This window comes from Oenanthe melanoleuca, chromosome 2 (genome assembly GCF_029582105.1).
Source record: "Oenanthe melanoleuca isolate GR-GAL-2019-014 chromosome 2, OMel1.0, whole genome shotgun sequence".
Taxonomy (NCBI): domain Eukaryota; kingdom Metazoa; phylum Chordata; class Aves; order Passeriformes; family Muscicapidae; genus Oenanthe; species Oenanthe melanoleuca.
The window spans coordinates 89,575,456-89,863,813 of record NC_079335.1 but is presented as its reverse complement, the minus strand read 5'-3'; the positions used below and the strand labels follow the sequence as shown (position 1 = coordinate 89,863,813).

The following is a 288,358-nucleotide window of genomic DNA, read 5'->3' as shown; positions in this document are numbered from 1 at the left end:
AGTGTGAAAATCTGCAAAATATCTGTAAAGAGAAACACACTACATACATACATACATCATTTATAATAATTATAAACTTCAGTAAAGATGAAGATAATCTTGTTCAGCCCATGCTCACAGATACGATTTGAAAATTCTCTGGAGAAAAAAAATAAGCAGAGCTGTACAAATGGAGCTGTTCCAGAGCAAAATCTCTATCAGTTTCATGATGGTGGTGGTATCTTCACAATCCCACAGTATCACCAGCTTCTCAGAGTGTCATTTGGAAATTCTTGTGGGAACAATAGAATTCACAGCCCTGGGTTGTGCATCTAGCAAAGAAGAAAAGGTTTAATACTGCCATGACCTTAATCATAAGCTTGATGAATTCCCATTGCCCACAAGAAAGGGCAATTTTTAAAACCAGAGAGCTACTGCTGGAAGCACTATTGTTCAAAGGGGAGGACAGATGAGTTACATAGAGGCAATAAAAGCTATTTAGTGGTTTACCATGGTGTGCATCTTCCAGTCAGTACTAAACTTAAAAAGAGAAACAAAACCGAAAAACAGTGCATTTTAAAATGTTCATCAAAAATCAGATAAGGAGTTCTGGGTTTGCTTTCACAGAGATAAGACATACTTATGCTTGGCAGTCCTTAATGCTGAGAGTATTCTGTTATATTTTCCACTGTCATACGGCTCATGCAAATATTGTAGAATGTGATGATACCAATGACAAACTTCAAAAATGCAATTGCATAGCAATATCTAAGACAGGGCTATAGGGCACATTCAGTGATGGGTCCTGGAATAAGCTCCTAAATCACAGTGTCTGAGGACACTGCTCTAAATGCCTTCTAATTTTACCAGAATTTAGCTTTCTTCTTTTAACCACCTTTCCTTACTGTGGGTGAGCAGCATGAAGACCTGCTGAATTTAATACTGGGAGTTCTGCGTTCCTGGAATGATCCCCTGGTCCACCTGGCCTCTGAAGTACAAAGAATCAAAGAAGCTCCAGAAACCATCCTCTGGAAGGCTGTGGAGATTGAAGAACAGAACAAGAGACTTCTAGAAGGGATGGAGAAAATAGTTGGGCGGGTAAGTCCTTAACACCCTTGAGCCAATTGCTTTAAGGAAGACATGTACATTGATAGGCTCTCCCTACCTGGAATATGAAAGGAAATAGTAGATGGGAAGATCAAAAAGGGAGACAAAGTAGTCGAGTCTCAGAACACTTCAGCTTTCTTCTTTCAGATTTCTTCGGCTATCTTTCAATTTCTAAGGAGACAATGTGATATGATTGTCACAGAATAACCCATCACACTCCCAGTCATGCTTCAGGGGAAGGTGTAATCATCAAGACTGTGGTCATTCTATCTTTGAGTATTTTCAATTTGGTTGTTTAAGGATGCATCTCCATTTTTTTCCATATTCACGTATTTATTTATATATTTGTTTTAGCATATTTATATGGACCTGTACACAAATAGGTATTATGCAGAAGTTTTGGAAACAGATAGTGTGTTTAAAACAGCTCTGGGAGTCTGGGCTCATCTGCAGAGATGTGGCATACAGCAAAGTTACCCTGATATCTTTCATTTCTCTTTTCACACCACACTGATTCCTCTGGACTCATGTCTGACTTGGTTCCCCCTATGCTTGTGAGTTTAGATAACAAGGCTGTTGTCTCACAAAACCCATACTTGAATAGCTCTTGTTACCAGTAATTGATTGAAAGCTTTCCTGGATAAAACCAGCTCTCACCTGTTTATTTTTAAAGGGGCCTCAGTTATTTGCTGAATTTATCATTCTGTCAGAGAGTTAGATGTTGACAAGAGGTTTTGACTTCACTGCTCCAAGCAGCTGAACAGTGTGAAGAGTGCCACCATCAGTGTACCCACCACTTTCCACCAGACTGCTCACAGCCTCTCAGTTAGGTGTCTCTTCACTCAGAAGCCTTATACCATCCAGCTGCAAATACATCTATCAGTGTAATCAAATACATCTCTATCACACATCCATGTGTAAAAAGGGCACAGCTGAGGAGCCAAGATAACAGTAAGAAGTCAGGTGCTGCCCCAGTTGCCCTGTCACCACCTTCTCATTCACATTATTTACAAAAAGAGATAAGGCTGGCTCATTCTTTAGTGTCAAACCATATTTTTAAGTCACAGTGGGCCTATTTTTTTTTTTTTGCAATTTGCTTAAACTGAGTAATAGTGCTTCCACAGATACTCTCCTAAATGTCTTTGCAAATTATAACTTGTGTGAAATAAGGATGGTGCACAAGCACAGACTTCCTTCCTGCTACGAAAGGTAGATTAATGTGACAAGAGAATTTAATGATTGTCTTAAAACAAGAAGACCTAAACAATCTTCTCCTCAGATACCAACTCACTACATGTGTTCCTACATGTAGCTTTCTAACATTAGAAGTCATTGTATCACTCACTTTTTTTTTTTTTTTTTGGAGCCTGGTATTTCTGAATATGTATTACTGAGTGGTTTTTTTAATAAGGGCTGAGACTAATCTTTTTTGTCACACACACAACTTCTAAGAACAAGAGTTAAAAAAGTTTTGAAGGTGGAGGGAGCCAAAGAGAGATGTCCCTGATGAGTCCAAACATTAAGGAAGGCTTGATTTCTACAAAGTCAGGTTTCCCTGAATACTGGTTAACACACTAGTTCTCTTAAAACCCCACTGAGACTGTTATGCTTTTTACATGTTTTAGGAAAACAAACTGAAAAATCTGATAAGTTCATTCAAAATCTGAATGAAGATATAGTGAGCCACAGCAGAAAGCACATTAGAAGCCTTACACTAGTAACTAGCAATCTTCAAGGACAGTATTTTAAATGCTGCCTTCTACATCCAGTCAGGTTCACTCTCATTTATTATTAACACCCCTTTGTGTGTTCAGGTTCAGTCTGGGGAGGTGGAAAATGAGATTTACACCCCATGGGACGGACTTCCATCGCTGCAGCTTGCTGATGAGGACTCCAGACTCTTTGCCTTTTACAACCTGCTGCACTGCCTCCGCCGAGATTCCCACAAAATCGACAACTATCTCAAGGTTTTGAAGTGCCGCCTAATCCACGACAACAACTGCTGAGTGCTCCTGGGCCTCATCACGTCCTGAAACCATTCATGGTGTGTTCTTGATGCTTTGCCACTTCATGAAAATCACACACTGTGCAGTATCTGTGTCATCAGCAACTTTCAGGCATGTTTGTATGGATTCTGGCTGCAACAATTAGCACCACATGTTGGTGCTTTAAACGTTGCCAACTACTTGTATGACAAGAACACACTTTTCTGTCTAATCTCCTCCCCTAGTAGTTTCTCAGTGATAAACAGGTCATGCAGATGCAAATAAAAATATTCTTGAATCCAAAAGCACATAAGTGTGTGGTATCAGTGAATAAAAAATTGATGGCATGGTTTATACCTTTAAGAGTAGTTTCTCTTTTGGGATCTCAATCTCCAGTTACTGATGACAGGATTTCTTAGTTGCATTGGTCTTTATACCCTCTCCAAAAAGACGGGAAACAAAAAGGAGGGACATAAGAAAGTAGATTAATCACCTCTTACACTAAACTAACCTAAAGTGAAATGATGGTCTGAAATCCAATCTGCTTAAGTCAATTGTTTCACTCTGTACAAAATCTGTCAGAGAAGGGGAGAGAAAGGTTAAGAAATCCATTTTGGCTAACACAGCCTTTGATTCCCTATGCAATTCATGGAGAGAGAAGACACATTCAGAATTTTAAGGACAGAGATACAGATATATCTATGTCCCTGCTGACTAGAAAAGGCATTTCCAAGGGAAAGTTCATTGTATTTGAGGTAACTGTCTGAGGGCAAAGGAGCCAGCTGGTTTCAGTAGGTCTCAAAAGGAAATGATGGGCATTCATACCCACCTACCTTTCACATTCCTCCCAAGCCATGTAGTGGTTGCAGTTACTTGGAGACTTTTGAAGCCATAAAAAGGCACCAGCTGAGCTGGGATGTCTTTTGTCCTAAACCCAATGTGTCTCAATTCACTTTGGGTTGAGTCAAAAAGTTTCTAGGGCATTCATTTGAAAACACTATGGTTACACATTGAAAATTTGGAAAGATCACAACAACTGACTGCTTTTGAAAAAATCTGGTTTACAGTCACACAGCAAGTAAGATGCCAAATTGCAACAGAAGCCATTGACTGTACCTATATAGTGTCTTTGTAAGCAATAAATAAACTCAGCCTTGGCTTCATCACACAGTTTCAGTGAACAGGAAATCAATTTCCAATCAGCTCCTCCTGGACTTGGCTTCCCATTAGACAAGCATGTTGCACTGCTCCAGGTTGGAGCCAGCTCAGAGGAAGAGTGAAACACCAGAGAAGATGGGTTTGAGGGCTTTAGCCTTTCATTACCCTAACAGAAAAAGCACAGCCATAATAGGTATTTAAATAAGAGGTTCGACAATACCAACTGCTAGAAAGGTCTCATTTTAGCCATTTCAACAAGAACATGAAGATTCTTGCATTTCTAATTGTGTATATTTATAATGGCCTTTTAATCTCCTCATGTTTTCAATTATTGATGGCCTCAGGCTTTATCTGGATAAGTATATACTAAGTCCAATTTTAATCTATAAGAAACACCTTTAGAGTAAGCAAATTCCTTGTAGGACAGTCACAATTGACATATTTCATAAGCTCTGAAATGCACAAAACCTGGGGCATATGCAACAGCAGTTTAACAACATGCAGCTGTACAGCACAGCAAAGGAAGAAAATGGGTAAAATTTGCCAGGCAAAATGCAAGTGTCTCAACTAGAATTTAAAATGGTTGTAATATTCTGCTTTTTGTTATAGTGCCAATGGGGGGAGAGGGGGGAGAAGCATTTTAAAGGAAAGGAAAAAAATGAAAACGAAAAAGAAAAAAATGTCCTTTGTAATTATCATAAGTGCTTAGAATTACAGTGTGAGTTCTTATTGAAAAGAAAACATGAATAATGGGACTAGTCTGTATTGAGCTGGAGAAACAATTATGTCTCACTGAGCAAACTCCTACCTCAGAATCTCTTTAGAATTCAAAAGCAACTTGATTAATAGGGCAGACATTCATAATTTTACACTTACACGACTAGATCTAAAACAATGACTTTCATTAACTGCTTAAAAATTACAGTGCTAAAACAACTGTTTAAAACCTGCATGCACTGGCTCTATTACATCCTATTTTAGCACAATTATCAGTTTTTTAATTTCATAAGAAAAGATACAAGAGGATGACAAAAAAAAAAAAAAAGAATCTAAACAACTGAAAAGCTATCTGCTTTGCAGCTGCTTAACCAAAGTAGCATTAAAAAGTGATCTGGTTAATATTCTGAGTCATCACAGCTGTCACAGAGACAGAGAGACATAGAGACCCATGAACACAGTCAGAGCTACACTTTCCCTGTGAAGTGCCCTGACATGGACAAACACTTCAGACTCTGAATGTTCATTGACCCACAGTGTGGGTCAATTGGAAAATCTATTTCTTAGAGCTACTGGTAGGTATAATACATACTTATATATATCATATAATAATATATATAATACATACTTATACATATTATATAACACATAATAACACTTATTATATAATACATATACAACCTTACTATTAATAGATAGATTTCAGGAGAAATGTCTTCACTGTGAGGGTGGTGGTGCACTGGAACAGGCTGCCCAGAGATGCTGTGAGTGCCCCATCCCTGGCAGTGCTCGAGGCCAGGCTGGGCTCTGAGCAGCCTGGTCTAGCAAAAAGTGTCACTGACCACAAAAGGAACATCTCTTTATCTAAAGATGATCTTTCAGGCTCCTTCTAAAGCAGGCTAATTCTATGACTCTGTGGTTCTAACATTTTGTTAATTAGTTTCTGTTTGTAAGTCCTGAGCACTATTGTCTTTTGTCCAACAAGAAATTACATAGCCAAACTCTAATAATATATAAAACTGAACTGAAAACAAGCATGTTCTTTCTAACTAAAAGAAACTGGTATCTACTAACATTTTTTCCATGTGGATTGACTTCTGGCTACTCCACAAAATAGTTAGTTTTCTAATTATTTATTCAATGGCCAAATTTGCCATATTTAAAAATCTGTTTATATCTTTACTTCTGTTAATTTAAGACTGCATAGTGACAGGAATGGAAAGGTCTACTTAGCTGAAATATAGGTTCTACTCCTGTTTAAAATTATATTCAAGCTTCCAAAGATGGCACTAAATTTAAGATAAGACTTTGTGACACGAATTCTAAGTTGTAGGAAGTTTAAGGCAATCCATCACTGAGAGCATTTGTCACTGAACACAACAGAGCAGCACAAATACACAAAATAGAAATCTGACTTGCTATTCATGTGCATTTCTAGACTCCAATTACATCAAAAATGTAAACTCTGTAATCATACTTCTGTATATATCCATACATTAAAAAAATCTGGTAGTACAATCATTCATGGGAATAATATCACAGGCATACACATTCTTGATGAAACTACTGGGTCTATAAAGCTATATATGTGTATATATATATATATATATATTCCATATATGACTATTTCTCTCTCATGCTCTTAATGACTCGTGCCTGCAAATCACTTCGCTAAATCTTGAAGAATGATGTTGAGCCTCATTGTTCAATTCAACTGAAATTTAAGATTGACTACACACAGATTTATATTAAATGCTAAAAAAGGTTTTAAAACAACAGTTTTAAAATGTAATAACACTCTTTTGAAGTTCTTCATGTTCATATGCATCTTAGAGAGTGAGGCTAAATTCGACATCAGTCTTGGAAAACGGACTGTCAGCCATGGTTTTCCAACTTTTTTTCCCCCAAACGACTCAATTACTACTAGATAACATTTTAACAATATCTATTATTCGGATTTTAAGGCTGTATTTAGATATATCCCCCATAACTAAATACTAAAAAAACAAAAACAAAAACAAAAACAAAAACAAAAACAAAAACAAAAACAAAAACAAAAACAAAAACAAAAACAAAAACAAAAACAAAAACAAAAACAAAAACACCCCCTCAACACATTTTTTTCATGGTGATTTTTCATTGCCTTTTCTTCATTCGATTATGGGGAGTAAATGAAAACAGACAAGCAATGGTGCCTAATGTCCTCTGAATTACATATATTTTTTTTCCATACAGCAAAAGCAGTATAAACTGTTCTTATTTTTGGTGAAAAAAAAGTTAGAATTCAGAGACTTCTTCCATTTGACTTTTGGCACATACAAAAATGCCAGGCCATTTTGAAGGATAAGAGACCACTTCCAATCTACAATTTTAATGAGCATTGAGGGAAGTAAATTGTCATTAATTCTTATTCATGCCATTTAATCACCCACAAATCTCATGCTAACATTCTGGGGCTTAGGAAGACATGTCTTGGACAGAACCCTTTAGTAAAACTTCCTATCTTTTCAATATTCTCAATATTTTCATTTTTTAAAGAAATTATAACATAGTAGACAAAATATGTTAAGGAACACTTTTAAAACAAATTCTTCACTAAATTCCACCAAGTTGACTACCAGATAGTGCTTCACCAAGCATAAAAACGAGCAGTGTTTACTGACAATATTTAATAATAGTAGTCCCTCAAAACCAGAATTTTCTTAGCAAACATCACCACACTAATTACAGGAACAGTTTTCCCTTTTTAATAAATGATAGGGTTCATTACATTGAAGAGTTCAGATCACTTATTAATTCACAAGTGACAGTGTGAGTCATCAAAAAATGCTAAGAGCACTCACTCTAGCTATCAAAGAAGCTGTGAAGTTCATACCATTTGTACCATATATCACATCTTTGCAAACAGAATAGATAACATGCATGTGCACTCAATGAGTAGGAATTGATTCACACACTAAATGACTAATTCCAAAAATGTTCCCATTCAATAATGGAGTATTTTTCTCTATCGAGATGACTACCTCCCTCCAGTTTTCAGTATCAAATAAGAATTTGTATTTGTATTTGTATTACTGTATTTAACAGTATTATCAGAATTACTAGACCCACACTCATCAACCAAGTCACTGTTACTGTACACTAAGGCAGAAGAAAAAAGGAGCCCTTCCCAACAAGGTCCTGCCCTGTTTATTTATAATTCAAACAAGTAGGAAAGTGTGGTACACAGCATTAGCTTGTCTCTCTGGTGGTGTTTTCACTCTTTTGCTAAGGTAGAAATAGCTCCTGAAATATATATAGATATTATTGTGCTTACCTTTACATGTTTGAAAGCATTGTGCATGGTTTGCAGGATTAGGCCAGTAATCACACATGACAATAAGCTCTTTCTTTAGCCAGATGATTGAAATAACAATAATCTTCCCCAGGACCCAGTCTTGGGAGATTTCCAGCCTGATTTCACGGATAAAAATAGTTCATATAGCACAAAAAACTTTCCAAGCTTTTGATGATTATCCAAGCCTAACTAAAGCCTCAGAATCTTTTGGAAGTTCCAACATCCTGGATCTACAGCACATGTACTATAACTTAATATGACAAAAGGTACTTGAATTGATTGGATTTGCATGGCATCTTTATGAGGTCCATGCAATAGACACCATGGGTCCTCATGTCAGTGTTAATGCAATAAGCAGCTCAGCATTTCTTTAAAGTGTTTCTTGTGTTATTTGCAAGGAATTTGTTCCTCTGTGTCCCTGTCGCATCAAAGTGAGAAAATGAAAAGGATTCTGTTCTTTATCATCTCGTACTAGAAAATACCTCATGGTTTAAGAATATACTCTTATGCTCTCTCAAGGGCCATGTGATGGAAGAAAGTGCAGTGCACAGGCTGAGTTTATTGAGAGATTAGCTTTTGATGTATGGCACCATGAAAAATGTAAAGCAAAAGCATCAGAAATGGTTTTCAAGAAGGTTAGGATATACATTTATTTTTATTTTCACTTGAGATTCCATCTAAGTGAGGGTAATGTTTAGATGAATATAAGACAAAGAGACTAATACCAAAACAAGTAGTGAAGCTTTTAACACAGTGCTAGATAGTAGCACTGCTGCAGGAGATATTTTTGGTCCTCTAAAAAACCTTTCTCATGCATGTCATAACTCAGGAAAAAAAAAGCAAATTATGCTACTGCTGTAAGGGAGAAATGGTATCTATGTAATTATTTATACTATGCACATCACCTTAATATCAAGCTATGCCATAACTGGTGTAGCCTTCTTATCAGAGGGATTATGAATCCTGTCATGGCCTAAATTAAGGGTAATGTATATTTTATTGTCATGGTATAAATCTTACCTGGTGCAAAGAGCAGAGCAAAGCTGTAGAATGATAATGCTACAGTCTTGAACATGTACTACATGGTTAGAGAGATGGTCAAGAAACACCTCCAAAGCATTCACTGAGTCATAGAATCACTAAATGGTCTGGGTTAAAAGGATCACCTCATCAAACCCCCTATGATGGACTGGAACATTCTCTAGTTTAGGTTGCTCAATGCCTCATTCAACCTGGCCTTGAACACTTGTGATAATGGAGCACCTACAGCTTCTCTGAGCAACATTTCAGCATCTCATCATCCTATTTAAAAAAAAAATTTCCTCTTTTTGTTTGATCTAAATCTACCTTCTTTCAGTCTAAAACTGTTGTCCCTTGCCACTACAGGACAAGACACCCTGTTTATATACTGAAAGGCAGCAGTAAGTTCTCCCTGGAACCTTCTGTTCTTCAGGCTAAACAGACCCAGCTTTCACAGCCTTTCTTCAGCAGAGAGGTATCAGCCAGCAGATCATTTTTTGTGACCCTCTTTTGTATCTGCTCTAACAGTACTTGTACTGGCCACCCAAAAACTGGACACAGTCCTCCAGATGGCATCTCACAAGGGCAGAGTAGAGTGGACAGAATCATCTCTCTCAACCTTATGGCCAAACTTCCTTTGATGAAGGGTTGACTTTCTGGGTTAAAAGTGCACATGGCCAGCCCACATTCAATTTTTAGCCACCAGTGTCCCCAAGTCCTTCTATACAGGGCTGCCCAAAATCCATTCATCCCCCAGGCAAGGATGATGCTGGGGATTGGCATGACCCAGGAGCAGGACTTTGCACTGGACTTGTTGAACTTCCTGAGGTTTTCATGGGCTCATTTCTCAAGCCTATCAAGGTCTCTCTGGATGGCATTCCTTCCCTCCAGCAAATCAAAAGATGAAAAATGGTTTTTCATGCCTCAGAGATGAAAGAGAGTTTTGTTTGAGTTATAACCTTAAAATCAATCAGCAACATTTCTATTACATATACTTAATTGCAGCTGGGCAAACTGCATTTAAATTTACTCTCCAACAAAATAGATTTATATAGTGGAAGGAGGTGGCACTTATAAGGTTATTTTGAAAGCAGAAACTTATTTTATACTAATCCATATACATAATCTGTAAGCTGATCCTTTTCTTTGTTGATGTAGTTTTTTGTTAGATGCAAAGTATATCACATTTCAACTGTTCATATTGAAGGCATAAGGAAAATGTAACACATATGCATCTCTTTCCTAGAGCTAGTTTCAAGCAGGTAGATATTCCCAAAAATATCACAAAGTTAAGAAAACTTTAATAAATATTTTTTTTAATATTTGCCATCGCCTTAAAAGAAAAAAAAACAAAAACAAACAAAAAAACCCAACAAAACAAAACAAAAACCCCATGAAATGCAATTTTGTACATGCAGTGACCATGCAGTAGGAAAGCTGACACTTTGCAAAGAAAAGTTCTTCCATTTGGCATCAGTTTTTACTTCCTCACAAAGACAGAGATAATCAAGCCAGTCAAACAGTGTTTCAGGATTTCTTCCCATGTGTAGCTTGAAATCCATTCTGGACTCACATCTTCAGCAAAAAAATGAAAATTTTCAGCAAAATTCCAATTTTAGCAGATAATCACCATACTTTTCCCTCACGAGAAAATTTCCATAAAATCACCATTTTAGCAACAGTTCAAGAAATATTTCTCAGTGGAAAAAGAGTCTGAGAAAACATTAAGTATGACAAAGCTTTTGAGAAATGTTGTACAAAGCGTATCAATACACAGTTCAAGATGAAAACATAAAATGCAACTGAACAAGAAGTGTCATGAACGCAAGAGGGTTCATTGTTGTAATTTTTGTAAAATAAACCTTTTTTCTGGAGTCCAAAAGGAGCCACAATTCAGCTAAGTAATATATTCAAGTAACAAAAACAACCAATCCAGTAACACTGGGTAATAAAGAGACCATCCCAAGCCTTATCCCTTTGGCTAGCTTCAATAAAGCAGAAATATACAAGGATTTCATCAAAGAAAAGTGGACTTTAATTTTCTCTCTAGATAGGCTTTTTAAAAATTAGCAGATACTTCCCTGTTTGCATTTAGTTATATGGGGTTACAAGTTTTTAAGATTTCTCCAGCATGTCCCTTCAGACGGGTTATTTCTTTCAAGGGAAACTCAATTTCAAACAGAAACTGAACACACCATTTCCACCTCACTGCATATCTTTAAAGAGCTTCCCTTTTTATCATCATCAAACTTTAGGACTTCAAAATCCTGATGGAATTCAACTCAAACTCTGAAATACTGCTTTGAGCAGCCATTGCAAGGTACTGAAACATGGAAACAATGAAGGATTAAGCCCATTTTACTGCATCTCCAGGGCCTGAAGAGGCGTTTTTCACCGAAGAGCAGAGAGCTCAGCTCTGTCCATGAGTGCCTGGTCTGTGCAGTGTTCATTATCCCTGCGATATACCACAGCGCCCGCGCCGCCCTCACTTCCAGGACTGTGCCATGTGGGCCAGGCCAGCTGACAACAGGGAGCAGAGCCAAGGAAGAATGCCTGGGGTGAAGGGGAGTCCACCATTCACCCTGGCAGCTATGGGGACAGAGATGCTGGTGGCCAGAGCATCTCATTCCCTGCAAGGGTTATTTGGCAGCTCAGGCCTCCTGCTGCTGCCCCAGAGCGTGTGATGCAGGCTGAGGGCTGGTGGGAGTTGGAGCAGGGGGAAGGATTTTCCACCAGGCTGCAGGGATCCATGCACACATAAACATTATTGTAAATAAGTGGGGGCAGGGACCAACGCCAGTGCCACACGGCTGTCTAATCCAGAACGTTCAGCAGGTTTTTTTTGCACGGTTTGGTGTGGCTTTTCACGAAACTGACAAAATCTGGCAACAATGCACTGCGTAAAAAAGTGACATTTTGACTCTAAGGAAGGAATTATTTGCAATTTGTTTTGAGCAGAAGCTTAGCTCGTGTCAGATGTGAACCTCCAGACAATCATTAGTTTAAACTGCCTGCTATGTGTTTAAAAATTTCAGTCAATTTAGAGCTGATCTGAATTGCAAATGAGATGGTAATAAGCCATTAGGGAATAGCATATCTCTCTCACACACTTGCAACCCTCTGCTTTAAGGGGCCTTGACTGCACTCAAATATGAAAATGCTACTTTAGCCATGAGCATTGACAACAAAGATGGAAGTGTAGAGTCCAGCCTTGTAGAGCAGCACTCAGGAGGAGAAGACCAGGAGTGGCCGCAGGAGTGAATGAAGAGGTGCAGCTCCTACACTGAACAAGAGACAGGGTCAGTTTTCCTCAGAACAGGCAGAGTGGCTTGCTGATGGCACAGTAAAAAACAGGCCTAGTACTTGGTGATTTGTTTTTCTGAGGATCTGAGGCATTGCTCATCCTCCATGAAACCATTTTTGTGAATGAGTGTAGGCCGTGAAACACCTAAGATTTTTTAAACAGAGTCACCTATGTTTCCTCAGAACTGGTCACCTAACAACCTCCAGTGTTCAATGAGTGAAAATATATTTATTTCATTCTTGAGCTGATAGCTCAAGATAGGGCTCTGCAATACACAAATCTATTGATTAAGAAATTTGCACAACTAAAACTGAGTAAATATCATACATGACAAAACTTAATAAATAATACTTAAGTAATTAAATAAATTAATACACTATCCCAATTATCTTTTCCTACTGAAGAACATCTTAAATCACCTACTGATGCTTTGTAAGTGTTCTATAGGTAGAAAGTCTTTCTTTCACAGCCCTATAGCCACTCTTGTATAGCTGACACTTTTTTTTACACTGCTTCATAAAATCAGATAGGAAAATCATCTATGTTATGGTTTCTTGAGCCTGCAGCTGAGGCTGGCTCCATGTCCCACCAAATTAACTGATAAGCAAGCTGCTCTCTATACTCAAGCAGATTCCCATGCAGTCATAATGAATGGATAAATGTAGATGTGATATGCATCTGTAAATTTGAATGCTGGTACCTCAGTATCAACCAGAGCAGTAGATGTTCCTACATCATGGGATATTCTTGCAACCCTAGAGATGAACTCTTTCCTAATGGAATTCTGGGACTCCATTTGCTGCCTGAAGCCAGATGTCTAAATACAGGTCCTGGGGATTTGGTTTCTAGAGAACATGTTTTTTGAGAGGGGATAACCAGAGTCATGAACAGCAGACCAGAGAGGCTCTGCAGAGTCTCACCTCACAGGAGGTCCAGCTGCCACAAACACCATGGTACTAGCATGCCCCCCAGACTGGATTTCAGCAGACCATGCCTTCATTCTCAGGAGAGCATTAAAGTGGATATTCCATCAATTCCTTTTCAGCATATCCACTCAATCCCCTCTGCTTTTCAGAGATAACACCTTAAAGTTGATGGCTGCAGGTGAATTGGATATTACACCATATCACAGCTTTCCTAGAAGGTTCATGTCAGCTCACTCCAGCTGGCAATATGCTGGAAAGGGAATTGCTTGCACAGTACCTTTATGGAACTGCCATGCAGTGGAAAGCAAATGGCTATGGACAAATAGGTCAGAGTTAGATTGCTGAGCCAGAGGCTTTGAATAAGTAAGAGAATTTTAAGCAAGAGAAATAAAACTCAGATAAAACTGTGGGTGCAGATAAAGAGCACAGAAGCTTGATTAACCAGCTTCCCACACAGGACTGGAAGAAGGCTCTGTCTGAGCCTCTCAAACTGTACCTGCTAGAGCACATCTGAACCAACCATATTGTGGCCTAAATCTATTGACAGAGTCTTCCAAAACTTGGTGTGTATCTATATTTATACATGTACAGATATATACATGTATAACTTATTGAAAGAAATTCTATTCCACTAATATTATAACTGAATTGGAAAAAAAAATATTTGAAATTTAATATTAGAAGTCTGGAGCAATATGAAGAAGCTTCTGACAGGGAAAACCTGAGCTTTTGGATTGAATCACTTCTTCAAGGACAGGTACACCAAAAAAATGCTTGAGAATGCAAACCTTGAAGACTATTCAGCACCATCAAAAGACTTCCAAATTCTTTGTTTCCTGGGAACACAGTGGACTAGTCATGTCCCTGCAAGCCACATGAAGTAAATTAATCCTTTCCAATTATCTTTGCAAGCTTTATTTGGGATAACAATTCCCTACTTTCATATGTACACATGTGGAGCTTCCCTTCATTTTAGTGAGATAAACGACATTTCCAATTTGGATCTTTGAAATGGTCTGACATTAAGTATTTATTATTACAGCAAAGATTAAGAACAGTCCTACTGAACTCTAATATTTAAAGACTTAATCCTTTCAGAAGTGATATTATGGCACAGGACAATTAATATATTCCCAGAAGTATATCTTTCAAGCAAAAAATTTCCTGTGATAAATACAGGAAAGATTAAAGATGGTATTACATGTTAATTCAGATGGAAATGGAGTAGTTAAATGCTTCCAAATCCAAACTCTAGCTCATTACAATTTTCCCAGCGTTTGCAATGTGATAAAAAAAAATTAAAATATAGTTTTTATATTATATTTGGGTTAAGCAAGACAGCACACAGAATAAAATAGGATGAATCTAGTAAAATATTGTAAGTTTAAAATAATATAAAATCCTTTGCTTTAGTGACTTTTGGCAGTTCTGTATTTTAATGTCCTTAGGTGAGGTATTCAATATTCATTTCATCAGCTACTCTGGCAAAGTGCATACATGCCAAAGTGTATTTTAGTTTCCACACACAAATTGTTTAATTGTCATAGATGAATTCTTGTATGTACAAGTTACCTCTTGAACATATACCTGCATAATCTGGTAGTTCAAAGATATATCAGGAAACTGTTTAGCTGTAGGTATCTTCCTCATTTGCATTTGAAAAATGAGTGCCTGTACTGAGGTTTCTTATCCTTGTTTGACATGTGACACAGGCCAAAGATCTGCAGTTGTATTTACTGAAAGTAAACCAACACAAACAGTGAAAGGGAAAGATAGGAGCAACCAGGGAGATGTTATTTCTTGGACTTTAAAGCATGTGTGTGTGTAACAGTGGTATGTTTTTCATGTCAGATATTTGGCTATCCAAATATCACTTTTCACATGACATAGTCCTGAGAGCATGTAGTATAAATTAATCCATATCAGTTATGAAAAACTAGTCATGTGGATGGAATCTGAAAGACAAACAACTATCTCTCAGCTGTAATTGAACATAATCTAAGCACAGAGTAATATTTTGGTTTGGTTAAAAGAAGAATGCTACAGGAATCAAAGGCTCAGACCTGGATTCCTTCCTTGTGTGAATACCTCTGTTGACCTCAGAGGGAGGGTTAATGTAGTATGGCATAAACAATCAACATCATCTTTTAATTCCCAAAGAATGCCAATATAAGTGCATGATATTCATGTGCAAAAAAAAATACAGAGGAGAACATCATTGGCAGTGACAGTGATCTGACTTACTTGAAAACAGAAAGCAGGAAAGTTCTGCTCTTTGCATCCCAAGTTGCCCTGTACCAGCTAACTGTGTCACAGGTTTCAGCAGCAGAGACCAGGCTACAATCTACTAATTGGAGTAAAATAGAATAGATGTCTCATGGGAAGAAAGCACTTTGCCAGTGCACAATAGAGCAAAGAGGGGATCAGAATTCTTCCCTCTGAATAGGTAATATTCTGTCTCTCAATGTACTCTAGAGATGACCCAAATATTGTGCAGCTGCCCTGAAGGTTCACAGCAAAGTTACAAAGAAATGTGATGCATATGGATCCTAGGACTGGATGCATTGCCTATATGAGGCATTGCCTATATGCACTGAGATTTTCCTCCATGTTGGTACTCATCAGACCCTAGCATGGGATTCAACTTGTGCCACTCCTTTGTGCTGGTGGCAAAGACATTAACTTGTCACAGAAGAACAGTCCATAAAGGATTTACAGGACCGTAGTGCATTTTCTCATGTAAAAGCAAGCAAAGGCAAAAGTAAGTTTAGGTGATATGCAAATCAAGCCTTCAAAGACAGTCATTGTGGGTCAGCCACTGCAGATTTCTTTTCTATTGAAATACATTTTAATCAAGAACTCCAGGTTTAAATTATGAAAATTCAGTTCTTGACTCTAAATCCTGTACAGTGGCTAATAGATACTGAAGAGGTTTCTTAAGCAGTAGTTCAAATGACAAACACACCTCTTCTGGAAGTGTATTTGTGTGAAAATACTGATATGCACTCGTTTCATTAGGAAGGTTTAATGGCCTTTTCCAAACAGAGGATACATAAAGAAAAGCATCATGCCCTGAGATTAATCCAAATTCTTCCAGAGAGCAGCAATTCTCACCACAATAGACCCAGAGGGAAAATAGAAAAATTTTGAAGGCAAAGTTCCATCTCTTGCAGTGTTATTAATTTTGGAGTACCCAACTGCAGTCCATCCAGGCTGCTTCCTGGTCCAATTGCTGAATCCATGCTACACCTGCTGCAGTAGATAGGATCTGCTACCACAAAGTTGAACCTGAATGTGGTATTGCCTGCAAGATGTTATCTATAAACACAGACTTGCACAAATTAAAGAAATCAAGGCTTCCTACAGCCACCATTCAAATGCAGGCAGGGTAAAATCTGCATAAGGATTGCCTCCTCTATGAGTGTCTACAGAAGTGAGTCCTGGCCTTCAGTTCCCATCTTCCAAACATGGGTTTAATTCAAAGAATGAGGCATGACAGAATGCACATGGATAGGAGACAACATGTGCCTTAAGGCAAGTGACAGAGGGAGGTGAAGGTAGCAACCCCACGTGAAGGCAAAGACAATGATGCACAGTGTAGCTCACCTCATGCAGACACAAGCTGAGAAATCTTGTTTCTGTGAACACAAAAAATCCTGGACAGCCTGATCATCCTCTTAAAGAAAAACAGTCCTTTCCCTGATGAATCTGTAAAAAATTGTCTACGCTCATTGATATAAAATGCAACACATAGTAGGAAATGGACAAAAAGAAGCACAGAACTGGCTTTAAAGCTTAGCAGGTCATGCAATGGAAATGTATAGAAAGGAATGCATATGATCCTGAATCACAGGGTTATCAAATGACTTGTCAGAAATAGAATGTAGTGTGAAGCAGTTATCTCTTCCTAGATTTCACTGTGGGAAGTGCTGTCCTCTCTGCTTCATTCACTTCCATGCACCAGTGTGTATGTGGGACTTGCTCATCTTTATTTTATTATTCTTTTTTTTTTTTATGTTTCATTATTCACTATTCATTTATTGTCATTTTCAATAAGACATTTATTTTCATTTTAGTTCATTAATGCACAATATTAAACTGCCTTATTACTGCTGACTTGTTCAAACCTCCAAACTCTCAATTGCATACAGTCTTTCCCTCAAAGCTATGACATGATTTAAGAAAGATGGAACATACAACCAAGAGTTTTTGTAAGACCAGGTCTCATGCCTTAAATGTCTGTACACACACACACACATAAATATATATATATACACACACACACACATATGAAGGTATAAATATATATTTTGTTAAAAGATTGATATATTTCTTCATAAAAATATATAAGAAGATATGTATGTATTTCACAGTGAAATATCAAATTATATGTTTTGGATTTTATATTCTGGCAAGTAACAGATAGATCAGTCCTAACATGTCAGTAATTACAGTAAAATATATATTATTCTTTTTTATACTTCTATCATGTTGTTGTTTAAAAAAATTTAATCAGAATTTTAAGAAAAACACTATTTATTTTCTGCAGAGCTATTTTTTAGTTGTTTTTTCTGCTTCATTGTGACTTGGTAAAATTTATCTGTTTTATTCTCAATGAATTTTTATGTATGAAAGAGAACTTTTTTATTCCAAGACTGACAGCTCTCTACAATTCCTTTCCCTCATTTTCTAAAACTGCAACCTGCAAGAAACAAATATAATTTCTCCCATATTTTATGAGAAGAACTATGCTTTTTTTCTAATACTGAAAGTTAGTGGGAGCTGGGATTGGTAGAGTTTGGGTTCTTTGACTGAGAGTTTGGTTTGGGTTTTTAAAAAATATTTTAGCAAAATTCAACCTTTTGCAAATAGAGAAAATCAATTTCCCTATATATTTAAGGTCCTACAGCATACCACAATGGCTAGAAATGAGCCATTCTGAAGCCGGGTTGTGTCTGACAAACAGAATATATCTAGGAAATGGGGAAATACTCCTTGAAATACCAAGGACTATTTCCAAGACAATAGCTCTGAGGACAAGACTTCCACTGTAGAGGCAATCCATTTGCCCATGTATTTATGTGCCTTATATGACTATATAAAATACTATTCCCAGATATTAAGGCTCATTTTGTCTTTAACAGCCTCATTAGAACAGGTACATCCTCAGAGCAGTGGTAGGGAGGACGGCACATCTTCACAATTCAAGGGTTCAATTACAAAGCAGCCAGTTATCTCACTGACTAGAGCAGCCAGAGAGGACTGGTGTGAGAAGTACCAAAAAAGGGTGGGCAAGGCAGTGGGAAAGCAGAAAGCAGCAATAGACTGGATCCTTCCTCTTGAAAAAAATGGAAAAAGATGACTGCTTCAGTGGTGGTTGTGGGTCACGCATTTCCAAATGAGAAGATTGTGGGAACAGATATGTGTTCTAAGGTTCAGCTTTGAACACAGATGTCCCTTTTGCTGGCATATAAGCCTAACAAATTCTGTCAGCTGATTTATGCAATGCAGAATACAGAAGCATGACTGTCTGTCTGCTGGTACTAAGTCCATTAACATTGGAATTAGATATGTCATCTCTATCCAGCACGCATTATTTTACTCATCATTACACATTTATTCCTTTATCAGATTTTTGTTAAAATGAGCTTTGCTGAAGACAAAAGACCTGAATAATTTGATATGCAATAAATGTGTTCTTGTAGCCTTATTTCCTTAAACAGAGAAAATAATATGGTTAGATTAGCTCAAATGACAATGCACTGTCTTATATAAGGTTCACAAGGTTACAGAAAGAAACATTCATGCATCCTCAAATGAAAGGGTTCAAAAAAATGACAGGAGGCATAGTTAATTAGTTGACTGGATTGTTCAATTCTTGCATAAAGGAATGAGCTCTGCTTTAGTGAAGAAGCAAGCAATGACAGAAGTTAATGCCTCGGAGATTCTGCTTTAAACATTTTAGACTCTTGTCAAAATCATAATTGCATTCATATGAGATTTCATATATTTGGTTTTGTAGGGGTTTGATCTCATTTTACCTTGTAGAATTCTTTAGCTGGAAAAGAGACTTGAATAAGTAGAAAAAAACACAAGTGGATGACATGCATCAGGAGCAATTGTGTAGCTGTTGTACAGAACACCTTGCAAAAATACTACTTTTCTGAAAGACACTAGTAGTAATAGAGTGGGACAAAAAATTACAAACCGATAAAGACAGATGGAAGAACAAAGAAGCAGTGACACAGTTGGTCAGTGTGATAGGTAGCATTCTCACATCCCTTGTCTGACAGCTGTCAAAAATTTAATAAACTTCACAGCAAAAGAGTTTTAAAGAGGCATCTCTTACCAAAAAAAAAAGTGAGGTGAGACAAGCTAAAAATCTTAAATCTGTGAAATGCTTAACTTTATTGCTCACAAATCCTGCACTTCTAAGGGAATAAAAATAAAGTTACTTGGTTTTCTGTTGTCTGTACTCCTGGATCCATACCTCAGCAGAAAGCACTTTTTATTCATTGATAGACTGTATTGTCTTAATGCAATTGAAAAAAAACCTTGTTTTCACTTCAAATTCCCTAACTCTCCAGAAAATTGACATGCCATCCATATAAGAAGAAATCTTCTTTTGCTCTGAGCACATGTTTGCCATCTCCAGGCATGCCAGACATTTGCAGGGTGTCAGCTGTGAAAGAAACATGAATATGTTCATATGATCCACAGCTGCATTGTGAAAATGCCTATGGGGATGGGGAAATATTCTAGACCCCTACCCATCAGCTCTACATGCTGTGAAGTGATTAAAAGAATAGGCCCAAGAGTTACTAGGAAATCAGGAAATTTTGAGGTCAGAAAAAAGGCAGAAACTGATTTTCTATGATATTCAGAATGTATGAAATTCATCCTTATTCAGGACTTTCATACAAGGGTGTCCTGGTAACAGCACCTTTGTTTCAAAACAATTCTAAGCAGCAAAAATTAAATTTAGACAATCCAGCAATGGAATTATGAATCAGAACATTGTCTGAAAAAGCTATCATAATTTCTTGAGCCATATGTAAAATCACATACTGTTTTTCTAAATCTTGTGAACACTTTGAGAGCTATTCCTTTATTTTCCTGTCCTGTCACTGTATGCTCTTGTAAAAAGTCCCCCTCCAGCTTTCTTGTAGACCCATTTCAGGTACTGGGAAGCTGCTATAAAGTCTCCCTGGAACCTTCTCTTCTCCAGGCTGAAGATCCCAAACATTCTCAGCCCATCTTCTACAAGAGGTGCTCCAGACCTCTGATTATCCTTGTGCTCTCCTCTGGACTCACTCCAAGAGGTTCTTGGGAGGCCAAAGAGATGAACACAGCAGTCTGGGTAGGATCCACAAGAGCAGAAGTCTGTAGGAGGATCACCTCCCTTGATCTGCTGGCCACACTACCTTTGGTGCAGCCCAGGACAGTCTAGGCTTTCTGAGCTGGAAGCTCAGGTCATCTTGAGCTTCTCATCAACCAGCACCCCCAAGTCCTTCTCCTCAGGGATGCTCTCAATCCATTCTCCACTCAGTACTTGTGCTTGGGATTGCCCTGACCCGAGGACCCTGCAAACAACTGAGAGCTATTCCTTGGCCTTGTTGAACTTCATGAGGTGTGCAGACACTCCTTTTAAAAGTCTGCCAAGGTCCCTCTGGATGGCATCCCTGCTCCATAGAATGTCAGCAGCACACTTGAAGTGTGTGCTGCGAGTGTGCTGCACTCAATCCCACTGTTCCTGTTGCCAACAAAGATGTTACACAGGAGCACAAATACCTTGGGAACTCTGCCACTGATCTAAATCAGTAGTGGGATTCCCTATAGAATAATGGAAAAACTGGGGGAAGGAGACAGGAAATAAATTAAAAGAAGCATTCATAATGCAGGCCACTCTTGTCTCACTAGAATTCAGCATCTTAGATTTATGTTTGCTTCCTCTCACTGCTCTGCCTCTTTTCTATTGTTCTGTTTCTGCTATTACCCAGCAGGTTCTTGCAAATAAATAGGCTCACCACATTTAATGATACTTCTCTCTTACAAAAGAGTGGCAGCTTGGTGTGTTGCAAGTCAGAGTGCTGCAAGCACATGGGTGGTGGAGTAATTTTCCATGTCCTACAGGTAAGACACTCCCATCATAAGCTTGAGATAGTAGAACAAAATACTAATACCACTAATACCCATGTTCAAAACTTTCCTTGACCTTTAAGGGGTCCCTGTCTGAAGGCTAATTTCAGCAGTCTACCTGAATGGTTGCCCTCCTGTATATCCTTTATGTGTCAGTTGTCTAATGTGCAGTTAACCAAGTTGTCTTCCACCTGTCCTCCACCTGGACCCAAAACCAGTCCTGTACACTGAGCTTCAACAACTACAATAAAACCATTCTCAGTTCAGTCACTCTGCAATATTAACCTGTCAGCCCTTCAGATAATGTCCAGGAGTGGTCATCCTGAAATGCATACATACTTTATTATCTCTGCAAACATATAATAATTAATGTTTATAAAAAAATAATACTAGATTTCTTTATTTAAAAGTATTTCAGAAACACAAGTGTTCATAATTTTGCTTTTGCTCTCTGCTGGTAAGACATTCTGTTGTTAACAGGACACATTAAATATAAGAATTTTTGGGCTGGAGTACTTGAGTCCGTTGATGAAAGGTTCTTTATTTTCTCTCTATTTTTGAGACACTGACCTGCACATATACATCTAAGCATATACTAAAGGCAAAAAAATCACCCAAGTTCCACTTGGTGTATCTAAACTGCAGAAACCACTTCCCATTCCAGAATTAACCACTAGACTTGAAAAAATCATTTGCATAATAAAAGCATCTCAGACTATCACGAAAAGATCCTCCATTTCAGTCTACCTTGAGAAAAACTGGAAATCACTATGAAAACATTTATGATAGACAACCACAAACAGAATGTCAGAGAATGCATTCTGCTTCTCACTTACAGAAGCCCAGAACTGTTCTTTTCATTGTATCTAGCATTACATTTATCTCAACTTTACATACAAGCTAAACATTAAAAAGCAGATATTACCCCTGCCTTAAAAAACTTAAAAACTGGAACTTCTAAAACTGGACACCAGCAAAGCAGTGCAAGAAATTTTGGGTTTTAAGGGGAGAAGAGAAGTTTACAAAGGGACTGAAGCATTGGTCTTCTCTAAACAACTCTGGTCCACTGTCATCCTTTTAAAAAGGACAAGTAGATCAGGATCAGGAAAAAGCCATTAGAGACAGGCAGATCCCTTATTTTCAGGTCCTCTGGAAGTAAAAGGTGTTGAACATGCTGGAGTGCATAGTGAATGCAACTATCACATTGAACATTACTGTGGGCTTGGTCTGTACAAACCTGGATACTCTTACTTTAAAATCTTAAACATTGGTTTTCCAAATTTGACAGCTGCAGTGAAGTCCACAAATTCCACAACTACTTCTGTGTCAATGATTTCTTTTTGTTTGCTTTAGATCCTTTCTTGGCTGGAAAAATCAGAAAAAAATATATTAAAAAATCTGCTTAAAAAGGCTTTAATTTGTATTGGTAACAATTAAGGAGTCTGAAGGAAAAGAAAAAGAACTGTCTGCCTGATAACAGTCAGGAATGGGGAATGAGGTGCAAAAGCAGCAAAAAGCTATTCCAGAGGACAGACAGAAAGGAATTTGGCTCAATGTCAAAAATGTCAAAAAGTTCTTCTTTAGGTTTCTACTAATATGAGTGAAACCTTTGCTGAAAACAGCAACTTACCTTCACCAAGATATGTGTAAGAGCATATTTCATTTATCTGACTGAAAGGAAACAAGATCACCTCATTTCTCTTAAATCTAGTAACATTGGAAAAGCCTGGTTTTATCTACAGAAGTTAAGGCTCCTGTAGACTTCTGAGAGAATTGCTTATATGCATTTCTGCCAACAGGCACTTTTTCTATGACATCAGCAGCTTCATCATGAAGTCAGTCTGCCTCACAAACTTTGATCAGAGAAATCTTCACCTATTCTCCCAAAGAAAAAGAAATTTGCCTGAAGAAACATCCTTTAATTTCAAATCAAAATACTAAATTGAAGCAAAACTCTACTCAAAACTGTTCACATAACTTACTTGCTTTTAGAAAAGGATATTACCATGTACAAGAAGGAAGATGATAGAAAGTACAGAATGGGTTTGGCGTGGATGGGCACTGCTGCTGAGCAAACAGAGATTCTCTGTCAGTCTAATCATTGTCAATTGTTCTGCATATGGAGATGGGCAAAGAGAAATGCATTTATGTAGGTCTGGAGAGAATATTGAATGTAAAATTTTATATTGGGAGTATGGAGTGATAAGTCCAGAAATAAAATTTAATACCTCTTATATGTCAAGGAAGATTAATTTAATGTTAAAAAAAAAAAAAAAAGTGCACAGTTTCATGGGATCTGCTGGAAACACCAAATTCCCTCCCTTATATTTCCTTCCCTCTCTGATTTTTTTTTAACAAACCCTTCGTAAAAAGGGCAGATCAATGATGGAGAGCACTTGAAATTCAACCTAAAAATCAAATAATTAACCTTGACATATTCAGCCCTTAAAAATTATTCATTATATATTTTAACAGATGTTTTAGTTATTTTCATTGTTACAATGCAGTAGCTTTTAATCAGATTTACATAATTAAATGCTCTCTTTCTGACACAGGCTGCATATCTATTACAGCCTCATTTAAGACATATAGCATGAGTTGTATCACAGTAATCAGGAACAGTTTCCACATACCATGGAACCAATTCTCAAAATTCCTTCTGCTGTATATATCATGCAACTAGGAAAATGTATTATTCTGAGCATTCATTTAAATCCTTTCTCAGGGCAGTAAACATTTTCCATATTTCTCTTCTTCGTATTTCCTTCTGGATTCTTCACTTGTCCTTGTGCACATTATGCACACAAGTGGTTTTTGCTCCTTCTCCCTTGCAGTACATTGTGCTCTGGATTTTACAGCCTCACTGATGCCCAAATGGATGCAGCCATTCTACCCCTACATGTCACATCACATCTGCATTCTTTTGTGATCAATGAAGTGTTGATCTGTCTTACCTGTGCTGATTAGCATTTGTGGCTGTGCAATGCCTCATTAAACACAGAGGGGCTCTCAGCCAAGTTTGTTCCAGACTAAACTCCTAAACCAGCTTCTATGAAAAGAGATAAAGGTGCATACACATACATGCACATCCACATTTATATGAGCCTCTTCAGTGAGATTATTAATTGCAGGATTCTGTATTACTTCTAAGAGGAATGTTTCAGTTCTGGATCTCAGGAAATCTATTTTCTCTTTGTATTTAAACCCTCTTTTATTCTGAGCATAAATGATTGAGAACATACTTTTTAACTTATCTTATGACTAACTGACCCTGTTGGTTCTGGAAAAAAAGCTTACACAATTCTGCCTAATTAATATGTATGTCCTGATGGACATCTTTTGGAGTGTATGGGGAATGGGTAGTGGTACATACAAATATAGGATTGAAGGATCATTAACAACTATTCATGAAATAATAATCAAAGAGGATGAGAATTATTATCTGTATTGGTTTAGGGTACATAAGAAAGCGAGATCTCCCATTTACTCATTTTAGAAGGTTAAAAATATTTTAAAAAAACCTTTTTTTGCCCTATATCTGAGATGAAAATAGACTTGCTACTGCAAATAGAAGCCCTCTATAGACATGTAGGAAACATTAAAGAACCTCCAAAAGAAGAAGTGGGAGTTTTTTTAGGCTTTTAGTTTTTATGGCTTTATTTTTTTTTTAATAATTCTTGTTTTACTTTTCTGATACTCTCAAGCCTTACTAAAACTTTACTATGATAAAAAGGAGGGTTTTTGAAGCAGGGCATGTGCTTTTGGCATGCTCAGAGGTGATACCTGCTTCTGCATTTGGAGTCACTGCTCTCACTGTACCAGTTTCTATTGCCACATTTACAGGATGTTCCAACAAGGAAAAGGGTGGATGGAGGTAGGTGCCTCAGTAAGGACAACAAGAGGTGGCCTTTATAAAGCAGCATGTATGCTAAGATCCTCTGAGGAGAATTAGGCATTAAAACCAAAGAACGAAAATACCCTCCAGCCCTTCAGACAGAGCAATGAAAACAAACCACTTTTCCTTCACTCAAATATTTAAAATATCAAAACTTTGAAAGTTCTCCAAATGGAATCCAATTATGCTCACAACCAGAGGCTAATTTCCCCAACTCTTCGAGCCACTGATGCTCAGTGACTGTCTGAGAGGTTTTGCACTCTAAAATCTAGGGCAGCTGACATTCAACAGATCTACTTTGCTGAGAGGATTTGCTGTTAATTTTGTCCAGCTTTTGTTTTCCAGTGCCAGTCAATGTTTTCCAAGTAAACTCATCCATGAATTCATGTAAAGACTCAACTTAAAGCCTTTAGGCACTGATGGATCTATTTTCAGTCTTTTAGATTCAGTCCTAACTCAGTCAAAAGGTTGGCATTTTTTATGAAATATAGTATTTATAAAATCCTAAATTAATGCAACAATTCAAGCACCTTAAAATGTTGAGATGTTATCTCTGAAATTATTTAGCCTAAATGATCAAAACCTCAGAGCAACCGTTAGAAAAATGATATAAAAAATCTGACCTTTACAAAACAATCCCACACTCTGGATTGATAAACTCTGTTTATCATTGTCTCAGTGACAATCTAGGGCAAAAAGTCAATATACATTCCTTGGAAGGCCAGATGGAGGGTGGAGAGGGAAAAAGAAGAAAAAAGGATGAAAGCAAGACATGAAAGTAATTTAATCCCTGAGCCATCAAAGTTTTTCTGATGCATGTGTAACTTTAAGAACCTGAATAGCTACTGAGGGACAACGCGCCAGTGTTTGCTGGCTACACCTGAAGTCACCAGGCAATCTTCACACTCCTACTAGTATTGTGTTGGCCATAAATGCCTGGTGCAAGTGTGCTTTTGTCACAGCAGACACACACTTCTGTCAAAATAAGCTTGAGATCAAGTCAGTGCTGTAAGCAGCAACTGGCAGGTGAGTAAAATCTTATAGTGCCAGTCAACAAGGAATGGATCAAACTGCTATCCTTCTGCCAAAAGACAGACCAGGCAGTGTGTCTGCCATGTTCTAGCTGTCTTTTTAATTTTTAAATAATTTTTTAAATAAATGTCAGTTTCTGGAAATAGTCTCATTTAAGTTAATCAATTCCAAAATCCATAGCTTCACTATCTCATCCCTACCACTTACATTGTGCCCTATTTACTCAAAATTTGAAAGACACTGATAATACTTAAACTGTCTCTTGCAAGCCATATGCCAATACAGCACAGCAGCTCTGACTACTAGGGATGTGCTTGCTATTGTATAATCTCTCTGTGTTTGGTCTCACTGGTGCAAAACTGAAGCATTCAAATGACTGTGCTGGCTATTGAGATAATGCCCACTATGGCAAGGATCTGGGTCACTGGCATTAGAGCTGAGTCACATTGTCACTAATAAAAACACTGATGCTCTTTGGGGAAAAAAAGCAGCTGTGATTTCCCCTCTAAGTAAGTTTTAAGGCCTGTAGGCAGGAAAGGATTGTAAAAACATGTTGCACTTTTCCATGAAGCAGCTATCAGGCTATGGATAGTGCTTGTTGTGAAAGTCATATGGTCCTTTGTCTGGAGGAAACTAGTACATTGACAGGAGCAGCACAATGATTTCAGAACAGATTCTCAGAGTAAATAATAAGGCATGTCAATTAAATTCTTGCATATATGCTAGACTTTGAATAAAAATATCTTAGTTTCAATGGTTTGGAAGTTTCCTTCATTCTTTTTAAGATCAGCTTTTGTTCATTTACAGGAAATGATTTTGCAAGTTATTAAATATTCATTTAACATGTTTAACTTTTTTTCTTTCTTTTTTTTAAAATCTGCTCATTCAAATAGCCCATGCTTGACACCACACTGAAATAGATTTCTGCTATGGTTTAGAAAGTGGACAGAACACACTCAGCTGGTAAAGAATTAATTCAGAGTGGTGACCAGTTCAACACAGAATATAAAATTTGCACCTTCCTAGGCATCGCAGCCCAGAGCTCAGATTTCCAGAATGAGATCTAATATTCCACATTTTTCCTTAAGTAAAATAAATGGCCTTTTTTTTTTACCTCTCATTAAGAGGGCATGCATAATATTTCCCCAAGTTCTAAGGAGACCCATGTCAAATTGGGATTATTTTTCTTGGGTTCTCTTGTTTATACTACGAGAAAAGCATATCCTCTTTCTATGATAAAAACACACAGCTAAGATTATAAACACAGACAAGGGAAACAGCATACTTGTCATGAATAATACAACCAAATATCATTCAGAATTAGTACAATTATCCCATGGTGCATACATCAAAATACATCAAAGTTTCAGTATCTTCTGTGTTCAGGAAGTTTATTTAAAACAGCCAGCAACTAAAATTTTAGATGGAGGAGAGGTTTGACCTGCCTTTTCAAGCCTTGAGAAGGACACCATTCTGAATCACCATTCTGAATCTGAATTAAGTGTGGCTTAATATTATGTTAGATATTTTTTTATGTGCCAGATTTCAAATTGGTCTTTTAAGAAAACCAAAGTTAAATCTAGTTTTAAGAGAACCAAGGGTAAGCAGCTTCACAGTTACTACCAACTTGATACTTAAACTTCTGAGTTACCTGATTTTTAAAATACATGTATTAAACACATCAGAAACAAGTAGGAAACTGAAATCCAAGCTCTTATCTTCTTACAATTCATGTCACTGCATACACTGACAGATTGCAGTAATGGTGAAAAGACTTTGCAGGGTCACACAGATAAGATTATATTAATGAAGAGAAGCTGAAAAAACTTTTTGATCCTCAAAAAAACTACTCAGTAGTTTATGAATACTTTTCCTTATATCTTCCTATGGATGGTTAATGCATTACTGAATACTGCACAACCTTCTTCCAGCTAAGTGGATAATATTAGGAGAATCTCTTCAGTAATATCTTTTTCCACAATACATCTCATTCTTAAAGACAAAAAAAAAAAAAAAACAAACATGAAATTTTAAAAAATCCAAAACTCACTTAGCACTGACTGCCAGTCACATATACCCCTGCAATAAGATAACGACCAAAGTAAGAAACTGGCCACTTTTTCATATGTCACAAGAATCTCATTCTTCATTTAGTACATTAAAATCCAGGGATTTATTTTCATCATCATTTCCACATATATTTTACCTTTGCCAAAGCCATCTTGGGTATGTATTCTGAGCGGTCCCAAATTTGTTCTGGCTGTAAAACAGAGCTGAGCAGGCCAGTCATTGCAAAGTAGAGCACATCAGTGAGTCAAATGAAGTTCTGGCATTACCTGGCTACCTGGGGCTCAGCTGGGAAATCTCTGCTCAGCAGGTTGCAGGAATGGAGGCAGCATGCATGACAGAGAACATACAGAAGGCTGCCAGAGCAGGTTGTTCAGGGAAACCTGCAGAGGCAGCTCCAAGGACTGACAAACCAGAGTGTCAAATGTGCAAGAATTTATCTTGAGCTGGAGAACTGAACCTGAGCAATCCATGTGTTGTGTGTATACACACATTTATCTGAAAAACCCATTACAGCCTCTTAATTCCTTTTTAATCTTCAGCACAACAGAAGTTTTCAGCACAACACTGCATAAAATGATGGGTAATGAGGAGCAATGGTTCAGATAGTCAAGGGAAAACCTCTGGAGCTCCAAAAACTTGTTCAGCTAGACAAGTCACACTTAGCAAAAATTTACAGCAGATACAAGCAACAGAGAAATTTGCTGGAATAACTTATTTCCTTTAACCCAGATGCTTCAAGTTCCCACTTTTACATTCAGTGACCCGCCCCAGAGAAGAGCTGGATCCCCAGGCAACATTAATCAGCAGAGTGTCAGTGAAGTTCATGGCTATGTGTCACCCTGATGACCCAACACAGTACAGCCACAGAAACTCAAGCAAATGACTGCTTTCCAGGCAAATTTATCTGAATCATCCTTCTGAACTCTGGCAACAGGATTTTCTTTAAGTTAAAGTCCCGAAACATTAAAGAACAGAATGCATCAACTTAATTGGAAACAGTTTTGTCGCAACACATCCTGCATCTGTTCAAGGACTTAGAGAGAGGAAAAGCCCATGCTTTGAAGCACTGTGACAACTTAAGATAAATTTCAGCATTACTTTTCTAACAGAATATAATTGAAAACAGACTTCAGCACAGACTATAATCTAACTCTGGTTAGAGATGTGCTCAGCCCACAAGTTTCAACCTCAACGTTCTCAAGTCTTGAAGAAATCCTGACTCAGACCCAAATTGTCTTCTCTTTCTATGACAGTCTTTAATACTACTGAGTTGGGCTCATCACTTATTAAAAATCAAAATGGCTGCTCCTACCACCATTTGTGTGCCTTTTTTCAACACTAATGCCTAAAGTTCCTATTTCTTTCAATCCCCCTCAAAGATTTGGGTGAAATACCTGTATACTATAGAAGATAATCCCTCTTCCCAATGCTTCAGTGTCTAAAGAGACAAAACTGGCAGGCAGTAAGATAAAGAAAGCATTGTTATCTCCATTTTCAGCAGGGAAACCAGGCCTTAAAATGACTAAGTCAGAATCCCGAGGGAGGTCAAGGATCAGATTCTCAAATGCTCAATAACCATCATCAGAGCCAGACTTTCATAGGAAAAAGAGAGAAGAAAAAAAGAAGGGGGGAAGGGGGAAAGAGAAAAGAAACAAGAAGGAAAAAGTGTCAAAACTCTATAGTTTCTATTTACATTGCACATTTTCAAAAGTTATTTTTGCAACACCTTGAGGATCTGCCCATTTGAGTGGTGCAATGGGAAGGTAACCCTCAAGGAAATCTCTCTCTCCAGCTTGGGTGCTATTCCCATTTTGAAGCATGGCAGTATGTGAGTTGCCCAAGGCCACAAAGGAAGTCCCTTGCAGAGCCAGAAATTTGAATCAGCAACTCCTGTGCCCTAACCACAAGTCTATCCTTCCTCTCACTAACAACACAGTGTATTCCTTTGTTAAGTTGCTTTCTAGTCAGATATAATATAATGGGCCTTTTTCTTTATTCATCCACAATGGTAACATGACATTATGAGACTGGCACTTGTCATTCACAGGGAATGCTTTTTTTCCACTGGTCCCCCAAAACATAAACACACTTAAAAGATTGTTGTCTGCAGATGACACTAGAATCTCTTGTACTTTAAAGCCTTTTTTCCAACAGCACTCACATAAGTAAATTGCCCTTTATTAACATTTTTCAGGATATGAGAGGCTGACAAGTTGCAGATCCCAGGTACAAAGAATTATTCCCCCTTACTACGTAACCTCCTGGAAGTGAAAAAACCTTTCTGGTCAAAAAAGATCAAGATGACAGCAGCTTGTTCATGTAATATCCCTTAGCAGCTGCTGCTGCTACTATGGGAGTCCCAAATACTTCAATAATAGGTCAGTCACCACTGGCTACCACTTTACATGTGAGGAGCCTTAAGCATCTGTGCAAGATGTGCAGAGCACCAAGTGGAAAAGCCAAGTGCAACATCTTGTTTTCTTTTGCTTCTTTTTCTACTTTATTTAGAGGTATACCTATAATTACTCACCAATTCAAGCTCTGGAGACTACAGAGAGATGTCACTGTACAAACCAAGAAAATTATAGATATTCACTATATCTGTGCAGACAAATGAATGCATGTGAGAAATCCCTGATGTACAGAACTCCATTCATCTCTGAGTTACTATTTTTGTATTTGTCTCATTTGGGATTTTTTTTCTTTGATTCAGTTTCTTCAAACCCTGCCCTCTTCTACATGACCTTTTTGATCAATAGTCTTTTGTTGTGCTGTGAGGCCTTGGCAGCAAAGGACAGAATGAATACAGCTAATTCTTATGTTTACCTTCAAACTCTTTGGGACCTGGCACAGGTTTGAGACATTTGTTTTACTTAGGTTTTATAACTCCAAATGATGAGTATTGCTTGAGAATGTGGCGTCCTCTAGAGATCCCAGAGGTCTCAGCTGACCTTTCCCTCTGCTCCTGCAGTTGCTCCTGTCTCTAGCCCACTTGCACCTTTCTGTTTCACCACCTCAGAAATTAGTGGATTACCTCAGCCCCTCTGATAGATCTTTTGGCAAGTCAATGAAAGTCAGATTGCCAACTATTTTTATGTGGAAAACAGGCATCTCCCTGTCTTTTTAAAGTTTGTTTTTTTGGTTTTTTTTTCTGGTAAGAGGACTCAAAAAGTCTCTTTGTCAGATTCTACAGTTGCCTGCCATTTTAAAATCCAACTCCAACTGGTTTTAGTAATTGCACTGTCTTCTCACAGGAGTTTCACTGACAAAAAGTTGTGGCTGATTTTCAGATGACAAATCAGTGTGACACCTTCTATTCTTTTTTACCCTAAAGAAAGCCTGCTATCCTATATGTGAAGACCTATTATTGTTTCAGACACTGTAGTGTAACAGAACAGCCCTGGCAGCTCCTAGAACAAAACCATCAGATATATGGGACTCTCAACAAGATGTATTTCTCTCAACAAGAACTGCATTTAAGCAAACAGCCTAAAGCACGACTCATACCCCAGTGAGAGGCAGCTTTGAAAACTTCAGGGATGTATAACTGACCACAGAAAGGGCAAAAGGATCAGAAATGAGCCTAATGTTACAATTGCAGATGCAAAACAAATTAATACTCCCACCGAGGGAAAGCCAGATCTGTCAGACTGCCCAAGGCTCTGCAGGAGGTTTGGCTACTGCAGCAGCAGGGAGACAGCCTGGGACCAGGCATGAAAATTCTGGCCCCTTGCAGTTAGACATATGTGCACTTTGGAAGGTTGTTGGTAGTGGGAAATCCTTGGGCTAAGCATTTCTGTTGCCAACCAAGTCCATCCTTTTGCAAATAGTAATTTACTGTTTTCTCTGAAATTTTCACTGGATTTGAAGCTCCTCTTGGTGTGCTTCAGAGATGTGAAGTTAAGGTGAAAAAAAGAATTTTGTGTTGCTTTGGTTTTGTTAAGATTTTTGTTTGGTTTGTTTTTTAATTAGCATGCATTTATATCATGCAAAGTTTGAGGTAATCATTAAAGTTACCTCTGAATGTATTGTGAAAAAAAAATTAAAAATGGAATTCAGTAATGCCCTTTTCCCCTACCCTAACAGCAGCTGCTGAAAAGCCACAAGTCACCAACCACTGAAATGCTACATAAAATGCTCTAAAATAAATAAAAAAATTATATCCAAGTAGATATAACCAAGTGAAACTTTCAGATTCACAATGTGCAGTAACACATTAGTGAGTGACTGATCTATTGCTTATGAAAAGAAAAAAAAATATAAGAAAAAGTCTTTTCACAGTTCAATAGAAAGTTACAATATTTGAGAAATGAATAAGAATTCATGTAATGGCTTTGCAGCTTTTGAACTTTCACATGTTTCAGATTTTTCTAATGCTTGTGCGGATTAAAGAGATTCACATCTCAATGGCTGGGGCACCTCGCATTTTTTCTGGATCAGGTTTAATGATTTCCACACTGTAGAAACTTCACTTTGTATGAACACACCCTGAATTTAAGGAATTTCTCATACTTAGGTACATGCTTTCCAGTATATTTCTTTTAATGTTAACCCTGTCAAAGGGCACAGGGACTTGATCATAAGAGTGAGCAACTCCTTCAATTTCACACATCAATACACTGGGGCTTTTCAGCATGCTTTTCTTTCCAGACCCCAAAAATAAATTTAGGAGAGGGGAGTGGGATGTAAGGAAACAATAAAATAGAAGTCATCCATGGTTTTGGTTTTTTTTTTTGCTTCTGTATATTATCTCAATGTGGACCCCCAAAATAAAGGGAGAACTACTTATTTCAGTAATGTGCAAAGTTCTTGGCTTTAAAGCTGCAACTACACCCTTTTCATCTCTTATGAGGACATTTCAAAGCAGGATTGTGAGACCCAACGAGAGAGAAGAGTCTCTGATGTCCATCCAGCTCACAGAGAGAAAAACCTTGCATTTTCTACCCTTTGACGCAGGATTAAGGAGTGACAAAAAGCCATTTCATCCTTTCTAAGAAAATGCATATGTGAGGGCTTACATTAAATTATAAACTAGTGGCTATCAGGAAGGCATGGGTACCATCTAGAATCCAGCAATAATCACAGACCTCAAAAATCAGCACAGATGTTAAGTCCCCATGGCTCAGTGAAAAGATGAACCAAATGTTTAAAAATATTTGCACGCAATAGGTGTGACAGCCTAAGATGCAATCTCTGAAGGGCCTGTGGAGAACTGAATCTAGAGGATGAGCAGAGAGGTGTTTTTTCCTGGTTGTAGACCCATGAAGTAAGAAAATTTCAGAGCTTTAACTGAATGAATTGGTTTCCATCATTATGCAGCACAGAAATACAGCCAATACTTCTGACTGCCTTGCATTTCTTCTAATATTTCTGCAACAGAACTGCCCAATTCATCCAGAAATCTTCAACTAGTTAGCAGTCCTGTTCCAAAATCCTGGCCACCTTCTGAATTTTTTTTGCGTGTTTCAGACTCCTATTATAGTCCATACTAGCATGAGATGCCCAGGATTACCTAAGGTTAACAAGAAGCCAAGGTTTATGGGGGAGAGCTGATTTAAATAAAGGGCCAAGTAGCTGAATACAGCATCAGTTGGGCTGAGCAAAAAAAGGAGCCAAATGCTGGCAGTACTTGAAACTTTGGAGCCTCCCTTCGAAGTGGGAGTACCCCAGTTAACCCAGCTCTCCAATTGCTCCACCAGGGCCAGGATTTCACTTGGCCTTATACCCTGATTTCAGATGATCTGCTGTTTGAAAACACACAACCAAGCTGATCTGCACAGCATCAGTGCCCTGTCCTGCTTCTTAGGAACACATCATAACATGAATGCCTGGTTTGTGGAATCAAACATCATCTGTTCATTTGGGCTCCTTGGCCTGCCATTCACTTGCTTCTAAAAGAAATAGGATTACTCTCATAAAACAAGGGAAAGAAAACTTTTCAGAGGGCAGTGTTTAGTCTTCATGTCTCATATTCAGCTAAACTCATATCAAATGTGAGCAGATAATAAAAATATAGGCACCCGAGGTTATTTTTAATGTTTGCAAGTATTTCTTCACAATGACAAAATTCACAAACACTTGGTGAGAATCATGCAAAGGAGCCAAAGTCAAATTGGAAGGCAAGTGTGTGATTCCCTGGCTTTTAACATAAAACTTGATGGAAAGAAGATCCAGGGAATGTGACACAGCAAACAGGGCACTGAAGTGTGCTGGAACTTCTGTTTCTTTATAAAAGGGATATATCCAGAAAACTCACAAAAGTGCATAGTCTTACCTGCCATTGCAAGGTGAAGAAAGACTGGAACTTGTGATCTCACCTGCAGCTGTAAACAAATGTGGGTTTTAGTATTAAAGGAATAATATGAAGAGATGCTGGAGATGACAAACCAATATAGTTCAGCTAAAACAGTGCATATGTGTGTTAGTGCATACACACAGGAGTTGCAGCTGAGATCCATCCACTGCCATCTGTAGAGGTCATGAGCAGGAGATTTACTTCAAGATTCACCAGCCATTTGTTTCAATCATAATCAAACCAAGTCCTCAGCACCATGCACTCCCTCCTCCACTCTGTATGTTTTCTGCAGACAAAATCCTGCACAAAATCTATCTCCAATGTCCTCTACTAACTGCCATTATTTCAAACGTCTCCAACTTTGAAATATCAAAAACGTTTTGACTTCAAAAGAGCCTAATTGCTGTGTCTGTATATAACAAAGAAAAGCATGGCAAACCCAGACATAACTGACATAACTGTGGTATACCTACCTCCATATGAATAATTACTTTGAATATTGGTCTGAGTACTGTTCATGCAACACTAAGGTGTTAAAAAAAAAAAAAAAAAAGAGATAAATGAATTCACTGTTAACCTTAATGATGATAACAGCACAAGTGGCTAGAGAGCATTTCTTGTTTGAAATTGTTGCTTTCTGCCTCCCTCGACATTTCTAAGAGCCCTGGTTTGTAGGTCAAGACACCAGCCATCTCATTACCTGAGTTTCTGCAGCCTGTTAAGAGACCAGGCTCTCCTTGGCATATTTGTTTTGTTCACTGCTTGTTCCCTTTCATTAAAAACTAAAGACATTTTATGATGAAAGCAGAAGTATTCAGAAAAACATAATTATTGAGACATACTGCAACCCTACTGTACTAGCTCAGGAGTGAAGTGATATTTCCCCACATTTTCTCCTACTCAAGAGCAAATTTATAGTAAATTGCTTAACAAAAAAAGTAAGCTTTAAGAGAATTTTCAGAGGAACAGAAGGAGAAAAAAAAAAAGTAGAAATAGAAACACCACACTTTGGAGGAGGACTATAGAAAAAAAGACAGGTTCAGGGGAAAATATCAGAGATGAAAGCCTGGCCCAACTGAATTCCAGAATAAAACAGCCATTGGTTTCAACAGGGTCACGATCTCTGTCAAGATCTGAGTCTGGATTCACTTTTGAAGTAGGTGTGGCCTAAGAGCAGGAGGGAAGAATTAGCAATAATATAAAATATCTCCCTCTGTCTGAAACAGCCCATCGTACATATCATTTTACATGTCTACAAAAGGCACGAGTGGTTATGAAACACAGCTATCTTAGGTACACCCCATTTTTCACCACACTATCCTTTTTGTTTCACTTCTATCACACATTAATATTATCTTTTTGTTTATTTTTGCTGATGTTGAATGGGAACATAGCATTAACACAATAGCTGCTGCTACACACCAGAGCTGCCTATGTTTCATGTCAAGCCACTTTAATCATAGAAAAAACAGCATCATATATCTAGGGGCACAGGTTTTGGTGTTGTACTGAGACAACTGTGATTACATGCTCTATGCTGCTGTGCTGTGTTTGTGTAAGTTATGCTTGTGTCTTGTATATAGACTCACACACATGCATGGATGCAGGAAGAGCAGGAATGTGGGAGCCACAGTAATGCTGCTCCTGGCTGTTACAGAAGCATTTGTTACAGAATTTGTTTCCATGTTAATGGATCACAGAAAAAAAATCTTGTAAGGATTATTTTATTTTGTTAAACATTTGTATTCCCTACTGCATTGCAATAAAAGGAATGTGCTAACTGCCAGGCTTTTAAGAAATATGAGACAATTCCTTGTACTTTTGGTTTGAAATCGGAACTGAAACACATTTGCCACAGAAGAACTGATCTGTATGGCCCTGCAGGAGGTGAGGGCTGGAAGTCAACTCACTCCTTGTGGCATGGGAATCTAGATGAGTTGCTCTATATCCTGTATCCTCTGATCATTTTCAGAAAAACAGAAAGTTGCCATAAAATCATGAAATGCTCAGCAAACCCATGACTGGCCAAGACTTTGATGTCAGGAATACTCCAAGCAGTACAGCCACCACACAGCTGCAAATGGAGGCAGGATTCTCGGTGTTTTGATGGGGAAAAAAAAAATTATTGCCTGCATATGCTCCCAGTAAATCAGCATTCACTTAGCCACCCTAGAGCATGAAACTCAGCATAATAGAGCTCTCATAGCTCACAGGAGAGGTCATGGTACAAGAATGTCGAAAAATACAGCACAATCTTTTGTAGGTAAGAAACTTCAAGGTAGGAGGTGCAAGTTGTAGCAAGAATAGAAACCTCAGAGGAGACCATCAGAAAGTGATTAACATGGGTTTTTCAGAATAATGTGCACAATTGATAATATTTTCAACACGGACGTATTTCAAACTCCTCTGGCATCCTGTTTCTTATGCATTATACACACACACACAGAGCTCAGATTTTTGATTTGTTTCATTAACTCCATATTTCTGCTACTCATAATTACCCAAAGTATTATGATCACATCATTCACACATTCAATTGTTTGGAAAAATTTTCATTGAAGAGACTTTAAGCGGGTTAACTTTACATGGAATACAATTCTGGCGAACTACATTTTTTATATTTAATGTGCCACTTGATGGTTTGTTAAATTGTCTGATTTGATATTTGTTATAAGCAATCACTGTGTTGAAATCCAGATAAACAGCAAGGACACAACTCTTTTCCAAGAGTATATGATTTATCTTGCTTGTTGCTTTTCTTTGAACTTCCTCTTTTTTGGTACAAATATACCAAACACTCAAATTCTTTCTTCTGGAAAATGGGGTACTGCATTAATATAATATTGCATGTTATTTTGGTTTGCCTAAGCCCAAGTCAGATAATATCCTGGCTGAACTGGATGAAGCTACAACTGGCTACAACCAACAAGGGCAAGAAGCTCAAGAGACAATTGTAGCCAAAGGCTGTCTGTTGCCTAGCATCCATCAGCATCCTGCAGGAAAGTGGAACAGGACTTCAGATTTTGATCAAGAGAATATTGCTGAGGGAAGTGGGACCACAACTTTCTGGAGTAACCTCCAAGGACAGAGAAGGCAAACACAATTAATGGGCATCAAACAGTGCTCCTCCTCACTTACACTTCTCTAAAATCTGTCACTCCATGAGACTGACAGGAAGGAGCAGAGAAGGAAGTGGTGCTAGTTTCAGTAATAAATGCCAGAAAAGAGACACAGGAAATTCAACTCTGTAGGAACTGAATGCTTTGCCTCAGCCACAAAATGCATTCAAATTCATATCTCCATTTCTGGTTCCATTTTTTTATACCTTCCCAATAAATTCCAAGGGCTAAGGCGGGACAGCTCTGGTTTCCAGGGAGCAGCTAGCTGTCCAGAGAGATGCACAGGCAGCTCACACTCCTCTAAAAGGTACCTCAGATCTGCAACTGAGCTGTTCACACCCCTCTAGAAGCCATCTCACTCATCCAAATATTTGAAATTAAACTGTTTCAGACAAAAAATAATGACTTCACTTCTTTTCAGCGTGAGGTCATATTTTTTATTTTGCAATTTCCAAAGCATGTGGGTCCTTCTCTCCCATCCCCCACTGTCTTAAATTTTGAAAATTCCCACTTCTTTGAGTGTGATGTCATGATGCATTGCCATGAATATTTAACCTAAAATTATAAGCACTAAATTGGAACTTCTTTGCATGGTAAAAGATCACACAGAGGGAAATAACAGTTTAAACAAAGATCTTCTATAATTAGTGATAATAACAAAGGAAATATTCATGATTACATCAAAGGATTCTTCACTGAGTATTGTTTTCATTTGCTTCCTAAGGGAGCACAGTTCTCTGAAAAGATAACCCTGTTTTAGGCAGATGTAGATAAAAAAAAGAAGGCCATCTAGAAAATCCTACTCCAAAGCAGGGCCTGAAAAATACTCTGAAATCCAGAAGAGTTCTCTAATTGATCTGATTACATGTCAGGCATCAGCACTCTGCTAGGCATGCAGTGCTGATAAGCCTGCAGTGTGTAAACACCTTTTCAGATGAACATGATGCACAGCACTGCAGCTACCCTGAGCATCTGTCTCCACATACATAAGGCATAGCCTGGGGATTAATTTCATCCACTACATAATCAGGACTAATTTTTTGAAGTACAGATAGCTAAAAATAGCTAAGAGTAGTGTTATGCAATAAAACCTGGTATATGTTTCCCCTTTCCAGATGAAAGAATCAGAAATGGCTTCAAATAAAAAGAGATGGCAGCCTGACCAGAACACAAAATATATTCATTTCATTCCCTTCCAGAGTGGAAGCATTTTAATCTTCCATGCATTAAAGATGCATGCCCACTATCATATCATTTCAACAGCCTAAATATTAAATTAAGACCAAAAATTCACAACACTTCTGCCTTCCCCTGGAAAAAAAAATAGGTCAAAAATAAATGGAAACAAACTGTTTTCTGCTCCTTTTTATGCATTTGACAGAGAGAAAAAAAAAAAAAAAAAAAATGAGGGAGATAAATCTGCATAATACTGAACCGAATCTCTTTAATTCCAGTCAGCTTTTATCATTCAATCACTGAGTCTGTATGTGGAAAAATTCATGCTAATTCCCCCTAGCAACAGCCGCAGCCTATCCGGGGGAGCCCCGCACCAGGCAGCTGCCAGCCAGCAAGAATAACTCTAAGTAGGTCAGCCCTGCATTTCTAAAAATGCCACGGTCTAGTAACCCCACTGTCCCGTCTGTCTGCCCCAGCCCATAATAACCTCGGTGGCTGGGTGACACAATGACACACTGCCCTGTTAGAGCGCAATCAAATCCCGCGCATTATTCTGCTGCGAGCATCGCTGCTGGAGGGAGGACCCGTCCAGGGGCAGCATTAATCAGGCAGCCATTCATGTCCACTAGCACTTCACTCTGGAGATGGGGCCTGCATTAATGACCAGCTGTTTGAACTAACACAAACAAAATAATGCCTTCCACCCTGTTGGCCGTGCAGAATACACTGCTCTAATCAGGCAGGTTATGCTCATTGACTAAACCTAAGATGTAAATTAAACAGCCCCAGACAATGCCAGCTTTTGTAACCTTCTATTAATTAAAGTAAGTATATTTAAATTGTACTGCACACAATTCAAAGAGCTATTGGTTTAATATACAGAGTCACCTCCTCCTACAAATCTGTGTTCACAATCCGAAAAAAAAAAAAAATCCAAACCAAAACCAAACTAAAAACCACCCACCCCCACTGTTTGTATAATACAATCTACCTATCCTGGTAAATTAAAGAGCAACTACAGCAGTGCTGAACTGCAAGTGACTTCTGCTGGGAGCAGGGAGCTACACCAGACCTCCAGTAAGTGGTCTTTGGGAGCAGTGACAGACATGCATGCTGTATGTGGTGGAGGGGTATTGATAAAGCCCTGTAAACCTCTCCCAGCCATGACACAGAGAAGGGCCAGCAGCAGCAGATTAAACCCCTCCTCCCTGCAATCTCACTGCTTAAGCACTGCCGAGTTGCCTTCACAGACCTAAAAATAATTGCAGAGGTCAGAAAGCCCCTTGGCAGGATCTGGGCATGTGTCTTTAAGAGCACGTCCATCCCTCCTGCTTCCCACAGCCCTGGGGACTTCTGCATGGCTGCAAGATGCTGCAGGAAGCCCTGTCCCTCCCCCCTCGCTCCTAACCAGAGAAGCCTTAATATAAACCACACCAGAGCCCAGCAGTCTCCTCTGGGGTGGTATTTCAGTATCAGATCTGTAATGCCAGAACAGAATTTCAGCAGGCTTGCTCTGTGTTTAACTGCACCCTTCCTTTTAAACACCTTTGTGCATCTCGGCAGTCTCTTCTTTCAGAGCATGCCTCCATGTCATGCAGCTGCCCGTACCAGGCAGAGCTAGAAAAGAAATTTTCAAAGATGGACTGCTCATCTGCATTTTTTCCTGAAGGATTTGCACTTTTGGTGAATGCATCCCATAACTCAGTCTTCGCTGCTGCAGAATTCAGCAAACCTTGCGCGTGTAATCCATCCGTATCTGACTTAGGAACACAGCAGATTCATTAATCCATTTTGCTCTTTCTTGTTTGAGCCAGGCTTGCTAAACCAGGTTATGAGAGTCTTCCTTTGCTTTGTGGCACACATCACATAGCAATTCTTGGAGAGACACAGTCACTGACGTAACCGTGGGCTCCTAATTACAAGCTGCTGACATTTTGCTCGTCTCTGCAGCTTTGAAGCTGTGATTTCAGAGTCTCCCCTCCTCCCTCCTTGCCTGCTTTAAACTGCCCGAGTTAGAAGCACACAACAGATTCAGAAAGGTATAGGAGAGGCATAAACTCCTTTGCAGAGCCTGCCCTATGGCCAAAGTTATTTTTCTTTACGCAAATAGAAAACTACAGTTTGGGAGTAATAAGATTCCTTAGCCCCCAGCACAAGAATGCTATACAACAGCTGGCTAAATACAATTCCACACACAGGGCTGCCTTTGTAGGCTGGGCAACAAATAGTGGAAGGACCAGACGGGTGCCTTGCAGGGTAGCTCACCATGACTATTGGGAAATCCCCTCATACACATTTTAGTATGACATTATGGTCTATAGCTTTGTATAAAAGCAAAAAAAAGGAAAGGAAAAAACCCTGCTTTTCTCAATAGGCAGCTGCTAGAATCCATGCCAAGCCCTGCTAGCTGAGTGCAGTGCTTGTTTTCCCTGTTTCTGCATTGTTCAGATATGGCCAAGCTGAGCTACCTACCAAATGAAATGTGCCTGTCCTGTGACAAGCCTACCTGCTCTAAAACCACCTCAAGCAGATTCTGAAATAAAAAACAAACCCAGCTACATTTCACAGAAATCAATTGCCAAACATAAGTATTGCCTTTTCTCAGTACATGAAGAATCCTTTTCAATTAGAGGCCGATTTTTAAAATCTAAGGATAAAAAAATAAAAGGGAAAAAGAAAAAGATGCAAGTATAACACTGAATACAAATGCTCAGTTGAGGATTTAGTCATCTGATGACTGTGGTAGCCAGCTGGTCTAGAAGTCATCTGGGATGCATTTATTTTGATTAGTTTGATCACATTTCTATTTACAGTATAGAATTTTTCACCATACTGAATACAGCTGTGTTTATAGAGATTTTAAGATGGAGAAAACGAAACCCCACGGTTTCTCTCAGCACAGTGCAGAAGACTCAGTGCTTCAAGGTGTTAAGCGGAAAGGATCTGCTTTCACATTTCTTAAAAGAATATTGCCTACCATCTGTTTTCACAAAGTGCTACCTCAGTCAGGAAATGGGTGTAGAGCTAGAGCTGAAAATACAAGCTGCAATCAAGTCTGACCCAGCAAGCTGACAAACATCCTCTGTAAATTGGTCAGAAATGTCCTTCTTTCATTTCTGTACATGTTCACACACACACAAAAGCACGTACGTACACAGATATACACACAGAGTGCGAGGCTGCTGTTTTCCCTGGGGATATTCCTGCAGCCACCTAACTCATCAGTTCACTCCCTGACAACACCAGGAGTGCTGAAGCTACAATTTACAGTCCCTCTGTCCATACGTTGCTTTGTTAATCAAGCCATCCTCTCTGCAGTGAGAATCCACAGAATCGGACAAACGGCACGTAGCGTTTCTTCTTCCCTTTCATTTGCATTCGCTCGCTCTCTCCTTCTCCCTTGGCTTTGCCTTAACAGGCAGATGCAGCCGATACCTTATTTATCCATCTCCAGCACAACACTGAGGTGAAACCCGACTGCAGCACTGTGACTTCCCCATGTTAATCCTCTGGAGCAGCAGAGGCTGGATTCTTGTTGCTGATGCCCTTGTCGAGCACTGGATTACTTGACATAATATTTCTTTAAGCTTTCACCCACTCTATCCTAGATTAACACCCTTCCTTTCTCTTTTCTCCTCCCTCCCCCCTGCCACGGAAAACCCCAAAATCATCACATATTGCAACCCTTGGCTTCCAGAACCAATAAAGAAAAAATCCGCGGCTCCATCGCTCTTCTTCCTTAGCAATGTGCAGACGCGAGAGTTTCGAGCCAGCCAAGCCAGGGCGAAGCGCAGGCAGCCAGACTGCAGCAGCCCCAGCAGCAGCAGAAAGAGCAGCAGCTGCCCAGGTAAATGGAGGGAAAAGCAGGTTCTGTCGAAAGCGATGCAGCGTCGCAGCTGGGAGGAAAGACGGTCTTGCTTCTTCCAAACGGTGCAGCTTTGTGCCTGCAGGAACGGAGAAAAGGGAAGACCCAGAATTAAAAATAAAAGCCAAAACAGTTAAGAAGAAACAATAACTATAACAAATTGTCGTAACTTTATTTTTCTGGGCTTTCGGGCTTTTCTGCCAGGCTGCCTCTTTTCCTTTCCCTCCCCAAAGTATCCTATGTTGCTGGATGCTACTGTCCAAGAGTGCAGAGTCACAAAGGCTCACTCTCCAAAGCTCAGTGAGACCAGCATCACATGAGAAACCACATGACGCACCCAAATCGGATGCTGATGTGGTCCAGTATTTCACTCGCAGAGGGGGGGAAATATCTCGACCGAAACATGCCCCTCTCTAGTGGTTAGAATGAATTTCCCTTTAAAAAAAAAAAAAAAAAAAAAAAAAAGCAGCAGCCCAAAATATAAATATCTCCATCTCTATCCATCTTCAATGCCAATGCTTCAGGATGCAGGAGAATGCTGTTCCACAGACACTAGCTGGATGGCAGCAATATTACTTCCAGGCTACGTTATTCTAAACTGATTGCACTTAAGTGAATTCCTGAAAAGCATACTCCATGTCTCTCTAACATGAACAGACTGAGAAAACCATCTCCATTATCGCTCCCTGCAATCTGTATCCAAACCTGCACTCTGAATAATTTATTTGAGACTAATAAGCTGTTTTCCAGGACTACTCCTTTTCCCACTCAGTCCCACACTCCATGAGCGACTACAGCAAGAAACACAGAGGCATTCACCATTTCCTTAACCGGTAATTTTAGTAAATGCACTGTCCACAAAATAATCAGGAAAAAACGAGCAGAAGAGTTTTTCCTCTTTCTCGTGCATGGACACGACAGGGCTCTCTCTGGTTTGCACACTGTGGCAACCTTTTCCTCGCATTGATGACTCAAAAGCTTTCAGTCCAAGCCAAGAAGCAAACATTCTTGCCTGCCAATTCCTGCAGAGGTGTTGTGGCACTCTGTTTAACACAGAAACATCTGGACACCTCTGGCAGCCCCCGAAGGAGAGCGTGCAGCTCCGCAATGCTTGTTCACTGTCAGGGCACCAAGCAGTTAACATCCTTGGCTGCTTTGCCATCTTGCCTATAGGAGCATGGAACCGAGGGACTGGTTCGCTCGAGAAACAAAAGCAGGAAAGCTGACCTTGATGATCGATGGAATTGCTGCTCACAAAGTTATCATCCAACAAACAGTCAGCGGTTTGTAGCTTGTTTTATGCTTAACATTTGTTCAAGTGACAGAGCAGGTGGCACAGAGTCTTCCATCCCCTTTGTTTGCAAAAGCTGGGCACCACCTCGCAACGCTGCGCTCCCTGGCTCTTTACACTGAGACTGTACACGGTGTCGGGGAAATATAGGCAGAGAGCTGCCGTGAATCCACACAGCTGCTTTGCTCAGGATCCCATTGCAATCTCTGAAGTTACATGATGGAGATGAAGCACAGAATTCCCCCAGAAGAGACGTGCTTAACCCTTACACAGTAAAGTGCAACCGGAGCAAAACCCAAGTGCTCTTTTGTGCTGATTTCAACCTTCCCAACTGTTCACGCAATAGCAGATTGCAAAAATTTGCACAAGGCAGTTGTAGCTTGTTCTCATTGGCTCCTCTCAGAAAGAGGTTTTGCAATGGGCTGCACCTAGGAGTTGCCTAAATTCCACGTAAAATCCAGTAGTAGCATTCAGCCTCAGCAGTGCTGCTAGTGCTCAGGAGAGGTGCAAGGCTGCATGTGCAGAAATGTACATCTGAGGGCATTGTCACCTGTGGGATTAATAATTTCAGTACTGGCAAATCTTTGATGGAAAACAGTAGAAGTATACCTAAAATCTGACTGTAGCTAATCAATATAATACTGTACTTTCAGATGCAATGTCCGATAATATGTAGAATCCAGATTATGGATTCCGTTCTTAGTCCAAAATATAAACATTACTGAGGCAAGAACTGAGTGCAGCAAAATATATATATCTTCAGGGCTTTGGATTACAAGATGTGAGGAGCTGTCCTGGTGATCAGCCCTATTGTTTTTAACCTACAACAATTATAACAGCATTATAGTGGCTCTGAGTGGCTTCTAGTCTATTCTCATCAGTTTCTAAGACAGAGCTGCAACAGTTTGTGACTCTCTGAGTGGATGATCTTTCCCACTTGATACCAGTAGCTCATTTATCTGTTCTGACTTAGAGATACATTGGAAGGGTCATCTGGAGGTAACTTAGTGAAACTCCTGGATATCATCAACACTACATCAGGTCAGACGCAACTTCATCCTGAAAACTCTCAGAGGTGGAGATTCCATAACCTCTTCCAGTGCTGACCCTCCTTCCTGGGAAAATAAATGTTCATTCACTATTTCATATATAGGCTGCCTTCACTGCACTGCTGAATTGCATACCTTTTCCTAGATCTTCCACTGAAAACACAAGAAAGGTGGCAAGGAATGAAGGGGCTTGCCATAAGAATTTAACCAACTTCAGCTCAAAATAGTAACATCTCCAAATTGCTTCTACACAATTATCATTTAATCTCCAGATGCTTCGATTTCGACTATTAACCAAAGTACTAAAATGCTAGTGAACACCCTGATAACAATTCCAGTGTTCTGCCAGGTGTTACCATGAGAAACAGGAGAAAATCCAAAGATCCCTTGCATATGAAACCTAAAGTACACCCAGAAGTCAGTATTAAGGCTGAACCAACATGGTACCTGGAGGATGTCGGTTTATTCAGAATAAGCAAGATCCATTTTTCAATCTGGAAAGACATGGAAAATGGGCCCTAGAGTGTCTATAAATATATATCCAAGCTCTTGTGAAAAAACTCCTATGCAAGTACACAATGTACGTACCTTTAAGGAAGATCCAGGGATACCCAGTCATGTAAGGTGTCAGTGAAGAGGGAGGAAGGGGAAGAGGCAAGAATTGCAGAGAGAAAGACCAGTCATAATTCCATCAGAAATGTAAAAACGTTTAGATTAAGAAAGGCTCTATGTGAGAGACAGCCTTACGCATGTAGTGCTTGGAAATCTAATTCTTATACTTCAGATAAACTCCCCAATAAGTGCTTTGCTAACAGCATGGGAAATACCTTTCTTCTCTCTTCAAATCTCTAACTTAGGTACTTTACTCTGTTTGATGTTGTTGGCTCTCAAAGTAATTCACTAGCAGACTCTAAATTACCTGTCTAACATGACTTTCTCAGTTTAGCTCCAGAGCACATTTTCTCCCCTCCAGAGAATGGAGAACTAGGAAGTTGTCCAAACAGAACAGCTGAGGGTACAAATAAGAATTTTGGGTAGAGATCATTACTGCTTGCATTCACATGAAAGCTTTGGAGCTGAAACACGTGGAAAGAACTGGGATTGTTTTGGATGCTGCCTTGACAAGTCATCAATAAAAATTTTCCCAGGACCAATTTGCTGCCAGGATTTGAAGACTGGTTCTCAAATGTTTGATCACAAATCCTGCTCCATATTAGTGCAGCTTTGTGCTGCCTTAGGGATATACAAGCTGTGATTGATTTGATGTAACTGTCCACAGGGGACAGGCTTCAGAGCAAAGATTCAGCAGCTGAGTAGACTCTAGATGAGCATGAAGAATCAGACCAATATACAGAGAGCCCCAAAAAAATCTTAATTCATGAGAGCTTAAAGGCTACTGAATTTTGTGGAGCAAATTTCAGATGCTGTTAAACCAAATACTTCTTTGTATGGATATTTTTTTGCTCGGTACAGCATTCCAATGCAACATGGATCCCTGCAAGTGTGATGTAAAACACTTCAGTGAAAACAAAACTTTGGTTTTGGAAAAAGAAACCTTTAGGGTGTCAGCTTTTCCTTTTGGGAAGAGCTCCAGTTTGGTTCTTAGTTCCTGAAGTCAAAGGAAGCAGAACATCACCTTGGTTAATCATAGCACAGGCACTAAAGAGACTGAGCAGAAAAAACAGAACCAGCAATAAATTTAAGTTTTCCTTATTATACTCAAAATCTGCCATCCCTGAGTAGCACTAAACAGAGCCACCTAGGAAGTAGGAACTGAAAAATAACAGAATCTTGGAGAAATGTTATGTTTTCAATTAGAGTAGAATGCTGCTAGCACACTTGTGTATTTCAGTAAAATGTGGAGTTGCTCATTTGATGGGAACATGTAATCGCAAGGAATGGTCCAGTTGAATACTTGATGGTTCTCAGCAAGAATCAGGCTTTAGGGTTCCATTTTCAATGACCTTTCTCTCTGTAATCTGCAGATGGAGAAAGAATTATCATCAGGCTTGAGGTTTCAACCCTAAAGCCAGGCAAAACTTGACGTTTCACTGAACTCAAAACCTCAAAGTGAACCTCAAGCGTGCAAACCTTATGGACTCAAATCAAAACAAACATATGTCAGCGAGCAAAAACCACAGAGCTGCACATGGGTCTGAGTGCTGGGCCATGCTGGCTACTGGCCAGGGCATGAGGAACCCTATGCATCACACAGAATGCCAGCAGAAGTTCAGTGACCACAGGGTATGGCTAGACACACACTGCCATGGTTTAGAGACACTTAGGTCAATGTCATCTGAGAGCTCAAGTCCCAAAAGCATTTTATCTACATTGTACCTCTTCAGTAGGGTGAGATATCTTCTGAGGAGATTGGTGTGATTACAGATAAACTCTTCTGCTACTTTGATGGGCTGCTACAAGGCCATCTTCTGGCATCTCCTTGCTAAGCTGTAGGGTGTCTGGAATGGAGATCTAACTACCTTCGCATAAAAAAAAGACACAGTTAATTTTTCCAAACAGTTAAAAAATAACTGTGAGTCCACCTTTTTTAGCAGAATTTTTGGTAAAATACACTAGAATCTGCCTGGACCATCTAAGTGAATGCATATGAAAAAATAGAGAAATGGTATTTCTGGACTTTCAGCAAAGAGATGCTCATGAAAAGAAACTGGTAAAGTACCACTGTTCTACACTTTTCTCTTGCAATCATCTGAAACCAACACAATTAATTTGAATTCACTGACTATTCAATACTACTCTTGGAAAAATTTCCCAAGTTAATTCAATTTTCTATGGATGTGTGATGAACAGTTTATTGCAATTACTGTCCCAAAATTTCAGGTATTTCAGCACTGGCCACACATGCTTGTATTGGCCAGTTCATTAACCATGTTTGAGAACCTTTTTCCAGTGTGAGTACAAATGCTATCTTTAAAATTTTAGTGATATTTTCTCTATATTTACCTATGTTTGCTTGTTGTATGCTAGAAAATGCCTACATACTTTAAAAGACTGAGGCTACATAACTTAAGCCTTGTCCTGTTGGAACTCTGCAAACTGTGTAAGAAAGAACACTTCAGCAGTAGTCCTGGACAGAGCAGAAATAGGGCAATTAACTGAGCAGAATGTGAAACATTGATGTAAATGCAACCAAATGATAAACAACACTGAAAACATACAAATTTCTCTGCATTTGTGAAAGTTTCCTAAGGTTTATATCTGCATTATTCTTCTAACTTACTGAAAAACCGTTTCTAGCAGGTGAGTTAGTCCTGGGGCCAAACTCTTACAGTTCAAAAGCAACTGGCATAATGTATGTGCCAGTGAAAAACACGTTGGGACATAGGTTAATGTAACTATAGTAATGGTATAAAAATAAAACAACACTTGAAGAAAGTATTTGGAAGCATGTGTTAAAATGTACAGCTTGTAGTAAAATAGGAATACTTCACTAACTCACTTGTCATTGAATTTCCAGTGATCTTACCATTCCCTTTTATTTTCTTGAAAGTGTGAAATAACACATTTATGACCAAATTCTGGAATATTTAATTGCTACAAAACACATCACTTAAGCTAGATTACCAAAGACATGATCACTGAACTGTGTCATACATCTTCCATTAGATTTGCATTAATTCTTGATTTTTACTCCAAAACTCAGCTGTTGCTTTGTTAGGTAAACCAGCACTTCAAGAATTGAATGTAATCTGAGCACAAAAGCTCCTCATGCAAATACCCCAATTTCCTTTAAAAGTCTCATAGTCATTAGTATTGGGTTAATAATGAGCTAGGAGAAGTGATGCAAATGTCAAGAAAGGAGGAAGTTGTGCAGTCTATCAGTTCTCACTGTGAGGATGGTGAGGCACTGGGACAGGTTTCCCAGAGAAGCTGTGGATACTCCATCCCTGGAAATGTTCAAGGCCAGGTTGGATGGGATTTGAGTGACCCAGTCTAGTGGAGGGTGTCCTTGCCCATGGCACAGGGGGCTGGAAATAGATGATCTTTGAGTCAATGATTCTGTGATTCATACAAACCAGCCTACAAACCCCAATGTGTTTTACCTGCCTGTGAGAAAGCTGTGTGATGAAGAGCTTATGTGGAGATCAGAGTTGCACGTACAATACCTACAAGTCCGTGAACTGCTCAATCAATTAATATCATTACTATAAAAAATTTAATAACCCTTTTTTTTTAATTTTATGCTCCTGTCCTGGTTTGAAGGACAGGTATTTGCCAATAAAGGCAGAAGCTTCTCTTTGAAATGGAGAATGTAAACCCCCTCCCTCCAAATTATTATTGTAATTTTGAAATCAAGGGGGTCTCAGGCAAAGATATGGGAATTAGGAATAACAGTTCTTTACTAGGAAAATTAAAATAGAGATACAGTATTACAAAGAACAATCCCAAAAACACTGACAGAGTCAGAATACAACCTGACACCCTGTCAGTCAGGGTGTTAGTAGCAGTCCCATTAAATGGTGCTACAGTCCTCTTGCAGTGGCAGATGTGGTTCAGCTGAAGCAGTGCTCCTGTAGAAGGTGCAGGTTTCCTCTGAAGGTCCAGGGATGATGTGGAAAGGTCTGGCTGTCCTCTGGAATCCAGTGGAAAGAAGGTACCTTGCTGTCCAAAATCTCAGTTTTTATCTAGGTGGGAAAGGCTCGGCTCCTCCCCCTGGCTGGAGCATCTCCCAGTGGGATGATGTAATTTTATCAGTCATACACTGGGACTCAATGGCCCAGCAGCAGATGATATCTTCCTGGAGGGAGGATGGGTTGTGGAAAAGATAAAGATGACTGCCCCACCTGGTTTTAAAGATGGCCCATTAGCAGATAATATGTGCCACGGAGATAAGGAATCACTGCCCCACCCAGCTTCAACAGATGGTGATAGAATACACATTTCTGGCCACATCAACCCAACACAGCTCCAAATGGAAAAATACACAGAAAACATTACAACCAAATCCTTATTGAAACTGCAGACAAGGCAGTTAATATTTGGTCTTGAGCAAAAGACTGGTTTCCTTTCCTTGGCTGCCCAGTTTTAGATGGGTATTTTACACCAAACACACATTAAAAGTTCAAAGTGGAAGAGCTATGTTTTTTCACCTGTGAGTGGTTTCAACTTAGACTTCAGCATTACTGTCAGGAAGTCAGTTTTTCCATGCTTGTTACTGTAAACAAAGATTGTATGGCACATCTCCAAAAGTGATAGAAGGTCAAGGACCAAACTGCAAGTGCGACAGGCTGCTTCCAGAAACCAAAACCATAACACTGAAGTGAGAATAACCCCACTTCCAAAACCTGGTTGATGCTCTCGCCACTCAGTACAAAGAATACATGCAAACATAACCTCACACACTGTTTTTAAATACATATATCTACATAAATATATAAACTTTGTCTATATAGATATGTTTTCATGTATATTTATACATACAATAGATACATAAATATATGTAAGTGAAATGTGTGTATCTGGCTGGAATGGTGAGTAAAGATTAGGGAGAAGAGCCAGTAGCATCATTTAATATTAACATTGTCTCCCACTCACTTTCTAACAGTTACTTTTGACTCTGTCAAGACTCATTCCCATCTCTACTTGGTTTTATTTTGCCTCATTTTGTAAATGTAGAATGGAATAGTATTAGAAATTTCTAAGAGTCCTTCTCCTCAAACCATACCATTTCTATTGATATTTTCATTGTAAAACATTACTACTTCCAAGAATTGTTGCCAGAATTTTTAACTTTACAACTATATATTTTCTTCATCATGTTACTGCTTTTTGCTTCTCCTCAGGTTTGAACTCAAATTGCTAATGTTATAATTTCTTCTTTTTTCTAACATCTGAACTTCTAAATATTATAGTGGACATAATTTGCCCCTCTCTGCCCTTGTATGAGGGCACAATAATTTATAATATTACTTAGTTAAACACTAGTTCTGTATGTTTATTTTCATGTTCAGTCACCCAAGCTGAGGTTCTGCAGACGAGTATTTGCAATCACAACTGAAACCTGTAGAAATTGAATTGTTAGTACAACATAGCATCCCAAACTGAACACTCTAAACAGGTGGAGACTCTGAACAAATATCCACATTACTGAGGAACAATTTCACTGCTGGTGTTTGTCACATTTAAGTATTTGTGCCCCAAACCTTATAAAGGTTCTTCTAACTTAAATGTGTTTGCAATATCATAAATGGTATAATTTAAGGCATTATTTGAGACACAGAAGTAGCTGGAGGTGTATTTCTGTTGACCTATGAACCTTAATGTTTTGACTGCCTTTACAAGTGTTTGCAACCCATCTCATCAGCTACTGCACTAACCAAACAGTATTCATGACAGAGCTACAGCCACCTGGCAGGGGCATGGGGAAAAAAAATAAAAGCAGAGTATAAGAGAGATTAGGAAAGAAGTGAGAAGCCTGATTATTATCAGAAATTATGACAGTCCAAAAACAAACAGAAGAAAAGAATATTTATTCAAAAGCCCTAAAATTAGACCTATTTAGGCTCATATAGTAAGTCTTTGCTTATATTCTACTGCCTTCAGTATGACAGAAGAACTTATTTCCCCAGTCTTTGCTGGGAAAGACTCTTTCCTGAGTCAGGACTACAGAAGCTATTCTGACTGAACAACATAAAAGCCTCAGAAGAACGTTATTAATGTGAACTGGAGATGTGTTTAACTGCATGCAAATTGTGAAAAACTTTAAAGAGCTCTAAAAATAATGAAGGCAAACAGGTTGACTGGTTCCTGGACCCCATTTGAAAATGTCTCTGCACTCAATTGCCATTTAAAAGTTCCTCTGACTGTGACAATCATTATGAGATTCAGCTTTGGAATATTTGTTTTTGCTCATCTTTAGCATCCCATCCTATGATTTCAAGCATTTCAAAATATCTCAAAACAAAACCTGTTGGCAATGAAACATGATCTATGAAAAGGTGACTCCAAACTAGAAAATCTTGCTATTCATCAGATTTGGATCCAACATAAAGGTGGTGCTCCTCTGCTATTTGTAAGTACTTATAATGTTAAATATTTCTTGTTAAAGACATTATTTTAACCAGCCTAAACAGTTTTCTGTTAAGTTAAACAATAAATGAAGCTGACACCCACCCATGTTATGAGCCCATATATGTTTTATAGCTAATGAAGGCCAACTCTCCTCCAGTTTGGAAGAGAGGAATTCCTTCTGTAAGTAAAAATTCTTTTACCTCTGTGCATGCCAAAATAACCTTCACCTGTAAGATTACAGTTGCACTAACAAGGTCTATGACCACTGCTAATGAACTTGCTCTGGATAAGCCTGAACAAGACTCAGAATGAAATGAAAACAACATAAAGCACCTTAGTGTAGCCTTTGCTTTATTTATTTCTAGTGTCAATGATCGTCTAGTTGGCAAAAATCTTTAATTACATCTTTCTGCCCTCAACCTGCAGAGGATCATCTCCATGAAGGGAGAACTATGCCTTCTTAGTCCAACTATCTTCACCCCATTACCTAAATTAAAGACACCTATTTCTGGATGTACTTCTCCAACAAAGCATACTCAATTAACCTGCTGCCTTTGCCCTCCTTAAATCAACACAAAACTTTTTCAGACTTGAATGGATTTGAATTTCACATAAGGTACTAAACATCTTGATATGTGTTATGCTACAGCCTTTTCATTTATCCTGAGAGTGATTGTAAAGCTGCTGATGCACTCTGTGCAAATCCAATTTCTTTTGAGAGAAAAATACTATCTTTTTTCAGCTTTTTGGACATGAAAGGGCATTTGCCTGCAACATGAAAATATTTTCCAAACGTTAAATTCTTGACAGAGTTACCAGTCAGACAGAAGACAGATTAGTCTCAAAATGAATAACAATGATACATTCTTTTCTTTTCTAGAGTTACACATTTAAAACCCAAAACCAGCCCAAACCAAAACAACAACAACAAAAAAAAACAACCTCACAAACAACAAAAACAACCCATCCTGAAAAGAAAACCAAACCAAACCCCTGCTATTTTTAAACAAATGAGGAGAATGAGAGACAGGTTTGCATTTGCTGTGCCTGCCTCAGGCCATCCTGCAGATCAGCTCTCAGCTGAGCCACAGTCCCCTAACATCAATTCCTTTTGTTAGGATAACCAAATTAAAATGAGTACTTCTGTTGCAGAGTCTGGCCATAATCACTAACTGTCAAATTATATATACACACACAGATGTATATGGATGCAGGTACCACAGATTTTTACCTCTGCTGTTTCAGTGGCCTTTGCTTGACTAGTGACACCTTTTCAGCCCCAAAGGGCTCTACTTCCCTGTCCCAGCTTCCCATGCTAGAAAAATGAAAGCAAAGTTTTTCCTCATTAAAAAAAAGTAGCAGTACCACATACATCCCTCTCCAGAGGAGGAGAAGGATGTGCTGCTCAGTGCCCACCCAGGTTAAACCATGGCACATGCTGGTAAAAAAAAATTAAATGCAAAACCACAAGATTTCTCATTGAAAAGCAGTTTTTGTGCCCCTGGATTATGGTTGAATTTGAAAGGAAACTCATCCCAAAAGTCAGGAGTGCTATCTGCATTATCCATGCTAACATGAAGCAATGCCTTACCTCCAGGTCAGTGGGGCTGGCAAGTACAGCTCAGATAATGAAAAATTGTAGGAAACAGGGGCTCTGGGAAGTACAGTACTGTGACTCAAATAAACACAGACAGCTGAATATGTTTCTTTTTGGCCCACATGCTGAAGATTTTAGCAAAGAATTAATTAGACATTGCACTTTTGAAATGGACAGCCTCATGCATATCTGCTGGAGGTAGAAGTTAAAGGTTTTAATTTCCCACCCGGTAGAAGACCACAGTTCCACTGAAAAAATTCTAGCATGCATTAAAGAGAAAAAAAAAAAGACAATTCCTGAGGAAAATTTTCTTTTATAAAAGACATCTAAAATAGAAAAAAGACATCTAAAATAGAAAAACAACCATCTTAACATCTCTTTGAAAAAAAGTGAAACAAGAAATAGTCTAATGCATTTGTATAAATACTTTTCCTCTAACCTTTATTTACAGACAATTCTATTCAGAGATCACTAAGTTGTTACTTCACAGGATTAGGGTTGGTGGAGTGTGAATTTACCCACATTCCATGTGTTCTCTTTCCTTCTAGATAAAGTTTTCTTCTGAATTTGCTGAGTTTTTAAGTACACTTGAGAAACAGTCAGTAAACTTTAAAATTATTTATTAAGTCCACAAGGACACTCAAGATTAACTGCAGTTTAAAGCTGCCCACTTTTACAAATGTAGGAAAGGGCATCTGTAAAACATGAGTATAACTCAAGGAATACACATTTGCACAGCTACAAAAGAAAGAGGCAACCAGAGCAGGGTAAGAAGAAGTGATTAAGTTAAAGATTAAAATGTTTCAGGAGAACATGAAGGACAAGCATTCTCTGCTTGGAAAACAGAGCCAGAGATGAAAACACTGTATTGTTTGCACAACTCTGTGAAATCCTTCCACAACAGCATACTTTTACAGTTTGCATACCTATGGTGCACACTATTCCTCAGAAAAAGGTATATCTTAATGATAAACAGAAACAAAGTGAAAATGGGAAGTTTATTTATTTCTTCCACTAAAACACTATGATTGTTTTTTGGGGTTTTCTTTTTGGCCAAAGTTCAAGGATATGGAAACATCCCAGACTGTTTAATGCACAGGGGGCTTGGTGGAAATGTAGCCCACTCACCTGCCCACTGTTTTCTTACCTTACCTGAACTGGAGATGGATTTGATCACCTGTGCCCAGGATCTGCAGAAAATACACAGATCTACAATCTACATAGGTCATAAATTGCACTCATACCCATTTGTACATGTCAATTTTTTATCCTTTGGTAGGCATACCAAATATTCCTTTACATGAATTTCTACACTAATTTTCACATTTAAACATTTCTTTTTCAAAATCAAAAAACAGTAGAAACTGTACATGGAAAAAGAAAGGAAAATAATGCTTGAACTAATCCTACATAAGAAAAGATTTTAGAAAGAGATACATGGATTCCTGCTGAATGCACAGCAGTACAACATCCAGCAGTAATTTAAATCTACATTATATTTAATAAAACCACAGTGTGTTCTCTTGTCCTATTAAAACTGCATCCCACCTTACCAGGTCTGAATAATTTGTATAAAATTGATTGCCACAGTTCTTAGTAAGAGCTATAATTGCATTCCTGGTATAACTTAAAACGGTAACCTTATCTTAATTAGTAGCATGCTACAGAAATGCTTCTGAAAGCTGTGGAGGATTAACCTGCATTTTTAAACTGAAGCCTTGGGGTTGGATTTTTTGTGGTGTTTTGTTTTGTTTTTTTATAATTTCATCTCCAACACAGGAACTACTGCTAATTTATTGTAAACAAAAAAGAGCAGGGGCTGGGACAAGGGAACACTGTCATTTGAGGACTTGGAGGAAAGCTTCACAAAGCTCAACCCCCCCAACACACAGTGCAGAGGAAAATATTCTGATCAATTACCAAATAAATAAAAAAAGTTTAAAAAGAATAAACAAAAAACAACACCAAAACAAAAACAATTTAAACATACCACCATTCCAAAACAAAACCAACCCAAAAGATTCACATGAGCAATGTGCTGCTGACACCCACCAACAGGGTCTCTCATGACAGAACCAAAACTCCAAAGCTGCAAGTACAGCTGCCTGCTCAGCTCATCAGCCACCCAGATGCTGTCCTGCTGGTGTGACTTCTGGAAGCATCCACTTCACAATGTGGCAAAGGAATACCACTGCTTTGTCAGAGTCAGAAAACTTAATGCTAGTAAAATTTGGTGGCAAGTGACTGAAAGTCCTTTATGCAAATGCTGTTATCCTACTCTGGCTTGATCTTGGGAGATCTTTTTTTTTTATTTGTTGACTTTCTTACTACATTTTAGCATATCCACATTTCTTTTCTGTGGAAAAATGATACAGCTTTTTAGCTTAATAAACAAATAGCAACCAGGTTGATTTAGAAAGCAACTCATCAAGCAGCAGCTGTATAAGGAAACTACTCACGGGAGGCAGTGCTGGAACTTCAGTCTGCAGTAAAGCCCAAATGCTTCCAAATTTTGTCATATATTTTATCATTGTTTGTGGCACAGTTCTGCTCAGCACTAATTTTATGAGACCCATCTTAATCCAGCAAAAATAACAAAACTAAACAAAATAATGCCCATTCCTTACACATGATTTCCTTGGACTTCTGTGCTGTAGTATACCTACAGTGAACTACCAAGAAGTAAAGGCCAGGATTAGAGTTCCAAAAAATCACTTTCTTCAACCATATCTTTTCCAAATTAACTTCTATTCCCAGCTTTTCAGTGGCAAAGGAAACATCCAGCTTTTTAGCCTGGTTCACTAGTCATACCCCAGGCCCTGCAGGGCACAGGCTGCTCTGAAGGCTTCTGTGTGCACCTATCTGCATGAACACAGCGTGATGGGGTTCTCTGTGCTGTGCTGGAGCTCCACTGAGCCAATTATGGATTGAGAAGCAATAAGGTGGTGTTTCAGAGTCACTATAGTGGATCTGCTTAAAAAGGAACATGTGCAACGTGGCACACATCCATATGTATGGTGGGCATCCCTGAACACACCGCTGTGTGGACCTTTGATATTTCACTTTTCACATGCATGTAAAATGATTAAACTCCCCCAGAAATGGTGAAACCTCTCTCAGAACTCACTCAGTATGCCTCTGTAAGGTGAAACATGCATTCATTCTTTACTTTAAAGGGAATGCCCACAAAGCAAGAATCTGCATTACTTTATTGTTCAGTATAGCTGAGAGATACCTAGAGATTTTTATTTAATTAATAATGAGTTAGCTTTTTGATATGAGACTGATTCACATCTCAGCCTTTTCTTTAACTTTTACTGATGGTGTGGAGTGGAAAGAGAGGAGCTGAATGAAAATCATCACTTATCCAAGACTGCCTGCCTACTGTTTCTGCTTGTGGCAATGCACGAGCAGAACAATCAGCTTTACCTCTGGTGTGATCCCAGCCAGTCTGTTAGTCCTTATAAATCCATCCATCACCTCGATGAAAGTCACTGCCTTCCTTTTACCAAAGATAATGTATGTTATTGGGATTATACCACTGCATGCAAAGCCATTAAAGAAAGATAGACCACAATTTATGACCGAGTGTGTGGACAGCAGGGCATTATTTTAACCATAAAATCACAATCTGCAAGGAGAGTGGCCAAACCAGAAGAGCCATTAAAGACTTATAATTAACATCAATCAATATGACACTACTGTTGACATCTTTATTACTTTAAATACACTAATCAAATACTTCTGCATTCAGATAGAAAGATTGATAGGCAGACAAGCAGAGAGAACATCCCTACAGAGAGCAATTTTAAATTATCTATTCAAAAGGTAACAAAAAATAAGCACACCAGCATAATCACATGGAAATGCAGTGCACTGACTGAAACCATTTTCAGCTGGGATAGTGGACTGGGATGGTCAAGCTTGCATATGAGATACATCAAATCTGCCCTGTAAAAATGCATATGTGTATGCCGTAGCCATGCAGGCAGCTACTGACTCTCCTAAACTGAGAGAACACATATCCCATAGACATGCCTGCTGTAGAGTATTTTGAATTAGAAAAATAAATGTAGCACTGGTCCTCCCAGCACCACTCCATTTTTCATCCCTACTTTTTCCCAGGCAGGAAGTTAGGCAGAAGAATGTCCTGGTATTATTTGCATACCCACCATTGTTACTGTCAATATTATCAAATTGCGTCCACATGCAATTTCCTACCACACAGACACTAAAATACATTGTTTCTGCTGCTGCTTATACAAACATTTCAGTACTAAGGAGCAAGAGGGTGTCTCACTTCCCAGGCCCCATATTCTTGTACCTTACTGAATAACTTTTGGAGGAGCAGTTCCTTTCTCCATAAGATACTTGCTTTGACATTCAAGGAAGGAGAACTGATTGAGTACCAGGAATCAAATAAATGCATGCCAGCTCTTTTCAGAAAACATGTTTTGGAAGGAATCAAATGATAGCACTCACAACATCAGATAAGGTTTTAAGAATCCCTGCTCATTTTCTATGTCTATTTTCCATTTTCTATTATTCAAGTGGGGATAATAATACTTTTTAAAGAAAAAAAAATGAAACTATTTCTTATTTATTTAGATTGTATTTGGTTGTATGTAATAGCATATTGTAATATAGAACTTCACTTTGGAAAGGCATGGATGGTTTTCTGTCCTCTGGAAATTAAGTGCAAATAAGCATTGCTTTTGCTTATTTAAAAACAAAATAAAACAAACAAACAAAAAAACCCAAAATAAAAACAAAACCCCCAAATAAACAAAGCTCAGATTACTCCACATGTAACATGAGAGGCTTTATGCTGTGTTTATCCTGGGGAGCACTTTTTTGGAGAGGCCACAGACAGCCTATAGATGATCTCACACAAGCAATGAGCATGAGGATCAGCAAATCTCTGTAAAAACCACCAGAAAATGGCAACACCTCTTCCCCAACAGGCTGAGCTGCCTGGAGGGCTGAGCCACTCAGCTTCCCTGAGCCATCCAGCCTCCAAAGACCTGGAGAGCATCCTCAGTCAGTGATTTCACTCATCCTTCTCAGCTCCATAGCAGTGAACTGAACTCTCACACACTATGTGAAAGCCTTACGGAGCACTAAGTAATGAGAAAAATGCAGTAATTTGTCTATTGAAAATCCAATTAGTTTAAGCCAATATTTATCAGATCACTCTCCTTAAAACATTTTACTTCAATTTTAAATGAGTTACACTAATTTGGATTGGACCGTCCTTCTCTAATGAAACTGCCAGGCCTTTCAGATGCTTTAATTCATTTCCAAACACAGTGGAGCCCCATAAAACAAGCAGAAAGAGACTGCTAAATGTACGTGGGGCTGCAGTGCATTAAAACAAACTAATGTATCGAGTGACAAAACATAATGAATGCTTTTGCAGGGGGAGGAACTGAGCCTGAGGTCTGAAAGGAGGCACTGCAAACCGGGCAGCCAGCCATCTGTCTGCCAGGATCTCCTTTGCATCCTGCTGGAAAAGCAGCTTCTGCAGCAGAGCTCTGCCCAGCTCCCCACCGTCCACTTGAGACATTCCCGCTTGCCTCCGTTTAGCGACTCGGTGGGAACGCACATCCCCTAATCCCAGCAGAGCCTCTGATCATCTGTGGGACCACCACCACCTTATCATTTGTGGGGAGCAGCAGGTAGCCACAGAAGGCTGAGTGGCTGTGGGCAGCTGGCAGCAGTGAAATGTGGGAGGGAAATGAGGGAAATGAGGGAAATGAGTGCTTCCTGCACCCTTCTCCAGCCTCTGCCAAACCCCAAACAATGCTTCCAAACATCCTCCCTTGCCAAGGGAAGGGGTACAGCAGCGTTGTTCCCAAACATCCAGCTCAGCCAGCACCCCAGTGCAAAAGGGGCTGACACTGTATTTTCCACAGATACATTCACATAATAAATCACATCAGCACCGCTGTGCACCCGGGTTCTCCAAACTGATGTTTCACACATAGAATCACTAGGTTGGAAGAGACCTTCAAGATCATAGATTCCAACCCCACTTTGTGTTCCTTAGGCTTGTTTTGAATAATCATCTATGAACAAAAACTTGGAAAATGCTTCCCTTTTGAGAGCAGGGCCCAAGAATCAGGTGAGAGGCATTGGGACTGAGGGAAAAGGGAACTTGTGACAGTATGGGTGGATGCTGTGGTGGAACAGAAGATACCAAAAGGAAAGATGGCTATGTGGAGAGCAGGTGAAGATGAGAGAAAGAAGAGATAGACAGAGCAGTGTCAGAAAACAGAATGAGGAATGTCAGAGATCCTGGAACACTTTCATTAATATCATATTCATTTTCTACTTGTGTTTACATTTATGTTCCCTGAGAATACAGATTTAAGCTTGCCATTGCCACAAGGAATATATTCTACATTTTCTTCATTTTTTGGTTACCCTACACAGCCCAGGAACAATCTTTCCCAGGCAAAGACACAGTTCCCAGCATAATCTGGATGAAATTCCACACCACATCCACTCTTCCTTTTTACCTGAGGTCACTGAAAGCCCTTTATCCTTATCCATGAATTCTACATTTTCTATCTCCTCACAGGAGGTTTTAGGATGCTTGTAAGTACAAGGTGGCAGCATAAGAGGCCTTGCAGAAATGCAAGGCATTCATGTGATGTGTTTCTAGCCTGTGTGCTTTCTAGTGTGCTTTGAGTGTTGACCTGACAAACCACGAAAACATATGGAAAAAATTATTTCTTGCATGACACCCTCTTTTTTCCTCTCTCACAGCTCCTTTCCACCCCCCATGCCCCTCCACATTGCAATGCACATCACTGCTGTCAGAGCAGCATGAAAATGCGTGCAGGTACAACACCGGCCTTTTACAACTGTCTGAGCCAAAGGTATTAATCATCAGCTGGGATTTGAAAATCATAACCAGGAGACAGCAGTCGCGACAGCTCTGCAGCATAATGACAAAATATGCAGAGCAACGTGGAAGAGGAGAACACACTCTGTGTCTTTTAGTCTCTGTGCAATTGAGAGGTATGTTAATAAGCATGTTCATTTGAATGGCTTTTATTGTAACAATAATTTTCTTGCTCCGCTGGATTTTTTTTTTTATTATATTCCTTAGAGTAATCACATTAATCAAGGCACTGCTACATGGCACTGTCAAAGAAAAAGCACATCCTGAGTGAGCCTGCCTATCACAGAACCAGTGAATGCTTCAATGTTTATCATGGGCCGTGTGATCACATATTCCCCACACAGGCAATGTACACACACACACACACACACACACATTTTTTCATAAATTATTAGATAGCATAGGCATGGTGGAGGAGAATAACTACTTCTTTAACTTAAAGGTTTATGCCAACGTTTAATGCAATCAGTTGAATATAGGACTCTCCATAAGATAACGTTCCTTTGAACAATACATGGGCTAGAAAGGCTATATTTAAATGAAAATGCATGAGCTGGGTTTTTAGTAGCTCAGCAGAGGTAAATTTTCAGCAGGGCTTCTTTTGAGGTGGTGTGTGTGCACGAAGCACGTGGTGAGCTTTCACCTCAAATGCAGGTACAAGACCTTGCAGAAATGTTAGAAGTGTTGCTGCACCATCTCTTTGGCCAACAGCAGCTCCACAGTGTCTACACATCCCAACACTTGAAGTCCGGATGGAACAAGCGCCAAGGAAAGCTGGCCTTTGGGAGCACGACCCATGGCTCCAGCACTCAAGCCAGAAGGCCAGTGCTGCTCTGAGCCCCAGCAGGCTGAGAGGAGCACATCCCAGCTGCTGTGCCTGGCTGGAGCAGGGCTGGAGGAGTGACCCGGGAGAGCTCAGCGCCGGCAGCCTCGCCCTGTCCTCGCGTTACCCCTCGGGCCTGCCAGCGATGATGACAGCTCTGCTGCCTTTGAACCGCCTGACAGAGCACCAGGGCTGGCTTCAGCTGGCTCCTGAGCAGGGCACAGCGCCTGCCTGCGCCGCAAAAATCCATGGGAGCCAGCTCTGGGCTTCCAGGGCTGCAGCGCCAGTCCCTGGGAGCGACTCCTTGTATAACCAGCTTGAGGAACAGCCTGTGGTTTCCTTTAAGAGCCATTGGAGAGCGTGGCATAGTTTTATGTCTAGAACTTAAAATGCCGGTATCTAACACAAATACAAAATTTAATCACAGAACACATTTGATATTTATCCGTGGCTGAAACTTGCTCAGTTAAACTTTTTCAACAAACATGAAAAATATTATGCAGCACAATGCTACTCAGCTGAGGACAGAATATATGCAGAGCAAAAAGTACATCTTAAAAATTAACAGCCTCTTGAGATACGCAAATACCTTAATTCCATGTGGTTGTCCAAATAGTTGTTGCAACACGAGCACTTTTATGGGTTATTTCATACTTACAAGGGTCACTGCTTACTAATTTAAAGGCAGCATCCACTCCTTTTTTCTTCTTCCTAATTTCTATTTTGTTCCAGCTCTGCTCATTCTAGTTTGTTGCACTTGGCATTAGGAGCTGTGACAATTGTTTGTCATATGAACTGCAGTTCACACATTTGCAGCTCTCTTCCCTATATAATACCCTTACAGCTACCTTGTAAAAAAAGAAAATGTAGCTTATTGATTGAACATCACTCATTCCAAAACCATCACTGCAGGATAAAAATAAAAACCCCAATGCTAAAAAACACTAGGTGTCTTCATTTTAGCATCTGGAAAACATGTGGGTTAGGAAGTTTAGACATATTCCAGAAACCATAAACAAACACTGCCAAGTTCTTTCGCTGGCCTACAGTAAAAGCCAGCACAGAGGAAAAATATCCCATGCTTTAAATCCCAACTATCCCATGTAACTTAGGCTTTGAATATTTAATAGTAAGTAAAATTTATCTCTATATCTATACCTTTGCACAATAACAAGCTTCAGCAACTTATTGCTAATAAAACATATCCCATTTGTCATATTTATTATATAAAATACCAATTACATGTACAACAGTCTGAAGCTTAAAACTGAAGCTGCTCATGATGCTTATGAAACTGAGGGCTAAATGTGCTCCAAAATAATGGGATAGTTTGCCAAACTCTGCAGGCCACTCTGCCCCTCCCTACTCGGAATAAGTAGGGGGAAAAAGGGCCATAGCTCTGCCTAGAGATATGTTGCAAGGGATTGATAAGGTTTGAGATTTGTTTTTCTTTTTTAAATTGTTATTTTAAACTTCTTTTATTTTTTTCATCATCTACAGGCAGTTTGTTGGAACTGTTCTGTTTGTTGGCTTCTATCTCTTGCCTAAAACAATAGAACTGTAATTTCTTGAAACTCTTCTTGAGTAAATAGAACAGCCAACGAGAAAAGATTTTTCTCTCTCTGTTAAAAACAGAGGTGGTATGCTATTGAGGTTGGGCTTTCTAAATTCTCTTTTTTTTTTTTTCTATTGTTGTGTTCATGATACAATGCCTGATTAGTGTAGGAATAATTTATGTTGCATGTTGCTAAATCCATTGAAGCAAGAGCTTTCCAGTAGTGATGGCATAGTTACATTATGATATAGTTTCTTATCTGCTGGCTGCTCCATTTCTGTGTATATAACACCATATTAATGGTTAAAAGCTCTGTAAGTTTTATTATATGCACAGTGCCATGATATTTACATCCTGCATGAAGAGAGAGAGAACAGCAAATGTGGTAAGTGGTCATGAATTAGGAGCAGAAGGTCATTTCTGGTTAGGGAAAAGTCACTGTATTAACCATGTCTTGTGAGGACTATGATAGTCTGTGAAGCACCACCTTATCTTTATTAAGTCTCTCACAGACATGAGGGAGAGAAGTAATATTGGAGACTCTCATGGAGATTGGGTTGGATTTAAAGCAGAACAAAACATTGTCCTGGGGGAAATAAAAAAAAAGAATAAATCAAATCTGGTATAAATATTATGTGTATGCTGCCTGTATTTCCTTACCATTCCAGCCGCTCCCTGCTGGCCAAGGGCACCCCTGTAACAGCCTGACCCTGAGCATGCCAAACAAGCCTTGGCACAGGCTCAGCTTCACAGGTCTACATTTCTTGTCTGACTGAAATTCAACGTGCACTTGTGTCAAGAGGGTGAAGAGGACCTATGGAGCAGGGTTAGATGGCTGCAGTGTTCTGATACACAGCTGAAGGTTCAGTTTACCCTGTCCCAAGTGGTGGTACTAGAATTTTTAACACTGGCTTCACTGTGCTGCCCACAGGCATCATTCAAGGATCAGCCAAGCCCCATGGCTCCCCTTGTGCAGGACAGAGAAGTAATTAAGCAAGGTGACCACAGGGTTTCAAAAGGCAAACCCCCCACCTCATAACACTCTTGGAATGCAGGTATAGTCTTGTTGCACTGTGTCATTTCTATGATGCAATAATTGGCTTGTGACATTTCCATTCCTTTTGGAAGCAATTGGTCACAAGCCATGAGTTAAGTGGCCTTGTGACTATGACAGTAAGTGGCACCAAGTAGAAATTTTTACACAATCCACTTCAGAAAAATAAGTCTCATTTTGCACCCATAGACATCCAGGAAAGCAAATACCCTCTTTTCATCACCAACTATAGCTCATAGACAAGTGAAAAAAATTCTCCAGAGTGATATTGTGAGAAAGAAATTTTGAACAAATAAAATGTCAACCCAAACTCTGGAGCTACAGTCTAGATCTGGCAAAAGCTGTCCTCCACTTTTCTGCCCCACCTCTAAAAGTTTGCTTTGCAAACACAAATATTTGTTGAAAGTGCCTTGTCTCAGTCAGTGGTATGCTTTTCAGTTTTTCACTGGCAGTTTTAACAGCACCATTTATACCACTGACCTTGGCCTGAAAAAAATACAGACCATAGCCATCCAAGTAGGCTATAAACTCTGCTAACCAACTTTACAGCTTTTAAATCCTATTAGCTCCCTTATACAGTTTAAAGCCCCTCTAAGGCATTTATCCCCATGAATATACTTGTGTAACACACAGAAGGTATAAGGGTTTGTCTGGAGAAGAATTTGGTTCTTCAGTCATCCTGCAAGTTCCTGACATGTCAGGTCAGAAATTTGACATGCAAAGAAAAATCAAAATCCTGATATTTCAGGATTCCTAAAAAATAAATTTAAGAATTATGCTGACCAATATGCCATTTTCTCAGATCTGTTGATAACATAAACATCACAATATGTATTCACAGAGATTCCTTACACCTTTTTCATTGGTAGGGAGATTATAAAAAAGATGTATTACCTCAATTCATCACCTCAGTTGATGAGATCTGCTTTCACATCACACACCTAGAAAACACTGTTCAAGGTATATTGTTCCACAAGCACATGCAGTAACCATGATTTTTAAACAACAATCAGCTATGAGTCCTTTATAAACTAAATTCCACTGATTTTACTGGGAATGGTTGGAGAGAAGGAAGGTTCCACAAAGTGGCATAGTGCCTCAGTAAAGATAACAAATTCAGCTTAATAAACTCACTTCATTTTCACTTCATTTTAAGTTGTTTTTTTGTTTGTTGTTTTTGTTTTTGTTTTTGTTTTTGTTTTTTTAATTTTCAAGAGCTAATAACCAAATCCACCTGTGGATTCAGCAGTTCCAATGTGCATGTATGTGCCTTAGTAAGTGCAAGTCCTGTTTTAATTCTTATACACAATTAGTTCTTATTTAATTTTAACATTTGACAACCAAACCTCTTCTGATGGAAGTACTTTTGTACCAGACTATGCTCTTTCTATTTTCTAAATATTCTGGTTCATTAAGTAAATCTAAGCAACACAGCCATTAATAGCAGAAAGGAACACATAGTCATTAAGAGGATAAATACCAGAGCATAAATTAAATATAGGCAGTTCTAAAATGTAAATAGACAGCAAAATGATTATTCAAAGGAAGTATAGGCTTTCTCTTATTGGTAACATGCTGTAGTTATCATAGGTACTGTTACTAGATTATATTGTGTGTTATGGAATTCATATGCATAGACATATGTAATATTTCTTGATGAAACTCCCAAACAAGGCAAATAGAATATGAGTTTGTAAACATCACCAACTCATAAAGAGAAACTGGTGTCTGACATTTACATACCAATCAGACTAGAACACTAGCAAACTTGTTAGCACAAGGTGTAGCTTGAAAAGAGTACCCTAAGCACCCAAGTCTTGCAGCCACTACTGCTGGGGGAAAGAACTGAGTTAGTTTTCCAGGGTTAACTGGGATAGATACTACTAGTCCAGTTGCATTATAATACACACTTTGGTATTTATACTCAACCTGGAAAGTTAACTCAGGAAAAGTTAATGTGGAGCAGAGTCATCACAAAGCTTTTCCCAAGAGAAGCCACAGACCAAGGGAAAAAAGTGCCCTGGTCTGCCTGCATGAGTTTCCAAAAAGCTGGGATGTTCTTTAGAGCTCACTTTCTTGCAGAATTTTTACAAACTTACTCTGAATAACTACACATCTTTGTGACAAAAGGCATAGCACTTACCACTTAAATTAGATTTATTTACAAACACAAATAACTATTAAGTTATTTCACCTTAAGTGTTTTTCTATTTTCTGTCTTTGAATAAGAAGTGTACACGGTTTGCAGACAGCTCTGCTGGAGGTGCACTGCTGGACCAGGCAATACATTGACTGAACACTATGCAAGGAATAACCAGATTCCACACTGAAACCAAAATTTTGTGCTACCAGAAAGTAATTATCAAGAGTGGTAAGAGTCAGTGCAACAGGTTACTCTATTCCAATCCCAGGGAGGAGGAGCTCTATTGTGAGAAGAACTAAAACGTATCCAAAAAAAAAAAAAAAAAAAAAAAGCACAATGAAAGATAATGGCAAGAAACTTTTTTAAAGACATTGAAACTGCAAGGAAATCATATGATTTTGTAATGCAAAATGCAACTAAGAAATTGCCAGGAAAGACAAACAAGATTCCAGATCCTTTTGGTTGATAAAATGGACTTCAGACAAAAACTGTGGGCTTAATTTAATGCAGGAATTATTTTTTTAAATTCTCTTGTATAGACAAATCAGCCTTTTCAGAATGATTTTCCTTAGCTTAAAACACATGTAAGACAAAATGCAAAAATTTCTTCCTAATCTGCAGCTTTGATGAAGGATGAGCTGGTGGGGCTGCTGCTGAGGTTGTGTGCCTTTAAATCTTTGGTGCTGATGTAAAAGTATGTGCTTACCAGTCTGATGTTTTTAATAATTGTCAGCACAGTGTCACTGGACTTATATACATCTTGATGAGAAAGTACTAAAGCAGGAACTCTGCTTCTGCTTCTTAATCTGTTGTACTCGCATCAAAGCCAGACCCTATATAAACAGGAAACTGGAATGGGCCTGATAATGCATCACCCACAGGACTGAGGCTTTAAAGGAGACTGAGCAGACAAACAGAGCTGCAGCCACTTCTGCATTCTCTCTGATAAAACAGTCATTCCCCAGCACATCATCATCCTTCATGAAGCCAAGAACTATAAAGTTCTCTGCGATTGCCAAAGGTTAAATAGCTGTATTTAAAACCAAGTCTCAGCAACTCTAAACTATACACAAGTTTTCAGCCACCTTGAAACATCAAAGGTGAAACTGTCAAAAGGACCAGAAGTCCCATTCCTAAGGTGACTCAACTCCATCAACTTTGCTTTTGATATCCATCATCCAACATGGTGCATTTGCTTTTGAACATTTAATCTCTGGCCTGCTAGATGCCCAATAAGATTCCAAAACTGAGTGTCTGTAAACAACTAATTAATGTGACCAAGAAATGAATCTTGTAAGCACTCATCTCTCAATTTTTTTAAAATTTGCTAGTATGAACAGTTGTAAATTGTTTTTAGAAACAGCAAACACTTTAGTTGTGGTTTGAAAAAAGCCTACAGGAAAATACCATGCAAGAAAGAGCACAATGCCCTCAATTTTAAACTATGTGTTATTTGGCCTAGTGGGCTGCCTGTAATGTGCACATGCCATTGCTATTTAAAGTATCTTCCAGAGCACTGAGGAAATTCACTGGAAGGCACTAATGAAGGTATCAGGGAGGTTTATTATGACAAGTAGGGCAAAGAGTGGAGAGGAGACTAAGTTCTGCAAACCCCATGCTGGGGACCTTCAGAGGTGTGATACAACAGAGAAATCTGTGCTAGAACTCTAATCCTGAGGTCTTGCATCTGGGTCACAAAGTCTTGACTTCTGAGGACATCAACACCCAATCCAAAACACAGATCAAAAAAACCAAAACAAACAAACAAAACAAAACATGAAACTTTCCTTCCATAAGATAAAACGTATGGCATAAATAAATAATAGTGCATAGCATCATTAATAGAGGTCTGGATTACCACATTAGAATTTCAAGATTACAAATACTGTGCTGTTCTGACAGATTAACTGTGCACCTAATCAGGCAGAAATATTTTTCACCAGCTCACAAAATCATATTAAAGTAAAAAACACAAAGCAAAGGAATTTACGGGCACAAAAACTTTTCCCAAAATATAAAACAAAACTCTTCAGATGTGGTGTGCTCATTATCAAGAAGTGAGATTTTCTTTGCTTTATATCACAGTGAGGTTTTCAGTTGCTCTACAACTGTTTCTCCCCATTTCAGCTCATTAATCTGCAGTGTAAAAATAATTGAGAGTGAGGCAATCTCTAGTTTTAACTGAAAATTGAGGAGAAATACATTGGTTAGGTATTTAATGTACAGCTCCTAGATGCCAGAAACTGTGCTGTGCTCAGTTTAATATTAAAGTTAAGATTATTTTAAGATTATTATTATTATTATTTATTTTTTAAAGATTATTATATTTATAAATTTTGTATTTCAAAGAATCACAGGATGAGTCATACTGGAAGGCACCATAATTGGTCACCTGGACCCACCTCCTGACTCAAGCAGGGTAATCCTAGAATACATGGCACAGGATTATGTCCAGATGGTTCTTGAATATCTTGCATGAGAGACACTCCACAGCCTCTCTGGGCAATCTGTTCCAGTGTTTGGTCACCTGCACAGTAAGGAAGTTCTTCCTCATATTTAGGTGGAATTTCCTGTGCATTAATTCCGGACATTTCTTCTTGTCCTGTTGCTTGACACTGAGAAGAGCCTGGATCCATCTTTGTGACACTGTCCCTTCAGATACTGATGGGCACTCATGGGGTCCCCTCTCAGTTAGCTCTCCTGGAGGCTGAACAGGCTCAGTTCCCTCAGCCTGTCCTCATGAGAGATGCTCCAGTCCCTTGATCTTTATTGCCCACCACTGGACCCATTCCAGCAGCCTCATGTCTCTCTTGTCCTGAGGAACCCAGAACTGGACACAGCACTCCAGATGTGCCTTACCAGGGTTGAATAGAGGGTCAGGATCACCTCCTTGACCTGCTGGCAATGCTCTTCCAAATGCATCCCAGGACACCATTGGTCTTCTCGGCCACCAGGGCACTGCTGGTTCATGGACAGCTTGTGGTTCACCAGGACCCACAGGTCCTTCTCTGCAGAGCTGCACACCAGCAGCTCACCCCCAGCCTGTGCTGGTGCTGGGGTTATTCCTCCCCAGGGGCAGGACCCTGCACTTGACTCCTGAATATCAGAAGGCTTCTGTGTGTCCATCCCTCCAGCCTGTCAAGGTCCCTCTGAAGGGCTGCACAGCTCTCTGGGGTGAAAGGCACTCCTCCCAGTTTTGGTCATCAGTGAACTTGCTTAGTTTAACAACACTGGGCCCAGTAGAGAACCCTGGGGGACACCACTAGTGACAGGCCTCTAACAAGACCCTGTCACTGACCATGATCCTCTGGGATCTGCTGCTCAGCCAGTTCTTAATCCAACCCACTACCGACTCATCCACTGCTCACTTCCAGAGTTTGCCTGTTGTGAGAGGCAGTGTGAAAACCTTGCTGAAGGCAAGGTAAATGATATCCACTGTTCTCCCCTCCTCCATCCAGGAGGCTCTTCCACCATAGAAGGCAGCCAGGTTGATCAAACCTCATTCACTTTTAGTGTATCTATGCTGACAGTTCCTGATCACCTTCTCGTCCTCCATGTGTTCTCCAGAGTGAGACGCTCCACCTTTCCAGGGATTTAGGTAAGGTGGACTGGTCAGTAGTTACTAGGTCCTCCTTCTTGCCCTTTTTGTTTGTGTTATGTGAGTCCCACTCACAAACAGCTCCAGCTCTAAGTTGTAGAACACATCACAGTCTGGAAAACTGAGGAAGACAAGGGGTCCTCCAACCACCTCTATTCACCTCCAACTATATCAGAATGCTGATTTACCTTTTTCTTTCTTTTCACAGTAAGATATGTTGATCCAGCCTTAATTCCAGTATTGCTGGATTTCCATGAGTTGCACTGTTCAAAGGTTTCAGGGTAAGTTTCAATAAAAAAAGACAAATAATATCAAGATGTGTTCAGTTGCATGACAGAGGAATCATAAACTCTATGTAGTGTCTTTTCTTAAGCACACACAAACTGTTTTCTCAGCATTTTACCTAAAGATTTGTTATAACCACAATTATTTCAAAATGTGTGTAAAAACAAGTAGAAATGTATTCCTTAATCCTGTCAATAAATAAAAGAAGAAATAAGCTAAGCCTGGTAATAGAGAACAGAATGTGACAGAATGGAGTATTTGATTCAAAACTTATCTGAAGGCTTAAGAATGTTATATAAGTTAACTGTCTTATTTTTTTCTTGTGATAGGTATATCCTGCATTTTCTCAGAGCACTGATGAGTCACTTAAAAATATATTGTTATTTGGTACTTGGGCTCAGGTCAAATAACTGTATCTCCTCAAGGGACAGGACAGTATCGTGGACATGTGGGCAGCCATACTGTTTATCACTGACTCATATATCCTTTGGGCTTGCTCCTAAAACATTCTAAGTACATTGTTCAGTGAAAAATCCCTACATGCTTCACTTTCACAATTTTTTATAATATTTTCCAGTTATTTCAGACTAAGTAAGCCTTTAAATTCTGCTTGTCACCATTGTATCTCATCTCTTTTCTCTCATAATGTTAACTCACTCACAGCATGAAGGAAAAACCAAAAGCAATTTAACTCTTGGACCAAAACCTCTTACCCAATGTAACAGGTCATCTGAGTGTAAAAGAGATCTTCTTCAGCCCTATAAATAAGAATATTTCTACTGTCACGTCCCATCTATGAATCCCTTCCTACTTTGGGAATCTGGAAGGGGAGATGGCTTTAAAAGCATGGACTTTTAGGACCAGAGCAGGAAGAGGCTATCACTGCTAACAAAAGTCATGTCAATAATGCTCTATGAGCAGCAAGTGTATTCAAATATTGCTCTTTGGGGAGGGAGAGGGGGGAAAAATTCCATTAGCTGTTCTTGTGTTTATTTTGTTCATTATTGCTGTTTAATAACAATGCATTTACATTGGTTTTGATCAAGATATCCCAATTCTCAGATCTTAACATACATTATATTTTGCTTTGTAAAGGGTTACTGGAAAGAATTACACTATATAAGGCAGAATTCCTTCTTTTCAGTGTATCAAATATTATAAATCATCAACAGTTATGAAATTTTCCTCAAGGCTTAAGGTACTTTACTGCCAAGACCTATCTCTCAAAAGTGTAATCAGCCTTTGGTTAGAGCCAGTGCCATCTCCTGCTTAATTTTCTCTTCTGTGTATTTTTTATCTTCAGATAATTAGAGAGGGCCTTAAACACCATTCAAATGAACACAGAGAGGAACAGAAATACACTTTGCAAGAAATTAATTTGAGGTTGCAGTAGGATTTTTTTATGCTGATAAAATTGCCCTAAAGAATATACCACTGAAGAATATACCATTGCCATGTCAATTTTGGAAATACAAAATCTGTGTGTAGTATGTATGCTGTTCCACAGTAAAAATCATGGGCACACTGGGTATGTATAATTAATGAAAACAGAGTGTGCATTGTGAACAGGAATTGAGGCACAATAAGCACAGAACAATTTACCAGAGAAAAGTTGTAATTGTATCTTTGGCAAGCAAGCAAATTCAGATTTTGATTTAAACCTTAGTTTATTACCAGCAGTAATTCACCTACAAAACTCTCAGTTTTGTGACTTTCCACTTACTCACACAGCTGTAAAAGAAAAGACTCAGTTCTTCTGGTTAACACATCAGGCACAAAATTATTCATTAGACTATGAATCATAAAATATGACAGATGTCTGGCCAAGCATCCAAGGATGGAGTAAAGGTCTTCCCTTATTTATACACAAGTCAATGTGGAATGGTGCCATAGGCTTTATTCAGACTAAGATTTAAAAGTGAGCTGTTAACATGCCTTAGCTAAAACATATGTTTAAAATATTTTACTATAGTGTATCGATACTTTGATGCATCTTAAGCTGATCAACATTTAGCATGATGGGAAATGTATCTTTATCAAGGGAAGAAGATGTACACCAGGGGATGCCAACCAGAATTCTAAAATGCATCAGTCAGAACTTGATAGCTGATGTTTTATTCTGTGTCCACCTCCAAGTGATTGACTAGAAAAAGCTGTGGAAGAGAAAGTTAAGAACTCTTCATGCAGATGATTAGGTAGAATCTCCAATTTTGTTTACATCAAAGTTAAAGTAATAAGGCATCACTGTGTTAACTTAAGGTACAATGCTCCCAGTTACCTCTAAAGCAATCCTACCAAGAGAGAACAATAGAAGAAAAATGCTGTGTATGAAGTTAAAGCATATTAACTCAAGAAACCAGAAAAACTCTTTCCAAGTTTGATAACTTTAAAAAATGAAGTATGAAGCATTAAGAATGAAGTAAGTCCTTTGGCCCAGAAAACTGAACTATGCTTTTGAAAGCCAAAAAGAATTTTAAAATACTGAAACATCCCATAGTAACCACATTTCACTTTTCTTTACTAAAATCACAACAATGAGGCTATCTGGATAAGAGTGACCTATGCTCTACAAATTTCCTGTCCAACAGTGGTAAAAGGATGGGTACTGCTTGCATGATTGTTAAGAAGCAATATGCAACATAATGTAGTGTACACATCAGAGGGCAAAGCAGAGATATATCAGGGAATAATGTAAAACTGAATTAAGGTGATTTGACAAGTGATGGCTTCATGTTCATTACCCTTGTTTTCTGTACCCAACCAGCCCAAAAAGAATTCTGTTTTATTAAACACACATATCCATGTATTTGCATATGTACATGTATCAGTATGTGTCTCAAAACATAGGCTTTAAAAACAAGAAAAATGCTAGCAGTAGCCAGGTCAATCCATCTATAAAATTGTGTCTGAATTTTCACCTCCTATTGATGGAGTTGTGTTATTTACTTCAGCCTGCAAGTCTATTAAATTGTCTATCAGCTCTATTTCTAGTGCATACCCTTGGACTGAGACATTCACTTACAGTGAACACTCAGGCTGGAGTGGGACAATTAAAAAGTGGAGGATTTCTGTCAAGGGAGGCTTTTTGGTGACACATGAGTTGCAAAGAAATGCTAACACAGCAAACAAACAAGCACAAATAATTTCTCAGGTCTGGAAGTGAAAGGAAAAGCAATGTCATTCTTCTGGTGGGAAGACATTTATTATTTCAATATGGAATTTATTGTGGTTAATGGATGTAGACTAAGAGAAGAAAAAATCAATAGAGTCCTGCATGTATTCCATTTGAGAGATGTGGATTCTACTCTAAGGACAGAAAAGTGAGAAACAGATTTTAATTTTTTTTAATAGCTTGAAAAACAGTAACATATTATTATGAGTTTTACCCATGGAAATGAACTAATTAACTGGAGGATGTCATCAACCAGAATCAGGATGGGGGAAAAAAAAGCAAGGCAACTTCCCTTCTGTAAATAATCTTTATTCATCTTTTATTCATTCATTTTATAACCCAACCTGCAGTCAGTACAAATTTACTAGCAGGATGCTGGTAAAAGGAAGAGCAAAAATTTCTGTTTCCCCACCGTTGCCCATACTTCACCTTTTCCCTATAAAGAATGAGATAATGCAAACTCATATGGTTTATGACATTCCCCTTGCAAGCTGAGAACAGTAAAATCTGCCCTTCTTACTGGCTGATGTGTAGTGTAATTGTTTGGCTAAGGCCCTGATCAACAAATATTGTGTTTCTTCCAGGGAGCATCAATGCAACTAGTCTCTTTATTGTGTTCTTTGGAAGAATCAGAACATGGGTAGAAAAATGTCAAGAGGGAAACCTAAACCTAGCCCAGGCAATAAAACTCCCCAGGGGAAAATCATGTTTATTAAGTGACTCCTCTTGCTCAGTAAAGGTTAGCAAGCATTTCAATGAATTTCCTCTTGGGTCAAATAAAGCTGGAAAGGGAAAGGATCTGATGCCACCTGACAGGCCTTGATTTTCAGATGGAAGCTACAGTAGTGTTTTGGATTCTCAGTTTCTGGATCTTGATTTACAATAATAAAACAACATTTCCACGATTTTTTTTTTTTTTTTCAGACAAACCAAATAAGTTATTTTATTTCTGGAGAAATTTGCACAGAAGTTTGTTCAATATTCCATCATTAGATGTGAATCTAGAGCAGGCTGACAATAACAACTGCCATGACAGCTGCAACTGTGGGGTTCTGCACAAAATTGCTTCTGTTTAACCCTTAAAAGAACTAAAGCATCTGCTTATTATTTTTTTCAGCCTTAGAAAAGTGCATTCCTGTGAGAGGTTCATTGTGTTCCCCTTAAGGAAAATAAATCCACTGTATTTACTGAGAGATGCATTCTATAGATGATCTAGCATCTCATTAAGATGATTTTACCCCATACTGTTCTGGCTCTCACAAACAACATTTTCAATACTCTGCTCTTCAGATCTCATCACAATCCTAAACTAGGTCACCTGGAATGATAGTGTGGAACAAAAACAAATAGATGAGATCCAACTCTTCCTTTCTCAACTACCTGATATTAACAGGAATCTTCCCTGGAAAGCAAAATTTTAAAATAAAATAAAAAATAAATAAAATTTAAAAAAATGTTTTCAGAAGACCTTTGCCAGTAGCTGGTTGCTCAAAACAAGCTCAGGTTGACAATGAGTGGCAGTGCTGCCAGTTCCATGGGTCTGTGTCACCAAAGCTCTCATTGCTAGCAGAGCAGGGCACAGATTGCCACCTCAGGGGGCTGAGAGCTGGGGCTGGAATGGCTCTGGCACATGAACCACCTCTGCCCGAGACAGGGAAGCTCCAGGTCACTTCTGTCGAGGCAGAGAGCAGCAAGACCTATTCTTAGCCCACATGAGCTGACATTTGGGAAAACTGTCACAAGGACAAGGAGTCTGTGAATACTTTCTCTAGAGGCCAAGAGCCACGTCACCCTGCTAACTCATATTGCAGCTCCAGCTTACCTCATGCTACTCACTGCACGTTAGCCAAGGTGTGGGAAAAAATATATCCATTGTCCAGGGAACACAAGGCATCCAAAATTTAATTATAAAATGGACTTGCTATGACATTGGCCATATTTAATTAATTTTATGAAGAAACAGCCTAACATTTCAAGGGACATCAGATTAATAGTAATGTTGGACTTATGATCAGTCCATAAGAATGCAGACATTTAACAGCTGGAATCTTGGGGAAAAAAATGTGTTTTGCTATTGCTTTGGTGTTTTGCTTTCTCAAACACATCTAAAAATTGCTTTAAATGGACAGCTGTTATCACCAATGGTATTTGTTTTAGCTATCTCACTCTTGCTACTCAGGCAAACCTTCAGGGAGGGAGAGAGGGACAGGAAGATAAAGATAAAGGAAGAACAAATAGAAGCAAAGTAAGCAAAGTAATAAAATATTGAATGAGGACTACTACAGAAAATTGCCAAATATGAAATTAAATTAGTGCCAGGCACTGTTTGAATCATCAACAAAACTTAAATTCTAAGCTAGCTTCTGAAGCAAGGTCCCTGAATGAAAAAAAACAACCAATTTTAATTCCTTGGCCTTCACCTGTTGTAAATAGTTGCAAAACACACACATCTTCTTTACACCTATAACTTCTGCTGAGTTCAGTAGTGCAAAAAGTCTCATTATTGCAGCAGATAAGACAGAATCACTACTCTGGGTCTGACATAGTGGAGTGCCTCATTACACACTGTCACAGACATCACAGGATGCACCAGAGATTTCTTTGTCAAGGAGAAATAATGAGCTGTCCTGGCTCCACAGTCTTTTATAACCTCCCAGATGTTTGCATTTGCTTATTTATTTATTTATTGAATTTAAAGCACCCCCAAACCCGTATCAAGTAATGAAAAATAAACCTTTATCAGCAGAAACCTGATCAAGATCAAAATACTGAGACTGCTGACAGGGCACCGTAATGGAAATAATCTGTTTATTCAGCATTCTGTTTCAATAATATGGGATACATTCAGATTCCTTCCACAATTCCCTCCTCATTAACATCCTGTCCAGCTTGCTGCAGGCCATGACGTAGACTCTGGTAATAGTTTTGGCATATGTTTCCTAAGGAAAGGCCCAGCCACCCTTCTCCTGAGAGGATGTCATTGTGTTAATGCTGAAGGTGCATGTGCACCACCTCCTGCTGCTCCCTGGCCCCAGCACACACGTGACCTGTCACTGTCACTTAATGCTGGCCTCTGGAAACCATGCACAGATACCACAGACCTCCTTATGCATGGGCAATGCATGTGTGGGTGTGAGTGTGCAGAGACACACACGCCAGGCATGCACCCAAAGCACACAGAAGAGCTTACTGCACCTTATGGGGAAAAGAAATCACTAAAAACCCCTGAAATCCTACAGGAATGGCAAAAAGCACCTCATGGTGCAAAGGCAAGTTCTCTCAATTCTACCATCCTAGAGCCTCATGTGTAACAGCCAGTGATATAAGGCTGCTTTTTCAATTTCTAATTTTTTTTCCTCTCCAAGAGATATGCAGAAGTAGCATGTGTGTCATTTTAATGCAAAACCACAACCAAGCCTTCAGCAGTGATAAGACAAAATGAGTTTCCAAACACATGAGATGCATCAGCTGGAGTGCTGATCCTCAATAAACACAACCAGAGATAAATAGTCAAACACTCCTATTTGGCCTCTTTTTCATCAGCAAATTAAACAGTGCCAAGAAGCAAACCCAGACAGTAGACTTTAATTGTCTGTGCAGCTCAGTTATTAGACAAGCTCTTGGCACAGGTTTGGCAGACTCCCCAGCACCACAGGGGAAAAACACAGCCCAGAGATAAATCCAGTAAGATTGGATGTGGTCACCTTTTTTTGGAGGGTGAGAGCTGTGTGATTTCATCATGGGCTGTCCTTATCCTGAGTGCCAGAGAATACTCCCAGGCAAGTTTAACTTCTTAGTTCAGACTCAGCCTTTCTGTCCACTGTCAAATCAGAGCCTTGGTTTAATACAGGCACCAAGTCTCTCTTAAACATGGAACAACCTCACAGTATCATTATTTCAGACTAGAATTTCATTACTTTCCTTATCTAGTGAAACCAGCTATGTCTAAGCTCCATCACACAGTTCTGTGAAGAACATTTCACAGGACCATATGTAGAACAGCAAGAATTTGCCACATCAAACGTAATCCTTACCCAGCATTCTCAAAAGATGAAGTAATAACAGCAAAACTGACCCTGTAAACATCTAGAGGAGTACAAAGATGTCAAAAGTAAAATACTAAATGTTCTCTTTAAAAAATAACTATAGATAAACAAGCATATAAACATATATGCAACTCACAACATCACAGAAACCTCTGAGCTGTTTTTATGTTATGAACACACTGCCTATGTAGGGACAGGTAATGCACTTCTGCAGGGCCTAAAACCCCACTGAAGAAAAGGAAAATAATTGCTAGGGTCCTAAAGCAGAGTCCCAGAGGATGGATTTTCCAGCTTTTTTCCCTGGGATTTCTGGAACATGATCACCCATGCTGCACATTCTCACTAAAACCCATGAGACCCAGAGTTTTACTCTACAACAGTATGTACCACACACTGCTGAGCTGGAAGACACAATAATCTGCAGACAAAAATTACAGAAAATCAACAAAGAGTCACCTAAACTTTATATTGTAGATGCAAGCAAAAGGAGGAAAAAATGGAGAGCAAAGTATTTCACATTTTTCCAAGTCATTTTTCCCAGTACAATTTCTAACAGCAATGCAGTTTTCACTTGTCCATGCCTGTGTCTCTTCAAAACTGAAATTTTGAATTCTCATCTCCAACAAATATCTTACAGTACAAGTCCAAAAAAAGTGGTGAATTGACTGTGTCCTTCACAATTTCTTCCCAAAGAAGAATTCTTTACATTCTCCTTCATGTTCTCTCATTAAAGCAATTAAACAATTCAACAGGGCAACAGATTCTAGTGAAGTTGCAAATATTGATGGAGCATCCTAATCTACACTCCTGACAAGTGTTTGCAGTGATTTAGTGTAGCATCAATACTAAACATAGCCAAAGTACAAATTCTCTTCTGCTGTTCCTTTCTTCAGTCAGCCACCCCCTTTCCTTGCCACACCCTTCACATGGCAGGTGAATGTGCACTGCAAAATTTACTTTGACAGAGACAGGGCAAGAGCTATAATCTGGCACAAAACCCTCCTAGAAAAACAAGCAGGATGGAGATTTTTTTTCCCCCAGTACTATTCATTCAAGATTGCAGGGTTCTGAGGGCTGTTGATCTTGGTTTGTTTTTCCTGAAGTCCCATTTCATATAATCCCATGTTAGGCAACACCCTTGTGAACTGCTGACTTTTCTTAAAATGGCCATAGATTATCCCCAAAAGTAATGCCCTTTTCAAGGAAAATGGTTGTTCCTCATATCTATAATTTAGAAAGGAATTATGAGAACGCAGACAGGAAGGAAAGTATGGGAAGCTACAAAAGCAAAAATGTGTAAACTATAAGTAGAGAGTCTATATATAAATTCTAGGCCAAAGTAAAACTCCTTATTTCAAAATATGCTTCTCACAGAAGTGCATGTATTTTATTTGACAGTATTCACTTGCAATACTGGGCTCTGAGGAATTATAACTGGGAAATGCATTTTAAATATGATGCAATATATACTCAGAAAGCAACAAGGTAAAATACTGAAGTGAGTTAACTGCAAAGCATGGTAAAGATCTGGCCTCTTTCCCCTTCATGCATGTTGCAGCATCTCTGAGGTGGTACAGAAAAACTCAGTGTCAAAAGCCAGCCTTGAGAAATGTCACTCATTGATGTCAGTTTTGGTTGCATTTCCCATCCCCAAGCAGGCTCACAAAAAGGTGAACAGAAGCCAGAGTTATACTCCTTTTTCCCTTCCCCTGCTGCACCCTATTAATCTGAAAGACCAAAAGCCTTACAGGGATGGAGTTATTATCCACATACTTATTGCCTTCAGGTGGCTCCAAATTAAAAAGAAAGATTGTCAGCAGATGTGCTCATCTACTCTGTCCCTTTTTCATATGTCTACAACATGTTTACATTTACACCCACCTGCATGCTGTAGCCAAAGGTGTGCCAGTACTTCATAATCCAACTTTTTTTATTTTCCCACTCTTAGGAACTCTGAGGTCAATACAAAATTTAAAAAAATCACACTGTGCTTCAACACCACAATTTTTTTCTTAAAGGGATGATCCAGAGATTTATTTTCTTGAGCTGCTGCACCTGGAATGTAGCAACTATGGCATAGATATGCATAGATACCTCCCCAAGAGTTCTGTCATCTCCTACATCAGCTGTCTTTGCTGTAAGCACTGCAGTACCATGCCTCTGTTCCCTTGTCATCAATGCATTTTCACTTCTGTGGGTCTTAACATCCTACTAATATTAAAGGAATTTTCAAAGGAAGAAGCTGCTATAATGAACAACTCCTCTAGAAGTTTAATTACCTCTATCCCAGTATCTTCTTTTTCACACTTAAGACTGTAGATGGAATTACTGGTCAGGGAGCAGTAAATTGGCTATTTGAACAAACTAGGTACATAGAGAAAACATTAATAAGAATTATCAACACTCTCTCTCATTTTGTTTGTATTTGTGGATATCTGGACAGCGAGAAAAAAAGAGCTTTTGTTTGCAAAAAAAGTTTTCATGTCAGATACATGCACAGAAAATCACCACAGGTCTCTTCAAATGTTTTGTTGTACATATATTAAATATGTTAAATCCGCAGATTCTCAAAGATGCAACAGAGTTGGTGGTGCAAACTTGGTCTACTCTAACACTCTTTGGCAGTTCAGACTGGTGAATTGCCAAATGGCCAGAGGGCTGGAACACCTCTCCTGTGAGGAAAGCCTGGGAGCTGGGGTTGCTCAGCCCAGAGAAGAGGTCCTTTTGCACCCTTCCAATACCCTAATGGGTAGGGGAGGGACAGGTGAGGAGGCAGAGGGACTTTTTATACAGACAGATAGTGGCAGGACAAGGGATAATGATTTCAAATGGAAAGAGGGCAGGTTTAATTAGGTATTAGGAAGAAATTACTTGCTGTGAGGGTGGTGAGACACCTGCACAGTTTGCCCAGAGAAGCTGTTGATACCCGTGAAGTGCTCAAGGCCACATTGGATGGGACCCTGAACAACCTGGTTTAGTGAAAGGTGTCCCTGCCCATGGAAGATGGGTTGAAACTTGGTGATCTTTAAAGTCCTTTCCAAACTTAACCATTCTATGATTCCATTTCAGATCCACTTTACAACATGAAAAAAATGTATACACAATATATAGGTGTGGCATCTCAAACTCATGAACTCATTGGCTTACCTAAGTCTTCATAACCTTGTGGGCTAATTTGCAAGAGGAGTAAAATGTAAAAAAACAACCGATCAAAATGTATCCAGAACACTAACTTCAGGACATCTGAGTGTAAACTTTCCTCTGTTCACTCACACAATCATAGAGATTCATTACCAGTAACAGGTGATCATTTAGAAGCATGGTCAAAATTTCAGAAAAATTTTTGCCATGTACGTATTTGAATTAGTTGATATTCTATTAATGCAAATAATGAGAATTCTTTTCTGACTTTTTTTTTCCTAGCTGTACCTTGGTAGAAACACCTTGAAATATGGTTTTTCTTCTACCACAGAAATAAAATTCTTTGAGCAGAAAGAAATAAAGGTAGTAAAGATTATATCAGTTTTTCATTTCACAATGCAACCAGAACTATGCTGCAGAAAAGTGAAGGTTAAATGTGGGAATGCAGCAGGAGAACCTTTCAGCTGCACATATTGAGGCAGCTTCCTCTTAAACACAAACTAGAGATGACTTCATAAACACTAAATTATTATTTTTAACCATGTGAGAAACCACTTAAACACAAAAAAAAAGTCAGTATTATTTCCAAGATGGACTGGTTGCTCTTATTCTTTCAAATCTGCTTTGAATCACCCTCTTCCAGGCTCAATTATTCAGTCCCCAATGTTGAAGCATCCTTAAAAATCACTCTGTGCCATTGAAGAAGGTCTGTGTTCTCTATCAGAAGTGTCCTCACACTAATAATGGCTCTGAAAGGATTTGGAAGGCACTATTCAAGTCAACATGCACTTTACAGTAACACAGGCTTAGTTTATGCTAGTATTACATGAAATTACTCCAGGGCCCAGGAATGCACATATGCACTCAGGTTTCCCCACCCATGTGAATGCATTCAGATACCTTTATTCTGAAATCCTCTTAGAGGACTTCAACAATTCATTTAAAAGGCTTGTCGAGATTTTCTGGTTTTCAATACACTTCAATCTCCCTAGTGATTATAATCAGCCCCAAAGCATGCAGCTATGCCTGTAGCACTGCTAAATCCCACTCAGCAACTGAATTCTTTTTATCCTAACATGAAGTCAAAAGAACAGGCACCTAGATTTTGCACCTGCGCTGGAAAATTTCAAGAAAATTTTCAAACATAATTTGACATTAACCAGACAAAATATATATCTATATATATGTATGTTAATATTGTCACTCCAGAATATGTATCTAATATTTTATTTAAAACTCATAAAATTAAAATCTTACTTCCATACTTCTTGTCTTTGAATAGCATTTCCTTTCTAAACTGTCATTGTCATTAAAATTAAATTAAATATTTACAACATGTATTTAGAGACATAAGGAAACAATTTATTTGTACACACACCTTCATAGCAGGCACTTCTCAAAGAAAAACTGAAAAAGAAAAGGCAGTATGATTCAATTTCTTCATACCATTATTTACTAATTAATGAAATGCTCCCTCTGGGTTCAAATACCACTTTATGCAGTCATTTTCCACTTTAAATAAGAAGCACTACTACAGTACAAATCCAGTGCTTTTACACACAGGTAAAGACAAGGTGCAATTTGTGCCACAGTATGAAATGTGACTACTAACAACATTATTACGTACAGTTCAGTGAATTAATCCACCCTTGGATCTTTGGTGCACATCAGCATTCCAAATCCCAGAAGCTTAAAACAGTTGTGGCTGTAAGGGTCCCTAAAGATCATCCAGTTCCAACATCCCTGCCATGGGAAAGGACACTTTCCACTAGACCAGGTCCCTCAAACACCCATTCAACATGAATGTTGACAGAGAAGAAGCACCTATCAGCTCTCTTGCCAACTTTCCCACTGTCTTATCATTCTCATTAAAAATATATTCTTTAATATCTAATCTAAACCCACCCTCCTTCAGTTTGAAGCCACTCACTCCTGTCCAACCACTACAGGTCCTTGTATAAAGCCCCTCTTCAGCTGTCTTGTACCTAGCTCCTGTTAGGTACTGGAAGGCTGCTGTAAGATCTCCCCAGAGCCTTCTCCAGGCTGAACAACTCTCTCTCAGCCTGGCTTCATAGCTGTTCCAGCCCTCTGATCATATTTGTGTCCCTCCTCTGCACTTGCTCAAACAGGTCTGTATCATTCTTATGCTGGGGACCCCAGAGCAGGATGCAGCACTCTGGATGAGGTCTCACCAGAGCAGAGTAGAGGGGCAGAATCCCCTCATTTAATGTGGTGTCCACAGTTCTGTAGGTGCAATCAGAATATCCAAAAATATCCAAAACCCAAAATTGGATTTCTGGGCTGCAGGCACACTTTGCCAGCTCATGCTGAGCTTCCTATCAATCAACAGTCCCAAGTCCTTTTCCTCAGGACTGCTCTCAATCCATCCCTCAACCATTTAGCCTGTATTTGTGTCTGGGATTGCCCCAGTCTAGGTGCAGGACCTTACACTTGGCCTTGCTGAAATTTAGGCTCACTTCTTAAGCTGGTCAGGGCCCCTCTGGATGGCATCCCTTCCCTCCAGCCTGGTGACTGCACTGCACATTTTGGTGCTGTTGGCAAATTTGCTGATGGTGCACCAATCCCACTGTCCATGTCACTGACAAAGATGCCAAACAGTGCTGGCCCCAGTACTGACTCTTGAGGGACACCACCCATCATTGTCCTCCACCGGGACATCAAGACATTGGTTGGAACACTGAGTGAAACTGTCCAGCCACTTCCTTACTCACCAAGTGATCCATCCATCAAATCTGCACCTCTCCAATTTAGAGGATGTTGTGTGGTATTGTGAAATGCTTTGCCCAAGTCCAGGTAGATGATATCAGCTGCTCTTCCCTTATCCACCAATATGATAACCATGTCACCAAATTTGTCTGGCATGATTTGCCCTTAGGTGAGCCACGTTGGCTGCCACCAACCACCTCTCTATTTTCCACATGACTCAGCACAGTTTCTAGGAGGATCTTTCCCATGATCTTGCCAGGCACTGAGGTGAGACTGACTGTCCTCCATCTACTCAGGGCTTCCTTTTTTCTCTTTTATGTTTTCCCTTTTCCAGTCAGTGACAACTTCACTGGATTGCCACGACTTTTCAAATATTGATGACCATTTGCAGACATTTGTTTGCAAATTTGCAAACTTTCCAGGCCCTTTTAAACTCCTTTCCTATCTTTTGTTGAAGTTACTCTGGTCCTATACTTTGAAATAATGGGCTGTAAAATAGATAATTGGGTATGGGAGGAGATGGTAGAATGAACAGATACTGGGTGCAGAAGGTGACTGATGAGCTGAAGCAGTGGCCATCCTGTTGCACATCTGGACCCACAAGATCCTGCAGCTCAACTAGATATGTCAGAGATATTATCATATTCTCTTCCTAAAGCATGTATTTGCTCCAGAATTAAGGCTGAGAAAACCAAAGTATTGCAGAGTCATTGCTGGACAGGACCTCTCAAGGCAAATTCACTCACCCCACTACTCCAGTGACCTGATTCAGTGATCCTGAGCTGGCCCCTGGGTCACCCTCAGTCCTCCTCCCAGAAAACCTCTTCTGTTGAGGATATGTTTCCTATCCTACCTTCCTCTCTGCTGCAACACAGCTTCTGCACCAAAGGATTAGATGAGCTGCTTGAATTCCCTGAGGAAGAAGGGGAGGGGGAGCTGTCCAGAAATGGTTGGCCCTTGGTTCACTCAGAGGAAAGGAGGAGGGGAAGTAAAAACCCCCCTGACCAGTCAGTTTGTTTCTTTTTATTGACAATATGCAATATTCCTATAAATCCATCATCTGCAGGACGAGACAATTACCTGAAGAGCTACTCTCAGGTCACAAGCATGGCTGAGATATCTAGGTAATATCCGAGGCACAATTACCTACGGTGAGGAAGCAGCCAGAAAGAGGATGATAAGTACCAACAATTTGCTTATATAACAACAGGGGACAGAGAGCCATATGTCTTCAGCAAAATAGCATCTTGCTTCTTCTGAGAAATTGAACTATAATCTCAACTGACAAAATACAAACTTCAGAGTATTATTTTAGGATGAGGAATAATCTTACTGCCAGCTTTGCTTCTGTGCTGTGTCTGCCTCGCTTTCCAGTTGCTCCAGTTTGCTGTTCAGAGATGCTCAGGCAGAAATCCTGTTTGAGCAGGGACTAGAAAAATTCCTGTGATAAACTGGTGTGTAGTATAGGTCTGTGTTCATTGCCTCCTGTGGAAGAACAGAATTAATTATTTAGCTGCTCATGGCCTTTGAACCTTAAAGGTTATGGTCTGAACAAGAATACACCCTGTCCCTGAAGTTCACTGAAGTGCAGATGCTGAAGCTATGAGGCTAATTCCCTTCCATAAAGGCAATCAAAACACCCTGATGGCACCTGGTGAACATTAAAGGCAGCTTTGGTTTCAAAGTCAGAAGCCCTTGGGAAAAACAGAGGTCACATTTGTCAGGTCACTCTCCAAACATTGCTTTCCTCCTTTCTTTTTTTATGTTTTCATTAACACTATCAAGCTTGACAAATATTTTCCTTTTTCTTTTCTTTTTCTTTTCTTTCTTTTCTTTTCTTTTCTTTTCTCTTTTCTTTTCTCCTTCTCTTCCTCTTCTCTTCTCTTCTCTTCTCTTCTCTTCTCTTCTCTTCTCTTCTCTTCTCTTCTCTTCTCTTCTCTTCTCTTCTCTTCTCTTCTCTTCTCTTCTCTTCTCTTCTCTTCTCTTCTCTTCTCTTCTCTTCTCTTCTCTTCTCTTCTCTTCTCTTCTCTTCTCTTCTCTTCTCTTCTCTTCTCTTCTCTTCTCTTCTCTTCTCTCTCTCTCCATCTCCCTTGATTTCTTCCACAATCTGTACCAGCCTGTTCTACCCTTTCCCTGTGAAAACTTAAGAGAATAAGCTCATTTGTCTGGTAAAGCAGCAAACCAGAGCTGCTAAAGCACATCTGTTTTGTGCATGGCTGTTCTGTGCATCAGCCTGTTAGTCAACATCCATGCAATGTTATGCATGGATAGCAATTCCAGTACCTTAAAGCAGAACCACTACTCATGTGGCTCCTGAGGGTGAAACAAGCAGGGAATAACTTTTATAGGAAAAGCAAAAAACCATGACACTGAAGTAGCTGGTCTAGGAGTTCATTTTCAGGAGAGGTTATTGGCAGGAAAGAAAAATAAAGGAGTAGGGGAAGAGGAGACTTCTCCCTACAGGGAGATTCTTCTCAGCAGTTCAATGGTGGTGAGTTCATTCCCTAAGCCAGAAAGGCTCACACCCCCATTATAAATGTCACACCTACCAAACCTCATGGAACACAGCTGACACAGTCTCCTTAGCTATGTAAACTACATAGATATTGTGGCAATTCTTAATTATACACTTGCAAAGTCATTACATTTCATCACTAAACGAAATGGTGTTTCAAAGCTGGAAATACCTTGTAGGAGTCAGAATTGCTGTGCTGCTTCTAACAACTCTGCACAGCAGAACTGCAGCCACCTCCTCTCATGGGTCTAGACATCTCTGCCTATTATTATCTGTTGGTGAAATGGAAAAGCATGAACACTGTTGGCATGGCAATATAGGGGCAATTTGTTCCCAAGCAGGCCCTTACCCTGTAATTTTGTATGTCTGTGAATACACTTAATTTTAATGGATGAAAAAGTGCCCTTTTTTTTTTTCCTTAGAAAGGATTGCCACAGTGATTAACACCACTCTTTCTTAAAATCCTGCTATGTCTTGCTTATGCGTAAAAACAAAATAATTGAAAAAGCCCTTTAATTTGAGTTTCTTCATGCACTTGTTCATAAGCAAGGTTTAGATTGCAGCTGAAAGGATGGTATGCATGCACCCTGTCCTCCAGGCTCTGAGAGGATAGACTGCTAGAGGCAGGTTGAAACACACCTTCAACTTAATGTCTGGAGGCATTAAACTTTTGGGATCCCACCCACAAACAGTGCAGATGTCATTCTGCCAAAGAGCATGCCCAGGACTGGAGGTACCTACCATCTCCACAGTCATTGGATCTCCTCCTCTGCCCACTGGCATATGTCAAAATAATTTGATCCAATACACTTCATCTGCCTAGCAAAATAAGGGCTAATACAGATATCCTGTATAAATCACCAGAAGGTGACACCGAATTCTTCTCTCACATGTGTTCATACAACCCAGAGACACCCTACCAAATTCCCAGGGGGAAATTAAGCCAGTGATGTCCTTCCACACTTACATGGACACAGAGTAAAGTGCAGAGTATTTTCACTACATACAGTCAATTTATTTGCACTTTATTTACAATTATCTACAATTTTGGTCATGACTAATCTAGTCAACTCTGCTCTTTGCTGGACACAGCCTTGGCTTTCCCTCTCTGTTTATAACTGGTTGACACCTTGAAGGGCATGGCACTTTGCTGGGGATGTTATATGGAGATCTACAACATTTTGTAAAATCATTCTCCTCATCCTTCTTTCCATCTGTTCCACCCCAAAGCACCTGTGAGAGAAAAGGATGGTTGTAGGGGTCTGAGTGCTGGACTGGAATTTATTCCAGGAGGTAGAGCTGACGTACACAGAGCATGGGCCAGCACTGGTGTTGCCCCATGGCAGTGTGACACTCATCTGATGTCACTGTGAGCTCACACCTGCCCCAAGGGTGCCAGGGGCTGAGGGTTTTCCCTGATTGATGTGTGAAACTGCTCATGGGCCTGTGTGGGTGGAGGATGTGGGCTGGCCCTGCCACCACCCCGACCTGAACTTCCCTCTGACATTGCACAAGAGGACACACCAAGACTCATACCTGCCCACCCACACAGACAAGCCAGCAGAGATAAAAATACATGACCTTAAAAAACAGCACACAACCTCTCCAGTTGAATTTTTTCCCCCTTTCTCACCAGCCCCAGCTCTAGGGACTCGAAATAAAGTTACACATGCTAACAGGGCTGGGCTGTTGCCTTCACCACATTTGCTACCACATTCCTATGGCCACCCTCCTAGAAATTCCCTCAGATATTTCTAACTTCCCACCTCTCTATTTAATTCCAAAAATAAAAAAGGGGAAGGGGGTGGGGAAGAAAAAAAGAAAAAAATGCACTTCTGTCTGTATGAAAAGTACAAGTTTGGCTTTTAAAAAAATATGGAAGGACCAACTTCTCAAGTTTACAAAAACAACCACTTCTACCACATATGCTCACCTATCTCCTGAAAGGAAATTCACTGCTCAGAAATCCGATATTCCATATGCTCTAATTAAGGAAAAAGGAAATAGCTTTCAGTCTCCTGTGCAAGGGCCAATGAACATAAGTCAAACACTCACCTAAAACCATGAAAACACTTTGAAGAGAAGTAAAACAAACATTCTGCTAATTTCCCAGATGCATTTCCAGCAATGTTTTTGATATAGACGCAATGGGTAGGAAAGAGGAAAAGAATTTAGTGATGTGGAAAACATACCTTTATAGCCCATCCTCAGCCCATTTCATGCATTTGTGATGGAGGGATTTGCTCTTCCCTGCTCTAGCATGGCTCCCAGGGTGACATAAAATGGACAGTGTCACACCTCAAAAAAGCTGCTTTCTGAGAAGCATTGTGGTTCTCTGGTCACATTTATTTCTGTAGCACTTCTTAAATGCTCAGGTAAAGTTAGCAGGAGTCAAGGGATACACAGCCCAGTAAGTCTTCATTTACATGCTGAAGTTTCAGGAGGAAAGTACTCCTCCTCCAAGTGTTTAGGAAACTCCAAGTCTTCCTTCTTGTTGAAAAAACTCTGTCTGTGGTGTAAACTTCTTATTTCACTTGCTTCCAACAGGCTTAGTGATGGTGAGCATTCATTACATTTGTACCAAAGATGGAGGGGAAAAAAAAAGCATTAACCAGAAATATCATTTGCATGCACATTTACAGTTCCACTGGGCATCACAGTTATCTGTGTCTGGCCTCTTTGAGCTCATCAACAGTGCTGAAAGAAGGTAGGTTTTGAAATCAGGCATTGCAACCAAGGATTGTTCATTAAACAAGCTAGCTATGTTGGTTTTTTTTTTCCAAATCTAGATACTTATAAGAACACACTTAAGGTTTTCAAAGTGAATGTACTTTTTATTTGAAATTGAAAATTGAAAAGGAGGTAGTGACAGGATTACTCCTTGAGAGACAAGACCTGATGCCAAGACATGGCCATGGATCCTTATGCCCTTTCTGCCTCAGAGTCAGCTACAGCAGCAGTAATTGAGATGCAAAGGTACAAATAAGAAATGTATCTCATCTATTCTATTCCACCACTGTTCTTCAGATGCTAATGCTATGGGAGATCCAGCCCTTTCCATCTTGTTTTGCACAACACAAGCCACCTTCAAAAACAGAAAGTGAATGCCAGCTTCCTTTCTCAGTGTGTTTTATTTGTTGATCATTTCCTGGGAAAGTGCTAAACACTTCTGCAGAAAAGCATTGATCTGAAAATACTTTACTTCTATGGGCTATGTTATACACCAAAAAAAAAGCAAAGAACTGCAGAATCTTTACAGGTTGTGCCTATTGCAATAGAGAAAGTGCAATGTTGTGTCTTTACCACTTTCTGTATCTTAGCACTGTTCACAGAAAAATAGACACAATTCTGTCTGAATTAAAATTATGGTGAGAAAAAATCAATTATTATCATATATATTATTTTTATTAGCAGTACTAAAACAATTTTTATACAGCACCTTTTTATTCACAGAACTCAGGGCACCTTGCTTATTGTTCTCATTTTACAAATGTAAGACCTTGAGAACCTTGAGATGCAGTTTCCTTATTAAGGTCATACAACATGCCACTGACAGACCCTGGAAAACAGCACAGGCTCTGCAATCCTTCCAGATGGTAGGCAACAAAGCTAGATACCCCTGTTTTTTTCTTCTTTTAATTTCCATCTCTGCCTCTGTGTATTTTGATCTGCCTCATTCAGCACTTAACAATCCTGGCTTTCCAGGAGTGTAACTGCTTTTTTCTTTAGAGCTGCCCTGCTTTGTGAAACACTGAGCATCTACATGCACACACACACTCAACCTCAATTTGTGCCTGAAGAGTCATCCTCCCTGTGCTGTCTGAAGTACCACTAGACTGTTTATTTGGGAAAATGAGATGAAAAAATACTCAAAAGTTGGAGATTCTGCCCTGTCTTCTTTTCTGTCAGGGTAAAACATTACCTACTGTTACAGTTTCTTCTCTTGGTCATAATGTCACAATCATATCTACAAAAGTAATATTTTCTAAATTATTTGTATTTGTTGTGTATCCATTCTCCCCCTAAGACAGCTGCACCTTTGCCTCTCACCCTCAGCTCATCTAATAAATGCAAATTTGGAACTGACAAAAGACAGAAAACATGTAAAAAAAAAAAAGAATCCAAGCCACAAAGAGCCACACATTTCAGGAATAATAAAAAAGCCCACAGTGATTCCTCAAGTGCAGATTATATCAGTAAAGTATCAAAACCATCTTTTTTTCCCTCCACCTCCATTTCATCTCGAATACCTGGGACTGACAGAACTCCCTTTAACAGAGCACACATTTTCTTGCCAGCTACAGCTGTTGAAAACTTGAGCCAACCAGCCCAACACAGCTGAATGATAACAAATAAATTCAAGGACCTTTAGCTGCCAGATACACATCTTTTCACTGCAGAGGTACCTCTGAAAATGGAAAAGTTGTGCAAGTCTGGCCTCCTGCAATCTGTCTGAAGCAAGCATCCTTTAGTCTCACAGTACAGTTCTACAATTTGCAGTATGAGCTCCACAACAAGGTCCTTGCATTACATCAAACTGTCTTTTTCTTGCCCTTACAAAATCCCATGCCAGGCAGCAGCTCCAGATTCTGAGGCCACAGTATTTTGGCACTACTAAGTCAAAGAAGATTGAGTGGATGCAATAACTAGTGCCTGCCCAGCATTCCCAGCCCCACACAACCTCTTCCTAAGCCAGGTGTTTTCCTTTGCATGGAAAAATGTCATTAAGCTGGAGAGTAGCAAACACTGTGGTGTTTCACCTTGTGGCTAATAGCAGAATTGTTTTCTGTAGCTGGGATTTCAAGGCATGGGTCCTGAGAAGCAGGAGATCTTCTAAAGATCCTCTGCCTGTAGTTTGCTGAACTTCCATTTTTGAGACATAATGTAAAGGCACTTTCCTCATCTGTTCACCTGCTAAAAAACATCAACCAACTCAAGTTTCTGTGTAACTGTAATATGCAGTACTTTGGAAGAACTTCTCTAGAGTTCCATTGTGCATTTTCTGACAATTAACAAAATAAATCAGTTATGAACTTTTTCAGACTCAGAAGTAAGCATCAGCTATTTAGACTCTAATCTGCAGTTACTGGTGGCAGGACAATAAACACTCTGTGTGTTGTCTTGCTAAGCAAAAAACAAGTGGAATGGATGAAATAATTATCTTACATCAAGATTCCAGCTCATCTTCCTGCTCATGTCTCTACACACTCTCAACACAGGAGAAATCTCATCTTTTAAGCAAACAAACACATAAAGGCATCAACTGAATTAGAAACTCCATGGAGTCGACAAATTATGATCTCATCACTTCTTTTTTTTTTTTTTCTTTTTTCTCCCAAGCAATTCCTTTCCAAACTGAATTTAATTCATTTGAAAAAATTTAAGCACAGAGTATACTGAACTCTCTGGAGGAGGCAAGTTGCTCAGCCATGACTGCACTACTCTTTCAGTCTGGTTTTAATTTGACTTAAACCAATTTATTAGTTTCATTGAAAGCAAACACAGAAACCTGGACAGAGTGGATGCCACAGCACTAAATGGCCTACTATTAAAAACCAGCAAATATAAATGCATTTTAAAGAAAAAGGGCTCTCCTGTCTTGAGCTATATGCAATGTATAAAGAGTTAAATTTACAACAATAAACCATTACCATTTTTTTTTCCCCCCAAAGGCAAGACCTTGTAATTAACCCTCAAGGAAAATCATCAACTTCCACATTGCTCAGTTCTCTGTCCTTGAGACATTTATGGCAAAAATGAGCCCTGTGAGGCCCCGTGGTGCAGAAACGCCCAAGTGCAGGTGTGTCTGTGGACATTTCTCTATTTTTTTTCCAACATTTCCACCCTGTGGCTGCTTATCTACACTGTCCCTTCTATATTAATCTCTGTTTATTCTCCTGTTTGGCAGCAATGAAAAGACTCCCACACTCCTGTTTATGGTTCCTCTGGATCCTACCTAGTAGCTGTGCTTTGACTCAACAAGTCTCAGGAAAGTCAGTGCTGAGGAGAAATGTGCAACTCTCCAGCCACATAGCCCTGGAAGGAAATGAGCTGTGCTCTGTAGGGAAAAGGAAATTGCTTTGGAAGTCTAGACCGAGCCCTTCCTTTTCCATCCCTCCTCCTGTTCCCCCTTGAATTTATTTAAGACAAAACAAAAGGAAGCTGAAGAATGAAAAAGAATGATTGGGCAGGGTTTCCATCTCTGTGTGTAATAAAAACACAGGTGGATGTGGATTTAAAAACCAGCAAAACATCAGCTAGAGGGAAGGCAGGAGAGACACAGGACTTCAGAAGCACCCCAGAGAAAAGGGTGTTGGCAGCACGTGGTATAGCAAAAGGGGAATCAGCAGTGTGGTGAAAGGCAATATACTGCAGGCAGCCACTCTGATCCTCCTCTAGGCTGGATATGCCTCTAGGATGCAGTAAGTAATGCAGCTGCTGGTCTAGCTGCCTGTGGTTGTGACAGTGAGAGCAAACAGGCTGCAGGATATTTAGTAAATTTCCCTTGTTCCCCCAAACTGAAGACACAGTAAGAAAAGCTGGTGTGAAATACGACTGGAAGTGCAGAGAAGCTTGAAACAATCAAATGAACTCAGGTGAATTTTAGAAGAAGCCCATGGAGACTCTATGAACAAAAATAAAGGTCAGACAGTTTGACCAACAAGACCTCAATTTGGCATGGAATGCCAGCAATAAAAATAGTGAAACAAAAATATTAGGAGTAAAAAATATGAGTATATTATAAAAGAAAACCAAGAATTCACCAGGTAAGTTTGGTACTATTTGATTCAACTGTGGACCAGAAAATACAAAAGCAACCTAAGAGAGTTTTCCTGATTCAAAGAGCAAAAGAATGACCAAGGGAATGCACAAAGAAGTTTCTAGGTAGTGAGGAAATACAATCAAGATGGGAAAAAAAGTCTGACTGTAAATTTAAAAATCACTAAATATTATGGCAGAGGAATTTTTAAAACAAGGAGCATCAAGGAAGGCAATCCTATGAAGTAGGAAGCAAGAAAATACAGGTGTCTGTGGGCATTTAAACTAAACTGCAGCATGGGCAAGCACCAAGTTTCACAAGCTTCCTTTATTTCCTGCTTGAATGAAAGGATATGTTTTGTTTGAGTTTGTTTGGTTTTGATAAGAAGCAACAAAAGGGGAAAGAGTGGGAAACCAATCCATCATAAAATTCTCCTGGTGCACACCTAGGGAATTCTGCACAATCTGAGTGCTCTGAATTCATGCTGAAGAGATTCACTTCAGCTTATGTGACCTTCCCCCCACACACATATAGGAAAGGGAAATCAGAGTTGCATCAAGAGAGCAGTGGGGCTGCAAGATCACAACTTTCTCATCCCCAAGGTCAGAGCTCAGGCATTGCCCTTGTCTGTCTTCTCACAGAGATGCAAAGCAATAATACACAAGTCAAAACTCTCAGTGCTTTCTGTCCCACTCCCTAAGGACAAAATATGAAAAGACAACACTTTGAAACACCCCTTAGCTGGCACAGGTCTCCATATGGAGCAGGGGAGAGGAAAGGGAAGCAGTGATGGGACAAAGTATCAGCCAAGAGTTCACAGGGAGGAGTACTGCAAAAGCCTGCTAAAATCACACCACTCATATCCTGAGATTATACTGGCCTACAGCATGTGCTGGAGCTTAATGGTAGGTTTATTAGTTGTGCTACTTTCCAGTCAAAAAAAAAAAAAAAAAAAAAAAAAAAAAAAAAAAAGGAGAAAAGAGTTTGAGTTTGTTTTGTTTCCGACCAAGTGCAGGAAAGAAATTTTATTCCTTAAGGAAAGTTCTCAGGAGTGGGAATGAATGTGAGGATTGTATGTCTGAATCATCCTGTTAATTCCCTAAATCCCACACCATGTGGAGTTCAGATAATGTTTTCAGCTAGGAAACTTTAAAAAAAAAAAAAAAAAATTGAAATTTATTTTTTTAAAGGAAAGGAAAGAAAAAAGAAAAAAGAAAAAAAGAAGTGGTTTAGATCTCCTCCCTTACTAAATCACAGTTGGACCCAGAAAGACCAGTTTTGTTTTTAAACAAAGCCAGCAAATTGCCCCTAAGCTGGTCGGTTCCAGTAACTGGCATAAGAGTAATAACAGTCACTCAGTCAGTTTCCCCTTTGCCAGACCAAAAATAACCATGCAGCCAAATTCTTCCCAAAAGTGTTTATTTCAGCTGAAGCAAGTACAGTTAGGTTGCAGACACATGATTCTCACAGTTGGAAAATAAACACCTCTATACATAGTGTTGTTTCCACACCCCTTTCTATACACTGAGAGTTTAGACAGATTAGAGATGCAAAATAACTAGAAGTACCTCCTGCCTTTGTTGTTAGGAACAGCAGCAACAGAATTACTTTTATCAGAGGTAAAATACAGCATTTGTGTTGTTTACAGCATGCTTGTAATACACTGGAGGAAAAATACCCATTTACCCTACAATCACTGGAAACTTATGGTGATTACAGGGATTAATAAATCAATATAAAATCACCTTTCATATTTATTTGAGGCAGGTACATAGTTTCATCCACCTAAAAAGCATAAAATCATCAAAATCATGGTAAGTTTTCCAGAAGTTAAGTCAAAGCACTCCCAGTTAACTGATTTGGACATGCCAAGCAGGCACAATATTATTTAGTGTACTTACAGCACAGAGAGCCTCAAGTGCAGGGGTGGTGTGAAGCCTGATCTGCACAGCCCAAGACACCCCATCACAAGGACACCAAACAGCAGTGTTGGCCTTGCCAGCTGATTAAGAGTGGTCCATCTGAATCTCCTAAGAGAATAGAGACATTACACACAAGAGATTTGAACAGTAATAATTTAGAACTGTTAAAAACAGCTATTTCACACCACTATGGCTGGTCATGTTCCCTCCCAGTCCTTCCAGTCTTCAAGAACAGGAGAATCACACCTCAGTTTCATCCAAATAGATATAAACCAGCATTTTTTCCCAGAGCTTGGAAAGGAAACTGGTGCCAAGGTTGTGCATAGGAGAATAACATGGAGTTCACAGACATAACTGTTTCATAACTTCTGAAAAATTTAGCTGAGTGAGTCTACTGGAACAAGAGCATTAACTAAAAGAAGCAGCTGAAAACATTTTTTTCTCCCCATGGTCACTCAGCATGAGACAGTGGAAGGAAATAACAGTGAGTCATCTTGACATAGGATGGAGCAAAATCTGAAGGAATATTGGATATAAACCCCAGGAGACAAAGGCCAGAGTAAGCTACTGATGAATCTTGATGGAGTCACATCCAAAAGGAATTGATCTTTAAACTCCACTCTCCAAAACACAACACATTTCTTGGATTACATAGCTTTGAGTTAGCTTTAAAAATGTAGTAGGAAACTAATCCTTTTCATTTGTTAAAATTTCTCTTTTAAAAATGGATAAAATGCAATACAAATGAGACAATATGGTAGCTGCTGCTGCACCTACAGAGCTCCATTTGTGTAGACATGTATGTACATGTATGCACACAGCATAAACTGATTCTATCTACACACAAACTATATGAGGTTTGCTTCAGACCTGAGAAATGGCTTGTGCTTCCAAAAGATATTTTTCTGCATCAGTAATAGAGGACATTTCTTCTCTGATCCACACTATTTCCATTGCAGTGGTATTTGCAAACATTTTCAATTGTTTGACCTACAACACTTGACTGAAAATAAGTACTCAGTATAAACTCATAAAAATACAGTATCTACACATTAAAAAAAAAATTAAAAAGAGCAAGGTGTTCTTCTTACTAACCCACTTGGCTTTCTAAACACTTTAAAAAATATGTATTTAATTTCCCTGATAACAAAACAGTAGTATTTATGTTTTGTACATAAGCAAAGGATAAAATCTTCACAATGCAACTCTTTAAAGCCCTATAATTTACACTCTGGTGTCATAAACCAGCAATAAAATATTTTAGAGATAGTCATAAAATTGTGATCCAAGTTCTTTCTTTTCAAAATCTCTGCTTCAACTCAGCTGTTAGAGTCTGAGCAGGATTATTTATGTTTAATCAGTGGCAAAGTTCACATGTAGTCTGAGCAGTTCCAAAGTTTGTCCATTTCCTGATGGAGCCTCCCAGTTCAGGCTCACCCCTGTGCCTGGAAGGGGCTGGACATTTTGCTGCAGATGCTTTCAGCTAAAGAGGCATCCATCCCAAACTGCTCCATCTGAGATTACATGGAAGTTTGGGGCAAGGAAAAGAAAGGCAGGGCTGCCACTGAGCAGCAGATTTCTGGGGGCTGTGATGCATGTGGAATTTGGGGGCTGGTCTTGTAGCAGGGTTTGCCTCAGCTCTGCATTTCATTGTTTCCAGAGCCTGAATCTCTGAGGTGATCAAGCACTGCATGACCTAAATCCCAAATTTCCCCCACACATCTGAAACACAATAATCTGTGAAATCTTTGAGTCTTACACACGAGCAGACCCAGTGAATCTGAGAGTGGAAACCAGAGGCAGGCCCCCCAGGATCTGACTCCTGCCTTACCTTTTGGGCTGCCAGAAGCCTTTATCCCCAGCCCCAGAGATGTCCAGAGCAGCTGGAACCAGCTCCATGGGCACAGATGACATACCTCAGTGGCAGGTGCTGTGCCTGCCTTACAGGCTGTGGTCCAATTCCAGCCATATCTAGACAGTCTCCATACAGGAGGTGTGTGTGGTTTGGCTCTCTTATTCCAAGTTTCAGGTTCAAATAATAAATTAAAAGCAAACCATCAGTCCAACCCAAATCAAACTGAAAACAAAAGTTGGAAACATACAAGTAAGGTGTCTCACACACACATTAGGAAGTTTATTTCAATTGTTCTCTAACTGGACAAAGTCAATAAGAGGAAGTATGGAGCAATCCACATTCATAGGATGTTTCACCAGAAATCATAAGTTGTTTTAAAAATTATTTGAGGTTTAAATCTACACTTATTGCAGTCAGCTGGAACTTTGCATTTTATTAGTGGGGATATAAGAAGATGAGACATTGCAAAAGATGAAGCAGTGAGCTCTGGCAATTCAACATACTATTACAGAAAATATCATGTCCCAGGTGCTTAGACCCAATCCACAAGGAGCAAAGTGGTTGTATTAATATATAACTCACAATCAGTGAGAGATTATCTTTGATTATGCTGTTGACCCACTGAACTAGAGCAAAGACATTTGCCTATTACTGCAATGAGTTATCAGCAGGATATTGCAATAACTGAGCAGATGTCATACAAGAGAATCTAAGCATGGGAAAGTGGTAGACATTGTTGCATAAAATGATAAGGCAAAAGCTCAAATTTTGGTCTTCCTAGTACTCATTCCTTTACTTGACCACAGAAAGCAGGCTACAAAATACAACCCCATCCAGTGAGAAGTACTACAGTCAGGAAGTGCATAACAATTCAATTACTCTCATTGTTTCTTTCTTCAAAGAATAAATTCATTTTACCAAATATAATTTTTCCCCATATCCAGATGACAAGGTTTATGTAATTTCTTAAATTTATTTTAAAATTACAGAAATGCAAACAGTCTGCTAGCATTTCCTTGACAAGCATCAATGATGACCAGATAGAGATTTTAAAAGGTTTTCCTGCATGCTTCACAGTCACGTGGTGTGGTTTTGTTTTTCAGTTGTAGGTCTTACTCAGCTTGGAAATGAGCATAGTCAGTATTTAAGGATATTCTAAATTCCTGGAAACCTCTAAAAACCATAGCATGTCAGGCCCTGATTTGGGAATGTGCCTTCCTATTTAACCTCAAGCACAAGCCCTCACATCTTCCTTACACGAAACTTTAATCAAGCATTTAACTTTGAGCATACATTGAAGTGCTCTGCTGAATCAGGAAGGATCTGGGCCTTTTTAAAGAGCAGCATTGTTAATTGACTGCAAAGATGTTATATCCTGCAACTAGGCTCTTAATGAGCCGTGCCTGCTGGCAAGCAGCTCTGATAGCACACAGCAGCCAGCTGCTCCTCAGCAGCAGGGCACGTGTGTTGCTGAATTACTCATGGGGTAATGAGTACATACCCCCCTCTCCCTCAAATTACTGCAGGACAGGTTGCTGCTTGCTCCAAACGTTCTGGGTTTTGTGCATACCTGGCCACTGGTTGCTGAAATTGAAGAGAAAAAAAAAAAAATCTCCTTTTTACAGTCATCTATAATGCAACACTGAAGTGATTTACTTAAATGGTGGAAGAATATATAAGGTAATAAAACATCTTTTACAGCTGGATAAGCACTGAAACAAAGCTGAGACATTTGATAACTGCAGGAGGGTTGCTTGTGACGATATTCTAATGCAGTGAATACTCACAAAATAAAAGCAGATAAGAAAATCAAGTCTTATGCTTGTTTCCTTCATGTTGTTTCATCTTTCAGAGCTGCACAGAATGCAGCTGATATTTTCCTCAGACTTTCTGCAGAAGCTGGTACCAAGGATGTGCAGTTTGGGCACAAACTGAACAAAGAAAGGTTTAAGTGTAAATATGTTTGAGAGCAGGTAAGTAAATAATTTATCAAAGCCACATCTGTAGTGAAAAAGGAATTCTATGATTAGGAAGCATGTTTCCAAAATATTTGCTTCAGTGTATCTTTAGCAACCTAACTTTGAAAAGCTGAGGAGATCACACATGACACAACCATGTGCAAATCATTTGAATTCAAAGAAGCTAAACCCACTATCTCTAAATTCATCCTAAGTGGGGAATTATCCATTTTGTGCATATAAATGTTACTGTCCATCACCACAGATATTATTCTGAGAAGCTAAATTTCCTGCTTAAGACAAGTGTTCCATGGTGTCAGTAAAAAACTTTGGAGATGTTTGTCAGGGGAACATTTGCTGTTTCTGGGTTACAATTCTTATCTTGTTGTAGACTACCATATTACAGAGCCTGAAATTAAAGCATATTGGAATAATGCATCTCCTTTAGGCTAGTCCAGATAAAAATCAAGTTTCTCACACCCTTTTCAAATAAAAAGAAATTTAGAGAAATTTAAGCAAAATATTTTATTTTAATTGTAACAGAATCAACACCTTTATTCCTTCTCCTTTATCCCACAACCCTTTATACAACTTTCTCAGGCCAAATCTTTACTGTGTGTACCCTCTGTGTTCTCTCCATACACTGTGCTCTGCTTTTAAATGGAATCAAACTGTATGATCCCTCACTTTCAGCTGGAACTCTTAGAAAGCATTGTCATTCAAATGAAAGAAAATATTCTAGCAGTTTTATCTGGTTTTTGTTTCTTCTGCTCCAGTTAACATTGCTGCTTACTTTGGATGGGCTGTAGTCTCTAGCTACAAACCTTTACATTACTTAAATAAAGTGCAGTTTAAAAAAAAATATTTGGGCACATACTGTGTGAAAATACTTTTCCAAACTACTCTGAAAACCGTGGGCCAAATACTGGAGCTGCTGTTACTAATAATTTCTGATATAACTCTGAAGAACAAGGTTATCCTCAACACTTTCAACTGCTGTAGAATAGTTTGATTTCAGCACAAACTGTATCACTTTGACATGCTTCTGTTACCTTATTTGTGACATCTTGAATAATGCCATTGCTGTTTATAATAGTTAATTTTGTGTTTGAAGAATTCCTGTAGAAATTCACAACTAGTGGAACACATCACAAGACTATCAGACTTGACATGATTTTCTTTTTTTCCTTGTAGATGGAGTTGGTTTGGATACATTGTCAGAATCTCTTAAGTAACATGTTACAAGGAAGCATAAGTTCTCTTAATGTCACTTTATTCAGAACTACAAATCAAGTTTCCTTTTCTTCTTCATGATTTTCAGCAGGAGTTTACACCATGGAAGAGCAGTGTAGCGTTCTGGTTCTTCCACCATCTCCAGTGTCCTGTAAATGACATCTGAAGGATGGAAAGAGTGTCAGCTCTTCTATCACCACAATATTTGGATTTCTACTCATACATTCAAACAAATTCTGAGAGACTTAATTTAAACCAAGGCTGAGCACTTGTGGTTTTCTTAGCCCACAGCCAACTTCCAGGACTTTCAGTTTGCAAGAGTCATCGGAACATTAATAACTCTTCTCCCTTGAATCACAGATACTCCGTTCCCATTTATTCATCTTTCTGTAAACACATTTTTTGCTTCAGCAGATACCAGGTACATCCCACACATCTAATCAGCACAATCACAGTACTTCAAACTCGATTCTAATCAAAGCTATAGTGTCCAGACTATTTTTACACACAGCTACCACGAGTGTCTATTTTAGTTGTAGTGGGGAACTCTGCATTTTTCACACATCCCTTTCTACTTATCAATGAATAATATAGCTCTGTGAATCAACCTCCATGTATACCTAATACCCAGGACTTAGAAATCACACAGATGAGGCATGATGGAAGCAGATCATTCTAGCATGACTGTGTTTACTTCATGTCTTCATTTAAACCTGATCCCCAGGTTTACCAACGTGCTGCCCTTCCTCTGCCCAGGAGGATGTAAATCTGGAGTAGAATGTTCGACTCCAGCATGTTTAAAAATTATCTGCTCTTTTCTGCATTTGCTTATTTTAGGCTATTCCTCCTAACTTGATGCTTTCCCTGTCCTTCTCTGTTCCCACCACCTCCTTTCCTGCAGGTTGTTTTACCCTCACTGAGATTCCAGTGGGTCTTGTGAACAGAACAGTAGACATACATTGATTTAAACACAGAAGTACTGAAGTGCTTGGGAGTGGAGGAAGTGTTACAAAGAGAGGATTGTAAAGCTACCAGTATTTCAAGCAAGGCTTTTTTTTTTTTCCCTTTAATTCTGTCCTCCACCACAGTGGACCCTGTAAAACAAGTGTCCCCTTTCTCCCTCATCCAGCCAGATTCTGTGCTGCTCTCTCTCTCGACATTACCACGAGTCTCATGACTCAAAGACGCAGTTCCCAAAGAGAAATGCTCAAATGAGAATGTCATGACCAGTTGACCACAAATGCTACCATTATTCATAGTTAGGCTGGATTATTCCTGCCCACCATGGATCACATCATTATGCAAAGGCATGAGCTAAGAATATGGGAAAAGACTGGCAAAAGGCCTCCTTAAGAAGCATGCCAAATTTCACCAATTCATTTAAAGAACAAAGCATAGCTATCAAGGTAATCTTCATATATTCTGAATACTTTAATGTTAAAAGGAGTCCAGGTGTTTATTTCTGAACTTCCATGCATGCATTTGCCTGACTTATGTTTTCAAAAGAGGAGACTAGATATTATAACATCAACATACAAAAAGATTCAGCTGTTTTTTCCATAGCTTCATACACTACTGTGGTCATTTCTCTTGGCAGAACTATTTTAAAACCTAAGAAAAACCAGAAACAAACTTGACTTTCAGATTTTTTTTTTTAATTTCTTTTTTCAATCTTGAACATTGTCAGACCCATGTTTAGCAGGGATATTTAGATTTTTGTCAATCCATTTCTTTTTTCTAGGCTCTATACAGAGAGAAGTAAGTTTATAATTCAAGAAAAGCATCCACTAACAAAATAAATTAAGAAAAACCTCCCTCAAGGGAAGACTTCTTTTAAATTAGTGAGGAGACTAATCAGATAGAAAATGACAGCAGCTCATTTTCAGGGCACCACCACATGAAGACCCAGTAAACAATTAGACACAAATGTGACAATAAGCCACACGCAGCTTGAATATGCTGGAGCTGGACCCAGCTCAATGATTTCACTTCTCTGCTGCCTGGGATCATAGAGGGTGGACAATTGTGGCAGGCTTTGGCACACATGCACAGTCAGGAGTGCTGCAGGACTGTCATCACTCTCACATTGTCATTAGTGGCACAACTGAGGGCAGAGGTGACATGAAGGGGTGCAGCAGAGACCACAGCTCGAGATGTGCACTTGCTGCATCCCTCAGAGGATGCTGACATAGAGTTACAAGCGCTTGGTTTGTTCAAGAAATGCAGGATCAGAAATGAAGCCACCAAAGATCCCAGCTTGTGAGCACAAACACATCATTCCTGACTTCAAAGTGACCAGGCAAAAAGCCTCCTGAGGAGCAGCATCAGCAGCACAAGCTTCACTTCTCCCCTTTCTGCCCCCATGTACTGTGTCCCTGGCATGTTCCCTACAGGAAGAGACATGGAGTGTTATTCTACATTGATGCAAGTCAGGATCTCAGATTTGAAAGTATTTTTATGTAATAAAAAATAAAAATAAATTTACCACACTTAGAGATTAAGTGTGTATATTCTCAGATAAATACCAGCTCCCAAAGAAATGGCCTAATGCTTAAAATATTTTGTCAGAATAGCATGTTGCCCACAGGTTGCTTGGAAAGCAGGAGTGGAAATAAATGTATAGCAAAGATTTTGTTAATATGTTCATCACCAGCTAATTTGGGTTGATTAACAACCCCATGAAAAAGAGCAGGAGACACAGAGTAGGAGAAGGAATCTCTGAAGCCACACTTACCCAAGGTTTGTATCATGCTCAGGTTTCTAACCCTTTAGCCAAGCTCTAACCTTTTGCCAGTAAAACACACTCAGCAGTGTCCACAACAAAGAAATCAGACCTCCTTACAGCAGCTGAAAATGGGAGTTGCCTCCTTCATCTGCAGGCAGTAACAAGGGGTTGGGGGATGCTCTGAGAAGAGCTCCATCCTCAGCACAGACAGGGCTCTGGGAAGAGGGTCAGAAAGCAGTAGCTGCTCTCCCTAACCTGGGCACAGAAGCCATAAAAAACTGAGCACATTGTGAAGGCAAGCAGCCTGCACAGCATGCCTGGAAAGTGATGATTTAGGATGGCAAAAGCTACACTGTGATGAGGTTGTTTAAAAGCCACCTGCAGGTCTGACAAACAGTGGACTTAAGGAGAGATGGAAGAAGTTGCTCATGCCAAAGGAAAGGAAAAATATCTTGAAGAAAAGGAAAAAAACCCAAAACACCTCCCCTCCCATCCCATTTTTTTCCCTTCTATAATGTTGAAAAGAAAAAGCCTCACATTTGGTAATCCTATCATAACATTCCTAGCAGGTAGGGAAAGACAAATATAGGGGAATTCCATTTTCCCCAAAGGTTGGATTTTGTTTTATTTCGGTTCACTTTAACTTTTTTCTTTTTTTTTCTTTTATTTTTTTTTAACCTAAGGCTTTGAACTTTTTCCTTTTTTCTTTAATGTTTCAGGAAACCCTACAGAAACCATGTCCAGGTTTAATCTCTATGCCAAGTCCTCCACCTCTGTGCCTCATGCTGCACATTCAGAGCACGCCTCCCTCGCTCAGAGCTCCTCCACGCCGCCCTGCTGAGACCCAGGCTGGGGGAACAAGAAATGACTCAAGCACCTCCCACTAATGCTGCAGCAGTTATTCATTTCCATTTTTGAAACCAAAACAAACCCCAAAATTAAAAAAAACCTACAGCAAGAGAGTACTATCTGAGAGCTGGACAAAATGGTTGGTTTTTCACACCTCATTGGCCATTTTTGCTCCCTGCACTACTTTTATTCCTCTTCCCTTCTGTGAGACACCATCCCTCTTCCCAATGCCTCCCTCTTAGGAGGGCTTGCAAGAGGCCCCAGGGCAGCAGAGTGCAGCTGCCAGAGCCTGACCTCCATCCATCAGTAGCCAGCCAGTGCCTGACCTCCATCCATCCCGGTGTGTGAGCGAGGTTTGTGCCAGTTTCCATGGCAATGACACCGAATGCACGTCCCCACAGGGCTGGCTTTCCCACAGAGGTACACCAAACAATAGACTGAGCTTAGGACAAGCAGCTAAGCTTAAGGCATGCAAGGAGGAGCCACCACCATCACCTTTCTCTCAATATTTCCCCGTGACTCATTTTTTTGCATGTATGTGGCTGCATGTAGATGTGCATGCTTGTAGGCAGGAGAGGCCATGCCATCTATACATGGTCAAACAGCACTTCCAGTGACCCCTCCTTACCCTCTTATGTCTGAGAGAGTTTCTTAAGGGCTTTCCTCAGAACCACAAAGCCGGAGCTTTAATTCCTGACCTATTTCCAAAGCTCAGCGAAAGCCAGTACAGATGTATGCTCACCACAGAAACATCCTGTGATTTTGTAAAGCAATTAAAAATAAATAAATAAATAAATAAAGCTGAAGTTGCAAGGCTAAGCACTCTGAAAGCTCTTGGATCAAAAAAGTCATTATGGGAAAAAAATAGTTATTGTTTGGTTTAACGTTTTCCATTTTAAAAGAAAGTGATTTTCATTAGGTCAAAGAGCTTAATGGTTTGAACAAAAATCTAAGGGTTTCAAACCTCCAGCATGGATGTAGCATTTGATAACTAATTATTTCCTAAGCTCATGGAAGGGCAGAAAACCCACATTGCACAGAACATCCTTCAGCTCCACCACCTTCCTGCCTCACTCCTGTCAAGGGGCTTGAGACATCCCTTGGAGAAAAGCACAGGTTCCGAAATTCAGGGTACATCAAGTTGTAATTCTCAAAACCCCATTTTTGGGCTGGCCATTGCTGGATCAATCATTTCCTAGGATTAGGAAATGAATTGATCCATTTTCTCAAGTAATAAAAATATTTTCCTGCCTTGACAATATTGGACTGTAAAGACGTTTTTTCAGAGCTGAATATCTTAATCAACCTTGCCAAGTAACAAACATACTTTCCTGGGCTTTTTAGCTCTCTCATGTAACTGTCTTCCACAAATGCCAGACATCAAAGACTAATGTTGCCTGACGAGCCATAATTGACACAATGACAACCAAGTATCTCATATTATCATATAATCTTTTTTTAAGAAGCATGGCAACCTTTCCAGCTATCCACATTTCCTTTAAACATTTCACTTTAAACTCGGTGAAATGAATTTTAAAATTGGCAATTTAGTATAATGAAGCATTTGCAAGAGCTGTAATGTCTTTTATTCATTTTGCTCCTAATCGCTTCCCATAATTTGCACTTAATTCAGATTATCAACGTACAGCTACTATAAAGGGGAGAAAATTGGACTGTTTGACTGTAAAAGATTAAAAATACTGCTGAAAACCTAGCAGGTAAAATATGAATACACAAAACAATCAGAAAGTTCTTACACCTGGCGTGAGAAAGTGGACACGAATATATTGAAAGTTCCCAAAAATCTTGGGTCTCCTTCTTTCACATAGAGGAGCATGCCAAACCCCAGAGAAACATTCCCACTTCAGGGGGGAGGAAGTAAACCACATGCCTTCCATAAATAGCACTGTCCTCCCTTAAGTAAACCCTGAGCACTCAGCCTGTGACTATGCTACAGTTTAAATATTTTGCTAACCTTATGCTATATTTTCAGCACAGCAAAAAACCAACGCTGCAAAACATCTGCCCCCAAGTTATAAGTGGGAGTGCTTAAGAGGCAGCTTTTCTTCTGCCTAGGAAAAGGGGTGCCCTTGCTAGGAATGCAGCCCAATTCATCCTAGGTCATCTGGAATGGCTCGGCTCAAAGGTCCTGCTATTTACCCACAGCTAAGAAATTGCCTGGCTATGCTGCCTTTATAATGAAGCTGGCTTGCCCTGCACAAGGGAAAGGAAGAGAATAGCATCAAAAGAATCAGTCTTACTGGGGCCTTTAAATGAGAAATCAGCTGAGCAAGCCGCTATCCAAAGGAAGGGGAGGAGGTTCCCCAGCACACATTATATGATTTAATTAATTAAGGCACACAGCAGAAGCTATTTGAGTGCAAAGACACAGCTCCAGAGCTGCTCACCAGACTGGGTTTGGCTACATCTGGGAAGACACAGGCACTAGGAAAGGCCATGTTCTGTGCGCTGTGGGAAAGGCAGACATCTCCCTGTAAACTTTGCATACCCTCAGCCATGGAGTGGAGCAAAGACCAAAGGATGCTGATGAGAAATCAGCACCCACTCAGCTCTCCTCTAACTCTGACCCCCTAAGTGAACTGATTCACACTTTGCATCTTTGGACAGGCCACTCTGGAGGCTATATATCATATATGTCTCCTTTTCCACTCCCTCATCAGCAAAACATCACTCTTGCTTTTAAAACCTTAAGGATGGGGAGATTAAAAGCAGGGAAATAGGGAGATTACAATGGCAAATACACCAAGCCTGACCTTTCAGTATAGGAATTCTGGGTTGCAAAAAGCAGACTCTGGGCAATGCAGCGTAAAGAGGAAGAAGCAGAGACAATCAGATAGGTCAACAAAAACAAAAAAGGTGGAACCTCAACCATTCCCCTTAATAACTAAATTAAAAGAGTGAAAATTGTCATCTTTTGATCTGTCTGTATCACAATCACAGCTATCAACAATCAAGCTTGCATAAAAACTGTGGTGTTTAAAATAATTCCCTCAACTCTTCATTTGCATTGAGGAGGATTCAGCAAAATAATACACACAGATCCTGCTTTCAGTATTTTGCTTCACAGAAAATTAGTACCGTGAAAATAAAAGCTGAGTCATAGCTGATCATATCATAACTGAAAGATAGCTTGAAATTTAAAAATAAATTAGGAAAACAACTGCAAAACAACCCCAAACAAACAAAAAAACTACAAAACAAACATAAAAAACCCAAACCAAAACCAAACATGCCACATAAGTAATGCCTCCTGCAAATACTGCTGGTGAATTATCCTTTGCAAGTTGGGTACCTCAGATTTCTAAACTCCAGCAGCCTACCTGGGCTCCCATCACATTTGTCTTCAGGGGTTACACTTTACCCTAGTAATGTTTCAGCTAGGGGCAGAAAGGATGTCACTTCCCTCTCACTTGTTCACCAATTTTCCCATTCAGGAGGAAAAGAAAAATTAAAACCATAAAATAGCTCTTTGGAGACCAGGAATGTAAGGACTTTGCTAGAGCTGACTGTGATCTGAACTTATTCTTTGCATTTCCCACCACAGGTAGCTGCCATGAGTGCACAAATCTTTCCCAGGGTAGAAGGCATTCCTGGGGTCATCATTCAAAGGCTCTGATTGCCCCCTGTGAAATTGCCCCCTTGTAAGGAAAGGCCTGAGTCTTTCTTTAAAAAAATAAAAATCAATGTTTCAATGTTCTTGATACATACTGCCAAGGCAGACCCCACAACAGACCCAGAAGGGCACACAGAAAGTCAAATTCTTCATACATTTTAATCACAGTTTACACAAAGTGAAAGGCAGGTTAATAAGCTCAGTTCATAAAAAAAATTAATAAGAAATGGCATTCTTGTATGGAAGAACAGGGGACTTAGCCTTCAGAGGGCTGATCAGAAAATATATATTACATCCAAGAGTCACTTATAGTCCTCAGCTGGGAAAGAGAAAGGAACAAAAGGGGCAGGGAATGGAGAAAGGAACAAGGGACCTTATTTAATAAAATCTTTTTACAGAGAAGTGTTTCTCATTATACTGGTCCCTCTATACCAGAGCAGCAGATTCAAAAGGTTTTCTCCCAAGTGAGGTTTCTCCAGACCATTGAACACACGCAATTCTGCAGACAGAGGAGGCAGAAGAAAAGCATTTCAAGCAGCAAAGCTCAGAGAGCAGACAATAGGTGCCACCTCCAGATAGCAAGGAAGCCCTTCCCCAGGAGACCCGTGGCCACCCATATTTAATGTGGGTAACTGAGAACATGCTGCACTCTGGCCAGTGTGAGACCCACCACCAGCTGCTCACTAAAGCACTGGGTGGCCCTGAGTGCTTTTAAATGGAAAGCATGAAGGCAGAGATGTGGGTGGTGTTCTGTGTGCAGTGGCCTGAGAAGGAGGGGGAGGCCAGCCTGTCCCCTGCCAAGCCCTGAGTCACAGCCCCGTGCTGGGGAATCCCATGCAGAGCCCTGTGCACTGAGGTGCATCAAGGAAACGCCACCCCAAACCTCCTGGAAACACCACCAAAGTTACCCAGCCCTGACACATCCCTTCTTACATCATGTTTTGGCTACCCCAAGAGTGACACTACTGTTTTTGGCATGAGAAAGGCACTGTGAGCCAGGCTTACTCTACACCCCTTCTTTTCCTCACCCCATCTTCACCCCTCCCTCTCCAGGGTTACTCATCACAGGTCCCCACCTGTCCCTTGGAAGTGGCTGTGCCTGCAGTTCTTCATACTAAATTTACTTCTGAAAGTGCAGTGGGGAGTATTAACACATGATCTGGTCTATGATTAAAAAGGGATTACTTTTTTCCCACCAAACCGGGTGAAAGGGAAATTATAAAGTTGCAGCCAGGAAAATATCATTTCCAAGTTAGACACCTTCAGTTTTAAAAAATCCTATGAGGTTCTAATTTATTAATGAATAGCTGCTGTCTTTGTAATTTTGTCATACTTATTCCATTACTGTCTGACACTTCCTATTGTCACTGCTTGAATTTTTAAACACTTCCACATGACTAGTGCTAATCTCCATGTTTCATGGAGGGCTGCTAATAAAAGAATAGAGATGCATGAGTGTATAAGAATGCTTATAGCTAAACCTGCTCTAAAGCCTGCTCTTAACATCTCTAATTTCTAGCATTTTTCCCTTCCCCCTAACTCACAGCACCTGAAAGGAAAATAAAAATGGAAAAAAAGATATCTTTCCCCTTTATTATGAGCTTGAATGGGATGTATTACTGATCAAGAGAGAAAAATTGAACTCCTTCTCAAAGCAAAAGTCTCCCAGAACAGGGTGCAAAGATGCAGGACTCTTGTGTGAAACAAACTTTGGCAAGCAAACAGCAAGCTTCCTATCTTGATTTTTCTTTCAGAGAATCCTGTAGAACTGGTACAACAAGCTATTGTGAACAGCTGCTTTGAGGATACAACCTCGCAATAAACAACCTCTGATTTAAACACAGGACAACGTTCACCTAGACAGCCTTTTATTTGTTTATTCCCAAGGACTTCAACACCTCTTTTACCCTGATTCTCTCTACCACAGATTTCCAGTAGGTAAGTACAAAGACCTTATGCATTTGAAAGCACTGTTAAAGCACCTTTCAAAACTCATATTTTCTAAAAGTCCTCCTATCCACACCTTTTAAGAACCATCAAAGAACAATCCTGACTCTCCAGTTCCTTCTCAGCCTGCTCTGTTGGGTCTGTTTCCCATCCCCAGATTAGGTTTTAGGTGCTTATTACTGGCCCATGTAATTCCACATGCACTACCTTAAAACAGCTTAAATGCATAAATATGAGCAGGAAATTTTCTTAAAATTCTATTAAACTTACACCTTTACCATAAAGATCACCATGGTAAACAGGGACAGACTGCTGCTTGAACAAATGTATTTTGTGCAATCAGCACAATTTTTCACTGCCTCATTCCAAGAGCAGCTTCTCCTTGCTCTGTGTGCACTGTGTTCACATGGGAAGCCCTTGATCCGTTTAAGTTAACAAGTATCTCTCAGTGTGTTGGGTGAAGAAATATTCTCTACTTTACTGTGGTTCCCCATGTTCAGGTAAATGGGGCTCAGCTTATTTCTGTATTTCAAATAGAGAGGACCTGCATTCCATAGCTCTGCTTTAAACCAAATTAGAAGAGACAGTAGCAAGCATCACTGCTAATCAGTCAAGGGCACCAAGAGAGCTCACTGATGCAGAGAATAGGTTTTGATTAGATATTAGGAAGAACTTCTTTACTCAGAGAGTAGTGAGGCACTGGCACAGGTTGCCCAAAGAAGCTGTGGGTGCCCCATCCATGGAAGTGTTCCAGGACAGATTGGAAGGTACTTTGAGCAACCTGATCTAGTGAAATGTGCCCCTGCTCAAGACAGGAGAGTCAGGATGATCTTTAAGGGGCCTTCCAAACCAAGCAAGTTTGTGATTCTAATAATTTGAAAGACTTGCACAGCACACCTGTTTCAAAGAGAGATTAACACAACTCCTAAAAGTTATTGCTTAGTTATTTGGATATTAATATAAGAGCAATCCTGAGCTGAAAAGAGTTTGTAAGAAATAAAGAGTTTTGGTTTTCTACAACTTCCACAACCCCTCCCCAGCTCACAGTCAACCCACTTAACTTCCAGAAAAAGTAGTATTTCTAAATGCCACTCCTACAACTAACAGTGCTGCACATAAGTCAGAGCTGTCCAATTTTAATGCAACTGGCATATACACTGACAGTTTAACAGCAGCCCTAAAGCTATGTCTAGCTTGCATATGCATACCTATTTACGTGAATTGTTACCAAAGAAATTCAAACCATCATGAGAGCTGATTGTTCTCGTGATTTCTCTTCAACATTAATGAAAAGCCTGCAAGCAAAAAAATGTTCTTCTCACCTTGAAATGACAGGGAAACTGAATATGCAGGCCAGGCTTTGAGGGCTATACACAGCTTTTAAAGTTCAACCTGGACCTCCCAAAACAAAGTTTTCTAAAGTCAAAGGCCCTCAGATCTCACCTACTGAGCTCTTTCAAACACAGGACAAAGTCTAAAATGTACTACTCTTCTCACTACAAAGAAAGAAATATTGCCAATCCTCCAGGCAATGCTTTGAAAATGTATTCCTTCGTGCCTTTATATTTAAATAATGACATTTGTCAAAAACTTACAATGATTGTATTTAAGACCTTTCAATTCTCTTTAGGTAACAAGATCACACTAGCAGCGGTTTCTTTATTCATCCCTAGGAATCCCAAGGTAAACTGTCAGAAAGGACAAAAAACTCTGAAAGTCGTGAGGCAACATGATCTACTTGTCCAGGGATAAAACAAGAGATCTTCTGATCATGAACCCAGTGCAGGTCGAGTTTGCAACGTGAATCAATTTTATGGATGCAGAGATTGAGCCTAAAATGGCTTGCCAGTATAATATAAAACTGCTTACTTTCTAAACCCCTCTCTCTTTCATTCCTCTCCTCCAGGAAATAGTTACAGACTATTTTTTCCAAAGATACCTAATTGCCTACTGCAGTGTCAGATCAAACAGGTATTTGCATGCTTTAATTTATGTCTACAAAGTTACTTCTGGGCACAAAATAAGAGAGAGACCAAAGCTAGCTTAACCAGTTTTTGACAGACAAATATACACCAACCAGCCTTATTGCCTATTTTGTGTTTGAAATTTAGTGTCTGTGCACAATTTAAAAAAAAAAAAAGCAGAGCTGTGTTGTAAAACATAATTTGAAACATGTCTGCCCATTCAATTGATTCACAATATTCAAATGCCAGGCTGATTTTTCTCTCTGCCATGCTAAGGGCACATGCACAAGGCAGGCCAGCAGGTGCTCTTGGGAATTTCCCTGATAGGCACTTCTGGCACATGGGAACCACCTTGCACTACTTCAGACCAACCATAGGTCAAAAACATGGACTGAGGCAGTAACCAACACTGAATTTGTAATGAACTCACCCCACACTAATTTGTTTTTACAGCCACAGCCACAGTTGTGGGCACTAGAACTGAGCTGGCTCCTCTCCTCCTGTTATTTTAACATTCACATCCTCCCACCTGTTCTCATCAGTCCCGTGGGGTGAAAACACATTGCACAGTTGTAGATCAACTTTGTCACATTTGCCTTTTTACATTTTGACAGTGCAACAAAATGGAATTATCCCACATAGCAAATACCACCACTGCACTTACCACACAGAGGTCTGCCAGACTCCTTTCCCCCCTGCAAGGCTATGATGAGCAGCAATAAGAGCACACTGTCCTTGCTTCATGAGGTTACTCCCTAAAGTTTAAGCCAAAAATAAATAAACTATTAGGATTGCTATACAAACCCTGTGAAGTTTATATACATCTCAGCAAGTTTGAGGATCTGTAATCCTTAAGGTGTTTTAAGCTTGTAACATTTTCCTTAACTCAAAGATTAATATCTTTTCTAACTTTCTTCATTCAATGCCACTTTTTGAGTTATCATAGTTCATAAGATTGCCTATCAGTCCACCTTTAAGCTACTGAAACATTCCTCTGACCCCAAATGACAGGCAGTCTGTGGTATATTTTACCAGAACTTTTCAAGTTAATTCTTAACCTTTCCTTTATTCCTTCACTTTTCCATACTCCCTGTTTACTTCATACTTTGTCTTCAGTTTCTATTCTTTTTGGTTTTCCTCACACAGTATTTTTGTTCTTTTTTTTTTCAGAAACTTGTGCTCCGCTCCCATCTCCCACATCTGTATTAATATCTCTCTTACTGAACAGAGCTGAGCAGTCAAGATGAAGCTAAGATCTAGAGTCAACATTATCCAAATGGATTTCAGGTAAAGAAAACAATTTTTCTGTCATTAACAGCAACATTGTATAGAATGCACACATGAATAGAGAACTTTTTGATAGGGGAAAAAAAGTGGGTTTCTTTTGTGTTGAAGTTTTGAAGATTCATAAGTGGATGTTGAGATGTTAAACAGAATTTCACAGAGATTTCATAAATCACTAGCTATGCTTAATCATGTGAGTCTCTTTTATTTTTAATCTGTCTAATAGTTCATTTTTATCCTCCTTGCTTCATTTATTAGAAAAGATAAGGTGCTACCATCACCCAATACCAGTTGGTACTTGTATGGTATTTAAGCTGCAAGTTTATATTTTGATTTTCTGACCTGCTGCCAGTGATATTTCTTCCCTGGGCTGTTAAAGTAAGATGCTGGATCTCCAGAGAGTGCAATGTGAATTACCATTAGTTACAAAAGTCTAAAGACTTTTGACAAACCAAGGGGTTTGAGAAGGCACAGGTCCTAATCTACAAAACTAGAAGCCTGTCAAAGGTGGCCTGCTGCATGAACAACAAATTAAAGTGATCAATACCAGTGTCTGGATTCCCAGTACCCAGACATTCTGTATCCTTTGCATCAGCAATAAACACAAATTAAAGTCACAGAGTTGTTAGGGTTGAAAGCGACCTCTTGTCCCTTGAAAGAGATCATCTTGTCCAATCCCCCCAAATGTTGACATCATCTGCAAATTTGGATACCAAAATATTTTAATTAGGTGCTCAAATATAGAATAGTGTGGTTACTGGCATAGAAGCCTTTTAGAGTTTGTTTGGAAGTTTTACACTCTCTTAGTAATTCGGGTGAAATGCCAGGGAAAATAATGAATACCAAAGAAGACTGTTCTCCTGCAGATGACAACTGTACTTCTTTGAGTCACAGAGAACCATCTGGTCATCTGGGTTTGATGCTGTCATGATGTGCTGTGATATTATTAGACTGCTTAGCTTGATGCATGAGAAGGATACAGATTTAAGGTAAATCAAAACATGCCCCATATACACATATTTTTGATGTCAAACTATGTATTACTTTGGGGGGGTTGAAAGCTTAAGGATTAATTTCACATTGAGTGAAGCCAAGTCCAACAATTTCTTAAACAACAAATGTAGATTTAGAATTGTTCTTCAGATTTTTTATTTTCACAAAAAAAAGAAACCCAAAACAAAACAAAACAAAAAGCCCTTGATAAAACTTCACTCAAACATATTTATCTACTTCCACTGGAATTCCTTTCCATCTCTGTTACACTTACAAAGCTCTCACAATCCCCTCTTCTCAAAACACAATTTCAACACCCTCTACCAGTGTTTTTCACCTAGATGTAAGAAATTAGCTTTTTACAGCAAGAAGAATTATTCACAGGCACAGCCTCTCCGGGGACATGATAGAATCCACATTGCTGGAGGTTTTCAGGATGCAAGCAGACAGGGTGCTAGATAATCTGACCTTCCTTTGTCACAAAAGAAATAAGAGCTACATCTAATTTCTAAAGTACCCAGTGAGACCATCTTTCCCCTAATTTGTATTTTGGAAATCACAGAAAACAGAGAAATAGTATATAAGTAGAAAGAACTTGAAAACATACTTCAAAAGAACTTTTTCACACTGGCACAAGGAATTTTTTTCCACAATATTTACCATGAAGCAACAGGCAAAAGAGAATTATGTATTTGAAGAAGAACATGTTTTTAAGCTTCAAGAAGTAAATCACATAGAATGTGTATACCTCCAAGGAAAATTCTACTATAGAAAACAGTCACTGCAAATTACTGATCCTGTGCTGTATCCAACTGTTCTTCTTCCAAAGATAAGTAAAAAAAAATATAGTTTAAGATGGTGGCAGGCAGTGATTTGAAGCTAATTTTGTACTTTCATCTCCTTTTCCTCCCCTCACCTTCTTTTCACCCAAAGTCAAATTTTCCCGTAAGACAATTGGTGCTTGCCCAGAAAACACTGGGAGAAGCTTTTAAGTGGGTATGTCATGACCACGAGCCAACTCCTAAGGAGAAAGAACAGAAAGCATCTCCCAACCCCTAGCATGCTTCTAAACCAGTGTCAAGGTTATGACATATGTCAGAAACCATACATAGAATTTTTTTGATATTGAAAAAAATAGTTTGCGTCAAACGAGCTGGAAACAAATAATTTTATTTTTCTCATGTTACTACTTGTCTACATCATTGTGTGATTTTGATGCATAAGAAGTATAAGTTTAAATGAGGAGTTCTATGTCTTGCAGACAAGACAATTATTTATTATTTTTTGGAAAGGATTTATTCCAGGGTGTCAACTTCAGTTCAGTGATTCTTCCTCTGCCCCTTTCACTCTGCCCTTCTTGAGGAGAGATGAACATGTGTGGAAAAAAAGGGAAAAAGGCTGTCTTTGAACAACACAGAGAGGGTAGGGACAAAACTGTCAAATATATATAAATATGAAATAAAGAAGAAACAAAGATTATAGAATTTTTAAATTACTAGTGCAAACAGTAACCAGAGGGAAACACTAAGAGATCATCAGCTAAAAACAACTGCCATGCTAATTAATATCAGAGCTATGGTTACCAGGGCAACAACAGCTCCCATAACTTTTCTTCTTTTAATGTATTTATTACTTTAACTGAAAATCCTTTTCTTTTTAGCAGCTTGGAAACTCAAGCATCTCTATAGGTACCAAGCAGCCCTGAGCACTGCAGGATTCTTTGGGAATCCTGTATGTTCAGCACAGAGTTGTCAGACCCACTACACACACTTTTACCTTCTCAAGGGTGTACAATGTCTAACTGTTTTAAAACCTAGAGCTTCATATCTTTCTTTCTAACATTCATTGCATATTTCTAGCACTTGAAAGTCCCTAAAAACTTGTTCTCTCAAGCATCATCATCCCATTTCAGGACGAAAAGGGCACATACTTCCATCTGTACAGTCACCCCTGAAATCAATGAGCAATGCAAAGCTTTCTCCCAGCAGAGATTAAACAAACCTCACAAGTTTGTTCAGACCAAGCCTGGGAACAGAAACCAGGTCTTTTGCATGACTGCACTATGCATTACTGAAAGGTTGCTGTGCTGACCTTTGGTCTTGGTCACAAAACATTACTGATAAATCATTCTGATTAATATATTTTGTTTGTATTTTGCTTTAAGGCTTGGCCTGCTGTTTATTTAAATGATGCTCAGGTATTCCTGCCCTTGTACTCACCAGTGCCTTTTTGCACTGCCTGGTGAGGAAGAGTTGTTGCATTAAGTCTCAGAGGAGGTGCAATCTTCAGAATTGTCTTAGGCTAAAAATTGAATTGAACAAACAAGAAGTGCTACTGCTACACTGCTTGGAAGGTTTGCAGAATAACCTGCAGAAATGCAGAAAAACACATTACAGCTAGGAACAACAAACATGTTGGAGGGACAGAGAGAAGGGGCAGCATGTGCATAGAGGTGTCTTTCCCTTTTGGATTTCCCAAAAGCAGCTTGGGGAAGGCCCACTGTGGGGAGAAGAAGCTGATGGAGGAATGCTTGAGAGGAATAAAGTTATGCTAATCATAAGGCTGTAAAATATGTATTGCACAGCTGGAGGCAGAAATCAGAGCACTGCTCTTACATAGCTGAATGCAAACCAAAGAAATCTAGATACAAGACTGAAAATTTCTTGAGAATTTCACATTGTGTGATCACACAAAGAGCTAATATTTGCTAAAACTGATAGTCTTCTGTAATTTAATTAAATCACCCCAATACTGTCTTAGTGCTCTTCTGATAATTGCAAAAATATTTCAGACTTTTTTCAAATACCACTTTGAGGAAATATTTTGAGGGTTTGTTGTTGTTGTTTTGCAGAATCATACTAGAGCCAGGATTATGACCCAAATACCATCACTATTTCATATCCAGACACAAAATATGAACAAAAGATTTTGTACACAAGAACATATGAATTAAAAAATAAAAAACTTTCAGAAAGGTAATAGAAAAAATATTGGCAGCTGTCCTACAGCATCAGAAATCCACATGCACCAATACTTCCTAAGGACTGCATACTGTAGCTGCCAACTACAACCATAAACATATGACCTCATTCATAAAAGTATGATCTCAAAGCTCAGGCCCTGTATCTCCTTTCTTTAAATTAGCTGACATTAAGGACAGATTCCAGATCTGAGGAAGCCAACCAAGCTTTGAAGTGTTTGCAATGCTGCACCAGGAGCGGTTTTGATTTTTACCACCAGGCTGCTAGATAAATCCTAATCTCACCATCAATTATGAAAGATTCTTATGACAACCTTGATTTTACAAAATTAGGTTATCTTCCAGCCTGTGGACATTTTCCTGCTGCATTCTGGGTTAATCCACGTGTAGAGCTCACTTCTGTCAGAATGACAAAAACCAATTGATTTTGTTTCATGGTGTATTCTTATCAATGCTCTCTGCTGCTCTTAGCCAGTCTTTGACTGATAGGGTGTTAGAGGAAAGGTCCATTAATTGATTTGTAAATAATTACATCTAAGTCTTCACTTTTGACTAGATGTCAATAAAGGCCTATTCTTTTTTCACTGTTGAATGCTTTTAAATAAGCTTCAGTGTCCAACTTTCAGCCACAAAATTCATTAAAATCATTAGATACTTTTAGAGCTGCACCCACTGGTGATAGCAGAGGCAGGAGTGTGTCAGCATTTCTCTTATACCACTTATAGGGATGGATTAGAGAGAAGAAAAATAAATAAATATATAACATGCCTGGGGAAAAAAAAAAAAAAAAAAAGCAAATCAATTATTTCTTAAAGTGGGATTTAATTTTCAGACCTGGTGGAATTTCATCAGCTGTACAGAGTAAAAAAAAAAAATAAAAATTATACACAGTACTTGGTACACGTGTTCCTAAGCATTCAAAGTGTGACTCTTCATTACCTGTGGGCACACATGGACACATGTGGTCAGCCCACACATGCTTTCAGCAATTTCTGAACCTGTTCACTGAATTCAGACACATTTAACAAAGGATTCAGAGTCCCAAAGCCAGTTAGTTCCCACAGATTTTGTGAAAATAAGCAGCAGGGTATGCTCAAGGGAGACCTGCTAAGCGTCCCAATGGAGCAGAAGTCTGCAGAATGAGCTCCACAGCACTGAACACTTGAAAATTATACTCATCTGGGGAAAAAAGAGCCAAAGAGGCTAGAAAGCAGAAGCACACACACATGCCCTGTTTATGTTATTTATGAGGGGATCAAATAGCAGTCAGAACTCATGTGTCAATCAGTGTCTGTTCTCAGAAACCCAGGTTTCACTGACTTTAACAGTTCTGGGTTTAAAGTTCCCATCTTCTCCTTAGCACCTCATGCATCACAGAAAACCCTGCACACAAATGGGAGTTTTCAGAGGAAAGAAGAAACTCAAGTCTGAAAAGCAGCTATATTTTAGCAACTCTTTCATAGGCTGTTAATATACTAAAGCTGCAACAAGACCATATTGAAGTTGTCACACACACAAAGTACAAATAACATTAATACAAGCAACTGCATCATATTTTGAGACTGCATTTCAAGTGGTCAGTGCAAGGCAAGACAAATTATATTTAATTCCCTGTACATAATGCCAAAAACATGCTGCCTGTTCAGCATTATAAAACAACTGACCAGAAAACCTTCTTCATTGCTGCTTTCCAGTGATAGCCACCTCCTTCACATTAACAAGCACATAAGATTTCCACCTAGTTAACAGAAGAGAAAGGTGCTCCTACAACAACTGTGTGAGCTTACTGTATAATTTTTGTTCCTAGTATCTGTTCCAGTTGTCAATCCATGCTTCCTACCTGACCAATATCCATGAGACTTTCAGTTCCCCCCCACCTTCACTGGAAGCAACCTTCCAGAAAGAGCTTGAGCAGCAATGCATTTGAACTGAAAAGCTGTGTGCCAGCACGTGTACATGTGTCAGCACACCATCAGGTCTGTGTACAAAGCACAGAAATAGCAGAGATTTGTGGGTTACAGCCTCTTTCCTGTGACATTTCCCAATTTACACCCGTGCTGAGCATCCCACACATTGAGCCATTTCAGGTACATTGCTCACAGGGTAAATGTGTGAGTCACTCTCACAGCACATTTGCCCTAAGATTTATAAAGAGAAATTAATTAAGAAAAGAGGCAAAACCCCCCCTTTTAATAGCAGAAAGCTGGAAAGCTCAAAGATTCCCAGTCTCACAGATCCAGGGGAGGCCATAGCTGGAGACAGTAAGATCACACTTCCAAAAGTGTGTGATTTCCAAAGGTCTCCCAAGGGCTGGTCTCCTCATCCAGCCCATATTTGTTCAGCTACAGTGGCATCTATGGACACTGTTCTACTCCCAAGGGGACAGAGAGAGCAAGCCAAGCCAGAGGGAGCCTGCCAGGTACAGCCTGGCCATGTTGCATGGTCCTTGTGCCTTGTCCCACTTACAGGAGTCACTGGGTTTCTGCAGCAAGGTTTGGGAAATGGACAGAAGTATTAAGCAGCTTCATTCCACCTGAAACATAAACAATCTCACATTTGACATCAGCCCTACACATGAGGAAGGTTTTCTGGGGAATTCTTTGTCAGGGACAGCAGTACAACCTGCCACTCATGAAGAAAATGAACCTCTTATCTAATGGGTATTTTTCCTCAACTCTGTCACAGTAGGATTCTTGGGAATTGTTAAGAACTTAATGGGAGACCCAAAAGTAACTTAGATAAACACACCATGAGGAAGGAAAAGCTAGCAATGTGTTTCAGTTAAAACCTCTCTAACCTAAGAGTCTCTCCTTAAGCCACTCAGAAAAGCCTTTAAAATCTGATAATCACTTAATAATATTTCACACTTGCTGCTCAACCTGAAAACCTCAGCTACAGCTTTTGTAAACTGTGGCACCAATCTTGTTCCAGATGGCTTGCAAAATAATTTATAAACAACAAAGTTCAGCAGGTTCATAGCAGCTGTTTAATTCCAGCACTTTGGCCACCCACTTCAGCATAACTGAGAGCTTTCAATCAGTTTCTTCCTCTCATGGGGCCTTCAAACAGCAGCAGAGCATGTGTTCAACATGCTCTCAGAAAGTAGCCAGCCAAATAGGGAGGGTCAGTCATCTAGGCAGCTCTGTAGCACACCCACAGCATGCTCATACTGCCTTTTTCCTCTATTTTTTCAAATACATAAACCTAGTTGAGAACAAGTAGTAAGATGTCCCAGAGTTTAAAAAATGCCTTTGTTAAAATACACAGTTTCTACAAAACAATGCCAGTTTGCCTTAGTTCAAATGCTGAATATAATCTTCCCAGCAGGAATATACTGTAAATGCAAAACATAACATCTCACAGGCTCAGAATGGCTTTTTTTTTTTTTTTTTTTTTTTTTGGTGGTTTAACTAAATGTATGCTAAGTGTTATAAGAAATAGAGTATGTCAAAAAGGGCCTTCTCTGTACCTGACAGATTTCCACTGCTATTTCTGTTTCTTCCTCTCCTCTCCTCTTTCCTTGCTGGTGTTTACTTTGGCTCTGTTTGTCTCGTGTCCCTTCAAAACCTCCTTGTCCTGGATTGGCCTTTTGGGCACAGAGGAAAAAGGAAGAGATATTGCTTCACAGTCACTCGAAAGGTCATGCAGTCTGAACTGGACAGGGACAAATTCCAAGTCACTTTAAGCTCCTCTGATCATGGGCATATCCACACAAATTATTCTGGAAACTTCACAACATTAAGGTTGCATTAAGCCCAATAAAATATACCCTGCCTGTCAAGATAGCTGATTAGCCCAGGCTCAATGCCCTGTGAATCACAGACATATGGTTTCCAGGAGGCTCAGGATAAACAGAGCAGGATGGAGGCATGTCCCAAGTTCTAAATACATCTGATGTCTGCAAAGGGTGTCAGGGCATCAGCACCTTCAATAGATCCAGGACAGCAGCCCCTGGTGTATCTCATCACTTCAGCTGCTGAGAAACAGGCAGCTTGTCTCCTGAGGAGCCTAGTCCTAGCTTGGTAAGCTTTTCACAAATTAGGGCTGATTTGAGCTTGTTTGCTGGCCACTGCTGATAAGATGCAGCATGCTGTGGTCTGGGGATATGTTTTCTTGCTTTGGCTTAAACCAGCACTCTGAGCCTGGAGGGATGACTGGCAAGAAAAAGGTGCTTGTGGTGGAGGAGACCACCTCCAGGCAAGCATGCAACTGAGAGAAGTGTTCCTTAAAAAAACATTCAGCAGCCCACAACTCCTGGAGCAACAAAGCAAGCCAGTCTGACGCCGAGGTTTGTGTACCATCTCAGTAACCAACAGCCACTTAACACTGGATTCTTCTCCAAGGCATTCTCCTCCTCCCACAAATCCTGTGGTTTCCATAGCATACACAGATTTGTCAAAAAGAAAATAGCACAGTTTTGTTTCATGCTAATGTCTAAACATAATTTGTATTGGGCTATTGTATAAACATTGGTTAAGAACTAATTGGGGGTTTTTAATGGGTTTATGTCGTGCTCACAATTGCCAGGAACTATCAGTTGTGTTGAGGAGAAAAAAAGATTTCTTTAGTTTTGACATACAGCAGAGGTTTTTAAGTAAAGCAAGCAACTGAAGCAATCACAAGATCTCAAATATTTCAGGGAGATTTTCAGTACAAGAAGGATCTGCTGGCTGTCTCAGCAGTGCCTAGGAACCTTAAAAAACCCCACAGGAAATAAGTTCCACCAGCAAGAGATAATTTCAGTAGCACGCTGCAATAAAACAGTGTTGCAGAAGCTGGAGGGCAGCACAAGCAGGTACCAAGCCCACAGAGGGATCCCAAGCTGCAGAAACAGCCCTTTCAGCTTGGGGAAACAGCCCAGAGGTCTCCTGGCACCTGCTGTTCCTGTGTTGTGCTCTCAAGGAAAGGTTGCTCCATCAGGGCTTTCCCACACCACATCAACAGCCAGCTGCAGGTTTGGACAATGGGAGCAATTTGAAGCTGGACAAAGTGAAGAAGCCAAAAGCTTCTCTGGCATAAAATCAAAGTTTGATAAGCTGTACTTAACAGCCTTAGAATCCAGGGAGTAATTAATGAGTAATTTAATAATGAAAAGGAAAGAGAAGGAAGGGCAGAAGGAAAGATTCTGCAAACAAGCATAACCCTCAGGAGCTCACTGAGCCCTAGAAAGGTTTCCTAACAGGACAGTGAGGGCAGCAGAATGCAGTCAGGCACTGACAGACAGCTGTCAGGCATTCTGGGGTTTTAGTCCTACTGCTGCTTGACTGGCATAGCATTAAATTCCCTTTTCCAGGTGCAAATTCCATTTTAACCCTTCACCCAAGAAAGTTAAAATTCCTTTCTATTCAAAATGTAGTTAGACCACAAAATGCAAAAGTGTCTAGGGATATACAAAACAAAAAACAGTGTAGGTTTGAAAAAACATAAAAGTCCACCTAGTAAGGGTTGCCAATTAGCATCTTGTGTAGCAAGATCAAAACCAACTATTCTGGTGTTATCTAGATAGTAATAAGAGTTAAATCTGCATTCATGGAACAGTAAAGTCAGAATTTTTAAGCACAATTGCCACTTTATTGTAAGCCTAGACTTATGCTTGAGCACGATCCCAAATCAGCAGATTTTCAGACTGACATCTAAAATAACACAGAACATAATTTTATTATCATGATGGGGTTTTTCACTCCCTTTTGCTCAAACAGAGACAAGCTGAATTTAACCTTTTGCAAAGCACTAATATGAAGAGATGGGGGTTTGAAGGAAGGAAGGAAGGAAGGAAGGAAGGAAGGAAGGAAGGAAGGAAGGAAGGAAGGAAGGAAGGAAGGAAGGAAGGAAGGAAGGAAGGAAGGAAGTCAGACACCACAGCAGTCCTTGTCCTCAGTTTGCAGAGCTAACAAACACAAAGTCTCAGCACAGGTGGCAGTGGAAGAAATAGGCTGGGCTAAGCTCTGGCTGGCCACACAAGCTCTCCATGGCTCACCTTCTCACATGCCATGTGTTAAAACACTCCTTGTGCTCTGCAGCAGCAAAGACAAGGCAGCAGAGCAGGGCACTGTGAGTGAGGTGTGTGGCTGGAGGCAGGCAGCTTGCAAGCCCAGAAACAGCTCTGGTAGCCAGCAAATCAATACTGGTGTGTTACTGCTCTCACACCCACGCCATGTGCTGATCCAACACCTGTTCCTCAGCAGCAGGATCAGAGCAGATCCAGCAGGCAGCCAGAGCCAGCTCCCCCTGGAGCCGGCACACAGGTGTGCTGCCTCCAACCAGCAGGCAAAGAGCCTCGGCTTCTTTTAATTAAGGAACAATCCACTCACATTACAGAAAGGATTTGTAGAAGGGGCACTGTTCCCTCCAGCATTTTCCCTCCTTGGCAGAATATCAGCAGCTGCTGCTTTGTATGACTCCTTGTCCTGTTTCTGAGCAAGCCAGACCAAGAAGCACCATCTTCATCTGTGACTGGCAAGGAGGTTCCCTTCCACTACAGTACAAGGAAACTAAGAGAAATCCAAGGACACTTTCTGATAGTGTGCATTCAGTCAGGCTCTACACCTCAGTCTGGCAGAAGCAGTCATCATTTTGGGACAGCAGCAGCTCAGCAGCTGTGAGGACATCAGAGATGGGCTGCACTCAAAGGTGCCAAGAGAAGAGGTTGCTGCTGTGATGTGTCAGCTCTCTCTTGTCTTTGAAAAATCATAGAGACCAGCAGAGATGTCCCACACCTGCAGCAAGGCATGCACTGCAAGCATCTACCTCCAGAAAAAGCTTAAGGACAATATAGTGAGCTGCCAAAGCATGGTTATAAGGGATGGCTGGCCTTGACCAAAGAAGCACAGTTTTCAATCATACAAACAGCCCCAGCACTCCCCCACTGTATTCTTGCATAAGGGGAAGCTATGGATGCTATTACATTTAAATATATATATATAATATATATATATATAAACATGTAATTCCCCTCTACATTCCCAACAATATATTTGTCACTTTTGTACAAAATAAAAAATCTTCATGTGGTTGAAATCTGCACAAGATAAAACAGTCACCCCAAGAAATCCATCTGCAATCCAGAGCTCATATCAGGATTATCAGACTAGATCTGACAGAAGAATCTTCTAGAAAATATTCACACGGATGACCAACTTCTAGAAGCTTTTTGTCAGCCCTACAGACAATTCCTCCAACAGGCTCAACACACCAGCCTTCTCTCCTTTCCTTATCTCACCCAGCAAATGAACATTATTAAATACACAATCTTTCTTCAGTGGGCTACACAAACAAAATACACACAGTTAATTAATGCTGCAGTCATTTCTTTGATCTTCCAGTGAAAACAAAATTTAAAAGTCACACTGCTTCAGCTTAGAGTTAAAAAGCTTAGGAACTCATCCGGGACTTTGAAACCAAGAATCACTGGGCTGATGTCATTAAAAGAGCTGAATTAGACTTGTAATTATTCCCTTATGAGTTCTGCTGTCTATTTGAGAAAGAAGGGTATTCATTTCTGTCCTCAAAATTGATTTACTTTAGTGAAAAATAAAAAAAAAGCAGAAGGGTTGGGGAGAGCAAGAACTTGGTTTTACTGTGTACCTGATAGAATACAAGAAAATAAGTGTCAATAGTGAACAAGATCTCTGCCAGTCAATAGGAGCCATACCTTCTGTTTACATGGCTCTGCAGTTTCCCTGAGATCCTCAGCATAAATCCTATCTCCACAGCTCCAGCTGGCTGTCCACTGCTTAGTGCAGGAGCACTTCATTAACATGCAAATGCTTGACAGTTATTGGGCTTAAGCACATCTGCATATTTATAAACAGCCCTTCCAAACCACATCCCCATTTATGGAAACTGCTTAATGACACTGAACCTAAAGTCTCTCTCATATCCATTAGACAACAAGCTGCAGCCAGATTCACTCATTTTCTATTTTTAAAATACTTCTCACATAGCTAGGTCAAAAATATGTGTCAGTTGATTTGTTCTTTTGTAGCAATCGAACTTTTCTTTTTATTAAACCCCATTTTTCTAATGAAAAGGCAAAAAAAAAAAAAAACTAAAAAAAGAAGTTAAGCTTTAGAAATCAATATAAGGTAAATTTACAGCAATAAAACAAAAACATCCATGTTAATGTTTTATCCATAATCTATAAAATATTCAGTCAAAATATGCAACCTCTGTATTTTCAAAGCAAAAGTTTGACAATGCACAGAATTTAAAGTTGCCCCAGAAATTTACACACTTAATTTCTTTGCTCACAACAATCATTCTGCACTTCTATGTGTAGGACTTCTGTGTGTCCTCCAATGTCACATCATTGAAGGCACATAACAAACCCAGCACAGACACCCCTACTTCTATCAGCACATTCTGTCCAAAGCATCTGGAATTTTAACATGAAGTCCCATAAATTTGGCCATGAACTCAGATTTCTCAAAAATTTTTCATGAAAATTATATTTAGTAATAAAATAATAAAAATAATTTAAAATAAATTAATAAAAATTTATTTTTAAGTGGACAAAAACTTGCCAAAACCAGCAGCATGTCACAAACCAGAGTATCAGAGACATTTTCAAGGGCAATTTCTGCAGATTGTAAAACTTCATTAAAGACAAGAGATGAATGTGATCTGTACTTGCACATGTAAAGAAAGTTCTGAACACCTTCTCTGTAGAAACCTAATCTGGACAATCCCTGCTATCACATAAAAAGCTCCATTGCATCTCCTTCTTCTGGCCCAATATCTACAGAAACAATTTTAAGGATAACAGTGGTGAGGAGAAACTGAAATATCTGAAATGCCAGCACAATAATCTGAAGTGCTACATAAATACCACAGTAAAAAACAGAAGCATAAGCATTGCAATCTTCATTTTGCTCATATTTGGCTCTATCTATATTGCTGTATCAGAGTCAAGTATGTTCTCAGCTCTCTCTGGAGTTCTCTAAGAAATCTCCAACAAATGAGAAGTGAAGTCCTGGAACAGAGAAGATATGTCATAACAACCACCATGGCACAGAAAGCTAACTTACTAGGACAAAAATACAAAAATCTGTGAAACTGAACCTAAGAATTCATTGTGGGTTCCAATTATGAATAGGAATACACCCAACTAGGACTTCCTTTGTCCCCACTGCCTAATATTTGTCCCTATTACAGCACATAAAGATTCACAGTGGCATTTTAAAAACTCACAACACATTTTAGCTTTTAAGGGTATTCTTCAGAACCATGCTCAGAAATATTGTCTCACTGGAAGTCAGTGAAGCAGCCTTCAGTGTACAAACTTTTTACAAAATATTGGCCTTAGAAGCCTTCAATCCATTTGTAATTTCTGAAGGTTTTACCACCAGCCTAGAACTTTCCCCTCTGGTATATCTTTCTATAAAGACAATCGAAAGGGCAGGTTTTTTACTGGACAAATATTTCACAAAGAAAATAGTAGAATGCATGGTGGGATGGTTTGTTTTATGAGCAGCTGCTTTGGGGTTTTTGAAGATAAAAAGTTCAATTTTGTGGTTTGAGTTGGTCTGTGTACCACTTGGGCATTCTTTTTCATTTTTGTACAAATGATGACACAACTGATGAAATAAAGACCTTATTGGAGGTAATATACCAATGGCATCTCACCACCAGGACAATTTAATTTTGTGGCAGCTTACTGTGAACACAGAGAGCTGGTTCTACCTACCTTACCTTTCTACCTCAGCCTCCAAATGAGAGAAATGCTGCCTACATGAGATTTAATATCAACTTGACCAACCACAACTTCACATAAATTATGACCATAGTATACCAAAATAATATCAGCAAAATAGTGTGGGAGATATAATGATATCACATCACTGAGATCATCACTGAGTTTCTTCTGTACCTCAGTGCGTTCCTACAGCTGACCTCTCTCTGGTACAGTAAAGGAAATAATGGATCAAAGAGACTGCAGAAAGACATCAATGTCTTGCACCTGGGACATACCATGACCTCTGAGTCACGTGTGTAATATGTGCCCAGTATGGGGCAAAAAAAAAAAAGGACACTGAGTAGACTTTTTGGACTACATTATGGTTAAAACAAATTTTTATCCAGGTGGAGCTATACCTGCTATAGCTATATCCAGCTGTACCTCCTCCTTTCAAACTTCATCACTTTTCCTAAGGTCAATACCAAGGATTTGGAAGGTAAATAAAGTCCAAGAAAGCAAAATATGTGCTTTAAATAAATACACCTTAGTTGCTTCCTTTGATATGAAGTGTTTACCAGAGTTTAGGGTCTTTGAAAAGACCCTGAAAAATCATGTTACCCCTTTGACAAAGCCAGCTTTGAAAACCACTGAATAACCAGTCTAAATTTAAAAATGAACACTCACACTGCCTTGGGTTAAGTTCTAGTTTATTTCTATTACTGAACATCATTAAAAAAAAAAAAAAAAAAAAAAAAGGTAAAATGTGATTATATAAGGCAGACAGGAAACTGAAATACAGAGAGCAGATCAGACCCAAGGCATATCTGACCAGCATACTCCTACCAGCATAGCACAGCTGGTCATTGCCCACTATGTGCAGAATACTTTGAATATGCTAACAACAGAACATTTTGAAGAAAATCAAACTTTAGGACACTTTCTTAGTCTTCTACAAAACTAATGCTTTTAGGTAAACAGCACCCTCAATTACCAAGTGGGTCAGATATTTTTACTTCCAAAGACCTATTTTCCAGCAAATTAAATTTCTTGGACTGAGATTTCCTTTTCTGTAAATACAAACTTTAGTTTTCACAAACAAATGAATTGAAGAATACACACTGTAAAATCCTGGTAGCCTTTCCTTTGGAAAGCCTTAGAAGACACTTGCTTGGGATCAGGAAGTGGCAACATGCCTGTTAGTTATGAACATTCCTTTTCTTTCCGGTTGTTTTTATTAAATTTTTTTTTTTTTTTTAAATTCAGAATCTTCTCAGCTCTCTCTACCTGGTAGAAAATTTAAATCTGTGCACAGACACTTTGTAAAAATAACTAAAATTTCAATAGATTAATTCTCTAAGTTTGTGCTGGCAGGGCTTTCCTTGCAATTGCAACTAAAAAGCTGGTGTTAGGCTGTAGTGGATCTCTCTGCTCCTCAGCTGGTGAAGTACCACAGAGAATTGCAGGAAGGAATTAATTATTTTGCCCTCCTATCAGGGCTGGAACAGCATACAGTTAGTGCAATTTGCTCTTATGCTGCATAAAGGGAAAACAAAACATCAAATAGCTAGTCAGTTTAAAGAGTGCTTTCTCTTTGAGGGGAGGGAGAGGTGAGAAGGGATGTATATGTAAATGAGGCAGAGAAACTACAGAGAGAAAAGATGCAAGCATATAATTAAAACCTGTATCATAATGCCTACATACAACATACCCACTGAGATTACAGGACCAATATTGATTCTAACATTCAGCTTTTCAATGTAACATTTTACAACTTAATAACTTCCTTTTAAAATGTGCTTTTCATGTGTAATCTCTGTTATAGCACAATGGGCCCAAGATGATTTTTCAAACAAAGATAGACTTTTATCGAACAGAAAGTGAAAACTTTTTTTAAACTCTGATCCTGGCTGTTTGATGTGATCCAAGCAGTTGAATGTCTGAAGCCACAGTTACATTTCAACTTGCACAAAACCAGAAGTTCTTCTGTGCTCTACATAATGAGCATTTGGAAGAGCTACATGGCCAGGTGTTAAAGACACATTCACAATCAAGTTTAACCTGAGTAAATATTGCAATTTTAAGGTAATACCCCTGAAAATATTTACTTCTGTATTCAAAGGCAGTATTAAAAAAATGGAAATGATCCTCTGATATGGGGAAGGTATTTATTTCCCAAGCAATTTTACCTGTGTTTTGTTTTTCCAATAAAATCAGGACTTTTGATTTGGTAAGAAAGATGTTTCTTCAAAAAAAGGAAAGGCTTCGCCTTATTAAATCAAGACAGATTTGGCAACTTGTCATTCTCCCAAAATACAGATGATTATGAGGCCTAAGACAAGAAGCATAAGCTTAGCAATTTTATTTTTTTCTTAAGGCTCTGGCTGTCTCATATGTCAGACAGGCATGTGTATTATGCACATCCAGCAGGGGACAAAGATCAGAAATTTAAAGGAGCTGTTTGTGATTTTGGATGGGATGTGGCACACAGATGAAAGAGCAAACATTTTTCCCCTTGGTTTAATGCTAGCACTAGATTCCTAAATTAAGCCCAGCAGGAAATAAACATCCACCACAGATTTCAAAAGATATCTCACATCTTTGTATTAAAACGTGTTATTTTAAGAGTCCCAAATGCTGCATGTCTGATTTTTATTAAGTCCAGAGCCAACATAGGAAATGTTATTTGACTTTACTTTAAAAAGAAAGCAGAAAATATCACTGGACAATGGGATGTAAATTGCAGGAAGCCAAAACAAAATTGAAGAGTATGAGATAATGGGCCTGATGTTATTATCTGTAGGACTACTAAGTCCACAGGTTTCAGAAAATTACTTTGATGACCTTGAAAGCTCACTCAGATTACAGAATATCAAGATAAAAGATTTTCCAGGGGGAGTGGAAGGACAACAGTCTCAATTTTTCTCTTCCAAACAGACTGAGGACATGTTTATGCAGTTCAGATTTTCTCCCATCCTAAATAGCTACACTGTTGTACTCCAAAGGAGAAAAAACATTAAACATCACTCCACATGTTCCTCACACATTTCATGTTTGTAGTCCTTGGTGAAAAGAATAATTGTATGTCCATATACCAATGCAGTTAAAAGTTCCAACTCTGAAAATTCCCTATACAAAGTCTAAAACTACCAGGATAGGATTTTGCCCAGCTCAGTCACAACACACCAAGCTCTTATTTTGGAGTTTGCAGACACTATTTTTTTCCTCTTCTTTCCCACTGACTTTGATGATGTTTTGGGATTAAAACAAGGAGTAGACAGTTCCCATGAGATGAAAGACATAACTGCAAAGAACACTTACTTAGAAGATTAAAAAAAGAAAGCCAACCTCTTGGAGTTTGAGATGCTGCTATGTGTTTATTTAAATAAACAATCCCTTGAAGAGGCTTAGAGTTCAATATTTTAAATAAGTTTCTGCTTATCTAGTTGGAAATAAAATGCCTTTTTTTAATTGCCAAGATGATCAAAATTATAACAGTACATTCCCAAGTAGGCTAAATGTATTTTTACAGGCAGAAAGAATAGCTCCAAGTTCTTCTGCAAACTTCTGCCAGTAATTAAACCTAAGCTTCTCTCATTTATGGCCAATTACAAGTCCCAGCAGCCCTTAGCCCAGTGACACCATTTCAACAAGGTTCCACACATCCCTCTATCAGCCAGCTTCCAGCTGGGCACAGAGTCAGCCTTGCTATGGCAAAGCCTGAGCCAGTGCCCAAGAGGCTCAGCCAGCCTCTCAGGCCAGATGGAGCACAGACCTGGTGGGCTCACACATCTCTCAGAAAGGACTCATTTATCTTCCTTTTCTAGCCAGCCCCATATTTCATAACATTTTTACTGCCTTCCCCTTCCAACTCTGCCCAAGCTTCCTATGGCCAAGACAATCAAAGGTTGTTGGGTGAAGGGATGAGGCAGAAGAGGTGCAGAGGGAGAAAAAGAAAAAAAGGAGAGAAGAGAAAAATAAAAGAAAAAAAAAAAAAGTCTTGTTTTCTTTGGGAAGTAGGCTAAAGGCTTTGACAGCAGGCAGAATTGTGTGCACATGAATGAGTTTTCTCACACTCCTGGGTCAGCTGACCCAGAGGAGAAAGAAGACCTTTGGTTTCTGTTCCTCACACCACTTCTGCATTCTGTGTAAGCCAAGCTGATTTATCTTTCTGTTTGTGAAGGCTTAGAATAAGTTCATAGTAACTTACATACATCTTCCACATTGTGGACAAGAGTAATTTATTAGATATAACAGGCTTTGAGATCCCTGGGTAAAAAATGCAAAGAACTAACTCAGTAGCTGCTAACTCAGGGTCTGATTGGCATCAGCAGATTCACAGACTTCTTCAGCTACCCACATTCACCAGCTTGTGTCTCCAAATTATGGGTCTCATTTTAAGTCTCCAAAACTTGCAAACTTGAGAAATCCACCTCTGTGAGGCTTTGGCTGTGAGGTAGATGAGATATTGGTTTCACTATGAACTCAGGTTAAAAATTATGCAGGACCTTAAGAAAATGCTGACAAAAACAGAAGCAAATACCAGTTAACATCTAGAACTCATCTCCCATAAAAGACCAGTGAAGCCACACCTAGAACTTCCTGAATGTTTCAACATACAGGTATAATAATTTGGCCCATCTTTGCAAAAGGTGAGTTCATCCTTTGCAAGATATCTGTTTATATACATTATTGTAAAAAATATAAAATTCCATTTGCTGCTCTTTGCCAACTTTGAAATCTAGGAAAGAATGTTTCTTCCTTTCATTACATTTCTTATCTTGTTAATGTACTTAAAGTTCTTATTTCTCTACGATCCTAAAATGCAGGTTTATCCCTTTATATTTGATCCTGAGTTTAATTCCAATCACTAGGCTATTATGCAGGATTTGCCCTCAAAATTTGCCCAGATATTATGGAGCAGTAGCACTTTGCTAAATTGTTCCAGAATTGTGAAGTACAGAATTCTTTTAAAGCATGATTTACTTTGTTTTCAAGAGTGAGTGTGACATAACTGCTATTTCTCACACTGAGTGATGTCATTGTATTAACATGGGCTGTGGCTGTCTCTGGGACATGTCTGTGCTCAGTGGCCCTGCATTTAAAACATAAACAAAACCCTTTAAAATAATTTTAAAATTACAAACGTGAATTATAAGAGTTTTCATGGAAATTCTGGTTTATTTTAATGCTGCACTGCCAATAGATTTGTCACAGGAAACAGTTAAATGCTAGAAGTTTGGTATCATTACCTCAGCATATTCAGGATTTTAAACTGCTCAAAATATGGAATTGATTTTTAAGGATTCAGCTTAGGGAAAATAGGGAGGAGATGCCTGGGAAAAAACATCAGTTCCATCTGCAGAGTGGAATTGATCAGATGTTCTGGATGGTTTATGTTCTAGTACTATAAAAAATTGCAGGTGACTTTGGTTACTAGAGGAGCTATTAGTCATCCTGACTAATTGACATATTTTTGTGTAGCTGCAAATACCTCTCTCAGTTTTCTTTTTCACTTTCAGAATGCAAGCATTCAGAGCTATCATGGAAAGGAAGGTCAAAAGGTTGAACACAGGAACAAGCTACTCCAGAACCTAAGATTCCATCAAAACTAAACTTTTATTTTGCAGCCAGTACTCAGGAGAAAGTTTACATCTCCACTTCCATTAGCTGCTCTCAAGATAATTTCATATCAAGATATAAGATATATCAAAATAAAAAATATATCCAAAGACTGTACCACAGTGTCTAGAGAAGGTGTTACACCCTTCATTTGATGCTTAAACACCAAAGACCAAAAGGATTCACTGGGCAGCAGTAAACTATAAAAACAGAATTAATGAAGAGATTAGGATTCTCTAATACTATCACATCCATGTAATGGGAGATACACAGACTTAAAATCAGGCAATTTAGGAAGCCTAACACACTTCATCTTTGTTCCAAAACACACATCAGAACTAATACTAAAGTTCACTGAAAGAACAAAATAAGAGAAAAAACAAAAACTATGTTTCTTTATTTATCTTTCCCATCATATATTAGCATCCAGTCCCTCAGTTCATGACTACACTCTCTCCACAAGATGCCATTCTCTTTCAATACCCTGAATCAACCATGATAGTTGAACAAGTGATCATTAATTATTTGGGTTTACTCTTACTATTCAGTGTGAAGTCCCATGTCTTGTTTACCATGTACTGTTCAAAGCCTGATTTGAACAATGAATTATTCATTTGCTTGTGGGCTTTCCTACAGTGCTCATCACAACATCTGAATGCATTACAAACATTAAGTGGTTCATTTTCACATCATCTTTGTGTGATGATATGAATGATATCATTGTATGCCCATTACAGAAGCAGGGGCATGACACAGGGATAATAAAACATCTGTTAATTCCAAGTACACAAATGGAGGCTTGCAGGGGCAAGTTTCTTCAAAATACTTACGTGTGTCACACCATTCCAGCCAGCTTCAGTAGCACATGTGGATCATAACCAGAGGTGATGTCAGAGCAGGCCTCTAGAAAATAAGGAGGACAATCAGAATTCCCTTATCACATGAAAACATTTTTGTTTTAAACTATACTGTATACTAAATGTGATGAGTGAAAAATGTAGATAGTGGAAGGAAAGAAATTCTTAGAAGAAGCTGTTACACTGCAGAGGTGTAAAAGAAAGTAAACAGCAAAAACTCAGACACAACAGATGCACCAATGCACAATAAGAATTTGCACTGTGCTGCTTTTTCAGAGACCATCATATTTCAGAGGATATCTATTTTTCATTAGAGATAGAGGAAACAGAGTGATGAAGGATGAGGAAAAGGCTGAGGTGCTAAATGCTTTGTTTTCCTGTCTTTTACAGTCAGACCAGCTGATCTCAGGCTGCCCAGCCCCCTGAGCTTGAAGACAGGGAGCAGAATGAAGCCCCCACAATCCAAGGGGAAATGGTCAGTAATGTGCAATGCCATTTAGAGCCAGATGGAATCCACTGAAGGAGCTGGTGGAGGTGCTTCACTGAACCACATTCCATCCTTTACCAGCAGTCCCTGCTAAGTGGGGAATTCCCATTGACTGGACATTAGCAAATGTGATGCCCATCTCCAAGAAGGGCCAGAGGAGGATCTGGAGAACTACAGGTCTGTCAGCCTAACCTTGGTGCTGGGGAAGGCTGTGGAAGATCAGCTTGAGTGTCACCATGCAACATGTGCAGGATAACCAAGAGTGGGGGTGACAGGCCAGCCCTGTTTAGGATCTTTATCAAGGACTAGAGCACTCTCAGTCAGTTTGCAGACCACACCAAACTAGCTGTGTGGGAGTCTCAATCTGGAAGTCTACAGAAGGATCTGGACAGGCTGGATTGATGGGCTCAGGACAGCTGTGTGAGGTTCAACAAGGCAAAGCTCTGAGTCCTGCACTTGGGTCACAACAACCCCAGGAAGTGCTACAGGCTGGGGGAAGAGGGGCTGGAAAGCCACCCAGTGGAAAAGGACCTGGGGGTGCTAAACATGAGCCAGCCTGTGCCCAGGTGGCCAAAAGCCAGTGGCATCCTGGCCTGGATCAGGAACAGTGTGGCCAGCAGGAGCAGGGCAGTGATTGTCCCCTGTACTCAGCACAGGTGAGGCTGTGCCTCGAGTCCTGTATCCAGTTTTGGGCTCCTCATCACAGGAAAGACATCGAGGTGCTGGAGCAGGTTTAGGGAAGGGAAATGGAGCTGGGGTAGGGTCTGGAGCACAAGTCCTGTGAGGAGCAGCTGAGGATGCTGGGGGTGCTTAGCCTGGAGCAAAGGAGGCTCAGAGGGTCCTCTATTGCTCACTACAACTGCCTGAAAGGAGGGTTTAGGGAGGTGGAGTTGCTTCTTTCTCTCAAGGGAGAAGGACTCACTGCACAGCCAGGAGCACACCAAGACTGCCATCAGAGACTAAAAAAGGCTTGGGATTGTGTGTGCCTAAACAACAGGGACCATCTTTAAGCTTTTCCTGTTGTATGTAATTCACTCAAACACATCTGACCTCTTTTAAATATAATAAAAAATCTCTAGTTGCTAATTGTAGGTATAGTTTCAATTATGACAACTTTTTCCACAGTTTGATCCTTTTCCCAGTGTCTAAACCTGACAAAATCATACATCCAGACCATCTGCCATTTTACTTAGCTTTCCAATAAATGGCTATCCTTACACAGGGTTTACCTTTCTACGAGTGAAAACAGTTCCAAATGGTGTTAAACTTTCCTAAGTGGCAGACATGAAGACAATGCTGCTGTAGTGGAAAAAATCCTTTCACAATTACTGTCCCACAAAAATAAAGGGATTTCTGCTTCAATTCCAACAGCCATGGTATTTCCAAGAGAAATACAGCTGGATGTGCAGGGCAGCACATGTTTTGTGTTCAGCAGCTGTAACACAGCCCAACAGGCTGCTAGTTATAGACCAACACCAATTTTTTGGAAGTGACCCACAACCTGTTCTCATTACTGCAAAAGGTCTCTTAAAGAGTGTGAGATGTTATTGGAAGAGGTCTTCCTCCATGCCTTCAAAAATCTGATTTAATTACTGAAATCCAATTCAAATTAAAGAGGTAGGGCAAGTGGGTTTGTCCTATACACACTTGCAGTGTCTTTCATTCCTTGATGCCAGGTTTTTTCATGGTTTTCCAGACAACCCGGGAAAACTCCCTCTGAATTCAGTAATCCAAATGAATTAGCTGCAAACCCAAATGGCTCCTCTAGTCTTTGCAGAAGTCCCCATCCATCATTCAGGAAAACAGGGTTCAACACTAAAAGCAGTGGTGCTACCATAGCAGAAACAGGCTTCTTTGGGTTTGTGGCTCTCTGTGAAAGACTTTTGAAATCACCTGGAATATCTGCCATATAGCTGACAGTGTCACTGTCACACACCAGAGATCAGTGCCAGATGTACAAGTCTGAATCAAGGTCTAGTGGGAGGGCTTTTTCCCTGTGGGAAGGCAGAATGTCTAGGAAAAAAGGTTGTGAGGAATTCAGCAGGGAGGCACATAAGTCAGTCCCCTGGCATTTATGTGTTGTCATTTGCTTGACTCCAATGCTTCCATTTCTGTCAGTCACTGGTTTTAAAGAGGCTGAGTTTAAAATGCCAACCACTGCTGAAGTCACAGGCCAGCCATCAGACCACACTGACCCCAAACCTTCTGGAGAGGGGACAGCATGGAAGAACTACACTCACATGGCCATTTCTGCTCAGGACTTGAGCTAATGCCCAACTCCTACTAATTCATGTCACTCATGGTAGCTATGTCTTCCTATAAAATATTCTACCCTTTTTTTTTTATCTCATTACACTGAACTAAAAGACACTTTAGCTTAAGTAGATCAAAAAAGTAAAATTTGCTTCTGCAAATAAACTTATCTCAAATTTCACCTCATCCCAATTTTAACGTAACACACACTCCTAACCCTTCTACAATCTTTAGGCTTCTTAGGAGACTGTGGGGATTTTTCAACCACCATTTCCTTCTTGTCTGACTGTTTCAGAAGCAAAGTTGACATGTGTTACCAGTGAGCAAGGCCAGGAAGAAATCAGATCTGAGCATTTACTACCCAGAAGAATGGAGAAGCTAAAGCAGAAAATGTGAATTGGGGGTTTTATGATAAGACTGAGATCCCAAAGACTACAGCCTGTGCTTAAGCTTGAGAGAGAAGAAAAAGGTAAAGTAGTTTAAGACTCAAGAGTGTAAGTTGGTTTATACAAGAGTCACCAGTAGACAGTTTTAACAAACAAGGGCAAATACCAGTCCACTGTAGCTGTCTATGAAACACCAAATAGTTAAGTACATTCAGACAAAAAAACTGAATGTGCACAGGCATTGGATAGTTATAAATCATGTAAAAACTGTATTTGTGCTGAAATCTGAATTTGGTGTTACTTTATCCTCACCACAACATTTGCAAACAAAAGAATTTCTTAAAAGAATTCAAACACCTGCTAATTTATAATTGTGTAAATAGTTTCACCATGCACTGGTATTCAGTAATAAAAAATCATTTTCTAATGCAGTCCTACTCTGACAATAGCATTCATCCCATTTAAAACTTCTATATTACATATACATATTTTCCCTTCAATACATTGTTTAGGTTATGGTTTATGTTACACCATCATATAACACAAATCAGTTTCTGCTTAGGGGTATAACTAGAGGATACAGGAATAAAAAAGGATCATTTCTTCGTATCTACTTGATTTAAAAATCCATATTTGAAAAAACTGAACATTAGTAGAAAGCAATTTATATATTGGGCTATTATCTTGAAAAAAATGGTGTAGGCACTTAAAACATTGTAAGCAATATCACCTGATTTTAATAAACTACATGGAAAACTCTTACATAATATTAGGTAAATATATAAACCTTAAGTGATAGTGAGTTTGAACACAGTAATTTTGCAACTGTGTTTTAACATGGAGCCCAGGTGCCATGGCTGTGACAGATTGAGCACTGCAGAAACTTTACTTTTCTTCTCATCAGCTGCTAGAAGATCACTTTAATGACTCCCTCAGGCTGGGTTCAAGGAGCAACAGCAACACTGTAGGGACGGCTGCAAAATTTGATACCTTCTTTTGTAGCCTACTTCCCTCAGGCCAAACTGCAGAGCTTTCACATGAAGGGGTGAAGGGAATAAAAAGGAGACTTTTGTCTGTCTTATACACAACGAATAAAATGGATTTCCAGTCTCAGAACAGAGAAAAACACCTTCCTGCCCATCACAGGTTGCAAGCCTGTGGCCCTGCTGAGTGTGCCCCTGAAGGAAGAAACTTTTTGCTAACTGGGAATCCATGAATATTCAAGCCACACCAACAAAACAGGAATGAGAATGGCCTAAAAATTTTCATGTTTGAATAGAATTTTTAAGACTTTTTTAAAAATATATTTGTGCATTTTCTCCATCTTCTCTCTCCCAAAGTTTTATAATAAAATTCAGTCTTACTGTCAATTTTTTTCATCCCTCTCCCTCAAAGTGGAAGTGCTTGAAAGAAACTTTGTTTTTTGTAAAAAGGAGCAGCAAAGCTTCACAGAATTGTTTTTCTCCAGGTGCAAAGATCACAAATATCAACCAATATCTAGAGGCTACAGTCCTAGACTGAAGCTGGATTAAGTGCTTTGCAAAATACTCAGTTCATACTTAAAATTAAATTTTTTAAAAAGCCAACCAGTGATTGATTGGAAAAATGCTGAAAATGTGCCAGGTACTCTATTCAAAACACCTTGAAAAAAACTGCACTACTGTCTATATTTGGAAACTATAAAAAGTTGCAAAACTAAAACCATATACTTGTAAATATATACGTTCAGCCTTCATGGTTTTCAAAGGAAGCAAATACAGATAAACTGCAAGGATAACATATGGTTGGATATGAATGTGGTTTACATCTGTTACTGGTTAATTAGCTCAAATTTTAGCCACAGTGGAGTTTTGAAGATGCAGGAGCACGTGTTAAATACATGAGACATATTTTGGAATGGTGAACAGTTCTAAAAAATCCCAAAATCCAACTGGTAAGTCTTTCAGCCTTGCAGAAACACCTTGCTTGGTTGGAACACTTTTTATTGGGTTAGGCATGAAGAACCCTGTCAGGGAAGCTGGATCTTTATTCCAGTTCCCATCTATTTACTCTTGTGTCAAGTCAGTCACCCACACATAGTCACAGCTCTGTCACAGGGAAAGGACACTTGAAGTCACAGACCTGCTCAAGTAATTCACATAATCAAAGCCAAACATATCTCTGTGTTTCTTGACCTAGGTTTTATTTGCACTCAGTAGTCACAATGAGCTTCACGTACACACCTTCCAAAACCAGCAAACAGAGCTTTCCCAAAGTAGCCTCCCCACTTTGCAGTTTAACATAAAATAGTTTTCCTTTTTTTTTTTTTTAAATGAGTCCATCTGTTTTACTATCATTATGAATGTGAAAACAACAAAACTGTTAAAGCAAACTATTCAAATGGTTGTATCCTAACTCTAGCAGCTGTTTTTTAACTTAGCTAAGAAGTTAAAGCTAGAATTTGTATGTATTTGGCAGATGACATGCTGGCTACCTGATCACAACATTAACCTGTGATAGGGATTATTATAAGGCAATAACTTTCCATCTCCAGAACCTGATTTTTCATTTCTTACACACGTAAAATAATAGCTATAAAATGTCACTAAGACGGGAAGAAAATTATGTGGCATCATGATCACCTGGCACCTCCTTAAATCTCATTCATACATATCTAAACTTTTAAACAAAAAAGGAAAGATTTGATTGTAAATGATGCATCATATTAACAGACAACTATTTTTTTAAATCATCTTAGAATTCTTCAAAGGTGCTAATTTTGATACATGCTCTTTAACCCTAAGAAAATCTTCTATCAGATGTGTTAGTTGGTATTGATTGTTGCTGAAAAAACAAATACTTGGATCAGCATTCTGAGAGCTAACTACAGGACACTACAATTTATTGATCTCTTTTTACTACAATAACACATCTACATTTCCGAATTGTATCAAGGAGTAACTGTAGGAGGTTTCAGAACCTAAAAAAAAAAAATACTCCAAAACCTAATGACAAAAATAGAGTCAGTCAAGAATTCTATTACCTGCTTTTCAATAGGCTCAATATATGCATTTTGGAAAGATATTTTAGTGCTGTTTCTTTTTCGATTTTCTGGCTGTTTTTTTTTAAAGACTCACTGTTTTACATTACCAAATTTTATTGACATTCACACTCACTCATTTTAAAGGAGGAAGCTACTTTCCTCCCACAGTTTTCCCTCATGAAGACACCTGGTTGAGTTATGAAATCCTGTTAAAGAGGTCATTTAAATAAGACACAAATCAATATTTAAAAGGCCAGCTTTCCTGCACAGGCGTCATCTCTATTTATTTTGAGTGCAAACCCCAATGATCACAAGTTCAGAAAATTTACACTGCAACCCAATCCTCACAGCCCATTGTCAGCTGATAGTTCTCTGTTAAGCAGAGCAAAACCCTCAGATCCTGACAGTTCTACAGAACTCCTAGAAATATTTTCCAGCAATAAGACACCACCAGGCCTTGCAGTCCTGTGTTCCTCAACACAAGCTGGTGTGAGCTCATCTTTGTCCTATACTCCAGTGATAGTCTCTGAGCCCCATGAGGTCAGATAAATCTGAGCACTCCCATCCCTAAAAGCTCTCCAGCACATCTGGATCTCTTAGGAAAGGAAATATTTGAGTGCAGATGGAAACATCCATGCACCTAACCTAGCCAGGATAAAGCCATGGTGCACCTCACTACATTGGTGTCCTCCCACCAGATTTAGTTTGGCTGTGCTCATTGACTATGAAGGCTCAGCAGCAGAGAGTTACAGGCACAGCAGACAAATGAACTAGGGAAAAAATCCCAAACTTACACATCTCCCAGGACTGAGCATGTATGGCAGGGTACAGAGCTGCAGATACAGCTGCTGCACTGTAATACACTGATATGCATCAGTGATATACACTGATATAATAGATGTGCAGCCTGCTGAGCAAGAAGCTGGAGGCAACACCAAGTTCCAAGTCATGGCAGCCAGGCAGGTGTACCTATAAACCTCTTAGTGCTGCTTCTTACTGCTTCAGTCAAAAGCAAGTGAGGTATTTTGTCCCACAGCATTCTGAGCCTTTGATCTGAGCTGTGATAATCTAATAGATCATTTGCACAACTGAGCTATTTCCTCTCCTTCTCCATGCTCCCTCCCTTGCAGCAAATCAAATTCTTTCAACCCTGTAACCCATATCCTATCTCACTAGAAGGACACATATCTATACAGATGCAGTGTTTATTCAAAATCTCAACAGGATAAAGGCCTAGTTTCCTTTCTGCACAGAAGGTGAAAAGACCCACCAAATATTCAAAACTTATCACAAAACTACTAAAAATTTTATTAATAAAATAATTTTTCTGATCACTAGCACTGGAAATTTTACCCTCATCCCAAAACAATGTATTTCTGCCAAAATCTTTCTGAATCTGAATGCTACCTGCTGAAGTATCATTAATATGCTTCCATCCAGTAGCACAGGAAATGAATTGTATCTGGTCTGCATGGAATTCTAAAAATTATGCACATATATATCAGCCTCGTCCTACATGCATAAATCTACCTTTACAATTTCTGGAAAACACTGATAAACACTGCTTAGAAGACAAGAAATGTACAAAGAAAGAAAAGGAATGAATTTACAGGGGAATTTACTGTGTCTGTAGGTCATACAAATGAACCCAATTTTTTCCCACAATTAAATCTATGGTGTTATCAAGACAATCAGTTTATTTTAAGACTGTCAACCCAATATATAAATTTCCTTTTGTGCTTGAAATGCCTTTATCAGATAAGATAGCTTTTGTTTAAACTGCTATTTTCAGCTTTTGCTTTGAGGGTTTTGAATATACACAGTGAAGTAACTTGAGATTTCCTACCCTGTTTTAAAATGTGTTTCTTCTGTCTGTTTGTATTTTGTAATTTCCTGTCAAATAACCTCACCATAACTAACTTTCCTTGCTCCAACCTACTACTCTTTTTTTTTTTAAAGACATTCCCACTTCCTGAGGATGGTAATAAAACACTGATTACATTCGGCTGTTATCTGTCTTTTCTTCCCCCTCTCTCACCCCCTTTGTCAAAGGCAGCGCTCGGGTTTCAGCTCTTCCTGGGCTGAGAGAGGCGCATAACCAGGAGAGGAAGCAAATCAGACTGCAGGAATCCAGATTCATTAGAGTTTATTGGGTCAATCACCAGCTGGAGCAGGGCCAGGCAGTCAGGCTCAGTTGGTTCTTTGCCAATTCCTACCAAAACTTCAGTTTGTTGAAGCATCACCACACAGAGCCTGTAGACTATTCAACTTCATCTGAAATCCTTTAACCTCTTCTATTTGTCTTGGACTGCACATTTCTGTTTCAGCCAAGCTTAGTCCCCACTTACTGCTGTCTCTCTCTGTTCCCCCATTTCACTACTCACAAGAAGCCAGCCCTACCTGTGTCAGCAGTTCTTGTTTTCCTCCATTCCCCTGTCTGTAATCTTGTTGCAAGCACAGGCTAAAGCCACTGTACTTGCTTCCTCTCTTCCAGCTCTATACTGGATCATGTCCAGCCCAGTTTCCGCTGTTTCCCTTTGAATTAAAGTGCTTTCACCACAGTAATTCATGATCTCTTCCTGGGCAAATCTCAAGGATCTCCCTCCTACATGGCCCTTCTTTTGACACTGCTGGTCATCATCCTTGCTCTGACATCTCATCCTCACTGAGATTTCAAGCCAGTCTCTTATCTTTCCTGTCAATGATACTTCTCTCTTTTGGACAGCCCATCATATTGATGGGCACTTCAGAAAGCTCTGCCACTGCCACAGTATTCTTCCCAGTTTAACAAAATTAGGGGCTCTCTTTAGCCCTCACCTCTGCACTGATGGTTCAGATTCCATTTAAGGATTGCCAAAGCAGTCTAAGGTGGTCAAGAAGGAATAGGAGAGGGGCATAGACCAGGAGCCTTAGATCAGATTGAGAAGCTTATGAAACCCTGCTGCTAGACACACCTTTCCACCTTCCAAGATATCTCCTGTGCACTTAAACACATGCATTGTTTTACCAGTCAAATTTTCAAACCCTACATTATGCCACAAACATAAATTTACTTCCCCTAATACTAAATGTCTTGCCTATAAAACCTCCTCCTCTTGCTTCAATTGATGCTAACTCTGGGAGTTGCTTGCACAGCAAATTTAACATCACTTGTGACATTTCATTCTCTCCTTCTGAGTATCAGGTTCAGTCTTACCCTTCTAGTCACTTTCTTCCAGCCTCAGCTACTTAAAGTTCTCACTCTGTACTTTATTTTAACCAGTCTGACAACATTCTCCCCTTGAATGTCCCAAAAATGCCACTGCCTCTGACAGGGCAGAAAAGGTACAACAGTGGGTCATGTTACCATCTCTGTTGAGTCAGAAAACCAACAAATAAACCCTTCAGTTTCCTAGCATGGCATCACATTTAATGTTCTTTCACACCCTCTTCTTCAACTTGTTCCTAAAGTTTAGATACTTTAAACTTTCCTGAACTGATGCAATGATATTCAAGAACCACAATGCCAAGCAGTGGATACCACAAAGTGACTCCTGTTCCAGATAGCTGACACAATGAAGGACAAAGCATAGAGCCCAGAGGTGGGCAGTGGGTGTTGAAGGATCTGCTAAAAATCCTTCCACTCATACCTTCAATTTCTGAGCGTGCACTTATAAAGTTCATATATTCCTATATTGCCATGTTCAAGCTTTCTTTGCATCACATTCAGATTTTTTTTTTCTCCCAGTGGTCACTGCCTGGATTTCCTCAAATGGATATGAGGGGGAGGTTGGCTTTTTCACACAGAGGCCACTTCTAAACTATGCTTAATCCCTGCATGAGAAGCAGTGCTACATGCTAGTCCTCTTGCTATTTGAAAGTTATTTATATGGTTCAAATGTTCTTTTTCTATGTGTATAAATATCATTTGTTATCTTCCATACAGCCTGAGTTCTAGCAACTCTAACTTCCACCCTTTTCTGACAACTTCTCCTTCCTCAGGACACAAAATTCAGACTGCTGGAGTGCTTTCAAAAGCTCCCATTTCCTGCTCTGTTCAGGTCCATGAGCTCCCAGTGCAGCCAACTTGCACTGCTAGCAGTTCTGCAAACTCATCAGCCATCTCTCAAAGACAAACTTTAATTAAGGACAAACTTTTAATCCTCCCTTCATTTTAATTAAATTGATTCCTGATCACTTGATCTTAAGTTACTTCCCAAGCCTAGCTTTTCTATGATCTCATTATTAGCTGCTAAAACCAGAATAGATACTCTTTTATTCACTATGTCCTTTCTGGTTATGTTTGTGGGGAGGGCGTAGGGTGATTTGGGGTTTTTTTAATCATCTTTCACAGTTACACTCATGGACAGTCTACTACTTTCTCTTACTGTTCTTCTATTCTGCTATGCACCTATTGTTCTCTACAACATTTGTCTTCATAGGTAGCTCAGATTCCTCTTCCCTAATACCCTGGTATTTAAGTACAAACCTTTTCCTTGTTTCTAACTGACCACAACCAATCACTTTGTCAAGTTAAGCACAAACCTTTCATTACATAACCTCACTGTCCAATTAAGATCACTATCATTTGTATCAGCTGTACTCTTCTTTCATTATCCTTTAATGTATCTTCTCCCTTTTTGACATCCTGGACACTAAAGCCAATCATGAATATCACACAACCATCTTCAGACCCTTTCCTATCCTTTCTTGACATATTCAACTGCTGGAACAACCTTAGACACTCCACACAGTGACATAGACCATCCCTTAAGAAATATTCAAATTTCTTGAATGTAACCCAGAAGAAACACAGCCCAAGCTTTTCTCTCATCTGCCCATCTTACTTACAGGCCCTCAGAATTCTTATCACCAGAATCCAGATTTTCAGCAGAAGTTGTGGTAAAAGTGCAAATGGGAAGGGATCTGCATATCTTGATGAGGCTTTCCTAAGAAAGAGCAAAACCACTGAAGTTCCACTTTAAATTGCAGCAAAAATCTGAGGGAGGAAGGTACCATGGGCTGATGGAGACCAATAGTCAGTCTCCAAAAATTGTACAATAGAGAATAGAGGTAGTGCTTCTAAAATAAAGTTAATTTTTTTTTTAAGGCAGTGCAAAGTATAGGGAAATCTAGAATAAAAGTAATTAAGGCAATATGGCTGAAAGAGTTTTTGTAGAAGCAGTCTAAAGGGACAGGAGGATGAACAAGCATATGCCAAAACCAGAAAACAAGGCAGAGAGAGAGAATCATAAGGTGAAGAGGGATGAGGCAAGAGTTTTAGCAGTTTCTTCTTAAGTCCTCAAGTATCCAAAAACATACATTCACAGATATACACAGTGAGAAAAGGAAACAAGTAATAAAAGTGTAGGGAAAATATCCTTGCTTTTAAAATAAAAAGCATAGTGACTGCTGAAGGTGACTAAGGGATTCTCAGTAATCCTTAAATAATGAATTAAGCATTCACATATCCACTTATATGATTTTTGTGTCCAAATCAGCAGCATGCCACAAGTAATGCTGACATTCTACAGACCATCCAAAACCTTTGAGACTTGTTTCTGCTGTGCTAAAATTCCACAGAGCTACACTGCCTTGTCAATATAAAGTGAATAATTTTGCTTACACTGCATCCCAGTACCTGTGGGAACTGAGTTCCCTATAGGGACACAGCTGCTGAACAAGTTCTTTATGTTTACCATTGGAAGAAGTTTGTGTAATACCAGTTGGGGTGATATTTACCAACAGAATAAACATGCAGAGGGATTCAGCACTTGTAGTCTGTAATGAAGCAGGATGTATCACAGCAGAGACCTAACTCCACTTGAAGAAAGACTGAATAATTTAACTTCTTTCTAAAGAAGAAACCTCTGTAATTCCCAGTAGAGTAAGTCTATGAGGTTTAAATAAGTTCTCAAAAAAAAAGCTGTAGATTATTTCACATCACCAGCTGTCAGCCAATAGCCTGGATAATGAAAATCCACAGTTTCCTGGCTTCCTGTGCAGCTCCTTGCAGGCTTCAGAGTAACTGTTTCTCTCATTTGCCTACACTCACTATGATTTCCTTTATCTTTACTTCAAGAATTTATTTTTTTTTACATCTGTAGGAGATGACAAGAGGGATTACTGCTACCAGAGATGTTGCATATGACCTCTTCTTTTATGGGCACAGTTTGTCACAGAGGTTCATTAGACTTGTGTTTCCTAAACTTACTGCAGTCAAGGAATGAACTTTTAAGATGGATGAACACTCACAGCATAGCTGGTTTAAACAAAACCACCCCAGTTTGTAAATAAGAAGTGATTAGAGAAATTTGCTGCAGAAATCAGTCACATTAATCAGCTGGTTGTAAAGTAGATTGATGTGCACCAAATAGAGCTGTCTAAACAATTTTGTTAACCTTTAGCAAAAATGTGAAGGAATATGCTGCAAAATTGTTCAGTTTTAAATGGATAGGACATGCTTCTTTTAGGAGAATAGTTAAGTTCCAAAATTATTATTTTGTTCAGATTTCCCCAGAACAATTGGCCCAAAAATAGTAATTTATAGATACAGCACTCTTTCCACAAGTTCATTCGAGGTTGCAAACAGCAACAGTCCATGGCAGGACAGGCAGTGTTTATTCAAAGGCTGATTGTAGATGAAGACTTGTGGAGGGAGACTGATGCTCAGTCAATGTACAAAGAAAAAATAATCACCAGAAAGCCTCGAAGAGTTTTCTTCTAGCATTGCTTTACCTCCCATGTTGTAACTAATTTTACTTTTTTTTTCAGCCAAAATCACAGTGGGATTGCAGAATAATCTGTGAAATCATTGCTGATAATAGTCCAGGGAAGAACGAGTTCAACACCTGCAGCAATGGCCATGCACACCTGGAGATAATGAATCTGAACATAAAACACCCTCCCTACCCCTAAGAATAACTTAAAAAGAAATATATCCCTCCATTTTTGGAGGAAGCATTTGATTCATATTTCCAGGTTTTCTCCCACAACCACCTTGAATAGAAAACTGACTTAAAAGGTGAGGAGCAAGAGAAGAGAAATCCAACAGTCTTTTAAGTAGTTTTCTTCCAAGAGGTGCAGTTTTCAGAGAACATCAAAGTAGACATTGATAATATCATTCTCACATCAATCACAGTATGTCTCAAAATACCTGGAAACTCTGAAGCTAACATTTTCAGAAGAAATCCTTTTAAGAATTATCATGTCCTATCCTTAACTCAATTTTGCCCACACTAGAAACAGTAGCCAATAAAAGCCTATTATTATGGGTACAACTTCCTAGACACAAGCACTGGAATTTCCAAAGCAGGATGTGCATCTCACACAGCGTGGGAAATTTAGACAAAGTCAAGGAATTACCTTTTAATTTTTTTAATATCCATCTACTTCCAATAGTTATCAAATCCTGCTTACCCAGGTAGGCCAAATTTAAGTTTGGAGTGGAATTCTCAGTAAGGCAGATTTTATGGAGCTACAAGCTTGATAACACCACTCTTCAGTTACAATCACATCTCTCACTTATACTCAGCAGGGATATTTGTTTAAGCGACAAAAGAATTTGGTATCAATCCCTCTTGCTGAGTAAGCTGCACTTGATCTGCACAGCCAATGAATAATAAATCAATGCAAATTACACCACTTTATCACTAACAACCATTTTCTGGTCAGCTACACCACAGAATACAGTCTCTCCCACAGGAGACAAATAACCCCCAGTGTCTTAAAATAGGAGTTATTTATAGCCTGCAGGGAAACAATTGTGCTCTAACATATAATTTGCACCACTGTTTATATTTCCAGTGAATTTGGCCCTTGAAATCTTCAGCTACAGTGAAGACACAAGCTGCTTTCATGCATGATGCTGCAAATTATTTTAATTAATATTTGAACATTCGGCTGTTAGGCAGCTCCCCATGCACCACAAGTAGCACCTGACACTTGACAACCAGGTCACTCAGACACTGTTTCTTAACCATCTGTAGCTTTTCTGGGTAACAGTTTTTGATAGAGATTGTGCCTGACTTAAGGTAGGAATTATCAAAGATAAAATAAATTTCTACGTCCTGACAGCAGAAGACTTGAAAGAGGAAGGTTTGTAGCTCATTCTCTATTAGTGCAGTAGAAAGCCATTCTTCTTGCAGAAGATGGATGGGTTTAGCCCCTCAGAGGTGTCAGCAGCTGCACAGATTTGGAGAAAGAGGCCTCGAGGGCACACTGAGGCCAGTCAGAGCCTCACCTTTGCCAAGAAGATGGATGCTCTTTGTGCAGCATCATTTTCACAAGCATCTATCTAGAGCTCACCATTGAGCACTAGAGGAAAATAACACACCAGTGCAAGCCAAAGCTAACTTCACCTATTCAAAACACAGAAGCATGGAATAATGAAGCACACTTCCATACCATCGTGCAAGCCATCCACAATTAGCTACCCACAGAGGTTCAGTTTTGATGCATAAACCTCAATCTGAAGTGAAATTCTCTCCCCATTAACAGCAGACAGCTTTGATGGCTCCACCAGCAGCAGTTCTCTGCTGAATTAGGAACCAGCCTTCTGGACACTCACACAAATCCACGACCTGTAACACTTGGGATGCCATTCAGTGAAAAAGCCTGTCTCAGGTAATGGCACCTTGTGAAGGTTTGAGCCACGCTAAGGGCACTGAGCAGGGTGACAGCGTGCACAGAAAACTTGTGGCACAGAGCAATGTCAGGCGGGAAAGATGCCTCTGAGCTGGAAGCACCCACCTGGTGGGAGCTCTCCCACTGCAGGGACACCCCAGGCTCCTCTAGGCTGGACATAGAAGCCAGCTCTGCGACAGCACCATGGGCACAGCCAGCCACATCCTGGCTGCAGTGCACAGCTGGATGCAGCAGCCACTTGGAGACCTGCCCTCTGTGCCTCTGGACCACTCCAAACTCAGCCAGCCTCAGCTGCTCTGGGGTCTGAGGTTATCAGGGCAGAGATCTCTGCCAATAAAGAAATACAAACTGAGGGTGTCTGTTCTGACTCTCCTCTCTTTGTGACCAAGAGGCTTCTTTCAGGGCTGGCTTAACTTGCCCTGGAGGCTTCCCAGAGAGCTGTATAATAAAGATGATTGAAATGCAGACTGTGTCAACAGACACTTCCTTTGAGAGAGGTAAACAGGAGGACAGCACCTTGTTCATCAAAAACAACCAGACATACCTATAGGGCATGCAGAGCCAGCCAAGATCCTTTGGGTTTTTCTCCTTCCTTTTAAGAAGAAAACAATTATTAACTTTTTTCCCCCCAAATTTAATATTAAAAGAAAACGCTGTCAACGCCCACGATGATGTTATGTCAGCTGCTTATGTCAGGTCAAACAGAGTGTGACAGGAAGCAGGGGCTTCACATGAATACTATCCCATTCTGCTCCTCCCCCCCAAACACAGACTGCTGAACTGTGCTCAGCACCCAGAGCCACAGCTTTCTGCCCAGCCTGCCCAAGAGAAAAGCATTCTCCTCGAAGGAAAAGGCAATTACATGCCAGCCAGCACCTCTTTTGAGAGCTCCCATATGATCAAGTCCTCCCATCCCAGAAAGGAAAATACCTGGACATTCTTCCTTGGTCTAGAGGCAGGGGTGGAAACAACATAGTGTAGGATAGTGTTTTCAGCCATCCAGCTCATAAAAGCTAGCAGAAGACAGCAACCTGGGATAGCATTTTAATAGCCAAAGTAAATGAACACACTGACTGAGAAGGTAAGAATCAGAACTCCTCCAGAAAACTATTCACTTTCCAAGTTTCTATTTCTCTAGTTTTAAGATATGTAAATCTATTCTCTAATCCCTTCATTAAAATGCATATTTCTTAATCTTGCCATCCTTGTTATCCCAGTTCACAGTTTTTCCCTACAGTGTCAGATGAATGGAAGCACTGCACCAGGGCAAAGGCAGCAGCTAGACTGTTTTGAGTCTTGTCAAGCACCTTTTCCCATGGGAGCCTAGTGGGTAGGAGGATATATGACTAAAACCTCTTCCAGGACAAGGCAGATCTTAATTCCTCCACTATCCAGCATAAGTGACATTTTCTCTTCAGCTATTCAGTAAATTTCCTGGTACAAAGCACCATAAGTGGTGCCTTAATGGCATGAACAGGACACAAGGGCTGGGCTGCTGCAGCCATCTACACAGGAGCCCTTGTTTGCACTCACTGGCTTCTCTGTGCCTCTCCTCCCACCACCAGGAAGTCTTGACATGACCAAAATTTACAGCACTTATAACACACCACGCTAACTGCAAATTTTAATTAGAGAATTTGCCTCTGGTGTAATGCAGCAATAAAGAGAAAATGGGTGTCTCTGCTTTCTTCTGAGCACCTCTGTACGCAGGCAGGTATGGACAGACCCGAGCTTGCTCCAAGCTGGCTCCCAGTTGAAAGCTGTGTAGGCACAGCATGCAGTGCACAAGCAATTAAGCCCTGCACTCAACACACCTCAGCTTGCCTAGATGACTGCAAATAGAGATGAGAATTGGGCCCCTGTAGCAAAGGAAAAAAACACAAACCAAAAAAAAAACCACCAACCAACAAAACCCACACCTTTTCTTTACGTCTAACACTTGTTCACACTTGCCCTAACAAGCTTGCCAGTATTGGCCTTGTCTTCTCATAGGTGTATGCTTTTAGAGGATTTTTTTTTTTTTTTGTGGCTTGACATTCATTATATTTAGGTCATTTGCAAGTATTAAGCTATCATCTGCACAGAGATGATGGCAAATATAACAGAAGTAATGCTAAGAGAGGATAAACCACAGTGGGTAGTGGATTATAACAAGGAACCAGTGAAGCCTGGATGACCCTTATCAGGGTGAGCCACCTCTTGCTAACACCTCTAAATTAAGGTTTACCACTTCTGTTTTACTCTGGCTATTTTAAAAAAGAACCACAGAAGAACAGCATGAACAAAGGAAAAACAAGCAGTGCAAAACCAACAGCATCTATTCTTTTTATTAGGAGATTTACCAAGTGCCTAACCAGTCAACAATCAAATCACTAAGACAACACAATAAAATTGTAGTTATTTTTTGAAGACTAGAAATTTTAAGTACTAGGTAGCCTATACTTCCGTTGTCTGCCTCTTTTACCTCCTGTTTGGGTGATGTTACTGGAAAAAATGAAAGGTTAGGAACAGCAGGGTTCTTATTAAGAGCAGGCTTAGCAGAACTGACTTCTCCTCAGTACCCCAGAACCACATGAAGGCATCCATCTCCAGGCAGGATGTCAGACTTTTCTCTTTGCTGTTGTTTCACTAGCTGAGCAGGAGCCAGGTGATTTCCAGCTCTAGCCTGGGGGTAAGTAGCCTTCTCTGCCCCTCCCTCAGCTTTCCTACCCTGCCAGGCTAGTCTTCCCAGCAGGGCAGCTACCTAGCGGGAACTACTGACTCCAGCCTCCAGCAGGATCCCGCAAGCCCTGCTCACCATCATCCCCACCTCCCATCTCTGCAGCAGGAGGTTTGTGGAAGTGCTTTGTTGGGCAGACAAGCCCCAGAGGCAGCCCAGCTGGCAGATGTCCTCCACTCTCAAGGAGGGTATTTGGTTGAGCAGCACAACTTTGCTTTTTATTTGATTCCTGCACCCCACCTGTACTGCAGAACATTAGAGAGCTGCCTTTGATCTATCTACACTTTCCTACTTTCAGGCTCAAGTTTAGCAAAGATTATCCCCTAATGCATGGTACCAACTCATGATTCTGAGCTGTCATTATTGGTAGAGAGGAAAAGCACCAGAGACAAATAGATAAACTTCAGGGAGGAAGAACATGTGTTATTTCAGTAAATTCATCAGAAAATATTAATTAGTTTGGGAAACCCCCAGATTTAAAAAAAAAAGGAGTAAAAAAAATCTCTTTCACTTATGGCAAAGCCGAGAGAACATAAGTCCTGAATACCTTTTCCTCTTTTTCCCTTGTCAGCAAGACTGGGATAGAGCAGGTCAAGCAGCAACATAACAACTTTGCATGCTGTTGGGCTGCTATCCAAAAAACAAGACAGAATATGAATGTAACCTGATTTCAAGTGGATCTGGGAGAGCCTTAATGCCAGAGTTTGTATGCCATCTTTGTAATTACTAAGATCTCAGACCAGCCCTTGTTTCTGAGTACTGGCCTAGATTAGCAAGTCACCTGAAAGTTTACAGTAGGAAAACCATATGGATGTATTCCTGTAGCTACATGTGTCCAGTAATTAAGGCACAGGTAAGCAATAACACATGCCCACGGCATCATACGTGGTGAGGCACGAGGCTTACGTGCAAATCTTATTATGACTTCAGACTTCAAAGAACCTTACTGCTCAGACAAAATTGGTAGCCTACTTCCCTTGTAAAACACACATAAGGAACTACTGCTGTAAAACACTTAGAGGTGTTGATATAACAGAAGATTTAAAGTGTGGGTACCAGAACTGTGAAGGGGGGAGTAGCATCTTAAAATATTTTCCTATATTGTTTTACTGGGAATGCACTTTAAAGTAGCGGCCAAAACAAAGCATCACTTAACTTTAAAAAATGCCAGTTTCATGCCAATGCCTGAAATCTGGTTGCTTTGCAGGCACTTTAAGCTTATGTTCCCCTCTGAGAAACTAGTTTTTTTCTAATACATCATCTACTTGATTGCTTTCAGACCTCTAATCAATCAAGAAATCCCACCCCAATCATGTGATAAGCAGCTGACATTTGTGCATGATAATTTTTTTTTTAATAAATCAATAGTGAGTGTTTCCCTTTTACATGGCTTTTTCAAAGTTGCATCACATTTTACAAAAGTACATTTTTATGAAGATTGGTCTCTAAGTGAATAGCACCAACTTCAAAGCAAATGTTTCTACGAGGGCTGTTGCAACATTCTAGTTCTTACAGGATCTCCAAAGCTGCAGAGTGACCTAGGAGGCAGCCATAATGAGACACAGACAGTGAATAAAGCACTGATTCAATTATGTTGTTTGATATATGATGACCTCATCCACTGCTGTTTATACTACTATAGTGCTTGAAATACTCTATCGACATATGGGAAGGCACAGGCTCCAGCCTGAAGAGCTTACAGCCTCCAAGACAGAAACCAGATGAAGGGTGTTCTCTTCCTGTAGCTCACAGTAGGTTTTGAAGCTTTGTTCATTTCCATTGGGTCTCAAACGTGCACTGAATCCTGGAAGCAGGTTACTGAGCCAGCTTGCTGGACAAAATATCCACTCCTTTGATTGCAGAAGAGATTTCTGACATGTGAAATTCTGTGTTCTCTTGTACAACTAACAGTGGCAAGAAATAAACATTGGTGAGAAGGACAGATCTTATAGCTGTTTACAACATTCCCACCAAACTGCTTGAGTTATGGAGATACCTCGTGCCCCTGTGGCAGCTTTGACCCACTGTTGCCTTCTGCTACAAAAAAGAGTAGGGGAAGGAATTAGTACAACTCCATAGATCTTCCACCAAAGCAACTGTGCTGGAACCACCTCCTTCCAGAAAATTAACTATCAAGGCTCAGAGTTTGGTTATATATACATGTATGTCTTATTTTGCACTCCTGGCTAAGATTCCCTGAAAAATATGCAGTAAAGTAACTCTTTATGGTGTTAATGCCATGAAAATCTCCATGAGGAAATGAGTAGTTCTGTATTCAGTGCACCATCTGCCAGCCATGCAGTAAATAAAGCCATACAAGAAATGGTGAGAAACAAAACATCAACAACCTACCCACTCATTAAGCATTAGCCATGCTGTGTGCTGAACAATATGCAGGCCTTGGGGGGTGGAGGGGGAGGGGGGAAGCACGCAATCCTCTAATTAAAGGCAATCAAAATGAATATTTACCAAGGGGATGAATGAGTAGCTTTAAACGCAGAATTTTCTAGCGTCCGACTGCTTGAGTTTGCAAGTTCAGCCCTTGAAGTTCAACCCTGTTCAGTAACCAAAATGCCTAACTTAAGGCATTATTTATCTTTTTTTATTTCTGTAAAGAAGGAGACTCACTGGTAGTTGTCACACATTTACCCTTATTAGGTACACACACCCCTAAAAGGACCATTTCTTTCAATGGTTTCACAGAAACCTGACAAAAAATAGTTTAGAGATTTTGTTTTAAGGTCATTCTGGAATAGCAACAGGGATTCAGTGCATCCTCTCTCTTGTAGTGAGCTTTCTCTGCAACATAGATTTAAAAACTTCTATATGAAACGGAATCCAAGGAGTCCTGATCAGGAGGAAAAAAGACCCAAAGAGTATAATTTAAATACTATACTAGCAGAGAACAATGTGCATATATATATATATATATTTGAAAACATTTCAAATGGTACTCAGAACTTAGCCAATGAGAAAACATTTGTCCAGCATAGCTGAAAAATAGCTGAGAGACACTAACAGTAATGTGTTTTCATTTTCTTTTCAAACTCTGGTACAAATTCAGCTAATATCACTTTGTATGATCTCATACTGGGACAGAAGCCAAAAGTTTCACTTGAAATCTTTGCAGTTATCAGATCTGGAAAACTTTTCAATCACTTAAGTTTGAGAAACATTTAAAAAAAAAAAAAAAGAAAATCAGAGATAAAAGGCCAGGGGCTTGAAACATTTATCACTTCATCATACTCTTCCATTTGATGCTAGGTCAGCATCTTTACAGATACAATAAAATGTTTGCTTTACCTATATTTTGAGTTGTTTTGAAAAAATAAAATAAAATTGATGAATAGACAGGCTTAGAAACAGACACAGAGTAACATGGCCAGGCAATTCATATGGCAATTCACGTTCTTAGCAAGCACGTTCAGGAGTAAAAAGCTCCCAGGCATAAATGGAAATTTCCAATACCTGATTCCAGCAGTGTAAAACTGCAAACACACAGCCACATTGCTTTGGTGTCAGCCTTGCAAGCCCCAGCCCTGACAAACCATGGAACAGCCATGGGATAGTAGATACAGGATAAGTGTGAAGCTCCCAGAAGGGATTGCTACAGCTGGACCTGCTCTTCCCTCCTCTTTTCCATGGAACTGGGGAATCCCAGACCTGCCCCTATTGCAGCTCAGTCAGCACCATCTCCCTTTTACCTCTACCAGGGGCCTGGGAAGCCAGGACAAGCTCCAGAGACTGAGTCAGAGAGAGGCTGAAAGAAGGAAGGCAGTGGGATGCCCAGAAGAGTGTCCTGTTGGAAGCAAACTTTATCAACATATTTTAGTGTCTGCTACAACAGGAATCTCCCAGCTCCATATGACACCACACAGAGACTGAATGAGGAAAGATGAGGGTACTCTTCTGGCATGCATGACACTCCCCAGTCTCCTCCTGATAAAGCAAATACACCACAAACACCTTGCAAGCACAATTGCAACTGAAGGAAAAGCAGACACAAGGTAGAAGTTAATACAACCACAAGCACAGACCAGTCCATACCTTGCCAAGCTGATCACATTTTTTGAGAGAATATGTCAATTTATGAGCTATTAGGTCAGCTTCAGACCTGCTCTGGTTTCAGGCAGGAGTCACATCTTGCCAAGAGACAGCTACCCTCCCCACTACAGGACAGAGGGTACTTATGCAAAGCCCAAATCTTTAAAATATTCACAGCCATTTTAACCTTATCATCAAGTAGTGAATATTCAGGCCAGCATATAGCTAGACTTCATTAGGATGAACTTCAAAATAGAGTTTTAAAACATTAGCTTTTTCTAAACAAGTCAGCATATGAAAGATTAGGGGGAAAAAAACCATCAAGCACCTCAAGACACACTGGGATGTGTTTGTAGGCTGATGGTTACCCCAGGTTGTGTTACCATATGTTGCTCCCTCTTCAAAAAATAGAAAATACAAGGAGTACTACCAAAATGCTTCTATTGCTTTCCCACACTTACATTAAAGCATTTTTTGTGCAGGCAAGCAAATATAGTGAGATTTTTCCACTTCCTTGATGGGAAAAGTGATTTTTCCCATCCAATAAGAGCTGTCATTTATGTCACACTGGTAATAAAAAAATCAAGAAGGCTGGAAATCAAATTTTACCACTGTTAATTTCCTGATGAAGATCCCTACTCTCCCATTAATTTCCAAAACTTCTCCTCAAAACACTTATTTTCTCATTATTGCCTGCACAGTTCTCACCCCCTTGCTCTTTTTCCTCATTCAGAAAGGCTTGGTTTCTGGTTCCCTGCATTTTTCTTCACTTCTCTTAGCTGCAGGGGAGACTCCTCAATACTTGGTTTCAAATACAGCCCACCAAGAAACATCTCTGGAGGGAAAAAATTTTAGATGGCTGAACAGAAAAATTCCTACTCACTTCACTCTCCACTGTATGCCTTCATCCTACTCTCTGCTCTGGAGAAGCCACACAAGTTACTATTCCCATTTGCTTTCCTCCTTCACCCACTGGGCTCCAGATGCTTTTGATACACCACTGACACCCTCTTTGCTTGCTGCCTGCCCTTTTACCCCTCCCAGTGCTGGGATATTCCTGAACCTTGTTGCAGCCTGCTCCTCTCCAACACATATTTGCACCTGCTGCCTATTTCCACTCAGACATTGCCCCTGACAGCTTTAAATCAATAATATCATTGCCTTTTCTCCCTATAGCACCAAAGGCATGTCCTTTGGCTTCAGGGCTGTAGGCTGCATGGCATCATCCTGGTTCTGGCCCTCTGAAGCTGAGACTGCTGTCCAGACACACCTATTGCTTTCAGGTGTTACTTGCTCCCATGTACAAGAGTAAAAGACTCAGAAGGTCACCCAAAGCTGCTTTGGTTGGTGCACCCTCCATTTTCAGCCCTTCACACAATTTAGACAGAATGAATCTAAGCTAGATTCAAGAATTACAAGAATGTTTAAACTAATACAAAAATTCTGCAGTCACTCTGCGAGTTTTAGGGTTCATTTTTATTAGTTCTTAAACATGCCTTGTATCATAACTTGGTGAAAGAGCTGTCTGGTCAGCAACCATGCAATTGAAAACTTGTCCTGTCATGCACTGCTCAGCTCTGGTGCATTCAAAGGACCATATGTATGGTCTTGTGTGTATTGATGCAGAAGTGTGAAACCTCTACCAAAAGCCAGGTATCCTAGGTTACAATGTAAAGATGTGCCCAAAATATGTGTTCTATCACCATCTGCTGAAACCAGGAGGGGCAGTGATTCTTATCTCTGTGGGAGATATCCTCTGCTAATGGGCCATCTGTTAAAAACCAGATGGGGCAATGTTCTTCATCTTTCCCATGACCCATCCCTAATGGGCCATTGAGTCCCACTGTACAATTGATAAAATTGCATCATCCTATTGGGAGATGTTCCAGACAGGGGGAGGAGCTAAGCCTTTCCTACCTAGATAAAAACTGATATTTGGAACACCAAGGCCACCCTTACCCACTGGTTTCCTGAGGACAAGAGCTACCAGACCATTCTACAGGATCACTGCTTCAACAAGACCACTTCATCTGAACTGCTACCACCACCCTAACTAGTGAGGTGTCAGGTTGTATTCTGACTCTGTCAGTGATTTGTCTTTTGTACTATTTTTTTTTTTCCCTATTAAATTGTATTTCTGACTTGGAGTCTCTCACTGGTCTTGCTTTCAAACCAGTACACCAGGGCTTAAAAACCATGTGCTTTTCTAATAGGACTTGTATCTTTTCACTTTGAAAAAGATGTTCTAAGAAGCACAGATCTTATTCATTGGTCAGTATCTGAAGGTGACGTATGTGAGATACTAATTTGAAAGCAATTGGAGTGTCAAGATGTAATTTCCACAGAAAAGTCATGTGCCCTTTTCTAATGATGGCCCCCACCTATCTACAGGCATAGCCAGAGAAAGACAACCAAAGTAAAGTTCCATTTATCCCCCAACAGGGTTTGGACTTGGACTTTCTTTCCTCTCCTCTGTGGGCCGAGCTACAGCCAGGGAGGGAGGCAGGAAGACACATAAGCTTTTTTTTTTTTTATTTTCAGCCACTGGAACTAATTTATTAGCTGCATTCCAACAGGCTTCAGGAGCAGCCTAGGTGTGATATGGACATTTCTGCTGCTGTTTCACTAACAAATACATGCAGGGGTCTAATAAAGCTCCACCTCACACTTTTCTCCAGTAATAGCCTCACTCAGAATCAATTCAAGAAAGGCAAAATTCATTTTGTCAGTTCAGCTTTCTTTGACACTGGGCTAAAAGCTTTCAAGTACAGAACAATTACATCAGAGAGTTGGTGGGGGTGGGAGGGGGTGAGATTTACAGAAAACTCTATTTTTTTAACGGGAACCCTCTTATTACTAAACAGGAACAGTAAATTCTGAAGGTTGGTGTTTGTAATTAGGTGTATCTGAAGTATCTGAAATTTCTTCCATTCTTACATAGAGCCATCTGAATTGTATCTTCCTGTTTTGACTAAAAACCTTCTGAAGTCAGGACTGAGTTAATTATAAACTATTTCATAATACACTCACCCGTCTTTCCCGGAGCAGGAAGAAGGGGAGTCAGAATCCTCCATGTAATTCCTTCAATCTCATTCACACCGACTTCAGAAGTGTAAATCCTCATGTTTCTCTGTGACTCAAGTCTGAAATAAAGAAAAGCAGGACAAAAGCACTTAGTAACTTCATGTTATACACTGATAAAAAATTAAATTATAATAATAGGTGCTTTAAAACAATTTGTTCATACTATATTATGTCCTGTGGATACTCAAATCAAAAACATTGCCTTAATTCAAGGTCAAATGAGTGTAAGATGACAGAAAACACAATGCTTTTACACAACTACACAGCCTTATATTTCAGGCCTTTTCCTGTCCAGCTACAATAAATCCCATTTAGGCACTACAAGTTCTTCAGTCACTGGATGAAGTTCAAAATTTCAGTCAGAATGCTTCCTTACTAGAATTTTTTTTAAACAGGAACACAACCTGGAATGTGCTCTTAAAACACAGCCTTGAGAAATTAAATTTATTGAACATTCATGGTACAAGAAGGAAGCTGAGTTGTGTCAGCAGAAGACAAATCCACTCTCAGACATATATCTTCCTGTTCCCTGCATTCCCACTAGCTTCCAGTGTTCATCTACTGATTTTCCCAAACCATGTCTAAACACACAGCATTTTTATGCAGTATTATTATATATTACACAGTTTTCTCAATCACATCATGTGCATTTGTGTATGCATTTGTATAACCTCGAAAGAAAATCAAGGTAAGCAGGCATTCCTGTCTGAAGTCAGGAAGTTTTAAAGTGCATGTTTGTAACACTGAATCATGCAGCAAGAACTGTGGTCACTAAGGCCTGGCAAATTTGTGGAATCCCTGTGAACAGCATTAGAGATTATTCCAATGCTCAAAAAGTCAAACAAAAGCTGACTTTTGCAAAACCTTCTGAAAATCCTGAGGATAAAAGAAAGGACACTTTGTCAGTGATAAACTTTTGTTATACCCAAGAGTGCTAAGTGCACCTACACTTTTTTTAACAGTATTTCTTCCACACATGGAGTCCAGAATAACTGCACAGAGCTCAGAGAGCTTTGTCTTTGCAGACTTCTGGTGGTTCAGTTAACATCTGGAGCAGACACAGCATCTACAAACACAAATTACAAACTTCTCTAATTCTATGTGATTGAACATAATTTGCTGCATTCAGTTACCTTGCTCAGGAATGTACAGTGCATTAAACCAATAATGGAGAAAGGATTACTGAACTTCATAATTGCAAAGTCCTACCTTAAAAATGCACAGCCTCATGTTTTCTAACTTAAATAAGTAAAATTGAAAAAAAAAATATATACCCTTGGAAGCCCCTGAGGGGTGGAAATCACAGTAGTTTGGGCCCCTCTGGCAGTGACAGAAAAGATGAAAATCTTAGTTTGATTGATTAATTGAATGTAGCATCATAAAACACATTGCTTTAGCAACTGGATCATTTTTTGAGGACCATGGTGAAGTCATGAGCTTCCCCAGCTCAATTAGGCAGGCTCATTATTAGAAGACTTACATATGAAGCAAAGTATGATCTGTAAATGTTCATTACTCACTCCTCATGTACTTTGTGTTGACTGCAAAGAGCATTTCAAAGCCCAGCTGTCACCAATATCTATGATAACTTCTTCAAACACAGAGACACACACCTTGAAATCTGCTGACAGCTGGAGTGAACAAAGAAAGCCAGAAGTTTCAGATAGCTCTGGAAAAATACACTTGAAAAGTATGCTTTGTTGCTCAAGAGTTGTTTTGTTTTGTTTTAAAAAAGGATGGGCTTCAAAACAGAGATGAGTTCTCAAGGAGCAGACTTTGAGGTTCATTCTCAAGCTTGGGTGAGCTGAAACTGAAGGGCACCTTGGTTTCTTTAACTGGCCCTTAATTCTAACAGCATGCTTCAGGTATTTGCCTCATTTTTGTGTGACCAAACATGCACACACAAATCAAATTCCCTTTATCATAAATTCTGCAAAAGAATTTTGTTATTTTTAACATATTCAGAAAAATACCATCTTTATTAAAATTGAAGATGGTCAGACAGGACGCCCAGTTTCATTTATTTTTTTAATGTAACTATGTGCTGTATTTCATGAGGAGATAACTGAATAATTAAATCAAGATACATGGCTGAGACACTGAAGAGAAAATTGCCTTCTTTGTGTAAATTATGCTATTCAAGAACCAATAGTATGCAGTTTTTGATACTTTTATCTATAAGGAGAAAAACTTTAGAGTACTCCAAGAAGCTCAAGCCTTGTTTTCTAAAGCCTGCCAAAGTCATCTGAAATACATATGCCAAACATACACAGCAAAGAGAATGCAGAGCCTTCCTAGCATTTGGGAAAACTTGGGGGAAGAGAGGAGGACTCAAACCAATCAAATAAAACACAATGGAATAAATTGAGGCGCTTTAATACATCTTCCCCCAGAGGATCTTCCTACTGTGTGTACATGCCCATGGGTGTGCACCTGGGAAGGTGTGGGATACAGCCCTGCTGAAACAGAGCCAGCCCCCAGTCACACCATCAGCCAGCCAAGATGATGAAATTCCCTTTTTCCCTGGTTTTCATGCAAGGAAATCACAGAAAGAAAGCATCCTGCCCACCCCAGGGCTGCAGCTGACAGGCAGCCTTCTGTTAGGGTTATGTGGATGGTTTCACACAGGATGGAGACGGGAGTGCCTGCGCAGGGGAACCTCCAGCACAGCCCCCCTGCCCTGGCACCACATTTGACAGGGACCTTTGCACCCTGGGCAGGCAGGGCTGCACAGGAAGGGTCAGGCAGGGCCAGGCACATGCCAGGGTGCACAGAGTCAGCTCATGTGCCCAAAAGAAGCAGCTTCAGATGCAGAAAGTCAGCAAATGCCAATTGCTTTTTAACACAACACTTGCAGAAACACCCACGTGTGCACACACACACACACTGGGGGGGAGGTGCAGAGCATCTCTGCTTTAAAAACACTGTGAACTAGAGTAAGTCAAAGATCAACTGATTGTGAGGTTTTCCTGGAAATGTAAATATACTTCTAAAAAAAAAATCCGTCTTGATGTTCTTTCCTCCTCCAAAAACTGCTATGCCATCCCCCACAACCAGGAGGTTTCCCAAGGGATTATTTTCCCAATCATCACTACCACTAATGATCTTTTGAATGCTGTTTTAACAGGTAAAATCATATCTCTTAGTCAACAGTGCAAAGCTGACATGACCTAGAGTTTGGCTGCATTTCTTCCAAGGATATTATCAGAGAAGTAGCAAATTGAGCCTCAGAAACTTAGAAAAATAAGGAATACTTGCTTGTAGCTATTTCAAGTCTGTCCAATGCAGCCACAGCTTGCTTTTGTGGGGGTGGGTAGAGAGGTTTTGGGGCTTGTTTTCTTAATAAAGACCATAAATAATGTGACCCACAGGGAGCTCAGGAGGGAAGATGGTCTGAATCCCCCTGTCTCAACCCACCACCAAGAAATAAAATAGCGTAGAGGGCAAACTCCACAAAACTGGGTCACATCAATACAATGCCACATATGCCATGACAGTCACCCCCAGTGCCCTATTTCATACTATGACCCCTATCATCCCCCACTAGTATGGAATAGGAAGAAGAACTGTGGTAGCAGGAATCCCTTCATGCCCCATCACAGAGGAAAAAAAAAAAAAAATCAAGATAATCTTGTTGGGCTATCTCCCATAAAAACAAGGAATCACACACAGAATGCTGAGTTGGAAGGGACCCACAAGGGTCATCAAGTCCAACTCCTGGCCCTGCACAGCACAATCCCAAATAGCTACAGCATGTTTGCCCAATCTCCTCCTGAGCTCTGTCAGGCTTGGTGCTGTGGCCACTCCCCTGCCTGCCATGTATGCCCTTGGCTCAGAGCACAGCACAAACCCAGGGGCCAGGATGAATGAGACAGCCCAAGGGCCCCCAGGGATGGGGCTGCCCCAGGCAAAGCGCCAAGAAAACAGGGCTGCAAGAAATTCCTCTCCTGGGACATCCCTGGGGCACCTAGCCAAGGGCTCAGGGCAAAGTTCAGGTTAGAGACAGAGCCAGGTGGAGAGAAAAATAAAGTGTGGGGGTTCAAGGGAGTCATGGCTGCAGGACCTCTCTCCCACTGAACTCATCTGCATGAGGGTGAGATGGAAGCTGTAATCTGCCCCTCACAGCTGCCACTGCAGGTTGCAAATACCTTCAGACAGGCATCATAAACTTCATTACACCTGGCTAGCCTCAGGTTTTTAGTGCAGCATCCCAAAACACTAGCCCCTCCTGCTCCCCATCTCACTTTTGAAAGAGAAAAAAAAAATATTATATATATATATAATAATCTAATCTAGCCTTCCAAAGCACAGGGGCCACAGCTGCTGAGAGAGCTGAGCAGGTACCAAGGGGTCCTGTCTGCCAGCACCTGTGTGTGAATCCCAGCCCTGAGACCATCCCACTGGGGGTCTCTCCCCACCCACTCAGGGGTCTCTATATCCTATATCCTATATCCTATATCCTATATCTATATCTATATCTATATCTATATCTATATCTATATCTATATCTATATCTATATCATCTATATCTATATCTATATCAGCATTGTGTGTCCCACTTACTCAACTCCACTGCTGCAAAAAGAGCTCTGTTTCTCCAGGGCTTCTCCATGGGAAGCTTAAGGCTGAGAGGAAGGCATGCATGCCCAGCTGCTTGCTATTTTTAAGCTGGCCTGTTATGCATTTATAAGGGCATACCTTGCCTTATCTGCCACTGCAGTGCTGGTCACTGTCCTGAATTGCCAATCCAACCTCTTTGGCTGGATTGACAGAAGCTTTGCATTATGTAGCTTTTCATTGGAATCGACTTAAAATGGAAAAAGGTGATCTATTTTCCTTTCTCTCATTTTCTTCTTAATTAGAAGATTTCTTTTTTTCAAATAAATCTACAATATATATGGAAACACACACATTCCTTGGAAATTAACTCTAAAGCTGGTCATTAACTGTGAAACAAGCCTGCCATCTGAAATTTTGTTTAAATTTAAAATAGACTGAAAAAAAGTATTTTGAGTATATCTTCACATGAAAGTCCGCCAAGATTTGGTCACTAAATCCAGCAGAATAGAAAGCCATGAGTAGAACTGGGGACATTGCTCCTTTCAAATTAAAGACTAGCACCTCCATGTCTGGGGGAAGAGTTGCACAGCCTCCACAACTTGCCAGCTAAATATCTGTTGTGGTATTTGCTCTGTTTTTTGCATTTTTTACATCTTAGGTATAATCTGAATAACAACTATTAATGGACAAGGGCTTAATAAAGGAAATAATATTTTACCTATGCTGATGACAGGAAAAGACATCCAACAATGTCAGCACTCTTAAATCTTTATGCACTCATAAATGCCTTTTTCTATCAAGTTGTAGCACAAACATGACTCTGAGCAGGTCAGTAAAGTATCCTGCTTCAAAGTGTTCAGAGAAGGGAGAGTGTACACAATACACATAATATTATCTTTTGCACTCATTTTTAACCCTTAAAGAAAACACAGGCAAAAAATTGATAATTAAAACAATTTATTACATTCTTGCAGTTTTCTTTCTTTAAAAAAATATTGACTATGTGCACCAAGCAATATAATGAGCATAGAAACAAAACTACAGTGCATAAGCTTTCAGGTTTCTAGACATTATCAGTGGTCAGATTTCAAAAAGGAAATAGCTTCTTCTGTTCCACAGCTTCCATTTATCTATAAACTTTCCTTATAGATGTAATTAATTCTGGTAACAATTAGTCCATTACACACAGCCCTCAAAAAAATTAGCAGCTACTCAGAAATAAGCTAAAATGCTGAGCTTAATCACAACCCATTTGGGGAAGAAGAACAAATCTGGCATATCTTCAAAGATAAAGTATAAAAATCATGAATATGTCTTGAACTCAGGAAGAGACTATCAGTTGCAGAAGAAAAAATGAGGTTTGTGTAAAAGCTTTTGCCATAACCAGCCTAATACATGGCGTAGGATTTAACAACACACAATTAGGAATATACCTTTTGACACTGTTAAGGAAGCTGCCCTGCATAACTCAAAATTTCTTATCTAATGTTTATTTAGTAGCTCATTTTTGTATAATATTTGATCTCAAATATTCAGTAAAGTCTCAGGATACTCAGACTCCAGCCTTGCGTGCTGTAAAATTAAAAACTAAGTAAATTTCATTTTCTTCCCATCAAAAACCATGACAATTGAAGCAAATTCTCTACATTGCCTCTTGCAATACTTAACATATCAAGTTATTCTTAACCTATCACATCCTGAATCTCACCTTCTGCCATAAGTTATATACTAGAATAGAAATTGCCAGAGATAAAAACTCATAGCCTTCATCTGCCAAGAGCTTTTTAACTTCTAAGACTGGACCAGACACTGTATTATTACCAAAATGGATACTATTTTGATCTTTATTATCTTTCAGCAGAAAAATAGTTAAAATAAAATACCAAATACTAAATACCAAGCATTTCTGTCCCAGAATTCAACACTGCACAGATGAAAGGGACAGTTTATGCTCCTCTGACCCATAGCAAAAGAAATCAAGCCTTGCATTCAGATCATGCTTGGAAATTTTCTCGGGTATTATTACAACAATATATTTCTGTGAAACTCCTTTCCCAACTCTGGTTGGTATTTTCTGACAGAGATCTCACCCATCAGAAAAAAAGAAACAAAAAAACATCATCAGCTGAAAAAAATGTTTTGTGAAAACCCTAAATGCTCAGATTCCCACTGCTTTGCCTGGCTCCCCAAAACAGACTAGGGCATGGCCTGGGCAGAACACAGCTGAGGGGATTTAGAGGCAGACATCCCCAGTTTGCAAGAAGCAATGTCCTGCAGATGTGAACCATGTGCCAAGCACCTTCCATCAAAGGTGGTCTGGGCAGCAGCAGCAGCAGCAGCGATATTTCTGTGGTGCACCAAAACCCCCAAAGCCCACAGATGGAGGGTGAGAAGTGTTTGCAGTTCTGTGTGGAGCAGGCTAGAAGCTGGCATGGAACATGGCTTGGTTTCTGAGTGGGCAGTGGCTTGGCTCCAGCACTGCCAGCAGGTGCATGAGCCCTGTGCTCCCTCTGAGCTGCAGGGCACTCACACTTGGGGATCCCAGCTGGTATTTCCATCTCACACCACATAAAAGCACCAATTCGCTCTGAGATGGCTCAGCAAGCTCTGAAGCAAGAAGCTCCTGCAGACACAGGTCCTAAACTCTCCACAAACCTTTCCTTGCAAAAAAGGAAAAGCTATTCCAACCACCAAGGCAGGAACAGCCAGTTCTGAGGCTTTTGCTTATCGGTCAGTGGTTTAGGGGGCAAAAGAGGATAAAGGTTCGAGGAAGCAGGGGGAAAAGAGGGTTTCTACAAGGCTCAGTTTTAGGTCATCCAGAGTTCAGATTTCAAAAAAACAAAATCATCATGGTGCTTTGCCAAGATGACCAATATTTCTGAAGGAGCTGCTCTTGAAATTATTTTAATAGAACAGACTTAAAAGAACGTCTATATTCAGTATTGGTGCTGGCTCTTGATATTAAAACCTTATCTCTCCTCCTCCCTTCCTGACCCACCATTAAATACAATTAACTCCACTTTCTTTCCAATGCCTTATGCTTTCTTGGCAAAGACCAGGCTGTAAAGCCTATCAAAAAGCAGAGAATGGAGGAAGGAAGGATGAAACACAGCAGGAAAACTGTGCCCAAAGCTGATGATTTGAACACAATTTAGCTTACAGTTAATTCACAGCAGGACTTTTGTAATGTCCTTTATCACCTATGAAGCCACTTCCTCATTATTCATTATCATTACACATAACAAGACAAGGAAAAATGTTTCTGCACAAAATGGAAAACCATTAGCATAGAATCAAAAGTCACAAAGGCTCAATGAATTCTAGAAAAGAAACCAATCCTTGCTTCTGTTCACTAGGGAAAAGTAATACTATATCCCACTGAGGTGATCTGTAGCAAAACCCCTGAAGATCCTGTTTAAAACTTCCTCTGGACCTGTCAAACCTCTCCTCAGAGAGAAATGAAGAAGTCCCATCCAGCCTGCACTCTCCAGTTGACACTCTTGTGTCACACAGAGCACAGAGCTCTCTGTCTGCCCTGCTACATTTTAATACAGGGAAGTAATCTACAAAGAATAAGAGAAAACAGTATAATTCACATTTTGCTCCTTCCTATAACCCTAATCCCTGAAATGCTAATGCATTTCAGCCATAAACTGTACCAAAGACATTTAGCTTACTGGTATTTTTTTCAAGCCATGGGTACTAGAACACTTCTTAACCAAGTGTCATCAAGATCTTCCATAACATTCATTTCTAATAATGCATGATGGAAAATTTGGTTTCACCATCACAGGCAAGAAATCTGCCTCAGTAGATAAAGACAATTAACTCATAAAGCCAAGAGTCAAAAATATCTCAGAGGCAACCACAGGTCAACATGACATTTTCTTTATCTGATCTTGGATTCTGCTTGTACATAGCATAAGGAAAAACACACTGATAACGTTTATGGTGTCTTACTATTGAAATTGCATTTGTGTGCAGCTGTGAGAAAGCACAGGCAGATTGCAAACCATTACCTGCCTTTGCCAGCTGAAGGAATTTACTTTAAATGGAAGTGAATGGAAATGACCTCCACAGAGAATGTTAGAAGCTCACTAAGTCAGAGAGGTATGTGGGAAAGGCAATATGCAAGAAAACAGGCTTTTGTATTTCTACAAAATAACATTTGCAGCTTCAGGGACAGAGCCAAACTTCTGTACACTGATGTCAAAACAAAGACAATTTACCTACATATAAGTAACAACCTCATTGCAAAACCTGGCCATTAAACTTCATCCCTTCTTCTAATCCCCTGTACTATGCACTTTTTTCAACTGACTGTTACTTCTCATTTGACCTGTTTAACCTCACTGTTTAATCTTTCTACTCCCAGACCACTTCTGCTTCTCTCTCAGCTCACAGACAGCCTTCCATTAGAGCTCTTCTCAGCCTGGAGGAATGTTAATTGTTGTACAAATCACCCTGTAGAAGTGAGTATCATGAAAAAGAGCTGAGCAGCAGAAACTCAACCACTAGTCAAACATATTCAACTTTTCCTATCGTTGAACAAAATAGGAAGAGCAGTCAAACCCAGAAGTTTTGTTTTCAGGTAGAAAAAAAGGAAAAATGTAACATGATAGGGAAAAAACCCATAAAACTTCTTTGGAGATGAAACAGCACAATGCAAGCATGCAAGGAAACCACAAAGAGAAATCTTGGCACTGATAAAACTCCAAAAAAACAGATATGATTTGTTAAAAAAATCTAAGAGAAGAGGTTTATTTTTCCTTATTGAGCTATTAATCATTTACCTCAGCTCCTTCTTTCATCTAGACATTGTGAAAAGACCCATTAGTTAAAAAAAGAAAAGAGGCACATTTTTGTAGTATAGTTCTGGTAACTTCAACAGCCCATCATGAACTTCAGTTAAACACACACAGAAGTGGACAAGGACACTCTTCTGCTCGTGCACTCATTGCATGAGCTGTGAGGACAAGCACTACCAGGAATGGAACAAATCACCAAGTAGCTGAGCAATGTCAAGAGAGCTCATGGAGACAGCAAACAGAGAGGCCCACAGAGGTTTCCACAGGAAAAAAAACAACAAGAAGCATTAAAGCAGTTTTGGGAGACCCAGTAGTTAGAGGCAAACCTTTTTTAAGCTCAGCTGGAAGAGCATCCAGCTGCAGGAGATGACAGGAGCCATTACACCAACCTGCTCAGCCTTGTGGCCTCTTCACTGGGCTGAATCCTCAGCCCCTGCCTCCACTTCCTCCCACCACAAAAACCTTTCTCTGGATGCTCTAGGACTTTGTGGCCTCTCTGCAGTCCAAATGAAAGTAATCTGCTCTCCCATTCCTCTCCAGCTACAAGTACTCAACCAGATTTTTAGATTGCTTCTGAGTTTGAGGATGAAAAAAAGGATCTCCTATCTCCTTTGGAGATGGGACATCTCCTGCTGCAATCCACAAGTTGGAACAGATCAGGGGTCCAGATCTGCAGTTCTGACCTGAGCATGAGGCTCTTACAAAGACACTTGGGGCATCAGCATCAGTGAAGAAGCAGAGGGTGAAAGAACATGCTACTAGCATGGCCTTTCCTATATTCTTATACAGAATGATGCCTCAAAGAGAAACAAATATCTAGCTCATGAAAGAACAATTTCCTAATTCCTTTCAGTCTTAGAGAAAGCTTTATTTTACTAATCTTTTTTAACTACTTAATGGGAATCCAGGATATCTGCTATACTTCAATTCTCTACATTCCCTTGATTACAACAGCACTTCCCTGCACAGATCACACCGCACACCCTACTCAGGAACTGACATATCAGGATTTTGGTGGGTTCTGACAGAGTTTAACTTTTTCCCTTTCATTTTCTTCCTTTGAAGTCGTAAAAGAAATACATCTATCGTCTTCTTACTATAAATACAGAAGAGCCCTACATTTCATAGGTTTGCTACCCCCTATGGGTTTTCTAGCAAACACAATGCTAAATGGTCAGAAGTGTGTTTCCTGCTCAGAAACATGTGGGGCTATCAGAACTAACTCCACAGACCCATTCCCTCCCCTCACTGACAATTCACCCTGATACTTCTTTGCCCCCAGTGGATTAAAACCAGTATGAACTTACCCTCCCCAAAAGAAATAATTTTTATCCTGCTACTGTTTCATCAATTACAGAGTGAGAGAATGCAGGTATAGGTCTGTGCATGCAAAGGGGGTTTAAATCCCCCTCTCCTACCCTGAAGATTGTTATTGGTGTTATAAAGTCAGAATATCAGACAGACTGTTTCTTTCATCATGTCACTTGCAGACAATCAGTTGTACCTGAAAACAAGCTGCCATAACTGCTCATTTCAGAATCCAACTCTGTCCAGCCTAACCTTGAAGGGGAAAGTAAAATAAATGACATCTCTCTTAGGGTTTGCCTTCAAACAGAAAACAAGAAGTAGAAATGACTGGGAATTGATGCATGGAGATGTGAAAACATTAAGTGAGGTATTTCAAACCTCTTCCCAGGTAACTTCATAAGAGACAATTTCAGACTTGAAAGCTGCCTTGATTAAGCTACGTCCACTAAAAAAAAAAAAAAAAAAAAAAAAAAAAAAATTACTTAAATCAAACCAAGTAACTGTGGAAACCTCTTTTAAATACCACTGCCTGCAATCTCATAGAGTCCCAGGCAAAGTTCCCAAAGACTTCAATAAAACATTTGTCTGGGATAAGGAGTGCCAGATTTGGCCCACTTTAATACATTAAGTCTGTGGTAGGTGAAAAACTGAAACATGGAACAGTTGTGAAACTACCCTCATAGCCAAGGAGATAAGAGAAAACAGCACTCATCCTTCCCCACAATGGGAACATGCAGAGGGTGGATGGGAAAGTTAAAGAGGAGGAGGGAGCAGGAATTTTAGGATAAAAATTATTTAATATCCTCTCAGTGTGGGCTGGAAAGGATTGTGGTATGCCTGTTAGAGAAACTGGCTGGAGTGCAAGGCTGAGAAAGTGTTTGAGGATGCCTTTGTGTGAGCTTGTGTGTGTGTGTGAGTGTGTTAAGGGTCAGGTCTGTGCAAGTTCACAAAGTTCAGTCAATTCTCCTGCCAACTCTTCCGGGCTTGAGACAAATACGGATAACCTTGGCTTAACCCAACTTCAAGCAAACCTTCCCTTGTCACCCCCACCTTCAATTAGCAACTTTCAATCCAAAGTGTCTAAAAATAAACTATGAAATCACCTCAGTTACAGCTCTTGTAATGCACTTTTCCATGAACTTCTCCATGTCACACTCAAATACCATTTGCTAAAAGACAAATAAATGTATGGGAGGTGTGCTGTAGCTTAACTCCCCAGGTTTTTAGTCCTGCTGAACAGTTTTCCTACCCCCACAGCAAACAAGGTACTCCTGACTGCATTAGTGTTACCTGCTGCTGCTTTTAAGATAAGCAATGCCAGAATAGCTGGTTGGATTGCTTTTCAAACAAGACAGGCTTCTTGCACAGCAAAACACTGTTATTCAATACGTGCATTTCATAATTTCAGGAACTTTTTTTTCCTTCCCTGTCCCCCAGCTGGGAACATCCATGCTCATGGCAGTCTCCAATATCAAGACCACCCAGATTCATCTTTGTCTCTCAACTGTCTGCCTCTGCTGCACTGAGATAAAAATCTAGACAGAGCCTCTATTATTATTTTATCCAGAACTTGTCTAAACCTTCACCTGCAAAACACTGACTCACTCTGTCTTTAACCACCTGAAGAATGCAAAGCAAGATAAATTAACTCATGGGCATAGAAACTCAACAGGCAACAGCATAAACTTGCTAATCAAACAATGAAAGTCAGAGGAACAGCAGAAGTTTTTCAAACAGATGAAAAGTCCTAAAAATAGAAGGCAGAGGAAGCTTGGTTGATCTGTTCCTTTTGCCATAGTTCTAGCTTATCATCAGATGATAGCTCATAATATTTAATTTATTAGTGTCTCATCAATCCCAAATTAATAGCTTTGAATACTAAATAATCACCACCAAACACACACAATTTTAGGCAAGAATCTCCTAAGAAAACAAGCTATTGGCAAATAGACAATTCTTTCACCTCAGGTCTTTGCAGAGAGGAAAGCTGATGTAAACTGCAACATTCCAAGTTTTGGTAAAAAGCTGGTGGATCACTAAGTTACCACTTAAAGCTCATTAAATGAACTTTAATGCTACAGCACATTTGATTTTCCCTCATGTCTGCTGCATCAGCCCCCATGGCCAAAGCTCAGTGACAAATTGCAACATCTCTGCTTTGAGTGTAATGGCATTGGTCAGAGTCATAAAAGATTCTGTGGATTGTTAGGAAGCAGGAAGCAAAAACCACTGCCTTTCATTTTGACAATTGTGTTTCTGTGTCTGGAAAAGCCTCCTGCCTGAGACTATTAGCAGATCACATCTTAATACCCACCACCTTGCTCAGTGGAATATCTTAGCAGAGGTGGCAATATTCAAAGCTTTCCTGCTGCAAAGGAAGCCAGCAGTGATGTCCCACTAAAAGAGAGTTGGGCATTTGAAAAGACAGAGGAACCTCTGAAGAATAGGTATTAAAAACCTAAACATGACCATTCAGATTACAGGAAAACCTTCACCCATCATTTTGACACTTCACACATCAGTATGATAAGATTATCATACCAGAATGAGCATGCTAGGTTAGCACACTGGAAGTAAATACTTGAACCATTTTCTTCCAGACCTCATATGTCATTGAAATTTAGCAAGTATTTACCGTGCTTTGGATGCTCTAGGAGTCAAAATATTTTAAGTTTCACCATCATAAGCTGTAACATAGTATCAAAAGGCCAAGGTAAGTACCTTGACTTCCATAGCCTTATTACAAAAACCACTTCTGCTGAATTGTCATCAAATAGGGAATTTACACCTGCAACCCCTGTTCCCAATTTGAGTAAGAGGGCAACTGCTCCAGACTGTGATTATCCCAGTGCCCCAGCTTCAGGAGAAAGCCAAACAAAACACATTCAGTGGGGCAAGTCAGGAATTCTCTGGCTTTGTCCTCAGCAGTAGAAATGCAATTTTCTTTTGAGTTGTTTGGATAATCATGAGGGGTGATCATTTAAAAATCCACTGTAACCATGTTACAAAAGGCAATTATGGTAATAAGGTAGTATAATAGACTTTACAGTTTACTCACTGCCATCCTTTACAGGTGAAGTTAAGTGTTTATATTACACTGGTTTTGCAAGCAGGTAACCAATACATGATTATTAATTTGGCACTTTGGGAGGGGGTGTGAGAGGAGGACAAAGACAAGGCACTGTTCACTGTTATGCTTTCTCAATCAATGCTTTTCACCTCAGCAACTCAGTCTTCTGCAGAAAATGGGTATGGTTCAAAGTGTTTGGAATAACAACACCTCCCTATGTAAATGACAAATGCTGATTTCTTTCAACAGAAAAGAGACATACTTCTACCATGGTTTTCTCAAGGAAGTAAGTCCTCAGCTGCAGAAGGCAAAGACACAATAAGCATTTAGCATATTCCTGCTTGCAACATAGATGAGTAGACAAACATACAACAGGATCTAAAGTCACCCTGAATCCAAAGTAAACATTCAGGAAAAGGTGAATGTTGGAGGGTTTCATTATTTCTCTTTTTTCTCCAGTAGCTATGTACTTGAACTCCATCTCTGTCTCCATGCTGTCCTTGCATTTAGGATTTTGCATTTTGGGTGGAGAAAATACATCAGTGCTCAAAATGATTCTCTGCAATTATTCATGATGATTGTGGGAATAAACAAACATTTTCTACTGATTAGAAAACCTCAGTGAAACCAACTTATCATTTTATTAACTCTTCATTCAGTTAAAGTAAACAAGTAAGCTTCATGTGAGGTTAGCTCCAGGGTTTATTCAAGTCACATCTGACATGAATGTTTTAACCAAATGCATTATGCAGTGATTTTCATGGCCTTCCTCAGGAGAAAAAAAAAAAAAAGAAGGCAACCTCAAAAGATTTGGGAAAGGCAGTCTTTGTGTTTTCACAGTCCTGGGAAAAATTTGGGGTTATCCCACACTGCAATTAGAAGGGAAACAAAAAAAAAAAAAAAGAAACAAAAAAAAAAAAAAAAAAAAAAAAAAGAAAACCAGCAATAAAAAAATACCACTCCCTCTAGGAGTGATGCAGGACTCCCAGACCTCGCCTGAGCAGAGAGAGCAAGTCCAGATGGCACCCAGATTTTCTGCTATTTCACAGGCCCTAGCTAAGCCCAAAACTGGGAAAAATACAGCAGGCCTGGTCCATACAGATTGCAGCCCTGGGCTACGTGCTGCTCTAGCTATTCCTCACAGAATCAATGTGATCAAAGACTGCTACCCCACAAAAAAACCCAGGACATTTATCACTAAAGGTAGTTCTCTACAGAAAAATTATTAGTTTGAGAAAGTGGGAACAAAACAAATATACTGCAATTATAAAATATTACAGTGAAAAGCAGTGTTTTCACTAAGTGCTTCAGGAAGTAGAAAGACAGGTTTTCTGGAATTCTAGATTTTTCACCTGAAGTGCTAAGAGCCCAAACAAAAAAAAGCACTGTTCTTCAAGGGCATTAAACTGAAGCAGTTGAATTCCTTAATCCAAGCTGCCTGACAGGGTAGAGGAAAATCAGCAGGTAAAATGATTAAGTGCATTGCCTGAAAATATTACCTCTTAATAAAACCAAAATAATTTTCAGCAGAGAATTTTAATACTGAATACATACACACATACAAACACACACACACATATATATGTATAAAGATTTAAAACTATTATCAGTGTAAGCTTCCTGCCCAAAATCAGAACAAGCTTTGGTGGAAACATTCCTTCAATGGTATCATCATTTTACCATGTGTTGTCCAGGGCTTATCACAATTGCAGCACAATGAAAAGCCTTCTATAACACACAATTTCTATTCCATTTCCTACTTGTCATGAACTTAATGAAAAAAAAATATTGCCTTTATCTGTGTTTTCTCTATTGGTTCCAACTTCTTTGCAGTCCATCAAAAACACTGCAAAAATGTCTTTTGCGACACTGCTCTAAAGGCTAATTTCTCATAGCAGAAATAGAAACAGCAGTGTGAAAAATCTGTAAGACACAGTAGCTTCCTTCCCAGTGTACAAATGGTGAAAACAAACAGGAAATAGAGATTAAAATAGGATGAGCAGAAATAGACTTATGACTCTAACAGAAAAATAAGGTTATTTGTAAGCAATGCTTTTCACAAAATACATTTGTTTTGTATGTAAACGTTCATTCTTCTCTTTTGTATATTAAGAAACAGCATTTTAACCAGACCCCAAGATGTCCTCATTTAGTCTCAGTCCATTCTTTTTCACAGCCTAGGCTCCACTCTATATTATTAGATCTTCATGCTTGCCATTTCCCTTACCAAGGGGATGAAAAATTTCACTGCAGGTGTATTCTGAACAACATCCAAACCTACAGGGAAAGAGAGAGCTACACTCCTATGGGACAGGGCTCCAGCAGTCTGCAAACTGAGTTTGCAAACACACTGCAGAGTGTAGACAACAATATAACACAACACTATAAACAATGTCAAGGTAGAGACATCTGAATGCCAAATTCCCCAAGGGAACTTCTTGCTGGTCGATCAAAACCCACCCTGACATGGTGCGGAACACGCAGCTGCCCTTCAATTTCTCATCTTTCAATCATTTCTTTCTCATGATTCCAGGGTGTCACCTTTGCCTTTCTCCTCCACCTGCTTCCACACACCTTGGACTGGCTCAAAATTCTGCTTGCTTTCAGCATTATAGTGCCTTCCCTTCCTGTTCTATTCATAATACCAAAGCACCCAGTCCCTAATTATTGTTGCTGAGATGCTGGATAATCTCCTTCTGGCTGTGACAGAAGCAATCTTACCCCCTGAAATCCATTCAAAATGCAAAAACCATTTTTTCTGCATTACTGCCTCAAGCACATTACCCCTATTTCATCCTGCCAGTCCTCCCACTGGCTCCCCCTTTTTCTACTACATTAAGCACAAATTGCTTGCCTTCATCTCAAGAATTGTTCTTAGATGATGACAACTGATCCAACTGCCCTACACATCCACTTAAACTCAAGTAATGAAGCCTAATGAGAACATACAAAATTTCTTGCATAAGGAGTGGCTAGCACTTTAATAACCAATACAGCAGAGTACACCTCACAACAAATCCTCTGGCACAGGAATAAGGTTCTCTCCTCTCTGTGCAGGTTGAGCCCAGCACAGACTTTTAAAACAGCTTAAGCATTTTACAACAGACCACTGGGCTTCCAACAGAGCCATTCTGGTGTGTGGGAAGTACTGGGGGGGGGTCTTCTTGGCAAGAAATGCATTCACAGAAAACCTCACAAAAAATGGCATGGTGGTATTTCAAGCACTTCCTCTCCCTCAGAGACACTTTACTGAGGAAAAACTTTCAACTCCTGTGATAGACTGTCTCATTTTATCAACCTAGTGCAACTTTAAAGAGGTAATTCAGAGACACACATCACAGTGCATGTTTTATTTTCCACAATAAATAGGGTCCACTGCTTTTAGGTATTTAAAACCAGTTTTTGCAACCATCCCCTAAAGTCTCTGCAGCCAAAATAAGGGAATAAGCATTCAGAGGGACAACATGTTGATTCAGTTGATCCCCAAACTAGGGAACTGAGACCAAACTGATTTTCAGGTTCTGTACATGCACCACACCCGCAATCCAGCTCTCTGTGGCTGGTTAACCTCCAAGAACACACCAGGTCCCCAAACCTCAGACCTGCCTGACCCAGTCTGAATGGAAAGGAAATCCACACTGTTCATATCAAAAGCCAACTGGGACATGGTTTCCACAAATCATTTCAGGAGATGTCATAGTCCAACAACTGGAAAAGTTCAACAACTATATTTTAACTCTTAAGTTAACATTATTAAATGGGTCCAATAAAATCCCAAACAACTAATGGTCCTTTATTATGTACTTGAAGGAAAGCTGAAAGATAAATACCAAAAAAAAAAAAAAAAATCCCCAAGCAAACATATGAATGTATAGAGAGTACACCAAAGAAAAGTTTCCACCCAGGAACCATTTTAGAACAGTGTCACACATCTCACCAGCAGACTAATTTTCCTATGCTGAGACTGTAGTAAAACACTTCTACACAGAATTTTAGAAAAAGAAGCTCTTTTTTGTTAAGTTTAGTGGGGAATTGGGATAGTTTACCAAGGATGACTGGCAAATTGTTGTTACTGGAGGTTTTTTCAAACAGTTTCAAAGTCAATCATTTGTCAGGAATGATACAGGGCTGTTTCAAGCTCAGGTACAAAGAAGGACACTTTAGTCTGTTTTCCATGACCCAATGCAGCACTTCAAATTTTTGTCAAAGTGCACCAAAATCTAGGGAAGTCTTAGATTCCCAACATGAAAACAAGATGATAGAATATAGTTGCTGGATCAGCATGTCATTCACATGCCTGCCCAGCCTAGGAGCATTCTGCAAAGCATGGTGGGGACTTTGCTACTGTCACCTCCTGCTCCAGTAGAGGAGGTCTCCTCCTCTGAACCTTCTCAAGCCTGTGATATATGACTTGTATCTTTCTGCCCTACTAGGGTCCAAGATGCTCACAAGGTCAGGTGGGCTGCTTGCTTTGTTCAAAAAGCACAATGAATCTCTTTGGAGTCTCCCTGTGTATTTCCTGCCCTTTGGAATAATGGTGTACATAACAAGTTGCTATCCTGTTACCTGCCTCTCCTTCCTGCCAAGTATGCCATGAGATCCAAGTGTTACTCCTATCTTTTCCTTCTAAGCCCTGTATATGCTGCAGTCCAGTATAAACCAATGATATTCTGATTTTGCAAAATGTTGGATCAGGATATGTGATTTGGGAAATTTTCTTTAAAAAGGAACTAAAGTTTGCTTTTGAACCTCCAGGCACATTTTCACTGCAAGGCTGTTTGCTGCAAAGGACCTCTTTTCTAATTTACTGCATCCCTGCTCCTAATTTTTGTGTGTCCCATTACCCAGAAGCTTTCAGAATTCACTGATGATTCTGTGAAACTTCCAACCTGCAAGATATTGCTCCTGTCCATAATTTATTTATCAGTTAGGAAAGCCAAAGACTTTGAACCTAGCAAGAGAAAGGAAAGGAACATGAAAATCTGCTACAGAAGTGCCAACAGCACAAAGAAAACCAGGGGAAATGTGGATCCTTCGTGTGAAAAGGCCAAGGGACATGGTGGCAAAGGACATGGATAAAGCTGAGGTACTTCACTGTTAAGACTTGCCTTCAGAAATCCCACATCCTTGAGTCCAATGGGAAAGGCTGGAGAAAGGAAGACTTAACTGTGTTGGAGAAGGGTCTAGTTAGGATCAGACTTAAACTCTTCATGCTCAAGGCCTTGGGGCTTAATTTGATCTACCCAAAAGTGCTGAGAGATTTGGTCAATGTCATTTTGAGGGTGCCCCCAATCTACAAAAGGTCACAGCAACTGAGAGAGTTTCTCAAGGACCATAAGAAAACAAATGTCACTTTGAGAAGGGCAAGAAGGGCAATCCAAGCAACTAGCAATCAGCCAGTCCCCCTTTAATCCATAGGAAGGGGATGAAGGAAGTAATCCTGGAAGACATTTCAGAAGGATTTCAGCAAACTGAGGATGAAGTGGATGGGAATCTTACAAAGTTCAAAGAGAAATGACAAGTCCTACCCCTGGACAGGAATAATTCCAGTCACTTCTGTTATATGAGGGAAAGAAAGCTGAACCTTCTCAGTCTGGAAAAAAGACTTGGGAGAGCTCATCAGCACCCTCACACCAGTGGCAATGTGGGATGGGTAAGGAGGGAAGGCAGGAAGGTTGGCACAAATCCCAAGACAATTCCAAGTAACCACTGGGGACACTACCTGCTAGAAGCACAAGAAAAGCATAAAGCTGTAGAGTTTAGCATGAGGAGACCTTCATAAAAATTAAAGCTGTCAGCATACAATTAGAGAAACTAATATATAACTGCAATGACGGTAAATAGAAATGTCATACGTTAGATTTTATTAGATTCATTTTTTCTAATCACGCTTAATATGTGATTTATGAAGACAGCAATTACATTAATATAGCTAAATAGTGGTTTGTATCATTTCATACTGGCCTTGCTAAAGAATCAGATTTCTTTTTTTCAACATTTCTACAAAATTGACTCCATGAAACCACATCCATCAGTAGGAAACAGATTGGAAAGATGAAGAAAGCAAGCTGGTTTATGGCAGCATGAAAAATTCCACAGTTTGACACAAGATTACAGATTTCATGTGAAAAAAAAAAGAAAAAAAGTCAACAAAGAATGCCAATAAATTAGTATTTTTTCTAAGCCATCTCCCACATGGGCACAGAATAATGCCTATACAGGAATCTGGGGGTGAAGCACAGGACATTTATCTCAGGCAGTGGAAAAGTGTTTCCAACACACATAGTAGAGATATACAATTCTTTGACAATACCTAACACTAGAGAACTTTTTTTTTAGATAAACATCTCCTGCTGATTAGAACAAATGCTTTGATAAATCCAGGTGTTTATTCTAGCTGCAGGAAGGAGTGACAATTGTAGCACTTCCTCCTTACTCTCAGGCATAATAAATTTTAAAAAATTCCCGTGCTCCACTACAAAAGACTCTTGTGAGCATTTTTTTTCTATATACAACTAAAAACTACACTAAATTGGCTGGAATAAATTAATGCGTTTATGGTGGCATTCTCACAGGAATCAACAATGCACATGGTAAAATCAAAGATCATCCTTTACATTCTCTGTGATGATGAAAGTCAAATACATCTAATTGTGAAAAATGTCACAAAAAATACAACAGAAGAGTCCCTTAGAAAACCTCAGTCCTTGATCTTTGCATTTATTTTCTTTGAAATATATTTGATAACCTGTCAGCTTTGACCCAAAAATGTGTAATAACTGTCCTAGCAAACCTACACCATAAGTGTCCTAATAAATAAACTGTCTGCTAAATAACCCAAAGAGAGAAAAAAAACATATGGTATTAGAAGTTTTATTTTGCTGCTTTCTTAGACCTTGATTCCTCAGCACTTTCAGCAAGCAAAAATCACTTGTAAGTACTGGTTAATATGGGTGTGAAAGAGGATAGCACACCTGCTAGGAACTCTGTGGTCCCCAGCACAAGAATAAATAAAATATATCCAAAATAATGCTGAAATGAATCTGAATGAATGAATCTGGCTGAAAGAAGCACCCTGTTTAGGAGCTAAGATCCCTGCCATCCTTCTAAATCCCTCACCACTGTTCAAAAAAAGGTGCTATAAACAGTAGCTCTGCAGCATGTGCAAGTCAAATGCCCAAGTGAGAGCTGGTAGGATCAATATAGAAAGAAAACATCACAGATCTCACTGAATGGTCTCATTTCTGTGCACCAATGAGTGAATAAAAGGCCTTCATTAAAGTCAGAGATAAAATCATAAAGCACATGATTATATATTCCTGGTTTATTTCATTTATTAGTTGTGGTGGGATTTTTTGGTTGGTTGGTTGGTTTTGGCTTTGATTTTGGTGGTGGTGGTGTTTTTTCATTTTCTGCTTGCTTTTTGAGGGGTGGGAAGGACATTTTTTTTAGAGTTCTTTTTAAGATATCCAAAACATAGGATGAGTTTACTACTTTTCAATCCCAGATATCTAGGCAGATTTCCAAGCTGTAAGCCAAGGAAACACACCAAGGAAGATGGAAATTCCTGAAGATTCTGAACTTGTTGGGTGGTAGTTAAATATTTAGGTGTTGCTTTCCTCCTTTCCAGCCATGACTTCTTTTTTCCATCATTTCACTGGATTTAATTTTTTTTCCTACAGAGTGATTTATGAAAAACAACAGCTAGCCAGCAGCAACAGCATGAGCTCCAGGTGTTAGGAAAAACACCTACATAATTAATTTTCTCTTTGATATATTATCACTTCCCCAAAAATATTATGCTTGCAGATCCAAAGATCTATCACATCCCAATGCAGTTTTAATCCATGTGTAATATTTTCCTTTATCTTGGGTGAGACCACATCCCCCAAGAAGCAGAGATAGCAGGTATCAAGAACAGATTGTTTTGTGGCAACTAATAATATATCAAGTGTTGCTTTGAGACTGACACAGTCTGCTGGGGTTGTTTTAAGGCAGGATCTAATGAAACAATCACATTGGATTTCAAGCTCCTTTGTCAACTCAGTTCACCAATGAGCTGAACAATGATTTTTCCATTGTTTTTTACAACCTTCAAGAAGTCACCAAAATTGAAATCTAAATTCAACTTTAAAGAGGTATTTTAGGCCCCTTGGTAGTACTGCCAGTTTTGACATGTTCATATAACAGACCATATAATTCTGCAAGTTGATTCTCAGTGCCTGTAGTAGCACTTGGAGTTGGGATGGTTTTTTGTTGGTTAAACCTTCTTACATAGAGACCTGAAATTCACAACTGGAGCAAGTTTATTTTTTTTCATGGTGATATACACTTCTCCTAAATAAGTATTCTGGTATTACACATGCACAATTTATCACCTGCAAAACAGCACCTCTTCCAGAAATAGGGAAACATTTTAAATAAAATTATCAACTGCCAAAAGTTGACTGGGGCAGAGAATTTTCTTCTTACTCTGAGTCTGAATACAGAAAGCCATCAAGTAAGGTGGGGTACCTGAGGATAACTTGGCACTGCAGTAAATGATGAGCTGGAAAAAGCCATGCCAAGAGATCCTGGAAGCCTCAGAATGCATACTAAATGTCTCAAAAGCAGAAAGAGATACATGGAAAGCTTTTGTAAAGTTGCAACACCAAGGGAAAGCACCAGATCTCCTGAAAAGCTGAATTCAAATTGAAAGTCTATATATTTTCTTTCTTCTTGAATCAAAACATTCCCAAAATGTGGTACACGAGCTTCTTCAAGCCCAGCCTGCATAGGAATAAGGTCTGTGTCCTCATCTTTGCAAAAAGCAGAACAAATATACTGCCTCCATCACCCACAATCCCCACAAACCCCCAAACAAAACCCACAAAACCCCCACAAAACCCCCACAAACCCCCAAATGTGTCTGGAAACTTCTGTTTCAACCTCAGAAAAATCCATATGTACAATTCCAAGTGTGCACTCCACCACGATATTTCCATGATGATGTTTTTTCCATCTCTCCAGTAAAAAAAAATTTTAGATCAATCTGCATGATCAATATGTCATATTGTTAGTGAAAAACAGCTTTCTTCCTCTGCTCTTTTTGAAGGGACAAAGTTAAAAAAGCATTTCTAGCTTGAACAAAATGCATGAGGAGATGAAGACTAACAGAAGTCCAGTTCCCAAGATGTGTTGTTGAATGCATTTACATAAGCACTGAGAAGCTATATAATTATATCCTTATCACTGGAATAACTGTTTCAAAGAACAGGCAGAACACTCTACTTTACAGATAAAAAGAAAGAGAGAGAGAGAAACACCTTCTTCCTTTAACATAACCCCATTTCTGAAAGCTGGCAGATATTTCATTTGCAGCTTTCTCTTGAAGAATGATCGAGTTGGAGAGATGCTGCTGGCAGCAGCTCTGAAAGAATGAAAAACATCAACAAACAGTGCATCTCCTTTTTTAATCCTAACGCTTTCAAATGAAGGAATTAAGATTCCATTATTTCCCTCTCTGAATCTAAACAAGGATACTTTGAAGCAAGAGCAAACCAAGATAACTCATTTAATATCCCAAGTATTCTGAGTGTGAGAGATTGCTTTCTGCATTCCTGAAGGAAAAAAGCCTCTGAAGGACAGGAGCTGGCAGAATAAGGCAACAATATCCAATACAGTAAAAAACGAAGTGCACACAATACATGTCCACACAGAACCTTCAAGACAATATACAATACATCTCCCAGTAACCAGAGAGTTTGTGTCTTGGTCTTTCCCTAAGCTTCACCCATGGATGTCATGGCACAGAAACCGAGGGGCAAATTAGAAAAGCTGTCATGAAAGTTTGCATGGTAACCCAAATCTGTGGCAATATTCTTTCCCTTTAAAAGAAGGTTATCAGGACTTCATTTTATTTTCTTCACCAGATGAGAAATATTTCAAAACTAAATGCAAACTGGCAAGTGCAGAAAGCAACCACTCTCCTTCACCCCCCTTAACATATACAGCTGTTTAAGGACAGCACTACACTATATTGCAATTTTTGACATAATTTGTTTCTTCCTTTTTTACCACACAGAAATTTTGGAGGCTGGGGAGAAAAAGTGTGTGGTTTTGGCCTGCAAATAAATAAAAACTCTGCCAGAAAGAAATTCACATAAAACCTTTCTAGAATGATGTATAGGGAAGAGGCAGCCACAAGCTGAAAATCTGAATAGGATGTTTTTCGATGAATAAGATCCTTTAAAACATAATAATAATATTGAGGTGAAGAAAGGGGGGACAACAGAGATGAAAAGAGAGGTGGCTAATCAAACTACACTTAGACACTGCAGTTCTAAGCATGATTTCATTCAAAGACAAACTGGGCTGCAATGTGTATTTTTAGCCCCTAAGTGGGTGCTCATATGCTACATGCAGCTTTTTACCACAAAGCCTGGTGTCCTAAATATAGGCTGGTGCTCCTGTTCTCAGTGTAATTGTGGAAATCCTTCCTTCAGTCTGAAGCCACAGGGGAAGCAGCAGCTCTTAGCAGCAATGACTCTGAGGTTAGAAATCCTCCCCCAAAAGCCTGGCCAACTTTCTTCAAGATTGTATTAAGTTAAAACTTAAAGGGTTTTAAGGATCCTTTATTCAGTGCCCAGATTCTCTTTAATCACAGCTCCTTTGCTTCCCTTGCCAGTGCTTCCAAAATTCTCTCCCTCTAAAGTCTTTTCTCTCAAGACATCCCAGTGAAGGCTGTCTCCAGTGTTTTTCAGGGGAGGGGTGTGTAAAGGAGACATAGTAGCTGAAACCATTTACAGCACCATCACAGAGAGGACCTCTCTGAGAAAAAAAAAAATATAATCAGCTTTTAACACAAGGATTGGGAAAGAATAGATCACTAGGACTGGAATGAGGTGGAGGAGTCTGGCAAATTCAACCTTTCAGAAGAGGAATTGCTCTATTTGGAGCAGAGATACAGCCAGTGGCAACATCCTGCCTTTTTTTTTCTTCTTCTTAAGTAGGCTTAAAATCACCCAGGAGAGAGAGGAAGCAAATAAAAGAACTGGCTTAAAGGTTAGACCACCAACATCAATGAAAGAAAACCTATCTACTTCTCTATAGTTTCCTTCCAGTTGCCTACATTTTTTCATAAAAAGTATAAACAACCTTCACTTGACTGCTTGCTTGCAAAGCAATATTCACCTCTGCAGCCACCCAGAGCTGCTGCAGTGACAGGCTGTGGAGGGCTGGGGGGAGAGAGGAGGAAGAAATGGCAGAGAGGGGCATGGAAGCTCCAGCTCATGTGAAATGTTAATGACTGCCAGGTCTCCCAGCCCAGCCATCCACAAGAGCAGGGTTTGCAGCCAGCATGACCTTGAGGCCCTGTGTAGTGCCTCAAGCTGCACCTGTGTGGGATTAAGCATCCTGATAGTGAGTGATAGCCCTGCCAGCTCAGGCTGAAACAGCTTTCACCAGATCAAACAGCAGCAGCAGCAGCAGGAGGAGGAGGAGGAAAAAGCAGCAGAAGGAAGAGCAGAGCAGTGCCTTCCCAGCTGGAAAGAATAAGCAATAATATTGATTTAGGTTGTTAAACTTGTCCAAGGCACCACCTGCAAAAATCTGTGCATGAAATTCTTATATGTACGCCTGGATAGCTGCTGGTTGCAGCTCACCCAAGAGCTACAGCCTGACAGACATATATCTAGGCTGTAACTCAGAAACATCCCTCATGCAGTTTGTAATTACTTTTTCACCTCCTTTTGAATCAGCAAGTTTATGGTGACTGGCCAGTTGAAATTCAGAAGTGTATGGGCAGAAGAGATTTAGCACTAAGCAATATTCTAAGGCACCCATCAGGCTGCCTGGTTCAAATTTTGCTAGTCCTAAAAAGAATCTGTAACATAACAGCACTCAAAATGCTCCTGAGCAGTCATGTGAGTTGAGTTTGCCATGACTTTTTCAGTCCCTTGGAAATAAAACTCCTGCAGCTACACAAGGGGCTACAGCATCAGTTGAAGAGTCACTTCTGATCAGTTCAGGAAGAGAGATTACAGAAAGGGAGATTTTATTAAAAAAAAAAAAAAAAAAAAAAGAAAAGCATTGCAATAACCCATTTCCAATATATTTCTACTTATAAAATTAAATTAATTCTACAGGCTTTGTTTGAAAACAGCACTTCCAAACTTTCAGAAAAAAAAAACAATGCTATAGCTAGATTAGAATGAGAAGCATAGAATGTGAGAAGGTCCAATTACTCCTAAAATGCAAGATGTTTTCTTTTTGTTTGTTTTGTTTAGTTCTCTTTGCATCCTTTATCAAGAGCTTAGCATCACTTCTTGGAATTTCTATTTCCACTCTAAGGTGTTAGAAATATTGACTGATTTGACCTGCATGCCATGGAATATTGGCATGCCTAATAAAATACCCTTGAAATGTATTCATAATCTTGCAATTCTGCACTTGGTAGAAAAACAGTGTAGTACTCATACACTGACCTAGATTTAGGAAGAACGGGTGGATGGAAACCTGAACATTTTCACCAAGTTACCTTTTATTCCACTCATCTGCATCTATCCATCCTCCCAAATACACTCTCCTCTAAGCTTGCAATCACAGCAGGTGAGGCATAAACACTTCTCCCACCTATTTTATTAGCAAATAGTTCAGAGGAAAGTCAACTGCTACATACCAGTGTTAAGGGAAAAAGGCAGAGGGAAGGCTCAGGTGCATATTTATCAGGAAAATGCCTAGATGTCCTCTAAAGCTCAAGAAGGGCAATAATGCCCTAAAAATGTGTCACTATGAAATAGAATTTCATAGAAATAAGGAAAGCTGATCTGTTCATCTGCTGGGTGACATACTGATCACTTCCGAGTGACATCAGAATGACATCAGTAGCAGCCAATCACAATGCTCCATATCTATCTGGTGCTCTTGCACTATTCCATATTTATGGATAAACACTAGGAGGGTGTTAACCCTAAGCTGTGTTTTTCTCCCCCATCATGTTCTAAATAAAGCATCTGTTTCCATCCAGGATCAAACCTGACCAAAAAAAAAAAAAAAAAAAAAGAAAATAAAAGAAATTAAAAAATAGCAGTCTCTCATCTCCGTGTGCTCCCTGGCAAATCCAGAAACAATACGTGGAAAGCGGGGGAGAGCAGCTGGAGTTACATGTCATCACTTCCTGAAAAGCTGCAGGCAGCCCAGAGCTTCAGCTCAGCTCTTCCTTGGCTGGGAGATAGCAGCACATGAGGAAAAAGCAGGTAGGGTCAGACATCAGGTCAAGGCTTTTGTTGTCACCAAAAAAACAAATGCAATTGTTATTTCCAGCTAAGGCATTTTAAACTGTCTGTACAAGTGAAGTGGTGTTCCTCTGCCTCCAACATCACTGCCTCCTCTGACATCTTTTTTTGAAGGGGAAAAGCTTTAGTAAGGCAAGAAGTGCAGCCTGTTTCCCACTGACACAGCACACACTCTCAGGCAGGTGCAGCCAGGCCATGCAAGGCTACAGCTCCACACACACCATGCCCAGGCTCTCACATCTGGGCACACAGCAAAGGGCAGCGGCTGCACATCTGTAATTCCCAGAGGCTCTGTGCTCCCAAGCCTGGTGCTGCTGAAGGCTGGACCTTTGGCAGCTTGCTTCTTTGGCAAAACCACCATGTGGCAGGGGTCACTCAGGTGTTTACTTCACTGATGGGAAGTGGCATTCCTTGCAAAAGAGAAATTTGTGAAGTTGCTCTTGGGCCAAGCAAAACCAAAACCAGCCTGCCACTCTCCTTTCCCATGAAGGTGCCCCTGAAGTGACCACCTGGAGGCACGTGTGTGTGAAGGTATGTGCCTCTGGGCATACACAAGCCTAACAATAAACTCCTTTTTCAGTTTTCAAACCTTCACCACAAGAGCAGGGTTTCTGAGGAAGCAGCTGTAGCTGGAAGAAAACATGAGCCTGAGTTTAGGACACTGGCTTTGAGGTGAACTGGCACCCAACATATTTAACAAATTTACAAAGGGAATAAAGAAATGGTCAATGCTAACTTCAAACATATTTCATATAGGTACTTCAAAATATATTATTTCTCCATTCATGCAAAATCCTTGTATAAGCATTCTGATTATGTTATCCACCACCTTATAATTAACATGGCTCAAAGGAGCAGAGGGTGCCATATAAATATGAAGCTAATGAGCTGACTTAAAAGGAAGAACGCATAATGCAAAAAAACACAGTTTTTATTGGCTACTACTTTATTCCTGTACCACTTAATCAAATCCAGCTCATTTTGCTCATACAATATTGCTCAGAGCAAAAGCCTAGTGTGCTGGCTCTGCCATTTAACTAGCTATGCCTATTCCCTGGCTATGATAATACATATATTCATTACATGTAAATAGCACCACATTATAACCAAGTACAACTGAACTGCATCATGTTATGATTAAAGTATATATTAGTGCCAAAGATGTAATTGCCTTCTTTCCTCCAGGACATTCTCTCTCAGTCCAGGAGCCCACATTACAGCCCATCAAGATAGCTTTATTGCTGCAGGAAGGGAAATTCCAGTCTCCTACCAGGCTCTCTCTTTACATCCTTTGTGGGAATGGTTCATGGATAAAAGTACAGGAGCTGTATCTGTGTCCACAGCTCAGACAGCCACTCAGCACCATGCACAGAATATATTGAGATGCTTTAAAAAAAAAAAAAAACAACAACAAAAACTAGAGGGGGAAAAAAGAAAAATGCATATCAGGTGGTAGGGCCTAGAGTTACAGCCTAAACCCCATGAGGGAGATTTTAGATAACATGGAAATGTGCTGCAAGAAGGGAATTAGTTTCTACCAGCACATGGAAATACTGTAAAAGCCTGCTTTCCTAATCTCTGCTGCCAGAGGATACAGCTACTTTTTCAGAAGTCATCTCCAGGAAGATGTGCCATACAGAAGGGCACAGCTAAACCTGAACAATCAAGATGATTTATCCCATCAGTTAGAGAAAGTTATCCAAAGATACTGTGTTCTCTACACTCACAGCACTTCTCTATTCTTGTTCTCCAAAATATCCAAAATTCTAAAACTTAACCATGAAAATGCAAAAACTGGTTTACTTAACAGCAGCACAATAACTATCCAGCTTCTGAGGGTTTTTAAAGGAAAGAAAACATTTTCAGTGACCAGAACTGTGTTTAGTATTACAGCTAAGAACAATTTAAAGGCCAACGCCTTTTATCTCAATGTTTAATAATTCTTCCTATTTTATACTCCCTTATAAATATTGATACATAAAATCTCACAACTTTCTTCACATAGAATCTACCATTATGTCTGAGTTCAAAGCTTCCTTATAAAGTCATCTGCAAACACCCCTGAAAAGTGAATAGCAAGAACATTGCACTTATAACTTAGAAGGGAACAGAAAGGTACAACCTTAAAGCAAGGGAAAAGACACACACTTACCCTTCCCTGCCTTACTGATCAGAACAACTTCCACCAAAAGGCCACAGTCCTGTATTCATCTAACTTGTTTTCTTCCAGAACTGTTGAATATATTTGTGAATTAAGTAAGAAAATTAACTAAATTTAGGCTATAACACTAGGACTACTGTTTTCTAATGATGAAATAAACTTCAGTAGCTGAAGGGCAAGACTTCTGACTAAGACAGTCATTACAGCCTTTTGATAAGACAATCCCTGATAAACAGGGCATGGTTTCCCTGACTTCTGGAGAGAAGAATTATGTTTCTGTTTTTTCTGGGTTTTGATGATTTTTTTTGTTTTGGGTTTTTTGTTTGTTGTTTTGGTTTTTGTTTTTTTTTGTGGGTTGGGGGGTAGTTTTGGGGTTGGTTTATTTGTTTTGGGATTTCTTTGAGAGAGAGAGAGAGAGAGAGAGAGAGGGAGTACATGCCCTGTAGTTCTCGTAACCTGCAGAAATCTGCAAAATATTGAATGCTTATGCATTCAAACTTCCCAGTAAAATCCTCCAGTATTCACATTTCATATGATTTAGGCCAACAGAAAATCCACAGTTAATATAGATGGAGCAGGGTTTCACAGAAAGGCTTTTCATTCTTTGGATGACCAGAAAACTTTTGCAATATGCTAAATATAGACACTATAGACACTATAGACCAGTGACCTGGGCAGAATAATTAGAGGACTGAAACTTCAGGAAGGGTCCAAATTCAAGTAAGGAAATATGTAACAGCTGTACTTCAACTGCACAATAACAAACTTTTTCAATGACAAAGACCCTTTTTGTGCACTTTGCCATTTCCTGAACAAGCCTTCAGAAGAGACAGGAAGCCTGGCCATGAGGCTGCACAGTTGCTCTGACACTGGAAAGAATAAAGAATCATGGGCATTATTATTTTAAGCTATACTGCCAGAACAGAATCTCAGTTCTTTTATTTATAATGATTCAAACCAGCTTCTATAAAACCCATATTGAACACGGCCCTGATTTAAATCACGTGATAAAATAAGATTCTGCTGGCAAACCTGCTTTCTCCTGCTCTCACTTGCACACATCCCTCAAAGAGACCAGTGCAGCTTTCCAAAAGCTGTGTTGAAGGAGAAAGAAGGGCAAGACCTGACTTATGTCATAGACACCCACTCTAAAACAGAAAACAATATGAACAGTAGGAAGGCAGTTTCCATTCTTACAAAAAGATGTCTCAGTTCATTTCAGAAAGCATCAGGAAATCTCATCCTTTTACCCAATCATTTTCTAATATTAGCTAGGCCAATCTGAGGGTGTGTGTTACAGTATCAGCATTCAGGGAAAGGGAAAAAACAAGCAATTTATCCAGCTGTTTATCCATAACTGGTCCCTGAGGGACAGCTACTGAACAAGTGCTGGCAAGCCTCTCTGGAGCAGTGCCAGCTCCAGAGCCTCTCCACCACGCCACAAGCTGAGCAGCTCTGGCACTGCCCTGCCAGACAGCAGACACACACACACACACTCATGTGGCAGCCACACAAGGCACCCAAAAACCAGCAGGCACTCCAGAGCAGGAGGGAAGCCTCTGGCCATCCCCCCTGGGCTCAGGCAGACAGGAGCAGATGCAGTGAACTTCCCCATCCCTCCCCTGCTGGCTCACCAGCATCCCACTCGCCCTGCTTCAGCCTGCTGGGGCTGGAATAAGTGACTGGGTGGCTGGCCCTGCTGGCTTGGTGTGACTGGCATCCACACAGCTGGCTTCTCACAGAGCTTCACCCTATAAACCCCCTTCCACCACAAAACAAGAGGTACCAAAAGGTCAAGTGACAAACCATTGACAAAATCACTTATGACACAGCTCATTCTCATAAGCCAGTCATCTTCAGACTCAAAATATGAATTTCCTGTTGTATGATAGTTACTAGAATTCAGTGTTTAAAAGGAAACACTGGCAATTCTGCTGGCCAGTTTTCCTCCCTGTACCCGTTGAAATCCCATTGTATATGTAATAGACTTTAAATTAATTGGATGTCAAATATTTGACTCTCTAAACTTCCAAGATGGAGCATTATGTGGTACATCTTTAAAGGCAAATTACTATAATCAAACCACTTGCTTTTGTCACTAAACACTTTTTTTTCCTTAAATCCTTTTCCTTCCCAACACTATCTATTGCTGTTTGCATTTTTCACTTCAAAAGGGGCATCAGAGTTGGCAAGATATGTAAGAAAAGCCCCACAGAGAGAAGCTTAATCAAGAGCAACTGCATGTTTAACTCCCAAACATAGCAGCAGGATGAATCCTGCTATCTACTTTTAGGAGGAGGAAAGAATTATTGTCCCATTAAGGCTTCCTTGGAAAGGCAACAAGAAAAAGTGCCAATTAATACCAAGTGTTCTGGCATCAGGCTGTGAGGATAGATACTTGCCCACAAGCAATTCCACCCAAGAAATCTGCCCCACATCAGGTAGTTGCTGTGTGACCTAAATTACCTCATTAAGAACAGGATCCTGCTTGTCTCAACTTCACCTGCCCAGAAATGAGGCATCTCCCCTGCAATGACAGATGAGCAAGGCAGCCTGTCTGCTGCAGGTCACCAGCTGGAAACACCCCTTCAGGGAGAGCAGAGACCCCCCTGCCTGCAGCTCCATCCTCTTCCTCCAGCTGAAGCAGGTTTGAAGAATTCAGCATACTGCACCCAAGAGCTACATCTGTTCAGCATCCTGATTTCTTTCATTTTTCTTAAGGCATATGATGATGCACATTTCGTTGGCTGAATGTATAAAAGTTTTATTTTGTAGCCATAGAGCTGTGAAATAAAGAACTACTGAAATGCATACCAAGGGATATCATGACAGCCGTATCAAGGAGATGTTTTGTTTTCCTATTTTTTTTAATTAGTTCATTCCATCTCCTATTCCAAAATACCTGATGTGTATGTCCACAATGAATGCTGAAATAGGAGAAAATTATTTTTTTAATATCAATAGTGCTAATCATTAGACTAATGGTTTTTATCACATTCCTTTGGGCTGAAATTTACTTTCAAGGGGGGGAGGGGGACTTTGCTCCAGGCTTAGTCCTTGTATGCCAAGTTTCAGTCAGCAATGAATTTTAATGGCAAAGTTATAAACCCTTGAAAGCCAAAATTTATAATGGAAATGCTGACACAGCAACAGCTATAGCTAGCAGCACAGGTGATACCACTCTAATATATTGATTCTTTGCAGTTAAACTATTCCTAGGGGCTTAAGATTTTGTGCATTTAGAAGTCTAACAAAAAAGATTTCTGTAATTGTATTCACTCAGGTTTGAAGTCAAAGACTCTACATATCACATCTGACTTTCTCAAGAACCTGAAGTACCTGATCAGTAGGATGTGCCCCAGGTTTGGGTGTTGTTTTGGGCTTGGTATTTTCAGCAGGATGACTATTTTGGAAAAGTACAGTGAAGAGGAAAACCTAACCAAGGAAATGAGCAGAGGACAGAAAGAAGAATGAACACACAGCTTAAAGACTGTAAGAAATAGCAGGGAGGAGAAGCAAGGAAAAGAAAAAGGGATTTTAAAACAGCTATGAATTGTAATTCTGAGCAGGAAGTGGAAAATAAAATCCATGTTAATGAAAGAACAGGGAAAAAGTGCACAAGAGAACAAGAGCACTCCTGGGAGACAGCAGAGCAAACAGACAGAACCACTGGAAAAGAGAAGGAAAAAAATTATTTTCAGCAAAAACCTAAAAAAGTCATTGCTTAGATAAAAGGAAGAGGACAGGCAGCATAAAGAGAAAATAATCAGACACATGAAACCCTAGTTTAGTTTTGCTGGGCTGTCTTTTTGTTTGATTGGTTGGGGTTTTTTTTTTCTGTATCTTCCTTCATACATTCCAATTGTATTCCATTTCTCTGGCAGAAGTCCAAACATTCTGTCAATGCCAGGAAAGAGGTGACCACGACATTTTGCACTTTCAGCTGAAGTCAAACAGCTGCTTGTTTTGGGGTAAATCCTGACATTAATAAAGGACCTTTTTGATCTACCTGTCTCAATTGCAAGAAAATATTGCTTGTATTTCAGATTCCTTGTTAATAAATGTCACTGCCATCCAAAACGACCATATGATGCTAGGGTGTTTTCAAAGCAAGATGGAGAGATTCACAAATAATCAAAACACTCTGCAGGAGTAATTTCTGAACATATGCTCACAAAAAAATACAGCATATGAAACTGAAGCTCCAGATGCTTACAGGTAAGCACAGTATTTTATGCAGCACAGGAAGAGGGGGGTTTTATTGTTTGTTTTTAATAAACAGCATATGAACAAAAGAACAATACATACATTGCAATTAGGAAAGAGGAAAAAAACAGTATGATCTGGAGAAAAACAGACCAGTGACTTGGCTGCAAAGGCCAGCACAAAGCAAGCTCCTTCTGCAGCATTATGAGACTGAAAACTTAGAAAGGAGCTGAAAGTCCCCCGAGGTTCCCCTCGATGCTCCACATTCACAGCTATTTTTGTACATCACCCAGAATTTTGGAAGCACTAAACTTCAAGAAGGAACCTTTTCTCTTTCCATAGGTTAAGATAATGAGGCATTATTTTGAGAAATGGAAAAAAGCCCCTTCTCTCCCCTCCTCCCTGGCCACTGCATTTATTTAAGGGCATGCTATTCTGAAGTTAATAGCTCTGACAGTCTGCCAGGCCAAACAGCCATAAGCAGCAGTAATTCTTGAGCAGCTCTGAAGCTCAGTCTTAAATACCACTGGAGTCCTGTGTGCTGAGCTCTCCCTCCCAGCCAGGCTTATCCCATGCTCTCACCACTGTTACCCTTCTGCTTAAGAGCAAAGGGCTGCAGAGCAGAGGGTCAGGCCATATGTAAGCCCTGAATTAAATTTTCAGTCAATACTGTGGAGTGGCAATGCTATTTCCTCTTAAAAAACCAAAACACTGGTGGATCTCGAGTGCACTGGGCGTGCTACATGACAGGAAAATGATCTTATTTAATCACTGGAGGGGAAAAAAATGGCATGCAGGTTTCTGCTGGTGTGCTACTGTAACATTTGGCACAATCTCATTGGAAGGATTGTGTCATGCTGACAGATTAATGAGCTCTAAGAGAAATGAGCAGATAAACAGAGAATAAGCAAGCGACCTGCACTGACAGAGTTAGTGCAAGTAAAGGCTCTGAGTCTCGCCTGTATTTGTCTGTGCTCAGCAGACTCAACAGATGAGAAAACACCAGTGGAACACAGCCAGAATACAATTTTAGACAGAGATGACAATTTTGTAAAAATTATGCTTCACCCCACCAATTAAACAGTTTCATATATACTGAGAGAGAAGGAAAGAAATTCCCAAAACACGAGAAAAAAACAAAGCTGACCTAATGAATGATACAAGGGAAAGATAAATCCTCTCTTTCCCTTCTTTCCACTCCTTAAACAGTAACTTTTTAACTCAACAGTACTTTATATTACTTCAGGTTAGTGATTTAACCTATCAAATTACTGTAACATAGACTGTCTTTTCTATAAGAAACTAAAAAAAAAAAAAAAAAACCTTAAAAATTTAAATAAAACTAAATTAAAAAGAGTAAGTAAGAAATGCTGGTAGCAGTGGAATGCCTTTTGTTTATGATCTATTCCCTATTTTAAAGCCAAATAAGGAAATCTATAGTTCACAAAACTTAATAAAGTAGTTAAAATCAGGAGAACAATCTGAACTGCTTCTGACTACACCAGAAAAATTGGAACAAAATATCAAGCTCAAGAGTACTGAGAAATAAGAAATAAAAGGAAAATGTTGAACTAGTTCAGAAAGAATGAGAAATAAAATTTAATTCCCATATCCATTCAAAGACAACAAACCCTAAAAGCATAAATCTCACAGTCAGCTCAAAAAATGTGAAAAGCATGGATTACTTCTTATGTCAGTCAAACCTATTTGTTCACCCCTAAATCAATATTTTCTAAGATGTTTTGGAAAAAAAAATTAGAACAACAACAACAAAAATTATTGTCCTGAAGTCTTGGCATTTCCATGGTTTTCCAAACATGCTGTGCAGCTGTGATTTGTTTGTGTTCTCTCAGGACAGCTAACAAGTTTCAGAATATTGGATTCCTGGGATGAACTGCTGGAGACAGCCACAACTGAGCCCAGGCAGTGTCAATGCAGGAGACTGCCATGGTTATTCCCATGGCACTGCCCATCCTTGCTCCCAGCAGGAGGCTGGCTTGGCCTCCACAGAATGCTGCTCTCAACTTAAAAACAATTTGGATTTACTGCGCTGGGCTGGGAGCAACTGAAACGGAGGAGAAGTTTCACAGGGGTATTTTCCAGCTGAAAATGAAGTCTGCCCAGGGGAAGGGAGGGGCAAACAACATAAGGATTTTACCTTTTTGGTCACCTGAGGTTTAGCTCTGCTCTGATCCTGAGCTGACATGGGGCACACACGATCTTAAATAATTATTTATCCAAGAAGATGAATGCAGGATGGCAGAAGTTAGAGACTACCGCCAGGGAACACTGCTCACACCATCAGCATCTTCCTGCAATTTTAAGGACATTTGGATCCAGAAGTTCAGAATTGATTGTTTAGGTTCAAATGATATGAACTTTGAAACCACAGAGTCCACCCCTAAATCATGTCCCCAGGTGCCACTTCTACATATCTTTTAAGTGTCTCCATGGAGGTGTTTCTGGTAAGCAAGTTTGGTGAGGAAGAAGCTCCTTCACATCCTGCAATCCTCAGTTTTTTGCCCCTTCTGTCAACAGAGGTGCCTGACACTGGAGATCAACCCTTTGCATTTGGTGGTGTTAAACACAAAGGAAGTGAGGTAAGTTCAAAGACTGAATACAAGCAAGAGCAATGGACAATGAAGCAGTGTTGGCTTACCTAAAGCAGCCTTCCACTTCTGCAGAGCTGCAGATAAGCATCTCTAAAATAATGAACTAAGGCAAAATAACAACATACCACCACAGCCACAAGAGCCCTAAAATAGGAGCCTCAGCAGTAATTGTAACTAGACATTGGTTATTTCTTGGATTATGCAGTCAGAAGATTTCTATTTCAGATTTCTTTCTGTTTACAGTCTATGCTCTAAGAGATCATTAACATCACCAAGATATTCTCTGCTTAGGTAGCAGCAGCATCTTTCTCACTAACAGAATATACTGATAATTGAGAAATGAAAAATTCCAGCAAGATTGCCTCAGCACTTCTTGGGTTTCTTGCAGCTATTCTAACACACTCTTCCATTACTATGATAAGAGATTGTGATTCTTAAATAAACACACAGAACATTCAACATAAGTATAACCATAAGACACAGCTGATAATCACAGTGAAGTTACTTGGTTTTGCACAAAAATCTTGGGGTTGGTGGTGTGCTATGTGTATAGCAGTGATAATGCAACAATAAGTAAAGCAAGGTAAAGGCAAAACATTTCAATGAAACCTTTGAGCCTGAGGATCTTTGAACTGCATTTAATAGTAAATACTTCAATATTGCAACAGATTATACCAAAATTTTCATCATACCTTCACAGCAATGGCAGATCCCCCTTTCAAGCCTTCAGGGGAAGGAGGGAGAAGAAAGAAGAGTGCTTATGATGTTTTGTTTAATTCTGTGATGGCATTTTAAGTTCTAAGGTTATTAAATGGCAAGGTTGCAGGAAATTCACAGTGTATGCTCTGACAGAAAAAAGTTTAGCACATCACCTAGTGACATGATATGTTTGGCAACTGAAAATTCAGGATGCTTTGGCCTAAAAAATGGGAAGGAGTCACCCCCCCTTCCCATATAATCCAGGGTATTTCCTGCATACCAGACAGCCAAGGTTTGGGGCATTTGCACACAGCACTTACAGGTTAATTGGCAGAAGCCAAAACATCTAGTTAACAGATTATTTCTTTCTGTGTCTCCTATTACTTTAAAATTTCTGATCTCTTCCCTTTTTTATGGGGACTCTGACTGCAGAATGTTTATCTGGGAGGAGTGAGAGTTTGTTTTGTTGGGATGTTTTATAATGGTATTTGATTATTCCTTTGAGTCTTCCCTGGGCAACATTTTTTTCTAGCTAGTTTCAAAAATAACATGGGTTTTGTTTGTTGGCTTTTGGAAAGAACTGGCTTTAAAATTATTGTGTAGGTATATTCTCTTCTCTAATCTGTGCCTTGTTGAGGTCCTGCCTGAGGTTGTTGTAGTGTTACAGTGGCTTCTGGTTTCCAGGGGCTGCACTAAGGCAGTCTATTAAGAATGTAGGCATTAGAGTGAGGAAAAACAGGTGGCTTTTGCTATTAGACCTAGGAAGAAGTTTTAAGCCAAAGATGTGTTGGAGAGAGCCTGAGAGTTATTACAATTCTTTTTACTGTCACTGTCTATCTTTAACAAATAGCATCTCCCCAAGTAGTAGAGACTTCCAGATTTCTAAATCTCTGTCATCTAAGTGAACTCAAAGTTCCCAAGACACAAAACAAAAATGGGAGCATGCATCCAGCATTTCCTCAGTTTCACAATTAAACAAACTATGGACAGTTCATCAGTGGCCTCTATTTTGTCCAAGTGTCTCCAGAAAACGAGGGATAGAATCACCAGCAAACCTTCCCTATTATGCAGAGCAGTCTCCTCTTGGCATTGTGAACCACAAGAAAGAAGTTTGCTGTCACTTACATGCCAGTAAAGACAAGAGTAAAAAAGTTTTGGCAACTGTGGAAAGACAATATCTAGTGGTAACTAACATGACTACATTTTGACTAATGGCTTTAAAGACACAGCAGAACAATGCCTGCTATCATGGTGATGCTATCTACAGCTAATAAAATCCTGAGAAGGTGGAAGTCAGAAAATTCACCTTTGTCACTTTGTTCCTACTCTAACAAGTACATCATGGGATAAAAGATGCATTGAAGGAGTGCCACACACTCAGGACTTTACCAGAAGTCTCTTGGGGTTTTGGGGCATTTTCTTACATACTTAAACACCTTGCATGGCAATTGTATGAAGTAATTAAATGAGAAACTCTGCTTTCTTGAGCCTGTTATTAGTGGAGAAGAGTCCTCAAAATAAAGATTTCCAGTATCTCATCACTGACTAAGCAAAAGCTTTTCAGAAGGCATATAAAATGTAATACTTTTAACATGCCCACACATAAAATGGACCAACCCCTCCTCAGAGGGAGCATCCTGAAACCAGTGGTGCAGCCACTCCTCTGACAAAACCCAATACCCTGTTCAAATGATATAGCCTCAGATCCTGCTCACAGCAAGATAAGTTGTTTGGGAAGAGCTGATTATCCTTGTGTGCCAGAGAAAATACAATCTTCATTAGAGGAGAGGTCAGAGATTGTCACTACTCATCTGCATGCTACATCTCTCCATTAAACTATATTAAAATATGATGAGCACTGCCTATGATATCATTCCCTAACCTTGTATATTGTCACTGCCATCTGTTTCTGGGTTTGAGAGGATTTTTTTTTTATTTTTTGCCAGTTTTCAATTTCAGTATAACAACATTCACAAACAATTCAATTAAATTGATATTTTAGGTAAGATTTCACAAGAAAATACCCATGATTCTGTTACCCACATAAACGAGTTCTCATTCATGTTTCTCCTATTCACGTATGCACAGAATCACACACTATGCTGAGCTGGAAGGGACCCACCAGGATCATCAAGTCCAGCTCCTGGCCCTGCACAGCACATCCCAAGAGCCACACTGAGAGCAGTGCCCAAACCCTTCCTGAGCTCTGCCAGGCTTGGTGCTGTGACCACTTCCTCAAGGAGCCTGTTCCAGTGCCCAGCCACCCTCTGGGGGAACTTCAACAAGTGAAAGTGATGGATTCTGATGAGATGCTGAACAGCAGTGCCATGGAGCAGACCCTGGGGGCAGGTTGAATGTGAGCCAGCAGTGCCCTGGAGCCAGGAGGGCCAACCCTGTCCTGGGAGCATCAGGCACAGCAGCACAGCCAGGCAAGGGAGGGGATTGTCCTGCTCTGCTCTGAGCTGGGGCAGCCTCACCTCCAGTGCTGGGGCAGCTCTGGGTGCCACCATACAGGATGTTAAACTATTAATGACTGTCCAAAGGAGCACAGTGAGGATGGTGAAGGACCTTGAAGGGAAGCTGAAGGAGGAGCAGCTTGGTCTGTTCAGCCTGGAGGAGACTCAGGGGAGATCTCACTGCAGTCTGTGACTTCCTCAGGAGGGGAAGAGGAGGGGCAGGCACTGATCCCTTCTCTGTGGTGACCAGTGACAGGAGCCAAAGGAATGGCCTGAAGCTATGTTAGGGAGGTTTAGGTTAGATGTTAGGAAAAAATTGCTGTATGTGTTTACATGTAGACTAAAAACTAAGGCTCACAGAGTTTGATATTTGGTTGCCCTCTCTCTGCCTGTTTCATAGGGAGGACAACAGATGACCTTTTCTTCCTGCTTCTCTTGCTCAGCTCACTATTTGTTTCACAATCCATTCAATATAATGGCCAGTTGTGTTTGAAATTAATTCAGATAATCTTCCCAAATCCTTTGGATCTAGACGGTTTGAACCTGCTAATTTACATGGCAGTTCTAATTTTTTTAATGGCACTCTTAAAACCCTTTCCATGAGCAGCCAGGTTTGCATGACTGCCAGTCTCTCCCTTTCCTGGAACCTGCATTCTCTCATCAGAAGCATTTGGAACTTACTCTTTACTGGCATGTGACACCCACAGCCATTTAACAGTACAGAATATGTGAACTAACCATTCACACACACACACACAAGTCCCCTTTTCCATTTAGAATAGGATAATAAATGAAAAAATTTTGACTGTCTCAATCATGTAACTTTCTCATTTATAAGCAGCAAGCTCTTGAATAGGTTGAGAAGTATCACTCCAGTGCCTACTGTGTGCACTTTAGAAAAAAATTCCATGGACATGATTTACATATCTGCACTATGAACAGCTTACTGTATAATAATGCAGTTACATTAAAATCAAAAGTATGTTTGTTTTTTTTTGCTTTGTTTTTTTTTTTTTTTTTTGTTAAATGATCCCCCAGCAGCAGCTGCACACACAGGGAACGTGTGGTTTTGGACAGCAGGCCCTGTTGCAGGCTAACCAAACATCTCAAAAAGGAAGTTTTCAGTTATCACAGTCCAAGTACATAATTTCTACTGGAAGGATATCGCAATCTGCAGATTAACCATGAATTAAATTTATATTAAAAAATAATATCCTGCATTTTACACGCTAAATTAAAACAGATGTAATTAAAGCCTTTGAAAGTAATTTTGGCTGGTGCTTCATTTATATCTACAGCTAAAACAGACACTTTCTCAGGCATTTGTGCCAAATTTGACTAATTTTTCTGCTCTGTGTTTTAATTACTGTGCATGCCTTCCTGTTGCAGTTAGAAATTCCCATTACACACTCGAACAGCCAATGCTACGATAAAGCACGTGCTCTTTTTTTAATCCTAGTGGTATTTTAAATCATTATGTGATAATGGCAAAGCTCACAGATGCTTCTGCTGCACCCTGCTACGGATTGTCTGTACACAGACACAGCCCAGCTTGACCCCCAGCTGACCTTGGCTGCAGCACACCCGAAGCAGCATCACAGATGTGAGAGAAGCTGCTCAGCATCGTGCTCCATGTTGGGCTGAACAGCCACTGCACCTCTCCTGCTATGGCATCCCTGTTAAAGCCAATTTCAACAAACATTTTCTTCTCAAAGAAGACTGGTTTGTTTGGAGTTAAGATTCCTTGCATCCCCGTCCCTCCTGTGCAAACACACAAAAGGCATTCCAGCCAAGAACCCAGATCCTACAGCATAGCCCTGTACCAGCATCCCCAGGGAATCCCAACTTCCAAATGCAGGGGTTGAATTTCAGGGTCTTAATAAAAGCTACTCCTTAAATTCAAGAATCTGTGACAACAAGTTTTGGAGATCACCCCTTCTAGTGCAAGTTCAAGGTTTCAGTCCATTTGCAAAGTTAAACAGGAGGAACTTGAATAGCAAAAAACCTGTAAACTGCTGCAATCCATCCCTTGTTTTGCTTGGCTTAACTGCTGAGTTACCTCCCCAGGCAGCCAGCTACAAGCTGTTAGTGGAACTGGAGTTTTAGATAATACAGAGATCTTCCTGCAAAAACAGCCTTGCTCTCCTCCTTGGCATTGTGGACCAAACCACATGATGAAGTCACTTCTAAATGTGTGTACCACATACTATAGGTATGTGTGCACTTACACATTGTCTATGGTTAACAGTGACAGATGAGTGAGCAAGTTCCCCCTGAATTAAACTAAGGAAGTCAACACCAAATGCTTCAATGAGTCTACATTTCAAGCAAATGGGAACAGCTGCAAGCAGGAGAAGGCAATCACAGCTGTCTTAAAGTGAATTATGTGGAAGGATTTGCAGATTAAAAAATGAAGTGGATTTAGAATAGCAATTTCTGAAAATTTGTGATATTTTAAATAAGAATAAAATGTATACTTTTCAGGAAGTTACAAGCCAGACTTTCCACTCAGTTGTATATGCAAAAATTTTAACTCACCACAGAGACATCAACAGAGCACTTTTTTCACCTCTGTGGATTTGAAAAATTAGAAATTGGCCAAATATGCCTTTGTGTGCTAACTGATAAAAATAAGACAAGCTGTACATGTAAAATGTTCATGTCCATTCTACCAATATTTACATAAGAAATATTCTCTTCATTGCAGTAAAATTCAAAACAACTATATGTAATAATGTAAATTATTTCCTTGATGTGGAGAACATGCAAAGGACCTAAGACAATCTAGTTTTTGTCTGATGAAAGTGTCCAGATACAGGTTGTACAGGGTTTTCTACAAACTGATCCAGTGAAAGATGATGCTGCCCATGGCAATCAAGATGGACTAAATGATATCTTTACATGCCCCTTCTAAAACCAAACCATTTGACAATCCCATGAACAAACATAAGAATGCATGACAGATTTCAGAGCAGATGTTTCAAAATTACTGTGCTCCTTATGAACAGTGTTCACTACAAAAAAGACAAGGTTTTATGCCATGTTAGGAGGATTTTCCAGTAAGAATGTCTAAACAGGGAAATAAGAGAGTGAAACAACAAGTGAAAGCTATGCTAGGCAAGCCTGAAATTATCAGATATTTTCTTAATGAACAAGTCACACACACGTGTGACTCACACTAAGCTTTACCACGAAAATCTCTACACCCCTGCTGTGGAGATTCAGGCACAACTAGGTGTAGATCCTGGCCTGGAGTATAAACCAAGGGAGTACCCAGCCCTGTGCCAGGAAACCTGCACTGCAGGAAGGACCTGTGCATCCAAGTCCTGGAGCTAGTGTCAGATACAGGACCTGGAACATGGCCTTTTTCTTTATGGTGGCAGTGTTTATCTGCACTGAAATTCAGTGTTTACCATTAAAAAGCAGTGGAGCTGGGCAGTGGACACCTTCAAACAAACAAAAACTTGCAGACTATGTTTTGTACACCTCTCCAAAAGCCTCACAAAATTCTAGACTGTCAAAATATCAAGACCTCCTTGTTATTTTCAGACTCTTCCTCAAGAAGTGCAGCATGTGAATCAAAACCTCTCTGCTTTGCCTACCATTTGTGGATTTTTTAATAGATCTTGGGGTGGTAAATACTCAACTTTCCTTGTGATAAAGGCTCTGTTTTGAAACACAGAATGATCAAAACTTTCAATACAGTCCCCAGAGAAAATAAGGTGAAAATTTCAAACCAGTATGCATTTGGAAAGCTCTGAGTAGTTAGCACTTTCCCTCTGTGATGCATATTCCTATTTTTATTGCATTCATTCCATAGAAGAAACACCTACCTCCACCGCATTTCTTTCCCCCCACTTATCAGTGCACGCCCTTGACCAAAGTACAAAAAACACCATTTACCAACACTCTGCAGGTGAAAAACTATTCCTCTGTATAAATGATACATCTTGGGAGCTCAACATTTCTTTCATGCTGAAAACCTATTCAGGCCTTCCCACATCTGTGGGCTAAGTGGTTTGCTCCAGCCAGGGGGGCCGACAATTGCTGATATTCCAAGAAACCTAATCTCTTAATGTTTGGGATCAGACGAAGGGTATGGCCATAAAAGAGACAGCTTGAAACAGGCCTAATCTCTGGCATATCTGAACCTACAGATGGCAGAGACACTGAGCTGCCACCAACATAGGTTGTGCTGACTGGAGTCTGCCTGCCCAAGGGTGGTCCAAGCAGAGAGATTCGACCGCACACGGAAATCTCCCACGCCCGTATTTCTGTCCTGGGCAAGCAAAGAAAGGATTGGTGCTGGATTGACAGCAGCAAGGCTAGATTGCCAACCAGACAGTGTTCCTGCTCACTCCTGCTCTGACCATGCCTTAATTCCTGCTCCTTCCTTTCCAGACTGCCAGTTTCCTTCGGTCTGCCACCTCACTGGTGACTGTGCCTGAAGGTTTCCTGACCGGACAACCCCACGCTGCCTTTCCCAGTTTACAGTCACTGACACCTTGTTGTTTTTACAGAGACACAGAACATTTTCTCAGACAAATGCAGCACTGATCAGTGCTGGGACACACAGCAGAGGCTCAGCTTTGCCACTCAGCCCATTGCAAACCATAGGGGTGCAATACCCTTATCTCTCCTCCAACAGAGCAATAAGCACTACATTCTTCCATTAATTGTAAAATATGAGCATTTACACCTCAGTTTTAGTTGTCCCTACTAGAGGGGCTCTATGTACTAATTGTAAGAGTTCTAAAGTAAATTTAGACTTTCCAGCTGAATTTTCAGTTGACTGCAAACTAAACCTATGAGTCAGCACGTGCACCCAAAGACCAAAAACAATTGTATACAATGTGCAACACAGTAAAAAGGAAACAATTCCTGAAATAAGTAAAGTGGCTGCCCTGATTGTAACCAGAATTAACAATTTGCAAGAGGGCTGGTCTGAGGAGCTGAGGGCCCAAGAGAGGGCCATCCTCCCTGAGACACAGCACATCTGCAAAGCAGGATGTTTTCCAGGCTAAGAGCTGATGTGTTTTCTGGTGAGGAAGCAGGAGGCATAAGGATTACAGTTACTTTGGAGGGCCCTGGGAAGGTGTGGGAGGGAGGTCAGGCACATGGGGCACATTCACATAACTATCCAGGCACAAAACAAAAAAAAAAAAAAAAAAGAAAAAAAGGCTATTCTGATCCCTCCTCCAGCAGAACAGCAGCAGTGCTCAGCAAGTCGTGAATTTACTGCATGGGAGTTGTTTCAGCTCTCTCAGGGAGCTTTTTCTGCCATACTGGGTTATGTGTCTGGTGTGTCTTTCATTAACTTATAGAGCCCAAATATAAGAGAAAGCATATGGGACCCAGGGAAGTGACAAAGCAAAGCTGATTTCCAGATTGGCATTTCAAGAGTTAAACAGAATTTTTCAAAAGTGCTCATCACCACAGAGTATTTAATAATAAATTAGCTGAAAGGAAAAAAAAAAAGTGAGTTAAGGCTATCACTCCTCATTTAACTTGATTTAATAGGTTAAAGGTCAGTTTTTCAATACCCCAAGACAGAAAGACTTTTGTTACTAAAGTTTTAAACACCAGAGCCCATTCTACTGGCTGAATACTCATACCTATAATTAAGGTGTAGATTGCAAGGGAAAAAGCAATACAGAAACCACTGAACAGAAAGTCAACATGATAAAATTAGTTCCATGCTCCTATTAGAAATCCCCTCTAAATATCCCATAGCTGGCTAAAGAGCCAACACTTAGCTGTACACCTGAAAGAACACATCCAAGTGCAGTGTTTAGACAGAAAAAGGCCAAAAATGTCAAAACAAATTTTTGTATTTGCCAATAACTGAGTTTTCATTTTAATACCTGTGGTAGAAATGTATGCTTATCCTCCAAACATTTGTCATTTAAGAATGTAACTGAAAGCATAAGCCCAAAGACAACACAGAAGACAGCAGACCTAAACCAGCAGCTTTAATGAGACTGAAATGACAAGGAAATCCTCACCACCAAAACAGAAGTTTTTTTAAGGAAGTCTTATTATTTCATTTCACCTAAAACTTCTTGCACACCGACTGTCACGTACCCACAACATCTGCAGTGGTTTCCACTACCTTCTGTCAATACCAAAGGGTGCATTATTCTTCCTCATTAGGATCATCAAAGCCAGCTTTAAGGACAAAGCTGTATTTTAATTGCTGAATCTGAAATTTACTACTGTGCCTTTCCCAGGAAATTCCACTTTAATAATTTCCCACAGGTTAGGATGCCTGAAAGAATTTAGAATCCAAGATTGCAATCAAAAGAGCAGTAGGTTGGACCAAAATTTGGGGGTTGACTTAAAGAAAAAAATTCCTCCTATTCTGAAGACATAGACTAGAGACACAGAGCAGTTTTCTTTAAAGTTTCAGTATTAGACTCTGCTTTTTAAGACAGATCAATGCAACTTTAAGATTGCTGTTTCACACTGTGGTGCAGAAGATACATTTTGGTTAATTTTTTAAGGTGAAAGTGGTTGTGATAGAACTTTTGTGCTTATTGACCAAGCCCTAAATCCTGAGACCCTTAAATCCTAAAAAAACCCAAACATATAGTACTATTCTCCAACAAGAACTAAGTATTCTCTGGCAACATGAAAACTTGAGCTTATGCCATGGGCATCCTTCTTTCATCTGGCATGTTTATTCTTTATTTTTACCTTATTTTTACCTAGTTCTGCTGAAGCAGTGGCTGGACAGCACTCCTGAGCTCCAGGAAGGGATGAGCTTGCAGGTGACCAATGTGAGTTTATAACAAGAGGTGAACAAAGGTTCTACAGTCCTCTACAAGGTCAGAGCATTGTGATATCACACAGGAGGTTCAGAGCTAGGGAATTCAATTAAAATGTAAGTTAGAGGGCAGGAGAGCACAGGGAACCTCTGCCAGGTCCACTGGCAATTCAGTTCTCACTCTCTCTGCTGCTGCCCTGCAGCTCTTAGAGTGAGGCACTTGTCTGCATCACTGGGAACACACAACCATTTAGCAGCAGAAACAGAGACCATTCATGAAGGCACACAAAGTGATATTTCCCATAGAACACATGAGAAGCCAATTCTAGAAATGAAAAGTTTCTTGTATTTCTTACTCACAATGATTGTCCTTGGCACAAACCACAGTCTTTCAGGCAAAGTCAGCCTGTGACCAAGCCAACAGACAAGCACATGACATTTTTTTCTTGAGACACATATTATGAGTCAAGAAATCAAACTCCATAATTTGCTGTGTAACAATACCACAACCATGACCAGTACTCTTTACATAACTTAATAAATAGACATGCTATTAGCATTAATTTAAAGGAAAACTCTTGACAAATTAATTTCCATAATTTCCATTCCAGGTTTAAATTCCATCCCCTGAGACATTTGGGTTCTGATTTCAACTACTACAGCCATCAGCTTGAGTAGAGCTGATCAAAAAGTTTATTTAAGATTGTGTTAAACAAACAATTTTCTTGCAAGAAAATTTTCTGAAAACTTGAGCATTTTCAACCTGAACTGTGGGAAAGGAGGAATGCCCCAGAGGGCTCCCTTTGCACAGCACTTGCCTGAATTTCCAAAGCCAGGGTCATGGCAAATAGTGAAAAACAGATCTGCTCTTTCACCAAGGACTACTTCTTCATTCAGCTGATCACTGATTAGGCAAAATAACTGCATGTTACAATTGTGACAGACTGCATGTTAAAATTGTGATTAGAGTGTAATGATGGAGAGAAAAGAAAGTTCAAGACCTAGAGTTAATATCTAAGTGCCTACTCTCACAGATCCTCAAAGATTCAAAAAGTACTTTTGATGATTTTCACCATTTTTGTAAGAGCTGCACTGCCTGAGCTGTTCAGAGTTTGAATGTAATAGCTATAATGTATTTTGCTGCTACTTTCTTCTCATTAGAAATGGAACACCCCAGCCATATTCATTCATTACCACAGAGAAAAGAGAAACAAAGAAGAAAAGAGAAGAAAGGTCACTGTCAGGCCAAGATCAAGTCTGGAAATTTTCAGCTTGAGACATGAGCATTTCAGGAAGTTATAAGCAACTGAAACAATAAAGGAATTATAATTGAAACACTGCAACTATAGCTCTTTCCATGTTAACCATGTATTATTTCATGTATTTCAGCAGCATTCAGAAACTCTTCTTGACATGAATGATCTGTGCTTTCGAGATCACTCCCAAGCTCCTTGGAAAAGCAGAAAAAAGGGATGATTGGTATTGGCCACAGCTGCAGCTGATGGAGAACAGCACAGCTCCCTCACTTTCAGTTCACATCACATCAGCGTGTCTCAGGAAAAGCAACAGAAAGGAAACCAACCAAAACTTGTAACAGCTGATCCAGTTTACTTCTGCACTGCTGCCATCCCAGCACACACGTGGTGTCTCTGCCAGCCTCTCACCAGAGCAGGTAATTGAAATGTGGCCTGTTCTCATGCCTCCTGCAAGGTCTCTTTCTCCAGCTGAAGAGAGCTGCATGTGCAAATCCCAAGTTCAGTTTTTTTGTTCCCACCTCCTCTCAGCACATTCCCATCATATCCTTGCCCTGCTCCTCACAGGAGAGCCATGAATGGAATGAAGCTTAATCAAAACTATCCTTGTCTCTCCAGAACAGATTTATAATTGTGAACAGAATAAATGCACCTTTATTTTTCCCTTCACTACTCCAAACACAGGATCTAGAAAGCCATCCTATAATTGCTGAATTCCTGTTGAGATAATCCTAGAACGATCCTTTTTCCAAACAGTGCTCCGCTAAAAATTTCAGACATCAATGAAAATTCTGCCTGCCACCTCAGGCATTTAATTGTCTACACTTACTAAAATAAAATAAAATAAAATAAAATAAAATAAAATAAAATAAAATAAAATAAAATAAAATAAAATAAAATAAAATAAAATAAAATAAAATAGCAAATAATGTTTCAAATTCACTCTATTTGACTCCAATTAAGAAGAGTTTGGAAAGGGCAATACATGGAGTTTCTATTGTCATGTGCTTGAGGCACTGCCACCAGCACCTTCAGCTCTTTCCAGACACTGTGAGACTGTGTTTCAGTCAGAAACCAGGTCATAAACTTCTCTATTGCAAAGCTTTTATAGCTGTTTGGACAGGATTATTCTGTTCAAGAGGTTAAAATAATAAAAGAAGCTTGCAAGCATACTTTTTCCAAACTCTTGGTAGGTCAATGCCAGTTTGGGAAATTGGCTCATTATTTATCCTTGTTTGGCTCCTCCAATCTCAATTTCTTGTTTGTTTTGACCTCCTTCTGGACAAATATAAAACTTACTGCTTCATCTAATTAACAGGAGGGTGACTATAGAAAAAATGCCTCATTTATTCCAGTTCCAGAATGAGTTTTACAAAAATATTGTCAGAGTTTCAAGAAGCATTCAGATGTTCAGAGTCCTGCCAAAGTTTACAATCTAGTTATATCCTGCTACAGAAAAAAAGGAATATTTAAAAAAAAAAAAAGAGAGAGAAGAGAGAGAGAGAGAGAGAGAGAGAGAGAGAGAGAAACTGCTCTGTTTTTACAATTTTAAACAAATCTCTGGCAAGAAACAATCCACCTCCACATATTCACATGCATACAGAGGATCTGTGGATAAGCCTTATTCTCCTCAGTCTAATCAAATTGTCCAATTCACTTTCTCCATTTCCAGATTCTCTCAACACATTTTTCTCAGCCACTCCTTTCTGTACAGGAATCTTCAAAATCTTTCTCCCCACCACATCTCCCTTTTGAAGGCTTAAAACAGCAAGCAAACAGTTCACCTAAAGTTCTAGTACTGCAAATCCTTTTCATTTGGGGTTCCTTCATTTGGTTCTCCATTAAATACCTGGTCATTTTGTACTATAAGCAAGTTCACTGTCCATAAGCCTCACAGAAGGAATTCAGGGAAAAATCTTTGCCCATTTTCTGGGGACTGGAGGAACAGGGTGCCCAACAGTTTCCTCTAAGTGAGCAAGCTGGATTCACAGTCTTTTACATGTTTTCCCATGAGTCATAAGAATGCACACAGTGGAGTCAATCTCAAGTGAAATAGCCTTGAATGATATGCTACATCCAATTTCTCCTGTATCTCATAAGGATTTAGCCCCAAATATGGACACAGAAGGGAAAATAAGGGCACTTGGGATAGAAAGAAGAGTATAACATTCATCTGGTTCTGTAATCACTTATTAAGTCCAAGATCTCCACTGTTTTTAACAAAAACAAAAATCAAGAGCAAAAATAAACCAAACTTCTATCCAGCTGTATAAATTCTCTCTCAAATATTCTCTGCCAAGAAGGAGAATCAGTATAATTAAATTACTCTCCTTCAACTGACTTTAAGATTTTAGCTAAGAGCTGTTTTAGTTTATGCTTGTTTTTACAGAATTTGAAATGACTTTTCACTGAAAAGTGTAGTATTCTGAATTCTGTAGTTAGCACATTCACAGTCTCAAATTTTACATTTTCAGAGAGGCCCACCTTCAGCCTTTTCCAGTTCAGCAATCCTACCAAAATAGTTAACATCATATATATTGCACAGTGTTTTTCTGAGACTCCATCTAAGCAAGTCAGGTAGATTTTTGCAATATTCACACTTCCCTCCATAGCCTCAACACATCAGGTACTCAGTGCAATGATTTTGCTGCAAATGCATCATTGGGCAGTTCCTTTTTTTTTCCCTTTTAGTCCATCTAAAGTTTCTGTGAACCCAAAAGAAACATTTTAAATGCACAAAAGAAAAACAAGAAAAAATATAGTTCAGTTCTGATTAATGGTCCTATATTTTAATGTCTTGCTGGGAGGCTCAACCCATTGAGTATGTATCCCCAGGATATTTTAAATTTATGGTAGTTTCCTCCACACAGTCTTGAATCCTGTCAGGGAAAAAAAAGGCAGGATGACTGCTTTACAGATGACATAGCATCTTCTCTGTTTCTTTCTGCAACTCTAGGAGGTACAGAACATAAACCCCAAATTACTATCAAAATTATGGGGAATAAACTAAAAGATGAAAGCAAGACAGGTCTGAGCAGCTGCCTCAAACCTATTCATTAGGAAGGCACTAGCAGTGGGAGGCACAGAAAGCATGCAGTTTCATTTCACTCCAAGGAGATTTCAGTCTAGCTGCTTTTTAAACTGTCTTTAAAGCTCTGCACCCATCATCCTTTCCTACCACCCCACTGGAGCAGAAAAGGCTCAGCTCAACTCCTGAGTCTCCTGGCATGCCAACCCAGTGCCCAGGTTAAATGAAATTAGCAAGTAAGAGGTTCAAAACTAACTTCAGGCACTACTTGCTTCCTTCCTCCTGGAATTCAGCTGGGGTATCCCGAACACTACAAAGTGGCAGAGCCTGGGATCAAAACATAACCTCAAAAATCCACAGAAAGGGAAAGCATAGCCAAGACTACTCAACAAAGCCAGCACTGACTCAGATGTCCATCTGTGGAGCATGAGAGGTCGTTCTGGGAAACACATTCTCTTCTCTCCTGCCACCAGCTGTCAGTCACTCCATGGGGCAGGAGGCTGCTATGCCTTCCCTAAATCTCTAGGGCTAACCTGGTCCTTGATCCACAGATACTGACATTTTGATGAGTTTTCTACATTTATGCTCTTGCATCCTGAGTGTTAGAGAGTATAAATAAACTCCAGGGTCATTCCCTTGTATATTTTGTGTCCTTGCCTTCAGGCACTTCTTTTGACACTGAACCTACACATGTGGCTCTAACCTAAGCACAGCACAGTCTCCACCATGTCTATCATCACAAAGGAAGAGATGAGGGCAACTGGAAGGCCAAAGATGCTAAACCCTATGTGTGACTTGAAACGGCACTTCCCTATGAGCCCAAGCCTTTCAGTGTAGCCCAAATGTGCACTCAGCAGTACTCACCTTCACTTTGGAGCACTGGCTGCCTGGCAGCTCTACCCTGCCAGCACAACAAGGTGATCCTCAGGCACACAGAAGGCTCAATAAAGCCCTGGGCATACCAGAGTTGTGTGAAAAAAGGTACTCTGGACACACTGTCTTCTCTACCAGACATGCAAGCATATTGGTATGTAAGCACTCAGTTCCCACTGATAGAAACTAAAGATTTTGTCCATGTTTTCCAAGGAAGCTTGTGGCACAGCAAGCATTAAATCAATACCAACTTTTGCTTGCCTTTGTGCAGGCTTTAACAAGCTTGCACTAAAACTTCCAAGGATATCAAAAATTTGACAACTGTATCCTGAATTGGCCCAACCATAAAGAACCAGTTACCTAAACCACTCAAGAAATGCTGAAATTAGACCTATAGTCATAGTTGCTAATATGAAATAAAATTCTTATGGAAATTTATACAGTAGCAAGGGTAAAGACTGCAATAGCAGCAGCAGCATCTGTTGCCAGGGTTACCAAATCTAGAAGGAAAACAAAAAACCTGCTGACACTGATTTACAGAGAGATATATGTAAACATTCATGTAGACAAGAGATTTATATTTTATATACAGTGAATTTTAGTGGTGTAACATTAAAGCCTGCTACTATTGAAGCTGAACCAAAACAATGTGAGGAAAGTTAATGAACAGCCAAATGGCATGTATCTGCTCTCTTACCTGAAGTGTGTTCTGTTCATCCATCTGTCATTACTGCTGTCCCAGGACAATGCTTCAGCAACCACATAAAAAGATCTGGTGAACTCCTACATGTTTAAAAAGAAATAGCATGTTACACAATATAAAACCCACTAAATCCATTGCAATACAACAACAATACTTCAGAATTCAGTATGACACTGAATTTGCAAGGATTTTTTTTTAGTTCCAGTGATTTAGACTTTCTCCATTCATTCAAATTAGTGATATGTTCTGCTGAGGCAGAATCAGAACCACAGGTAACACAATTACTAACAAGACTAATTGTATATAGATGGAAAAATCAACATGGCATGTAAAAATAGAAGAATCAAAAGAGAAACAGTAATCCAAATTAGGTGATTTGGCACCTATGCTTCATTTAGGTATTCACTTGCTGATATTAATTCTCAGTAGTTCTAGACAAGTTTTTTGGTTCTCACACAACAAGAAATAACACTTCCAAATTATGGTTGCAATTTTTAGAAAGAATGACTTAGGCTAAATGTGAAATAAATCTTTCCTTAATATTTTTTTCCTTTCTTTGCAGTTGGAAAGCTCTGGGATTAAGTGTCTAGGTACAAAGACTATTTTAAAATTCTGGACACAGCTATGTTTAGTGCTACATTTGACTTTAAAGCCACAACATGAGTACATTAAAAAGCTCTGCAAAACCAGAACAATCAGTCAAATAGTATCTCTGCAAAGTCTTCTGTTTATAAATCAAATACTGAATTGGAAAACATGTGCACTGCTAGTGTTACATGCATCTGCTTGATTAACAGAGTAGTGATGCAGTCAGGAAATTAACCTTTCAGATTTCACATACTGCAGTTAACTCCCATGTCTGCAAGCATAGCAGCATAAACTTCATGGACAAAACATGCTTTTTAGGGCACAGGAAAAGTTCTTCATAACAGCACACAGATGGGTTTGCTCTTACAAAGGTCAGTATATTTTATTGTGAACTACATCTGTAACACACATCTCCTCCCTGTTGCACATTGCAATGTGTACCTTAAATCTAATGGAGATAGTTTGGTAATCTCCACACAGATCCTATTCAATTTCCAGCAATCTACAGCACATGGAAGAATATTCTGATTTCTGTTGCTTCAATGCAGTTGCTTCTTATGGACAGTCCAGCTGCCTACTCCAGTAAGTGAGGCTTAGTAAAGCATCACTCTGTGTTTGTCCTGGTTTCATTTACAAAGAGACAAAGCTTACAAAATCTACAAGCAGGTACCCGTCTCATCATCCACAAAACTTGAAATGTTTTATCTAACATTAGCTTTTCTATTTTATGTCTTTTCACATCACCCCAATTTTAGGTAATTGCCTAAAAGCCTAGAGAACCTCACCCCCAATTATACATCAGAGGCTTCAATGTATCTCTGTGTTAAGAAATTACTTAAAATACAGCAGGATCAGGTAATATTTTTTTTTCTTTACTGACTCCTCTCATATTTGTTCTATTTACAAATTAAATCAATGAACTAATCAGATAAATGTAAGTTAGGCTTTTCCAGAATGCATCTCATAAACTTGGTATACATTCAAGCTATTACATAGCAGTGGGAAACCCTAAATCACAGTTCCCTATCCATGTTTTAATCCCACTAGTGTGAATTCAGCAATGAGACAGTGAAGGCCTGGCATATATAGAGACACCTGACAGTTGTACCATTACCTGCAGTAGCTTTGATCTATAATTTTCATCTTACAACTCTAAGGTCCTGAAAATACAGCCAAAATATCAGCCAACTTTTCCCACAACACATGCTGTTAAAACTCGAGTCTCTTTCAACAGAATCTCTGCAATTTCTGCAAGGAGACCCAACATCACTGAAGAATGTATGAAAAACAGAAACATCTCTAAAGCACAAGCTGCTTACCTGAAGATAAGTCATTAAGGAAAACAAAATATGAAATTAGTTGATAGAATAGCATACCTAATTAATTTAACTGGAATTCCTGACTTTAAATTATAATTACCACTTGTGACCAATTAAAGCCACATTAAGAATTAAACAAGAGACCATTAAAAACATTTGGCTCAAAGAGTGCTGGAGCAAGGGTATAGTGAAGAAGAAATTCATGTGGAATTCTATTCAGACTGTGGCTTCCAGGCCATCCCTATGGACTGTTGGTAGTCCCTACAGTTTCAGAAGGTGTTCCACAAAATAAAAATGAAAAAAGCTAAAACACATTCCTGAGCATGCAAGCAAGAAAACTGGAGAGAAATAAAAACATTAAGTCACCAGTCAAAGTTGAGTGTGATTCTCATCTGGTCACAAATGAGAAACAGTGTTGAAACAAAGCACAATGTTATCCATACATTTTTCTTTCCTCTGAAAAAATAAAATGTATTAGGTTACCTACTGATGAAAGACAGATTGATGAATACTTTTACAAGTTATATTTCTTTGAATATATATATACTTGGCACATTGCCTCATAGGAACACAAACTTTGAAGCAAAAATGAGTTGCATAAAAACACAAGACAACCAAAATACTTTCCATCTTTTGGTGCTAAGTGTGGGCCCAAGCAGAACCTCAGACCATTTTTGGGGAGACCAGCCTTCATGCCTTGGCTTCAACATCAGGAGCTCCAGCAGGTAACCCAGATGGACACTATGGCATTTTTTGGACAGGGGCTCATTATGATCACCAATCTACCAACCAGGACTTGCTCACCACCTCCAAAGCCCAAATGAAGCAAAAGACAAAGCTGCTATCAAGATTTAACCTTTAAAATTCAACAACTTTCATCATTTTGACTTCTTAAGCCGATCAGGGCAGTCACATTAATCAATTTTAATTACCTGACTTCCTTCCCAAGGAAATGGATACAAGTATTGCTTTGCCTACTCAGACAGTGGTAGTGCCTGAGGCTGGCAGTCCTGAAATGCTCGGGAGAGAGTCAAGATCACTGGGATCAAAATCCTTCCGCCCTCCTTTGACATCTCCATCAGACAGGAGAGTCCTGAAGGATCAGACAAGTGCCCTGAGCAGTGGCTTGGCCCTTCACACCACTTGCCTGAGTGGAAAGCAGCTGTACAGAGTCATCAGCAGCTGAGATATTAGAGGGTGAGGAAGCCCCTGCCAGCAGCCCCTCTGCTCCCCCCATTCCTGAGCAGGTGCTGCCTGGAGAGGAGACAATGAGGTCCATACATGCAACTGAAGAGTCACCCACCCTAGAAATCCTCCTTTTTGCCAGGAATTACTGAAAGCTGTTTGTCCTAGCTGTGGAAATCAGTCATGCTCTTCTGGAACAATCAGGTGTATCCTGTGGGTATTGCCAGGCTCAGCTCCAGCATCTCTGTCTACATGATGCCCCTTCTTCCTTCACATCAAGCAAAGTTTTGGGGCAGAAGATTGTGTGAAAAGCATCAGAAAATATTGTTTCCTTCACAAATCCTATCAATGCTTCTCAAAAAAACTAGACTAGGAATTATTTTACAAGGAAAAGATCATTTGTAGGCCAGGCAGTAAAGCACCACCATGAACTAGGTCAATCCCATCATTTGTTACTGCTCAAAAGTACAATAACAGCGGGAAGAGAGGGTCAGGGTGGAATAATCATTTGTTAACAATTTTAATAGTAAAACTTTATTGGTTTTCCCTATGGATTCTCATAGTTATTATAGTGAAATTAAGTGTTTTTCCTCCAAGTGAACTCTTGTTAATCCTTTTATTTAGGTTCAGAGCTACAGTACATGACCCTGCAAGAACATTCATCTACAGTCACAGCTGGAGCTGCAGACTCACTGGCTTGAAGGAATTAATTTCTTTGCAAGGCAGAAGCAACTGAAAAGCCAAAGGCTTATCTGCAGGAAAATCTGAATTTCACAAACTTGTACAATGAACAGGACAAACTAAAAATCTATAATCAGACACCACATCAAAGAGCAGTTGCAAAAAGACTCAGTCACATTAGAGGGATACAATGTGGGGTGAAGGAGTATTCTGATGGTTTGTCATACCACATAACTATCTTTAGGTTTAAAAATTTTTGAATTTTATAACCAGATTAAATTTTATTCCAATGAACTGCCACCAAGAGGTCATTCAGACTTCACAGTGCTTAACCCCAGGCACCCAGGCTATTTTCTCATACCTTTGGTAGTAACTTATTAATTTGCAAGACTTATCCAAAGCCAGTTATAACATTACCAAGCAAAAAGCCTGTTCTTGCTTCACCTTTGTTGTCAACTTCTTAGTTCATTTTCTCCCATGTAAGTAAATAACAATAGAAGTGTGAAGAATGCTGGAATGTCAGACTGTTTAATTGGGCATAATGGAAAAGACTGTCAGCAAAAAAAAATATTGCAAAGTAGAACCTTGGCCATCAGGTCACCAATTGCAGATATTGAACAGGTCATGAGCAGGCAGAACATAAAACATGAGTGTGCACTTGGAATCTAAAATCTAGATTTTTCTGCTTATGATGGTATTCAAGAAAGTACTGTAAAAGCACTGTAATTTTCTCAGTATATAAAAAAAAGGAAAATAAAATCCATAGAGATTTCAGTGTTCAGATTCACCCCTTTTTACAAGAAGCCTTAGATAAGCACTCAGCAGATGCATCACACTCCTGTTTTATACAGAATGCAGTGAGACATTATTAATTGATCGTGCATGAGTACAGTCAGCACCTTTCTAATCATATGAAAGTTTGACCCATTAAACTGATTGGAAATATTTGTATATCCACAAGCATTCACAGCAATTTATTTTGAGCATATTACACTGAAATATTTACTTATGCTCTCTGAAGCTGAGCATCCCTGACACTTTTGAGACCTCAATATCTTGAATTTTTCAAATCATTGCTTTCCTAATCAAGGAATAAAGAGACATAAAAGCTTCATTTAATGAAAATAATTTAGAGGCAGATTTTTTTAGGAGAATCTATGCAAAGAAAACCCAGAGTACTTTTAATTCTTGCCCATATTTTAATTTAAGTATTGAATTTGATTAAATTTACAATAGATTTCCAGCACATTCTCTCTGAGAAAATATTTCAGTCATACTGAAATTGTTAAAAGAATTTCTTTTAAGCAGCGTGAACAGGTCTTTACTAGTATTGTTAAATAATAGCAACCGCCAATTAAAAGAAAAAAAGCCAAATAGGTTTCAATTAATTTGATTTAGATATAGAACTTTTAAGAGTATGAAGTGAAAATATATTTAATTAAATCACACCAACAATGGAGCATTCTCATTGCACGTTTATTTTATCCTACTAGTGCATTTAGCATAGCTGCCCTCAATAGTGTGTTCTCAAAGAGACACTACTTAGATGATTCAGGTCAGAATTCACTGATTAAAATTATCACATTGACATAGGCCATCCACTAAGGAATCCACACACAGGAAAGAGCAAGTGCTGTGCAGCCCTGGGAGGTTTCCCTGCTGCTCTGTTCTTGGATGAGGAGGACAAGATTTCAGCAGCAAATGCCAAAGGGAACACCAAGCCCCTCCACACCAGCGCTGGGGGGTGAGCTGGACACAGATCCTTCCCCCCACTATACAAAGAGCTGCCCTTCCAAGCACTACTTGCTAAACAGCTCATTCCTTAAGAGATTATCTATCAACATAAATTCACATTGCACTCACATTGCAATCATCAGCTGACAAAGAATGATGCAGTAATACTGTTCTGATGCTGTTCCTCTTCTGGTGTTTCTTAATAGCACTGATTCCCCCAAAGGAAGAAAATCCCAGAGCAGGAGCCACTGGGTTACACAGATTAGAGTGGCCTTTGAAGATGAGCTGTGCCAACAGCACTCCCAAGTTAATAAGGCTGTGAGCAAGGAAACCAGAGCTTGACACAGAAATATTAAGGATCTGCAGCAGTAACTGGGCTGACCTAGTGGCAGCAGGCTGCCAAACAGTCAGAAAACTCAATCCTTGTTTCTTTCCTAAGTACCAAAGTAACAAGCAGCCTTCATGCTAAAAGCTGACTTAATCCACTTACAAAAGTCATCATGGGCTATAATGGCACCACCTCCCCCTCCTTATTAATTTTGTTCTTTTCATTATCATTATCCCAGGTGGCTTCCAGGAAGTCCCTTGCAAACTAGCCACTATTATGAAAATGGCCTATTTTAATCACAGTCCCTTGACAAGAACAGCTAATTATCTAACTTTTCTGCCTGAACTACCAGTTGGCTTTAGTTCTATACTTAACTTTCAGTTTTCAGTAACTAGTGATACTTGCACACTAGATGATGTCAGGGATTACACAGAACAGAAATAATACCAGTACCAACACCAGTACCTCAGGTAGGACAGAAACGTATGTATCTACTCTATCTTTCCACTTAAATAATAAAGTTCCTTAAGATGGCAAACATCTGTCACATTTTCTTTTCTTATGGGACTTCCCAAAGGTGTGCCAGTAGGTTTTTGTTGTTATCGCAGTTTGTTTTTTTCCTTTAAAAAACATTAGCATCCACTTCACAGAAAACAAAAAGGAACATCCATGTTATTCCCACCAACTCCTTTTGCACTTTCCCAGTTGTCCTGCTCCTCACTTTTTTGCCTGAAACACCAGGAGGTGTGCCCACACTGCATGCCATGGCCCAGCACACCTTGGGACTGAGCATCCAGAAAGCATCTGAGCATGGGGACTGCACAAACACTCAAGTTTGGGGAGATGGGATTGCAAGACTGTCATCAGTGACAGTGCAATTAGCAAATACATCTTCCATGTGCTTGCCAAAACGTGCACCCAAGCAGGGAGATTTCTGCTGGTTCCAAACACAGGCAGGGTTTGAGAGCATCCCTGTCCATGGCATGGCGCAGTGCAGACATAAAGCAGGGAGGGAGTCTGGCCTGAGTGCACTGGGGCAATATTTACTCCTGGTGTGCACAAGGAAAATACAGCTGACTCTCACTAAAGGCAGTGAAGATCAACCAACAACAAGGCCAAAGATCAGCCAAGTGAAGGAATTTCGTGCATAGGACACTGTATCACAGGAAGGCAAAGCCACTGGATATTAACCACAGCAAACATATCCCTCATGAGTCATGCTCATAAAAATACAGGAAATTTCCTTTTGTATTCTTTTCACTATACTTAAATTCTAGAGCTTATTACATACACCTATCCTATGCTGCCAAAAATCTTTTTTCCAAATTACAGCAGCAGTGCAAACATTGATTTGTTTTTTTCCTGTTGGTTATAATTCGTGTAAGCACCTGTAGCCACTCAGTGATGTTGCAACATTCACTAGAAAATAATTGAAGAACCCAGATCTGAGAAAATTCCTATGGCTCTGACAACACAGAGAAATTTTATCTTCTTTTAAAAAAAGAGTAGAAATGGAGTCTACTGCCTGGATATAAAAACAAATGAGAAAGCATTAATGGGTAAGAAAACACAGTATTCAAGTTTCTAAAAAGGCACTACAAGAAACAGTAAACAAAATTTCAAACAATATTTTTTTATTATTTTTGTGTCTGTGCATCCTTAGACAATCTCTCACTTTTAAGCACCTGCTCTAAAAGGTTTAGAATAAAGAAAATACCTTCAGATTCAGAAAGTAAATTTTTAGTTGTATTAGATCTAAGAGCATATATACTTAATTTAATTATACTGGTAACAAATTTAGAAGAGAGAATCATTGGGGGTTTCTGTTTGTTTTTTTTTTAATATAGTAACCAGTTACTTCTGTGAATAGCTAGAAAAGCAACATGACCATATTAGCATAGTTTATAATATAGCAAACACAATCAGACAAGTGCCCCTGGATATCATCACAGCAACATTTGGCTGCCTAAGCATAAATAACAATCAGAGTTTTATCAGGTTTACAGCAGTGGCTCTGAGGCAGGACAGCAGGAAAGGCTGTCTGAACACCTGCCACACCAGTGACAAAACTGATTTTTGCTGGAATAATGGCTGTTACATCTTCCATTTGTAAGGCTGCTCACCTCCAAATTTATTCTGGCAAGGATGCTCATTAAATTAATGGACCTCATCTAGACTGATGAACTTGGGACAGTTCTCAGATTTGAGTCTGGATTCCAAAACCAGTTTGATCTTCTCAGTCTTAAGTGGAAATTATGTCAAGTTTCATTTTCTGCCACTAGAGTCCAACTGAAGTCAGTTCTTGGAACAAGTACTCCCAATAGAAACCCAAAACAGAAGATCCTCCACCCCTTTAATATTTGCTTGAAGGTATTTATGAGAGATTTATACATGCAAACCTTCCCAAGCTAAACAATAATTTACATCTGTAGAATCCATAACATTAATCTTGCAACAATCACACTGTAATATCTATTTTTAGAGTTTTTGGAGCTAATTTAAGAGTCAGAGCTGAGCATAAGAGGTCTTGGGAAACTGACTTGTAATGACAACCTCTAGTTATATTTCACAGAGCCCTAGATCCTCCTGAAATGGAAAACAAGGGTAACTATTGCCAAGAAAATTAAGTTTGCTTGGTTTTTCCCATGCAGTGCTGTTCAATGCTCGGTTAACCACAGCATTAGTGAGTGCCACATCGAGTCTTTAACACCTTCAGGGACAGTGATTCCACCACCTCCCTGGGCAGCCCATTCCAATCCCAGCCACCCTTTCTGTGAAGAGATTCTCCCTAATGCCCAACTCAAGCCTTCCCTGGCACAGCTTTACCCTGTGTCCTCTTGTCCTGTCCCTTGACACTTGGGAGAAGAGGCTGACCCCCACCTGGCTACACCCTCCTTTCAGGCAGCTGTAGAGAGGGATGAGGTCCAGTGCAGGACCAGCTTGGGTTCTGAGCAGTTTGTAACACTTAAATCAGTGGGGGACTGACTTCAAATTATGATTTTAAATGAGTGTGTCCTGGACTGGTTAGTTTCTGTCACAGCTTTAGGCTGCATCCCATTACTGAGTCCAGCTACACATCATTTCCTCACCCCTAGATATGTCCTGTCCTAGTGCTGAGATTAGACCCCTCTCTTTTCCCTACATCTTGGTTCACACTGACCCAGAGGGAGCTCAAAAACAGCTGTAACATCTCTGCAGCATGCCCCCAATGGGAAACCAGAACACTGCTTGGGTGTTCTGTAACTTCAGTTCCCCACTAAAACAAAGAGGTACTTCACCACAAAAGTTTAACTTATTATATAAGTTAATATCGTTTAAAGTTTAACTTATTAATGATAATAACTTAAACAATGAAGTTTAACTTATTGATGAACATAAACAACCCAATCAATAACACCTACATAGGCAAATATTGACAAAGGGCTACAATCTCAAAGAAGCAAGTGAGCACATGGAGTCCTCCTGAGTCATTCCTCTGTAGGATTACTGCTCCATGGTGACTTTTTTCAAAGCCCTGACTATCTCACAGCATCTTCTCATGCATATGCATGTTGCCAGTGTCCTTTCTACAATCTGAATCACTTCCTGTCTGCAGTTTCATTAAGTGGAAGCCTCCTAAAAGAAAAGTGAGGGGGTGGAAGGGTGGGAGCCTCTGGGGAAAAAATATTTACAGCTTACACAAGCTTCTTGTATTTACAGAAAACACAAGGACAAAAGGTTTTTCCTTGACCAAGAGTACCAGATATTTAAAACATAGCAGATAACACCTCTGGGAGCACATATAAGAAACTGCATGCTAATACGAAGTATTTCCTTCCTTTATTCATGAAATGAGTCAATTGAATAGGACAATAAATAATTTCTTCCTTTTATCTTCATCCATCCTTGCTACATATCTGTGTACCATCATTTAAGTGTTAAGAGTCTGACATGGTATATAAAGACCTGTGCTCCTGCAGACATTAATAATATCATGTTAGAACTCTGATTAACAGCCATATCTTAACATCACCTAATAAAATTACTGACATGGGTGATATACAACAATATCAGAAGGCCTCCAGATACAGAGCAGCTTGGGCAAGCCACTGAGTGAATTACCTTTAGTACTGGAAGGAACTGATGAGGTAATTCCTTCAGTAACTTATCAAAGGAAAAAAAACATACAGCTTTAAATCCTAACTCACACTTTATCCCACATAGCAGCAGGAGGGTTTTACTAATTGCAATCTGCAGAACATATGGACTGGAATGCATCCCATCATCCAGCACCTCAAAACTATAGGCATTTAGTCTCTGAGCTTTAGCACACTGTTTACAATTTGCCTTATGAATATGTCACTGCATTTTACATTACTAAGGCACACATGTAAAGAAAAGAAAGAAGCTTTATTGGCTGCAACTAACACAAACATCAAAGACTTATAGTGCAAAGAAATCCATAACTACACTCCCTTTCCATTGAGGCTAAGCAAGGACAGTGGCTTTACAACCCCTTTTTACACAAAACAGATTCAGAATCTTTTTTTCCTCTGCCTTCACATTTCCTGACTGCATCCTTGAGTAAGGAAGCCTTTGAAGCCTCCACCCAAAACAAACATGAATCTTTATAACTTTTGTAATCTGCTTCTTGGCCACCCAGTGAGAATCTAACAGGATCCCTTGTTTGATGGCCACCACAGAATAATGCTAGCAGGGGAAAAGAAAAAGAAGATGAGATCAAAATATAATCATTACATAATATTTTCCTAATGAAATATAAAGCTGTTTTAATCTAAACAGTATGTCAAGATCTTTATTAATCAACTTCAAATGAGGGACTATATTCATCAATTTAGCAGAGTGAAACCAAAACAAACAGAAAATAATTTTAATGTTTAGACAGGAATTCTAAAAACGACACATTCTCCCAGATAAATAGGCAGTACCATCGTAAATTTTGAAATCTCTCCTAAATAGTCATTCCCTGTAGACATATCAACCTGTGACTGACATGGGTCCCTCTTGGAATAATCAAGCTGTGTTACCAAGGGCACATGATATGCAGGACTATGGTGCTGAAACCCCAGACAAAGCACTGAGGAGAAGCTGCCTCAAGTTTCTGGAATCCCAAAAGCATGTTTTAGGAAGGCTCTCTCACCTCCACCATCATCCTCCTGGTGCAAATGGAGCAGAAAAGCAAGTGCTGTTGCACAGGTGACAATTCAGTGCCATGGGGATGCTTCCTTCCATCCTGAAACTGGTCATGCCTCCCCACAACTTGGAATCTCTCAAAAACGTATGGATTGAGCAGTACAGCTAGAAAGGTATTAGCTGTCCCCTTATCATGATCCAATATTTTATTTGGCTCCTATTTATTTTACACTGCCATGATTTACAACTTCACATCCCCTCTTTATCTCCCCTCCATTCATGTTTCTGAGAGCATTTTAATTTCCAGTTTGCAAGGAATTACTCATTCTGAAGGATTCTGAAGTTACTTCTATATAGTATGGGATACTTCTGAAAAAAACCCAGATGCAATTCCATGTTAATGACTTTTTACTACTGACTACTACTACTTTTTACTACTACTATGCAACCCTAGGAAATCCTTTAAACACAAAAAAATCATACTCTCAGGAATTTTCTTATCAAAAACAATCTGTAAATTTTAGGTATTTCAAACTCTCACATATAGTCTGCCTTATACTCATTTATTAGCATTTTAATTTATCAATCCACAGCTGTATTTCAAAAAATTTTTAAAAGAACACTTAGGAGTGCACTCTTATGATATAACATAAAATTTAATTATTCATTATAATCATTAACTGCTAAGGCAGAGATATTGAAGCAACCCTCTTAGTTAAGTATTTTCATAAAAGAAACAGGAAGAAGCACTGATCAAGACATATGGACACATCTGTCTCATATTGGCTGCTTTGTTTTTCCTTCATATTCATATGAAAATTGGAATTGCCATTGAAATTGCCATTACTCCTAAGAAAAAACAAAAAAAGAGCAGAAACACACATCAATCTGTGGTCCACCTGTAGCACTCGTTCCCAACTCACTATCTGTCAACATAACACAGGAAAGATTAGGAAAAAAAATGCACTCTTAAAGTGTTCTGAAACTTTTCAGAACATTAATTGATATGTCCTGAGGAAAAAACACCCTAGATTGAGGTATCTTAAAAACATTCTCCTTTTCTTACACCTGGTCTGACAGCATCTCTTCACAAGATGAAATCCTTTGATCTCCACTTGCTTGCTGTGACACCTGCATCCCCAGGGCTGGGTTTTCCTTGTTTGTGGTTTTAGAAAATCATCCTCTGGGGATACACAAGCAGAAGTATCCATAAGGTCCCTTAAGGTGCTGAGAAGCCAGGTTCTGGAAGAGGGGAGGACAAATAGGCTGCTAGACACAGCATTTCTGCAGTGAAGCAGAGCCATGTGCACACACAGCATAGGTCACACCAAAAGTGAGAGAAAGCAACTATGTGAAATAGAGTGCTGCAGTCAAAGAACATATTTTGCAAATCAGGGCAATGAATATTTGATCCTACCCCTGTAATTTGTTTAAAGTGTGAGAAGAGCTTCATGGTATAGTAAATATATCACAGCTCACTCATGTAAGAAGGTTCTGGGTATTGAATGAGCCAAAGGTAGGAAATTACCTCAAGGTTCATGTACTGCAACACCCAACTCAAGTAGCCAACAATGGGCCCAGACTCCTGGAATCCACTGATTCCAAGCAAGAATAAATCTGCAGAATAAACCTGGGACCACTCAAACCTACAAGCTCAAAAATATAGGTTTGCAGAAAGAAAAACTGATATAGTATTTTATGTCTTCAGATACCTTCACTCAGTGCTAAAGATCATCTAACAGGATTTATTCGCATGTTTAGCAATAGTATGCAAAGAATTGTTAGAAAAATGTATAGAAGTCTTATCCACATCTTAAGCATAAACATATCTTGAACTATATTTCACTATGTTTGGGATTTTTTTTATAATTGATTAGTTTTTTTAAGCAGGTCATTGTAATATACAGAAAATACCACAGTGTGTGAGCAAACATAGTACTGGGGAAACACTGCTGTCACCTTTTTTCCCCTTCAATGTCTGTCACTGCCATTCTGGAGCCAGGCATTTCTCTCCCTTTAAGACAATGCTGCTCACAACTCCATACTTAGCATATGGAAGGAAGAAAATTTTCCTAAAGGAAACATCTTGAATATATGTTAACTGCTGAGAATTTAAGGAAGATACTTGCAGAATTATCTGTTTTATTAAAACCTGAAACTACAGCATGTGCACACAGCAAGAAGAAGATAGACTTGTCAATTTCTCACCGTATTTCCATTTTTTTTCAAACTCTATACAGAGAATGAGGGATTCAGCATGACCCACTTTGCCACAGCCTCATCTTCCCTCTGTCACAAGGACAGCTCAAGAGAAAATAATCCCTTCTCACTTACTACATATTCTCTGTAAAGCAATACATCAGCTGAACAACCCACATCATCCCAATGAAGATGCTGAATGGTTCTCTCTCAGACTGAATATTTTTTTCTGCTAGACTTATATGGTGCTAGTTACCAGTTGCATAGAAAATATACATATATATGTGTGTGTATATATATATGTATATACACACACATGCACATCCTCCCCATGGATAGGAAAGGCCTTCTGTGAGATTCTGGCTATGCACAAGCATTCCTTCCCTTGCCAGTAACTAGAATGTAAAATAACTCTCCACCCCTGAAAATTTCCTTTTATTGGGATATTTGTTTCAAATTCATCTAAAAAAACTAAATCAGCTGACAAATCTGAAATAGTTAAACTGCCATTTACAACTGCAATCTGGCTATGGTCAAACATTTGTTATTTTTATTTGCAGAAGATCAAAATGACTTGCAGAGTAAAGCACTTTTTCAAAGGCCCTTGGTGCAAATTCAATTTATGAAAACTCATCACTGACAACATTAATATATTCCTTTCTGTGAGATCTAGCTCTGCATTCCCTATAGAAAGTACATTAACCTCTTAAATAAGCAACCCATATAGGCTTGCTTCCAGCTGCTTGTAAGCAGATGAGAATGAAAATACTTCAAACCTGGAGGCTGGAACCAGCTGCTGTCTTTTAAAGCAAGATTTGTTTCATCCCAACATCCTTGTCGATAAGATAAAAATAAATATTCTCACAATTCAAAAATCTCCTTTCCTGAGTCACAGAAAAAGAATTAACCTTTTATTTGCAAATAAGCACTCTTCAGTCTTACAAGACTAGAATATTAATAAGAAAATTCATAAGACACCAAAAAACTAATATTAATTAAATAAACAACTAAAAAAAATTGTATGTCTTTGGTATTCTTGAAATAGAAGCTGGTAAGAACTTGGCTTTTGGGTCACTTAATGTTGTGATTTTGAAAGAAAAAAAAAAAAAAAGCAATTCCTAAATAAAGCAACTGTCATACCTGAGAGTCATAAAATATCAAACTTTTTCATGAAGTAAAACCATCTCGTGTATCTCAAAACATGGATTCCTTATATAGAGCATTCCATGTATTTTTACCACCAGAAAAGTTAATTTCTACACCAGAAGTCACCTAGCTATCAATCCTTGGAGGGTAGGAGTAAGTATTAATCCAACACCAACACATATAAAGCATCATTTATTTTAAAAAATCATAAGGAAAGGAGTGGCAATGACTCCTCCAGAAAGAGCTACCAGAAACCACTTTTCCAGAGTGCTGATGTCCATGGGAGTTCCTCCTCCCACTCACAAACAAGTGGCAGGAATTTGGACACCCCTTGCATACTTGGGGAGGGATGGGGATGCTGGCAGAGAGGAGAAAGTGGCTGGGGAAGCATTCAGAGGGGTTTTTGCAGCTTTTTTGCATGATTTGATCTCTGGCAAGAAGCCTGAGAGCAGCTGCCATGGTGTGTCAGCTCCCTACAGACCTGAAGTAAGCTGTGGGATCCTGGTTTGGGAATCTTCAGCCCGGGTCACTGGGAAAAGCCATCAAAAATGGGGTTCCAAACCCCAGTCAGTGATGGCATACAGCTTTAAGCAAAAACATCCTTTCTAATTGCAGCTGTGTTTGCACTCCAGTTAAACACTGACGTTTAAAAGTCTCACACAAGAGGGTCCTAAAGAAAAACACTGGCTAAATATTTATTTTAATTTCAATAAAGAGTGACTCAGTTGTGGGTAGGTCTCATCACCTCCTGCTGGAATTCCCCGCCGGGTCAGGGAGCGGCCATGGAAGCAGCAGAGCTCAGGGGAATGTCCCAGCCCACATGGGCTGCCCGTGAGAACTGCTCAAATCCGCATGAAATCAGCCCTGAACGGGCTGCTGGGTGCTGGGCTGGGAATTCCAGCTCTGCCCCAGCTCCCAGGCTCTGCCCCCTCTGGATCCTTCACAGCACAGCCACACGCTGCAAGGATGAAACCTTCTAGATGAATAATGAGAACAGGGCAATGATCTCCCTGGACCGCATCCATCGCATGTGAACTATGAGAACTTGGATTTGTTTCAGGAGGGGAAAGGAATGAAATGGAAGGAGCAAGAGGTTTTCCACACAGGCACTCTACATCTCCAAGGAAAGCAAGGGGACAAAACCCACACAAAGACATTTCTGGTGCATGTTTGGGCCAAATTTCTAAACTTTCAACCTTTTTGCATTTTCAGCTTTGTGCACCTAATACTATTCCTCTTACTGATTTTACACAGTGTTTTATTGTGCTCTTATATTATGCTTAGATAAATCTGCATGATTGGCACAGAGCAAGCATCTTCACCAAGGAGAGGTACACTCAGGTCTGAATGAATACACAGTGGAAAAAAAACAGACCTTGGGGGAAAGTTGGCACAGTTATTGGTCATGGTTTTATTTACAAGCCACCATGCCCCAGATGCAAGCCACATGCATCCTATTTCCAGTGGTGTCAGTGTACCAAGCTTAGCCCTAAAATTACTATGTTAAAATATTATGGGATATTTGCTTTCCTAAAAAATATTGCACTTATTTAAAGCATGGATACTCTCATACACATGGAAAAGAGGGAGATACTCATCAAGAAAGCACAAAAACTATTCCATGGGTCTTTTCTCTATTCACAGTATTTCTCTCCTCCTTTTGCTCTGACTATTTGTTGCTCCTCAGGCAGGCTACCAGCTCTAAAAGCAAAAGCCTGATGGAGAATGTTTGGAAGATCCCTACAATGCACCAAAATGCCCCAGACCAGGTGCACAGAGGTCTTGGCTGACCTGTAGAGACTTTTAATATTGAGTGACTCCAGGCCTGCTGCTGCTAGTAAGGTCAGGGAATAGATACAAACAGAATTTCACCAATGACAACTTCTACATGGAACAAATTACTTTTCCTTTTCTGACACTAACATATGCTATTTCTTTTACCTTGTTTGATAAATGCTGCCCAAAAAATAAAAAAGTTTGAGAGCTGTTTCCCCCCTATAATTGAGGAGTATTAATACATAAACAAAGAAAAAATGAGACAGATCTATTTTAGCCACTGCTTTAATGAAAAGCAAAGACTGGATAGGAAAGCTGACTGTCATATGACAATTCAGCAAGAAGGATCAAATAGACAAAACTCATTGCAATGCAGACTTTAGAGTCTCAGAATGGTAAATTTTGAGAAACCAAGGAAATTACTGAGGCTGCCCTCAAACACTTCAGCTCAAACACAGAAATACCTCACTTGAAAAAGGCAAATGTTATTCACACTCCCATTCCAAGCAGGAAAGGAAAAAATGGTAAGGAAAGATTGGAAGCTTGCCTGGATGAATAAACACGTCAAACAGGATATTGAGAGGAAGTCCAGACTCTGCAAAGAATGAAAAGATTAATTAGGAAGAAGACAATGTCTCAGGGCTATGAAGTGTCGAAACTGTAAAAGAGGACAGAAGCTCAGCCAAAGGGAACCCAAAATGTTTGCCACGCGTACGAGTGCGACTTCTAGAATTTCACTGTGGCTGCTGACTGACTGGGGAGTGCTGGCCAGGCAAGGGACAGCATGGCTGGGTGGGAGGGATCCCCTCCCCAGCTCTTCCCAGCCCGGAGTAATTTAGATTTACATCTACACAGCCTGCCAGCTCAACCTAGCAATTGCTCTAGATGCACCTTTTCTCTGATAAGGGAAGGGAAAGTGAAGCCCAGCTGCACTGAGTGAAGTCTCCCACAGAGCCAAGTGAAGCAGCCTGAAGTGCTGTAAATGACACAGATGATTTTAGAAGCAGAGAGGAAAGGTGAAAGACAACCAGTGCCTGGCCATTTCTGCCATCACACAAACGACACAGGCCAAGGCATGGAGCTGAAAGCCACAACAGGTCACAGGCTCAGCATGGAGACTGCCGGAGTGTTTCTGGCGCTCTCGGTGGGCTCTGGCTACTCCCCCGAGCACAACAGTCTGCTGCATCCTCTCCCACACATTTCCTGCCAAGCACGAGGCCACGGGGCCCAGAGAAACCTACTCCAGATGGATTTTTCCATAAACATAAGTTATAATGTCTCTTCTTCACACTGTGCTATGAACAAGGGAAATGAAGATGCACTAGTAGCCCCTTTGGAGCAATAGCTTTTTCTGCTTTTCTCTCTATTTTATTATAGCTGCAGTACCCATAGTATTTCTCTTCACACTTCACTCCCTTCACACCCAGAACATAATAGTTTGCTAGGCAAAGCAGATTTAGAAATGTACTCATTTCATCCACTACCTATCCCCCCATCCATGTACAAAAATACATTCCAGAGAAAACTTTTGCTTTACTAAGCACTCTAAATATGTACATATATACTTTGGGGGGAGGGCTGATGGTGCTGGGAGTGTGAATTGTTGTTAGGAACAGTTGTTATTAACCAAACCATTTCTGTAATCCTTGCCCAGCAATAGATGACACAGAACATAATACAAATCTGGCCAACAAATGTTGACAAAAGTTAACATGGAATATCATTTTGGCAAAAGAAGAGTACTTTTGCCAATGTTAGTTTGGTCAGGTCAACAGACCTCAAAATAAAGAGATACATTTGCATACTCAGTATGTATAGCAACTCAAACTTTCCAAGTATTAAAATGGATACTCTAGCTGAACTTGAAGATTTATGGAAGCAGGAGAAATGCAATATCCTAACTGAAAACAAGAATACATCTCATTTCTTTAATGCATTTGAATGCTTTTATGTGAATCCAAGACTGACATTAAAGTTGCTGTGGGTGTCAGTCACTATCCAGGTTTGTGATTTCTCACTAAATCATATCTCCTTCTATTAATTTCTTATTGGATTTGATATTTTCAAATTTGATATTTTTAGGTTTTTCTAGAATAATAACATTGCAATCAGTCAATCAAAAATATTTTGAAGAGCAGTCATCTACAGAGCTTTGTTCCTTCAGGGCCTGGGAACATACCTGCCATGACAAAGGTGTACATACAAAAATTACTGCAAAGACACATCCATGCATCAACTGAATGAATGTGACTGGTGCTCCCAGAAACTCAAAGCCCCAGACACACTCCACTCCCTCCAGGCAGCAGGCTTTGAAACAGACCATGAAGGTCAATAAATATCTGGTCTCCCCAAGCCTAAGGAAAATAAAAAGTAAATTCAAGGATATGACACCCACAAAGCCATAACCACCCCCAGCTGAAATGGGCTCTCAGACACTGAAACCATCTTGCAGTAAGAACAGCAAAGGAAAGAGGGAATAATTTCAAAATCCATCTTGAATGGCACTCAGAAATACACAGTAAAAAAGAAAAAAAAACAGCCACCACCACATACACTTGTAAATAAACAGCACATTTTACAATAGCATCAGCTCCTGTGGACAGCATGGTAAGCAGCCCCAGATGGAGCACATTAATGCAATATCAAATGGCAGGAGCTGACCACTGTGTCAAGGCTTGTAAAGAAACAAAATCAGCTCAGCCTCTTCACCGAGGAAGGGCTAGAAAGACACAGTAATAGCCCCTCTGCCTTTGAAGCACTTCACAGGACAATGTTCTGAACAGTGCACCTGTAGATGGAAAACTTGGGGGGTGGGAGAAGAAAATGCAAAACAAATCAGAAGAAATTTGTAATTTCTCTGCCTAATAATTTCCTATGATCCAGGGGGGACTGTCTTAACCAAACAAAGTCCAGCTATTTGGTTCTGATAAACTCTAGCCCTACCAGGGCTGCAAGACAGACCAAGCAGCTGCAAAAGCAGCTGCTCTTGTGCTAAGGAACACTAGGACAGGTGGCACAGAGCCACAAAAACCTGGGTGCTCTGCTGAGTACCATGGGCAAATTGCAAAGATGGTTTCACCAGTTCTGGACCTTGCTACCTCAGCAATTATCTACTTCCCTGAACAGTCAAAATTAAGGTCAGGCAAAGTGATGAAGGTAGGAGAACTAGTGAAGAGATAAGAATAACCATAGACCTGGAATTTTCCATACAGGGCACCAGTTTGGAACCCTTTTTCTAGGCTTGGTGCACAGCAGCACATATTTGTCAGCATCACAAATAACTGCAAAGCTGATATTGATTTCTATTTAATTCACTGGAAACCTGAGGGAAGGTTAATGATTTGCTTTTATTGTTTCCTTCTAAAGTTTTGGTCCTAAACATCTGAAAGGACTTATCTGCTTTCCTTTTATTTTCTGATCCTCTTTATCTCCTCTATAAACTAGTGGTGTGCAGCTTATCTACAGAAATGATTAACCGAAAATTTAGGTTCTGTAAAAAGCAGTCCTGAAGAAATATGGACAGAGGAACTATTCCAGAATTTTGAGTTAGAGGAACACAACCCAAGTTTTTCTGCTGGGAGGAGTAGCACCCTTCTGTAGACATGTTTTACTCTCCCTGCAATATTACTTCATCAAAACCAAAAACCAGAAAAAAAAGTTACTCTCAGAGTCTGTGTATCAGCTCTGTGCTGGTTCATCCTAGGTAGTTGGATTTAGTCATGCAACCTGTATAAAATCCAACAGAGAAGTAGATTAAAAATTTCCAAACACTCAAGCCTATGCATTTAAATTGTTGAACTAGAACTAAGAGAGATGATAGAGAGTCACATCTAAATAATCCTCAGATATTTCAGCCACTCTAGCAAATATTTGCAGTTCCTATAAATCTCCTCTCAGCACCTGTCAAGAGTACAACCAGCAACATGGGAGAATAAATACATTCAGCAGGCACAGATTTCCAATAAATCCAGTGAATTTGGGAGCTCACTAATTCTCCTCTACAAGCAAGAAAAAAAAAAATCTACTAAAAAACCTTAATCTCCCATGTGCTGATACTGCACTTCCCAAGTCCAAATCACACTGAATTTTCCCCAGCTGTCAGCACTGAGCTCAGCAGGAGAGCAAGGGCAGGAGCAGGACTTACAGAGCACAGCATTCACTGTGCTGAGGCTGGAGGTTGGTGTTGAAAGACAACAAGCCACAGTGGCAGGAGGGAAAGGAAGCAACACAGCAAATCAAAGCCACACATTTAAACTGGCTTGGTTTTCCCCTCCTACCCATCCTTTAAACCTGCTTTTTTCCTGGGTTGCATCTTTCACCATGTGAAAGGGGGGATGTTTGTTTTCTTCAATATTTACTTATTTATTCTGCTGGCATTTTGCTCTCCTCAAAACCATTGCTGTTGAAAGATAATGTATTTCTTCAGCTGTGCATCAGTGTCAAAACTCACACAGGGGACCTGAACTGCTATTTTAAAGCAAGCTATATTCAAGAAAAATCATTAAAAGGAGACACAGATAAAGCCCTGTTGGTGTTTACAACCATGTTGCATTAATGCCACTGTGTCTCCTGCACCTGTAAAGCCTGATACCATTTGTGTCTACAAGCCACTACACTGACACACAGCCAGAAAGTCTGACAGGGCTGCTAAACCCTAGGAGGAAAAGAAAAAAAAACATTGAGTAAGCAGGTCTTTGTGTAATAGATAAAAAAACCCTGAAGATTGCAAGATTTTTTCACTTTTCCTTAATGCCATAGAGGAAAAGGAATATTTTTTTGGTTGAATTGGACATGCTTGTTTCTTCTCTTATCCTGGTTTCTCTAAATCTTTATAGAATCATAAAATCCTTCAGGTTGGAAAGGACATTTAAGATCATCAAATACAAGTGTTGACCTAACACTGCCAAGTTCCCCATTAAACCATGTCCCCGAGTGCCACATCTATACATGTTTTAAATACCTCCAGGGGTGGTGACTCAAACACTACCCTGGGCAGTCTGGTCCAAAAGTGACCTTTCTATGCAGAATTTTTTACCAATATCCAATCTAAACCTTCTCTGGCATAACTTGAGGCCATTTCCTCCTTTCCTGTCATTGTCCCTTGGGAGAAGAGACCAATCCCCACCTCCCTACAACCTTTTTTCTGGTAGCTGTAGAGAGTGATGAAGTTCCACCTGAGCCTTCTTTTCTCCAGGTTAAACAAGCCCAGCTCACTCAGCTGTTCATCATATAATTTGTGATTCAGACCCTTCACCAGCTCTGTTGCCCTTCTCTGGGCAGGTCCAGCAGCTCAATGTCTTTTTTGGAGTGAGTGGCCCAAAATGAAGCAAAGAATTCAAGGTGTGGCCTCACCAGAGTCAAGTACAGGGAGGTGCAGTAGGGAGTACTCCTGCTGGCCACTCTATTGCTGATACTGGCCAGGATGCCATTGGCCTGCTTGGCCACCTGGGCATACACTGGCTCACCTTCAGCACCCCCAGGTCCTTTTCTGCTGGGCACCTGGCCAGCCACATTCCCTCAGCCTTTAGCACTGCAAGGGCTTCATCTGAACCAAGTGCAGGACTCAGCACTTCACTTCATTGAGCCTCATGCAACTGGCCTTGAGCCATCAGTCCAGCCTCTCCAGATTCCTCAGAACAGCTTTCCTACCCTCCAAAATCAACATTGCTGTCCAGCTTGTTGCCACCTGCAAACTGGCTAAGAGTGGCCTCAGTCCCCTTGTCAAGATCATCAATACTGATATTAAAGCAGACTGCCCAACACTGAGCCCTGGGGAGCAGCACTATGGCACAGAACACAGGCACTGATGACATCCCTCTGCAAAAATTACTGGCAAATGGTTGCAGTGTACAGCAATACCAGAAGTTGTGAGCTACTTCAGAGGAAGGAAAGGAAAAAAAAAAATTAGTGTGGCCTGAAACAGCCAGTCAGTGCTACATGGTGTGAATACAAAACAAATAGAGTGCAGTATGTGTCAGCTTTTGACCTCTGTCACTTGTGTATTTGCATCCTGTCCAGTCAACCTTCCTCATTTCACAGCCATCCAACTAGAAATACCCTCTGTGTCTGTTCAACATCTCTGCCAAGCTGAGCTCATGCTCTTATCAAAGGAAAACATTTCAAGAGGGTTTAGCTGTTGATTATTCACCTCCAGATCCCAGTAAGGCTATGGTCAAATTCTCCTTCTGACTCACCGGATTTCTTGAATGCTTTGCACAAGTTTCTTCAGCCAAGGCACTGGAAAAACACTTTGGAAATTCCCAAAGGGTGGGCCTGTGCACCTTAAATGAAACTTGGCAGAATTAAAAGCCCTGGAGTATCCCACATACCTGCCACCTATTGTTCCTGGAAGCCCATGGGCAGGTATGTGGGAACCATGAACTTCCATACACCAAGAAGACTTTTCTGGCTTTTTCACATGTTTCAAGGGAGCTGGGAGAGAGCACGAGGAGCCTCATTCAAAGGGAAGCTGTGGGAGCCTGTGGCCAGGAATAGGAGGGGATAAAACAGAATCTCACAAGTGGCAAGACACAAAACCATTCAACACATGCTGGCAGGCCATACCTGGAGCTCCAGGAAAAATATGGCAGCACTTTGAATCATTTTCACTAAAAACAATCCCAAAACAAAAACAAAAAATTAAAAAAAAAATAAAAAGGCGAACAAACAGAAAACTACCAAAACAACAACAAAATAAAAGAGCCAAAAGAAAAACCACACAGACAGTCCCACTGACAAGGAGAAATGCTAATTTGCTCCATGGGCCATTTGTGGCTCACAGATGCCCCATCAGCTTCTCAGCCACGCAGTCCTCCCCTCCCTGAGGGACATCAGACCCACAAAATACTCCAGAACAGCACTTTCACTTTGTTGTATTATGCCACTTTGCAGAATAGCACCCAGGATTAACTCAGGCAGGGAAAAACACCGTGGTTTATCAGGTCAGGACACTGCCTAGGAAGACAAGAGCTTGGTTTCCACTATCAAACCACTTATGGCTTTCAATCCCAAGAAAGTAAAAAGTCAAAATATATAAACTAATAAAGCTAATATGAGGGAAGGAATAAAACTGGCACCCCAGAAGCTTTACATCCACTTCATAACCAGCACTGTGGCAGCCAACTCACATGTGGTAGGAAACAAGCCTCATGAGATCCTCACATTGTGTTGGGCCACAGGATGGTACAAAGAGTTTAAAATTAAGGTATGCATGCATTGGTGTGATAATACTCAGTGTGTCACTTGCTCCACCACTGGCCTGTTAGAGCAAAGGCTGGAAATCAATGAACATTAGCATCCTGCTCTCAATTAAAAAAAAATAAATATATATATATTAACTATTTTAATGTATGTGCACGTATAAAAACTCACACTTCTTTTAACAGCTCAGGTTTTTCATTAACAAGTCCTGTTTCATCAAGCAGTAAGATCATGCAAATTATGCATTTTGATTGCATAATTTTACTACAATAATTTACACCACCACTAGCCCCATCCCCCGCCCCCCCCCAAAAAAAAAAAAAAAAATCACAAAATCAAGACCAAAAGAGCCTATAACTTCAGTTGAGATAATGGTATACATTGCAATCCCTCAGTCTGAAAGCATTCAATGTGAATTTGGCAACAGCTTTCCCAGTGCATCTCATTTATAAGTTTTGACAGGCCAAATTCTGCTAGCAAGAGATTTGTTGAAATTTTGCTCTTCTAATGTTCCTTCCAGCTGACAAGGTGGCTACACGAATGAATTCTCACATTTATCAGGCTTATTTCACTTTTAAAGGAGCCAGGTATTGGGAAGCAAATCAATAGGAGCATCAGCTGGCTTTCCCTGGGCATTCCCAAATTCTCTCCAGGATTTCCCAAGGAGGTGTCAGGAGTTTATGCCTGATGATACATGGCAGAGGAAAAACACAACCTTAAAAAACCAACCTCCTCTCACTTCTGTACACTAAACACAGAGCAAATGAAAAAAGAGCCCCAAACAGAAGTATTGCTGCTAAAAATACTTTCACTCACCTTGAGTAAGATCTCCATGGAATCTTCTACTCTGCATATGGGCATTTATACAGACCATATGTCACCAGTAATATGGCCTTTTTCCTGGTGCTACTAGCAGAACAGCACAAAAATTTAGCAAACCATATACATATGAAGATTTGCATGAATTGAATGGTTCAGGAAACTATTCTCACTGTAAATCCCCCCTTCACGGGTCTTTGGTGGAATCCTGCCACTTTTGGAAGAATACTGGAACTAATATTCAGCCATCATTTAAGTAGAACCCATCAGAATAGCACCCATTTTTTTCCCCAGGTAATAAGCAACACAAATTCTAATCTGGGGAGCAGCTTCAGATTGTCACTACAAAATAAGCAGCACAGCAAAAAGGAGGAAATATACAAAGGAAGGAAGAGAAAATATTAGTATGTTTTTATAAGTGAGGAATTAGGCACAAAAAGTCGTAAGAAAGGATGAAGGCATCATAAAACATACCCTAAATGGAGTTTGAATAAGAAGTAGGGAAAACATATGCAGTCAGGAAAGTGGACAAAAGCAATTTTGAAAATATGAATCTCCTAAATTTGAAGAGCTCTTTTGCATATGTCACCTGTCAAAACAAATGTAGTGCAACAGAGAATAATGCCTTCAAGCTGAGCTAATTATCTCTACCTGTAGCATCCCACGGATAAATTCTGTGTTACTGACTTTAAAATACCATAAATTAAAAAGAACAGCACTGTCATGATAAGCATTACTACACTGAAACACAGCACTGAATTCAACACTATACTAAACTCCAAAGTGGTTCAAAGGGGGAGGAGAGGTGTCCCCGACAAGGAAAAATAATAGCTGAAGTAGACTTTTTTAATTCTGCAGATTTCAATGCATTTAGAGCCACTCTGCATCACAGAATTAGTAAACTATGCAAAAGAAATGTTGAAACCAAAGTTTACTTAAAAAGAAAGCTTTTTTTTTTTCCCCAAAGTACTAGGCCATTCTAGTGGTTTCCCCTTTTCCCTCCCTCCACTGGCCTGTAGATTCTTCAGAGTAATGCAAATTTCAAGCCTTATTAGCAGTAACTCTTCTGACCATGTTTTTTCATTATATTAACTTTAGAAAAACTGTTGAAGGTTGGTTTTCTTTTCTGAAGCTGCTTTGAATGCATCACAGGTCTCAGAGAAGATAAGCTGCTTTATCTCACTTTTCCAGGCACTGAAAAGAATAAGGACAAAAAGGCTGACAGGACATATCTGGGTAAATTATGTACACTCCCACTGTACACCACTTGGAAACAAGCAGAATCTGGCCATGGAAACATTCATCAGTACTTCATCTAACAGCATTAAAACACCATTCCTTAAAAAAAAAAAGGGAAGGAGAAGAGGCAGTGCTCAATGATAACACAGTTAATATATGAAGCTGCATAATCTTACCATGGTCACAGTCAACACAGATATCTAAACACTGCACATTCAAATGCAGGGGGACTCCATTTGCTATATAATTTGTCTTTTGCCCACAGATTCAAAGCTTCACTTAGAAATAAATGAAGAGTAATGACTTCTCGTGAACTTTCCCTAATTTGTAGCCAGTTAATTTCCTCCTCCTGGTGAAAGCCTGTTGTGTGCCACATATCCTGCTTCAGGCTATCACTGAGATGGGGAAACTGTGATTCCTTTCTTCCTATTACATACTTCAAAACCAGGAAATACATCCGTTATGAATTTTTTAAGAATAAAACAAATATTAAAGACATTAGCAGAATGTTGGAAGAAAATTCCCAAGACTATAATTACACACATGAGGAAAGAAATATTTAAAAATATATTAACAAATACAATGCTTTCAAACTTATCAGGAAACAGTGATAGAATTAACACCAGAGACTGCTGAACAACATTCAAAAGAAAAAAAAAAAAAAGTCAACAATACGAAATTGGAAGAAAGAGCTGGCACAAGGAAATTACACTCAAAATTAAGTTTTTCATTGCAGACTGCATGAAGGCAAGAATGCTGTAGTCCCAAAAGGATCTGACCCCATTCTCCCTCTTCCATCCATGGGTGGGTGGGAGAGTTCCTCATTAATACACAATTCTACAAAAGGTCTTTAAAGGTCCTGCAATTCAAAAGTAGCTTCTAGAAACTATCTTGTAATTAGGACAGTTCATTAACTAGCCTGATACAAGTAACTTCTTCATAGTTACTCACACAAAAAAATAGTAAGAGAAAAGTTCTTCACAAGCCCATTGAGAAAAACTGCAACAACTTGGAATTTAAGCCCCATGGCCTCAGCCTGGGAAGCTTGGCAAGTGAAGGCATAACAGTGATTCACACTTCAGCTTCTCACTTCCCAATACAGAGCCTCTCACTGGGAAGGCTCCCAAAGCATTTTACAAGCAAACTATCAGAAGCAACCCCATTCATCATTGAAACATGGTCCTTTGCATCAAGTCAGAAGCTTCTGGGGAATACAGGGGAGCAGAAGTTCAGCAGGAGGAGGAAGAAAGATGACTGCAGCACCACACAGGTGAGACTCAAGGGAGAGTTCAGGGGTCAGCTCTCCCCTCCTCATGCTGGGACTGGCCCCATCAGGTGAGATTTGTGCAGAATAAATGCTGCTGGCAGCTTCAGGCAGTCTTTTATTGACAAGCATAAGCACAAGTGGAGAGGCTCCACATGGAGCCATCCTCAGCATCCTACTGGGTTCTGAAGTCTGAGGTGATTACGTAGAGCAACCTACCACTGAACTGACCATACCTCTCAAGAAAACAGGGTACACACCCCTCTAAAGGATAGATTACTACAACCATGCTTTAGTTCACACACTGTGGCACAGATTCTGCAAGGGAAGGACAGACACCCTGACATGCTATAAGATGAGCTTCCTCCTACACAAAGAGCTAAAGCAATTTATCTTCTACATCTAGAGTTACAACACACGCTTCAAAATTCAAAAAGTGAGTTAAATGGTTGAGGACAACCCTCCCAACACACATTATTCAGGACCACAGATCTGTTCATGCTGGAAGGAGCCTTCAGAGGTTAGGTTCAGCCTCCTGCTGAAAGCAGGGTCAACCATAGGATCAGTTTGTTCAGGTCTTTATCCAGCTGGATCTTGAAAACCTCAAGGGGTGAAGATGGCACAGTCTCCCTGGGCTGAGCTCTCAAGTAATCCATGACACTCCTTGGCCCAAGAGAGATTTCTTGCCCTCCCTGAACCCTTCACTAAGTACAGAGGACTGTGAGATGTCATTGATGAAAACTGAAGTGCACAAGGCACAAGCACCTCAGCCTTACCTGTGCCCACTGCTACCTGTCCCTCTCAGCAGCAGATACACACTTTCCTCACTCAGACTTTTCCTATGAGTGTAGGTGATAGAAACTCTTCTGCAGACCTTTTTACCACTTGTACACACCAACATCATCTGAGCTTTTGTAACCCCAGCCCCTGGACAATGTTTCTAAGTTCCTCTTTTACTGCTTCCTCCTCCTTTTTGCATTGGAGTTCTATCATGAGCTTCCTGCCCAGACAAGTTGATCTTCAAATACATCCTTTTATTTTCTAAGTAAGAAGAAGTAATCTCTTCTGCTCTTTGAAAGGACTGTCCTTCAAGACCTGTCTATCTTTCATGAACTCTTATGTGTTTTAAAGCTTCAGTGTTTCCTGGTACCAGTTGCTTGAATAAGCTGAATCCTGCCTTCCTGAAGCCCAGAGTCTGTCACCCTGCTTCCTTGTGTTTCTCATGCCCCTAATGACCTTGAACTCTTATTTCATGATGGCTACAGCCAAGACTGCCATTATCACTCTCTCAATCACATCTGCCTACTTTGTGAACAGCAGATGGAATCAGATGCCACATCTGTTTGACCCCTCCAAGGCCTGTATCAAGAAGTTAAACCTGATATCCTCAAAAAGAGCCCTGGCTAATTTGTATTCAACCATATCACTCTTCCAGCAGATGTCAAGGACCTCCAAGTCACTCAAAGGAACCATGGGTTGAGAGACAGAGACTTCCTCGAATTTTCTAAAGACTTGGTTCTGTTTCCTCCTCACAATGAGATGACCTGTAAGAAACTCCCAGCATGGTACCCCTTTCCCTCACCTATGCCAGCTCATGACCCACAAGCTCCCTACCTGCCTCTCATCTGTTCCATAGCAGAACTCCACACATTCCAGCTGCTCCTCCACTTGCAGCAGTGAAACTCCCTCAATCCTCCCTTTCCTCAAGAAGCTGCCTCTGTTCTCCACAGCAGCACAGTCCTGCATGCTGTCCCATCCCATTGCTGGGACTGGCAGTGTCACAGCTGCCACCACACATGCAGTGCTGGCTTTGTCACCAGGCTGCCTGTGCTCCTGCAGGTGACACTTCCCTTGCTGGCACAGGCTCTCCTTCCCAGGCTCACCATCTGGCTTTGGCTCCATGGTGTCAGGTGGGAACACATCACTGAGTGGTCACAGGAGCCCTGCTGTACTGCAGACAGGGCACACAGCCTTCCCTGCCCCAGAGAGAGAGCAGGCTAGCAAGGGGAAAGGCATGAAACCCTCTGCTCCATAGGGGGACACAGAAGAGCAGGGGATCAAGACAAACAGGAAGTTTATAGCAGTGTGCCTTAACCACAAAACTGTTCTTTCTGCCTCTGGCATAACTGTCTAACAATTTGTGACCACATAAGGTACCTAGCAGCCCGCTGAGGAGCACTTTTAATCCTGCTTTGTAAATGAGCTTTGCTCTATCTGCTTTGGCTCCCTCTGGTCACCCATTAAATATTCAGCCCTGACTGTGGTCTTTGGTGACAAAGAAGTGACAGAACAGCTACAGGGCACATCACATACTTCAGGTCTCAGCTCTGCTCCTAGGAAGTACTCCATAAAGAGGACATTCCTCCTGATTGCTGTAGGGTGAGAGGTGTGGGAAAACCACCAGCACATCACCCACTGCAGTGGCTCACATTTTTAACTTTAAGAGCTTTTGACATGCACTCACTTAAACAGCTGCAGTGGGTTAGGGTTTAATATCTGTCCCACCCTCCCCCTCTGTTGCCTGTTAGCGCTTGCCAGACCAGCAAGCCAAGCCCAGGAAGCAGCTGCATTGTCCATCAACCCCAGCTGCACTTCAGGCTGAAGACACTGGACAGGGAAGCAGCTCAGATGCATCCCCAAGCCCTGGTCCCTCTGCTGTGACCCTGGGAGGGGGTATAACAACCAGCAGCACCTAGCAGCTTCTAAATCAGCATCAGTTGGTTGGCATTCCCAGGCACAATAACATCACTCAAGCCACTGTGTCAGCATGGGGCAGGATGACAACTTCACCAAAGAGAAAAGCATGAAAACATTATGCATAACTCTTGACTCTCTTCACAGCTCTTAGTGTACAGTCAACAACCATTTAGGAAATCACTTCCACTAGTACACTAAGAAAAAAAAAACGTTACTCAATTCTGCAATATATTTCCCATTTTTAAAGTGTGGGTTGACATTGCTACCTTGTTAAGCACATCTGAAAAATGTTCTTTAACTGGCTAAGAAGTAGAGTATACAAAAAAAAAAATCTTGTTTTACTATTTTAATTTAACACAGGAGTGTACCAAACCAAGATTCACTCTGATACAACAACTAAATACATAATTACTTGTTAGGAAAAATGCTTAGCTGAGTAGCACAAATACTGAAGTGCACTCTTCACATCCTGGTCACTGATGTCACTGCTGACTAGGGTTAAGTTCTTGTTCAGACACTTTTGATTTCTGGGGTGTTGTGAGTTTCTTTTTTAAAGTCCACAGTTGTCTACATCACCTTGGAACAGATTTGCTACCCAATATTCTGAGTTGGTGCTACTTAATGTGGGTAAAATTACGAAGTGAAGAAGAAACAGTTGTATGGTTATTTTGAGCAATTAATATTTACCTTAAAACAATCCTAGGTATAAATTCCAAAATAAAGCACTACATTTTAGTAAATACACAGAAACCCAAGTGGACAAACCAGTTGTGAACACATATCACTGAGCACAGACTGACATCCCTATGGCTAATTGAAGAGCTGTGACCATCACTTCTTTTGTCATTGCAATGGAATGAACTCTTACAGCTAAGATTCTTCCTTTGATACCACACTGCACATTGCACAAGTTGTGCAATAAGGACATTCCAACTTTGCATTATTTTTTCTTATTATAGAAGGTCTAGTGTGTCCCTCTACAAATCACAATAACTATTCAATAGTATTTAAATTAACTGTAACAGAAAAGTAAGCTTCTTTCTTACCTAATCACATAGTTTTATATTAAAAGCTTGGCTGTTCCTTTGCCAATGCTGCAATATTTTTATCTAAACCAAGATCACGAACATAAAATTGGTTTGTTATTGAAGGAAATGGACTGACTGCTAACTTCTGCAAGCTAAAAGCCTCAAACAATAAAACCCCAGTGTCTTACTTGTCTGCTCTGTATTTACATCATAACAACATAAACACACATAAGCTGATCCCAGGACTGTGATTAAATTTGACCAGCAAGGTTGTATTCATGCTCTTCTAGTCTGAGGAAAGAAATTCAGGATCTCTGCTACTGTAATAATGACAAAGCTTTTATCAAGTTTTAAGAGTTCCTGAGAAAGTGCCATTTGCCCAGATTTCTGTGGGTGACACTTACAAATCTTGTTCAGTTAGCAATAAGGGCCTCTGGTGCTTTAAAGTACATGACAGCTTGGAGCTGCAGATACATCAACCTTTCCAAGTCTTTTCCCTCTTGTACCATTAATTTTTCACTCTTGTGACCCTGAGCAGTCACCTATTCCTACCCCAACACTTTAGCTACCTCATATGGAGGCAAAAAAAACCAAAAAACCCTAACCTACACACCACAGCATCTAACAAGATATTTGGAGAAAGAATAAAACCAGAGAAGAGCTGTCAGCCATCCTATATTCCAAAATTAACATATGAGAAGGTGGAGGAGATGAGGAAGCAGAGGAAGGGAGGGAGGGAAGGAGAAAAGAAAGAAAAGATAGGAGAGAAAGAGAGAGAAGGAGAGGGAGAGGGAGAGGAGAATAATTAAAATAAAGCAAAACAAAAGAAAAACACATTTGCACACAACCCACCAAACACCTCCAGCTGCTGCTTTGCAGAGGAAGGGCAGAGGGAAGGAGGAGCCTTTAAATCTCTACTCCACCCTCAGATTTCTGGATGCTATTGTGCAGTTGCTGGATGTCACATCTGGTAGCAATATACTAACCCACACCACCCAGCTTTATCTCTTCTTGTTAGGAAGCACACCCAACCCATCATGAAAATGTCAGCAGAACAGCAAGAGATCTGTGTCCACGTGGAAAGGAACTGGCACAAGAGAAGCCACACTGATAAGAGCAGAGGAAACATTTGGAAAACCAAGCCCAAAAAATCCCCCTCAATCCAAGCCACATGTACTGCATCCACCACATCAGTATGAAACCTTGAACCTCATTTGATTACAGTTCCTGGCAACGCTGACCATGTCCTGGCAACAATTCTAAGTCCCTCCTGTCTCCAGCTCCCCAGGAAATGAGGTGCCATTGGGGCTGCTATTGTGTGGGACAGAGTGGAAACAGCAGAAGCCCCAGTCTAAGTGTGAATACTGACAAAGTAGGAAGCCCCACAAAGAGCTGGCAGTAGGTGCAGCATATGCTCCCCTTTCTCCCAGATCAGCTCAAGAATCCCACTCAGCCAGCAGGGACTTCCAGAGGTTTGGCTCCCAATACATTCATGTGCCACATGGGTACTCCTGGGAAAATACAGCTACTGAAGGCAGCAAGAGTCAACAAATGAACAGTTCATATTCCCCACAGCAACACAGCAGAGAGAAACTGAACTGGGGCTGGAAAACAGAAGCTGAGCTATGGATGGTCCTCAGAGCCTCTTGTCTGTTATATTTAATTTTAAGATTCTGGGAAGGCAATAGCTTTTCCCATAATACCACACAAATTCAATTGCCATGACTGGGCATAGACTAGACCTTGTCTTACAACCTACTTTCAAAGTGAAGAGAAAAATTGCTCAAAGACATTTATCAATTAATTCTCTAGCTTTTTTTGGAATGAAAGAAAAATATCTCTCTCCATTTTTTAATTATTTTAGTATCTCTACAGCATTTTGTTTTCTCGAGACAGCTGATGGTAGGAAGGAAGAAGTTTTATGCCTATCTCAAGTTACATCAGGCCTCCAAAATTCCACTAATAGCATTACTTAGAGCAAGGACAAGTTTTTATCAAAATTAAAGGCCATGTGCTTCCTTTCTTACTCTCCAGACATTAATTGCTCTCAGAAGACAGAATACAAACCTTAGTCCATAAAGTAATTTTTTCATCCTCTTAAAACCCTGCCAGGAGAGACTTACAGAGGCCAAAAGAGGAAGTGCCAACAGATTCTAGAGGCAATTTTATATTTAACTGTCATATTCAAAACCACGGATGCCATTATTTTTTTTCAACTGCTTTCACTTTAGAAAAAATAATAACCACCTATTCACATGCAGGCAGTGCAATCAACACATACTATCACCTTGTTCCATTGGCTGAAATGGTCTAAGTTGTCATTATAGCCTCAGATAAAAATTGTTTTGATAGACACTCTGACCTTGTGATTGAGAGTAAATGTTACTCAGTATTTCCTTAGGTTATTAGCAGCTCCTCTTTCAATAACCATGTATGCAGATCATCTGCCAAAAACTGAAAAAAAAGTACCTATGAGACTTACATGAGGAAGGGCTTTGCCCCTTCAGCAGGTCTCTCTCAGATAGGAGGCTTTGGGTACAAACAGCTGTTTTACTCCAAGCACAGAAATGTGAGTAAAACACTTGCCAAGGCATAAAAGAATATTTGACTAAATATTTTCTGCTTGATGAAAGAAGAGAAATAAGAATTGTGCTTCCAAGGATAACATTTGCCATAAATCCAAGGCAAAGCCAGTAAGGCCAGTGCTGCAGCTCAGCAGGCTTGCTCCCTCTCCTCTAACTGTGATCAGCTGAAAATTTGACAGCCAAACTATTTACTGAAGTATCACTAAAGTAATTATATTAGCAGGATTACTTCAGGAGATGGGCATCATAATAACACAGGTTATTTTTCACCTCCCCACAGCTATAACTGTCCTCTAATTTTAACAGGTAACACTGAAAGTGATTAGAGGTTTGCAAAGGCAGTCTAGCAAACAAATTCAAATTTAAATTAGAACATGTTAAGGATCCAGACAGTTATAGAACAGGCAAGCACCAAGGCAAAGCACTCAATACCCAGGCAGACATTCAGTAAATAGCATCCTGAGCCCCATGCACTGTGCAACAGACACTCAGTAATGCTCAAGACTGGATGCCCTGAAGTGCTTGTATTTTCCCTAGGAGACATTTTAACTGCTCTAGAGTCCTATAAACCTGATGTTTTTGGACCTGTTAAAATCTCTCAATTCTCAACTCAAGTGCCAGTCAGTGGATGTCTGTGATGAGACTACAGACACAAAAGGGCATGCACACTACAGCAGTTGGCTTGTAAAGGACTAACAAGTTATAAAAGATGTCTCATCTGAGCATGGTATCTTTGACAGAGTAACAAGCACAAAAGAAACCCTCAATTAATGCCAGTATAGCTAATTCTTTTGAGAAGCTGAACAGAAACTACAGCAATGCACTATTACTGACAGGTGTCATCTTCAAAAGAGCTAAAAGATACTAGCCCTGCATCCATCCTCTCCCTGCTTACAGTCAGAGACCATGGAATCATAAAATGGTTTGGGTTGGAAGGACTCTTAAAGATCATCTGGTTCCAGCACCACTACCATGAGCAAGGACATCTTTAATCAGTCTCATCCAACCTGGCCTTGAGCACTTCCAGAGGTGGAATACCCACAGCTTCTCTGGGCAACACATTTCAGAGTCTCACCATCTTCACAGTAAAGAATTTTTTCCTAATATCTGATCTAAGCCTACTCTCACAGTTTGAATTCATTCCTCCTTGTTCTGTTGCTACCTACTCTTGCAAAGTCCCTTTCCATCTCTTTTTGTAGGCTTCCTTCACTTTACTTTGCTTCATGCAACAGTGCTGAGCAGCACCACTGATGGCAGCCAACCCCCTGTGCCCAAGGCTGGGTGTAATGACCGAGGATGGAGGTGCACTCCTGGCCCTTGGCTCCAAAATACTTTGTCAGTCCTGGGGTACAGTGGGGAGCAGGGTGACTGAACAGTTTCCTGCACACTGGAAAAGGAAGCATAGGCCATCATCCACATCTCTAAGAGCCAAGGCAAAGCCTGCCCAGGAGTGCCACTAACACAGACAGGCATATGAAATGATTTAAGCAGCATCACCTGTCTGGACAAGCATTAATTCTTCTGCTTCAGAAAAATAGTTTTTCCCTAGACACTGACACAGCCACCTCTCTCAAGTAAGAAACCTTCATTAACTTAAAAAGGTTGAGCATGTATGGCATAAATTAATCCAGAACTGGGCTGAACTACACCCACACACCAAGAAAGGCATGCTCACTGAATCTTTACTCTAGTATGAAAATGATGGCAGAAATTAGATGCTGGAACAATAGACTCAAGTTTATTCCTTCAGAAAGAGAAAAATTACACTCATGACATTTAAAATGTAGTGCCATCACTGTCTTCATTCCTAATCACTAGTCCAAGGATTATAAAACAAGTCTTTCCAGGCTGAACTTTGATACAAGTTCTCAGCATGAGACAAAATTCCTATCTTTAAAAGGCTAGTGAATTCAAGCAAGAGTGAGGGGAAATGGCTTGTGGACTTTAAAACCTTGGTTTTACTTTCCAAAGGGAAAAAATAAAAGCATTTGCATGAAATTATAGCCGGTTGATTTGTATGTATTTTCATAAATGTGTTAACGAAGTGTGGGTTCTTGGTATTTTATTCTTCAACAAAAGGCATATAATCCATGGGGAATGGAGCAGAATTTTTGTCTGAGACACTGAACATGCAAAAAGTACTGCTATTTTTTCAGCCCTTTGCATGATTAATCTGTTTCACTGCTTTCTTGACAGTAACTTGCATTTGCCCCCTGATGCATTAGGCAGAGGACAACTCTTTGAGATTGTTCAATGGCAGATAATCCCAAATGAGGGGTCGTGACCCCCAAGCAGGGTCACTGCAGTTATGACTGGGGTCATGAGCCCAACAGAAGTTCACTTGTTTTTAAGGGTATCTGGGCTCACAAATCCCACATGAAGCAAAACTCCTAAGGGGAAGGCTTTGAGACAGCTGATGTAAGAATGCATTGAAGGCAGGCTTTGCGTGACAGCCCTACCTGATATCAAAGCAGGAGAAATGCTAACTATGCTTAAGTGGTTATTAATAATGAATATTTGCTGTTTTAGCTGCTTTAGCGTAGCAGCGATGGTGTTAAATTTTAAACTACTCAGTTCAGTAATGAACTTTAAAAAGTCAGAAGTAAAACACATTATATCCACCAGCACCGAAGAGAAGCCAGCTGGCAACTGCCAAAATTCACTGAGAGGGGCTCCAGAAACCTCACAATCTAGTAATTTCAAATAAAAAGAAATCTAGTTTAATTTAAATATTGTTACCCAAAGCCAAAGGAGTATTCCAAGTGAGTCACTGTTACAACTTGACAAAAATGCACATAAAGTCCAGAAAAAACAAACTTTTCCAGAGAGTTCATCCAAGCTACAGAAGAAATTTCAATCTATATTGCTCCTCTCACTCTATTTCTAGGCCACTCAGGCAGCTACTGGCTAGTCCTACATTCTCATCACTGGAAGGGGGTGAGTAGAGCAAAATAGTTGATACTAAGGGCTCAGCATTTGGCACACAGCATGTTTCAGGAGTTTTATTTCAGATCAGCTCCACTACGTCCCCTTGATGGAGCAGGGAAGGGAAGTGTTGAAAGTACTCTGGATGTGTCTTTTGACTTAATGTTACCTGAAATTAATTCAAATTGGGCTCTCAGGCTTTCCCCACAGCACAGACCAACTCTCAGTGCCCTGACTTCACTCCAAAACTGAGCTCCTGAACCAAAACCAAAATGTTAACATGGCCATGAATGGCTGTAACTTGTATCTTTAACTGCAAAGCATTGCACCCTTTGGATCTTTATGGGATGAATGAGAGATACTTTTGATGAACTGAAAAAATTACACCTACTTTAGCCAAACAAGAAGGAAAACTCAGTAACTCAACTGAAATGGAATACATAAATACAGATCCTTTCTCCACTCCTTCCCTCAAACAGTCCTGGGAATTACTTTCCTGCTATGGAAACTACACTTCATACTAATATCCACAAGCATATGAAAAGTGTGGGTTGCTAGAAAATGGAAAGAAAAGCCTATGCCTTCTGTCACACATTCTTAAATAAAATATGTTCACACTTAGAATTTAGAGATGCTAAAAAAAGTTGGTAAAAGCTTGAGCAAACTATTGGGAGCTGGTCTAATTTTCACTCTGCCTGCATTTCCTCATTTAGGAGCAGCAGCCTACGCAATACTTTTTGCTTTGGGGCTGAGAAGAACATATGACTATTTTTTCTTTTTTAACTACAAATAACATATTATGGGCTTATATATTCATTTTTATGAATCATAAGTACCCCTTATTGTGCAACATGGTTACAGGAAAATTTAACAAACAAAAAATTGAGCAGCTTCTTTTGGGACCTCTGCAAAGATGATTGCCAATGTTCAAACTCAAATTTTCAAATAGGATTGACAAGCTAAGCATACTGACCTGATACCAGGACATCAGAGATATTTAGCAGTTATTTTAGTGGGAAATAATGGATTTCCTTCATTAAGTAGATCAAATATGGAAGTGTTTCTTTTTAGAAGTGAGAAAAAAAATTGAAATAAATTAAGTGCTTTTGTCCAGCAGTAAGATATGGAAAGCACAGAAGTGGCAGATGGTGTCACCAGTAGGATGGCCATACACTAAGTTCTCATGAGATGCATCACACCCATTAGTAAACTACTTTTCCCTGAATGCAACTTATTTTAAAATATCAGTAATACAAAAATTGCCACAGAAATAGTGTACCTGAAGAGAAAGAAGAAACTCTGGTGCCTGCATTCAAACTCAATATGCACAGCCACACATATGCATTCAGACTCACAATCAAGAAAGACCACAAAATCAAATGAAAAGTCAAAGTTACTCATTCAACTTTAGGATGACATATGTAAATTTGGAATCACTTACTTCTATTCCCCAAGGCAGAAAATCCCAATTTGCACACTGCACACAGAGTTGCAGAGGCAACTTTAAAACAACAGATATCTGCAAACTAATAAAGTTGCACTTGCAGGGCTGCAGGTATGGAATCTGAAGCAATCAGCTGAGCTATGAGCTGCCTTAACCATCTCATTCATTAAAATTCACCATGTTCCAAAGCATCTTTCAAAGTCTGTACAACTGTCAAAACACAATTTACCTTTCTCTGACTTGCCAAAGTATGTAGGTTTCCCCTGCTAATTTATACAAAACAGTGAGCTGTCAATATGAAAGGCTGCAAAACACCACAGTTAAGATATGGCAACACCATCAAATATTTGGAAATTAAAGATGTATCTTGCCTTACATCAAAACTGGAGTGCCCAACAGTTTGGCAAAAGAGAATAGAAAAAAAAAAAAACATGTTTGGGGAAAAAAAAAATGTCGTGTGTGGAGGCCTTTGTACCACAGGTCCAGCCCACCACAGGAGTGAGTGTCCACATTACCTGTTGAGCATAACTATTATTTTTCAACAAAATATAGTTTTGCACTCCTGGAATTTGAAAGGGCAGCAAAGGGATTTTAAAAGTAGAAACTACAATGAGAGATGGAATATGTAAGAATTCAGACCCATAAACACTAGTGATGTGCTTGGTCTAGAAATCAAGAGCAGAGGTAGGAAACAAGCTGAATAAAGCACAGTCAAGTCTCAAAGCATAAAACAAATGCCACCCATACAATTTCTGCCCACCAAGTGTAAAATTCAGATCCAAATCTGCAGCAAGGGATACAAAACCTCTATGGGAACATAACATGCTCAGGCAGACTCAGCTCTCCTCATTACTCAGCTCTAACCTTTGCATCTGCATGAGAGCCCTTTCAAGACATGCCTAGTGTACATAAAAAAAAATCTATGATCCTAAATGAACTTAATGAACTTGTCCTAAGAGAAAAAGAGATGAAACAGAACTGATGACCAATATTATACAAAGGTATGGGCCCATCCACACACTCACATGATGCTGAAGGGTTTCTTAGTACAGAAACTTAGCACCTTAAAATGACATCTCATATTTCCTCCTCCTTGCTCACATATCCTCTCTTCCTGCTCCATTACCTTGACATTTTTGCTCATGGTCTCTAATAAATATGCAGGAGGTAAAAAGTGTTTTACGCCACATGAACATTTTGTTATCATACTTTGAGAAGAAAAAGATGAAGTTTTCATTTTATAGCAACCATTTGCGCGGCTAAGTCTTTTAAAAATGGGTCAAGAAACAAGCTGAGTAGCAGAAAGCAAAGGAATGGCATAATCAACCTAACATTATTCTGTATGCTATTTGTTCTTCTCCATGTGCTACATAAATACACAGTTTTATTTACCTACTAATGCTGATGATCACTTTAAAGATGTAGTGTATCACATGAAAAGAAATACATTCCCTACATTTGTGAAAGGGAATTTTCAGTTGAACCAACAGCCATGGCTTAAAACACCTCCATTGTGCAGTTCCTCACTCTGCAGGCCTTTCTCAACAGGTAATTACAATGAATACACATTGGGTAACAAGTGCCCTGAGGCAAACACTAATTCTTGGAATAGTACAGTCTGCTTCACCTTACAGAATCATAGAATATCCTGAGTTGGAAGGGACCCAGCAGGATCATTGAGTCCAACCCCTGGCCCTGCACAGAACACCCCAAGAACTACAACATGTGCTGAGAGCATGGCCCAAAAGCTTCTTGAACTTTGTTGGGCTTGGTAATCTTAACACTTCCCTGGGAAGTCTGTTCCAATGCCCAACCACCCTCTGGGTGAAGAACCTTTTCCTGATACCCAACCCAAACTTCCCCTGACTCAGCTTCATGCTCTTTCTTTCCTCAAGTTCTGTCTCTGCTCATCAGAGTGAAGGAATCAGTGCCTGCCCCTGCTCTTCCCCTCACATGAAGTCACAGACTGCAGTGAGGTGTCCCCTCAGTCTCCTCCAGGCTGAACAGACCAAGTGACCTCAGCCACCCCTTACACAGCTTCCCTCAAGGTCCTTCACCATCCTTATTGCCTCCTTTGGACACTCTCTAAAAGCTTAATATCTTTTTTATGCTGTGTTTATACAGGGCTCTATTTTCCCAGCACCACCCTCAAAATTCTCTTATTCTTTTTTAAAGTAAAATCAGAAAAACACTGCTCCACAGACCACTGTCTGTTACACCCTAACACAATGAGGAGCACTGCTGCTGGTGATGAACTACTGTTGAGTTGCTGTGACACAAAGACTTCTCCCACCTCCTTAAGAACACAGTTCACAAATCCCTTTGAAGGTATATAGAAAATAAATATCACCAAAAGAAACAAATACGATCTGATGGTATTTTCAAATGAAGGTTTTATAACTATATGTCACCCACTCAGATGACCAAGCCCAGAGAATATACATCTTCTAGACAGAATATTGGTATTTTGGTCTCTGTTCCCAGCTTAAGGCAGAAGTTTAACTGTCACAAATATCCATCACACATGCAGAAGCAACAGTGTAAGACAAAACTTTGCAAACTTCTGCCGGCTCTCCCTGAGCCTGAAACTGAGACACTCTCTTCCTGAAGCTGCAGAAAAAGAGTACAGCACTGGAAACTTAAAAGGACAAGGGATTGCAAATTCCATGGCTGCTCCAAGTCAGAGGAAGTGAACAGTTAAGAAATTAGTCTTGTCAGTCCATCCTGATGTGTAAAGCAGTTACCTGGCAGGACAGCCACTCTGGGATCTGGGAAACTGTGGCACCCATGGCTTGGGAAGTGGCAAAGCTTTATGCTTGGTTGCAGATTTTTGAGTGCACTGCTTCACTACAAGTTATTTCCTGGACTTTGTAACAAACAGAGACAGAAACAAGCAAAAAAAAAAAAAAAAAAAACATATAGCAGAAAGTTAAAATAAGTGCTAGTTTTGATTAGGTTTTTTTCATTGTTCATTGTGTGCTGGTTGTTTTTTGGCAAGGGGGGCATAGAATAATTGTCTTGCAGAGAAGTATTTGTGAGTGGAATATAGAATTTGCAAGAGACTGGACTCTGCAAGAAGCTTCTCAGCACAACCACAAAATAGCCCCTTTCTGGAAAGCTCCAAAGCAGTTACAAATGCACCAACAACACTTACACTGGAAACTCTGTGGGACAAGAATTACCCTTAAGTTTGCAAAGTTCTAGCAAAACTGCATCTCTGCCCATGACAAAGACTCCCAATGCCCCAAAATAACAACACACAAGATCACAAAACGTTTGGGTGAACCAATTTTAAAAAATGTAAATTCACAAACAGAGCATTTCTACAGAAGTAAACCTGAACACATGCAGTGCTAAAATTAAGCATATAAATTAAGATCAGGGCCCTACTCATTTTGGCCAGAACAGTTCAGTCATCACTGCCTTAAGGTAGCATAAAACACAGAAACAAACCTGGAACTCATGTTGGTCTCTTGCATTGTTGTGGATCACCACATCTTGCCAGTTAAGAGTGAAAAACTACAGTTTCACTTATACTGGAAACTCTACCTTGTGAATAAACCAAGGCCAAAAGGAGGATGCAATACTACTAACACATCTTTTCTGAAAATATTCTCCATGTACAAACAAGTACTTTAGACATGTTTTAAAAATTCAGGGAACAGCTTATGCTAAATGTGACATCAGCTAAAGAGTTTTATTTAGACTGGAAAATGCTTTGTGACAGAAAATCAGTTTTAGTTGATTTAACTGGTAATGGACAATTTAAGTAAGACTTATTAACAGTGTAAGCACTTCCACATCATGAAGTACTGTATTTTGTGATGCTGTATTAGAAATCAAGGGAAATTGAAGTGATTAGCATCATCCTGATACGGAATTGTGATAAGAGAATTAGTTAGATGCACAGTAAGTTACCTATTGTCATACTTCTGAAAACAGCTTGGTTTTTCTGGCCATTAAATCTTTTTCTGCAATTGCCTAGATTTTATTTCATATTTTTATTCAGTTTCATGCTTTTAAGTTATTTGGGAGCATTTTGCCTATTAATGACTCCCCCTCTTTCGTTATCACTTTTGTTATTAATGTTGTTGCTGTTACTCTTCCTTTCCTTATCTCACTGCTATTTCCACTAAACTGTCCTTATCCCAACCCATGATCTTTACCATTTGTGCCTCCAATTCTCCTCTCCAACCTGCCATAGAGAATGGGGAGGGAGATTAAAGCAGTGCATGGTTTTAGTGGGAACATTAAATTGGGGAATGCCATTCCTAAAACACAAAAACAGGTTATTAGTGGGAATTTTAGAACAGTTTTAGGAAAAAAAATGCTAATCAGTCATATTCATTGTGTTTAAAGTGGATTTTGGTGTTCTCTGGAGTTATTTTTCTATTCTTGTGATAGGATAGTGTTTGTGACACTGAACCATTTCTGATTCATTTACAGCAAGAACTACAGTAACAATGTCCAAAGTATTATACAAAAGAAAAACAAAAATATAAAAAATCCTTGGAAAACAGAGGGAAACTACAGTCCAAATAGCAAGACACACGTGTCATCAAGTCCACCAGTCACTCCACTGACTGAAATAAGGAAGAAGTTTCAGCTTCAGAAATGAAGAGTAGTAGTATCACCTTACTACTGAATGTTCTGAAAGCTCCTGGGATATACTAGCATTTCAAAAATCAAGTATTATAAACCAAACTGCTCTATATTTTATCTGATTAAGAAAAAAAAATCAGAAGTCATACAAAAGCAGAAGTAAAGTGAAAATACATTACAGACTTGGGGTAAATAAAGCTATGTTTATGCATCTGAAAAACCAGAAGAACAGCAGAATTTCTAGAAATATACTGCAGTAAAATAGTAAGATATGACTGAAATAACACTATATGAGTTACCATAATCAACTAGAGGGAAAAAAAAATAAGGAAACCCAAACTCATGCTTTAAAATCCTTGAAAATTAATGTGGGGCTAAAAAAGATCACTGATCAGTCAGCCACAAGCAATTTGCTCATGTTGGGCTCACCACCTTCTCTTTTGGACTCACCTGCAGCATCAGGAAAATGAACAACTAGAACTTTTGCTCCTCTCCACACATGCAGGCACAAAAACATTGTTATGGGCATTCTGTTTCAGAAGACTGACATGTAAATTAAAAATGTATCTCTCCTGGAAATAACACACAGATGATGCAGGTTTGAATCTCCAGGTACTGTCTCAAAACCATGAAATACTCTTGAAGTCTGGCGGCTTTTATATTGACTATTTGAAGGCATTTACTTATGAGAAGTTGCATCACACCTTTTTGACTCTGGTAGAGAGGTGAGAAGCTTACACAAGCAAGACATTAAATAAATATATGTAAATAATGTATATATATGTATATATAATAAATGTATATAAATAAATATACACCAACTCCTACAAACTCTAGCAACATAAAGACTACTGAAGGGATTGAATTAATCACTTACAAACAGCAAAAGACAGAGTTTTCTTTGGCAGGTTTGAGCCCCAGGATGAATATTCAGCCTGTGGCACCTCACCCTCTCCCTTCCAAGATAATTCAATTGGACATAATGTTCATGAGGTAATTCCCATATGCACATCCATACAAGCACAAAGATGCCCTTACTTTATTAGTGACATGAGACCAGAAAAACCACATGATGGTAGGTAGAGTCCACAGGATTATTTTTGGAATAAAGATCTTACCATTTAGACTCTAATTCTGAAGCAGATGAATTCAGTTGTCTTTCACTGTATACAAAAATCAATACAATACAGAAGGCTATTTCAAATGCACTTCAGTGCCTTCAGAAGGAGCAAAGTTAGTATGACATGTCTTTTAGTGATTGGTACTTTCTGAAAAACTATCACCATCTTACTTGACTCCTAGTCTGACTATGTAGGGGAAAAAAATTGTGTAAAGAATCAATAAAAGCATTTCAATCACAGCTGACATTATGAGTGAAAAAAACATATGACATCCTCTTCAGCACATTACTAAACAAGAACATCTTATAGCAAAAAGAAAAACCTCAAATTTTGTTTTGGAGGCAGCACAGTAAACAAAGACATGCCTGAGCAATATATTCTCATGCTTATGTTATTTATCTTTGTACCCTATAGATCTAAAATTCAATGTATTCTGCCATAAGGGTAGAATTTGAACTGAAATGTATACAGGAGGTGTGGGAAACATCTCCAGGCAGTCTTTGTCAAGGCTTGGAGAGAAGGGCTGTGTGAAAGGCTTTCATTTCTCTTCCTTGTACAACATTTCTTGTTCTTCCTGTAGTTAAACTCACAGGTGAGGGGCACCATCACCTTCAGGACAAGAACAGCATTTCTCAGCTAATAAGCAAAGCATGCTTGTGCAGGGAAAAAAAAAAAAAAAAAAAAAAAAAAAAAAAAAAAAAAAAAAAAAAAAAAGAAGAAAACAAAATATCATAACGAAAAAAAAAAAAAATAAGTGCAGACCAAGATGAATACTGGCAGAGAAACGACCTGAGCTGCAGTAAACCCTTGTGGGGGAGGGGGAGTACTTGCCACAGCATCACTGCCTTGCTTCTGCTACAACAGCATCATCTAGCTGATCTCACCACTGAGCTGAATTGAACAAACTGAACAGGAAGTATATAGGAAAAAAAATAGACAAGATATGATTTATTATGTACTATGCAAGAACCACCAGTTTAACTGTCTGCATTCAGCACATCCTGACAGAAAGGGGGAAAAAAAAAATCAATATTTATTTTAAAAGCAATGGTTCTTACAAGGGGAAAAAAAAAAAAGATAACTAAAAACCCAGCTGCACTTGCTACTCAATTAAAAACCAAATGAAAGCACAGTTTGAGAGCAGCAATACTAAGGCACTAATAGATCTTAGAAAGTTACAAGTTTGTTGCTAACAGATTAAGGTAAGACAAACCATCTTTTGAATGCTATGAGAACAGCACATGTGTCCCCCTCTAATGAGTGGCAAGGCTCATAAATCATGAACAGCAAAATCATGAGCTCCAAGGGAGGTCTACCTCTTCATCTGTGACAATTAATGTGTCACCCTCACAGCAACCCAGAGGCAAATTCCTTATGCTATTTTTTATGCATGTATTGTCTTAAAACATATCTCTTCCAAAATTACACTTGACATTTCTTTAATGGACTGACTTGCACTCCAGCCAACCAGCATCACAGATTTACAGACATCAGACACAAGAAAGATCTTATAAAATTCATCTAATGTTCTCTTCCCCACCCCCAATATAAAGGGACAAAAGGCACTAAAGTATATCTTTTTTTACTTATTACCAGTAACAGTTATATAGGGAGACAGTCTTCTCAAGGTTTGTCATGAATTTTTCATGATTAAAAGCTGAGCAAAATAGTCTATGGTTGTGACCTATATTCACAAAACAAGGGAACATAAATGTAAATAAGAAATAACAAGGGAACAACAAAATGTAAATACCCATTCCACAGTATGCAGAGAAATCAAAAGCCTTACCTTAGGGTAAGCTTATACTATGCCTAATTTTTAGGTTAGTCCCTGATAAAGGCTGATAAAGATCACAGCCTGCATCATCTGCCTAGCACTTTAAACTTGCTTCAGTGCAATTTTCTTTAATACCTTTGCACAGTGCTTATGTGCAAACAGACCTCAACTCCTGCCTTTTCCCAGGGCTTGTTCTCTCTAACTTTCATCATATATTTTGTGCCATCTGCAGACAAGCAGCACTACTCACATAAGTTGTCTTACTAAAAAAATCAGTTGGATCATTCAGCAGACAAAGCCTGAAAGCTTGTCTCTCCCTATAAAGAGGGGAGAGGAAGAGGTTTATAGCACTAAATGAGGGCTTTGACAAGGAAGCTGCAGCAGTTTTGTGCCAGGGGGTAGGACACCGTCCTCTCCCATCCCATTCCTGCCCAAGGACTGCCATCTGTACAGCTGAGACAGCAGAAGACAACAAATGCCCTTGCCACCCTCACCACTGCTCACCCTCGATGTATTCATTTAAACTCTAATGCTATGAGCTACAACAGAAAATAATTGCCTGGATTTTACACTTATTCACCTAACAGGAAGTCAACAGCATTTTAGAAGTAACAGAACATAATTCTATCTTTGTTCATTCAGTACCATATTTTAAAAGATGGCAATCTAAATATTTTGCCCTGCAATCTACACTAATAAATGAGCACATGGCAGCAGTCATGCTACTAAAAAAAATTAGTTTTCTTTCTGCAGGTACTGCTCTCCAAAGTGGGAGATAAAAGAGAGTAGAGAATTCTTTAACACTTGGGGTTTGCAACACTGACATCTCTGTCATACATCCAAGCATTGAGAGCAGATGAGCATCTACAGGGAAGCATTGAATGGGTATTGGGATCTCTGGGAGCCAGCATATCCCTCCTCCTCCTCAGCTTCTATTAGAGGTCAGGAACGGAGATTAAACAAGGAATTCACCGACCTGGTTCTGGTGTCCTACCCAAAGGCTTCAAAACTCCAGCTCTCTCAGGACGTAATTTTACTGCCTCAGTGACAACAATCTCAACAGGCAGTGAGCACAGATGAAAAAGAAAAATCTGTGATGAAAAGCTATAAGATCTCCAGCTATCACACAAATTATTTAGGACTTTAAATCAATATTTGAGATCTATCCAGAAATTCTGAATCATAGGGGGGAAAAAAAGAAAAACCACAACTTTTAAAGATGGAAAAGTATTTCTTGCTAGGTTTCAGTATCTCACTACTATTTGTAATGTTAGAGGAAAATTAACAAGAGCATCCCTTCTTGCATCAGCTCTGTGGCTGTTTCTGTCACGACAGTGACTCTGGATGTGACTAACACCATCAGCACGTGAATGCCACACTACAGCACAGCCAGTGCCTGCATGCTGGGACCTGAAAGACTCTGGCACCAGTCAGAAAATGAGAAGGTGAGATTTGCATTTGCATGTCAGAGGCTGCTATCACGTCTCTGGGGGATGGTCACACATTTTCCCAAATCCCTACAAGACTACTCAAACCATGCAAATCTGGCACTCACTGGAGAGAAGACAGCTGCCCTGCAGAGACTGCAAGCCAGGAGGATAGATACTTGCCATTGAAAGCCAGGCCTCATTTTTCACATCCCCTGCTACTCCAGCAGCAGGCCACCTGGCACCAGCTGGCCAGGCACTCTCAAGCAGCACAGAAAGAATATAATTTCACCAAATTGCTGCTGCCTCCAGTCCCCTGCCTGACATGCACGTCCTTGTTGCATAGGTAGAGTAACATTCATAGGGTTCCTAAAAGCTTTCTATTACAGCCTAAAAGGAAAAAAAAAAAAAAAAAAAGGGACAGAAAACCCTGGTGAGGGTCCTATAGAGCAGATGCAAGCTGAAGGAACAGAAGAGATCATTATGACTTTAATTTCTTCATACTTACAATAGAGAAGTCTAGTGGGCTACACAAAATTAATGAGGACCTGTATTAAACACGTAGCCACTCCCTCTATATAATGAATACGTGGGCATTAAAAACCCCTGCTGCTCTTCTCAAAGCAGATGGGGTAATTCTCAGCAGCCCTGGCTTTGAATGCATCTGGTAGCCTACTGTCATCTTTCACAAAGCAGCCTCTCAGTGCCAGGCAGGGGCTGCTGGTGTGGGACACAATGCAAGACACGTAACCACGGCAGAACGGGACTCTAACACCCCTCAAACCTCAGCAGCAGAAATAGGCTTCCTCACACTACCCTGCAACAGGAAAACACACAAGATAACCTGGGACTGCATTTGCAGAATTGCTGAACAAACTTGCTCAAAGAAATTAGGTGATATGAGCCATCTACCTGCAAATACACCAGAGATCAGCACAACAAGCAGGAGTCGTGACCGGAAAAGCCTGGCTTGCATTGGAATGCTTTCCTCACCACTGGTGAAAAAACCATCACTGCCACAACACCAGAGCACAGTTCTGAGAATGTGTAACTTCACATTTTGTGTGACTCTCTCCACTCTGGCTTATAGCTTTTCTATATGTTAGCTAGCTACTAAATAAATAATAATGATAATTAAAAATGTAATTTATTATCAAACTGAGTTGCTTAACAATAACTAATATTAAATAAAATTCTATATATATTCTTGTGTCGTGGAAACCTCGGGAAGAGCCGTGGCTAAGAACTGCAGCAGAGATGCTTATGAAGCCATGCACGTTAATGAAAGCCCAGGGACTCTTCATTACAGGAATGGGTGACAATGGAATTACGGCTGGAGCAAATGCAGATGTACAGCCCCATTCATATGCAGATGTCCGGGTCCAGGCAATCCCAGCCTGGCTGGGGGATCCTTTGTCCACTGGTGCCCACCCTTCAGGAAGGGAAGGGCTGCAGCAATGCAGCACTGTGACTCCTGAGGAGGGGCAGCTTGGGCCAGGAGCCTGTGCAAGACCCAGGTGAGAAATAACTCATAAAACAGGGAGAAGGGGCTAGGATGCACATGGCAGGCAGCAAAGGCAGGTGCAATGCTCCAAGAGCCTCAGGAGAACCAAAGGTGTGTTTGTACACACGTGTGGGATGTGCACAGGGGTGGAAACACGGCCACCATGAGATGAGCAGCACAGCATTCCAAAATGGCAGCATCTCATCCCCCGCATGGCAGCGACAGCGCCAGGCTGCGCTTCGAATTAAATGCAGCCAAAACCTGGGGTGTTTGTCACCAGGCCCCCACCCTCACAAAGAGGCCTCCCAGACAAAAAAAAAAGCAAGTGACCGCTGTGAGAACACAGCAGGACACGCCATGCAGGAAAGGCTGACAAAGGTGCCCGTTCAATTAGCAAAAGGCTCAGAGCAGCATTTTAATCCTCATCCTGCCTTGAGATAACACTACACTGTGAGTGTGAGGAAGGCAAATTGGTTTTTAACATTTAAACCGACACAAAACTGCAATTTTAACTCAATTGCATTCCTCTAAAACGCCAATTTCAGCACAGCGCTCTGTAAAAAATTTGTTCAGACTAAGATCCAAACCCATACCACAAACGCTTCCTATATGACCAAAATAGTGTTAACCAAACATCTACAAATCCTTAAAAGAAAACATAATGGCTTTAGGGGATCAATGCAACGAAAAAAAAAAAAATCTTCTTATAAATGTGTTAAATGTGTTGCCCTCAATTTGCATTTGCATGACATTTCAGGCTCCAAAATCTCCAAAACACAATACGATCCATCATTCGCCTAGCCATTATCAACCCAGAACCTGTAATATGGGCTTTAATTTCATGCCACCCTGCATTGAAAAAAGAATCTTTGAAATATTAAATAATTAAAATATATGACTTGCCACTGAGGTCCAAATAAGATATTTGCATCAAATCCTGCCAGTTTATTGCTTTACCAGCTGCTTATGAACAGGGATAATGCTTTCAAAAAGGTTCTTTCAAGGCTTATATTATTCATCAGTTTTCTGAAACTATTAAGTTACACTCCCATTTCCCACCCCCATCACCAATTGTAGGTCTTTGTTAAACATTCTTTTAGCTTTTACCATGGCAAAGAAAAAAAGCGATGAATTGTGGGATGCCTCTTACTCCGGGGGAAAGGTTTTGAATAGAACAGCTGTCCAGAGGTCAGGCAAAAACACATTCCCCTCTGACAATAAGGGGCTTTCTGTGGGGAAGGAATGGGAATTCAGAAAAAGAATTTATGGAATTGGGGAGGTACAATAAGAGGTTAAAGAGAGAACTTCAATCAAGAGGAAAGGGGGGAACATAAGGAAATGCAAAAGTGAAGGAAGGCTTCACCAGCCACACCAACAGGGAGCAAAATGCCGAAAAAGTTGTTATAAAGAAAGAAATATAAACACATATAGACACACATAGAGAGAGAGAGAGAGGGAGAGAGGGCTGCTGGAGAGGAAGAGCTGACAGTAGCTGGCCCTGAGAATGCAGGTCTGCACCACAGTAGGGGCTCCCTTTCCCTCTCCCTTCTGCAGACTGAAACTCTCTCAGCAAAATGACACCCCCACACAAACAGACCATGGGAGTGGATGGATGAGGCACTCTCCAGGAAGATGGGAAATAAGGACTTGACTGTTTCTGCAGTGAAAGAGCAGTGAACCCAGCATTGCTTCGAAAGGATCTATTTCAGAGGAAAACTGAGGCCACAGCTCCTTTTATGTGGTTCAGATTTGAAGACATCTGCTGGGCACACTCTGGGTCCTATTGGCTGCATGACATTAAAACAAAGCTTTTTTCAAAACACATCACACCTCTTACATGCATCTTTCTTGCCTCAGAAAGGAAAAAAAAGCAGGGGTTGTTCTGAGACAGTGAACACCTGCATTTCCAAGCTATATAACATGCAGGTCTCACGCTTGCCAAAGGCGTTATTAACAAACACCACCAAAAAATCCTGTGTTGTAACGTTTTTGAGATGGTATCCTTGTGTCAGGGTTATTTAGAGCTTATCAGCAAAAGGCACAGGACAGTGCTGAGGTGGAAGTTACTTCACTTGTTAACCCATTGTGTTGCCCAAGAGCCTGGCAGCTGCTTACATGACTTGGAGCAAGCACAGCATCCTGCTCAGAAGGATTGTGTGCCCCTACAGCCACAAGGCCATAAACACACACACATCCCCCACATTTTCAGAAATCTGTCCCAGTGCAATGTTTCCCATCACATACTTGCACAAATACTTTATTCTGTATGCTGCAATAGAAATTACAGAATGTTAATGCAGATGCAATTGTTACAGGCACAAGCCTGTACCTTCACATGACTTTAAAACATGATTAAAAAAACAGTTTTCAGTTAGGCTTCTTGATATTTCTCAATCAAAACAGAAATGAAAGGAAGTGACAGGTATTGGAGTCATGAACTTCCTTAAATCTGATCTATGAGGTTAGCTAAGCACACAGTGCTCAAATGCTTGAGTCTGGATTGGTTTTGTGATAGTGAAAGACTACCCAGCACTCACTGCTTCAGAGGATACTTCTTTTCCCACACTGCATTAATAGTGGGACTAAGAATGCAGCAGTCCAGAGAGAAATTGGATGCTATCCTACAAGAAAACAAAACCAAGCAAACCAACAAAAAAATACACACTCAACCTGGAGCCATGATTCATTGAAAGACTTTCATGCCACTGAATTCTGATGCTATTTAAGCATTTTTTTTCGACATTTCACTGGAACGAGGCTGGTACACAGTCCACCCAAAATGCTGAGCAGCAGAAATGAAGCCTGTTAGCCCATGCAGAACAGGAACTCCAAGACTTCATGCATCAAGAGTGCTGTGAAATGAGCCCCTGACAACCACCCCAGTGCTGCTGGCACCCACAGCAATGCTCTCCAATCCACTGGAACAGGCACCAGCCTGTGCAGCACAGAATTATTTTCACTGCACTTGCAGCACGCAGACAGGAGATAATTTACAATAATTTGTCAGGATTAACCTTTTGATAAGGCATAAATTTTTCCTAGCTTTAAAGCACGTTCTAGAGGTGCAAAGGTTCATTTATATTAAGCAAATGCTGCATCAGCAGTTTGACAGTAGCAAAACTGTGATGCTGAGGCTGGTTACGACTCTGCTGGCCTCAATCTCTATCGCAATAAAACGAAGCTTGGCATTTTCAGCATGGCAAGATATGATTCATAACTAAACATCACTCTTCTTTAGCTTTGGAAATGTCAAACAGGATAATTAACAGGAGATACTCGTGGGTTCACACATTCCAGATGTAGAGATTTATGTGGACTCTGCATCACCAAACACTGACAAGTTATTTGTAGCCACATGTTTTAAAGCTGCCTTTGTAGTTTCCTCATATTCTGCACAGCCAAACAGAATGAGTCAGGTCTGAACAGTTCATGCTCCTGACCTTATCCAACATAACAAATAAAACACTCTGTTGGTTCACTATCTTTTTATATGCCAAATCCAGCTATTTATAAACATATAAATAAAAAATAAATTCTGTGGCCTGCTGTTCACATGTGAGTTTCATTCTTTCTCAGAAAACAGCCCCAAGGAACCTACAGTGAATGTTACCCAGTTCTCAGCCATTCACACCACCTACATTTATATTTACAGTGCTGTTCTTCACTCTGCTGAAGTAGGCAGGTATTTTTAGCCATGCCATGATGCATGTTTAAAAATTGATTAAAATAAATACTCCTACAGCACTTCCATTTGAAGACTACACATCCCACATGCTCTTCTGCTGGACCAAACCACACATAATAAGGTGCCAAAATATTTTCTTGCAAGAGAGACACTTCCAAACATTATACCAGCAGAAGCTCCCCTGATACTTTGCCAAAGCAGCAACTAGTAACTATGAAATATAGTAATTTTCCTGGCTAATATAGAGAGGGAAACTCTTCTTACACAGAAAGCACAGGCTCTGGGTACAGCTCTGCTCTGCATTTTGAATCCATACTGAGCACAAGCCATTCCCACAATAATAGAGATGCAAGAAGCAGAATTTCTCAGCAGATTATCATGTGCTTCATTAAACCTGATCTGTTTCTCACTTTTTCTTTGTGATAGAGGAAAAAATATACCCAGGAACAGTTTGATACCTAAAAAGCAACTTGAAGTAGGTTTGATTTGACTTGCCATCAACAATTATTGTTATCATTACATCATTGAAACATTTTAATAGTGTCTAGACTCACACATAAGAATATGGCTGGTTACTAAAAGTTATGTTTTCAAGCCTTCACACTTACTGCTTAGTCCATTCAAAACAATATTACTTCCAGAGCATTCTGTTTTGAATAATTACTATTTTCTTCTTTGGAGGGTGCAGAATAGCTAAATATACACCAAACTATGAGAATCCCATTTGCAATTAGTAGAGCATCAGAAATACAATTTCTAGGCAGAGTACACATGCACCTATCATCCCTGACAAATGCCAGACACTTTACATTTCATACTCCAAATCAGTAAAGTACTTTCTAGTCAGAACAAAATCTAGACCTTAGTATTTGCCTTAGTAGGACTAAATGTAACCACACATTTAAATATTTTGTTAAAAGTAGTTTCTTGACACTTATCTCAGTTTCATGGACATGTCTACCAGCATGCACCAAGGCAATAGATTCCAAAATAAAGATGTATAGATTCTCTTTTTGCTTGGAATCAGAAAAGGGAAGGGCATGTCTGTGTGTGTGATTTTGTTTCACCTTTTGTTCTTTGAAGGAAAGAAAAAGAGAGCAAAGAGAAGACACACACACAGAAAAAAAGACTAGAGGCTTTGCTGGGAGAAACCAGTTTTAAAATGCTGTTTAAAAAAAAAAATCCAAAAGTTTTCTTATGAACTGTTGCCTTCTGCTTACTGTTTCTGTTCTTGAGATATGGAAAATTAAACAGCCATTCAAATGAAAACATATCATTACTTGAAAATCATGGATAAAACACTGCTAAGCAAAAAGAAAGCTTTTGATTGACAAAGTGGAACTGAAGGAAAAGCACACCCACAGAAAGCATTCATGCCACAGATGAAAACTTGGATGACAGAGAGAAAGAAATTAAGTCTATAACTTCAAATATTTGTACAGATCCTTTGCTCCTCCCCTATCATTAATGCCACTAAGTTCACAAGCTTGCACAAAAAATTTCAAAATATAGATACAATGCTCATCCCTGGACCCAGACTAAAACAGGTCTCTAACTTCAAGGGGCAGATGATAAAATGCAGCTGAAGACAATGGAAGAAACAGTGTTTATCTATGGCCTAATGTCTTTTTTTTTCCTAATACTAATTAAATAAATTAAAAGTAAATACCCTTCACATTCATCACATTATTTTAATGAAGGAACTTAAAAACAACAGTTTAAATACCCATTTGTGTCTATGCAAAAAAAAAATAAAAATTCAAGCTTGCTTTTTATTTATGCTGTTATTTTTCTTCCTTAAGAAAAAATTCCTGTGTTACAAATCTTCAAGACCTTTTCATTTGAAATTAACTATTATCCTTACATTAGTTCCAGCACTTTGCCATAAATTCTATTTATATTTAATCAATGTGATTGACTCTGTTGGTGACCATGCACAGCAATGTTTAGAATTAGTGCATCCTCACCCACTACACCCGCTGCTGTCTTATGCAAGAGGATGGAAAACTGCCATCTCTTCCAATTTTCTCTTAATTTTGAATGGAATAGCTACTCTGCTGAGCTAAATGGAAAGAAAATATTTCCTCTATATGAACAGGCTGGCTTTGTCAAATGCTCACACCTCAGGCATAAATCCAGCACCCTCCAACCACTCAGTGAGCTGATTTTTCTCTCCAAGTTCAACAGAAAATTTGAATTTATTTTTTAACTTACAGTCATTTTCTCAAGCCTAAATAAACTCATGCCTCACACTCCAGTTAGTTTCAAGCTCTATGTTATTTCAAGAAAATATTGAACTCTTACGTGCTGTTACAAAATAAAAATATTTTGATCAGCTCAAGTCTTTCAGAAAGAGGCCTTTGCAAATAATAAATTTTGTTTTTATCTCTGCATAAAAGTGTAAGCATTGATTTTACAGCATTTATTTCCTTGTTCACAGAATCAACTGTTTTGTGATTTTATTAGTGCTTTTGGGTATTTAAACAAAACATGAAGAAATGAAACCTACCCAACCATTTTATACAAAAATCACCCAAACCTCACAACCAACAATTCCTCATCCTGTTTCTCTGCTTAACATTTATTCCTATCCTTATAACAATTTAGACTTTTTGCTTTTAAAGCATGGAAATATTTTCCTAAAGTGGCAGAAATTGAAGCAACACTGCCATTTCTCTGGTTTTGTACTGACAAACCAAAACCAGCCAAACACAAAGCTAATGTAAGTAACAAAAACAGAGAGTAGCTGTATTTACATGCTACACAAGGTGAAGCAAGAATATATGAACCACTCCACCCATATCTCCATGACAGCACAAGCACATTTCATATCTTGACTTCACCCATAGCACCCCAACCCTCCACTGAGACCATTTGCACTACAGACAATTATATGATCTGTGAGTGTCCTTATTTGTGTGCAGACATGGCAAAGCCAGGCTCCCAGCAGCTCCATCACAGGGCACATCCCAAGGGACTGTGGCCAGCAGGCTGGATGGGAACCAGGGAAGGTTTCGTGTGCTCTCCTGCAGGATTTGCATTTCAAGGTCTGCACAAATGAAAATCACCAGATCAACAGAATGAGAAGTTCACTTGTTCCCTGGGTCCTACAGCTCATGTTTCAGCAAGGGAGCAGATGATGTGGAGTGGGACCTGCTCTTCTCCAGTGCACACAGGCACCAGCCCATCTCTAATCTCCCCCAGAGAAGGCTCTGGCTGAGCTCCTCACATGCACTGGGACAAGGTGCAGCTGCCAAGGACAGCACAGACACCAAAAAAAGCTGACAACTCCTCCCAGCCCACTGCCACCTCAGAGCAGAGCCTGGCACAGGCAGCCTGGAGGGCTTTAAGGGCTCTGTGCTCCCCAGGGGGACAGCCCTCAGGTGCACCCCACAGCAGCACCTCTCTCCTTCACCAGGGCCAGCCCAAACTGGTGTAACAGCAGCTAGGAGATCCCCCAGCTGTACCATGACTCAAACCATCCCTCTTCTAAAAATAAAAAAGCTCTTCTTATGGCAGAGCAGGAGGTGACAGCAAGATTACTGTGACATGTGGAAAACAAGTGGAAGGACAGATGTTTTCAAGAAAAGAATTAATTTCTCTTTCAAATGCTATGCTAAAACACATAGTCACCTTCTAGAGAGGATTTTTTTCCACTGCACAAGAACACAAGATTTTTTTCCATTGCAACAATAACTTAAGATCTAGAAGCTGTTTCTTAGTTTGAACCAGGTAAGTTTGTTAGACAGCACGTGAAACCAGAAGTCTGACCTATCTTCTAAACAGTTCTAATGACATCTATTTAAAATTACACATTTTTACCCAAATTAATACATTTCTAAATTCTCCAGAAACCCATTTTTTTGCCTGAGTGATATACCAGAGGATCTATTTTATCCTTTATACACAGCAAAGAAAGATCTCAGTTTTAAGTGCCAGATCCAGCTGTAGAGATGTAAACTTAATTACACCATGTCACAATTTCTAATCTCAGACACATGTCAACATGTAAAGGTTCCACCTAGATACAGACTATTGCTGGAAACAGAGGACAGATTTCTTTTCAATTTAAATGGGTTTGCTTGCAAAGTATATTGTTCTTCTTAGACAAGGGAAAAGAATGACAAGTAGAAATATCCTACTAGATTATTTAAGCATTAACTGTAAAGTTGAGAAATAAAGCACTGTGTGAATACAAAAGGACAGAATTAGTGATGAAAGTATGATCACTTACAGGGACAGTACATTGATGCTGTGTTAAACACATCAGTCACACAGTATGGTAAAACTATCAAAAATAAACTTCTGATTTGGACTCCATTAAAAGTGCATATTTTTTGTTTGTTTGTTTTTTAAATGCTCACACAAAGGTTAACTGGATGGAGAAATAATTATAATTATCTCAAAAATACATTTAAAAAATAAACACGTTCAACTATACCTCTGCATTTATTCACTGAAGAGAAATTAGAAAAAAAATTTTTCAACTAATCTGGAAGCAGCACCTTTCAAAATGCAGTCCTGATATCGTTGGATTCAAAAAGACTGTTATCAACAGATTATCCTTTATTCAACACAAGAGGTATCACTCTTTAATATTCACTGAACAAGAAAAGAGCTCTTAATAAATCTGATAGCTATGCAATATTCAGCTCCCATTTGATAGCATGGACAAGACATGATTCATCAGACATGCTTGGTTCTACCTTCATTTCAGCATGCTTAGCAGGTAGTGTTTGAACAGGCAGGTCTCTGGATTGTTCCCATTTCATCCTTTCAGCATTGCTCCAGTGATCCAGCACACAGCTAGCAAGTGCTGACAACTTCTCAGAAGCCCTGTCCTTCCCAGGCTCACCCTGAACAGGAGAGGGCAGCTTGCAGCAAAGCCATCCATCACTTCTCTCTAACAAGAATTTTTGTTCTTCTGTTTTGGAAGCATTAGAGAGGAGGGAAAAAAAAAAGAAAAAAAAAAAAAAAAAAAAGAAAAAGGAAAAGTGGTAACACCAGGAACAGGTAACTAAATACCTGTGCAAATGATTCCTGGACATCAACACATTTATTTACAAATGAGCACAGTTTTGCAGCTCACACAGAGGAAACAGGGGACATGGAATTTGCAAAGCAGGTGCACCAGTGCTTGATGTTTATGGGGGCATTGCAATCTCATTCACTCAAAACAAAGGCTGCTCTACAGAACAAAAAGGGCTTGCTATTCAAAAATCTGCTTGAGGAAAGTAAACATCAGGCATGCTAATCTCAACACTGCTAAATATAACTAATTCTGAGAAGTTCATGCCAAAGTCACTACATCAGTCTTCTCAAGGCAAGCACCATCCAACCACCATCACTGACAGGCAACTTCAAGCACTTATAACCAGGTAAGCAATGTTTGATTTTGGGGTGCTATATGCAATAAACTGATCCCTGCATCTCCTACAGGAAATCACCATCACTGGTACTGCACAACAGAAATCAACCAGCACTCTCTTTTTCTTTCCTAATTTGTTACAGCTATTCCCCAAAGCCTCCATGGGCAAAATAACTGATTGCTCTTTCTTTCCTGCTGTTTAGGGTTTGGAGAGATGATGCCTATTTTTCTAAACTGACACACACAATTAGCAAGAGAGTCTTAAAAGATCCCCTGTGTTGCATCTTGGAAACCACAGTTTCCATTTATAGCCAAGCAAAGTATAATTTTCATAGTGCAGTGGAAACACTCAAGAAGAGGATTTCAGTTTTGCCTTACATTTCTCTTTGCACATCTACAAGCCCCTGGTGACTAAGATCAGTTTCTAGCAGTGCAGACAGAGTTTGTTCTGCCACTTCTTGGATAGAATGCCAGCAGCTGATGGCCCATGCCCTGTCAATGCTGTTCAATAATTTAACATGGCTGATACAAGATCAATCTGATTCTTCATTTTTACATAGATGCACCAACCTGTTAGGCATAGCTACTGAAGTCTAAACATTACAAATTTAAATCCACAGTGCCTGAAACTGAAGTTCACTGAACTTACAAGACATTTACCATCTCTACATGAGAAAAACACTCCTAGCAACAGCAATTTAACTAACTCATGCCTGCTTTGCTCACAGGGCTCAGTTTTTTCTTATACAACCAAGATGGGTTCTTTGGCAAGGTTTGTGTTTTAGTTCTGGGTCATGACTCTTTTAGCCATACCATTCCTCTGAAACCAGTTCAGAAGAGCTCTGATCTTCCTGTTACCTTCTTGATCCAGGCAACTCTCATACCACTTCTTCAAAAAGTTTAACATCTTAATCACAATTCAAATGTCTTTATTCAAAATGTTGCCCAGAATGGAGATAGTTAAATTGGTAATAAAAGATAGAGTGCACTGTCTGGCTGTCTGCTATATACCTTTCTGAAGCAGCTCTAGTGGTTGAAGTCCACATATAACCAAATCAAAAGTGTAATTTTTAGTTTTCATTTTCAACAGAGTAGAACACACAATCTGACTTTTACCTCTTTTTTTTTTTTTTTTTTTTTTCCCCAGAGATCAATAGAAAACAGATCTGCAACGGTCAGATATCACCTGGGTCTGTATGCAATTTACAAACCATACACTGAAAGTTGACACAAAAAAATCCTTCCAGTATCTGTAATATGCATGGGAATGCTCCCTGCTCTGAATGCCTCTCCTCTCAGCTGCTACATCACCGTTCCCATTAATCCCTGAACTCTTCCCTGCCTGTCGAGTTCGTATCCAGGCATGATGACAGCAGCCTCCATCTTAGTATGCTGCAGCTATACATCTTGCTCAGCTAACAAAGAAATAAGGTATTTTCATTGACTTTGGCATAGCTTTAGGACAGCACCTCTAGCTCTTTCCAAATGCACTTGAAAAATCTAGTTGCTTTCCTTCTCCATCCTCAGGATGTTTTATCTATATGAAAAATTTAGGTGGATTTCATCAGGAGAATTTTTTTTTTTTTTTCTGTGAAACTCTCAGGAGCCAAAAATATATGGCTATCAGAGAAATAACTTTTTTAAAAAATAAAAATGTAGCAGAAAACATGCAAAAAACCACACACCAATTTTCTGCTACAAATACTTGCCAAAATAGTAATGACTCAACAATAAGATGATTTGTTTAAAATCTTGTGTACCACCAATGTCTCTAAGCAGTAAAAAATATTCCTTTTTATTTAGTTATACTAGACACAAAAATAAAAAACAGTTTCTGTATTTTTAGCCAGTGATGAGGACAGGCTACCTCTACTCTGCAGATTCTGGTACTTGCTATCTGACTCCCAGAGGAATGAGCTCTCTTTGGTCTGCACTGCCAGCTGAGACAGCTCCAGAAGGGCTATGGCTTTTCAGCTTTATCCTGATTAGTGTTTATTTAACCTCTGAAAAATGTTATCAGCATCTTCAGTGACTACACCACTCAAGTTAGAGGTGAAATTGAATAAAAAACAACAAAACATGAATGTGGAGTGAGAGGATGACATGGCACACCTAGTATTCCCTTTACATAGACAGCCCTGAGTCCTACCAGTAAGGAACAAAATTTTGTGGCAGCAGATTATTTTAATAGACAGTTTAATTCTTTGTAGCAATCCAAAAGAAAACACAGAACGTTATTAATTAATATTATTATTAATTGCATATGGAATACAACAACAACAAAAAAAAAATAAAGGTGTATCCCTACACAAACCTCATTTCTTCTTCAGCAAGATCCTTGCTGACAGGGTAAGGCAAACAGGAAATAATTACCTTTTACTATTGCAACAGCAGAGGAGCTTTGGAAGAACTGCTCATAGCAGGTTCAAATCAAACAAAATTAGATTTCTTCACACGAAGTCCATTGTGGAATTCATCACCACTGGGTGCAGTGAACACTACCAGATCTGATTGGTTACAAAAGTGATGGGAAAAAAAATCCTGAGATGATTAATAATTACAAGGACACTTTCATTCAGACAAGCTCAAGACTCACAAGCCATAAATCACTGGAAAATGTGAAAGCACAAACTCTTCCTGCTCCCACACTCCTCCTGAAGTGCCCACAACAGCTCAGTGAGCATCTTGAGCACAACAGCCTTGAATCAAACCACTTATACCCACTACAATAAAGCCAATTACATAGTCATTGTCTCTGCACACTCTTGCATTTGAATGTATCACAAAAAAGTTCTAATGCATTTGTTGTAACTTTTTCCATCCAAGAGACAAAACTTTGACTAAGTATCATTATTACTGTCCTTGATTTCTTCCCCCTCCTTCCAAATACTATAAAATATTTCCTTTTATAGGTGGGCAAAATATGATTTTCATATTCATACCTTCAGATTAGCTGTACATACAAATAACAAGGCAAAAATTACAGTCAGGTAGACAATGCAATGCCAAGCCAATGCAGATGTTCACTGAAATTCCCCCAAGCCAAGGACAGGGATATGTACTAAGAAACTCATAGCTTGCTTCTCCCATGTACTAAATTTGTGGATTTCATCCCCAACAAACAAGAGACCTTCATGTATTCCAGTTCCAACAGTGATATTACAATAGGAAAAAAATGGCAGGGAACAAAAAATTAATCTAAACAAAACATAAAAACAAACTAACAAGCCCAACCAAAAAAACATGCACAGACACCAACTAAACAACAAAACCCAAAACAACAAAACATAGCACACACAATATTCAGAAATTTTGATCATAGAGCACACAAGTTGAAACTCACCAAATTACCCAAACTGAAACTAAAACTCCTGATATAATGATTAAACAGCTTCCACATAAAAGTGATAGACAGTCCTCCCCTGTGTATTACCTCTTACAGTAAAATTATCAGAAAATTATCAGATGGGGAAAAAAAAAATCAAATTCACACCACACAAGCAAAAAAGAAAAATCTCAGAGATGTGAAATTCTCAGCTCAGATACTCTACAGAGACAGACCCCCACATGAATATTCCCATTCCAATTGGTACAACTGGTGCAGAGGGAAGGAGGATCCTTCCTGGGATTTCAGTGCCCTGCATTTCAGAAGCACCACTCAGCCCAGAGTAAAACAGGGATCCAGCTAGGGAATCAACACTGGAAAGCCCTAGGCAATGCTGAAAGCAAAGCAAACGTTTTTACCCCTCCCACAACACACCCAGGGAGAGGATTCAGTTTTTCAGAGCCATGAAGAAACAGCTACATGCATTGGAATCCAGCCAGGGATAGGTGCCATCAACAGAATCACAACTTTCTCCCATGGATCATAATCCCATGGACTGATGTATCCACTTTTAGCCATTTCCTAACATGGCCATCCTCTACTCTGGTAATACTTACCTCCTCCAGTGTGAAGCCTAAGTCCCATCACAGAGGGCTTCCCCCACCACCATTCACTTTTCAAGCTAAAAAAGTTAGCACTCAAAAATATCAAAATACATTGGGTTAGATTTATTACATCCAGGCCTGGACCAGATAACCTCAAGCAACTAATCAAGCAACCTGCAGTATCACAGCACTCATCAGGGGTATTGCCAGGTACTGAGAAGATCTTATGATGGGGTTACCTGGGATTATCCCATCAGAGTTCTTAGGAAAATGAGATACACTGACCAACTCCCAATTGGATTAAACTGCTGTGGAGGGGTCTGTTTTTAAAGCTGCATTCCAAAAAAAAAAAAACACCCAAAAAAACCCCCCAAACCACCCCCCCATACTTCTCAAAGCCAAGAATAGAGCAAGAACATACGCTCCCCTTGCACCTCTTCCACATAATCAGAGGCATGGTCTGAAAGATAAAAAAATACTAAAATAGGTCCCAGAGAATAACTGTTTTATGTGGATGATACCCTGGTCCTACTCTCCAGTCCTCAAAGGTCAATGTGCAAATAAAAGAATTCTCTGAAAACCTTGGGCACTCACCCAGATGTGTGAATGTACTGGAACAAATCCCAGGCATTAAGATTAATTGAGTGCTCATAAATCAGGACTGGCTTACTCACTGCAGTTTCTCATGACAGTTACAGGCATTAAAACATCTAGGAATTCTAATCCCCAGAGATTACAGGCAATAGTTAAACTTGGACCAAATCAGTCACAAATCACTGATGACTTGGGAAGTGGAAAGTGCACAGACAGTCCCTAAACCTTTTGACAAAAACAAGAAAACTGCACATAGCTCACAAAAAAGTGGTTACACTCCAGAGAACCCCAGGTGTAACATTCCACTGTTATTTTTGGAATACATGGTTTTTTTGTTCAGCTTTTAAATGGGAAGTGGGCACACAACTACTTTAAGAGAGAGAGAAAGGCTTAGTAAAGCAGCAACACACTACTTCAGCAGCAAATTAAGCCACAAGGCATAAGCTAATTGTGGACAAAATCCAGCAACCAAGAAAGGTATTTTCCTACCTTCTACACAGAGCTCTCTGCAGAGCATTCTTATCAAAAGAATCCAAATCCTACCTCATACACATAAGAAGTTGCCCCAATATGGTAAAAATCAGGTGCAAATGAGCAGAAACAGAGCTAGAGATAATGTGATAACAGAAAACCAGCTGGAAGGCAGCACACCTAAGACCTAAGACACCTAAGACATCCTAAAATGAGAACCCAAAAAACACAGAACCATGTGTTCTCCTCATATACAAATACAGCTTAACTAATCTGCCTACGATACTGACATCTCTCCAACACATTTACTGCATGTATTCAAATAAACCAAAGCAATCCAATGTTTTCTCCTAAACAAAATAACTCAAAAATCTAGAGAACACTACAATTTCCTGAGCTAAGCAGCTACTTCATAATGAGAACTTCTCATAACCCTTCAAAAAAGCAGAACAAGCCTAATGAAGCAAGAATGGAAAAGAATACTTGCCAAATACTCAATAGCTGAAGCCAAATGAGCAATAATGAAAAACTAAGAGAACTCCATATTCAGCCTCCAGTTGCCTTTCCACCAATAAAATCCTGCCAATAAAATTATTTTTAGGGTGCTCAGAGGTGCCAAAGAATTTTTAGTACATATAAGCACTCCCCAATGATCAGAGGCAAGAGAAAACAAGAGCACATATATTGCTACAAGTTTTTGGGATAATATGGAAATTAAAGCTAGTGAGATCCTTGTAGCTTCACTTGCTCTTTAAGCAAGTAACCTACACTGCTGGATTTGCAGTTAACAAACAGCCACTCACTTATTAAAAGAATGGCTCTCAGAAGCAGCTTTAGGTCATGAAATTTTGTTTCACTGGAAATCAAATTCTCACTTTCCCCTACATTCTGCTCTCTTATCTCCATTCCCATCAAACAAAGCAAAAAATATGACAAAAGGTCTTATAGTGCACTAGAAAATCTATGTGCAAATGGAAGAGAGATAGGCAGTTGACAGAAATCCCTAGAAATGTATGTGCCACTGAAACAATTTTCCAAAGGTCACTACTTAAAGAACCCTAGAGAAAATGTAAATAAAATATCAAAGGTAAACACACAAACTTCTTTTAAGTTCCCCTGCCCCCACTCACTGCAGTGCATGCACACACAAACACACACACAGGTGCTCTCCCTTTTGCTTGGGTTTCCACTTTCTTTTAGTAGCTTGATATATGCCCTAAAATCAATACATGGGGAATGGTGTTTAATGTAACCCAAGTTTTTCTAAAAATCTATCTTCTCTTAATTGTTATGTATAGAATTATTACATGTTTCCTATATGTTGGCACTTACATTTTGAGATTTGAAGCATGTGATAAGCATAAAACAAAAGCAAACTTCCAGACTCCTCTGATGTAAGGTATTCAATCAGTCACCTGGTGAAGTTTAAGGGTAAACAAACAAAAGGCATTACAATAAATAAAAAAGAAATTTTTTTTCTCTTTTTTAACACACCTATATTTTTCCATATGTTATGTGACATAATCTGAAATATATTATACAGTTTGAGAATTCAGGAACATAAGAATCAAAACTGTTTTATTTTATTATAGGGGAACATCACTGATCCTCCCCACTTTCAAGAAGATTCAAGTGTGACATTACCTAGCCAAAAGAAGTTGCACCAAACTGCTTCAAACCCAGCAAAGATTTCTTTCAGTGTGATCCATCTTGCTGACCTGGACCTGACAGACAGCAGTAATTTAGGAAAGTGCAGGTGTTCATTTGCACATCTTGGATCTATTTTATAGCCCCCCAAACACGTGATGTTTCCTATTATACACAGAGAAGCTGCTCTGACAGCAGGCTGGTGAATCTGAGGCACAGCATCAGACAAAGTGGTAGTAATAACCACCTCTAGTGCAGCTTTTGCCACACCAGTAGGATGACAGACTTCCAGAGAGGCACAGTCAAGCCATTTCCTGCACCCACAAAAGCTGGCCTAAGATACTTTAATTTTCCTCAGATGTGTTCCACTAATTAATATTTTAAAACAAGAAGATATCAAGGTTATTCCTGCTGTATTCCTGCTCCAGTTTTAACATACCTTACTGCACACTTCCAAAGATGCACACAATTTAAAAAACAATCCACATATTAAAAACAGTCCATATTCACAGGAATTTGCATATGGATTTCTAGTTAAAGTTATTATTAATAAGCACTGTAAGATTACCAGCATGTGCATTACTACTCTGCATGCATTAAAGATGCATCTTTGTCTGCCTTTTTCTTCTGCTTATCTACCCTGTTTAGAATGTTAAACTTCTGTGCTATGTAAATGAAAATATTTAATTATGCAAAGCAAAGTGGAAAGGTTTACATTATTATAATTGAGTTAAATTCTTTCTGCTTTAAGCTCAAATACTGAGAACATAGCTGAGCATCTGCTAAGAATTTCAAAGTCTTAAACTGCTGCTTTATAAATTTTAAGAGCTACATGTGAACAATTTGAAGCCTTTTGATGTTAATAAAATTACTGTAATATATTCAATTTTCATGGCTAAAATTAAGGAAAGTCTGAAAGCTTAATGCATATCCAAGGTGAGAAGCAAATTCAGATAGAAGTCACTTGTTTGCTGCAATTTTTCAAGTCTCATGGTAACCAGAATTTATAATTGCAAACAAATGAACAAATGGCTAAGGGAGCAAAAAGAGAATTGTCTCAGGAAAACATCACCTTAAGAGCAACCTGTGCATAGAAAGAGATCTCCTTTAGCAAGACAAAGCCTAACATTCACAGTTGCACGCACAACAGTGATGAAATCATTAAAAGGTCAGGGTGACATGCTGAAGACTGTTGTCACTTCAAAGGGATACTTGTCCCACATCTTCACCTAACTATGCTGAGACACTCAGCAAACACCCAGCATTATGAGGTGGGTATCAAAGGAGGCTGTCAAAGAGCTGTATATTTTCATTAACAAAATTTCATTGACTCCTCACACTACAAATAATCACCAGATTTGCCTTCTACTGGGGTACAGAAGTATAATTAGTCCAAAGGAGCTCAAACACACATAATTTGAGAAATGGCAGGAGAAGAACACCCCTGTTCTTCTGCCAGCTCCACCAGCTGCAAAGCTGCTATTTCTCAGATCTGAAACACCAAATTTAGCAGGATACTTAAAAATATTAAAGAGATAACCTAGTTTATTTTGATGTTCAGACTGTGAGGTGCTAGAACATGCTGGCTGTTTACCTTCATAAGTAGCAGTAACCCTCTTCTCTCTTCTATTACTTCACCATGTTTATTTGGCCACAAAGCTACAGCAATCTGCTGCACCAGGAAACAAATGAAGTTTGCAAGAAAACACACCTGGTTCATTAATTTGGAGCTGCTCTATAAAGGTTAAGACATTCCCTGCCACATACTGGAGTGACTGGCCTTGCTCCTGTGCCATGGAAGTGCTTACAACCTTAACAAAGGGAGAAGGTTTAAACTTTTCTACATTAATATTTTGGATGTTAAGCTCTTGACCAATGGCTCTGTGCTGTTTAAGTGGAACTCCACCAACTTTCAAGATCCAGCACCTTCTCCTCACCCAGGTTTCCTCAGGCAGAGGGAAGAACAGCATCCTCAAACACACTCAGTTGCTGGTTGCCATTCAGATGCTGATGGTTTAAACAAAGAGATGTGGGCAGCAGCTTTTGGCTAGAGGTATGATCACACTGATTTGCTTTGCCCATCCTCAGTGCAGGCTCAGTGCTGTGCTGGCAGCACCACAGCCTCACCTCCCCAGGAGGCTGAGGGATTATTTGGAAATAAAGTGTTACAGAGGCATGCTAACCACTCCACAACCACTACTGAAATTTGCTTTCCACTGCAGGCCCAGTTCTAATACTGCTCTCAGGGCAGGAATGGATGAAGCTACTTAGCTAATTACAAGCATGCATACTTAGCTGTGTTGTTAATATCTAATTACTTGGGCTCTAAGTATAAGCAGATTTGAGCTTTTTTACCACTGCATGTGTATGCTTTCTTTGGGTAACCCAGCACTGGGCAGTTTGGGGATTTTTAAGGTTAAATCAGTGTAAAAGTATCCAGGCTCCAACCCCAGCTTGAGCCAGGATTTCTGCTGGGTTTCTCACTTGGCACAGGCTTCACTTCATACTGACTGCATAATTTGAAGGCTCTGCCTCACTTGCTTATCCCCCACACAGCCTCCCAAGGAAAAACCTCACACCACCAAAGGCATTAAAATGCATTAAGCTGGATAACTGCAAAATGTCATGAGCCCTTACTGACTCCACGGTTTAAGTGTGGGTTTTAATAGAGGCAATATTTCTTCATTGCTAGCCAGTGCAAGATTTGTTACCTACACAATGACTCAACTATGACATCTTTTATGAGTGATATGTTAAACTAATTAACATTAACCTCGCAGAAGAATCAAGCATAAATTAGAAACCATTCCATTTAAAGATATAGAGAACTTCTATACTGATAATTTTCCCCAAACAAAAGATGCTGTCCCTTGAAATATGAGATTTCCTTTTAAAATTAAATGGTTCAGAATTATTATGCTGCTTTTTTTAAAATACAATTTGTACTTATATCAACACAAAATAGTAAGGCATGTGCAGCTAGCATAGCAATTCTAAATCCAAGAACTGAAGAGCCAAGACAGAACAAGAACCTTACAAAAGCTATAAGAGACATTAAATACTCTATGATGTTTAATGAATTGTTTGTTCCCCTTCAGCCAGTAATGCCTATAGATTTTGCCAGCTCTTCTATACAGCAAGTATAGCCCTACACCCAAATGCAGGCATCAGCTCTTTTTGCTAATACTCTTTAGAGTCCAGATCACTCACATTTTAGTGCTTATTTTTACAATAGGTATATTACAAAAAAATTCACCAAAAATATCCATGTTGTCCAACAGGTACATCAATATCCTTCCAGTGAGTGCACCCTGGCTCTCTTTAGAGACACACTAAGTGGTTGTAACTCCCTCAGAAGCAAACTACTATCAAATATCTCTCTGGCAATTGGTTATTGTTTTACAGTCAACCCCTGCCTCTCCACAGAGATTCTCCTTTTGGTTTTCATAGAAGAAATTGATCTTACCTAAACAGAGCCAGAGATATCTTGTCTGATTTACTGTATTTTGCAGTGATATGATCCACAACAAGTTTTTGCCAAAAAGTTAATCCAGGCATGGACCTGGAATCAGGTCTTCTTCATCTCTCTCCAGGCTGAGAGCATTCAGAAAAAACCTAAGAATAGAGACACCCTGTTCCTCTTACACAAATCTTGGGCATAAACCACAGGGTTGAAAGCCACAAGGGAATGTGTCAGGTGCAAAACAGCTCCTGGGGTGTTTGCACAGCACTGTTCACACTAAGCACCCAGAAGCCCAAAACATACACTGCTTTAATCCAGCAGCCATCACTGGGATACATCATTTCTGATACAGCAGAGCAGCAAACCAGAGAGCTCCCCACTGCTTGGTTTTCAGAAACAATCCACCACACTACAGCAGGAGTGCAAATCATTGTTTTTAATAATGACATTTTTCAACATCCACAATATGCTGTCCTACAAAGTCATTGGACAGCCCAACTATGCTTCACAAGACTGCACCAACCTATAAGAAAATGCTCAAGATGTATAACCCTGAGCAACAATCTCAACAAAAGAATGAATTCTTATTCTGCCACTTGACTGTCTTATTCTCTCTGATCTGTCATATCTTAACTTACTGCCTTTTGCAAGAGAGTTCAGGGGAAAAAACCTATTTCAGCTGCAACACACAATCCAAGGTCAAAGCAACAGATTGATTTCTTTGCATTTGCAAATGCAAAGAAATCAGTCTGGGGATGGTTCTGGTCTTCCTTTGCAAACATCTTTTTGCTTGTCTCAAATTGAGGTGCACTAATACATCTGCCCAGCACAAAGTCCACATGCAGCATTCCATACATAGTTTTGATTGCATTCAAAACAATTAATACTGAAGATGAAAAGAAAAAAAAAATTAAAAATAATCACCTCAGCTATCCTAAGTATAACTTAATTCAAAGCAATGAATTCCACAAAAACCAACATATATACATACATATATGTACATTATACGTCAAAAATTAAACCGTATTGATTACTAGTTGAAGAAACTAATTTTTTAAAGTGCTTGTCAAAGGTACATTTCAGCTGTGCCTTGTTGCTGTTCAGTGGTGCCTTTTGGAAAGGTCAAGGGGAGGAGTGAGCAGTATGCCTGAAAGTGTTTCACAACTGATTACAGTGAATTCTTTCAACTGACACTTTTCCATTATATGGTTTTCTATTAATCAGAATATGCACACAGCATGGATGTAATTTAAAAAACAAACTGTTAAATTCAAATAGGATATATTTCATTTTGAGCACCCAAAAATCCAAAAGAAAAAGGGAAGACATCATTGAAGACCACCAATGAAAGACAACAAGAAGCAAGGTCTGGGAAAGAACAAGACACTGCCCCAAAGAGAGAGGAAGAAAATCACTTGTCTCCTTCATGAAGTTGCTCCAGCACAGCTTTGGTTTTGGATTCCATGGTATGCACTTATATATGTTTATACCTAAAATAAAAACATATAATGTATGTGTATGCACACATAGGTACTCTGGTGTCTGATTTGTTTTCCCAAAAACTCCAGCCATCAGTAACACCACTGAAGTCAACAGCAACTATTATTTGGCTCTATGAAAAATTTACCTGGATGACTGGTTTTAGACACAACAGCTCAAATTGGCTAAAAAGGAAATAAATGTGCTCTGGATAACCCAAATTGGCTAACAAAAATATTTCAGGTAATAATTTGGAGCTACTACACACAACACTGGATACAAGGAAGGTGCTAATCATGAGTTTTATTAAACAAGGCACTTAAAATAAACTAGCATCAAATTATTCTTTCATTTAAATGCATTGTGTGGGCCAAGACCAATCTCAGGGGACATTAAGCAAATTTTTCATTTGTTTCTTTGGGAAGAGGGAGCAACTTCTCTTATTGCTGGCTTTAAAACTTCCTTTTCAGTCCTATTACTAGGTGAACTGTCAGGAATACACACCAGGCTACAGGACTGGAATTCCTGCAGGGAATATATATCAAATCCTGCCATGATCTCAAACACAGAATTTAACTGCATGCAAAGGGAAAGCTGTAAAGCCACATAATGCATGGATTTAAGGCTATAAAAATAATGTATACAAATCCTGAAGCTGAGAGGCAGCTGCATGGAAAAGAACAAGCTTTTGGGTTTAGAATTACATTTCTTTTATTCCTTCTTTTTCAAGTGCAATTTCAATAAACAAATAAATAAATAAACAAATAAATAAATAAATAAATAAAACAGGCATTGAAAACAAAGTTGTGAAACTGAACCTCTTCTTTCAGGAGTCTGATTTTCAGTAAGGAGCTATTTCTGTAGAGGATTCACAAATCCAGTGCAGGAGCTCAAATGAATAAAGCTACTGGCTACATAGCATCATAAAACTTTGAACAGAGCAAAATTAAACCCCAGAAACAGATGGTGAAAATTGTGCTATTTTATCTATCATTTTAACAAAAAGGCAAAGCATCTTTCATAAGGGAAATAAAGCATCTCTTTCAAACCTGTATCCCAAAGCCTTGGAACAACAGCCTCTCTCCAAGCACAGCTGAGTTCATGCTCACACAGACCCCCAGGAGAGCCCAGTGAAAAGCCCCCTGACCAGTCCAGGTCAGCTCAGCACCAGCAGGGCTGAAGCCACATCATGCCCAAGCCCAGCAGAGAGGCAACAATTGACAGATGAAGTACAGTAGCACAATTACACAAAGCAGCTTACATTAATTTAATACCTGGTACAGCAACACACCAGCCTGCACCAAAAGCATCAAGTTGCTTTAAAACCCCTCAGTGTTTGCTGCATGTACATTGTTATGTACTCTGCAGCCACCACAAATTTCAGTATTTTCAGAGGATAGGCACAGATCAATACTGGCACCAACCAAAAACCAATTTTCAAATTCTGAACGACAACTAAATGGGCAGTCACACAAGGTTTCACCTCTGAGATAATCTGAAATCCTGAATCACTTACCTACATTAATTGTTGTCTTTTGCAATAATGTTGCAAAGAGAAAGAGAAGATAGTAAGTTGCATCGTCAATTGAAGGTTGCCCTGATTCAGGGAGTAATTAACACAAAATGTGCAAAGCTAAAGTTAACTTTGTTTCCTTTCAAAGCATTAAACAGCACAATTTTATCACACACCAAAAAGAAGACAATAGTACTGATGTCTGAGATATTTATAACTTATAAATGGCCACAGGCATTCAAAGATTTCACTCCATTTTCCTATTAGAGATGCTCTGGTGGCACAGGCGTCCTGACACATAAATTATGGCAAACAGCTTCTCATCCATTCCCACAAAATCCACAACTCTTCTCTCCATCCCACCCATCACTAGCTACTTGCCCTTGATTTCAAAATGTCTCACCACTTCCTTTCCTCACCAGTCATCCCTGGCTCCCAACCAAGCCAGACTCCATCCTTATCAGCCCAGAATACCCACTCCCACTGCCCACTTATTAATTTTGTATCAGTCACATGCCTCCTCCTTCCATACCCAGCCACCTCCTGTGCCTGCAAGAAATCCCATGAAAACATCCATGATTCTACTTCAGCAGTCTCTCTTATCTCTGGCAGGGAAGTAATGTTGGCATCCAGAGCAACCCACTCATCTCCCCATGTGGGGCTCAAGGCATCAAAAACAATTTAAAAAAAAAAACCAAAAAAAAAAACAGAAAAGTGACAGAAAAATTTATACTGGAACCTTCGGAACCTTTAAGATGTATCAAAATGCAGTTTATTTCATAGAGTTGCAACATTGTTCTTAAATAAAAGGACTGTAGCTCCAGTTTAAAAGTATAAAGAAATGAAATAGCTTCAATTTTCAACAGTAGTAGACACATCTGGACTAGGTAGGAGCTTTTTCTCAACTTTCTTCTTTGTACAAAGTCAAACACAATTTCTTCTCACTAATCCACAATATTCATGGATTTAAATACAGACTCCACACTTGCAGTAGTCTCATAACCTTTCGGAGGAATTACCCTGTCCTCAAAGGCCAGAACTAATTTTGTGTTAGAATATTCTAAGTCCCCTTAGCTTATCCATTTTCCCCTACCAATCCCAAACACATCTATGCATTTCAATCAAGGAAAGGTCAAGATATCAAGCACAATACGACCCTACCTCAGGCTTCAAAAATAGTTTGCGATAAATTTCGTGTTATGACAATGCAAGTGAAAATAAATAAATAAAAAAATATAAAATAAAATAAGAATGAAAATAGAATGCATTAGTGACTTGGAAAGCTTCTTGCTACATAAAATAAATCCAATCAAGAAACGGAAAACTGTTCCAGACACCATATGCCTCTGTCCTGACATTTCTGAGAGCACTTTACAGAATAAAGCAGGTCGCATGTTGGAAGCTTTGTTTTCATTATAAGTCTTCATGCAATTATTTCTCAATCATAACTGTAATATAAGGTGTGGGGGATTGTGGTTTGTATAAACCCACACCCAGATTTCAAGTAGAAGTTTTCTTTCCAGCCTCAGTAGACTTTGTACCTCAAATAAAAATTTGTTCTGACAAGAAAATAAACAAACTGTACTCCAATGGTTATATTGCTTCTGCAAGAATACTGTACCTCAATATGTTGATAAACCAGTGAAAGGAGAAAAATAAAAAAAATATATCTGCAATTATGATTCCTGCTATAGTAAGCTATATGATTTCACACATGACATTCAACCAGCCTTGAGTAAAATAAGGAGGGGAAATAAGAAAAAACAGACACAGTTATCAATATCATTTGCTATGGAACCAAAGATACAAAGACAACTCCAATCTAATAATATGCCCTGACCTACAGCTTCCATCTTGCTTTCTCAGTGAAGATCATGAAGTGACTATTTGCCATGCCAGCCTCCTCATAGCTGCCCAACACTCTTGGGGCTGCTTGGGAGCCCTTTCAGGGACTAACAATCCTATGTCCAAAAGCTGTCTCCCAAAATTTTACTCAAGAATCAAGCTGTGCCTCTAAATCCTGAGGATACTCTGGTGAAGCCTCCAGAGAAGAAGGTTTCTTTGTCCTTCATTGCCAGGAGACCTCCCACAGGAGGGGTGAAAGGCAGCAGGTCCTGAAGAAAGCATCCCTATCTCCATTTTGTATCAGGAACCCCCCATGTGGGACACACATGGGTCTACAGAAATTTCTACCTCACTTGGGAATTCTGGAGGTCATGAATACAGAAAAACAATTCAACCAAAGGGAAGGAACAGTCAAAGAAATAAAGTCCTTATCACATTTTCCATACTACCTTCCTAGATGTTAATAGATAAGAAGTTACTCCAAGTGCCATCTCCTCTTCCACCTAAAAATCTGGCAGTAACAAACCCACCCTGCTCCCCTCTGCCCATTCTTCACAATACACAGCTCCAACAGGGCAACTCACCTGCCCACAAACACCACACTGTAACATCTGCACTCCTTGCAGCCTGTTAAATCTCTTCCACACTTGGGCTGGGTTGGCCTGAAAGACCCTGGTGCTTCCTCTCACCTCAGTTACACAGAGCAAACACTTTCTCAAACAACCAAGTACATTGGCATGAAGACTTCCTTAACTACAGTTCAAATGAGGAATCACTGTTCAAACTGTTTGGATTTGGTTTAATTTGTTTTAGGTGCAAATTCTGCTACCAGATTTTCTGCTACCAGATTACATTTCCAGGGTAGGCTTGTGAGGGACAGTTCAGGATTCTCCCCCCAAAAAAACACACAGCCTCGGGACACATGCAAGGATTTCAATCACCTTCCAGGACTGTCACAAGCAAAGCAAGCAACTGCCAAATTGCAGCCAAAGACAAATCACAGAAACAACCTCCTTCCCATACTTCAGGCTCCCATACCCAAAAAACCTCCTCTCCAGCAGCAGCTCCTCCCAACCAGCCCCCCATCAAGGCTCCTTCCCACTCCAAGTAAGGCAGGTGGTCTCCACCACCCCTCCCAGGTGCTGCTCCTTCCCCACAGTTCTCAGCCTCCCCCCAACCCCTGCTGCACCTGGCCCCTTTCCTGGGATGGCTCCCAGGAGGAAGGTACAGGAACACTCCAGCCAGGACCCCCAGAAAGCATTTTCCCCATTTCTCTACAAGCCCCAAAAGGGTCTCATCTCCTACCAGCACAGCACATCTCCCAGATGGGAGCTAACACACCAAACACTTTCTACCTGGCCCTGCTTTTCCTCTCTCTGCAGATCTCATCTCATTTTATTGAAATAGTCCAAAGAAATTTGGAGATGGATAAGTTGTAAATCCTAACAGTTTGTCACCAAGGCTTTAATGTTTGAAATGCTTGAAGTACAAACAAAAACAAATACATCTAATAATTTGCCTACTCTATCTAGAATCATATGGCAATGATGAACTTCAATCTACACAAACTCTCAGATTAATCTAAGAGGAGTAGTTTCTACATCTTATTAATTATAAGTAAAAATTCTCCTCAATTTTCAGTGCTGATGAAAAGTAATAGCTTTCATGAAGATAAATGAAGTGCACCTCTATGTTCAATTCGGTTTTCCTAAAGAGTGGCAAGTGCCTGAGAAGAAACTCAACTAGAATAAAATCTTCACAAAACAAAAAAGAATCACAGTTTTGATTTTCTTTAAATAGAGAAAAATAATAAGTGGGCTTCTTTTCCAAGATGACACTAGATAGCAGCTCTAAATATTTTCATCCACACAATCCATTTGTTACTCTTTGTTTTCTCTTTCCACAAACAGCTCAAGACTTTCCATTTCTGAGACTTCAAATTAAAGACTTTCATATGGCTAGCTTCAGTCATGCAAAGTTCAAAAATAGTATAAATGCAGAGCAATATTAAGACCATAAATCTAAATGTACATTAATTGCATCCAGTAAGCAACAAAAAGCATACCCACAATAATCAAGAAAATTAAGAGTAATTCTTTATTAAAACACAGTCAGAACCAGGAAATTAGAACTGTGTTGCTTCTAGTATCTGTGTTTACAAGAGGAAAGGATCACGAGTGATTATTCGTTCAGATTTCTGTTTTGCTCTAAAGTAGGCCAGCCAGCTCAGCACTTTTCTTAAGATTATGAATACTTGTCTGCCCTACATAAGGTTTAGGCTAAAACCAATCAGTTGAGCTGAAACATGCAGCAAAACCGACTATTTTCATGTCATTCATTTTCAGCTATAATGAAGAAGTGCACAGAACAGGTAGAAAAGGATCAGATTTTAAATACTTTTAAAATTTGCTTTGCCATTAGCACAGTTCACTAAGGAGCTCACTGATTTCCTGGCTATTGGATTAACACTTCATCAAGACTCAAGAATAATTTGTTATTAATTAGTAACTCTTTAACCACTTGTTTTCTCTGCTAGTTTCCAGTTCATTTTTGTATATTGATTACCTCATTTAGTAAGAAAATTGAGTGCTGAACTGCATCCAGAACACTTTCACATTACTAGGACATTCAGGATGCAACCACGCTCTGCAAGAAGCATTACGTCAAAACTTCAAAAACATATGAAACAAAAGAATTCCTTGAATTTTTAACTGAAATACTTTTTTTTGTTGTTGTTTTTACTCTCCCTCACAAGCCATCCTTAAGATTTTTGTTGCTATTTGGAGGAGGAGAGATTAAATAATAAAAGGTTGCTATCTTGAGTTCAAAATAGAAAATAGTACCAACTTCAAGCAAACTGCTCTATTCGGAAGATCAGAACTGCAGAAAGTGCTTTGCTTAAATTGTTTTTAACTTATTTTCCTTGAAAGTTAAGTAGTCTCATTTTCTTAGCATTCATAGAGTCTATGAAGTCATTACCTTCAAAATATAAGTTAATTATGGAAAAAAAACCTTTCATATCTGGGGTTTCCTTTTCTGTTTAAGATATAAGCATTGTCAAACTGTTAGTACAACATTTCTGTCAGTTTAACACCATTCAAAACTCTTAGCAGCTATCAGTAGCAAGGCAAAACAAAAAAAATAAAAGGCTATGAAGCAAGGTTGTTTAAAACAAAGACAATGTGCTTAGTATTTTGATATAAGAGTACTTTTGCACCAGAGGACAAGCATACCTTTCATCAGCTGCAGAACCTTGGTGTCAGATGGCGATGTAATCCAAATGGGTCTCAGCAGCATGTTCCACCATATCCACAAAAATTCAGCATGAGGCTCTTCCACTTCCCCCAGGAGACCATTAACCATTACCATGAATCAACAGCTAGGATGTTAAGCAGCTGTGTGGTCCAGTTTGAACCGTGTTAATCAGCCCTGAGGAAACCCAAGTTGTATTCCACCACTGGAAGTGCAATGCAATATGGCACCCATCACAGTCTGGTGTTCTGGCAGCCATCCCATTTTCCCAACAATCATGTTGTGACCTGTTAAAAAATGAGGAAGAAGGGTTAGTTCAGAACAGTAACTCTGCCACACCACTCAGGGAATAACATACAAATACATAGTTACTTTCTTCTGAATAATTTCAAACACAAATTGCTTCACAGATTTAGACACATCCTAAACTCAAAGCCTAGTGGTGGCATTTTGATTTAAAAACACTGCAGGGCTGGAGTGTAACAGAAGAAGATTTAAGAAAAAGGTTTTCATATATCTCTACAGAATGTAAAGTCTTACCTTCCAGAAAGCACTGAAGTGACAGGGGGAAAAAACTAATATAAAGGCTTTTCAACTGCTCTGGCAGGTATTTAAAAACTAGTGAAAACAGTAAGTCAAGAAAAAAAACCCCAAGTAGCAAAACTAAAACTCCTCAACCCTTTTGAGGGAAACATATGTGATCTTCTCTGCCTCCTTAACCCTCTTGAAGTAGCAGATGTGCTACTTCAGTTGGGACCTAAACTGCGAGCACCACTGTGCCAAACCCAAGTCAGTCTACTCCAATAGTCCCTCTGTGCAATTCCTTCAGAGGTGCAAAAAGCAAATTTGACTTAGTTTGGGAAGGGGACTAAGAGGAATGGAGAGAAGAGTCTGAGTACTCTGCACAGGAGGGAACAATGACGTGAAGAACAGCATCAGGTCTGCCAAGATGGAGTGGGGGAAAGGGAAAAGAACAAACTTCCACACTAAGGACAATGGAGAGGATCTAGAAGAAGCTTTTAGAGACTGGAAGATGCATGAACACAGAGACAAAGATGAGAAGAAAGGAGAAAGTGAACACTGGGGAACAAGAATTATTGCTAGAAGCTCTGTCTGTGTAGGGCAGTCCACAGAAGAATAAGTTTTGAAGAGAACAAGAAGTTTTATGTTTGCTTCATATCAGGAGAAACAAGAGTTTCTACGTAAGGAGGAAAGATCCTGAGAAAAGGAGTTTTTCATGAGAAACACTAGCAAGAGTAGATAGGAGTAGAAGGTGGGAAGAGATTAAGAAGGAGGAGAACGAATAACAATAAAAAGTGAAAAAGTAGACCTCAGAAATTCTGAAATGGGTAGATCTAAGGAGAGAGGGAGACAATTAGGAAACTGGGACAAGAAAATGCAAGAAAGTAGAGGATTAGGATGAAAAAAGAGAAAAATGGATAGTTATTACATAGCACAGAAAAAGAAGATGGGGAAATAATAAGCTACAAAATTGATCAAGAGAATTAAGAAAAGTACAAAGAGTGCACAAGTAAGTTTTCTGGAGTTGCGATGCATGCTCTAGAAAGCATGAACCAAGAGCAAAGGAACAAAACCCAAGGCAATGTTGCATTTCCAAAGGGACGAAGGGAATTCACTGAAGCCCAGCCGAGGAAGGGCCAGCCCGGACTGACCCTTCCCACTCTCCCTTCGCTACGATCAATGCGTTCGGAAGAATAAAGTCCTCCCTCTGGTCCGTCCCTCTTCTCCGAAAATTGTCCCTCGGCACTTCTGTGCACCTTGGATCCCTGGGATGGTCCCACAGGAGCTTCTGTGGTGTCTTGGCCCCGCGACCCAAGCTGGCACACGGAGCCCCCACCTTGCCCTGCCCAGCCCCACGGTCTCCACTAGCCCCCCACTCCCTGGCCACGGCCGCCAGCACTCCTTACGATCCCATCAAGTTTTCCCCGTCTTCACCTTTTCTCTGTCCCAATTCTTAAAAACACAGCCCGATCCAGAAAGCCCTCCGAGTCCATTTCCCTCCCCCCGCCAAAAATAAAAAAAAAAAAAAAAAAAAAAGGAAAAGTTAGACCCCTAAAATAAAACAAAGCAGGCACAAGAAGGAGGCAAGGCTCCCCGAGTAGTGCCCCCCAGCCCATATTACCGGAGTTGGGGTGGAATGAGTGCCCTACCCTCCCCAAAATACCTGCATGTGCTCCCGAAAGTACAAAGGAAAGGCTGGGCTGGCCCGCAGCCGCCTCCGCTGCGCTCCCAGACCCGGGCGCGGATGGCAGGGCGGAGGGGGGGCGACGAGGGAGCCGGGAAAGAACAATAAAACCCAAGTCCAAACGTACCTTCTCCTTTCTCTAAACTGTGAAACCAGATTTCCTTAGAAGCCTGCTCCGGGGCTCTCTGCTTTTAAGCGGCGGGAGAGCTCGAAGAAAGTTGAGCAAATCTCTTCGGATAAAGTTGCCGAAGATGAGTTAACCCGGGAGAGGCGAGCGAGAGATGGAGAGTTCATCCGAGTTTCTCCTTTTGTTCAAGTTGCCCGAGCAGACAAAGAGCCGGCAGCGGCGGCAGGTCCCCCGCGCCCCCGCTCCCCCCGCGGCCCGGGCGCCGCCGGGGTCCCGCACTGCCCTCGCCCCCCGCCTCCTCCCACCGCCGCAACTTTCCGTCTGCTCCATCCCTCCTCAGCCCCGAGCCCCGCTCCGGCGCTAAACTTCCCTCCAACTGAACCTCCCAGAAAAAGAAAACAGTTTAATTCAAGGCGGGGGGAGTGGGGGGTGGAAAGGGAGAGAACCATCTCTCAAATCATTATTTCCGGTAGATGCACCTCTTTGTTTGGATTCCCCCGACTGTCAGTGAGGACAAGCCTCTGGGGATCTGCTCTCGGACAGTTTGATCTGCCGGAATGAGACGGGCAAACGCAGGACATAAAGAAAAATAACTTTAAAAGAAAGAAAAGGAGGAGGGGGGAGTAAATAGAAAACAATATAAAACTCCGGAGTTGCGAAATGAGCCCGTTTTTCATGGACACGGGAAGTACATAAATAAACAACCGAAGGGGAATTTCGGAAAACTGTTGGTTCTCCTCCCCCTCCCCTTCGCACTTTTCCAAGAAAAAACAAAAAAAGCCCCCCGAACCCTCCTGGCCGCGGCTCCGTGCCGCCGCCGCCGGCTCCTGGCATCCCTACCTGTTGCGTAAAGCGCAAAGATGGGGCCGACCGCATCCGTCCCAAAGGAGCCCAGAGGGAAGGAGGGCACGGCCCGCACCCCTCGGCCCCTCCACCTGCCCGGACAGGGACAGGGACACGGGACACGGGACACGGGCGCGGCCGGAGCCCCGGGGAACGCGCGGCCCCCGCCCTGCCCTCCGCGGCCGTCGGGGACCCGGGTCCCTCCGAAAGTTGGGCGGGGCGGGGCCGGGAGCGCCGGGCCTCGCACCGAGACAAAAGGAGCGCGGAGCAGCGCTGGACTCACCTTGGAGGGAGACATTCGGGCTCAGGAGGCACTTTGCGCCTCACTCCTCCTCCTCCTCCTCCCTCCCACTCCCCGGCCCTGCGGGCTCATGCTGGGGACCGGGGCGCGATCACCCGGCTCTGCCCAGCCGAGGGTCCGCTCCCCAGCGCTGAACACAAGGCGGGACAGCCAGCCTGCCGCCCCCGCTGTCCCTAACTTCGTGGTGCCCGCCGAGCATCCCAGCGGGGCGAGGCCGGTGCGCCCGCAGCGGGACCCGCAGGTCGGGGCAGCGGGCCCGGGGCTGCGGCAGGGCGGGAGAGCTGCTGGAGGTGCCGCCGGCCGGGGGGACCGACACGGACCCGCTGTCATTGTCTGTGCCAGGGTGTGCCCGCACTGCCTGTCCCGGGGCACACGGCACGCGTGGGGGGCTCGGCACTCCGTGCGCTGCCAGAGCCTCCGCCCTCGGGACCGCGCCTAGCGGGCCTGAAAGGTGCCCCCAGTGCTGTCACGTCATTTTCTTTCCTCTTTTTGGTTTGTTTGTTTGTTTTTGGTTAGGGCTTTTTTGTTTGTTTGGGGTTTTTTGGCATTAGAAGCAAGCGGAACTTTGGAAAAGTTACTAGGGAATGGTAGTTAATAGCAGCCCACAGCCGATATGGTAGGGCTAGTTTTTCAAAGTCAGATAGCAGAGGATGATCTTGAGATGTGGGGTTTTTTTAGAAGGAGGAAGAGAATGAAAAGGGCACGCTATTCAGTCTTTGGTTAAGGTGTCCTGTTGACAACTTCTACAGTCCCTGCTCACCTGCCTTCCTATTTTCCTTCAGTTCATGCTAATTTCATGCTAACAACCCCCAGCTTGTCCTCCTTCCAGCTCCTTTCCCCCTCCCCATCTTCCCTAGCTTTGAGGCTCATTCAAACTATTTCCTCCTACCCGATGATGTCTGCCTCAAAATTTGGTTCTAAACATTTTGCAACTCCCCACCCAGGATCAACCTTTTTATCCTCGTGTCCCAGAGAAACTGCCCCCAGCTCTTCCATTGCTGCCTGTGATTTCTGTTGCCCTTGAGCATTGTCTTCCCACATCCTGCTGCAATGTACATTGCTGTTGGCTTTCATTCTAGATTTCTGGGGGGAAATAAAGCATGTCATAGTGCAATGCCTGGCATGGGAAGTGCATCCTTGTAGTCATTCTTTACCATTCACCTTCTTCAGCCCTTCTGCACCGAGTGCTCTGGAGCAA

General features: G+C 39.9%; 1 protein-coding gene and 1 long non-coding RNA gene across 5 annotated transcripts in view; one reads left to right on the top strand and one right to left on the bottom strand.

Annotated features, from left to right (window-relative positions):
* Window positions 1–3,092, top strand: part of PRL (prolactin) — a 5,804-nt gene extending 2,712 nt beyond the window's left edge. The window contains exons 4-5 of the mRNA XM_056484647.1: window positions 898–1,077; window positions 2,901–3,092. Of these exons, the coding sequence (XP_056340622.1) occupies window positions 898–1,077; window positions 2,901–3,092 (372 nt within the window). The remainder of the gene's footprint in view (window positions 1–897; window positions 1,078–2,900) is intronic.
* An 81,394-nt stretch (window positions 3,093–84,486) lies between these two features.
* Window positions 84,487–287,064, bottom strand: LOC130250083 (uncharacterized). Of its 4 annotated transcripts, XR_008839896.1 has the most exons (8): window positions 286,857–287,064; window positions 283,665–283,970; window positions 208,710–208,795; window positions 156,885–156,997; window positions 132,292–132,364; window positions 111,574–111,664; window positions 94,724–94,852; window positions 84,487–85,032 (listed from the first exon to the last, which is right to left on the bottom strand). It is a non-coding gene; the product is annotated as an uncharacterized LOC130250083 (long non-coding RNA). The 4 variants fall into 4 exon arrangements; XR_008839898.1 differs by lacking the exons at window positions 84,487–85,032; window positions 286,857–287,064 and adding an exon at window positions 286,017–286,196 and having other exon boundaries at window positions 94,265–94,852; XR_008839895.1 differs by lacking the exons at window positions 84,487–85,032; window positions 94,724–94,852 and adding an exon at window positions 96,880–99,952.
* Between the last annotated feature and the right edge of the window lie 1,294 nt (window positions 287,065–288,358).